Raw genomic sequence first — 288,358 nt, forward strand, 5'->3', positions numbered from 1 at the left:
TCCTGTCTGCTCTGAGACTCTCGTCCTGCCTGTGACGTATTCATCATCATAACTGGGTGTGGCTAAGCACATGGTCTCTCTCTGTTCTCCATTTTGAACAATTAAACTTTCCTTCTTCTGATTGTTTAATTTAAGTTGTCTCCTAACTGTATCAATAACTTTGGCTGCTTGATCTAAATCATTTTTTCCAGTAGCAATAATAAAAGATGCTGGATCAAGGATTTTAAGATTAAGTTCTGCAGCTTTATCCCTTAATTTTCTCTTACACATTTCTTCCTGATCTATAGGGTCTCCTTCTATAGACTGAATGTCTGGTACAAAAGAGTGTTGTTTCTCTGCCTTGGTATTCACACAAATTCTTTTTACATCATTCTGCAGGTCAGATAACTGAATGTCTTTTGTTTGAATTGCACTTTGCAGATCATCAATTTGCTCAGTCAAAGTCTGGCAATTAGCACATACACTGCTCTGATCTTGCTGCATTACACATGCAGTCTTAGGAACATCAAAAATCATGGCGTTAAAAACATTAACTAACTTCATTACATTTCTAACTTGTTTGCTCAGTTTCTTAAAGGAAAACTTAGATTTTTCTATCTTAATATTAGCCTGTAAACACTCATTATACATGTACCGCCAAAGTTCATTATCTTTAACAAATGTAGACAGATTCTTGAATTCTAACTTACTCTCTCTAGATAATTCATCAATAAAATCCATTACTTACCAATTAAGAAGGTCTTTCTTTACATAACGCGTCTTTTCTCTCTTGGCGGGAAATGACATCACCAAGGAACAGCGTTGCTTGCAATTGCGCAAAATTCTCACCAATTCTGCTTTTAGGTTCTCGATTATGCCGACGATTCATCTGTTGCAGACTTTTACTTCTCCTGAAAGCTTGACTTCATATTTTGTTGACTTACAAACAGCTTCCCTCTCAGCAAGATGAAAGAGAAAAAAAAGTCAAAAATAAGCGATCGGCGGAAACGAATCGAACTGGAGGCTCGCCACTGTAAAATATCGTATTGACTCGATATTTTATTAACTTGTATTGATGAGAAATGTTTAGATAGAAAGTCCTTCCACTGCTTGTATAAAACTCAAAAAAGATGATTTAATAATAACGTTGCATAAAATTAGAAATAAAATATTGGCATACAGAATGTTTAAATAATGTCCAAAAAGTATAGTTAAGTTCTTGATAATAAGATTGTATATATGTATATGTGTGTATGTGTGTGTGTGTCTCTCAAGGCTTCCAGCAATGTGCGAGAGACTCAAAACTTTGTTCTGCTACCAAAAAAGCAATCCAGCCCCCACCAACCTAAAAGTGGGTTGGTATTCTCTTGTAGTCCTACTAAGATAATTGCTTCTCTCAAAGTCTGAGTGTAACTTTATCTCTTACATAGATGGGGGAGGATGGGGGAAGGTATAGCTAATTGCTCTCATATGTGGCTTGAATGTAAAGGAAAAACCCAAGATATATGTTCACAGACTATGAAGTCTAATTCCTTACTTTTCCCAATCTAGAACAAATATAAATATAATAACTCAATTATTCTATTAAGATCCAACTCATTCATACTTATGTTAGTACTGTTAATAAGAAGATATTAGATATTAGGTTATGGTAAGCTTCTAACAGTGATGGAGACCATTTTTGGAGGAACCTTAAGAGAATGTCCTGGCTTATAAAACACAATGCTATATATGACCACTGGTATGGGGTCATATAGGTCTGGTGAGTGAGCCATTCTTTTGTCTTTGCACTGAGGTGTGGATACATGGATCTTCTTGTCACCATTATTGAGTCTTAAAAAAGGACTGTTACACTTTGTTTATTTAGCACGTGGTGGAAGCACAAGGACTTTTTATGGAAATAGGATTATATGGTCATTGATTATATTGTTTGATGAATAGTTTACCAACGGGTTGTCCACCCACAGATAACCAATATCCAGCAATTATATTGGGTTGACTCTTGTTCATTTTATGCACAGCGCCTACCTATTTATTATTAGTTCACTCTGGGTTGCCCGTGAAGACTTTGGTAAGTAGCTTCATCCCGCAGTACTTGGGTCACACTCTGTGCTCTCTGGCTGTTCATCACATGGCTGTGGGCTCTGCTGACTAGGCTCCTTATCTTTTAGGTGGAGTTTTGTTGGCACAATCCTGTTACACTTCAGTCACACCAATCACCTGTCACACTCTGAGGAGAAACATTTTTTACAGAAACATCTGTTTCTCCCCTCCTAACTGTTGATTAGTCTATTGCTGTTGCTAGGAGAGAGGTGGAAGAGTTCACACACACAGTCCTTTTTTGTGGTTAAACTGTGTGTTGCTGGCAGGATGAGGGGGCAGGGGGGCAGCAGGGAGTTGCACAAATAACCTGCATCTCTCCTCTCTGTCACAGTACAGCCAGCTGTTTTTACACAGTAAATTGTCGGACAGAGCAGGCAGATGATTCAGGGGGGAGGATGCCTGCCCAGCTACTCAGTGAATGAACTTTGATGGGGCACAGCTGCAGATTCTCCAACACCACTCCAGAAACATATTAAGTAGAAGGGCAACCTTGAAACTGCTCTTAGACTACAAGATGCAGGGGCCTGTTACAGATGGGGAAACCCTCTGCACCCTATAGTCCAAAATGATGTACCAGCGGTCTCTAACCATCTACACATCAATCCATTTCCTCTAGAGGACTGGTTTTGCCTTCCAACAGAAGGAACCCCACAATGATGGAATAAAAATCACAAAAACCAGTGGAGATACCAGTATCTTCTGTCATCCTCCTATGTATGGGAAGACATACAGCAGACTGCCGAGCCGTCTAGAATCAACCTGGACTTCGTTAATGCAGCTGGCTTGGTTGCTCTCCACCATCAACATCTGAGCCCATAATGCAAGGTTCCAGGAGATTTAGCCTGATTTGTTTGCACACTCATGGACATGGCTACCCCTTTTTTGCCCTTACTTTGATTGACATTCCATTAAAACGTTGCGACCATCTGGTTGGTTGATAAGTGGTTGTTATACAAGTTAGGTTTTTAGTCAACGCCATCATCTGTTCCCCATGGGCTCTCGTGATGCCAAACTCTCGTTAATGCAGTAGAATGGATTACCCACCCAGTGATGTAATTTTTTGCCTCCTTGGTACCTACCTAATGTGAACCTGGCTAGCCTGTCAGATGAACTGTATGAGCACTCGGGGACCAACTGTGTTCTTTCACACAGTAGCAACATTCTTTATGCAATGGTTTGGCTAGGAACAGACATTCAGTAGGCATACAGGAAACCTTGCATATAATGGGACTTTAGACATCGCCACTTGATTATATTTATGGTTGGATTTATCTATTGGAACTTGTTGATAAACACACATACGTTGAACTGGATGGAACAGTGTCTTTATTCAACCTTACCATCTATGTATGTAATTGGGTTTTATGGTTTCTCTATGTATGCTATTTAAAAGTGTTTACAGGCAGTTATTCTATGTCTCAAATGTGACGGCCCCTGGACACTACAGCAGAGTTTGTTAGGTGAGCCAATTTGCCTCACCAACAGGTACCTTAAGCAGTTGATCAGAGAAGGAACCTCCATCCCTTCCAGAGGTGTCTCTCAAAACACAGGAACACAGATACCACACCTCAAAGAATCTTCAGTGATCTTATAACAACAAACACAACCTCCAGGATCCATGATGACACCTTACTTGCAGGACTCTTGTTTTGGTGGTCAAGTGCTATTCACCTTTAGGGCCTTTACCCTGGCTAACTTTACAGAAGAGCTGCCTATCTTATCCACTTCCACCTTACCCTTTGTTTCACACAAACATGTAAAAAAGAAAGTCTATGTCTACATATTCACCAATTCCAACAATTACCCGCTCTACCACCAAAGACTACACATACCACTCTGCAGCCTACAGCATCCACACATACATATTGACTACTTCCTAATTAACCGCTTCCCGACCGCCCTATAGCACAAGGACTGGTACAGGGCGGCAAGGATGCGCAAAATCATGTGTATATATATATATATATGTGATATTGCATTTCCAGGTGGGGGGGGTGTGCGCTCTCCCTACCCAGGCCGCTAATGGCTCTTTTGGCATGTCAATTACTGGGTCGCAGCCAGGACTCTGTGATCGTCGGCGGAGATGACAGGGGAGAACTCTGTATGTAAACAGATCTCTCCCCTGGCAGCACAAACAGGCTGCTTTGTATTTCTCTGCACAGCACATCTCAGTAGAAAAACACAACAGCACACATAGTAAAACACACACAGCACACAGTTAACCTTTTGATCACCCAAAAGTTAACCCCTTCCTGCCCAGTGTCATTAGTACAGTGTCAGTGCTTTTTATTAGCATTGATCACTGTATTAGTGTCACTGGGGATGTCAGTGTCAGTTCCCCCCCAGTGTCAGAATGCCTGCCACAGTACTACAGTCCCACTATAAGTCGCTGATCATCACCATTACTAGTAAAAAAAAAAAATAATAATAATTCCAGTATATATACCACCATCTGTAGATGCTATAACTTTAACGTAAACCAATTAATTTACAAGTACAGTATTGGGATTTTTTTTAGCAAAGATATGTAGCAAACTTTTTTTTGGCCTAAATTGATAAAGAAATTTATTTTATTTTTTTACTGGATATGTTTTATAGCAAAAAGTCAAAAACTATTTTTTTTTTTTTTTTAAATTTTCAACAAATTTGTTTATAGCGCAAAAAATAAAAAGCACAGAGGCAATCAAATACCACCGAAAGCTCTATTTGTGGGGAAAAAAGGGTATCAATTTAATTTGGGTGCAGTGTTACATGTCCGCACAATTGTCAGTCAAATTAGATGGAGCAAAGGCAACCTTACAAAAATGTATACAAAGTTGCCCTATCAGTAAGGAAATTCCCCCTGACCAAAATAAACCCCACGTATCTCATGATCGCCAAGGAGATGGGACTAAAACTTCTCTCACAGAAGACATTGCAACCGCTTTTAAAAACTATTACGCCAGCCAATACAAGCTGACCCCCCCCTTCCCGAGTGCTCGGACTCCCACCATTCCTCAAATGACAAACCAATCAGAGCTTGCTTCATTAATCCCTAGTTCTGAGTGTGACAAATATTCTGGAAGAAGGGGAGAACTTTTCAAACACTGCACATACCTCAAGAAACAGGCCATACAATATATAGCCAGCCTAAGTGCAGTATAGGGATGTTTTCCAGTCTTTTGAACTGTAGAAGACAATGACTTGCCTTAACCCTGTCTCTTTAATAAACTAACATGGACTTGGGAAACATGGAAAAACAGTTCAGTTCTAACCAGAAGGGGAAGAGCTAGGGAGATACCGATTTATGACTCCCCCCAATATTTTATTAGAAGTCCTTTCAATGCCTATATACCTTTTGAGGAATGTTTATGCTATTTTGTGGTTGTGAAGGCTTTTTACCTTAATGTATTTTCTGCATTAATCCAAAACACCTTTCATGTTCAGATAATTATCATAATCTCACAGTGCATTATAAAAGGGCCTGTCAGCGGGTAAATGTTACAAAACAAATGAGACCTGTACAATACCTAGAAGAAGCTTCAGATTTTTATCAGCAACATATGTATAAGGACACAGAATCTGAGTTGTGTAAGGGGAAAGAGAACTCCCCCAGCACAGCTGGGGACTGTAACATTTTAGAACTGCAGGAGTGCCGTCTTTACCTACTCCTTTTTGGGGTTCTCAGACTTCATTATCACTACACCACCCACATCCTGAACGTCAGAAAAAGTCTCTAGCATGCTGTGCCTAGGAAGCCTGTGCTACAGCCAACATTCCCATTAAGATCTATGTTTGCCTTTCTCTTCCGGACTAAAAGGTTTTTTATTATGCTGAATTTTGGCCGTGGCTTATAGGGGTGCAGAGTGCAGGGATTCAGTAGTAAGTGATGCAAAGGTTCAGTAGTAAGTGAGGCAGTGTTCAGGGGTCAGAAGCAAGGCAGAGTGCAGAGGTCAGGTGTAAGTGATGCAAAGTGTGGAAGCCAGTAGTGAAAAAAAAGAAAGTGCGGCATGTGCAGTGTGGTAACAATTAGGTGTGCTTTTCATTGTGCAGAATATTAGCCATGACTGTATAGTGCAGGGGTTCAGAAGTCGATGGCCCAGAATTCAGGAGTAAGAAACGCAGAGTTCAGGGGTCAGGAGTAAGCGATGCAGAGTTCAAGGGTCAGTTTTCCAACAGTCTTGACATCCTTTGAACAGGAGTTGCCACACACAGATCAAAATTCAGCCAGTCCTTGCTGAACTGTCTGAATTTTTGATCTGCGCTTTAGATAAACCTGCCAAAAAGTAATTATTTTACTTTATACCTAAGCAAGAAAAACAAAAACAAAAAAACACACCGTTAGCACATGCACAGTCATCAGTCTCTGCTTGAAAATGCTGACCTGAAGAGCAGGCATTTTATATCCTCGCTATGCAATCACATGATCACAATGTTAGCAAAGCTGTTATGAATCAACCTGCTTCATAACAGCTTTGCTTCCCTTCCTAGTGAGCTGTGATTGGCCCACAGTTCTCACATGGTACATGGGCCAATCACAGCACTATATACCATGTAATTAGCTGTAGCCAATCACAGATCACAAGTATTTTGAAATGTCATGAACTTAACCAATTCATGACAATTCAAAACACAGCAATGTATTGCAGGAACAACAATATTTATTTTGCTCCTGCAAAACAAAGTGTAAAATAAGAAAAAAAGGAAAATAAATCTCTGATCACCCCCCCCCCAGAGTAGTACATTGTTATTATGAAAGCATTTTTTTTTTTTTAAAGTAAAAAATGTTAAAAAAAAAAATATTGAGAGAATTTTTTTTAAGGGTTTTTTTTTCTTTTCTAAACTAATTGTTGACAGCCTGCAATGTGAGGGCAAGCCGCGGCTCTGGGCAAATCAACGTACCCTTACATCGCTTTCTATTTCCGGTTGTGACTGTGCATGCATGTGCCCCGTTGCCCCGTTGCCCCAAAGTCGGTCCAGGGAGAGAAGAGAGAACACCACACTGTGAGTAAAAGCACTACATTTTAAACACGTTAGAATAGCTCATTTAACACTTTGAGCACCCTTATTAACCCTTTGATCACTCGGTCACCCAACCAGTGCCATTAGTACAGTTTCGGTATATAGAATTTTTCACTGATTACTGTGTTACTGCCACTAGCGACATCCGATGGTGTCGGGGTCAATTAGAGCCCTCCCAGCCAGGGTCAGCTACCATTAGATCTATTGCACTCACGCTATAGGCCGCTGATCACCGTCATTACTAGTGTAGTGTTTGTACGGATCAATATATTGATCACAAATAGAATATACTATTCTATTCTATACTCCTTAGTATAGTCTCCGCAAAAACGCAGTGTTAGCAGGCTCATCCCCCTCACTGCCGGCACTAGCGTTTAGCCCCTCCGCAGTGTTTCACTGAAGATTTTTATTAATTGAACGTGGGTCAAAGCAATTTATACGCAAAATAATACATCGCCGCCCACCCAAATTCAGCCCTTACCAGACAATTCGCATGGAAACCTATTAAGGTTTCCGAATGTAACACTTTTTTGGGCCTAACGCTTAACATGGTCACTTCAAAAAAGAATGAGTTGCGGTCATATTGGTCCAGACCAGATTCACCTTATGCCCATGTTCTCTGCTGTTGCATACAGGTGAAACTCGAAAAATTTGAATATTGTGCAAAAGTTCATTTATTTCAGTAATGCAACTTAAAAGGTGAAACTAATATATGAGATAGACTCATTACATGCAAAGCAAGATAGTTCAAGCCATGATTTGTCATAATTGTGATGATTATGGCTTACAGCTCATGAAATTACAGCCCTGGAATTTTAGTGCCTCAAAAAATTAGATAGGCAGTCAGAAAGTAAAAGCTGCGTAAATTAAATTTTATTTTATATATATATATATATATATATATATATATATATATCAGTGCTCAGTGTACATGAGTACACCCCTTTTTGAAAATTAATATTTTAATCAACATCTCAATGAACACATGGAAAAATTTCCAAAATTTTGACAAAACCCGAGTTTTATAGAACATTTGTGTCAAGGTCCTACTTTTTCCCAGAGACTGTGCGGCTTCATGTACTGGCGTCCATCTTGGGTTTCTGCAGAGCATGGTGGGAGTCTTTTATGCCTTCAGGTCTCTGAGGTCCATCCCCCAGAGGGGTGTGGCTGAGTACATATAAGCCTGTGATCTGCACATGCTCTTTGCACTTGTGTCTTTGTGTTGCTACAGCTTTGTGTATCTGACTCGGCTTGTGACTAGACCAGGGGTCTGCAACCTTTAAGACATAAAGAGCCACTTGGACCCGTTTCCGAGAGGGAAAAAAAGACTGGGAGCCGCAAAACCATTGCAACATTTAAAACAAATCCGACACTGCATATATTGCGAAAAGCGCTCTGGTCATGAAGGGGGTTTAAGGGCCCAGTAAGCAAAGGGTTAACCAGGGCCACAGTGTATCGTCATAATTACAATCATAGCCTTAGGTCAGTGGTGGGCAACCTTTTTTTTCAACTGAGCCAAATCTTGCCAAAACCACGATTGAAATTTATTTTGAGAGAAACATTTTTAAAACTGAAAATACATCCCCCATATAGTAATTCATCCCCCATATAGTAATTCATCCCCCATAGTAATTCATCCCCCATATAGTAATTAATTCATCCCCCATAGTAATTCATCCCCCATATAGTAATTCATCCCCCATATAGTAATTCATCCCCCCTATAGTATTTCATCCCCCCTATAGTATTTCATCCCCCCTATAGTAATTCATCCCCCATATAGTAATACATCCCCCATATAGTAATACATCCCCCATATAGTAATTCATCCCCCATATAGTAATTCATCCCCCATATAGTAATTCATCTTCCCTATAGTAATTCATTACCCCTGTGTCAATTCACTTACCTTTGCTCCGCGCGTTCCTCTATCTGTGTTCCCGCGCCGTTCTGGTCTTCAGGGCGGTCTGTGAGAGAAGAGGAGTTCGTCACGCTGCCCCGCCTACATCCTGACAGCCAATGTTTGGAGGAGGGAGGGGAGCGGGCGCCCGGCACATAGAAGAGCTGCATTAAAAGAGCCGCGGCTTGCCGACCCTATTGCCTGTCACCTGGTGGGCAGTGTGCTCCGGAGCCGCAGGAAAGGTAAAAAAGAGCCGCATGTGGCTCCGGAGCCGCGGGTTGCCGACACCCGGACTAGACCATTCTCTGTGTTTTCCTTTGATCTGACCTTCCGTTGTTGAACCCGGCCCGTGACCTGTGATTCTTGTCTACTGTTCTGTACCATTTTGTCCCATTGTTGTCGACACGGCCTGCCTGACTACGCTATTGTCATTCTTACCAGCTACACGCCATTGGCGGCGGCCATTACTGCAGCCGGGGTGTCTCGGGGGGCCGCGACCTGGTTCCTGGCTGCGTCAAGTCCATCCCCACCATCAGGGGCCCTGGTGAAGGGCAGCCTGGGACTTAGACTCCGCGCCCTGAGGGACTTCGGTCTGTTGGTGGTGGTTTTCGTCAGTCAGTGCGTTACCCTGCCACTAGGCCTACCTGTCCGTTCCACAGCCCTGCCCTGACAATTTGTTTAGCTCGTTACATGAAAGTAAGGTTAATAATATAACTTAGATTACAAAATCTTTAGTTTTACTCAAGTTAGCTGATGCAAAAATGAATGCACCCCACAACAAAAACAATTACATCTAGCATTTTAAATTATCTCCATGATTTGTAAGGACAGGACCAAGTTTTCTAGGCATGGAATGAACAAGAGGGCGACATATTGCAACATCTATCTTTCCAAGTGATGCTTGGAAAAGTGCATGACTACCCCTTGGCAAAGCCCTTGCACAAAGTGATGGTAGTATCTTCTCTTTCAGTATAGAGTAGTACATATGTGAATTCATGATACCATCAGTGACCTGCAGCTCCCCGACACCAGCAGCACTCATGGAGCCCCACAGAAGGACACTGCCACCACCATGTTTCACTGTAGGCACCATGCATTTTTCTTTCTACTCCTCACCTTTGTGATGCCGTACAGTTTTGAAGCCTTCAGTTCCAGAAACATTTATCTTGGTCTCATCACTCCAGAGTACAGAGTCCCAGTAGTACTGGCCCTGGCAAGTTCTAGGTGGGCATTTTGTGCATAGGCTTTAGGAGAGGCTTCCTTCATAGACAGCACTCATGCATGCCATTCCTCTGCAGTGTTCGTCATATTGTGTCACAGGAAACAATCACCCCAGTTTGCCTTTCAACATTTTTGGCTAACTGCAGTGAACTTGCAATGGTGATTTTCTTCAACCCTTCTCATCAGAAGATGCCCCTGTCGAGGTGTTAATTTCCGTGGATGGCTTGGATGTCTCCATGTGAAATGGTTGCAGTTCTATCTTTGTTAAATGTTTATCACTTTTGCTTCAGTATTCTGACTGATAAGTAAAGCTTTGCTGATCTTTTGTAGCATTCACCCTTCTTGTGTAAAGAAATTATTTTCTTTCTCAGGCCTTGTGACATTTCTCTTCCATGTGGTGCCATTGCTGACCGCATGAAATGGGAAGGGGTTTTCTTTGTTAACCAATTCCCCACCACCCTATAGCAGATGTAATGTTACAGGGCAGCAGGGCTGCGCAAAATCACTCGTGTATATATATGTGATTTTGCATTTTCGGGTAGGGAGCGCACGTGCCCTACCCGCGCAGCCATTTGCGGCTAGGGATGTCAATCATTGGGTACTGGCCAAGGATTCCCTGCCGGCACCCGGCGATTGTCGGGGAAAGCTGACAGGGGAGAGGCTAGTGTAAACAACATTCGATAGAAAATTGGATGGGTGCTGGAGAGACATTCAATCTCACCTGTTTACTATTTTACTGGTCTCTCTCCTGTCGGCAAGGGCATGCTGCTTTGTATTTCGATTCACAGCAGAGAAATATAAAGCAGCATGTCTTAGTAGTAAAACACAAACCAGTATCATTAGTACAGTGTCAGTGCTTTTTATTAGGACTGATCATTGTATTGGTATTACTGGGGATGTCATTGGCAGTCAGTTTCCACCCTGTGTCAAAATGCCCTCCACAGTCCCGCTATAAGTCGCTGATCGCTACCATTACTAATATATTAAAAAAAAATTAAAAATTCCAGTATATATACCGCCATTTGTAGATGCTATAACTTTCATGTAAACCAATTATTTTACACATATTGGATTTTTTTTCGCAAAGACATGTAGCAGAATACATTTTTGCTGGTCAGGAAGGGGGGTAAATCTTCTGGAGGGCAAGTGGTTAAGTAAGGCCTTTTTATAATCAACTGTCTGCTGGACACCTATTTAACCACATGCCGCGCAGCAACTGTATAAATACGGCGGCAGGGCGGCACGGCTAGGCAAAAGCACGGTTTAAAACGTGTGTTTTGAAAACAGGTAGGGGGCACGCGCGAGGCGCGCCGCCGCCCTACCTGTCCCGCCGATCACAGCCGCGGATGTCAGTTGCCGGGTCACAGCCAGTTGTTACCGGCTATGTGCCGGCAATCAACAGCAATCGCTGACAGAGAGCACAGCTGTAGTAGCTGTGCTTTCTGTCAGTTCCCTGACAGCTCCAGGACACGCTGATTGGGACAGAAGAGTTTCTCTCTCCTGATCAGTGGTGTTCCCTGCAGTACACACCCCTGCCCCCTAGTAAAACACTCCCCTCACACAGTTAACCCTTTCCCTGAATAATAACTTAACCCCTTCCTCCCCAGTGCCATTAGTACAGTGTCAGTGTTTTTTTTTTTGCGCTGATCACTGTATTGGTGTCACTGGGGATGTCAGTGACCCCAAGTCAGTACCCCCCAATGTCAGAATGTCCGCCGCAGTCCCGCCATAAGTCGCTGATCGCCACCATAAGTCACTGATCGCCGCCATAAGTCGCTGATCGCTGCCATTATTAGTATAAAAAAACCCTAAAAATCCCAGTATCTTTCCCGCCATTTGTAAACGCTATAACTTTCACGTAAACCAATTAATTTACACGTATTGGGTTTTTTTCTTAGCAAAGACATGTCGCAGAATGCATTTTGGCAGAAATTTATGACTAAATTTGATTTTAAATTTTTTTTTACTGGACATGTTTTATAGCAAAAAGTCCAAAATATTGGTTTTTTTCCTCAAAATTGTCAGCCTTTTTTTTTTTATAGCGCAAAAAATAAAAACCGCACAGGCGATCAAATACCACCGGAAGAAAGCTCAATTTGTGGGAAAAAAAAGAATATAAATTTCATTTATGTACCATATTGCATGAGCGCGCAATTGTCCGTTAAACTAGCGCAGCGCTGTATAGCAAAAAAATGGCGTAAATTACAGTATCTATACCATAGTTTGTAGATGCATAACTTTCACACAAAGCAATCAATATACACTTATTGGGATTTTTTTTACCAAAAACATGTAGCAGAATACATTTTGACCTAAATTTATAACCAACTTTGAGTTTACTATATATTTTTTATAGCTGAAAGTAAAAAATATTGTTTTTCTTCAAAATTTTTGGCCTTTTTTTGTTTATAGCGTGAAAAATAAAAAGCGCACAGGTGATCAAATACCACCAAAAGAAAGCTCTATTTGTGTGAAAAAAAGGACGTAAATTTCGTTTGGGTACAGCATTGCATGACCGCGCAATTATCAGTTGAATTAGTGCAGCGCCGAGTAGCAAAAAGAGGCCTGGTCATTAAGGGGGGTAAATCTTCTGTAGGTCAAGTGGTTAATAAATAATTAGACTCCCCTGTAGTTGAATTCTTGTTAATTAGGATTTTGTTGTCTAAAATTTAGCTTTGCTCCTAAGAGATGGTTCACACTGATGCGCTGCAGAATACATAATATACAGTATACATATATATGTGTGTGTGTATATATATATATATATATATATACATACATACACACACATGTATATATATACACACACACATACATATACATATATATATATATGTATATGTATGTGTGTGTGTGTATATATATACATGTGTGTGTATGTATGTATATATATATATATATATATAATGTGTGTGTATAATATATACGCACACACAACATAGTTTGTAGAAGTTATAAGTTTTTCACACATGCCAATTAATATACATGTATTGGGATTTTTTTTTTTTTTACCAAAGACTCAGTGGAATACGTTTTGGCTTAAATTTATGACTACATTTGAGCTTATTAGATATTTTTATAACAGAAAGCAGAAAATATTGTTTTGTTTTTCCAAAATGTTTGGTCTTTTTTCATTTATATCACAAGAAATAAAAAAAAACCCAGTTGTAATCACATGCCACCAAAAAGAAAGATCTATTTGTGTGAAAAAGGACATAAATTTTGTTTGGGTACAGCATTGCATGACTGCACAATTACCAGTTGAAATAGCACAGTGCCGAATAACAAAAAATAGCCTGGTTAGGAAGGGGGGAAAACCTTCTAGGGCTGAAATGGATTTATGTGTTGAGGGGGGAATCTGGGTGAAAGGAAAAAAAAAAAAAGATTTATGTATGACCAGCATTTGTATCTCCAGCCCGTCTACAAATTTGCACATAAATCTAGTAGATTTACATAGTACAATGCTATAAAGCAAGAACATCTGCTTGTGTCTCTATCCCCTACAGACATTTGCACACAAATACAATCTAGTACAGAGCTATGGAGTGGGATTATTTACTTGTTAGACCACTTGCAAACTGCAGCTTGAAAAAGCTCAGTACAGCTGGGTTTTTTGTGTTTGTTTTTTACTGAGGTAAAATGTAGGCCATTATTTACAATGTGCCTTTGCACATAGGCACATAAATAAATGCCGCTTATGTCTCAGTTAAAAAAAAAAAGAAGGAAAATCTGTATTTTTGGTCAGTAATTTATGCCACCTACGGCAAATACATGCAAATGCGTGCATATGCACAAGAACATGAACATATAAGCATAAATATAATGAATTTTGCCTAAGAATATATTATGTACGCAAATGCATGAACGCACATATGCACGCAAATATGTGCACATGTGCACAATCATGCTCTTAAATACGTGCAAAACAAGTTCCTGAAATTACATTTTAAAAAAAGTAGATGCTCAAACATCACTAGCCTCTTCAGAAGTGTGGACATAAATATAGAGCTTGAAAATTGGCTTAAAATGTTAGTCTTCCAAACCCAGCCAGTCCCGGAAATTCTTTGAGGCACAGATTCCAGAGTGTGTGGGTCACAAAACATGGTCGCTGCATTCTATTAATTTTTCTTGAGTTAGAGCGTAGATAACACTGTCAGCAAGTGACCAGAACCCAGCTGACTGCTACAAGTGTATTTACGTCTGACACCCACATAGTTTTGTGGGCTGTATAAAATATTCCCAACCTTTTTCTTAGGGTAATTCTACAGCAGTGTTAGCACCAGCTGAGAATCATGTTTCTGCTGATACCAATTCTGAAGTTTTGCATATCTGACCCCTGACCGCTATACATCATGTGCTTGTCATGTCGGAGTGACTACACAGCAGCAGGAGACTCATGTAGCAACGATTAATGAGAACCAGCCCTTTTAGGATCCTGAAAGACAGTATTGTGATTTCATGACAAATGCTGCATCGAGTACTAAAGTCATAAGGCTGGGATGGATTCCAACTTTTCTGTGAACGCATGGAAAACATCCAGCCACTGTCTATGGGAAAATGGAGCTGCTTAGGCAGCATTGTAGCAGGAACCGGTATATAGTTTGCTATATGCCAAGCTTCTGCCAAGAGAAATACATAGATTTCTATAACTAACCTTTGGAACTGTCTCGCTTTCTCTGGCTTCATTAAAATAGACCCAGAAAAAACAAGTAATTAAAGAATTAGTGAACTCGGCGATTCTGATTAGCATACAGTACATATTTCAGATCAGTGACTCAGAAAGTATTTAGGCCTTGGGATCAGCATGCCACCCAAGCAATAGGCAATTCCAGAAGGTGCGAACAGCAATGGAAGCCTACATTTTCCCTAAGTATGGGGCTCCCTTTAAAAAAAAAATTCAAAACTAATAATGATAAAATAGAAAGTGAAAATTCATTCCTAATTTTAGTTTTGGACACACCATTTGAACGGAATTCATAAAGGTTGTTTATAGACACCACATTGCCCCACATTGAAGTCAGGCTGTCCAGTATGGGCACTCCTTCCCCAGTGTACTCCCTCCCAGGCCACTGTCAATCAAAAGTAAGGCAGACCTGATGGGGAAATAGTCTCTCAGTCTCTCAGTTCCCCATAGTCTCCTTCCACCAAGTGACTCACACAATTTCCCAAATATAGGCATTGCCATATTTGAGTAATGACATCACCAGTATTCCTGGCCCATTCCTTTACATTTAGCTTTCAGCCAGGAGCTCGAACAGCTGAATGGGGCCAGGGCTCCTATGAAATTTTATGGCACAGCCAGAAGGGGTGCTGGAAGCGCATCATTACTGTCTGTCCCTCTTCTATTGCAGTTGTGCGTTCATACCATATTTTGCTGTGTATGAATGGGCACTTCTCTTTCCTTCACTTGTTGTTATTGTTTTTCTGCTCCTTTTTTTTTTCTCAAATCCTCTTCTAGGACAGCTACTTGAGAGATGATTGGCTCAACCTTCAATAATAACGCAATCCAGAAAGATTAAAAAGTCCCTCCCTCCCCCTCATCTTAAATTGCTTTGTGTTTTTGGCCATCCAGGAGTACACTTCATCATGTATGTTTTGTTTCCCTTGGTTCTATTGTGTTTTTTTTTCGGGCCCCCCTCAGGTAAATCGGTACTGTTGTGCCCGTGTTTCTGGCCAGGTTGCTTACCTGAGGGTTTTTTCACTTAAGACATGTGCTGGACTTGACTGATGTGGGTAACTCCAGCACGCCTTTTCTTTTTTGGCCTTTTTCCTTCTGATGCAGCAGTGGTTCTAATGGTCATCCGTCCCCCAGTTTTATTTTCCAGCAGTGTAGCGCCTCTGGGCAGGTCCCCTGTATGGTAGGCCAAGGAGCACCAAGATGGCACCAGCTCTGTTCTGTTATCAGATGATGACATACTTCCCTATGCGCAGGATATGCACTGCTGTCTGGCCATGTAAAAACATGGATCTCCACACTCCTGCTCTGTTCTATTCCAGGCTCTGATTGCCAAAAGGGGCTAAAAGGAGTGGAGGACATACTGCTGTGGGTCATAGGTTGTGTTCAGGGCCCTCCTAATGCTTCATGCTGATATACTTGTTGGATTGTATGCTTTCAGTTGTTATGTTCTTGCCTTACCTTCTAGTGGTGGATTCACATGTGGTGGCTACAGTTGTCTGATTCCCCTATGCCCATCCATGAATCCTCCTACCTTGTCCTTATTTCATCAGAGGAACAAGCAACTTCTTCTTTCAGGTCATGCATACCTTGCCATTTCTCTGTGTGCATCACAAATGTTTTATGAAACAAATTTCTTCCATCATGGTAAACTTTGTTAGTTACTTTCACCTGCATCTAATCTAATCTCATCTAAATACCATCTAGCTTTCCCCTGCACCAGCACTAGACTGAAAGATGCAGGGACTGTTGGATTTGTAGTTTGTTCACAGGAAGTTTGTCTTTGGCCTAAACCATCTGACACCGGAATGCGAAGATGTATTCTACTATACACAGTCTGTACATTATTATTATTATTATACAGTGTTTATATAGTGCCAAAAAGTTTGCTCAGCGCTGTACAATATAGTGGGGGACAGTACATGAGACAATACAGTAACAGACAATATACGAGAGGTTCAAGGGCCCTGCTCTTTCGAGCTTACAATCTAGGAGTGTACAGACCAACAAATGACTTTATGGATCTACATGGTCATTGTACATCTTAGACAAGTGAAAGGCAGATAGGTAGATTTATAATGCCTTAAAGCAGGGCTCAAAATTGCCCCTCCCAACTCCTACCCTGCCCCGCCCCTAAACAGTCAGACATACAGGAGATGGTCAGAAACTGCAGACGTACTACAGGAGTTGGTCAGAGACTGCAGACACACTACAGGAGACAGTCAGAGACTGCAGACACACTACAGGAGACGGTCAGAGACTGCAGACACACTACAGGAGATGGTCAGAGACTGCAGGCACACTACAGGAGACGGTCAGAGACTGCAGGCACACTACAGGAGACGGTCAGAGACTGCAGGCACACTACAGGAGACGGTCAGAGACTGCAGGCACACTACAGGAGATGGTCTTGATCTTGACTTGATACAAGAGATGGTCAGGGACTGCATTTATGCCTTAACCCATTGTAAAATTGTATAGTATTGCAGGGCTGCTCCACTCTACCTAAAACAGCCCTGCAACATCAAGTCAATAGTCCTCCTTTGAAAGTGCAACCAAGTGACAGAAGGCGGTAGCACATCCAATTTTCAAAATAAAAATAGTCTTACAGTTAACTGCTCAAGATTAGTGGAGGACAGTAAACTGTTAATAAATCAGTAAAGCTGCTAGTCTGAACCAGCAGTAAACCCTCCAAAGGCAATCTCAAACAAATCTTGCAGCACACACAGAGCTCTATCCAAATAGCTGAGTAGAAACAACTGGAGATCGTTGCCAGTCATGTGTCACTGGTCACCAGTGGATATGGAATGCCGGCCGGCTGCAGCCTCTGCAAGAGACCTTATCAGTATGTTCAAGCAGTATGCAGCTTAAGTTGGTCAGCTATAAAAAAAAAAAAAGTAACAAGTGCAAAAAGACAGAGGGGAGGTGTTCCCTGATCGTACATATATTGTCTAACCTACACACTGCATGAACATAAATATTTCTTGAAGACACTGCAGCCAGCCAGGATTACATGAGACAGTACTTAAGATGATCTTCAGTTGTTTCCATGCAGCATGCTCGGGACAGCAGGGGACAAAATTCTAAATCTTGTGCCACTAGCAGGAAGGAGCACACGAGGGGCAAGATATAACCTAGGGGGGCTATTGCCCCCCCTGTAGCGATGCCACTGTTACCTGAGGAGAAGGTGAGTGGCAATCCTGTACTGTCTACTGCCTTCATGTAGAAGTATCTGATGGGAGTCTAATGGAGGCATCCAGCCTGGGACGCCACACCAAACTCCACTCAAGACTCAACCCCGGCACACAAAGTGGACACACATAGGGCCAGGGGGAGGAGGAGGATCGGGGGCCCTGGAGATACTGACAGTCCGGAGTAAGTCATGTGTGCCCTGAGCTCTGCTCAACTCTGCTCTGCCAGGCATTCAGGGAGGAAACTGAAGGATCTGGACACTTTTGATTCTGTGGAGGGAACAGTCTGCAGAGATCCCGCTGACTTAGGGGATAGAGTGTTCCTCCATCAGTGCAATGTGTCTTGGACACACTTGCCCCCACGTTATTTCCACTTGCCAAATGCTAGCAGGCGAGTGGAAATTTTAAGCCCTGCCTTAAAGGCAGGGTTCAGGTTGGGGTATGCATCCTCTCCAATGTCTTTGCTACCCCTAGTGATTAGGAAGATCATCCAGGTCCAAGTAGAAGTAATTTTGATAGTTCTATGGGTCCAAACAGAAGTTGGGTCTCCGCTCTAACGTTTTTGGCAGTCAGGTCTCTCTGGATTCTACAGGATTGACCAGGTTTATTTTCGCAGGGACTGGTGTTATATCTGAATTCTTCTGCCTGATGGCCTGGAGTCTGAGATAATTCTCAAAAAGAGATGTTCAGAAAAGAGGATTCCCACCCTTCTCCCTAGCTGTAAAGAAAATACTAGGAAGCTATACACTAAATTTTGGAATACTTTTTTTTTATTATTCCTGCCAAAAAAGAATGCATTTCATGTTCAATTCCTACAGTTCTAAATTTAATCCAGGAAGGAGTTAAAAAGGGCTTGTTGCCCGTACTGGCTCTTAGGCTTGGTTCACACTGCCATGACTTGGGATCCGACTTGTGAGATCCTAAGTCGCATGGTGTGTGAAATCCCATGTTAGTCAATGAGAGCTGTCATAATTAGCACTATTGAAATCATTCCAACTTTAGAAAAGGTTCCTGTGCTACTCCAAGGGGACCTCTATCCAGTTAGTGCCAGAGGATTCCCCCCCCTTCCCCCCTTCCTGCACAGACCATTTTTTGTGATATGATGCTGCGATACTTCCACGGTCATGCAGTGCTGCACCCAAATTAAATTTATGTTCTTTTTTCCCACAAATACAGCTTTCTTTCTTCTGTGTTTTTTATTTTTTGCACTATAAACAAAAAAAAGACTGACAATTTTGAAAAAAACATGTCCAGTAAAAAAATTTAAAAAATCAAATTTCATCAAAAACTTAGGCCAAAATGTATTCTGCTACATAATAAGTATAAATCAGCACACATATATATATAAAATCCTCAACAATCCCTTAAAGTCATATCAATATCCTTCCCCTGAAGTACTAATAAAATATATATTCATTGACTTAAACCCAAAAACCCACAATTATAGTGAAAAGATCAAAACCCAAAGAGATTACCGTATTTGCCGGCGTATAAGACGACTTTTTACCCCTTAAAAATCTTCTCAAAAGTCGGGGGTCGTCTTATACGCCGGTATACGGCATACTGACACTTTTTAGGGGGGCGGCGCGTTGCCGCCGCCGCCCCCCCCCTTCCCCCAATGGAAGGGACACTAAGTACAGGGGTGGGCAGCGGCTGTTTCTTACCTGGTTCCGGTCCAACGACGATCCGGTCCAGGAAGCGCGGCTGCGCCTTCAGTTCAGTCACTGGATGTTCGTGCGGCTGCTCGGCTCCGCCTCCTCACCAGTGATTGGCCGCCAGAACTGTAGCTCAGGAAAGGCACACAGGCGGCCAATCACCGGCGAGGGGGTGGAGCCGAGCGGCCCCGCGAAAATCGACTGCAGGACCAGCAGGTAAGTGGTCAGTGTAGAGGTGCTGCTGCAACCACATATGCTGGCTGCAGCAGCACCATACGAGAACAGGGTCAGCAAGTGTCAGTGGGAGGAATAGTGCCCCATCATTGGTGTCACTGATACCAATGATGGAGCACTATTCCTCCCACTGATACCAATGATGGGGCACTATTCCTCCCACTGACACCAACGATGGGGCACTATTCCTCCCACTGACACCAACGATGGGGCACTATTCCTCCCCCCCACTGACACCAATGATGGGGCACTATTCCTCCCCCCCACTGACACCAACGATGGGGCACTATTCCTCCCCCCCACTGACACCAATGATGGGGCACTATTCCTCCCCCCCACTGACACCAACGATGGGGCACTATTCCTCCCCCCCACTGACATCAACGATGGGGCACTATTCCCCCCCCCCACTGACACCAATGATGGGGCACTATTCCACCCCCCACTGACACCAATGATGGGACACCATTCCTCCCACTGACACCAATGTTGGGACACCATTCCTCCCACTGACACCAATGATGGGGCACTATTCCCCCCACTGATACCAATGATGGGGCACTATTCCCCCCCACTGATACTAATGATGGGGCACTATTCCTGCCACTGATACCAATGATGGGGCACTATTCCCCCCACTGATACTAATGATGGGGCACTATTCCTGCCACTAATGCCAATGATGGGGCACTATTCCTGCCACTGATACCAATGATGGGGCACTATTCCTGCCACTGATACCAATGATGGGGCACTATTCCTGCCACTGGTGTGCATTGGAAGAGGGGTAGTCTTATACGGCGAGTATAGCTCAAACACTAAATTTTAGCAGGAAAAGTAGGGGGGTCGTCTTATACGCCCAGTCGTCTTATACGCCGGCAAATACGGTACCCAAAAAATAAAAAATATCAAATATATATAAAAGAACAAAAATAAATAAAGTCCAATATGCAAAGTGTCCAAAGTGTCCAGTGTCCAGTGGAGTAGGAAGCGTCTTCCTATCAAGAAATTGATCTTTGTTTGGACACATTATTTGGACACTTTGCATATTGGGACTTTATTTATTTTTGTTCTTTTATATATATTTGATATTTTTTATTTTTTGGGTAATCTCTTTGGGTTTTGATCTTTTCACTATAATTGTGGGTTTTTGGGTTTAAGTCAATGAATATATATTGTATTCTGCTACATGTCTTTGCTAAAAAAAAATCCACATAAATGTAAATTAATTGGTTTACGTGAAAGTTTTATAGCATCTACAAATGGCGGTGTGTATATATACTGGATTTTTTTTAATATATACTAGTAATGGCGGTGATCAGCGACTTATAGCGTGACTGTGGCGGGCATTCTGACACTGGGTGGGAACTGACTAATTGCCAATGACATCCCAATGACACTGTACTAATGACACTGGGTAGGAAGGGGTTAATACCTGGGGCAATCAAAGGGTTAACTGTGTGCTGTGTGTTTCACTAGGGAAACATGCTGCTTTGTATTGCTCTATTATGCAGAACAATACAAAACAGCTTATTGGTGCTGACAGGGGAGAGATCTGTGTTGTTTACACACAGACCTCTCCCCTGTCAGTGTTCCTCGGTGATCGCTGGGTGCCGGCGGGAAATCCTCCGGCTGGTACTCGGTGATTGACAGCTGTAGCCGCCAATGGCAGCCAGTTAAGGCGGCGCACGCAAGCTACCCGGAAATGCAAAATCACATGTGCATATATACATGATTTTGCGCATCCCTGCCGCCCTGTAGCAGTAGTTCTGCTATAGGGCGGCGGGAAACCGGTTAATAGAAGTCACCCTCAAGTCGAATCCTCATATATATTGATGTGATTTGTATCCAACACTACAGAAAGATTACCCAGGCAAAGTTGCATGGCATCAGCATCAAATTGCCAGGACGTCTGCCCGTAATTCGCACAACTTTCAGGTCGCAGTAATGTGAACCGAGCCTTAAGGTGGTGGCCCTTTTGGGTTTTCTGGAAATTAAATTGACAAATCATCTTGTATAGTGGCCCCTTCTAGGGTTCAGTGCCTCCTAGAGTACCATGGCGTGATGGATTAGAGATATTATTTCAGTATTCATCATTTCTAGTCAGTTACCACCTGTTAGAATTACATCTTCAAGGTCAATGGCTGCATCAAGAGAAAAGGGGGCAGGTGCATAGTGGGTAAAAATCTCTCTGACATTGAAGTACATCTAAAGGTATGTTACAGATACATGAATTGGCTGCAAGCACCAACATAATTCTAAAGGGTTTCTATGACACCTTTATTAATTCCCCCTCCTTCCTTTTAGTGTTTTCAGTAGGACCAGATCCCAACAATGCGTAGATGTGCTGAACACAATTGCCGCACAAAAAATGCATGTAATATGTCCAATACACAATATACAACTAAACTTTTATTCCGGCTCTAGGTACATATTTGTAGTTTTTAGGGTTGGGGGATTTTAAAACATTTTGGATGGAGTAGGTAATGGTTAAAACTGCCTTTTAATTTTTTTTTGCATGCACAGTGGAAAGATTTCATGTCTTGTCCTGTAAACACAAATGAATGAAAAATCTATCTAAAGTGAGGAGAAATCCCCTCTTCATTGTCACTGAAACAAGTTTGTGCATTGGAACAAATCCCCTTTATTCATGTTCAATTTTTAGAATTCTCTAATTTGCTGCCCCATTAATAATGGTTGTGGGCGCCCTGCACATGGGAGGGTACCTTTTGTTTGTGTGCATGCTCGTCAATGCTCAGGACCAGGTAGGGCCGTGTTCATGTGACATCAACATTAGAGACAAGCCTCGCACCATGTGCATTAGTACAATGTAGAATCCTGTGAAACATGCTGTCCTGTTTTCCTACACACCTTGTCTGTGAATGGTTGCATTTAGGAGGAACACTGTTGAGCCTATGCCCTCTCCACCCTTCTAAGGTCCCGCCGTGCAGTAGCACAGATCACATGCGTGCACTTTGTTAACTCCTGTTCTCCTGTACCATGCAGCCAGGCTGTGAGGTCTCCGTACCATGGGTTTGGTCTTGGATACTTTTGGGATAACCGACCACTATGGAGGGAGTCAGAACATTGATCCCTTTGCTACCGGAGGACCCATTGCAACACCAGGTACCACGCTTCTTGACAGGCTGCTGTACAATTCTCGGTTACCTGTAGCAACTGGTATGATCCTCCTCACCTTCTGTCAAATTAACCCGTTGTAGTGGCTTAGCTTTTGTACTCCATATTATTATTATTATTATACAGTATTTATAAAGCGCTAATAGTTCGCTCAGCGCTGTACATTACAAAGGGGGACAGAACATGTGACAGAACAATACCAATACAATGCAAAACATGAGGGGATCGAGGGCCCTGCTCTTTCGAGCTTACAATCTAGGAGGGAGGGGATGGTGGCACAGGAGGAGATAGCTGTGGGGGATGGAGTGGTAGAAAGAGTGGAGGAGGTCGGCAAGTTAGCAGGGGGTGGGGTAGGCTTCCCTGAAGAGATGGGTTTTCAGGGTGCGCCTAAAGGAGAGGAGAGTAGGTGATAATCTGATGGGTTGGGGCAGGGAGTTCCAGAGGATGGGTGACACCCTGGAGAAGTCCTGGAGGCGGGCATGGGAGGAGGAGACCAAGGAACTAGAGAGAAGGAGGTCTTGTGAGGAGCGGAGTGTGCGTGCTGGGCGGTACTTGGATATTAGGTCAGTGATGTAGTTCGGGGCAGTATGGTGGACAGCTTTGTACGTTAGCGTTAGGATTTTGAATTTGATCCGTTGCGCAATCGGAATCCAGTGGAGGGATTGGCAGAGGGGGGTGGCGGATACAGAGCGGTTGGAAAGGTGAATGAGTCTGGCAGCCGTATTCAGGATCGACTGAAGCGGGGATAGCCAGCGGCGAGGCAGGCCAGTGAGGAGGGAGTTGCAGTAGTCGAGTCGTGATATGATGAGGGAGTGGATGAGCTGTTTAGTGGTTTCTGGGGTTAGGAACGTGCGGATTTTGGCGATGTTGCGGAGGTGGAGTCTGCACGAGTTTGTTAAAGATTGGACTTGGGGTTGAAAGGATAGGTTGGAGTCCAGAATGACATCAAGTACTCTGGCCTGCAGGGCGGGTTTGATGGTAGCGTTGTTGGATGTGACGGAGAAGTCAATGGGGGGTGGTGTCCGGGCTGTTGGGAAGACAAGAAACTTGGTTTTGGAGAGGTTCAATTTAAGGAAGTGGAGTGACATCCAGTCTGGTATGTCGCTCAGTAGGTGTGTGATTCGGGCTGAGACCAATTGGGTGAGGTGGGGGGTTGAGAGATAGATTTGTGTGTCATCGGCATAGAGGTGGTAGTTGAAGCCGTGAGAGTGTATGAGTTGGCCAAGGGAGGAGGTATAGATGGAGAAGAGAAGGGGCCCAAGGACAGAGCCTTGAGGGACCCCAACAGAGAGGGGGAGTGAGGGGGGTGGTAGCATTATAGGTAACGCTGAAGGAGCGTTGTGACAGGTAGGATGAGAGCCAGGAGAGAGCAGAATCTCTGAGGCCGAGGGAGTGTAGTTTTTTGAGGAGGAGGGGGTGGTCGACTGTGTTGAAGGCCGCAGAGAGGTCAAGGAGTAGGAGCACTGAATAGTGGCCATTAGCTTTGGCGGTTAGCAGGTCGTTGGAGAGTTTGAGTAAGGCAGTTTCGGTGGAGTGTAGGGGACGGAAGCCGGACTGTAGGGGATCGAGGAGGTTGTTGTCGTTGAGGTGAGAGCATAGGCGGGTGTAGACTAGGTGCTCGAGGAGTTTAGATGTAAATGGGAGCAGGGAGATGGGTCTGAGGTTGTTCGGGTCATTAGGGTCCAGGGAGGGCTTTTTAAGTATGGGGGTGATGTGTGCATGTTTCAGAGGGGAGGGGAAAGTGCCGGAGGAGAGGGAGAGGCTGAAGATGTGGGTGAGGGAGCGTAGGATGGAGGGGGAAGGTCGTAGGAGTTGTGAGGGGATAGGATCTAGGGGGCAGGTGGTGAGGCGGGCATCAGAGAGGATCTTGGAGACTTCCTCGATGGTAGTAAGGTCAAAGGTGCGGAGTGTTGGGGGAGCTTCAGTATGAGGAATGTAGGGTGGGGTGGAAGAGGAGGTCAGAGCAGTGGTGGGGCCGTGGGAGAGGGGTGATGAGGGGGTAGCTGAGTGAGGGTGAAGGGGGTTGGAGAGAGTTTGAGCAGTGACGAAGTCCCTGCGAGTTATGTCGAGGGGAAGGGGGGATAAGGGGGTAGCTGTGTGAGAGGGGACGGGTTGAGAGGGCGTGTGAGTTGCGGCAATGTCCTTGCGAATTGTGTCAATCTTGTTTTTGAAGTGATTGGCAATCTCAAGGGCAGTGAGTGTGGTGCTGGGTGGAGGTGGGGGTAGAGAGAGTAGAGAGTTGAAGGCGGAGAAGAGTCGGCGAGGATTGGAGGAGAGGGCCTTGATGAGGGTCAAGAAGTAGGCCTGTTTGGCAGCATGGAGGGAGGAGGTGTAGGTGTGGAAGGCAGATTTGTAGCGGGTGAAGGCTTGTTGGGATTTGGTTTTGCGCCATAGTCGCTCTAGGGCACGACTGTGTTGTTTGAGGGTTTTGGTGTGATCAGTCTGCCAGGGCTGGAGCGGTCGGGGTCTGATGTTGCGTGTGGTTAAAGGCGCTAGTGAGTCAAGGGCTGTTGAGAGCGCGTTGTTGTAGGCGGTCATAGCCAAGTCGGGGCAGGACAGGGGGAGGATGCTGTCATAGAGATGATCAGCTGCAGAGTGGAGGGGGGCAGGGTTAAGGTTGCGGAGGTTACGGCTGGTAGTAGTTTGACATTTGAAGGGGTAGGCGTTGGAGGACGAGGAGATAGAGAAGGTAATCAGGTTGTGGTCAGAGAGAGGGAAGGGGGTGTTAGTGAGGTTGTGGGGAGCGCAGTGGTTGGAGAAGACAAGATCAAGGATATTACCGTTGGAGTGGGTGGTGGATTGTATGCACTGTGCAAATGTAAAGGAGGAGGTTAAGTGGAGGAGACGGGCTGTGTCTGGGTTGTCGAGGTTGACAGGGATGTTGAAATCCCCAAGGATGATGGTGGGTAGCTCAGAGGAGAGGAAGAAGGGTAGCCAGGAGGAGAAGTCATCCAGGAAGTGGGGTATGGATCCAGGAGGCCGGTATATCACAGCAATCTTCAGGGGGGTTGGGAGAATAGTCGGACGCAGTGGGCCTCGAAGGAGGAGAAGGATAGGGAGGGGGGGGTTTGGGAGGACTCGGAAGGTGCTCTGCGGTGACAGGAGCAGACCAACCCCACCACCTTTACGACCGTTAGGCCTGGGTGAGTGGGTCCAGGTGAGACCTCCATAGGAGAGTGCAGCAGGGGAGGTAGAGTCAGTGGGCTGGATCCAGGTTTCCGTGATCGCTAGGAGGTTGAGGGAACGGGAAACAGAGGTCGTGGATGGCGGTAAGCTTGTTGCACACCGATCGGGCGTTCAGGAGTGCACATGAAAACGGGGGGGGGGGAGATTTTAGGGAGCAGGGGGACAGATACTAAGTTGCGGGGGTTGCGGCGGGACGTGGAGGCGGGAGGGTGTTGTGCGGGTGAGGGAGGTGGTGGAGGGCCAGGATTCGGGGAGATGTCCCCCGCGGTTATGAGGAGGAGAAGGGTGAGAAAGGTGGCATGGGAGCGGGATGTGCAGGAGCGTGAGAAACTACTAGTGGAGGTGTTGATATGTATGTGGTTTACAGGCCTTGTTCTTTCAATACTCCAACATGTACCCCTTTAGAGTAACTCTTTGAACCTGGGCTTCCCCCTCTTTATATACCGGGAAAGAAGGCAGGACCCAAAAAGCTGGCATCCCTTCCTTAACCCCTTCCCAATCTGTGCAGATTAATTTAATAACACAAAGCACCCCCCTTGTAGGCACTTGCCTACACAGTCACCAAGACAAATACAGTGGGAGGAATCTCCATGGGGGGGCACAGCATTAAAACCTGTTAGGCGTTCTAACACCTTCCCACTCTATCCAAATCTAAAAACATGCCTTTAGATGCACATAAATGGCATGCATTGCCCTCCAGTCATCTCTTTTAGCAGTAGTTTTGGAATTGCCTATAATCCTATTCTTATATTTCTAAAAACATGAAGAAATTCCAAAATAGACAGTTGTTGCATAAATTCTGAAGGTGTGCACGTTAGAGGATTTCCTCTTTACTCTTGCTCTGGTGACAGTTGGTGATTAGTTCCGATGACCAATTCGACTGGAACTAATAGAGTGGGGACCCAGACAGCAAAGATAAAAACTTCCAAAAAAAGGTACAAATCTCTACTTTTTCCAGAACTACAAAAAAACTTTTGCCAATGCATACATTTTAGGTATTGCTAATAGTTCACAATTTTGTTGACACCAAAATGGACACAATTCTGTTCCCTTCAGTTTTAGAAAACAGGTTCAGCATATCCAGAAATCCTAACCATGTTCCCCCTGTTGCATACAGTAGAAACATTGCAGGTAATGATAATTTAGGATTTTGGAATATGTGTGCAAAGAGCTTCCTAAGGGTCTGTCTCTACAGGCTTTGGGTTTGTACCCACGGCATCAATCTAAGCTGCTTTTGAGATCATTCAGAATTTTTTTACACGTGCATCCTTCTGATATGCCTTTTTACCTGCTTTAAGAGGACTTGTAGAAAAAAGAAAAACAGTTTAAAGCAAACAAAACAAAAGTCCATTGACACTGGCCCTAATTTTATAAATATTTTATTAATTCCGCACTTGTTTTGCTTGGTGTCTATTTAAGGTTACTTTGCAATCATAAGCAAGGAAGCTTAGACTGCTGTGGTATATTGATGTGCTTTTACTAAAGAAAAATTCTGTACATACAATTACAATTATAGGAATTATAGTACAAGACTGACAGATATACAGTTGTGTTCAAAATAATAGTAGTGTGTTGAAAAAAAGTGAATAAAGCACAAAATCCTAATAGCTTTTATTTCCATACACACAAATGCATTGGGAACACTACATATTCTATTCCATTCTATTCCATATCAAAACATGAAGAAAAATAGATCAAAATTGTGTTGTTCCGCTAAAAAAATTGAAGAAAAGTGAATATTAGACTGTTCAAAAAAATAGCAGTGTTTGTATTCTTCTTTACAAACTCAAACATTCACTATATAAACTGAAAAATGTTTGAAGATTTTGCTTTCCTTTGAATCACTTAATGAATATTTAGTTGTATAAGCACTGTTTCTGAGAACTGCTGAACATTTGTGTTGCATGGAGTCAACCAACTTCTGGCATCTGTGAACAGGTATTCCAGCCCAGGATGATTGGACTACATTCCACAGTTCTTCTCTATTTCTTGGTTTTGCCTCAGAAACTGCATTTTTGATGTCACCCCACAAGTTTTCTATTGGATTAAGATCCGGGGATTGGGCTGGCCACTCTATAATGTCAATCTTGTTGGTCTGGAACCAAGATGTTGCACGTGTACTGGTGTGTTTGGGGTCGTTGTCTTGTTGGAACACCCATTTCAAGGGCATTTCCTCTTCAGCATAATGCAGCATGACCTCTTCAAGTATTCTGATGTATTCAAACTGATCCATGATCCCTGGTATGCGATAAATAGGCCCAACACCGCAGTATGAGAAACATCCCCATATCATGATGCTTGTGCAACCATGCTTCACTGTCTTCACAGTGTACTGTGTCTTGAATTCAGTCTGACAAACTGTCTCCGGCCACTACACCCAAAAAGAACAATCTTACTTTCATCAGTCCACAAAATGTTGCACCATTTCTCTTTAGGCCAGTCAATGTGCTCTTTGGCAAATTGTAACCTCTTCAGCACGTCTTTTTTTCAACAGTGGGACTTTGCGGGGGCTTCTTGTAGATAGCTTGGCTTCACATAGGCGTCTTCTAATTGTAACAGTACTCACAGGTAACTTTAGACCTTCTTTGATCTTCCTGGAGCTGATTGTTGGCTGAGTCCTTGCCATTTTGGCTATTCTTCTATCCATTCGAATGGTAGTTTTTCACTTTCGTCCACGTCTTTTAGGGTTTGGTTGCCATTTTAAAGCATTTGCGATCATTTTGGCTGAGCAGCCAATAATTTTCTGCACTTCTTTATATGTTTTCCCCTCTCCAATCAACTTTTTAATCAAGGTACGCTGTTCTTCTGAACAATGTCTGGAACGACCCATTTTCCTCAGAATTTCAGAGAGAAATGCACTGTAACCAGCATGTACAACATTTACTGCCTTCCTTCCTTAAATAAGGGCAATAATTGCCACCTGTTTTTCAAAGAATGAATGACCTCACTAATAGAACTCCACACTGCTATTATTTTGAACATGCCCCTTTCAATTAGTGATTCAATTACACAGAATCAGCAGCATGCATGTCATGACTGTTGGGTCTGTTGGATTTCTATTACTCTACTACACCTGCTAGTAAATTATTTGCCATGTAGAAATATCATTTCTACCAAAAACAGTGATTGATCAGGTTAGTGATGTCTGACTGCTATTATTTTGAAAACAACTGTACCTATAACAGGCAAAATGCTACCTACTTCCTAGTGAAACTATGTTCTGTATACAATAGTAATACACTGAAAAGTTACTTGGCTCCGATTTATAGAGGCTTTACAATCTCCGTAGGCAATGAGAACCCCAGGCTTGCTCTAAAACGGTTGCAGGAGATTGAGCTAAAACCGTCTTCAGGTTCTGGCAGAGATCTTTCTTGGTGTTAAGTCATCATAGAGTCCTCCGTCAGTTTCTGTTGTTGGCTTTTTATTTGGAAGGTTTCTTCATCCCCACATGGGTATGGCTCCTTACTCAATACTGTGTTTCAATGGGAGAAACATTCTTCATTTTGACCTCTAGATTGCACTGTTGTATCCTACATACCATATGTCATATATGTCAGAAGGTCAAGTTATTGTTAGCCATTGATTACCTTGACTTGTTGATTTCAGCTACAAAATTAAATATAGAACAATAGAAGAGCCCAACATACAAGAATGGTATCTAAGTTCCCCTTTGTTTGAAGGCAGCTTGTGTAATTGTTACTGTCGCAAACATGCGCAACAGAGACGGATGCAGTCCGCCATTTTGTTAAGAATCTCCATTTTCTCTCCTCACTCTCCTTCCCCCCTCCCTCCTCACTCTGAGAGTCACAGTGACAGTGTATGTGTGTGTTAAAAAATGTCACAGGAGGGTCATAGGAGCTATAAAGCCCCCCCAGGGAGTCGGGGCCTAGCTGTCTGAGAACCTGTGCCATTTCACACCTCGGAAGAGATAAGGCAAGCTTTCTCAGGAGTTGAGAGAGATTCCAACCTAATAAAACCTACTCAGCATAGGTGACAGAATCAGTTAACACGTCTCAAAATCCATGTTTCCCCTATGTCTCATATCTTGGAATATGAGAGACTTACACAAAAACCGGACATATCGTCAGATGGACGATGAGCAGGTGACACACAGGAAAGCAGAAAAATAGATCTCGCAAACCGTTTAGTGTACACTTTCATAATTCATATGTAATCAATCCTTAGACTTGTCTGCATAATAATCTACCCTCGGGTGGGATGTCACTAGTGCAGATGGAAAGTTATAGGCCAAAATATGAGTTATGGGAGATTTTTGCTCTAGTTGAGGTATCCATCTATATCTCTACGCCCTAAGTGTAGATTGGTCCTTGACTTCAGAGCCACCCCCTGCTAGGGAATACAAAACAGGCTGTCAGGCCTAAGAGTGAAGGTATTGAAGAATTCTCCCATTGACCATTGTAACATAGGGAGATCAAAGCACCCTTCTGCTATGAAACTTGGATCTGCTAACAGTGCACTGTGAACTGGCTGCAGCTGCAGGACCAGCATTGTACCCATACGTCGCTGGGGCTGTATCAACACGGGGGGGAAACTGTGCACTGTAGTGCCCCCCCTCCTTCCTGCAACCGCTGTATCCACCAGACACAGTGGAATGTGGATCCTGGTAATCGGAACCCGGTGATCATGTGATCACATGATCACAATGTTAGCAAAGCTGTTATACATCAATCTACACCGTGTTCCAAATTATTGTGCAAATTCTACTTAAGTGTCACAAAGATGAAATATTTTGTTTTTCAGTTTAACTCATGGATGGTATTGTGTGTCAGGGCTCTTTTGATCACTGAAAACAATCTCGGACACCTGTGATAATTAGATTGGCCGGTGAGCCCAATTTAAGGAAAAACTACTAAAGGAGGGTGTTCCGCATTATTAAGCAGAGCACCATTTTCAAGCAATATGGGGAAGAAGAAGGATCTCTCTGCTGCCGAAAAGAGTGAAATAGTTCAATGCCTTGCACGAGGTATGAAAACATTAGATATTTCACGAAAACGTAAGCGTGATCATCACACTATGAAGAGATTTGTGGCTGATTCAGAGCACAGACGGGTTCGTGCAGATAAAGGCACATTGTGGAAGATTTCTGCCAGATCCATGCATCGGATCAAGAAAGCAGCTGCTAAAATACCATTACATAGCAGCAAACAGATATTTAAAGCTGCTGGTGCCTCTGGAGTCCCACGGACATCAAGGTGTAGAGTCCTCCAGAGTCTTGCAACTGTGCATAAACCTTCTATTCCGCCACCACTAACCAATGCTCACAAGCAGAAATGGCTGCATTGGGCAGAAAAATACATGAAGACTAATTTTCAAACAGTCCTGTTCACTGATGAGTGCCGTGCAACCCTGGATGGCCCAGATGGATAGAGTAGTGGATGGTTGGTGGACGGCCACCCTGTTCCAACAAGGCTGTGACATCAGCAAGGCGGTGGTGGAGTCATGTTTTGGACCGGAATCATGTGAACAAAGCTGGTCAGCCCCTTCAGGGGCCCCAAAGGTGTAAAGATGACCTCTGCAAAGTATGTGGAGTTTATGACTGACCACTTTCTTCCCTGGTACAGAAGGAAGAACTATGCTTTCCGTAATAAAATCATCTTCATGCATGACAATGCACAATCTCATGCTGCAAAGAATACCTCTGCATCAATGGCTGTTATGGGGATAAAAGGAGAGAAAGTCATGGTGTGGCCTCCATCCTCCCCTGACCTCAATCCTATTGAGAACCTTTGGAGCATCCTCAAGCAAAAGATCTATGAGGGTGGGAGGCAGTTTACATCCAAACAGCAGCTCTGGGAGGCTATTCTGACATCTTGCAAACAAATTCAAGCAGAAACTGTCCAAAAACTCACAAGTTCAATGGATGCAAGACTTGTGAAGCTGCTATCAAATAAGGGGTCCTATGTTAAAATGTAACGTGACCTGTTAAAATGTTTAAAAAGTTAAAATGTTGTTAAAAGTTTGATTGAAATAGCTTTTGATTTCAGTAAATATGCTGTAAACACAACAAATGACAATTTTCAGTTCTTTACAACCTATAAAGTGTTTTGAAACTTACTGTGCGTAATAATTTGGAACAGTGCATTGTAAGCTTTTTATGTTTAAAAAAAATACTGTTATCATTAGGAGGTTTGTTCAGTAAAATTTGAATTGTACTCTTAATTAGAGATGAGCGAATCGAAGTATCCGAAGTGGAATTCGAGTCGAATATCTGAAAAATTTCGATTCGTGCCGAATCCGAAAAATAGCCTAATTCGGACGCGCGAATCGAAATTTTTCAGAAAATGGCGGCTGACATGTGCGGCGACGGAGCGGGGATGTCTGGGAAGGCGCGCAGACAAGGCGCGCTGACCCATAATGCATGCCTCAACTACATGTGATCGCATCAGCCTATCAGCAGCCAGCCAGCCAGCACTGTGTAATGGTCGAGCTATAAATAGCGGCCATTTTGGAATTCTTCATTTGCCTGCAGTTATTGAACAGAGGCAGACCGCTCTGTACTAGGGACAGGGACAGAGTTAGGGCCACAGAAACGATAATTGGGGACAGAGAAAAGTTACTTAGGGACAGAGAACCATTACTCAGGGACACAGACTTGTTAATGAGGGCCACAGAATCGTTATTTAGGGACAAAGAAACGCTAGTTAGGGCCACAGAATTCATAATCAGGGACAGACAGAATTGTTACTCAGTGCCAGAGAATTGTTACTTAGGGCCACAGAAACGTTATTAGGGCCACAGAATTGTTACTCAGGGACAGACAGAATTGTTACTGAGTGCCAGAGAATTGTTACTCAGGGACAGACAGAATTGTTACTGAGTGCCAGAGAATTGTTACTTAGGGCCACAGAAACTTTAATTAGGGCCACAGAATTTTTACTCAGGGACAGACAGAATTGTTACTCAGTGCCAGAGAATTGTTACTCAGGGACAGACAGAATTGTTACTGAGTGCCAGAGAATTGTTACTCAGGGCCACAGAAACTTTACTTAGGGCCACAGAATTTTTACTCAGGGACAGACAGAATTGTTACTGAGTGCCAGAGAATTGTTACTCAGGGACAGACAGAATTGTTACTGAGTGCCAGAGAATTGTTACTTAGGGCCACAGAAACTTTACTTAGGGCCACAGAATTGTTACTCGCACAGACACAGAATTGTTACTCGCACAGACACAGAATTGTTACTGAAGGCCACAGAACTGTTACTTAGGGCCACAGAATTGTTACTCGCACAGACACAGAATTGTTACTCGCACAGACACAGAACTGTTACTGAGGGCCACAGAACTGTTACTTAGGGACAAAGAAACGCTAGTTAGGGCCACAGAATTGTTACTCAGGGACAGACAGAATTGTTACTGAGTGCCAGAGAATTGTTACTCAGGGACAGACAGAATTGTTACTGAGTGCCAGAGAATTGTTATTTAGGGCCACAGAAACTTTAATTAGGGCCACAGAATTTTTACTCAGGGACAGACAGAATTGTTACTCAGTGCCAGAGAATTGTTACTCAGGGACAGACAGAATTGTTACTGAGTGCCAGAGAATTGTTACTCAGGGCCACAGAAACTTTACTTAGGGCCACAGAATTTTTACTCAGGGACAGACAGAATTGTTACTGAGTGCCAGAGAATTGTTACTCAGGGACAGACAGAATTGTTACTGAGTGCCAGAGAATTGTTACTTAGGGCCACAGAAACTTTACTTAGGGCCACAGAATTGTTACTCGCACAGACACAGAATTGTTACTCGCACAGACACAGAATTGTTACTGAAGGCCACAGAACTGTTACTTAGGGCCACAGAATTGTTACTCGCACAGACACAGAATTGTTACTCGCACAGACACAGAACTGTTACTGAGGGCCACAGAACTGTTACTTAGGGACAAAGAAACGCTAGTTAGGGCCACAGAATTGTTACTCAGGGACAGACAGAATTGTTACTGAGTGCCAGAGAATTGTTACTCAGGGACAGACAGAATTGTTACTGAGTGCCAGAGAATTGTTACTTAGGGCCACAGAAACTTTAATTAGGGCCACAGAATTTTTACTCAGGGACAGACAGAATTGTTACTCAGTGCCAGAGAATTGTTACTCAGGGACAGACAGAATTGTTACTGAGTGCCAGAGAATTGTTACTCAGGGCCACAGAAACTTTAATTAGGGCCACAGAATTTTTACTCAGGGACAGACAGAATTGTTACTGAGTGCCAGAGAATTGTTACTCAGGGACAGACAGAATTGTTACCGAGTGCCAGAGAATTGTTACTCAGGGACAGACAGAATTGTTACTGAGTGCCAGAGAATTGTTACTTAGGGCCACAGAAACTTTCATTAGGGCCACAGAATTTTTACTCAGGGACAGACAGAATTGTTACTGAGTGCCAGAGAATTGTTACTCAGGGACAGAGAGAATTGTTACTGAGTGCCAGAGAATTGTTACTTAGGGCCACAGAAACTTTAATTAGGCCCACAGAATTTTTACTCAGGGACAGACAGAATTGTTACTGAGTGCCAGAGAATTGTTACTCAGGGACAGACAGAATTGTTACCGAGTGCCAGAGAATTGTTACTCAGGGACAGACAGAATTGTTACTGAGTGCCAGAGAATTGTTACTTAGGGCCACAGAAACTTTAATTAGGGCCACAGAATTTTTACTCAGGGACAGACAGAATTGTTACGGAGTGCCAGAGAATTGTTACTCAGGGACAGACAGAATTGTTACGGAGTGCCAGAGAATTGTTACTCAGGGCCACAGAAACTTTACTTAGGGCCAGAGAATTTTTACTCAGGGACAGACAGAATTGTTACTGAGTGCCAGAGAATTGTTACTCAGGGACAGACAGAATTGTTACGGAGTGCCAGAGAATTGTTACTCAGGGACAGACAGAATTGTTACTGAGTGCCAGAGAATTGTTACTTAGGGCCACAGAAACTTTAATTAGGGCCACAGAATTTTTACTCAGGGACAGACAGAATTGTTACTGAGTGCCAGAGAATTGTTACTCAGGGACAGACAGAATTGTTACCGAGTGCCAGAGAATTGTTACTCAGGGACAGACAGAATTGTTACTGAGTGCCAGAGAATTGTTACTTAGGGCCACAGAAACTTTAATTAGGGCCACAGAATTTTTACTCAGGGACAGACAGAATTGTTACTGAGTGCCAGAGAATTGTTACTCAGGGACAGACAGAATTGTTACGGAGTGCCAGAGAATTGTTACTCAGGGCCCCAGAAACTTTACTTAGGGCCAGAGAATTTTTACTCAGGGACAGACAGAATTGTTACTGAGTGCCAGAGAATTGTTACTCAGGGACAGACAGAATTGTTACTGAGTGCCAGATAATTGTTACTCAGGGCCCCAGAAACTTTACTTAGGGCCACAGAATTTTTACTCAGGGACAGACAGAATTGTTACTGAGTGCCAGAGAATTGTTACTCAGGGACAGACAGAATTGTTACTGAGTGCCAGAGAATTGTTACTTAGGGCCACAGAAACTTGAATTAGGGCCACAGAATTTTTACTCAGGGACAGACAGAATTGTTACTGAGTGCCAGAGAATTGTTACTCAGGGACAGACAGAATTGTTACTGAGTGCCAGAGAATTGTTACTTAGGGCCACAGAAACTTTACTTAGGGCCACAGAATTGTTTCTCGCACAGACACAGAATTGTTACTCGCACAGACACAGAATTGTTACTGAGGGCCACAGAACTGTTACTTGGGGCCACAGAAACGTTAATCAGGGACACAGAATTGTTACTGAGGGCCACAGAACTGTTACTTAGGGCCACAGAATTGTTACTCGCACAGACACAGAATTGTTACTCAGGGACACAGAATTGTTACTCAGGGACACATAATCGTTTAATTAAAGAGTATGTCAGACAACATGCAGAGGAGTGGCAGAGGAGGCAATGTTTTAGGAGCGAGCAGACGTGGCAGCAGAGGAAGGGGTCGAGGCAGCACTATTCGCAGCCAGAGGCCAGTGCTCCCGGTGTCATCCAGCGGTCGTGTCTCCACCGACAACCCTGCCGTCGTCGATTGGTTGGCTCGGTCGTCTTCCTCTTCCCAGGTCACCTCTGACACCTACAGCCAACGGTCGGTGGGTACGTCAGACACAACCGTTAGTTGGCATGGCCCGGGACCAAGCCCACTGAAATCACGTGTCCTCTACCTGCCCCTGTCCTTTGGTGTTCCCTCACCAAGCGAAGTATCGCATGCTGTGGGCTCAGCCCCACTGTACAGTGAGGAAGAGCTAACAGAGGGCGGTCAGGAACGGGGGGAGACATCCGCCTTTTCAGCAGCCAGGCGAAGAAGTAGTGGCGAGGAGAGTGGCTCGGTAGCCGGTCTAGAGACAGGTCTGTCTCCTAACCCAGACGCAGCCGAGGGGGCTAGTAGTGAGGCGGAGACCCTACTTGATGATGAGGAGGTTGATCGCACTTGGCAGCCTCGTCGTCATCAGGCAATTTCTTCCGCATCATCAGTAGAAGAGGGTGGCAGCTTGGCAGTGAGCGAAACAGTCGGTGGGTTGCCCAGGAGACAGCAGCAGGGTCGCAGCAGTGTCAGTGGAAGCAGTGTCAGTGGAGCCAAACGGCCACGGAGTAGAGCACCAGCTCCACTGCAGCCTACCACCACGGCCAGTAGTGGTGCCGGTGTGCACGGAGGAAGCAGCAGTCAGCCAGTGAGGAGTATCGGGGGCAAAGTTTCCTACTCGGCGGTGTGGCAATTTTTCGTCAAGCCGCCCGAGGAAGTAAACGTAGCCGTATGTCGACTATGTGGCCAGAAAGTCAAGCGTGGCCAGGGGGCCCATGTTGGGACTATTTGGGCCATGTTGGGACAATGGGAGACCTCCCATTGCTGCTGTCTCCATCGCCACACTCTGCCATGTGCCACTTTCAGGTCTCACACACTGCTGGTGTGTAGAATTTTTTGACATAGGGTGCTGGCAGATTACGGGCCTCCCATAGCTGCTGCCAGGCCCCTAATCTGCCATGGGCCCCTATATACCGCCTCCTCATGCTGCTGCCAGGTCCACAGTGTCTCATGCCATGTGCCACTTTCAGGTCTCCTCACACTGCTGGTGTGTTGAATTTTTTGACATAGGGTGCTGGCAGATTATGGGCCTCCTATAGCTGCTGCCAGGCCCCTAATCTGCCATAGGCCCCTATATACCGCTTCCTCATGCTGCTGCCAGGTCCAGAGTCTCTCATGGGTCCCTGTACGGCCTCCCATTGCTGCTGTCTCCATCGCCACACTCTGCCATGTGCCACTTTCAGGTCTCCTCACACTGCTGGTGTGTTGAATTTTTTGACATAGGGTGCTGGCAGATTATGGGCCTCCTATAGCTGCTGCCAGGCCCCTAATCTGCCATGGGCCCCTATATACCGCCTCCTCATGCTGCTGCCAGGTCCAGAGTCTGTCATGGGTCCCTGTACGGCCTCCCATTGCTGCTGTCTCCATCGCCACACTCTGCCATGTGCCACTTTCAGGTCTCCTCACACACTGCTGGTGTGTAGAATTTTTTGACATAGGGTGCTGGCAGATTATGGGCCTCCCATTGCTGCTGCCAGGCCCCTAATCTGCCATAGGCCCCTATATACCGCTTCCTCATGCTGCTGCCAGGTCCAGAGTCTCTCATGCCATGTGCCACTTTCAGGTCTCCTCACACACTGCTGGTGTGTAGAATTTTTTGACATAGGGTGCTGGCAGATTAAGGGCCTCCCATAGCTGCTGCCAGGCCCCTAATCTGCCATAGGCCCCTATATACCGCTTCCTCATGCTGCTGCCAGGTCCAGAGTCTGTCATGGGTCCCTGTACGGCCTCCCATTGCTGCTGTCTCCATCGCCACACTCTGCCATGTGCCACTTTCAGGTCTCCTCACACTGCTGGTGTGTTGAATTTTTTGACATAGGGTGCTGGCAGATTATGGGCCTCCTATAGCTGCTGCCAGGCCCCTAATCTGCCATGGGCCCCTATATACCGCCTCCTCATGCTGCTGCCAGGTCCAGAGTCTGTCATGGGTCCCTGTACGGCCTCCCATTGCTGCTGTCTCCATCGCCACACTCTGCCATGTGCCACTTTCAGGTCTCCTCACACACTGCTGGTGTGTAGAATTTTTTGACATAGGGTGCTGGCAGATTATGGGCCTCCCATTGCTGCTGCCAGGCCCCTAATCTGCCATAGGCCCCTATATACCGCTTCCTCATGCTGCTGCCAGGTCCAGAGTCTCTCATGCCATGTGCCACTTTCAGGTCTCCTCACACACTGCTGGTGTGTAGAATTTTTTGACATAGGGTGCTGGCAGATTAAGGGCCTCCCATAGCTGCTGCCAGGCCCCTAATCTGCCATAGGCCCCTATATACCGCTTCCTCATGCTGCTGCCAGGTCCAGAGTCTGTCATGGGTCCCTGTACGGCCTCCCATTGCTGCTGTCTCCATCGCCACACTCTGCCATGTGCCACTTTCAGGTCTCCTCACACTGCTGGTGTGTTGAATTTTTTGACATAGGGTGCTGGCAGATTATGGGCCTCCTATAGCTGCTGCCAGGCCCCTAATCTGCCATGGGCCCCTATATACCGCCTCCTCATGCTGCTGCCAGGTCCAGAGTCTGTCATGGGTCCCTGTACGGCCTCCCATTGCTGCTGTCTCCATCGCCACACTCTGCCATGTGCCACTTTCAGGTCTCCTCACACACTGCTGGTGTGTAGAATTTTTTGACATAGGGTGCTGGCAGATTAAGGGCCTCCCATAGCTGCTGCCAGGCCCCTAATCTGCCATAGGCCCCTATATACCGCCTCCTCATGTTGCTGCCAGGTCCAGAGTCTGTCATGGGTCCCTGTACGGCCTCCCATTGCTGCTGTCTCCATCGCCACACTCTGCCATGTGCCACTTTCAGGTCTCCTCACACACTGCTGGTGTGTAGAATTTTTTGACATAGGGTGCTGGCAGATTAAGGGCCTCCCATAGCTGCTGCCAGGCCCCTAATCTGCCATAGGCCCCTATATACCGCCTCCTCATGCTGCTGCCAGGTCCAGAGTCTGTCATGGGTCCCTGTACGGCCTCCCATTGCTGCTGTCTCCATCGCCACACTCTGCCATGTGCCACTTTCAGGTCTCCTCACACACTGCTGGTGTGTTGAATTTTTTGACATAGGGTGCTGGCAGATTATGGGCCTCCTATAGCTGCTGCCAGGCCCCTAATCTGCCATAGGCCCCTATATACCGCTTCCTCATGCTGCTGCCAGGTCCAGAGTCTCTCATGCCATGTGCCACTTTCAGGTCTCCTCACACTGCTGGTGTGTAGAATTTTTTTGACATAGGGTGCTGGCAGATTATGGGCCTCCTATAGCTGCTGCCAGGCCCCTAATCTGCCATAGGCCCCTATATACCGCCTCCTCATGCTGCTGCCAGGTCCAGAGTCTGTCATGGGTCCCTGTACGGCCTCCCATTGCTGCTGTCTCCATCGCCACACTCTGCCATGTGCCACTTTCAGGTCTCCTCACACACTGCTGGTGTGTAGAATTTTTTGACATAGGGTGCTGGCAGATTACGGGCCTCCCATAGCTGCTGCCAGGCCCCTAATCTGCCATGGGCCCCTATACCGACTCCTCATGCTGTGACGTTGCAACAAGGTGGAATTCAACCCTACATATGTTAGACCGCCTTTACGAACAGCAAAAGGCCATCACAGATTTCCTGATGTTAAAAGCGGATAAAGGTATTCCCTGTGTAACTTAGATGTCAGCCATTGGCAGCTCATGCGTGACACCTGCGCTTGCTCAGGCCCTTTGAGGAGGCCACGCTATTCGTGAGTCGGCAGGACTATGGGATGAACGACGTCATTCCTCTGTTGCACGTCCTGGAACAAATGCTGTTAACAATGGCTGGTCAGGGTGCGGTAGACGTGGCGCACAGATCTCAACGCCACATGACCCCTGTGGGGGCAGGACAGGAAGAAGAGGAGGAGGTAGAGGAGGACATTGGTGCTCAGGAATTATTGAGTGAAATGGGTGGTTTTTCCACTCAGCGGACAGGAGTGGAGGAGCAGGAGCATCTGGTAGAGGAGGAGGAGGAGGAGGAGACAGAGGACCCAGACGCACCGTGGCAGTATGCTGTGGAGATGGAGGCAGGGAGTCCCTCGCATTCCTTGGCACAAATGGCCCATAGCATGCTCGGTTGCTTGCGTAGCGACAGCCGAATAATAACCATCAGACAGAGGGATGACTTTTGGCTGTCCACCTTGTTGGACCCTCGCTACCGTTCCAAAATGGTGGCCTTTTTCACACCTGCTGAGAGGGAGGCCAAAATAACGTACTATAAAAACCACCTATGTAGTCAGCTGGTCTCTGCCTGTCTGCGCCAACGTCCATCCTCAGACACTGTGGGCCCTGTGCGCTCGCGTTCCGCTGCGATGGCAGCAGGGGAGGGGTGGGGTGGTAGGAGCAGTGGCAGCTCCACCAGCAGCGGCTGCCTCAGTCTGCAGTCGATGATGAGTAGCTTTCTTCACCAGCGCAGTGAGGAAACTACTAACCAGCCGCAGCAGCAGCAGCAGCAGCAGCATCAGGTGGACCTGGAGCAGGACCTCAAACAACAGGCTTAGGCCTACTTGGACAGCACCCTGCCAACCGAGGTAGACAATCCCCTTGACTACTGGGCAACGAAACTTGACCTTTGGCCCCAACTAGCTGAATTTGCCCTTGAAAGGCTGTCATGCCCGGCCAGTAGCGTGGCATCGGAGCGCGTGTTTAGTGCGGCAGGAGGTATTGCAACTCCGCGGAGGACACGACTGTCCACCCAAAGTGTGGAGAGACTGACGTTTGTGAAAATGAATCAGGCGTGGATTAGTCTGGATTTCAAACCACCAGTTCCTGACACAACTGACTAAATCCGCCATGAATCATGCCCCAAACATGTGCCACTTTCAGGTCTCCTCACACTGCTGGTGTGTTCCATTTTTTGTCATAGGGTGCTGGCAGATTACGGGCCTCCCATAGCTGCTGCCAGGCCCCTAATCTGCCATGGGCCCCTATACCGCCTCCTCATGCTGCTGCCAAGTCCAGAGTCTCTCATGGGTCCCTGTACGGCCTCCCATTGCTGCTGTCTCCATCGCCACACTCTGCCATGTGCCACTTTCAGGTCTCCTCACACTGCTGGTGTATTCCATTTTTTGTCATAGGGTGCTGGCAGATTACGGGCTTCCCATAGCTGCTGCCAGGCCCCTAATCTGCCATGGGCCCCTATACCGCCTCCTCATGCTGCTGCCAGGTCCAGAGTGTGTCATGGGTCCCTGTACGGCCTCCCATTGCTGCTGTCTCCATCGCCACACTCTGCCATGTGCCACTTTCAGGTCTCCTCACACTGCTGGTGGGTTCCATTTTTTGTCATAGGGTGCTGGCAGATTACGGGCCTCCCATAGCTGCTGCCAGGCCCCTAATCTGCCATGGGCCCCCGTACCGACTCCTCATGCTGCTGCCAGGCCCGTAATCTGTCATGGGCCCCTGTTGTCGCTTGTTGGCATATTCCGCTCGTTCAGATGCTCCTTCTCCTGCTACTCCTCTTCACGGATTCCGTCAGCAGTCTTTCTTGGAATCCGTTTCCAAGAGACAACAGTTTGCGAGCACGCACCAGACGGTGCAGAAACTGAACGTCCTCCTGTCCAAGTTGCTGCTGCCAGGCTTGTAATCTGTCATGCGCCCCTGTACCGCCTCATCATGCTGCTGCCAGGTCCAGAGTGTGTCATGGGCCCCCGTACCGACTCCAAATGCTGCTGCCAGGCCCGTAATCTGTCATGGGCCCCTGTACCGCCTCCCCATGCTGCTGCCAGGTCCAGATTGTGTCATGGGTCCCTGTACGGCCTCCCATTGCTGCTGCCAGGCCTGTAATCTGCCATGGGCCCCCCTACCGACTCCTCATGCTGCTGCCAGGCCCGTAATCTGCCATGGGCCCCTGTACCGCCTCCTCATGCTGCTGCCAGGTCCAGAGTGTGTCATGGGTCCCTGTACGGCCTCCCATTGCTGCTGTCTCTATCGCCACACTCTGCCATGTGCCACTTTCAGGTCTCCTCACACTGCTGGTGGTTTCCATTTTTGTCATAGGGTGCTGCATGGCCTCCCATTGCTGCTGCCTCCACCGCCACACTGTGGCTCCACACTCTTGTTTTGGCCCCGTGACTGGCCAAATGAGTGAAGTGTGCGGTGATTCTAAGATCGACGGCACTCATCTGCATGTCATACTGCCTGACAGTATTATTTCTCTTCCCCAGCAGACTCCAAGGGCATTTAAATTAAAGGTACAGTGTTCAGCACTAATATTAAGTCTCTCTGAAGCCTAGAAACACCCTTTTTTAAGTTAAATTCACAGCGAATATATTCGACTCGAATCGAATTTTTTCTACGAATTCGCCGAATCAGTCGAATCGAATTTTTGAATACTTCGCTCATCTCTACTCTTAATAGTTGATAACATGAGAATTATGCTGACTGTTATTTACATCAATTATTTAGGTAAATGAGAAAAATCTCATTTGCATAATAATTTGGAACATGGTGTAATTCATAACAGCTTTGCTTCTCTTCCTAGTGGACAGGGATTGGCACTCAGCACTCACATGGTACATAGGCCAATCACTGCACCCTGTACCATGAGCTGTACCATAGAGCTGGTCAGACACCAGAATGGCTCCAATCATCTCTATGATCTAAGAAACCGGAGGCTATGAGCATTTCATCATTTTGGTTTCGTCGGATATAAACAGCGCTATTTTAAAATTGGGAAACATGGGGTCTATTAGACTCTAGATCTCTCCACTGCCCTTAAAGCATCTGTTCACATCAAGATTGGTGTGATCAGTTTCTTTAAGGGCAGTGGAGAGATCTAGAGTCTAATAGACCCAATATTTCTCAAAATGAGTCCCTGTCACTGCCTATTACTATCACAGGGGATATTTACATTCCCTGTGATAAAAAGTGATTAAAAAAAAAATGAAAGGGACCATTGAAAAATGAAATAAAAAGCTAAATAAATAAATAAAATCTGCTCCATTCCCATGCTTGGAAAGCCAAACGCAAGCGTCGGTCCCGTGTCAGTATGGAAACAACAGATTGCGCCATGCATGTGAGGTATCACTGTGAACACCAGATTAAGGGCAGTAATTCTAGTGCTAGACCTCCTGTGTAAATCTAAAGTGGTAACCTGTAAAGGCTTTTAAATCGTCACCCATGGGTATTACAAATTTACGTAGTTTGTCGCTGTTGCATGGGCGTACACAATTTTAAAGTGTCATGTTTGGTATTTATTTACTCAGCATAATATCTTCTTTTATATTTTATCAAACACTTGGGGTAATATATTGTGTTTGTGTGCATTAACATTTAAAAAAGTGTATTTTTTTTTTAAAATTGTGTTTGAAAAATCGCTGCGCAGATACTGTGTGACATTTCAACACCCACCGTTTTATTCTCTAGGGCCTCTGCTTTAAAAAAATATCTAATGTTTGGGGGGTTCAAAGTAATTTTCTAGCTAAAAAGAAAATGTTTTTACATGTAAGCAAAAAGTGTGGGAAAAGGTTTGGTGTTTCAGGTGGTTAGAAGAGTGGATGATGTGTGGCATAAGCTTCTAATGTTGGCCCTGAAATGCCAGAATAGTAGAAGCAACCCCCAAAATGACTCCTTTTTGGAAAGTATACACTCCAAGGTACACTGCTCAAAAAAATGAAAGAAACACTTTGACAACACACCAGATCTCAATAGGGAAAAATCTCATGCTGGATAACTATACTGATATGGACTGGGTAATCTGTTAGGAACGTAAGGATGCCCCATCTGAATTCAAAGACACACCGAAATTCAAAGAGAAAAATAATGCAGAAGGCTAGTCCATTTTGCTGAAATTTAATTGCAGCAAATCAAAATTGTACTTAGTAGTTTGTATGGCCCCCATGTGCTTGTATGTACGGGACCAAGGATTTCATCTTGATACTTAATGGCAGTCAGGGTGCCATTGTCTAGCCTGTAGAGGTCTGTACGTCCCTACATGGATATGCCTCCCCAGACCATCACTGACCCACCACCAAAATGGTCATGCTGAATGATGTTACAGGCAGCATAACATTCTCTACAGTTTCTCCAGACCCTTTCACATCTGCCACATGTGCTCAGGGTGAAACTGCTCTCATCTGAAAAGCACAGGGTGCAGTGGCGGACCTTCCAATTCTGGTGTTCAATGGCAAATGCCAATCGAGCGCTATGGTCCTGGGCAGTGAGCACAGAGCCCACTAGAGGACATTGAGCCCTCAGGTCACCCATGAAGTCTGTTTGTGTTTGTTTGGTCAGAGACATTCACACCAGTGGCCTGGTGGAGGTTGTTTTGTAGGGCTCTGGCAGTACTCATCCTGTTCTTTCTTGCACAAAGGACTAGATATTGGTTCTGCTGATGGGTTAAGGACCTTCTGCGGACCTGTCTAGCTCTCCTAGAGTAACTGCCTGTCTCCTGGACTCTCCTCCATGCTCTTGAGATTGTGCTGGGAGACACAGCAAACCTTCTGGCAATGGTACATATTGATCTGCCATCCTGGAGGAGTTGGATTGCCTGTGAAACCTCTGTAGGGTCCAGATATTGCCTCATGCTACCAGTAGTGACTCTGGCCCCAGCAAATGCAAAACTAGTAATAAACAGTCAGAAAAGACGAGTAGGGAAAAAATGTCGGTGGCCTCCACCTGTAAAACCATTCCCATTTTGGGGATTGTCTCATTGTTGCCCATCTAGTACACCTGTTAATATCATTAACACCAAAGCAGCTGAAACTGATTAACAACCCCCTCTGCTACTTACCTGACCAGATCAATATCCCAGGAGTTTAATTGACTTGATGCTATACTTTGATTAAAAAGTGTTCCTTTAATTTTTTTGAGCAGTGTATTTGCTAATGGGCATGGTGAATATTTTGCAGATCTGCCACAAGTTTTTGGAAAACGAAGAAAGAGAAAACGAAAACTTATTTTTTTCTTTTTTTTTTTTTTTTCAAAACCCTGTGACAAAAAATATCTGAAAAATACTGATTATTATTATTATTACAAGTACTTATATATATCCCACACATGCTGGTAGGTTAATTGGCTCCTGTCTAAATTGGACCTAATATGTGTATGCATGAATGTGAGCTAGGGACCTTAGATTTTACGCCCCTTGAGGGTTAGGGACTGATGTGAATGTGCAATATATATGTAAAGCACTGCTTAAATTGACAACGCTATATAAGTTCCTATAATAAATAAAATAAATATATATATATATATTTAGTCAGACATATAATAGCAGTCAGACATCACTAACCTGATCAATCACTGTTTTTGGTAGAAATGATATTTCTACATGGCAAATAATTTACTAGCAGGTGTAGTAGAGTAATAGAAATCCAACAGACCCAACAGTCATGACATGCATGCTGCTGATTCTGTGTAATTGAATCACTAATTGAAAGAGGCATGTTCAAAATAATAGCAGTGTGGAGTTCTATTAGTGAGGTCATTGTTTCTTTGAAAAACAGGTGGCAATTATTGCCCTTATTTAAGGAAGGAAGGCAGCAAATGCTGTACATGCTGATTACAGTGCATTTCTCTCTGAAATTCTGAGGAAAATGGGTCGTTCCAGACATTGTTCAGAAGAACAGCGTACCTTGATTAAAAAGTTGATTGGAGAGGGGAAAACATATAAAGAAGTGCAGAAAATGATAGGCTTGTCAGCTAAAATGATCGCAAATGCTTTAAAATGGCAACCAAAACCTGAAAGACGTTGAAGAAAGTGAAAAACTACCATTCGAATGGATAGAAGAATAGCCAAAATGGCAAGGACTCAGCCAACAATCAGCTCCAGGAAGATCAAAGAAGGTCTAAAGTTACCTGTGAGTACTGTTACAATTAGAAGACGCCTATGTGAAGCCAAGCTATCTACAAGAAGCCCCCGCAAAGTCCCACTGTTGAAAAAAAGACGTGCTGAAGAGGTTACAATTTGCCAAAGAGCACATTGACTGGCCTAAAGAGAAATGGTGCAACATTTTGTGGACTGATGAAAGTAAGATTGTTCTTTTTGGGTGTAGTGGCCGGAGACAGTTTGTCAGACGACCCCCAAACACTGAATTCAAGCCACAGTACACTGTGAAGACAGTGAAGCATGGTGGTGCAAGCATCATGATATGGGGATGTTTCTCATACTACGGTGTTGGGCCTATTTATCGCATACCAGGGATCATGGATCAGTTTGAATACATCAGAATACTTGAAGAGGTCATGCTGCATTATGCTGAAGAGGAAATGCCCTTGAAATGGGTGTTCCAACAAGACAACGACCCAAAACACACCAGTAAACGTGCAACATCTTGGTTCCAGACCAATAAGATTGACGTTATGGAGTGGCCAGCCCAATCCCCGGATCTTAATCCAATAGAAAACTTGTGGGGTGACATCAGAAATTCTGTTTCTGAGGCAAAACCAAGAAATAGAGAAGAACTGTGGAATGTAGTCCAATCATCCTGGGCTGGAATACCTGTTCACAGGTGCCAGAAGTTGGTTGACTCCATGCAACACAGATGTACAGCAGTTCTCAGAAACAGTGCTTATACAACTAAATATTAAGTGATTCAAAGGAAAGCAAAATCTTCAAACATTTTTCAGTTTATATAGTGAATGTTTGAGTTTGTAAAGAAGAATACAAACACTGCTATTTTTTTGAACAGTCTAATGTTCACTTTTCTTCAATTTTTTTAGAGGAACAACACAAATTTGATATATTTTTCTTCATGTTTTGATTTGGAATAGAATGTGTAGTGTTCCCAATGCATTTATGTGTATGGAAATAAAAGCTATTAGAAGGATTTTGAGCTTTATTCACTTTTTTCAACACACTGCTATTATGTTGAACACAACTGTGTATATGTGTGTATGTATGTATGTATGTATGTGTATATATATATAAAAAGCCAAATCTGACACATTCCAGTCAAAACCCTAACAATGGAGTAGACAAAACTGTTGACACCTTCTCAAAGTTGTAAAAAATAATTGAAATTCATATTTTTGATGCTCTTGTAATTTGTGATTAAACTCCCTTATATCTACAACCGGTAGTAACAATATAGGAATCACGCCAGATTGTCGACAATTTGTAGAAAACACTAGTTGCTTGTCATGCAGATACAAAGGCTCCTCCTTTCCTAGGCACTGTCCCAAAACAACTACACAGATTAGGAGTTCTCACTTTATCAGGCTTTGTTTGCAGTGTGTTCCAGGTCATAGACTCTGAAGGTATTGAGGTGGGAGAGAGAGAAGCAACAAGTTTTTGGCAAGCATTCAGAAACTAGATTTAGAAGAAGTCGTCTCTGTGACAAAGCATTCAGAAAAGACAGCCTAAATAATTATTTCAGCAGAGTTTCCGTTATAAAATCATCTTTGTAATAATAATCCTACCTACCAGTTAATGTTAATTTGGATCCTGAAGTAATTTTAGTCCTCCTCCTGGATTTCAAGAGTTTACAAGTTTCACTCTTCAATGTTGGAATGTAGGATTTCCATATATTTGAAGCTGGACTCCAACGTTGCCTTCAGTCATTCACAGTTGAGCAGGCTGCTGTCCTGTATAGAAACTGCTTACTCTGATTTTACTGCATACAGTGAGCTTCTCACAGTGTGTGTAAAAGTTGTATTGGGTCAGATAACACCTGTATCCTTGGCTGGAGGACATCCTGTGAGGTAAGCCCGGCATTCCCCCCAGGCTGGTCTGACAACATGGCTTGGAAGGGGACATCAACTTGCCTCAGCTCCAAGCACTTTCCCAAGACAAGCAGTGGCAAGAAGAATGTTGAGTGAGAGAGGTACTGTATGTTGAGTTTCTATTCTTTGAATTCACATATGTACACAAGGACTGCATACTGGAGCCACTGTTCTGTTTTTCTGTGAGAGGCAAAAGAGTGTTTCCATAGACCATTGTAAGCCAGTAACAGTGTTCCTGATTGCTGCCACATCAGTCCCAGTGTCACCAGACCAGTGCACTAGCAACAGTGTTTCTGATCACCAACACATAAGTCTAGTGTCACCAGAACAGTGTAAGTCAGTAACATTTTAAAGGGTGTAGTATATTCCCATGCAGCTAATATGAACCCACTGAGTACTAGAGCAGGGTGGCACTTACAGTACATTCATAAAGTCTTCAGACCCCCTTCACTTTTCTCAATTTTTTTATGTTGCAGCCTGACATTACAGTTCTTTAAATTCATTTTTTTCTCGATAGTCTACACTCGTTGTGCCTAATAATGACAAAGTGAAAACAGACAGCCATTTTCAGGTCTCTCAAGTGATGTTCAATAGGATTCAAGTCAGGGCTCTGACTGGGCCACTCTAGGACATTCACAGACTCCTGTGTTGTCTTGGCTGTTTGCTGAGGATTGTTGTCATGCTAAAAGGTGAACCTTCAGCTCAGTCTGAGGTCCTCAGAGCTGTGGAACAGGATATCTCTGTACTTTGTGCCATTCAGCTTTCCCTCAACCCTGACCAGTCTCCTAGTCTATGCTGCTGAAAAACACCTCCACAGTATGATGCTGCCATCGCCATACTTCACTGTTGGGATGGTATTGGGCAGGTGATAAGCAGTGCCTGGTTTCCTCCAGACATAATGTTTAGAATTGAAGCTAAACAGTGCAATTTTGGATAAATGTCAAGTGTTGTTGCAAAGGGTTTGAATACTTATGCAAATATGATACTTCAGTTTTTCTTTTTTCATACAGTACATTTTTTTGTCATTATGGATTACTGAGTGTAGATTAATGAGAAAAAAATGATTTTTAACAACTGTAGTGTCAAGCTGTGACCCCCAAACCAAAATTGTGAAGGCCTGGCTTGCAGTCTCCGCTCTAATTCATTCCAAAGGTGTTCTATCGGGTTGCAGGCTAGTCAAGTTCCTCCACCCTAAACTCATCCATGTCTTTATGGACCTTTGCTTTGTGCACTGCTGTGCAGTCATGTTTGAACAAGGGGCCATCCCCCAAACTGTTCTCACAAAGTTGGGAGCATGAAATTGTCCAAAATGTCTTGGTATGCTGATGCCTTAAGAGTTCCTTTCACTGGAACAAAGGGGCCAAGCCCAACCTCTGAAAAACAACCCCACAACATAATCCCCCTCCATCAAACTTTACACTTTGCACAATGCAGTCAGGTAAGTACCGTTCTCCTGGCAATTGCCAAACCCAGACACACCCATCAGATTGCCAGACAGAGCAGCATGATTCGTCACTCTAGAGAACAAGTCTCCAGTGCTCTAGAGTCCAGTGGTGGCATGCTTTACACCACTGCATCCAACACTTTGCTTTGCAATTGGTAATGTAAGGCTTGGATGCAGCTGTTCAAACATGGAAATTCATTCTATGGAGCTTTCTATGTACTGTTGTGCTAATCTGAAGGCCACATGAAGTTTGGAGGTCTTCTTGTAATAACTCTGCAGACTGTCGGCGACTTCTGCGCACTGTGTGCTTCAGCATGCGCTGACCCTACTCTGTCATTTTACGTGGCCTGGAGTTGCTGCTGTTCCCAGTTGCTTCCATTTTGTTATGATACTATGAACAGTTGACAGTGGAATATTTAGTAGCAAGGAAATTTCATGGATGGACTTTCAAAGGTGGCAACCTATTGCAGTACCACGCTTGAATTCACGGAGCTTCTGAGAGCGACCCATTCTTTCACAAATGTTTGTAGAAGCAGTCTGCATGCCTAGGTGCTTGATTTTATACACCTGCTTGATTTTATACATCTGTGGCCATGAAGGGGATTGGAACACTTGAATCCAATGATTTGGAGGGGTGTCCCAATACTTTTGGCAATAACGCCACCACCTTTTGCTGTGGCTGCCAAATATATGTGTGGTTTGTTTCATTCCGAATCAAAATTTGGATGAAATTTTTAATTTTGATCAAACTTTTGATTGAAATTCCAATTGAATTTGAAAAACAAATGCAAAAACAAATTTGAAATCTAAACATTGCAGTGTATTAGTGTTAGAATATAGCTGTCTTCCAAAATTTGAATTTCAAACAGAATAAAATAGATAATAGAATAGAATAAAAAATAAAACTATAGAAGAGAAAATAAAAGAATAGAAAATAAAAGAATAGAAAAGAAACAGAGTAAAACCGAAAAAGAAAATAAAAGAATACAAAAAAATGGAATAGAAAATAAAAGAATAGAAGAAAATAGATTAGTAAAGACAATAAAGAAATAGAATAAAAAAAGAGATTTGAGTAGAATAGAAAATAAAAGAACATAAAATAAAGTAATAGAAAAGAATAGATTAGAATAAAATATAGCTGTCTTCTGAAATTTGCATTTCGAAAAGAATAGAATAAAATAGAACAGAAAAGAATAGAGGAAAACAGAACAGAATACAATAGAAAAGAATAGAATAGAAAATAAAGGAATAGAAAAGAATAGAATACAATAGAAAAGAACAGAAAATAAAAGAATAGGAAAGAAAATAGAAAACCAAAAGAATATAATATAACCGTCTTCTGAAAATTTTTATTTCAAATAGAATAGAACCAGCTATTCTTCACATTGGAAAAATTTGAATCTAGTCGAAAACAAATAAACAAAATGAAACGAAATGTATTTCATTAGGAATGCAACTAAACAAAATTAGTAATAGTTACATGGTAATAGTTACATACTGTATATAAAAAAATATAAAAAAATAAATATATATATATATATATACTGCTTCTTTCTTAAATAGTGCCCACAAAATCAGTGATATGATCCTTTTGAGGATCCCAAACAGTGATAAGAATAAAGCGACAAAACTTCTATACTGCAACTAATTTGTTTCATTTCAAATCCATTGTGGTGGTGTATAGATCCAAAAATGTTAGAATTGTGTTGATGTCCCAATATTTATGGACCTGACTGTAGTTAGTCTGGCTGAAAAAAGACAAAAGTCCATCCAGTTCAACCATTTAAAAAAAAAAAAAGTTATAATCCTATACCCACAGTTGATCCAGAGGAAGGCAAAAAAACCCAGCAAAGCATGATCCAATTTGCTCCTGCTGGGAAAAAAAAGTCTTTCCTGATCCCCCGAGAGGCAATCGGGTATTCCCTGGATCAACTTTACCTATAAATATTAGTATCTAGTTATAATAACTTAGTCAATTGATACGAAACAAAATAAATGTTTTCGTTATGCAACATGTCTATTGCCAAACATGCCAGTGTTGTATTCCATTCCCATCCAGTATGCATCCTTGTCTTTCCAGTATGTATCCATCTCTTTCCAGCTAATCTTTCCCGCTATCACCTTCTCCAAGGGAGTTTATGATAATGCAATCCTCAGCATAAAAAGAAGGACCATTTAGTGCTCTCCATATAATACAGTTTATTAAATTTTGTTGAGTTAAAACACAGTGCTTTGAAACACAATACTTAATTAAACACATAATTAAACAATAGTTGCAATGCTCTCCCAATGTCCCCCCAAAGGGATAGATACAGAGCACTCCGCCCACTGGCATGATGGGCTAGACAAAAATTTCAATGCAATAGAAACCTATATTGTGTTGACCCTCTTGAAGCGAGGGTGTTAAGCCCTTGAAAGACATTGGCTGTTGCAGAATAAAACCTTTTATAGACTGTACAAATGAGTGTGGTCCTTTTCATTCTTTTTGTGTTTTGTCTCAGTTATTGAGAAGGATCACGTAATGTGGCCTTGTAGGTGACATGTTCTGCACATTGGATTAAAGAGCCTCTGGCAAGTGCCACATTATTTAACATACAATGTAGATCTTAACATATAGATGTTCTCTATGGGCTGTATGCTCTATAATGCCCTGTTTACTGAAATTTCAACACATAAATGACTGTGCCTAGGAAATTAGTGCATACATTGGTTTGCCAGAGTCTACATATTTTGTGCTGAGCAAGGAACATGCCACTTTTGCTAGTACTGTTTTACAGATGATAAATGTACAGAACAGAATTTTAACAGACATTTGAACTCTGGTAAAAGGCTGATATTTTCTTGATGTTCTGGAGCGTAATTCTACACATATACATTTAAAACCGTAGTAGTTTAGTAGTTGATATCATACAGAATCTGTACTGGGTTATTTTACAAGACCACACAACTCCCATGTTTAAGAGACTGTTGCCGTCTGCTACATAGCTGATTTAGCATACAAAACGGACAATAGACTATAAATTCCCACTGGTATATATCACTTCCATATACAATGGCCTCCAACTTGTTTTCTGAGTGGTGTCTGATTTTACTCCCTTATCCATTTGCATCCTTCCTGCTCCAGGAAACCATTAAATCATCTGATGCTATGTATGATAGGGCACAACATTAACAGATGTGGAGGACGCACAGAGACTGCTATGACATGTTTTCAAAGACATTTACAGTGCAATAATTGATACTCTCCAGCCAAACAATCACAGTAAAGTTTCCCTCTCAACATGTAGAGCTACAGTGTGCATAAAGCATGAATACACTCCAGGTAAACCAGGAATCAAAGTGCATTGGTGTAGCTTTTATCTATGTAGGGCTTAGATGCTATGTATAGAGACCGCGAACCTGATCCATAAGATTACTAATTTTTAAAATGTATTTCACTGCTTACACATATAAAGGCTGTGCCTGTATTTTCACATTTATTTTCCTGCACCCCTGTAACACCTTCCACCTGAAAGGCACACTCATTAGGATGAATGTGTTCTAAGTACAGAGAAGGGGCGGACTGACCATTTGGAAACTCGGGCACTGCTCGAGGGCCCGGGGTCAGTAGGGGGCCCCATGAGATGCCCCTGGTACCTTTTTCATAGGCTTTTGTGAGTTTGGACAAGGACACAGGGGCCCTATGATCCCCTGTTGCCCGGGGGCCCCATAAGTTGTCAGTCCACCCCTGGTACAGAGCCTCTTTATATTACATGTATAATGTTTACCGGTACTGCTGCTTGCAAATCCAGTCCTCGCTCTCTTACAGAGCTAGAATCACTACTATGATAGCATTCAACACTTCTGCTTGTGTTGGTGCCTGTTGGGAGAGGAAATAACTATGGAGAACTATGCACACTACAGCTAAAAAAAAATCACCAGGCAATTAAATATGGACAACATCCTTAGATCTATTTAAAAGAAATCCATGGCAAGGCCAAGCAATTTCATGAGACCACTGTCAGTCTGTAGGCAGGTGCCTAAAAGTTTTTTATTCTGTACAAAGGGTCAATGGATGGTGATTCAGGGGTTAGTGGTGTGTTGTGGTGCGCCTGCTCCCTGCATGTGTCTCTTCCTTCCAGAGATGATATATAGAGGAGGAGGTTGGGGCATGTGGACTCTTAAAGCCCATGGGAAGTTGGGAGTGAGGCCATTCATGTGAAATGTACCGTATGTGCTACCCCGAAACATGATCCTGGTATGGGAATATGGACTGAACTCGTGTAATTTAATGGGAGGAAGTGCATCTTCAGGCATGAACACCACAGCACAGCCCATGCACAGCCCTGATACCACAATGAACAGAAAAGCTAATGGAAAATTCTCTGTTGTCTGAGGAGTTTATCATTCTGTGTAACTTTGTATAAACGTCTAAAGAATTGAACATGCAATTGCTTTGCTAAAAGAAGTGTTGGTTAGGAGGTAGTATCTGATCTAATTTACTACAGAGTGTGCTACTACAATGTATTGATAAATTGAGGAATGAAGGTATAACTACTAGTTAACACTTGGGGTTGTAACGCATTGAGAAATAATGAGGAGGAGCAGCCAGCTCAGGAACAGGAGCAGTGGCTGGAAATGAATGTTCTGTAGGTAGGAGTGGCTTGGTACTTGGTGCACCCCACTGAACAGCTGCCCAGTGCAAGCCTAGCTGCATGCCGCAAGACCCAGACTGGCCCTGGAACGCCAACAATGCCTTTATATATTCTATAAATCTTTGTGATTAATAAAGCTTTTAAAGGGTAAACACTATGTTAAGTTTTTTGTTCATGAGGATTACTGCTGACCGAGGGGATTTCTTGGAGTGAGCCATTTGGAGTTACTACTTATCAAGTTGATCTTCGGAGTCCAATTATTGGGACCACAAGTGCGGTTAGACCAAACATATGATGTGAGGATACACTGCTAGAGGTGAGCAGATATCTGGTGGAGGAATTGTGCACCATCTCTGTGTTAGCTGCACCGATGATCACAGGAAAAAAAATTTTTTCAGATGAAATATATTGGGACTGTGACAGAGGGTAGACAAGACAGAACACACAAGGCAGATGGCAAACACTTAAAGCTTTAATAAAACAGACAACAGTCACTCAGTGGGGAGTAGTGCAGAGAGAGAGCTCAAAATACTTTGTAATTCAGCCCTGGTGGGCAAAGTTAAAGTCTCTACAGCACTTTGTAATCCAACAGAAAGGTAAGAGGCAGTTCATAAACAGGTCAGATAACACAGGAGAAGCATACACTCACGCAGAGCTGATGTGATAGTCCCAGATAGACCTGGCAGTGTCTCAGGCAGAGCTGATGTGGCGTCTGGGGTCCCCCTTACTCCAATGGGACTCAGGCAGAGTCTGGGCCACTAGAGTCCAGCCGCAGCTGGATCCCTCAGTGGCTGCACAGCAGAATGGATTTTCAGGAGAGACCAGCACAGACCTCTTAAACACCCTGAGCAGGAGGAGAGGTGGAGGGGAGTCATTAGCAGGATGACAATGGAGGGACTGCCTTAATTGAGTTTAGGGACATTTTGGATGACAATGGAGATAATGGCCAGGAACGGAAATACAGTAATTGAATTTGTAGCTGTAAACAGGAGGACAGTGGAGAGGATATTATATTTAGGCAAAAGACTGGTTGGACAGGATGGACAAGGAAACACAATAATTGAATTTGCAGCTGTAAACAGGATAACAGTGGGGAGAATATATTAATACAAAAGTAAGGCACTAATTAGGGATGTAGGAAATCTGGGCACAAGACAGGATGGACACAATAATTGAATTTGTAGCCGTAAACAGGATAACAGTGGGGAGAATACAATAATACAAAAGTAAGGCACTAATTAGGGATGTAGGACATCTGGGCACAAGACAGGATGGACAAGGAAACACAATACCGTATTTGCCGGCGTATAAGACGACTTTTTGACCCTTGAAAATCTTCTCAAAAGTCGGGGGTCGTCTTATACGCCGGTACACATGTTAGGGGGGCTGCGGCATTAAGTACAGGGGTTTGCAGGGGCTGATGTCTCTTACCTGGATCCAGTCCCACGACGATCCGGTCCAGGAAGCGCGGCGTCTCCTTCAGTTCGGCCACTGGATGTTCGTGCGGCTGCTCGGCTCCGCCTCCTCACCGGTGATTGGCCGCCAGAACTGTAGCTCAGGAAAGGCACATAGGCGGCCAATCACCGGCGAGGGGGCGGAGCCGAGCGGCCCCGCGAAAATTGAGTGCCGGAGCAGCAGGTAAGTGTTCTGTGTAGAGGTGCTGCTGCAACCACATATGCTGGCTGCAGCAGCACCATATGAGAACAGGGTCAGCAAGTCTCAGTGGGAGGAATAGTGCCCCATCATTGGTGTCACTGATACCAATGATGGGGCACTATTCCTCCCACTGATACCAACGATGGGGCACTATTCCTCCCACTGACACCAACGATGGGGCACTATTCCTCCCCCCCACTGACACCAACGATGGGGCACTATTCCTCCCCCCCACTGACACCAACGATGGGGCACTATTCCACCCCCCACTGATACCAATGATGGGGCACTATTCCACCCCTCACTGACACCAATGATGGGACACTATTCCTCCCACTGACATCAATGATGGGGCACTATTCCTCCCACTGACACCAATGATGGGGCACTATTCCTGCCACTGATACCAATGATGGGGCACCTATTCCCCCCACTGATACCAATGATGGGGCACTATTCCTCCCACTGATACCAATGATGGGGCACTATTCCTGCCACTGATACCAATGATGGGGCACTATTCCTCCCACTGACACCAATGATGGAGCACTATTCCTCCACTGATACTAATGATAGGGCACTATTCCTCCACTGATACCAATGATGGGGCACTATTCCTCCACTGACACCAATGATGGAGCACTATTCCTCCACTGATACCAATGATAGGGCACTATTCCTGCCACTAATGCCAATGATGGGGCACTATTCCTGCCACTAATACCAATGATGGGGCACTATTCCTCCCACTGACATCAATGATGGGGCACTATTCCTCCCACTGATACCAATGATGGGGCACTATTCCTCCCACTGATACCAATGATGGGGCACTATTCCTCCCACTGATACCAATGATGGGGCACTATTCCTTCCACTGATACCAATGATGGGGCACTATTCCTCCCACTGACACCAATGATGGGGCACTATTCCTCCCACTGACATCAATGATGGGGCACTATTCCTCCCACTGGTGTGCATTGGAAGAGGGGTAGTCTTATACGGCGAGTATAGCCCAAACACTACATTTTAGCAGGAAAAGTAGGGGGGTCGTCTTATACGCCCAGTCGTCTTATACGCCGGCAAATACGGTAATTGGATTTGTAGCTGTAAACAGGATAACAATGGGGAGGGTACACTAATTGAATTTGGGACCTTTTGTAGAGGGGGCGCGTTAATTACAGCTAGGGGTCTTTGGCACACAGGAGTAGAATACTAATTGGAGGATGCTCTTCTTACGGCCAGGGGGGATTAAAGGAACAAGGAATTAATAACTGGGAATTAATAACTGGGCTGGCAGAGAATTCATGACACTCTTTAATCAGGAATTAATAATTGGCCGGGCCCCTATACCGTGACAGGGACTTTTTCTTGTTTTCTTTCATGTTTATTTGGTATATTCACATAATTGGTACACTTAAAATTGATGTGTAGCACTGCACAGATTATATATATATATATATATATATATATGTGTATATATATATATATATATATATATATATATTTATAGCTGTATATTTTTGAGTTTGCCCATATATGAGAAGGGTTTTGTGCTGTATCAGCTACTTATATCACTTTTTTGGGGGTGATATTTAATTGTCTTGTTTTAATTTTGAGCGCGTAAGGTTTTTGTCACATTGTACTATAGTTCATCAACCCTTTCTAATTTTTTTCCTCTGTATCCCTAAAGTTAACAACATCCCCCCGCCCTATCCTTCCTGGAAAAAATATCTACAGTCCTGAAGGGCGCATTCTCTAAGATCAGTGTGGTACTGAGGATGATTGTAATTCAGAAGGAAATGCATAATGCATGTTATATGAAAATTATGGCTTGGCGTGTTTACCGGATCTAGCTTGTTTGAGCTTGCAGTTAACAAATAAAAAAAACAAAGTGCTCATAAAAAAAAGTTAAAATTAAGGGCTGATTTATTAAATCCAGAGAATTTTCACTTAGGAAAGAGAATGAATAAAGAAGTCTCGTAGTACTTAAGACAGAGGATCACATCATGACAACCAGGGCACCTAGCACTTTCAAAAGATGAACCCAGCAATGATAATCTTCTTATAACCTTTTGAAATTTAAACTTGTAACTTCTATTTTTTTTTAAATTGTTGACTGCAAGCTAAAATAAAAAATCAGACCCAGGAAACTATCCTAGCCATAATGTTAACATAATATGCATGTTTTATATCCTGCTGAATTCAAATCATCCTCAGTATTACACATACCTTAAGAGAAAGTATAAGGGTCTATTCATTTTGGAATGCATGCACTACTTTTGGAAACGCACTGCAACTGGATGGTACAAAAGTACCATGCAGTCTGGGGCAGGCAAATGCACTGCATTCGTGAACTGTGTTTTGGGGTGATGTTAATTTTGCACGGACAACCGCTGCAGATCGCAAGGGCACTCGGCGCTGTCAGTGATTGCTGTATCCTACAGACACAGCTGATCACATCTAGGTAAAAGGCCAATCACAGCGCCCTTTTACCATTTGATCAGCTGGGTCCAATGACACAGCTGATCACAAAGAAAATACAGTTGCCCATTATCGGCAGCACTTCCCCCATGCTGTTACAGTGTGAGTAAAGTACTGCCAATAACTGGCATATGTCACAGAGCAGATCTGCACTGATAATTAGGGCACTGATTATCAGTGCCGCCCATCAGTGCCTGTCAGTGCTGCCCATCAGTGCCCATCATTGCTGCATATCGGTGTAGCATCATCAGTGCCTCCTCATCAATGCCAACCAGTGCTGCCTCATCAGTGCAGCCTATCAGTGCCCATCAGTGCTGCCTATTTGTACCACCTCATCAGTGCAGCCTCATCAACGCATATCGGTGAAGGAGAAAAATTACCTGTTTGCAAGATTTGATAATAGAAACAAAGAAAAACTGTTTTGTTTTCTAATTTTTTGCTTTTTTTTTGTTTATAATGAAAAAAATAAAAACCCCAGTGGAGATTAAATACCACCAAAAGAAATCTCTATTTATGTGAAAAAAATTATAAAAATTTCATATGGATACAGTGTTGCATCATCGTGCAATTGTCGTTCAAAGTGCGATAGCGCTGAAAGCTGAAAATTGGCCTGGGCAGGAAAGGGGTGGAAGTGCCCGGTAGGCAAGTGGTTAAAGTGGCTATTGCTTGTCTTATTTACCAACACATTTTAGATAGTGGACAGCCTTTACTCCCTTAGTAAATCAACCCCTTTGAATCACTGACTAGTAGTCCGTTGTTCAGTTTAGGGTCTTAGAAAGAAATAAAGCTTTTGGCTCTACATAACAGACAGTCAAACTAGTCTGTTCAGAAAGAGGTTAGAAGTGGTAGTCCCTGTATTTCTTTCATGACTGATTTACTTCAAATGATCAATTATTACTGTAAAAATAAAGGTGTATTTTCATGTCAGATTAAATATGTAAATAATAATGATCCCATAGTTTTAAGAATATCTGTTTTTAGTTAAACAAGTACCATGTGGTTTTCCAGCTGTTAGAGAGCACCAGGTTTTCCAGCTGTTATGAGCGCAAAATGCTGGAAGATCTGAAGCCCTGACTCCGCATGTCCTTTTCCTGTAATACCTGAGGCGTGGACAGGGTTAAGTCCATGGGTGCTTTTTTCACACACTTTTCCTGTAAGGTTAAACACTGGCCTTTGAATTCCATGCACGCCCTATGTGTATAAATACAGAGGGGGGGGGCCTGGGAGTCTCTCTGGAATTCTGCCAGCCTGCTGGATAACTGGCTCTGCTGTTATGGAGAGAATGTGAAAAAAAAAAATCTCGCCAGTTCTGCAGTAATTTCCTTCCTTCTAAACCCCAGTCAGATTGTGCTTCTCTTACAGTACAGTGACACGGGCCATATTATTACAGCACACTGGAGACTACAGCCTGCTAACTCCGATCTGCTGGATGGACTGTGTGCGTAGTGGCAACATGTACATCGCTCCTCTTGTGTTGCTGTTGCTGATGGTGTTGAATGGGAGCCTGACAGGTAATTATAGTGTTTCCTGAAATAACTCTGTGACAGATCTATGCATACAAACATAGGCTCATCTTGTCTTACAAGGGCTTGCCTCTCAATGAGGTGAAAGCACCAAGCTGCACTTTAGCATAGCATAGGTAATGAATTTCAAGGCAAGTTTTGTTAGTTTTTGCACTACCATACAGGATCTTCTTTGGGGAAGGATTGTGCTTTTTTTTACCATGAACTTTTATTATGTGAGCACCTAAAAATTGCTCAGAACATGCACTTTTCCTGAACTATTTTTTTTTTTTCTTCAACTCCAATTGAATTCAATGGATACAAAAACACCCCATTCCACTTCAAAAGTAGCTTGTGTGCCTTTTTGAGGTTCTGGTGTTGATGTACAGGCACCTGTGAATGGGGACAATGTGACTACAAAACATACAGGTGTTAATGGGGGCTAAAGATCCCCCAACCATGACACTTTTGATGTCTAATACTGCCGAACCCATATTAAATAGTTTGAATTTTCAGTACGTTGTTTTAGAACTTTATACTGGTACTGAAAAAATTCATAGTTTGAAATGACTGAACTGTTTGGAACCACTTGTCTTGCTGTTCTGTTGATCTAAAATCTTCAATACTTTCCGAGTCTCTGACCTGGAGCAATTGTGGAGATCAGAAAGTTCATTGTTCCTGTGACTTAAGTAGCTTAATTTTTTCCTAGTCGGTTACTCAAATTATGGAGACCATAGATAGCCAGGCAACAAGCATTTTTAGGAATGCAGCCTGTGTAATTCAGTTTTTTTTTAATAACTAGCGTGTGATGATATTGATAGAAATAAAACTTCCATGGACAGATAGGGATTCCAGGGTGCCAGATACTGTAACACAATTGTTTCCAAAAATGTGCTAATTGGTGCACTAAAGAGGAACTAAAATGTGAAGTCTGAACTCAAAAAAGGCAAGCAGAATGCAAAAGACTAGTCACCAGTGTTACATGTGCTTTAACTTTAATGTGAAGCGGATGATCATATAAGCAATAACATTGAAAAAGGCAAGTGATTGCTAATTTTTAAATGTACAGTACTTTTAGAATTGCTTGTTGTTTTAGTATTACATGCAAGGGAAATGGCAAATTTTACACAGATTTCACAGGGATTCTACTGTCTCCATGGGATCAATTACTGTACATTGACAAAATCATTACTGACTTGTCCACCATGTTAGAAACGCAGCCTGTTTGACATTTGCCAATTTATCAGTTGTTTTGTTTTTATACGTAAAGTATACAAATTATATAATTATATGATTCGTTCTTACAGCATATCATTTTTAATTTTGTTATAGCTGTTACGTCTCAATCTGGACATTAATAACAAAACTTCAAAGTTTGTTATTAGAAAGATCAATGCCTATAATTGTAATGTGAGAGAAGAGAAAAGCTTCTCAGTATACGTTCCATGTGTTACACCTGAACTAAACTGTAATTGTACAAATAAATGAGATGAATGAATGTTCACTTTTATGTGTACCCCACTGTCAACTGCCAGTGTATGTCCACTGTAAGAAGTGAAGAATAGTAAATAGACTGGGCATTGTCGTCTATAATTGGCTGCCATTTAGTTCCTATAAAAAAAAAAAATTGTCCCCTGCAATGAAGCACGGTAATGCTACCCACTATTTTCATTTTGTTTACTCAACCAAAATTGATTAGATTGAAAGCCAGCATCCTATTTAACTTGTCTAGCTAGGAAAAAAATTTATATCACAATGTGCATTTTCTGGTTGGTTGTAAACCTCCAGCTAGGGATACATTTAGTGCAGATCCTGATTCTGTTTGAAGTACTACTGTTGATATTCAGTGTAGGGATCAGGAGAGTGCTAAATTTCCCCAACAACTTTACACTTTTAGAAAAAATGTCCCCCCCCAAAAAAAAATCCTGCACGAATCCGCATATTCACGCCTCTCAGGACAAAAGGACAAATCTTTGATACCCCCACCCCTTCCCGGCATACCCCTCCTCTCAGAACAAACTCCCCCCCCACTTGCACAAAACCAGGATAAATCCTCTTCCATCCCATTCCCCCCAATCCCCTTTCTAGTACAAATCCTTTTCCCCTCAAAATCCCCAATTCCACCACCTTCTAGTACAAATCAACTTCCTCAACCTCATTTCTCCCTTTCTCAGGACAAATCCTATTTACCCCCCAAATAATCCTTGCAGTACAAATCCCCTCCTTCTAGCACAAATCCTACCCCCGCCCTCCCCCAAATCACCCTTCCCAGCATAACCCCCCCCCCAATTCTCTTAAACAGTACAAATACTGTAGCTGCTGACTTTTAATATATGGACACTTGCCTGTTCAGGGATCCAGCAATGTCTTCATCCGAGCCAGATTCTTCAATCTGCTTCGGATACAGGTGCCAGCATCTTAAGTACCGGAAACCGTCAGTGCAGCCACGCACAGTCTCCTGCTTTGTATGCGCGGCGCACACTGCGCTTTGTGAATGGTCCCACAGTCTTCTGGGATCTGTGAAGTGGCTGGCTTTCTGTGAAGTAGGAGTGCATACCCCCCAAAAAGTGCGAAATGTGTCTTCCCCCCCCCCCCACTCCAAGCACAAATCCTCTCCTTTCCCTCCCAGTACAAATGCTCTTGCCTGCAAACACTTCCCCAGCACAAATCCTGTTATTCCCCCACACAGACTTCAGCTGCAGCAGCTCAGTGCAAAGTTTTTCCTCCCAGGCTGGTCCTCCTGTTATGTCATAAGACATGTCAGAGCCGAGGAGGAGCCTAGGGGAAGCTTCCCTTGGCTCTAAAGTGAATTGCTGACAGGTAGGAGAGATCCTGGATGCTGCAGTGCTGGCAATTGCTGCACCAGGGACCTGGGGCACTCTGCAGGAGATGCAGTCACATGCCCTGGGGCCCCAGCACCGGTGATGCCACTGGCGACCCCCACCCCAACAGGGGCATCTGGGTAGAACAACAGGCAGTATATGAAGGAGCGGAGTGTGGGTAGTATGCAGTGGGCAATACATGACAATGCATTACATGGCAATACATTCAATAGTATGACGGCAGGTAGTATGTGCAGGAGAGGAATGTTCAGGGTTTGATGGCAGTTTACAGAAGGTTACTGTAGAGGGCATGAGAGGGGGCAGTATGTGCAGGTGATGAGTGCAGAGGGTATAAGAGAGGGCAGTATGTGCAGGAGAGGGGTGCAGAGGGTATGAGAGAGGGCAGTATGTACAGGGAGAGGAGTGCACAGAGTATGAGAGAGGAATGTGCAGGAGAGGAATGTGCAGTATGTGCAGGAGAGGAATGTGCAGGGTTTGATGGCAGTTTACAGTAGGTTACTGTAGAGGGAGAGGAGTGCAGAGGGTATGAGAGAGGGCAGTATGTGCAGGAGAGGAGTGCAGAGGGTATGAGAGAGGGCAGTATGTGCAGGAGAGGAGTGCAGAGGGTATGAGAGAGGGCAGTATGTGCAGGAGAGGAATGTGCAGGGTTTGATGGCAGTTTACAGTAGGTTACTGTAGAGGGTGTGAGAGGGGGCATTATGTGCAGCAGATGAGTGCAAAGGGTATGAGAGGGGGCAGTATGTGCAGCAGATGAGTGCAGAGGGTGTGAGAGAGGGCAGCATGTGCAGGAGAGGAGTGCAGAGGGTATGAGAGAGGGCAGCATGTGCAGGAGAGGAATGCAGAGGGTATGAGAGAGGGCAGCATGTGCAGGAGAGGAATGCAGAGGGTATGAGAGAGGGCAACATGTGCAGGAGAGGAGTGCACAGGGTATAAGAGAGGGCAGTATGTGCAGGAGAGGAATGTTCAGGGTTTGATGGCAGTTTACAGTAGGTTACTGTAGGGGGTGTGAGAGGGGGCAGCATGTGCAGGAGAGGGGTGCAGAGGGTATGAGAAAGGGCAGCATGTGCAGGAGAGGAGTGCAGAGGGTATAAGAGAGGGCAGCACGTGCAGGAGAGGAATGCAGAGGGTATGAGAGAGGGCAGTATGTGCAGGAGAGGAATGTTCAGGGTTTGATGGCAGTTTACAGTAGGTTACTGTAGAGGGTATGAGAGGGGGCAGTATGTGCAGGAGAGGAGTACACAGGGTATGAGGAGGGGACAGTGTGTGCAGGAGGGGGGTACAGAGGGTATGAGAGAGGGCAGTATGTGCAGGAGAGGGGTGCAGAGGGTATGAGAGAGGGAGGTATGTACAGGGAGAGGAGTGCACAGGGTATGAGAGAGAGCAGTATGTACAGGGAGAGGAGTGCAGAGGGTATGAGAGATGGCAGTGTGTGCAGGAGAGGAGTGCAGAGGGTATGAGAGAGGGCAGTATGTGCAGGAGAGGAGTGCAGAGGGTATGAGAGAGGGCAGTATGTGCAGGAGAGGAATGTTCAGGGTTTGATGGCAGTTTACAGTAGGTTACTGTAGAGGGCATGAGAGGGGGCAGTATGTGCAGCAGATGAGTGCAAAGGGTATGAGAGGGGGCAGTATGTGCAGGAGAGGGGTGCAGAGGGTATGAGAGAGAGCAGTGTGTGCAGGAGAGGGGTGCAGAGGGTTTGAGAGGGGGCAGTATGTGCAGGAGAGGAATCCAGAGGGTATGAGAGAGGGCAGTATGTGTAGGAGAGGAGTGCAGAGGGTATGAGAGAGGGCAGTATGTGCAGGAGAGGAATCCAGAGGGTATGAGAGAGGGCAGTATGTGTAGGAGAGGGGTGCAGAGGGTATGAGAGAGGATAGTGTGTGCAGGAGAGGAGTGCAGAGGGTATGAGAGGGGGCAGCATGTGCAGGAGAAGAATGCAGAGGGTATGAGAGGGGGCAGTATGTACAGGGAGAGGAGTGCAGAGGGTATGAGAGAGGGCATGCAGAGGGTATGATGGTAGATAGTATGTACAGAAGTGAATTGTTGAGCCTATGATGGCTGGCAGTAAGTGCAGGATAGGAATGTGAAGGGTATGAAACTATGAAAGAGATGCGTGCAGAAGGTATAACTGCGGGTGATATATACATAATAATAACATGATAACGGCACTATAATGTTTGTAAGCAATGACCTCCACTTACAAGCTGTCAGCTCTAACAATACTCAGCCATACAAATGACCTCTTCTGCAGTACACAGTGACCCAGATCTGCCACTTTTAGCATGCATTAACCACACGCACAGAAAACTCTTTCATGTAACTCACTGTGATTACTAAAAGCGTTTTATAATTCTTGTCCTGTGTATAATAAATGGGGATACCATCTGTGTGGTCTGCACTATTTACAGCGGAGAGCTTGTGTTTCCAATTGGATTGCACATGTGAAGGACAATGGGCCTCCATACTTGCTGAACCTGAATTAAGCATGCAGAAAGTGAAGGCATGGGAATACCAGAACTTTGGATTTTCATACTTTAAGTCATTTTGACTTGAATACATTGACACCTTTGAAAAGGCATGACGAGTTCCGAAGGAGATTTAAAAACCAGTAACAAATTTTGAGTTAAGATTTCCTTTGAAGGCATTGTAAATCTTCCTACCTGCACCTGTACTTGCAAGGTCTCATTTGGCGCCCTGTATGCACAGCCTATAGTAATGTAAATCTTCAATTTTCGGAGTCAGCAATTTGCTTGTGTTCAGATATGGGGCACAGGTTAATAGAGGAACTCTGAAGTCTGAGAACTAACATTTCCTGTGAAGAAACTACATATCCCGTAATCCGTGGGTCTCTCAGTGCTCTGCAGGTGAAAGCTACTTAGATTGGAAAGCCACAAAGAGGCCGATCATTCACAGACACAGAGAGTTTACTGATTCAGCCGAAAGATGTGTTTTTAAATTATATTAGCAATTCCACATTCCTGATAGAACGCAAAACAGATAACAACACATGCCCTGGAATCTTTGACCTAGAAACCAGAAGTTGTCTTGTTCCTTTATGATTATGAACAGGCTAGATGTAGCAAACCATGGACATAGGGAATCAATCAGCCATGACACTACAAACTGCAGCCACAACATGTGAGGCCAACATTACAAGGGAAGACAAATAAACAGCACAGGGAATGTAGCTATACCAATACCTATTAAAAAAAATGACATTTGAAAGGGTACAATGCCTTATTAAAGCCCCCTTTCCAGCCTGCTGCCCACAGCACACTTTTACCCTTCCCCCACCTCTAACTGGCTGCTGCCAATAAAAAAAAAGCTACCTAATTGCCCATTTACTCACCTAAATCCCAAATGTGACACTCCAGTTAAAAATCCTCCGTTTTTCTTTTGTGTACAGGAGGCATAGTCCTCCTTTGGGGGTCCATGACGGCAGCTCTCCTATTGGCTGTACAGCGGTACGATACTTGAAGGATCCAGAAGAGGAAAAGGAGATATGAGAGAGGTTTTATGTTTTACCCGAGACAAGTTTTAAGAAATGGTTAGAAGCATTATTTTTGTAATTTGTTTAGGTATCTGTTTTTGGGATCCCAGATTTAGCTTTAATCTTTTAAGGCCTGCTACTGCTACTTACTACTTTTGCTATTATTATATTACTGCTGCTACTACTACTTACTAGCCTGCTGAGTAGTAAACTTGTCCATAATAGTGTGATTTAAGCTTTTGGGATATAGCGTCATTAATTTTTACTTTGGGGGGGCTCTGAGAACCATTTTAATAAGCCAAAAATTGGTGTAAAGTTCTTCACTTTATAATTAGAATCTTCACCAAAGAGAAGGGAAAAGGTTCATCTTCCCATTCACCATTTGCAAAGGATTCTTCTCAGCAAGAACTGAGAAATTGTGAATGAGCTGGATCTAGCCAATTAGGAATATTCCTTTAAACACTGTGGATGCTTGATCTAGGTGGTATCCATTTGCCTGTGGGGATCAAGAAGAATGGGCCATGCTTTAAAGGGGGGTTGCCTTTTTTTGGATCAGCTGCAGGTTTAGGATTTGAAGGATACAAGGTGATTTTCTTTAATTTTGCCCTTTGGTTGAACTTATGGTATCTTTTTTTTTTTTTTTCAAATGCACTATGTAACCTGGGGTTCATCTCTAATTTATGGCCTGATGTGAACAAGCGAGTCCAACTGTCCATGTAGTTTGGAGAATTTTACTACATGCTGCTATTTTATAGCCTGGCTTAGAGAACTCTGTGCTCTTTTATGTAATAAGCCATTTCATTGCTCTAAACAGGATAAATCAGACAGTTACCTGGGCTGTTTTGTGTCATTGCTCTGTTTCAATTGTATTTTAACATTAGCCTGATTTTAAACATGTCTTTTATATTAGGTGAAAATTGAGACTTTTCACTTGAAAGGTATAGTATTCCAGATGTCTACAAGTCACAATCCCATCTCTGGGATTTAAGGCATCTTCTTCATCCTGCTGATTTCTACGTTGAGAGGCAATATGCATGCAGAAACAGAGCTCTGTACTTTGTATATAATTGTACTTGTAGTGTAAACTATTCTTACAAGCAGTTTACAGGGGGTAACAGATCAGTGAAAGTGTATTGTGTACAGATAATGCACGCATAGCCTCTGTAGATTCTCCCTAGTGTATTGCTGCTTGTGATTAGAATAAAAAAGCAAGGTGGTCTTGTGCTCGGAATTATTACCGAACGCTTCCAGGATTCGGACTCTGAGCTTAGTCATATGGTCTCCCAATTTACATTGGTCTGGTATGTCCAAAGGAAAAGACTACCTGTAGGGAACCTACTAGTGACTTGTCATTGGTCCTCTGCTTGAACTTTTTGGGCACAAATTCCACAGTATACATCCTCCTTACCTGACTTTAGCTCACAATGACCTCTATATGCATGTTGATGTAGGGATAGTACAATAAGTCCCATAGGGCAGGGAAAGATATGTTGAATCCAATTACCCTGTATTGGCAAGTATATACAGTGTATATTAAGAAATACATTTTGCAATTTCCAGTTAAATGAGAGAAGAATTAAAATTGTTTAAAATGAATTGTGCTAGTACTAATATCACTGTAGGGAGTCCTTACAATGCCAGTAATTGCTCTTTAGGAGTTTCCAGTTGTGGCCTGCCCTCTTTGTGATTGGTGAGTTTTCCTGGTCAAGACAGAGCTAGGTAGTGCAGAGATGCTTGTGATTAGAGATGAGCGAATTATTCAAAAATTCGATTCGGCTGATTCGCCGAATTTGTGGAATAAATTCGATTCGATGCGAATTTATTCGCTGCGAATTTAACTTATAAAAAGGGTTTCTAGGCTTCAGAGAGCCTTTATATTAGTGCAGAACACTGTACCTTTAATTTAAATGCCCTTGGAGTCTGCTGGGGAAGAGAAATAATACTGTCAGTCAGTATGACATGCAGATGAGTGCCGTCGATCTTAGAATCACCGCACACTTCACTCATTTGGGCAGTCACGGGGCCAAAACCAGAGTGTGGAGCCACAGTGTGGCGGTGGAGGCAGCAGCAATGGGAGGCCATACAGCACCCTATGACAAAATGGAACCCACCAGCAGTGTGAGGAGACCTGAAAGTGGCACATGGCAGAGTGTGGCGATGGAGACAGCAGCAATGGGAGGCCGTACAGGGACCCATGACACACTCTGGACCTGGCAGCAGCATGAGGAGGCGGTACAGGGGCCCATGACAGATTACGGGCCTGGCAGCAGCATGAGGAGTCGGTACGGGGGCCCATGGCAGATTACGGGCCTGGCAGCAGCAATGGGAGGCCATACAGCACCCTATGACAAAATGGAACCCACCAGCAGTGTGAGGAGACCTGAAAGTGGCACATGGCAGAGTGTGGCGATGGAGACAGCAGCAATGGGAGGCCGTACAGGGACCCATGACACACTCTGGACCTGGCAGCAGCATGAGGAGGCGGTACAGGGGCCCATGACAGATTACGGGCCTGGCAGCAGCATGAGGAGTCGGTACAGGGGCCCATGGCAGATTACGGGCCTGGCAGCAGCAATGGGAGGCCATACAGCACCCTATGACAAAATGGAACCCACCAGCAGTGTGAGGAGACCTGAAAGTGGCACATGGCAGAGTGTGGCGATGGAGACAGCAGCAATGGGAGGCCGTACAGGGACCCATGACACACTCTGGACCTGGCAGCAGCATGAGGAGGCGGTACAGGGGCCCATGGCAAGAAGAAGAAGAAGATGAGGAAGAAGAAGAAGAAGAAGTAGGATGAGGATGAAGAAGAAGAAGAAGAAGAAGTAGGATGAGGATGAAGAAGAAGAAGAAGTAGGATGAGGATGAAGAAGTAGGATGAAGAAGAAGTAGGATGAGGATGAAGAAGAAGAAGAAGAAGAAGAAGTAGGATGAGGATGAAGAAGAAGAAGAAGTAGGATGAGGATGAGGATGAAGAAGAAGAAGAAGTAGGATGAGGATGAAGAAGAAGAAGAAGTAGGATGAGGATGAAGAAGAAGAAGAAGAAGAAGAAGTAGGATGAGGATGAAGAAGAAGAAGTAGGATGAGGATGAGAAGAAGAAGAAGTAGGATGAGGATGAGAAGAAGAAGAAGTAGGATGAGGATGAAGAAGAAGAAGAAGAAGAAGAAGTAGGATGAGGATGAAGAAGAAGAAGAAGAAGAAGAAGTAGGATGATGATGAAGAAGAAGAAGAAGAAGTAGGATGAGGATGAAGAAGAAGAAGAAGAAGTAGGATGAGGATGAAGAAGAAGAAGAAGTAGGATGAGGATGAAGAAGAAGAAGAAGAAGTAGGATGAGAAGAAGAAGAAGAAGAAGTAGGATGAGGATGAAGAAGAAGTAGGATGAGGATGAAGAAGAAGAAGTAGGATGAGGATGAAGAAGAAGAAGAAGAAGAAGAAGTAGGATGAGGATGAAGAAGAAGTAGGATGAGGATGAAGAAGAAGAAGTAGGATGAGGATGAAGAAGAAGAAGTAGGATGAGGATGAAGAAGAAGAAGAAGAAGTAGGATGAGGATGAAGAAGAAGAAGTAGGATGAGGATGAAGAAGAAGAAGAAGTAGGATGAGGATGAAGAAGAAGAAGAAGTAGGATGAGGATGAAGAAGAAGAAGAAGTAGGATGAGGATGAAGAAGAAGAAGAAGAAGAAGTAGGATGAGGATGAAGAAGAAGAAGAAGTAGGATGAGGATGAAGAAGAAGAAGAAGTAGGATGAGGATGAAGAAGAAGAAGAAGTAGGATGAGGATGAAGAAGAAGAAGAAGTAGGATGAGGATGAAGAAGAAGAAGAAGAAGTAGGGTGAGGATGAAGAAGAAGAAGTAGGATGAGGATGATGAAGAAGAAGAAGAAGAAGAAGTAGGATGAGGATGAAGAAGAAGAAAAAGAAGAAGAAGAAGTAGGATGAGGATGAAGAAGAAGAAGAAGAAGAAGTAGGATGAGGATGAAGAAGAAGAAGAAGTAGGATGAGGATGAAGAAGAAGAAGAAGAAGAAGTAGGATGAGGATGAAGAAGAAGAAGAAGTAGGATGAGGATGAGAAGAAGAAGAAGAAGAAGTAGGATGAGGATGAAGAAGAAGAAGAAGAAGTAGGATGAGGATGAAGAAGAAGAAGTAGGATGAGGATGAAGAAGAAGAAGTAGGATGAGGATGAAGAAGAAGAAGAAGAAGTAGGATGAGGATGAAGAAGAAGAAGAAGTAGGATGAGGATGAAGAAGAAGAAGAAGAAGAAGTAGGATGAGGATGAAGAAGAAGAAGAAGAAGTAGGATGAGGATGAAGAAGAATTCCAGTGCAGCAAAAAGTGTATCTGCAGAGAGCTCCGCTATTTCTGACAGTTCTCTGACAGTTCCTTCACATTTACAGCGGTTGAAACATTGTATCTATTTGTTTCCGAATAAAAACATCTGTATCCTAAATGGAAACAAATAGATACAATGTTTCAACTGCTGTAAATGTGAAGGAACTGTCAGAGAACTGTCAGAAATAGCGGAGCTCTCTGCAGGGACACTTTTTGCCGGCTGTAGAAGGGATGAAAATCGGCCGATCGGGGAAAATTCGATTCGCGCATCCGAAGTTTGCTAATATTCGGATTCGGCGCGAATCAAATTTTTCCTAATATTCGAAACGAATTCCACTTCGCCAGGTTCGATTCGCTCATCTCTACTTGTGATTATTAACCACTTAAGCTCCCCAAGATTTTACTTCCTTTGTGACCAGGGCATTTTTTATTGCTATTCGGCACTGTGCTACTGTAACTGGTAATTGCACGATCATGCAACACAAATGAAATTTTATATCATTTTCTTTACACATATAGAGCTTTCTTTTGGTGGTATTTGATCGCCACTTTGAAAAAAAAAACATTTTTTACTTTCTGCTATAAAACCTATGCAATAAAAAAAATCTAATTTCTTCCTAAATTTAGACCAAAATGTATTCTGCAACATGTCTTTTAAAAAAAAACTCAATAGGTGTATATTGGTTAGTTTGTTTGTTTACAAATGATGCTGTGTATATATGCTGGAATTTTTTCTTTTTTTTTTATGCTACTAATAGCAGTGATCAGCGACTTATAGCTGGACTGTGATAGTGGGCAATTTGACACCGGGTGGGAACTGACTGACACTGACATCTCCAATGACACTAATACAGTGATCCGTGATAATCTACACTGTCACTGCACTAATGACACTGGCTGGGAAGGGTTTAACATCTAGGGGCAATCAAAGCAATAATTGTGGGCTTAACAAGTGTAATGTGTGCTGCTTTTAATAAGAGGTCTGACTGTTTTATCTTCCTGCTTTGCAGGGGGGAAAAAAACAGCCACATATCTGCTCCATGTACAGAGCCCTGTGCTGTTAGTAAACACAGGGCTCTGTATTGTGATTCGCTAAGTTGAAAGTTGATAGCAAATTTGGTACTTTGGGGCAGTGGGTGGGCGTTCATCCTTTACTCGGAAATGCTGGATCACATACATCTACGCGATCCAGTGCTGAGCAGCTGCCCTGTCACAGTATAAGTACATGGGGCGGTCCGCAAGCTGTTAAACAGAAGAGTTCGGAAAACCTAGGGAAGCACTGACCACATTGGACTGATATTGCATTGAGAGTAGGAGGAACTAGTAGAGGAGTAATGATACTGAGGCCTAGTAAAGTCCTATTCATGGCTAAAGAAATTGTGGAGAGACAAGCACATCAAAAGAAAAGTGTGGCTCAAGAGTTAGTAAGAACCATTTGGGGGAGCTTCAGCATTAGGTGCTCATGGACAAGCATCTAGAAATTGATTTTTTACTGTAGCATAGTTGTCACATGAGAAGGTTTTCCTTCTGCTTCAAAACCATTGCATTACAGGACTTTTACATAACAATTACATACAGATACAAACATGCTTTTACATGCAATTGCTAGTGCTAAAAAAATGAAAATGTAATTTAAAATTTTTAACTTTTACTTGTATTAACTAAATAGATTTTCTGCTAGCTTTCCTTTAAAAAGATATCTCCCCTTTGGAGCCTTTAGGTTCTAGGACTGAATAAAGGAAAGTCCTGGGTGTGGCTGTGCCCATTCTACCTCTGTACTGATTGTAACTCTAAACTAAATGCAGAAATAACAGAATAATGAATTGAAGATTTAACATTTTAATTGGATTCTGAAATAACATGGTCCCATGTACCATAAATAAATAAAAAGATTTATGTAGAATTCTTAGAATCCAAATTTCCCATGACATGGATCACATGATCTTATCTAATCTTACTTGAATCTTGGTGGCTGTCCAGAGTTCATGTGAGCTGCATTTCTGCAAAAACACCGTCATAATATTATACAATCAGTGGGTATTGGAAGATCTATACTATGTATAAGTGTACGTGTGAATATTTGTCCATCAGTGTTCACTTGTCATTAGCATTATAGACATTGATTTAGGGGACATTTGGGGTGAACAAATCAAAACTGAGCTGTCAGTTTTTTTTTCTTTCAGCCCGCTGGGTTGAACAAAAGAAAATAAAAACTAGTAGTGTGTACCCACCGCAACACCTTAAATGCCAGATTACTATGGTGCAACACCATGCATTGTGCTCAATGTGCACATGCCCAGCTTCTGCCTTTCCTTCTAAAGGGTGAGTTGTTAAAGGGCAGTAAAAACATGACTCAGCCATGGAGTTTTACCATCCCCAACTGCTAGTGTAAGCAAGGCCATAAAGGCATTGTAAACCTTCCTGCCTGCAACTTGTGTTATTCACCTATATAAGATGTGCATTGATCCTGTAGTTTCATGGTGTCATTTGTCAGCCTGTACACATATGCCTATAGTACAGTAAATCTTCAAATTCCTTTGTCAGCAATTTATTTATTATTTCAGGTAATTGTATAGCGCTGTTAATTTAGGCAGCGCTTTACATATATTGTACATTCACGTCAATTTCTAACACATTGTTTTCAATCATGCCTGTTCATATCAATGCGACGCTGTGCGGTGCAATTTTGAAAAAGATTCCTGTGCTACTTTGGATGTGGTTAGCATACTCTATGGAGCCAAATCGCACCAAAGTCACATCAAAGTTGCACTACAAAATTGTGCTGAAATTCATAGAAAACTCATCGTAATAGTGAGATCCAAGCCAAAGTGATGGCAGGCAAGGTACTGATTGGAAATTGCCTTGTCCTATAGTACAGAACAACATTTCATAAGTCAGGGCCTGGACTGAGCGAAGTATAAGGGAGGGCCAGCATGACTGGGGCGTGCAGACGAGGCAGAGAGTGTAATTTGGGTGGAGTATAGGCAAGGAAAAGGGGATGGGGGGTGGTTACTTACTTGATTGGTGTAGGCAGCATTGTGGGTGGTCTTGCAGGTTTTGAATTGGGGGGTTGTGTCTTGTCGGAGTCAGTCGGAGCTTGTGCCATCACGGAGGTGGTTTCTTCTTCTCTTGCTGGTACCTGCGGCGACAAAAAGCTAGGCCATGAGTGACTTGGACGGGATGCTATCCCAATTGCGGGCGGCAGCTGAAGCCAATGGCTCAGGGTGGTTAAGGGAGAGGCTGTCAGACATGCTGCAAGGTACCAGGCCCGCGTCACCGGGCCCTTCTACTGGGTGCACACGTGCTTGGCGGTCTGTGCCTCCGGTGCGCTTTAGCCCAGAGGTGACAGCTCGGGTTCTGCACCGTTCTGGGAGCCCCTTAGGGGACCCACCAGCTCCGCCGGTGAAGCGTCGGCCTGCTTCTCCGGGGAGGGCTGGGAGGAATCCTCGTCGCTGGCGGACCCCTGGCAGGAGCACATCTACTACCACCCGCTCCCCAGCCAACTCACCGTTTATTCTGGACCATGCGGCTGGCCCTGCAGGCTCCGGGCCTACAGCGGTGGCAGCCCGGCGTGGGAGGAGTGGCGGGCGGCCTTCGGAAGGGCCTGGGTCAGCGTCCCCAAGGAGCAGAGGATCGGGCTCTCCGGAATCACGGCGGGCCCAGGAGGGTGCCGCCTCGTCACAGGCCGGGACCTTGAGGTCGGGGCCATCTTTAAGTGCGGATCGAACACGAAGTGGGCGGGGCTTAGCGGCTCGGAGCTCTGGGCCGGCAGCCAGTGATGACATGGCCCCTGTGTTCGGCCCGGGCTTTGGAGCCGGGGATCCACATCTCCCTCACCGGCCTGCGGCTGCTGGGCTCCCCTCTGCCGCCCGGCGGGCCTCCCTGAAGTCGGCGGTGCGGAGCGTGAGCTGGGCGGGGCCTGATGATGTCACTCCCGGGCGCCATCTGGGCTCGGGAGCTGGGAGGAGACCTTCCTCCGGAAATCAGCCTGCGGCTGCTGGGCGTGTCTCGGTGGCCCAGCGAGCCTCTCGAGGGGGGGCGGGGGGTGCTGAGGTCACCCCTGTGCGCCGCATTGCTCCAGGAGCAGGAGAAGGCCCCTTGTCAGTTGGGGCTTCGGCTGCGTCCCAGCGAGCCCAGCGTGGGAGGAATGATCCGGCGGCTCTGGGCTCTGGTGCGGTGGATGCTGCCAGCCGTTCAGTGTGCCGACCGGGCCCAGGAGCTGGTGAAGAGCCTGGAGCGAGGCCTGGTGCGGCCTGGGATCCGGTGGATGCGGAGAGGAGATCCGAAGGGGAGCTCAGCGGTTCCGAGGAAGATGCGGTCCCTTCATCCCTGCCTGGATCTGGATTGGCGGCTGTGGGTCCCGGCGAACGACTGCAGCCTGGTGAGTTGAATTCAGGGGCTGTTTCTTTGTCTTCTTTAGTTTCTCTGTTTGAGGGGTTTCGGGACCTGGGGAGTGGCGTTTCTGTTTTGGCGGAGAGGGGGTTTGGGGCTGCAGGGCTTAACGTGGGGTCTTTGGGGGGTTCCCCGGGGGCTGATGGTGTTGTCGGTATGATGTTGTCCGGTTTTAGGGAAGTGTTGGCTCGTTGTGAGGCGGGGTTGGTCGCTAGGACTTCGGCGCCACCTTTGGCTGCTTGGTCGGGGATGCAAGATGCGGCATCAGGGAGCGGTGTCGGCCCCGGGGGTGGTAGATACGGAGCTGCTGGGGTCCCCCCGCAGGTGATTACGGTGGCTGGGCCGCAGGTCTCTGGAGTCGCGGCCGCAGTGCGATCGGCAGTGGTGGGTTCTGTTAGCTCTGGTTCTGAGGCTCTGAGGGGGGAAGCGGCGGCGGATCACGTTGGGGTTGATGGCGGAGATAAAGGGGTTACGGGGTGTGATGGTGGGCGAGTATGTGGAAATATTTTCTTTATTGCCGTTGGAGAAATTCAACTTAGATAAAGTTCGGCCAGATGAGAGTAAGAGGGAGGAGGAAGAAAAGCGGCAATATCGTTTGATTCCCCGCTCGTTCTCTAATTGGCTTCAGGCGTTTGCCATTTTGGCAAGCGTTATTGGAGAGAAGTCACCTGAGCATTGTTCCCCACTTTTTTGTTACTTGGATGCCATAGGGGAAGCTCAGAGGGTTTATGGGGGCATCGCGTGGTTACGTTATGACGAGCAGTTTCGTCAGCGTATGGCGGTTAGGCCATCTTTGCGGTGGGACCATAAAGATATCGGGCTGTGGATGAAGCTCATGACTCCCGTGAGGACCTCGGCTCATCCCTTTCAGGGGGGGGCCAGAAGTGCAGATACGGTTGCGCAGCCGGCCGTGCTTAGGAAGGGCTACTGCTGGCAGTTTAATGAGGGATCGTGCAGGTTTGGATCCGGCTGCCGATTCCGTCATGAGTGCTCGGGTTGTGGGGGGGCCCATCCATTGTCCCGGTGTTTCAAGCAAGGAAGGGGGAGAGGTGGTGACACTGGAAAAAGGGAAGTCGCCAGTGAGGGTAGGAAGGATGTTGCCGTTTTTAAAGCGGTACCCTGATCAGGCGGCGGCGACCCTGTTGCGGCGGGGTTTTTCGGAAGGTTTTTTGATCCCCTGTCTATTGGCGGTAGTTCCTCCAGCGGCGGATAATTTGAGGTCGGCGCGGCGCGGTTGCGAGGTTATCAGGGCAAAAATTGACAAGGAGGTGTCCTTGGGCCGCATGGCTGGTCCGTTTGTGGACCCCCCTATGCCTAATTTGGTAATTTCGCCGCTGGGTGTTGTTCCCAAGAAAGAGCCTAATTAATATAGACTCATTCATCACCTGTCTCATCCGCAGGGGGGTTCGGTCAATGATGCTATTGACCCAGGTTTGTGTTCTGTTTCCTACACTTCTTTTGACGTGGCGATTTCATGGGTGCGGCGGTTTGGTCGGGGTGCCCTGTTGGCAAAAACTGATATTGAGGCGGCGTTTCGCCTTTTGCCGGTGCATCCTAGTTGTCTCCGATTGCTGGGTTGCAAATGGGAGGGGTGCATATTTGTTGATCGTTGCTTGCCTATGGGCTGCGCCATTTCTTGTTCTCTATTTGAGACTTTTAGTTCTTTTCTTGAATGGGCGGTTAGGGATGTTTCTGGGCTCGCATCTGTCATCCATTATTTGGATGATTTTTTGTGTATTGGCCCTCCGGGTAGTTCCATCTGTGCGTCGTTACTGAGCACGGTGGAACATGTGTTTGAGCATTTTGGCGTTCCTTTGGCTTCGGATAAGACGGTGGGTCCGACAACGGAATTGTGTTTTTTGGGAATTATTGTCGATACGAAGGCCATGGAATGTCGTTTGCCTCAGGATAAATTGGAGGAGCTCCGGGGGTTGGTGAGTTCAGTGGGTCAGTGTAGGAAGATTCGGCTTCGGGAATTGCAGTCGTTACTAGGCAAGTTAAATTTCGCTTGTCGCATCATGCCCATGGAGCGTATATTTTCCAGGCGTTTGGCGGCTGCCACGGCTGGTGTGGCGGCCCCGCATCACAGGGTTCGGCTGCGAGGTGAGCTACGGGATGATTTGGGGGTATGGAGGTCGTTTCTCGATTCCTATAATGGAAGATCACTTTGGTTGGATGGGGTCGTGTCCAATTTTGATTTGGAACTCTTTACGGATGCGGCGGGCTCGGCCGGTTTTGGGGCCTATTTTCAGGGTCAGTGGTGTGCGGGTTTGTGGCCTTTGCAATGGCGGGAGGTGGGTCTGTTGCGCAATCTGACCTTACTGGAGCTTTTCCCAATCGTTTTAGCTGTTTCTTTGTGGGGTGCAGTTTTCCGGAATAAACGGATTCGCTTTCATTGTGATAATTTGAGCGTGGTTCATTCCATTAACCGTGTTTCGGCCATGTCTAGGCCGGTGGTTCGTATGTTGCAGCGGTTGGTTTTGGACTGTTTCAGTCTCAATTGTTTTATTTCGGCTGTACATGTTCCGGGCGTGGATAACTCAGTTGCTGATGCTCTATCTCGTTTTCAGTGGGACAGATTCCGTCGGTTGGCACCAGAAGCGGAGCAACGCGGTATCGATTGTCCGGATCACTTGTGGAGCATTGCCTTGCCTCTTCAGCGGCCTTGATTCAGACATCAGTTTGCGCGTCCACTTGGGTTTTCTATGAGAAGGTGTGGCGGGAATGGCTGGAGCTGGTGAGTGAGGTGGGGGGTGGTTTAGGGGTGGATGATGCCCTATGCCTCCTGCTTTATTTCATCGGTAGGAATTTTGAAAGGGGTGTTTCCGCAACTTTGATGTCTCGCAAGCTGGCAGGGTTGGCTTTTCATTTAAAACTGGCGGGGGGTCGTGACGTGACGAAGGATTTCCTTGTTCGGCAGGCTATGCGGGGGTACAGAAAAGGCCGTTCCATCCCTGATTCTAGACAGCCGGTTTCTTTTGAGGTTCTTCAAGTGGTGGTTGGCCAGTTGGATCATATTTGTTCCTCGTTGTATGAGGCGATTTTGTTCCGAGCGGCTTTTGTGCTGGCATTTTTTGGGGCCTTTCGGGTTGGGGAGTTGGTTAGTCGGACTAAGTGGGGCGAGGGTGGTTTGGCCGTGGATGAGGTGGTCTTGCTGGGTAGTGGGTTGCGTATTTTTCTGCGCAAGTCAAAAACGGACCGTTTGGGTCGGGGTACCTGGGTGGAATTGGCTGAGATTCCGAGTTCTCGGCTTTGTCCGGTACGGGCGGTTAGGCAATTTCTCAAGGTGAGACCTGACCTTCCTGGGGTTTTCTTTTTGCATACGAATGGGATGGCTCTGTCTAGATTCCAATTTGGGGCAGTGTTTAAACTGTGTTTGCAGTCTGCCGGGTTGGGTGTGGAACATTACTCGTCTCATTCGTTTCGCATTGGGGCAGCTACGGAGGCCGCCCGCTGGGGGTTAGGTGATCAAGTGGTTCGTCGGATTGGGCGTTGGGATTCGGATAGGTTCAAGTTATATGTGCGCCCTCAGCTCTTGTGATAAAAAAAAAAAAAAAAAAAGAGGTTTTGGTGTTGTGTGTTGGTCTCTGTGGTACTTGTATTTTGTTAACTTTGTGTTTTTGTTTGTTTTGTGGGGGCCTTTGTGGTGAAGGTTCTACCTCCTCCCTTCTTTTGTGTGTTTCTTTGCAGGTTCCGAAGGCTGCTTGGTTTGGATCTTGGGCCATTCATATGTTTTTTGGGGGGCTAAGAGAGCGGATGTTCGTCCAGAGGGTCGGCAACTGGGATTTGAGAGGGGGGAGGCGAGGCTTCGTTGGCTTGGAGTGCCGGGAATGTTGTGGTCCAGGGTGGTCCCGGAAATTCATCGCTATGCCCGTTTGGACCGGCCTCCAGATGTTTTGGTATTGCATGTGGGGGGTAATGATCTCGGGTTGCGCTCCATGCGGGAGGTTATCCGGGATATCAAGTTTGATTTTTTGCGGATTCCCGGACACAGTGCTGGTATGGTCGGACATAGTGGCCCGTGCTTATTGGCGTATGGCCCGTTCCGTCGCAAAAATTAATAGGGCTCCGGTTAAGGTGAATAAGGAGGTGGCGCGTTTTGTGGTGAGGAATGGTGGCCTAGCAGTCCGTCATAGGGAGCTGGAGGAGGAGTCCTGGCGGTATTTGCATTCGGATGGGGTGCATCTTAATGCAGTTGGGATTGACCTGTGGTCCTTGGGCCTGCAGGATGGTATCCAACGTGGATTACGTGTGTGGCGGGCTACACAAGTGTAAGGGTTCACACTCGTGTGCTGTGGCAGGGGTCGATGGGTCTTTGAAGGCGGTGGTGGAGTGACAAGTTGAGGAATTATGGGTTGGGCCCATCGTAGGTATGGGTGTCCCTTCCCAATAAAAGGTCATATTGGTAATGTGGGAGTTCATTTGGCTGTATCTGGGTTAAGTAACAGTAGTATTGTCCCCGAGGCGGTGTAGTAGCGGCTGGGGGCCTTTCATTGAGTAGTAGATACAGCCGAGTTGGTGATGGGAGTAATGGTGCCTTCAGAGACCTTGGACCCGGGTGGTAATTTACTGTCAGGTATCAATTGAGTTATTGTAAGATATTTATGTTGAGTTATGTTAAATAAATGGCTGCTATGGCCGGTTTTACACCAAAAAGTGAGTTGCGTGTTTATTTGGGGGGAAAGGTTTTGAAGGGGTGGTGGTGTTTTAAAGGGGGTAGGTAAGTATTAGCCTCGGGATTCTGCAAGTCCAACAGTCAAGTCAGGGCCTGGACTGAGCGAAGTATAAGGGAGGGCCAGCATGACTGGGGCGTGCAGACGAGGCAGAGAGTGTAATTTGGGTGGAGTATAGGCAAGGAAAAGGGGATGGGGGGTGGTTACTTACTTGATTGGTGTAGGCAGCATTGTGGGTGGTCTTGCAGGTTTTGAATTGGGGGGTTGTGTCTTGTCGGAGTCAGTCGGAGCTTGTGCCATCACGGAGGTGGTTTCTCCCGCCCTCCCGCCCTGAAGTTGGTTTGTATTCTGTTTGTTGTGTTGGTTATAGTTTTGTCATTGTGTTCGTTCTGGTGTTGTTTTTGTTGTTTGGTGGTTGTTCGTGGTGTTTGTTTTATGTGGGTTCATGGTGTTTGTTCAAGGTTCAGGATAGCTGTTGTGTCCTGAAGTGTTTGTTCGTTTGTCATGGCAGCTGGCAGGGGTCGATGGGTCTTTGAAGGCGGTGGTGGAGTGACAAGTTGAGGAATTATGGGTTGGGCCCATCGTAGGTATGGGTGTCCCTTCCCAATAAAAGGTCATATTGGTAATGTGGGAGTTCATTTGGCTGTATCTGGGTTAAGTAACAGTAGTATTGTCCCCGAGGCGGTGTATTAGCGGCTGGGGGCCTTTCATTGAGTAGTAGATACAGCCGAGTTGGTGATGGGAGTAATGGTGCCTTCAGAGACCTTGGACCCGGGTGGTAATTTACTGTCAGGTATCAATTGAGTTATTGTAAGATATTTATGTTGAGTTATGTTAAATAAATGGCTGCTATGGCCGGTTTTACACCAAAAAGTGAGTTGCGTGTTTATTTGGGGGGAAAGGTTTTGAAGGGGTGGTGGTGTTTTAAAGGGGGTAGGTAAGTATTAGCCTCGGGATTCTGCAAGTCCAACAGTCAAGCTTTATCCATGGTTCAGGGTTGTACATAATACTTTTGTCATTATCAGATTCTAGTCACTGTATATCTGCAAACATTTTTTTTAATTATTATTCTCCTAAATTGACAGTTTGATGAAAGGGGAAGTTAGCTATTCGTTGGTGTTACATGCATACAAACCTTTAGTTTAAGGATATCTGTATCTAGCTAATAGGGTGTTTCACTTTGACAGAAACAATACCCTGAAAATTTTTAGTATTCTGAAAGACTCCTCATCTATCATCTGGCATCCATTTAGAAAAATCCCAGTCTGTAATGGATTATTCTATCACATGATGCATAGTGCTTTTCAGTAGTTTTGCCTGTGTGTTGTAATGCTTTGACTGCATGGCCACTGGGAATTTATAGCTTAGTGCACGCAGACCTAGCGATGTGTATATTTAGATATTCTGCCTAAGAATGTACAGTCTGTACCCCCAGCAGAGCAATAATGCTGGAAAAGACACAAACGGCTGAGAAATGAGCTGCAAACTAGTCAGCCTGCCGCTGAAGTGGCGTGTGTGCAAGACCTACTGCTTCAGAAATTACCAGACAGCATATGGCCAGGAGACCCATACCTCCTTTTGAACTTGAGAATGAGGGACAGTTTAAGAAGACGTTGGCCTGCTATGCACACAGCTGCAAAAAATAGATATGGTTAAATTTCGCTAAATCTTGGGCGTGGCTTAATAGTCTGACTAAAATCAAGTAATAAAACCTGGATAGTATCCCAAAATAAGTGTGTTACCTGTACACACTGTCCCTCCCTCTCTACACACTGCCCCTATTTTCTCTGCATACACTGCCCCCCCTTTAAAGCAACAGTAAACTGCAGGAAAAAAAAAATTCTCCTGCAAAGTAATGTCATAATGTGCTAGTATACTTTAAAACAAAGCCCTCCAGCAGCGAGCTGTCACCGCTGTAGAGGCTTACATCTTCACCCAGTTCTTCTTCCAGGTTCACTATCTCTGGCCGCCTGGGAGGCCAGGCCGAGATGACGTCACTCCCGCGCATGTGCACAGGAATCCTGGGCCACGGCACACGACTCTGAAGGAACATGTTGATCCTTCAGAGTGCATGCGCCGGCCTAAGATTAATATTATTATTACAGGTACTTATATAGTGCCATCAATTTATGCAGCACTTTACATATATTTATTGTACATTCACATCAGTCCCTAACCCTCAAGGGGTATACAATCTAAGGTCCCTAACTTACATTCATACATACACATACTAGGGCCAATTTAGACAGGTTCCAATTAACCTACCAGCATATCTTCGGAGACCCACGCAGGCACAGAGAGAACATGCAAACTCCAGGGAGGGATTCGAACCAACGACCCTAGTACTGCCAGGTGGAAGTGCTAACCATTTAGCCACTGTGCTTCCCACAAAAAAAAGAGAGAATATCTCCTAAATGGTGCATGTTTAAGAGATATTCATTTTACCTACAGGTAAGCTTTATTATAACATTATATTATATTTTATTCTGGAAATAAGTTGCTGGCACCAAAAAGTGTGACACACCAACCTTGGAAAATAAACAAACAAAAATAGTGCAGCGCTAAATCATAAACTAACACATACAGTGGGGCAAAAAAGTATTTATTCAGCCACCAATTGTGCAAGTTCTCCCACTTAAAAAGATGAGAGAGGCCTGTAATTGGCATCATAGGTAGACCTCAACTATGAGAGACAAAATGAGAAAAAAAATCCAGACAATCACATTGGCTGATTTGGAAAGAATTTTTTTGAAAATTATGGTGAAAATAAGTATTTGGTCACCTACAAACAAGCAAGATTTCTGGCTCTCACAGACCTGTACCTTCTTCTTTAAGAGGCTCCTCTGTCCTGCACTCATTACCTGTATCAATGACACCTGTTTGAACTTGTTATCAGTATAAAAGACACCTGTCCACAACCTCAAACAGTCACACTCCAAACTCCACTATGGTGAAGACCAAAGAGCTGTCGAAGGACACCAGAAACAAAATTGTAGACCTGTACCAGGCTGGGAAGACTTAATCTGCAATAGGCAAGCAGCTTGGTGTGAACAAATCAACTGTGGGAGCAATAATTAGAAAATGGAAGACATACAAGACCACTGATAATCTCCCTTGATCTGTGGCTCCACGCAAGATCTCACCCCGTGGGGTCAAAATGATCACAACGGTGAGCACAAATCCCAAGACCACACGGGGGGACCTAGTGAATGACCTAAAGGCTACCAACAGTAACACACTACGCCGCCAGGGACTCAGATCCTGCAGTGCCAGACGTGTCCCCCTGCTTAAGCCAGTACATGTCCGGCCCGTCTGAAGTTTGCTAGAGAGCATTTGGATGATCCAGAAGAGGATTGGGAGAATGTTATATGGTCAGATGAAACCAAAATAGAACTGTTTGGTAGAAACACAGCTCGTCGTGTTTGGAGGAGAGAGAATGCTGAGTTGCATCCAAAGAACACCATACCTACTGTGAAGCATGGGGGTGGCAACATCATGCTTTGGGGCTGTTTCTCTGCAAAGGGACCAGGACGACTGATCCATGTACAGGACAGAATGAATGGGGCCATGTATCGTGAGATTTTGAATGCAAACCTCCTTCCATCAGCAAGGGCATTGAAGATGAAATGTGGCTGGGTCTTCCAACAAGACAATGATCCCCAACATACCGCCCGGGCAACAAAGGAGTGGCTTCGTAAGAAGCATTTCAAGGTCCTGGAGTGGCCTAGCCAGTCTCCAGATCTCAACCCCATAGAAAACCTTTGGAGGGATTTGAAAGTCCGTGTTGCCCAGCGACAGCCCCAAAACATCACTGCTCTAGAGGAGATCTGCATGGAGGAATGGGCCAACATACAAGGAACAGTGTGTGCCAACCTTGTGAAGACTTACAGGAAACATTTGACCTCTGTCATTGCCAACAAAGGATATATAACAAAGTATTGAGATGAACTTTTGATATTGACTAAATACTTATTTTCCACCATAATTTGCAAATAAATTATTTGCAAATCAGCCAATGTGATTGTCTGGATTTTTTTTCTCATTTTGTCTCTCATAGTTGAGGTCTACCTATGATGCCAATTACAGGCCTCTCTCATCTTTTTAAGTGGGAGAACTTGCACAATTGGTGGCTGACTAAATACTTTTTTTGCCCCACTGTACATAAAAGATCATCAATGCATAATATATGTACAAAACAATCCCAGTGTCAATCCATTTATCGTATGGACTTGTCCTTTGAATTGAAAAGTGATAATTCAATAAATTATAATGAAAATAGTGATGACACAAAATGCAAAAGTCCAATCATTAAAGTGCGTATCCAACTTTGAATAGTGTCCAAATAGTGCAAAGAGAAAGAGATGGCCAAAATTCTTCTTCCCAGCACCACCAGCAATGTGCACTCCTACACTTGTATGCACTCACTAGAGGGTTACATAGTTAGTCTGGCTGAAAAAAGACAAAAGTCCATTCAGTTCAACCATTAAAAAAAAGTTATAATCCTATACACACAGTTGATTCAGAAGAAGGCAAAAAAAACCCCAGCAAAGCATGATCCAATTTGCTCCTGCAGGGGAAAAAAATTCCTTCCTGATCCCTCAAGAAGCAATCGGATATTCCCTGGATCAACTTTACCTATAAATGTTAGTATCCAGTTATATTCTGTGTATCCAAGAAAGAATCCAGAACTTTGTTGAAAGAAATCCACTGAGCTGGCCAGAACCAACTCTTGAGGGAATCTATTGCACATTTTCACAGTTCTTAATGTGAAGAAACCTTTCCGTATGGAGATTAAATTTCTTTTCCTCTAGATGTAAAGAGTGCCCCCTTGTCCTCTGTGATGACCTCAAGGTGAATAACTCTACACTGAGTTCACTTAATGAACCACTGATGTATTTATACATTTTGATCATATCCCCCTTAATCTCCTCTTCTCAAGAGAGAATAAATTCAGTTCCTCTAATCTTTCCTCATAGCTGAGCTCCTCCATTCCTCCTATCAGTTTGGTTGCCCTTCTTTGTACTTTCTCCAGTTCCCCAATGTTCTTTTTGTGAATTGGTGCCCAAAACTGAACTGCATATTCCAGATGAGGTATTACTAATGATTTGTACCGGGGTAATATGATATCTCTCTCTCTGGAGTCTACACCTCTTTTAATACAAGAGAGGATTTTGCTCGCTTTAGAAACCGCAGCTTGGCATTGCATGCCATTATTAAGCTTGTGATCTACCAGAACCCCCAGATCCTTCTCCACCATTGATTCCCCCGGTTGTACTCCCCCTAGTATGTATGATGCATGCATATTCTTAGCCCCCAAGTGCAGAACCTTACATTTATCAACATTAAACCTCATTTGCCACATAGCTGCCAAATTAAACAGTGCATTGAGGTCAGCTTGTAAATTGAAGATATTCTGTAAGGGCGTTATTCCACTGCACAGCTTGGTGTCATCTGCAAAGATTGAAATGGTATTTTTAATCCCAGACCCTATATCATTTATAAATATATTAAAAAGTAAGGGTCCTAACACTGAACCTTGAGGTACACCACTGACAAACCTAGACCATTCAGAATATGAATCATTAACCACTATTCTCTGAATACAATCTTTTAGCCAGTTTTCTATCCATTTACATACAGATTTTTCCAAGCATGTAGACTTTACCTTACACATTAGCTGTGTGTGGGGAACTGTGTCAAACACCTTTGAAAAATCCAAGTATACCACGTCCACTGCCACCCCTCTGTCCAAGGTTTTGCTCACCTCCTCATAAAAAGAAATCAGATTTGTTTGACAACTTCTGTCTTTCATGAATCCATGCTGTCTGTTGCTTAAAATATTTTTTCCCAGCAAGAACTCATCTATGTGGTCTTTTATTAAACTCTCCAGTATCTTCCCAACTATAGAAGTTAACCTAACAGGTCTATAATTACTTGGTAAAGATTTTGACCCCTTTTTTAAATATTGGCACCACATTGGCCTTACGCCAATCCAGTGGTACTATACCAGTCATTAAAGAGTCCCTAAATATCAGAAACAAGGGCTTTGAAATGACAGAGCTCAATTCTTTAAGGACCCGTCGGTGTATGCCATCCGCTCCAGGTGATTTTATTCACCTTTATTCTGTGTAAATATTTCTGGATCATATCAGTTTTGAGCCAATGTGGATCATCTGGAGCTGTGTCAATACCATGCCCATTATGGACAAGAGCTCCCCTGTGCTCCTTTGTATACACAGAGCTGAAGAAGGTATTTATTAAATTTGCCTTCTCTTTGTCCCCAGTCACCCAGTAGGGTTAAATTGAAACTGCATGCATCATAACCTCCGTAATCATTCCTGCGTGTCAATTCCTGGTCATCAATTCCAAAGTTCTAGATGGAAAGAGCTCACATCACAGAGCCCAGATAGAAGTATATAGTGTAGTATATTTTATTTAAAACTAAATAAAACAAAGCTAAAACAACCGCGTGGATGCATTAAACAAACAGGCTGTCCAGACTTACAGAGATGGCCGCTGCTCCGAATACCGTAACCAGCAGCGTAACTTCAGCTCGTAAGGCCCCTCCCAATGCGTTGGACAACATATTTCGTATTGCAAGTAATGAGAGAATTCATTCAATAGCCCTTTCCCATTATTACTGATGAACAGTAATTAATCCTGTTCAGAAAAACACCCCCCACTCTACAAATTGCTCATTTATTACAGGAAAAAAACCTTTTAAATCCGAAAACCTTTTGCATTCAAAAACAAAGTGATCTCCCTAGGTGGATCAACTATATTGAGGGCTATTTTGCTCCTGAAAGAACGAGCCCTACGGAAGACTATACGAGGCTTCTCAGGCAAAAGATTGCTTTTTAAAATGCCCCAATGTCTCCTCAATATTCCTCTAACCTGTGTATGTTGAATGGAAAAACCCATAATACATGGGCAAACGGCATTCATTTCAGATGTCTTTGTCTTGGTGGTCAGTAGACCTCCTCTATCAATTTCTGCTACAGATCAAATAGTGTCATCAAGTGTGCTACCTACATATCCTTTTTCAATAAATATTTCTTTAAGTATATTCACATGCATAAGATAATCATCCAAATTATTACAACTCCGTCTCAGCCTTACGAATTGTCCCTTTTGGGATGTTCTTGAGCCAGAGGGGATGTTGGCAACTGTCATTAGGAACATAACTATTCCTATCTGTAGGCTTAAAAGATTTGGTCACAATCTTATTACCATTATTGATCAAAGTCAAGAACAAGAAACAAATTTCTACTTCACTATAGGTATGTGACAACATGATATTAAGATTACTGTTGTTGAGAGTGCCTACAAAATTATTTAATGAATTAACATCTCCTTGCCATAGCAATAGGACATCATCTATATATCTCCAGTAAAATAGCAATTCGGGCCATTCATGGGAATAGATGATATCCTCTTCTAACCTGGCCATAAACAAATTAGCCAGGCTGCGCAAATTTTGCTCCCATGGCTACACCCTTGGTCTGCAGATAGAAAACTTTATTAACCAAAAATAATTATGGGTCATTGCAAAATTCAGCAGTTGAAGAATAAAATGTTTCTGTTCATCTGGGATCTTCGGGGTCTCCCTTCAATAAAAATCAACAGCCTCCATCCCATCCTCATGGTCAATATTACTATTCAATGAGGCAACATCAGCTGTTACCAAAAAGGTGTACAAATCTATTTTCACTTGTAAGTCTACTAGCACTTGTTTAGTATCCTTCAAAAAAGCAAGGGTTTCCCTCACCAGGGGTTGTAAAAAGAAATCAATATATTCCCCTGTCCTTGAAGAAAGGGATCGATTACCACTAAATTTAGGTCTTCTCGGGGGGTGAGATGAATTCTTAAGTATCTTTGGCAAAATATACATAATGGGTATACGGGGGAGAGAGGGACACAGTAAATCTTTCACTTTTGGTAATAATCCCTTTTTTGTGGCCATTCTTAATAATACTTTTTAGTTTACTTTTAAGTTGTGTTGTCGGGTCACGTGGTAGGGTTTTATAACTCACTTCATCTCCAAGAATATTATGAACTTTATCCCAAATTACCACCCCTCCCCCCTTATCAGCCGGTCTAATGACTAGGTCCTTTATTTCTAACTACCTTTTTATATCCACATTCACTACATACTGCCAAAAGTATTGGGACGCCTGCCTTTACATGCACTTGACCTTTAATGGCATCCCAGTCTTGGTCTATAGGGTTCAATATTGAGTTGACCCAACCTTTACAGCTACAACAGCTTCCACTCTTCTGGGAAGGCCGTCCACAAGGTTTAGGAGTGTGTTTATGGGAATGTTTCTGGGAAGGCCATCCACAAGGTTTAGGAGTGTTTTTATGGGAATGTTTGACATTCTTAAAGAAGCGCATTTGTAAGGTCAGGCACTGATGTTGGATGCAAAGGCCTGGCTCACAGTCTCTGCTCTAATTCATCCCAAAGGGGTTCTGTTGGCTTGAGGTCAGAATTCTGTGTAGGCCAGTCAAGTTCCTCCATCCCAAACTCGCTCATTCATGTCTTTATGGACCTTGCTTTGTGCACTGGTGTGCAATTATGTTGGAACAGGAAGGGGCCATCCCCAAACTGTTTCCACTAAGTTGGGAGCATAAAATTGTCCAAAATGTCTTAGTATGCTGACGCCTTAAAAGTTCCCTCCATAGGAACTAAGGGGTCAAGCCCAACCCCTGAAAAACAAATCCACATCATAATCCATCCTCCACCAAACTTTACACTTGGCACAATGCAGTCAGGCAAGTACCGTTCTCCTGGCAACCGCCAAACCCAGACAAATCCATTGGATTGCCAGACAGAGAAGTGTGATTCGTCACTCCAGAGGACACGTCTCCAGTGCTCTAGAGTCCAGTGGCGGCGTGCTTTACACCACTGTATCCACCGCTTTGCATTGCACTTGGTGATGTAAGACTTGGATGCAGCTGCTTGGCCATGGAAACCCACTCCATTAAGCTCTCTACGCACTGTTGTGCTAATCTGAAGGCCACATGAAGTTTGGAGGTCTTTAGTTATTGACTCTGCAGACAATTGGCGACTTCTGCGCACTGTGCGGTTCAGTATGTGCTGACCACGCTCTGTCATTTTACATGGCCTACCACTGTTGCTGTTGTTCCCAGTTGCCTCCACTTTGTTATAATACCACTAACAGTTGACCGTGGAATATTTAGTAGCAAGGAAATGCCACAGATGTACTTACTGCACAGGTGACAACCTATCACGGTACCACACTTGAATTCACAGAGCTCCTGAGAGCGACCCATTCTTTCATAAATGTTTGTAGAAGCAGTCTGCATGCCTAGGTGCTTGATTTTATATGCCTGTGGCCATGGAGGTGATTGGAACACCTGAATCCAGTGATTTGGAGGGGTGTCCCAATACTTTTGGCAATATAGTGTATGTATTCTTAGGCGTCCTAACAGGCAAAGATTCTAATAACTACATCTATAAATGCCATTATATGGGGGTTAGTGGTAGCAGGGGGTTAAACAATGAAGCATTTTTTATCTGGGAGTTTTTGCAGCCACCAATATTTTCAGAATTTCTAAATATAGGGCTCTGAATAAAAAATTTTTTCTACAAGGATATCTGTCTCACAAATTTGTGTATATCCACATAGGTTTGGAATTTATTTGATTTAGCCTGTGGGGCAAACTTAAGACCTTTATTTAATAAGGTTAATTCCTCAGTAGTTAGACACCTTACTGAGGTTAAATATGCCATTTGTGGTTAAACTCGCCTTCTTTTCGAGGTCTATTGACTTTCTTTCCACCTCTTGTGCCCCTCCTGTACATATACTTCTTTTCCTGGATTGGCCTGACTCTAAAAAATGTCCTTGATTACCCTGTTGTCCTTATACTTTGTAATAGGATGATTCATCCTTCTCTCTTGTATTGTAAGATTCCCTTCTCTCATAATCCCCTCCTTGGGGTCCAGATCTATTTGACTCTCTCTCAAATCATGTATTATATGGGGTTCCTGCCTCCTCCTGATCCATAACTATCACTGTAGGAATAAGGTTGACTAAAGGGTTTCTTCCCTCTAAAACTAATCCTTCTCTGTTTATTGCCTAGAGGGTTACAATTAGAGATGAGCGAATCGAACCAGGCGAAGTGGAATTCGATTCGAATTTCAGGAAAAATTTGATTCGCGTCGAATCCAAATATTAGCCTACTTCGGGTGCGCGAATCGGATTTTTCCCGATCAGCCGGCAAAAGTGTCCCTGCAGAGAGCTCCGCTATTTCTGACAGTTCTCTGACAGTTCCTTCACATGTACAGCGGTTGAAACATTGTATCTATTTGTTTCCATTTAGGATACAGATGTTTTTATTCGGAAACAGATACAATGTTTCAACCGCTGTAAATGTGAAAGTCAGAGAACTGTCAGAAATAGAGGAACTCTGCAGATACACTTTTTGCCGGTTTGGAATTCTTCTTATTTTCATCCTACTTCTTCTTCTTCTTCTTCTTCCTCTTCATCCTCATCCTCATCCTCTTCTTCTTCTGAGGATGAGGATGAAGAAGAAGAAGAAGAAGTAGGATGAAAATAAGAAGAATTCCAAGCCGGCAAAAAGTGTATCTGCAGAGCTCCTCTATTCTGCAGATACACTTAGAGGAGCTCTGCAGATACACTTTTTGCCGGCTTGGAATTCTTCTTATTTTCATCCTACTTCTTCTTCTTCTTCTTCTTCCTCTTCATCCTCATCCTCTTCTTCTTCTTCTGAGGATGAGGATGAAGAAGAAGAAGAAGAAGAAGAAGTAGGATGAAAATAAGAAGAATTCCAAGCCGGCAAAAAGTGTATCTGCAGAGCTCCTCTAAGTGTATCTGCAGAATAGAGGAGCTCTGCAGATACACTTTTTGCCGGCTTGGAATTCTTCTTATTTTCATCCTACTTCTTCTTCTTCCTCTTCATCCTCATCCTCTTCTTCTTCTTCTGAGGATGAGGATGAAGAAGAAGAAGAAGTAGGATGAAAATAAGAAGAATTCCAAGCCGGCAAAAAGTGTATCTGCAGAGCTCCTCTATTCTGCAGATACACTTAGAGGAGCTCTGCAGATACACTTTTTGCCGGCTTGGAATTCTTCTTATTTTCATCCTACTTCTTCTTCTTCTTCCTCTTCATCCTCATCCTCTTCTTCTTCTTCTGAGGATGAGGATGAAGAAGAAGAAGAAGTAGGATGAAAATAAGAAGAATTCCAAGCCGGCAAAAAGTGTATCTGCAGAGCTCCTCTATTCTGCAGATACAGTTAGAGGAGCTCTGCAGATACACTTTTTGCCGGCTTGGAATTCTTATTTTCATCCTACTTCTTCTTCTTCTTCATCATCCTCATCCTCAGAAGAAGAAGAAGAGGATGAGGATGAAGAAGAAGAAGAAGAAGAAGAAGTAGGATGAAAATAAGAAGAATTCCAAGCCGGCAAAAAGTGTATCTGCAGAGCTCCGCTGTATGGAGGGAATGTCACAGAACTGTCAGAAATAGGCTATTTCTGACAGTTCTGTGACATTCCCTCCATACAGCGGTTGAAACATTGTATCTATTTGTTTCCATAAATGAAAACAAATAGATACAATGTTTCAACCGCTGTATGGAGGGAATGTCACAGAACTGTCAGAAATAGCCTATTTCTGACAGTTCTGTGACATTCTCTCCATACAGCGGTTGAAACATTGTATCTATTTGTTTCCATAAATGGAAACAAATAGATACAATGTTTCAACCGCTGTATGGAGTGAATGTCACAGAACTGTCAGAAATAGGCTATTTCTGACAGTTCTGTGACATTCCCTCCATACAGCGGTTGAAACCGCTGTATGGAGTGAATGTCACAGAACTGTCAGAAATAGCCTATTTCTGACAGTTCTGTGACATACCCTCCATACAGCGGTTGAAACATTGTATCTATTTGTTTCCATAAATGGAAACAAATAGATACAATGTTTCAACCGCTGTATGGAGGGAATGTCACAGAACTGTCAGAAATAGCGGAGCTCTGCAGATACACTTAGCGGAGCTCTGCAGATAGATACAGCGGTTGAAACATAGGCTATGTTTCAACCGCTGTATGGAGTGAATGTCAGAGAACTGTCAGAAATAGGCTATTTCTGACAGTTCTCTGACATTCACTCCATACAGCGGTTGAAACATAGCCTATGTTTCAACCACTGTATCTATCTGCAGAGCTCCGCTAAGTGTATCTGCAGAGCTCCGCTATTTCTGACAGTTCTGTGACATTCCCTCCATACAGCAGTTGAAACATTGTATCTATTTGTTTCCATTTATGGAAACAAATAGATACAATGTTTCAACCGCTGTATGGAGGGAATGTCACAGAACTGTCAGAAATAGGCTATTTCTGACAGTTCTGTGACATTCCCTCCATACAGCGGTTGAAACATTGTATCTATTTGTTTCCATTTATGGAAACAAATAGATACAATGTTTCAACCGCTGTATGGAGGGAATGTCACAGAACTGTCAGAAATAGGCTATTTCTGACAGTTCTGTGATATTCCCTCCATACAGCGGTTGAAACATTGTATCTATTTGTTGAAACCGCTGTATGGAGTGAATGTCACAGAACTGTCAGAAATAGGCTATTTCTGACAGTTCTGTGACATTCCCTCCATACAGCGGTTGAAACCGCTGTATGGAGTGAATGTCACAGAACTGTCAGAAATAGGCTATTTCTGACAGTTCTGTGACATTCCCTCCATACAGCGGTTGAAACATTGTATCTATTTGTTTCCTTCTCCTTCTTCTCATCCTTCTCCTTCTTCTCATCCTTCTCCTTCTCCTTCTTCTCATCCTTCTTCTCATCCTTCTCCTTCTTCTCACCCTTCTCCTTCTTCTCATCCTTCTCCTTCTTCTCATCCTTCTCCTTCTTCTCATCCTTCTCCTTCTCCTTCTTCTCATCCTTCTCCTTCTCCTTCTTCTCATCCTTCTCCTTCTCCTTCTTCTCATCCTTCTCCTTCTCCTTCTTCTCATCCTTCTCCTTCTCCTTCTTCTCATCCTTCTCCTTCTTCTCATCCTTCTCCTTCTCCTTCTTCTCATCCTTCTCCTTCTTCTCATCCTTCTCCATCTTCTCATCCTTCTCCTTCTCCTTCTTCTCATCCTTCTCCTTCTCCTTCTTCTCATCCTTCTCCTTCTTCTCATCCTTCTTCTCATCCTTCTCCTTCTTCTCATCCTTCTCCTTCTTCTCATCCTTCTCCTTCTTCTCATCCTTCTTCTTCTTCTCATCCTTCTTCTTCTCATCCTTCTCCTTCTTCTCATCCTTCTCCTTCTTCTCATCCTTCTTCTCATCCTTCTTCTCATCCTTCTCCTTCTTCTCATCCTTCTCCTTCTTCTCATCCTTCTCCTTCTCCTTCTTCTCATCCTTCTCCTTCTTCTCATCCTTCTCCTTCTCCTTCTTCTCATCCTTCTCCTTCTCCTTCTTCTCATCCTTCTCCTTCTCCATCTTCTCATCCTTCTCCTTCTTCTCATCCTTCTCCTTCTCCTCATCCTTCTCCTTCTCCTTCTCCTTCTTCTCATCCTTCTCCTTCTTCTCATCCTTCTCCTTCTCCTTCTTCTCATCCTTCTCCTTCTCCTTCTTCTCATCCTTCTCCTTCTCCTTCTTCTCATCCTTCTCCTTCCTCATCTCCAAGGGCATTTAAATTAAAGGTACAGTGTTCTGCACTAATTTAAAGGCTCTCTGAAGCCTAGAAACCCTTTTAATAAGTTAAATTCGTAGCGAATTAATTCGCATCGAATCGAATTTCTTCCTCAAATTCGCCGAATCAGCCGAATCGAATTTTTGAATAATTCGCTCATCTCTAGTTACAATTATTGCTATTATACTGCCTCCAACTGTTAGATGGACCATGTTGGTAGGGATGTGTTCTCATATCTCTTGTACTGATTTCCCTACCTTGTAATTCCTGAAGAGCCTGAAATCTATTCTGTATCTGTACTTCACTGCCATGTCCGAAAATTACACCCTTCAGATCTAGTATAGACACCACCCTCCTCATCAAAAGGATCACTTACCCTCCTATCAGTATAACTGTTGTGATGATTTGCCATCCAATATTGTTGATTACCATTATGGTGATGATTATTTCGCCTAGGGGTAGTATCAGGAACTCTTTTTCTTAATTAATTAAAATAGATTTGCACACCTTTTTGGTAACAGCTGATGTGGCCTCATTGAATAGTAATAGTGACAATGAAGATGGGATGGAGGCTGTTGATTTTTATTGAAGGGAGACCCCGGAAATCCCAGATGAACAGAAACATTTTATTCTTCAACTGCTGGATTTTGCAATGACCCATAATTATTTTTGTTTTAATAAGGTTTTCTATCTGCAGACCAAGGGCGTAGCCATGGGAGCAAAATTTGCGCAGCCTGGCTAATTTGTTTATGGCCAGGTTAGAAGAGGATATCATCTAGGAATAGTTATGTTCCTATGGACAGTTGCCATCATCCCCTCTGGCTCAAGAACATCCCCAAGGGACAATTCGTAAGGCTGAAACGGAATTGTAATAATTTGGATGATTATCTTATGCAAGTGTATATACTTAAAGAAGGATTTATTGAAAAAGGATATGTAGGTAGCACTCTTGATGACACCATTCGATCTGTAGCAGAAATGGATAGGGGAGGTCTACTGACCACCAAGACAAAGACATCCGAAATGAATACTGTTTGTCCATTTATTATGGGTTTTTCCATTCAACATACACAGATTAGAGGAATATTGAGGAGACATTGGGGCATTTACAGCACTGAGCAAACCGTTGGTGCTATATAAATACTGTATAATAATAATAATTTAAAAAAGTGACCTGGTTTTACGCGATCTTTTGCCTGAGAAGTCTCATATAGTCTTCTGTAGGGCTCGTTCTTTCAGGAGCAAAATAGCCCCCAATATAGTTGATGCACCTAGGGAGGTCTCTTTTGTTTTTGAATGTAAAAGGTTTTTTGTGATAAATGTGTAATTTGTAGATTGGGGGGTGTTTGTTTGAACAGGATTAATTCCTTTTCATCAGTAATAACGGGAAATGGCTATTGAATTAATTCTCTCATTACTTGCAATACAAAATAAGTTGTCTATCTCTTGGAATGTTCTTGTAGGAAACAATACATAGGAAGCATAACTAGGCGATTAAGGAACCAGTTGAGGGAACACATTTGTAACATCAAAAAAGGATTTAAAGAACATTCCCTCTCAGCACATTTTCGGGAGTGCCATCGTAGGAACCCGAGGGATATTAAATTTATAGGGATAGACAGAATCCGTCCACATTGGAGGGGGTATAATTAAAAAAAGGCAGTGTCGATGCTTGAAACAAAATGGATATTTGAAATGGGAGGTTTTTCCCCTGGTGAAATATATTTGCATGAATTATTATAATGTTTTTGTTGGCCTATATGGCAACAGTTCTATTGCAAAATGCTTCTTGGTGTCGATATGTTTACGACAACAATAAAATGGTGTTGGCGATGTCACGAACGCGGCGTCAGACCCCAGCCCTTCTCACCAAACTCGTGACCGAAGGACAAGCCAATCTAAAACCGCGCTGTCACGTGCGTAACAATGCCACACTCAGCTGCACCCTGCACAACGATTTTCTAGCTTATTGGACCACAATCGGCAGCCTGAATGCGATTGTTACTGGGTCAGGTTAATTACGCAATTAACCCTTCACACAGCCACCACCTCCTTTTTGTACAGAGAAAGAGGAAACTCGGCGATATCAGCTATAACACTATAATGGTTGAGATAATCGTCTGTATAAAACGGTCACTGCAGGCCGGTTATACAGAGGGTTAAACAAACACAGTAGCGTTCTCTTTAGAGGCAGAAATTCGTAAATTGCAATAAAGAGTTATAGAAACAGTTCAACACTTTCAGAAGGAAAGATTTATTACTAAAAGGTCAAACGGGTGCAATAAAAATATTTACAGAAAAAGATATAACTAAGATATATATATAAATACAGTCATGGCCGAAATTGTTGGCACCCTTGATATTTCTCCAGGAAATCATGTATTTCTCACGAAACGTATTGCATTAACACATGTTTTGCTATACACATGTTTATTCCCTTTGTGTGTATTGGGACAAAACAAAAAAAGGGAGGAAAGAAAGCAAATTCGACATAATGTCACACAAACCTCCAAAAATGGGCTGGACAAAAGTATTGGCACCCTTTCACAACTGCGGATAAATAAGAATGTTACAAGCATGTGATGCTCCTGTAAACTCACCTGGGGCAAGTAACAGGTGTGGGCAATATAGAAATCACACCTGAAAGCAGATAAAAAGGAGAGACGTTCACTTAACCTTTGCATTGTGTGTCTGTCTGTGCCACACTAAGCATGGACAACAGAAAGAGGAGACGAGAACTGTCTGAGGACCTGAGAACCAAAATTGTGGCAAAATATCAACAATCTCAAGGTTACAAGTCCATCTCCAGAGAACTAGATTTGCCTTTGTCCACAGTGCGCAACATTATCAAGAAGTTTGCAACCCATGGCACTGTAGCTAATCTCCCTGGTCGTGGACGGATGAGGAAAATTGATGAAAGATTGCAACGCAGAATAGTCCGGATGGTGGATAAGCAGCCCCAAACATGTTCCAAAGACATTCAAGCTGTCCTGCAGGCTCAGGGAGCATCAGTGTCAGCGCGAACTATCCGTCGACATTTAAATGAAATGAAACGCTATGGCAGGAGACCCAGGAGGACCCCACTGCTGACACAGAGACATAAAAAAGCAAGACTACAGTTTGCCAAAATGTACTTGAGTAAGCCAAAAGCCTTCTGGGAAAACGTCTTGTGGACAGATGAGACCAAGATAGAGCTTTTCGGTAAAGCACATCATTCTACTGTTTACCGAAAACGGAATGAGGCCTACAAAGAACAAAACACAGTACCTACGGTAAAATATGGTGGAGGTTCAATGATGTTTTGGGGTTGTTTTGCTGCCTCTGGCACTGGGTGCCTTGACTGTGTGCAAGGCATCATGAAATCTGAGGATTACCAAAGGATTTTGGGTCGCACTGTAGGGCCCAGTGTCAGAAAGCTGGGTTTGCGTCCAAGATCCTGGGTCTTCCAGCAGGACAATGACCCCAAACATACGTCAAAAAGCACTCAGAAATGGATGGCAAAGAAGCGCTGGAGAGTTCTGAAGTGGCCAGCAATGAGCCCAGATCTAAATCCCATTGAACACCTGTGGAGAGATCTTAAAATTGCTGTTGGGAAAAGGTGTCCTTCCAATAAGAGAGACCTGGAGCTGTTTGCAAAGGAAGAGTGGTCCAAAATTCCGGGTGAGAGGTGTCAGAAGCTTATTGATGGTTATAGGAAGCGACTGATTTCAGTTATGTTTTCCAAAGGGTGTGCAACCAAATATTAAGTTAAGGGTGCCAATACTTTTGTCCAGCCCATTTTTGGGGTTTTGTGTGACATTATGTCATATTTGCTTTTCTGCCTCTGTTTTATATTTGTTCCAATACATACAAAGGGAATAAACATGTGTATAGCAAAACATGTGTTAATGCAATACCTTTTTTGTGTGAAATACTTGATTTTCAGGAAAAATATCAAGGGTGCCAACAATTTCGGCCATGACTGTATACAGAGACCAACAGCACAGCAAAGAGATATCAGAGAGAGGTGAAAGGGTTAAGGTACTTGCCAAAGGTTAGCAGATCCAAGTTTCAAAGCGAAAGGTCTCCCCAGGTAGTACTGATGTTAAAATGGGAGATGTCTTCAACTTAGCTCTCCTAGGCCTGACAGCCCATTTTGTAGTTCCCCAGCAGGGGGTGTCTCTGAAGTCAAGGACCAATACCCTGTTTAGGGTATGGAGGTCTGGGCGAATACCTCAACTAGAGCCAAAATCTCTTCTAACTCATATTTTGGCCCATAACTTTCCATCTGCACAAGTGACATTCCACCTGCGGGTAGATTATTATGCAGACACGTCTGAGGATTGATTACATATGAATTATGAAATTATACACTGAACGGTTCGCGAAATCTACTTTTCGGCTTTGCTATGTATTCGAGACAAGGCGAGCGACCTATCAAAATGTTCGTCTCCTCTTAGCCAATCTGATGATATGTCCGGTTCTTATGTAAGTCTCTCATATTCCAAGATATGAGACATAGGGAAAAAATGGATTTTAACAAAGGTTATCTGGTCGTGTTTCCTTGGAATGTTCTTTGAACTCCTGGGAAAGCTTGCCTTATCTTATACGAGGTGTTACATTTTACAGGTTCTTTGGACAGCAAGGCTCCGGCTCCCTTGGGGGTCCTATAGCTTATAGCCCCCCCTGCTGGCTCTGGCCTGTGACACTTTTAACACACACTCGCACTGCCATATGTCACTGTGCCTCTCAGAGGGGGGGGGGAGAATGAGGGAATAACATGGATACTCTTAACAAAATGGAGGCTGCATCCTTCACTGTGTGTACGCTGGTTACAGGCGACTCCAGTTGGATGAAGGACCGTGACTACAACAAAATGGCGCTGGCAGTTTCTGGTGTTCGCCTGTGACCACAACAAATTGGCGCTGGCAATTTCCATTCTTTTGTTTTATCCTGCAGGCTATTTAAGGAGAATCATGATTGATGTCAGCAGCAGGTGTGTCCCCTCAAGACGTGCATGCTCATGAGACGTGTTGGGAGGTGCCTTGCATGTTGACGTCACGGCGCAGTTCCAGTATTCAGAGCAGCAGCCATCTCTGTAAGTCTGGACAGCCTGTTTGTTTAATGGATCCACGCGGTTGTTTAGTTTTCTTTTATTTAGTTTTAAATAAAATATATACTACACTATATACTTCTATCTGGGCTCTGTGGTGTGTGCTTTTTCCATCTAGGACTTAGGAATTGGTGACCAGGAATTGAAACGCAGTTATGATGCATGCATTTGCAATTTAACAGTCTAGTGTGTGCATGCGGGTGGAGGAGTGCACACTGCTGGTGGTGCTGGGAAGAAGAATTTTGGCCATCTTTCTCTTTGCACTATTTGGACACTATTCAAAGGTGGATATACACTTTAATGATTGCACTTTTGCATTTTATTGTGTCATCACTATTTTCATTATAATTTATTGAATTATCACTTATCAATTCTGAGGACTGGTCTATATGATATATGGACTGACACTGGGATTGTTTTGCACATATATTACGCATTGATGATCTTTTATGTATGTGTTAGTTTACGATTTAGCGCTGCACTTTTTTTTTGTTTAAGCTTTATTATAAGCTTACCTGTAGGTACAATTAAAATAAATGAGTTTACTACCACTTTAACCCTACATATTGCGCCCTTTACCCTTCACACTGCCCCCCCCCCACTTCCTGCATACACTGCTCCCATTTAACCCTATGCACCTCCCCCTTTCTGCACACACTACCCTCCTTTGTAACCATACACACTGCCCCCTACACATCACCCCTCCTTTAACAATACACACTGCCCTCCCCCCTTCCTGCATGCACTGCTCCCCTTTAATCGTACACACTATTTCCCTCACTTTATCAAAACATTCTGCCCCCTTACTGTAAAACTACCCACCTTTAAGAATACATACTTGTGGGGTAGAACCTCTCCCTACCACTAGTGCTGTCCCTAACAGGTGGGTGAGCTCTCTCTACACTAGCCACTTGCAAAACCTGGAGGCAGAGACTCTGCATGATCCAAGATGGCCACCAGGGTCACCTGGATGAAGAGTAGCCAACTGGAACGCTGCTCCTGGAAACCAAGGGAACCATAGAAAAACAAAGTTAACTTTGACTTCCTTTCCAGCTGCAGTACCACATACAGTGGAGAAAATAGACTGCACCTGCCCACACACTGCCCCCTTCTTTAACAATACACACTGCCTCCTACTCCCTTTTTACACTATTCCCCTCCCTGCACACACTCCCCCCCCCCCCTGTATACTAGGGAGCTATAAAGGGATGTGGCCCGGAATTGATATAACATACAGGAAGCTGAAAGGATGGAACCCTAAGAAAATGTTGCACAAGAAGTGAATTGTGACAAGGACATGTAGGGTACTGGTGTACTGGGGAAGAGCTGCAGGAGGCTGATATGTGCACAACAGTAAATTCATAAGGGTGATCAAAGTCAAAATGTGAAGGGGAGTGGCTTGTAAAGAGATTGGGGAGGGTAATTGATGGGGGCTGGACTGAGCATTCTAGCACCCATTGCATGGTACATGGCATGGGACTGTGAATGCTGGGATTTAGTACAAATTCTGAGAGACTCCTGTGGAAATTGGGATGGTTGGAAGGTGTGGAGACCTGTGCATGGAATGCTGAATTACGAAAAAAATAGAGTCTGTTCATAATAATAAAATAAAACAAAAAAAAAATATGTTTTACCAGTAGATGATTGGTTGATGGAAATGAATGCAGCTTTCCTTCTTTTTCTAAGCTCAGTGCACATTCACTTAAGTGAACAGTCTCTTCTCCATTAGTTTATTTAAACCCAATAAAAAAAACATAGTAAATTGCAGCCTAGCAATCCTTACATATACAGTTGTGTCCAAAATTATTCAACCCCCAATGCTGTAAAGGGGTTTAGGGACTATAGTGTACATTTGGAATTGTATTCAGAATCAAATCCTACAAGGACGTTGTAACTACCCAAATGCAACTAAAATGACATCAATTGTTTATGTAATACAGTAGTAAATGGTTCTTATGTGGTTTCTTCATTGCCACAATTATTCAACCCCTTAAAGACTACCACTCTGAAGAACAGAGGTTCATACAGGTGCTTTCCATCAGGTATTGAAAACACCTGTGGATGTCACCGAGCAGCAATCAAGCATAATAAGCACCAATTAGGCAGCTTTAAAATGACTGTGATACTCAGCTCCTTCTAGACATTTACTGGTGTGGTTACAAACATGGTGAAGGCAAGAGAATGGTCCAGGAAGACAAGAGAAGAGGTGATTTCTCTTCACAGGAAGGGCAATGGCTATAAGAAGATTGCAAAGATGTTAAACATACCAAGAGACACCTTAGGAAGCATCATTCGCAAATTCAAGGCAAAGGGCACTGTTGAAACGCTACCTGGTCGTGGCAGAAAGAAGATGCTGACTTCGACTGCTGTGCGCTACCTGAAGCGTAGAGTGGAGAGAAGTCCCCGTGTGACTGCTGAGGAACTGAGAAAAGATTTGTCAGATGTGGGTACAGAAGTTTCAGCCCAGACAATAAGACGCACACTGCGTAATGAAGGCCTCCGTGCCAGAACTCCCAGGCGTACCCCCTTGCTGTCTCCAAAGAATAAGAAGAGTCGACTGCAGTATGCCAAAAGCCATGTGGACAAACCACAAAAGTTGTGGGATAGTGTTCTGTGGACTGATGAAACAAAATTAGAACTGTTTGGGCCCATGGATCAACGCTATGTTTGGAGGAGGAAGAACAAGGCCTATGATGAAAAGAACACCTTGCCTACTGTGAAGCATGGTGGAGGGTCAATCATGCTTTGGGGCTGTTTTGCTTCTGCAGGTACAGGGAAGCTTCAGCGTGTGCAAGGTACCATGAATTCTCTTCAGTACCAGGAGATATTGGATGGAAACGTGATGCAGTCCGTCACACACCTGAGGCTTGGGAGACGTTGGACCTTTCAACAGGACAATGATCCCAAGCATACCTCCAAGTCCACTAGAGCATGGTTGCAGAGGAAAGGCTGGAACATTTTGGAGTGGCCATCGCAGTCACCAGACTTAAATCCGATTGAGAACCTCTGGTGGGACTTAAAGAAAGCAGTTGCAGTGCGCAAGCCTAAGAATGTGACTGAACTGGAGGCCTTTGCCCATGAAGAATGGGCGAAGATACCCGTAGATCGCTGCAAGACACTTGTGTCAAGCTATGCTTCACGTTTAAAAGCTGTTATAACTGTAAAAGGATGCTGTACTAAGTACTAAGATTGAATGTCACTTGGGGGTTGAATAAAACTGATAATGCTGTGAGCACAGAAAAGACATTTGTGGTTATTTCATTATAACTGTTATGTTATATTTGTCTGACCTACAAGTGCCTCTTTAATGTAAATGTAAGCAAGATGACTGAATGATCAAAAGCAATGTCAAACTGGCCAAAACACTCAATTTCAGTGGGGGTTGAATAATTTTGGACACAACTGTATGTTGTGGCTAAATTAGTTTTTCTTTTTTTTTCCCTTTTAATTTTGCCCTGGTATCTCCGCCGGTAACATCCTTCCTCTCTTGGGGTTACAATGCTCATTCACTGTGCTATGAAGTATTGTTGCTCTAGGGCAAGTGTTTTAAGACTACAGAATACCTCCCCTCCCTTCACCTCCATACCTTGGGGGTGTTTTGTAGTCCACAAAAACTTTGTGGGGCAGCACAGTCAGAGGGCTCAGGAAGTTGTCCGTTCACTAGATTTCTGGCAAGATCAGCAAGTATGTTTTTGTCTGCAGTTATCAGAGATAACTATATTTAACCAACCAATAGGAAGCAAACTAAAAGAAGTTATTTGTGAATTCACTTTAAATCCACTATAAAGGGAGTTTGCGAGAAGTCATCTGTATATAGCTCCTTTGGGTGGATTAATACATTTAATACGCATTTCATTTTCACGCTTATTATAAATAAACACCATAAAATACATTAATGGGCTGAAGGAACATCTGAATCCTAGCATAACTTAAGAAGTATACCTATTAATTTTCTAACTCGTGCACAAATTATGATGTTGAAACTCAAGAACTATATTAACAATCATAACTCATTTGTAAAGCCTAGCCACAAAGCACTGGAGGCTGTGTGATTAGTTTTGACCACCTGTAAGACTTCAGCTGTTCTTGAATAAAGCAGACTAATGACTATGAGAAAAGGAGCTCAGCAGCAGCTGGAGTGCTGAAATATGCTATACCCTGTGCTAAGCTCTTTATAATATTCTGCAGACAATTTAGACAAGCAACATCTTGATATTCCAGTGTTAATGGGAATGAAGAACTGGAAGGAACAGAACCAATTACTATAACAAGCACTTGTTGGCCGAATTTTCACCTCTGATATAATCATAAACCTCAATTAGCTGAGACATTAAAATAATACTTAAAAAACAGAGCACTAGAAAATAACATGTTGGACCCATCACTTGACAGGAACAAATGGTTTTCTAGCGTCTCTGGCCAGCTGGAAGCCATGTGATAGAATAAACTTAAGCAGACAAGGGCAGATTATACAAATGGTCTGAAGCCTACTACCCATGTTCCATTGTTATGGATACTGTACTAGAGTAACTTGAGGAGATATGCCACAAAAATAATTATCTTGTTACGTATTACAGCTAGTCTGTAAAGTCTTTTGTATGGTCTGTCTCTTGCCTTTTACTCGTATATTTGTTGTTCAAAATATGCCAAGTTTGCTCAGTTGAAATCATAAAACAAAAGCGAGTCTTGACTGTTGGGAACATAAGAGGATAAGTATTCCCTAACACTCCTTTCCTGTTAAGACGTGGCAATACAAATGTAGCGCTTACGCTTATTAAGGGATGTTTATTGCAAAAATATATACCATACTACAACAACCAGAGAAAGGGAAATGGCAATAACCCCTAAAACAAAACCGTAGCAAAATAGGGTATACAATTGGTATACAGCAAACAGCAAGCAGAATGACTGCCTAAGGGCAATGCTAAGATAATAGCTCAGCAGTCTTTGTCAAACTCTTTCCCTAATGGGTCAAACTTTCTGTGTGCTGCTCTCCCCACAGCCCCTCCCTAATACTTATCTGAGCCCAATCTCAATCCAGCACTGTGTACAGGAGTCTCTGCTCTCCTGGGTCTCTCTCTCCTCATTGGCTGAGACACAGTGCTGGCGCCTCATGTCAATCAGAGCCAGTGAGGAGAGCAGGGGGCGGGGCTGAGCTATGCTGTGTGTCTTCTAGACACAGAAAGTAGGACTCAGGGCCAAGCAGGTATAAGTGTCCCCAGAGCAAGTGGCTTGCTCTGGAAGCACTCAGCAGGGGGGAAGGGCCAGGTGTGCCAGCAGGGGACCTGAGAAGAGGAGGATAGGGGCTGCTCTGTGCAAAACCATTGCACAGAGCAGGTAAGTATAACATGTTTAATATTTAAAAAAAGAAGTCTTTAATATCACTTTAAGCAGGAAATTTGGCTGCCCCACTGTACATGTACTCTGTTTATAAGAAACTACTGTTTTTTATTTTAGGTTTTGATGAGATTTACCCTAACAGTACACTCCAGTCAAAATCAAAACTTGCTGCTAAAATGCATATAGAAAATACAACACTCCTGCGCAGGGATTGTATTTTTCATTTAGATGCAGCTGTTGTGATGCAGCCTCCCCGGAAATGCAAAAATCATGTGTGTATATATACGTGATTTTGCACACCCCTGCTGCCCTGTAGCAGTATTTCTGCTATAGGGTGGTGGGAAAGCAGTTAAACTCCTGGGATATTGATCTGGTTAGTTAGGTAGCAGATGGGGTTGTTAATCAGTTTCAGCTGCTTTGATGTTAATGAAATTTAACAGGTGCACTAGATGGGCAACAATGAGACAACCCCCAAAACAGGAATGGTTTTACAGGTGAAGGCCATTGACATTTTTTTCCTACTCATCTTTTCTGTTTTTCACTAGTTATACATTTGGCTGGGGTCAGTGTCACTACTGGTAGCATGAGGCAATACCTGGACCCTACACTTTGATTTTCGGGGTGTCTTTGAATTCAGTCCTCTGTAGATTGATAATTTTAATTTCCATCAAACGATAGGGCATTCTTACGTTCCTAACATATTACCCAGTCCATATCAGTATAGATATCCAGCATTATTTTTCCCCATTGAGATCTCATGTGTTTTCAAAGTGTTACCTTAATATTTTTGAGCAGTGTATATTGTGTATTGGGCCATTGCAACCCGAATAATCCATATTATTAGACAGGATTTACCTCAAACAAACAGGTTCTTCTTTTAATCAATTCAGACTCCTATCTTTTATTTTCATGGCATCTACACAAACTCTGGCCAAAGCATGGTAGTCTGACTTATGCAATCGTTGGGATATCAAACAAAGCGGCATTATATTTAGTGAACAAAAAACTGGTGGCTATACTTCATGACAAGGCTAACATAACTACAAAGGCTAGTCCCTTCAATCACTCACTTTTTCCCTTATTTTGGTGATTCTCTATGGAACCTATACCATCCACTAGTTTTGCTCCTTCCCTTACCTACAACCCCTCATTTTTTTCTTTTTCTTGTCTTGTCAGAAATGGTCTTACTCTTCTCTTATGCACAATAATCGGGCTGGATTGTAAACCGAACTGTACATGGAAGATCCCCAGCTATTGAGTATCTCAAATAGTAATTATACTGGTATAATTGCTGCCCTAAGTTCAGATCTTCTTTGTATGTTGCATAGAAGCTTTATACCTCAGATTCTCCTTGTTATAAAAAAACAAAAACCTATTGAAACATAAAAGCTGCAAGGTCAGCATCTCTTTAAAATATTTACCCCTTCACGCCACACGTACGCAAATATGCGGCTCACTGGACTGGGCTTTTTTCCATGGGGCTGCATATTTGCGCACCTGTCTTTGTGCTTGGAGCACACCCCATGACACGCTCCCAGCACAGAAACTGGGGTCTCACTGAAAGCCCTGAGTCCCATTATAACGATCGGGACCTGGAACTCCCGACTTCGGGTCACCTGTTCACTGAGGTAGCCTCTGATTGGCTGTCACAGTAATCAGTCACTGTGAAGCCCACCCCCATGCTTTTTCTCTCTGAATGGAGGAGAGAGATACATTGCATCTCTCTCTGTCCTTTTAGAAAGTAGAAAAAAAGTGTGTGTAAAATAAATAAATAAAAATAATAAATAACACAAACAAAATACCTAGATCAAGGTTTGATGTATGTCAGTGTTTGAGTTACTGTTTGGGTCAAGGTCAATATTTATTTAATTTTTTTTTTTTTAATTAGTATCTGTGTCAGTTAGTGGCAGGATAAAAAAAAGCAAAATGCACAATATTGATTCTGGGCCGTACTGCGGGTACAAACAACAACTAGCATACACATATGTGGTATCGCTGCGATCGTCTGGAGTACGAGAAATTATTTTGTCTTGTTCTTTGGTGGTAGGCTATGGCAGTAGCAAGAGATATACAGCTACATTAAAAAAAATTTTTTTTTTCTTTATTATTTTGGACCAGTTTTCCTTTGATAATAAAAAAAAAATCAGAAGATATTCATTACCATTTACCACCAAATGAAAGCTCAATTTGTTCTGAAAAAAAAAAGGTATAATCCACCTGGATGCACAAAGTAGTTATGTACGGTTTTTCTAGCACATGTCAAAGTTTTAAAACTGTGCTTAGGCATGAACATTTGTTTTACCCTTAGGCTTGAAGGGGTTAAAGGTAATTTTTAAGGCAAGATTAAAATAACAAACATGTTATACTTACCTGCTCTGTCGAGTAGTTTTGCACAGAGCAGCCTGATCCTCCTCCTCTAGAGTCCACCTCTGGCGCTCCTGGCCCCTCCCTCATGCTGAGTGTCCCCAGAGGAAGCAGCTGTCTATGAGGGCACCCAAGAAGGCTCGCTCCTGAGCCACTGCTCTGTGTGTCATTTGCACACAGAACCATTACTCTGCCCCGCCCCCTCTCTCCTTATTGGCTCCTGGCTGCGATTGACAGCAGTGGGAGTCAATGGCTCCCACTGCTGTCTCATCCAGTGAGGAGGGAGAGTCCCTGGATAGTTGAGGCTCTCGTGCACATCGCTGGATGGCGATGGGGCTCAGGTATTAATTAGGGGAAGGTGCTGCACACAGAAGGCATAGAATATAGAAAAAAAAAACCTTGAGCCTTTACAACCGCTTTGAGGGAAAAATAAGCGTATATACCAGTAAATGGGAAATATCTAATGCAGATGGTATCTATAATTTGACATATAGCTCTGTGCAGAGGCAAAAGCAGCAAGCCAATCACACAAGCAGGAAATAACATTTTGAGTAATTTACTCCAATGCACCCTACAGAATGCCCTCATACTGAAAAATAATTTTTAATAATATTCAGAGACAAAGTGGCTCTTTACCTATACATTTTTAGTGAAATATTTCCTTTAACTAATACTCTAAATATTCTGCTATTAGAATCTGAAATAGAAATGCTGGAGCCAATATCAACCAGATGTTACAAACTCATTTGCATTGCTGAAACTTATTTGATTTTTGTGGGTTCCTATGTCACTGTGGTTTCCACGTTGCACACTTCTCTTTGTGCTGGGATAAACAGGAAAAGCTGTGTAAAATTATGTAATCACTTTGGTTTTAAAATCACTAAAGTTTAGAATACATGGGTAATGGAACAGTGGATTTGTAATAAATGTGTCTTTCAATTTTTATTCTTAGCTGCTGAGCCTGCAAGCCCCTTCCATACAGACAGAGGAGACTGGTGTACTGAACACCGCAAGTTCCACAGCCGCCTGGATGTAGTACAGGAGGTAATGTCTCTTTTTAAAAAAAAAAAAACAAACAACCAAAAAAAAATTCTCATTCTATAGAGGCTAATGATAGCTATTATGCAAGAAGAGGAGACTGGTTTTTACAGGCTTAAAAATTCCTGAAATACACCTGAAAAAAACACGAGCCAAGTGCTTTTAAGTGTTCATTTGAATTCTATGGGACCAAATGCCTCAATCTGTCTCAGAAGTAGCCTTGGGAGCTTCAGGCTTTGAGCTACAGGCATCTGACCACTCATGTGAACAATCTCCATTGTGATATATCAGCATTTTGGATGCTTCAACCTACAAAACGCTATGGTGTAAATGGGGCCTAAAGCCTCTTCTATACTACCCAACATACTGTTACTGCTTGTAGCCCAGGGGTAATTTGAATATATGAATTTTTATTCTTCACAATTTGCAAATTCACAAAAGTGAAGCTGTCTACTCTGCACTTCCCGCTGATCACGATTTCAGTTTGTTACTGCCATCCCTCAATGCAATGTGCAATGAAATGATAGTGCATCTATACCCAGCATGGGTGCTTTCTCACCTTCTCTTACATAGGGCTGTTCTTTGCATGTTAATATTTAGAAAGGGTAATGGATTCACTTTATGTAACCATCTTCGGCTATACAAAAATGTTAAATAAATCAATCAAATGTAATAATAATATAAGAAGATTCATGAAATTGTTTTTAAAATTGGGAATGCATCTTAGGGACACTCTAAAAGCAAGGACTATCCTTGAAAGTGAAACACAATGGAATGATCTGCAGGCAAGAGGGCTGGATTACCTTCCAGTAATCAAGTTGAGTGTCTAGGTGGATCTGTTGGGGCCCATTCCAGTTATTTGCCACTTATGTGACACCCGGCTCACCTATACACAGTATTGGATTCTCTGAGCTTTCATTGAAACACTGGCGAAACAATAGCGCGGGCAACCTCTCTATACAGCCTTTCCATCATATCACATGAAAAGCCTGTAAGTGGGACCATGAGCATGTGCTGCTAATGTTTGCTCTGCACCTCAGTGAGGGCTCCAAATGATCAGTTTAAAAAATGCAAAATTCTACATATCTGAGTTTTCTTTTTAACCTCCTGAATGCATGCAGGAAGGTTTGCCCAATGAGATCTGACTGGCTATAGTCAGCCTACATGACATTTTGAGTGGTATGCAATATAATATAGCTTATGTTCTACAAATGCAAGTGTCTTATATTTAATGAGCTTCCAAATATCACCCAAACTGTCCTCTCCACTCCTGTCAAGGCCTCCTGCTCTCAAGTGCTCTTGTCTCTTCCTCCCATGTGCATCTTCATGACTTTGCCAGAGCCTCTTCCATCCTCTGGAACTCTCTACTTCAATCTGTCTGGCTTTTCTTCTACTCTAACTGCCTTTAGGAGATCTCTTAAAACTCTTCTCTTCAGGGAAGCTATCCCACCTCCACCTAACAACTGAACTTTTTAATTCTTCCATCAGCTCAGCCCCCACAGTTATAACCTTTTGTCCCACTTGCCCCAGTCTGTTGGATTGTAAACTCTTATGATCAGGACCCTCTTAACACTCTTTTATTGTAACTGTACTCTACAGCACTGCACAAACTGTTCTATATAAATCCTGTATAGTAATAATAATAATGAGCCCAGGAATACCATGATAAAATTGTGATACCCTGAACTATTTGAAAGGTAACAGTCTAGGTTCAGAACTTCAGCTGTATGATAAACTGGGGAAGTTTTTTTTACCCCCATTTTTTCTTTATAAACACCCCTTATGTTCCCTATGCCCTGTGACAGTCCTGATGAATTACCTTTAGTCCAGCATTCACCTGACATCCCTGCATCCTTAGAGACTTTGTGTAAGTACAAAATAAGCAGCAATACTGTAAGACTCACATATCTGCAGGTGGGGACCATGCATAGAGAAATGTGTTGCACATTAGCAGACTACGTGGCGCATCCACGTATTCGCAACCACAACATACCTTTTGAAGAGTGAGGGTCATTTAAGTGATTTTGTAACCGGTCATGGGCCATACTGGAGCAAAATGAAGTATTTGAGAATTTGAATGTTTTTTATTTTGAATAGCATAATGAACATTTTTCTCCTGCAGCTGCTGGATGCTGCTGGGAGGGAGAGGAGGAGAATCCCTCTTTCAGAGGTTGCAGAAGGAAAATGGAGAGAACTGGTTTCTGTATATGCCGCCACCACTGCCCCTCCTGTCCAATTGTATAGCAAAATGTGACAGGGAGGCTGCACTGGCCCCCTGGAGCATGGAGTAGGGCTGCCATTGTGACCCCTGACACTACACCAGTGACTGGGGAGGTGGGGGGAATTAAAAACATATCTCAACTATGGGGTTTTACCACCCCAAAACTGTAAATGTAAAGGAGTCGTTCCTGTCCTGAACCATCTTTAAGGCTGCTTTCACAATGATGTGCTGCAGTTCACCCGCACCGCGGGTACAGAGCTCTGCACCTGTGGTTTTTCTGTGGATTAGCTGTGCTTTACCATAGACTTCTATTATATGGCTTCAGTTATGCAGGAACACAGTGAGTGATCAGTACCGATCACTCACTGTGTCCATTCAGAAAAGGAAGTGGCTGGTATAATTACATATTTACCGGCCTCTTCCCCAACTCTCCATCCTGAAAGCATCCCACTGCAGCAGCCGGCAGGAAAGGGGGGGGGGGGGGAAGCTAGCAGCGTTGTTGGGGGGAGGGGGAGCACACAGGGGTCTGGGGGCAGTAAGAAAAAAGTAACCTATATACTGGGATGGTGCAAGGATTTTAGTTTACACAGGCAAAGATGCATTTTGACAACCTCCCCCACCATCCTCCTGCCACACACAGTAACACACCTCCACTTTGGATGAAGGAGCACAGGAAGCACATTCAGTCTGGGGGGAGAAGAGGGTTAAATGTAGTAGCAGATTTAAATACATTAACAAATTGTAGCCATACTCCAACTCAAATTTTTTAATCATTTATAGCATTTTTTTTCTTTTTGGGATAAAGGTTTTACATACATTTTACTGGCCAGTTCACCAGATGAAAATGAAAGAGTCTAAAAAAGAAAACAAATGCAGAGATCACATCTGAGAAGGGTATCCGGGCAGTGTAACAGAAGATGGGGGCATTGTGACAGGAGGAAGGCAGTATAACAGGGAGGGCAGTGTGACAGGAGGGCAGAGAGACAGGGGATGTATTGTGACAGGAGGGGGGCAGTGTGATGGGAAAGCATATGACGGGGGGAAGGGGGCAGTGTGACAGAGGTGGGCAGTGTGATGGGGGGTATTGTGAGAGGAGAGGGGCAGTATAGTGACATTTTCCTCCCTGCTGCGTTGAATGTCTGGTTCTCCTCCTTTCCATCCCGCAGGCATTCAGCGGCTGCAGGGAGGAGAATGCAGAGCATCAGTTCTTCTATATGCTGCCTCCTTCCCCTGTCTCCTCCAGGTGTAGAGCAATGTGACAGGGGGGCCACATGGGCCCCCTGAAGCATGGGTCCAAGTTGCAACTGCAACCCCTATAGTTACGCATCTGGTCCCAGGTGAAGTGCACTTGGTATCACTTCGCCTGGGACAGGAGTGGCACTACAGAGGAAGCATTGGCTTATGCGGCTCCTGCTCCTTCTGTGGCTGCCTTCTTCCTCCACTGCCAGTGCATGCTCCGATGCATTGTGATGCTTTGGGATGGCGGGTTAGCAAGCCCCGATCGCCATAAACGGGTTGCCAACTGCAGGCCTGTGCTTTCCTGGTTTGAGGTCGAGGGTTACATCAGAGGGCTCCGAGGGTCACTGGTTTAGCACCCCTGCCTTACAAAGTCTCCTCCACACCATACCTGAAATAGAGAATTGAGTATTCTTGAATACTTGTATATTAAATTAGACAATATAATGTATTACTTCTATATTTTCACTCTCCTGCTAGGGTATTCTCAGTGTATGCTAGAAGGGCTGAGCATGAAGGAGTTCTATGGTCACATACACTTTCATTTTATAACGTCAGCATGGTAATAGCAAACAACAGTTGTCATTGATAATGGCAATATTTGCTTACTTTTCTTTTATGTTGTGAGTGCCTGGCTGCTGGGCATCTCTTTCCACAACTTCCTGAATTCCCTGCATGCTTTGCAGTTTCTCCTCTGATGTTCACTTTCAATTTATAAGTACTACATATCCCATGGTACATTGCTGCCTGCCAGCAGTGATTTCTGTACTGACTCCACCTCCTGAGATGACTTCTCTGTAGTTCAGAATGCAGACTCTATGAAATGTGTGACCATCAATGCCTAGTCACAGAGCATAGAGAATACATGTCACAGAATGTATGTAAGTGTGAGTTTACAAATTTAGGTACAAAAGATCATGCAGATTAGTAGGGGTAAGGCATGAAATAATTGAACACAATGTGGGAATAAATATATGATTTTACATTTTGACCATAGATGCAATTTAAAGTGGAACTGCACTGTATCTCGGTACCATAAACCAGAAATGCTAAATTAATTTTTAACCATTTCCTGTGCAGACACTTTCACCCCCTTCCTGTCCAGGCCAATTTTCAGCTTTCAGCGCTATCACACTTTGAATGACAATTGCGCGGTCATTCAACACTGTACCCATATGAATTTTTTAGCATTTTTTGGAGACAGATAAAGCTTTATTTTGGTGGTATTGATTCACTAGGATTTTTATTTTTTTGCTATGTAAATGAAAATGTCCAAAAATTTTGAAAAAAAGTGTTTTTTCTTATAAAATTTTGCAAATAAATAATATTTCATCATAAATCGTGGCCAAAATTTATTCCGTTATCTTTTTAGAAAAAAAAATAACCCACATTAGTTTATAACCAAAAATTATAATTTTTAAACTTTTTTTTTTTACATTTTTATTTTTTATATTATTATTTATGGGGTTTTTTTACATACTGTCACCCTAGCAGTACAGTTTCACCATGGTGACACTGTACTACTTGTGGGGGGTGATGAAGTTTTTCTGTTTTTTTTTACACTGATTGCTTTTATACCCATAAAGGCTGTAAAAGCGATAATTTCTCATTCTCTGACTGCATTCTTGCAGCCATTGAGAACTATTGTGCGAGCTGTGATTGGTCACAGCTTGTCACATGGTACAAGGCTGTTGTGAATAGCCTTGTACCATGTGACCTCTGTGATCATTCACAGATTTCACACGTAATAAGCAATGATGTCAGAAGTGACATCTTGCTTACTACTCTGCATGTGATCACTGATTGGCCAATCAGTGATCACATGATTGGGACCTCGCAGAGAGGTCCTGTTCGACGAACGGTGTTCCACTGTGTCTGGAGGACACAGCGGGCACCGGATTGCGGTGCTGCGCGCTCCCAGGGAGCGGGGAGGCCGTTTATAAATGGCCACCCAACCCTGCACTGCCACTGTCCGGCCATTTATATAAAACGGCCGGACGAGAGGTGGTTAATATTCAAAACTCCTCAATCCATCCATGCCTCCATGCTTTATTTTGCTGAGAAATCATTGTGAAAACCACCTCCTAGCATTTCTGGCAGTGGCTATCTTGAGTATGGCAGATGATTCATGCAGCATTTACTTCCTGGAATCCATCTATCCTTGGCTCAGACATTGGCTGAGCTGAGAACCCTCCCTCCCCTCCTGAAGACTCCATCATTTGCCTAGGCGTGGAAACCAGTAAGTAAATGAAGGAATGCAAAAATAAAGGTCAAAATAAGTAAATATGATATACTTTCCTATCTATTTACTAATGCTAGCAGCATAAGGATTAAAAATAGTCATTGATTGTTGATTGAGAGAGTTCCACTTTAAGAAAGCACTTGCAGTTCAAAAATGAATGTTTTTGTACAGGTGTCGCGCTAATGGGGGCTCCACTGTAAAAATTCAATGGAGTGCCATTCACAGTGAAACAGGACAGCAAATTAGGAGCTGGGTGCATTTTTGAGAGATCAGCAGATATTTTTCTGTTCTTTCACAGCCCATTTACACGTCCCTAATGCGTTTTGTTTCAGTGATGCACAATTAATCAGAGTGCATTAGCACATTGTATTGCCATCGTAAAATTCCATCTGGTTCAGCGGGGCTCTTTTTAGTTCCTTTTGGCCCACTGGGACAAAATAACTCCTCTGATTATACTTCCCCTTGTTATACTTCTATATGTGAAATATTCTGCTACATAATATCTTGTTAGATTGATCCAAACTAATATTTACATATGAATAATGAAAAACTACAATGACTAAAAAAACTCCCATACAGCCAAAGCCCACCTATGCAACTTGTTCAAATGTATGCAAGAAGAAACTATTGCTGTACAGCTAATGTCAACATATCCTTCAGGCTCACAGCACCACCTACTGTTCTCTAAATATAATGGGCTGCAATAAATAACAGAATATAAATATATCCAGCTTGCTAATGTGGCCATAATAAATATATAGAAATCTGTGCCACTGCTTGAATTACAGTACTACCTTATGGCTGTTATTACTCCTGCATCATAGCTTGTCTATTTCTACAGCAAAGGCTGCAGTGTGTTTTAAAGCAGTAATAAACCTAAAACCAAAAATGTGATATAATGCAGCTTACCAATCATTAGATGTGGTGGCTGCATTAGTTTTCTTTTTTAGGCCTTTTCCCCTCTGTATTCACCTGGAAATCTGGCCAGTAACCCACCTCCTGTATTAGAGTGCCCCGAGTCTGGATGAGGGAGCACAGGTACACCTTTGGACCGCAGCATTGTTAGTCTGTGGAGAGGGGAGTGTAAGATGTACTAGTAGGTTTAGATACACTAACAAATTAAAGCCAAACTCCAGCTCATGCTGCAGTTACACAAGCAGTTACACCATTTTTGGGGGGATAAAGTTGTAAATGAATAAATAAAAGCTGACCATTGTAAGCACCCCTGTCAGTAAATAATGTTTCGGTACTCTAGCTGTTACAATTGCAGGACAGCTTGGTCTTTTGAAAAACAACAGACTTACTGGCCAGGTCACCAGGTAAAAAAAGAAAACAAATACAGCCACCACATCTAAGAAATGGTAAACTGTAATGTATTAAAAGTTTTACTTGTGGGTTTAATTCCGCTTTAGGCTTCTAAGTAATGTACAGTCAGGTCCATAAATATTGGGACATGGACACAATTCTAACATTTTTGGCTCTATACACCACCACAATGGATTTGAAATGAAACGAACAAGATGTGCTTTAACTGCAGACTGTCAGCTTTAATTTGAGGGTATTTACAGCCGTATTTGGATGCCGCTTCACAGTGCAGATGGACAATGACCCAAAGCATACTGCAAAAGCAACCAAAGAGTTTTAGGGAAAGAAGTGGAATGTTATGCAATGGCCAAGTCAATCACCTGACCTGAATCCGATTGAGCATGCATTTCACTTGCTGAAGACAAAACTGAAGGGAAAATGCCCCAAGAACAAGCAGGAACTGAAGACAGTTACAGTAGAGGCCTGGCAGAGCATCACCAGGGATGAAACCCAGCGTCTGGTGATGTCTATGCGTTCCAGACTTCAGGCTGTAATTGACTGCAAAGGATTTGCAACCAAGTATTAAAAAGTGAAAGTTTGATTTATGATTATTATTCTGTCCCATTACTTTTGGTCCCTTAACAAGTGGGAGGCACATATGCAAACTGTTGTAATTCCTACACCGTTCACCTGATTTGGATGTAAATACCCTCAAATTAAAGCTGACAGTCTTCAGTTAAAGCACATCATGTTCGTTTCATTTCAAATCTATTGTGGTGGTGTATAGAGCCAAAAATGTTAGAATTGTGTCGATGTCCCAATATTTATGGACCTGACTGTATTTGTAGAGAAACATAATCCTAAAAAGAATTATGGGTATGGCTATTTTAGCCATGAACATATCTTCCCAAATGTGCTCCATACTGCACAGTCCTGTAATAGATTATAAAAAAACCAAATATTAATGTGCTTGGCAAACAATAGTACCTAGATAACTGTTTAGCTGTCCTTTCACAACACCCTTGTCGCTAATACATTTCATTTATTTAGGATTACCACCCTACTCTGGTTGAATCAATATAATTTGTTTGACTTACTAATTGTTAGTAGGAGCAAATTGATGATCGTTTTTAAAAATGGGGGGATGGAAAATTTTTACTTTTAGAAGGCCATTTGTCATGTTGTCAAATGTACTGATGAGAATTGTCATACAGATATTTGTACGAACACTCATTTGGAAGTTTATTCTTGTATGGGCAGCCTAAGGCAAAGTAACAGATGAACATTATAGATGATTAATTGATTTCCTTTTCCTCTTAAAAAACAAACTGACAAGCAATGATTCCAAACCTTGCTAACTTCCACCAGTCCCATGTCTCATCCTTTGTCCTAAAAAACAGTTAGTTTTGACATATCACAAGTAAACTTCTTACCACGTTCTCATTCTCTACAAGATAGTCATTGGTCTTTTAATTATTTTCTAAGGCCTCATGCACACAGGATGTTTCTGTTTTAAACTCCCTTGGATGCCCTTGCTCCAGGGAACGAAAACAAAGCTTAAAAAATGCGCCTAAAGCGACATTTTGTATGTGCGTTTGGAGTTAATGGGTTCTATTGGCCAGAATATGAACCACTTTCAAAACCTCTGATTGGCAATCAGTGATCAGACATTGTGAAGCCCGCCCCCGTGTTTTCACTCTCTGAATGAAGGAGAGAGATGCATTGCTTGTCTCTGTCCTTTCAAAGAGAAGAAAAAAATGTGTGCAAAAAATAAATGAAAATAATTAATAAAAAAAAACCTTGTTCAAGGTTTGATCTAGGTCAGTGCCTGGGTTAGTGTTTGAGTCAAGGTCTGGGACAAGGGTCAGTAATTTTTTATTTTTTTTTTTCTTTGAGTTCATGTCAGTGGCAGGATAAAAAAAAAAAGCAAAACATGCACTATTGTTTCTGGGCCGTACCACAGGTACAAACAACAACTAAAATAGACATGTGCTATCGCTGCGTTCGTCAGGAGAAGGAAAAATTGTTTTGGGTTTTTCTTTGGTGGTAGGTTATGGTAGTAGCAAGAAATATACTTTTTTTTTTTTTTTTACTATTTTGGGCCAGTTTTCCTCCAGGAAGATATCTATTACCATTTACCACCAAATGAAAGCCCGAGTTGTCCTGGAAAAATACAAGGGATAATCCACCTGGATGCATGAAGTAGTTGGGATGACAGGGATTAATCATCACTAAATGTTTTATTTTTGCTGTATAAATGAAAACATTTTGAAAAAAAAAAAAACATGTTTTCATAGTTTCTGTTGTAAAATTTTAAATGCAAATAATCTTTATAAATGTAGCCAATAATGTTTGCTGCTACATTTCTTTGGAAACAACTCATATCAGTGCATTCTATTTAGTCTGTGTGAAAATTATGGAGTCTACAAATGACAGTGTATAAATCTGACAATTGATCAATCCTGGTGGTCACTGTAACTGGTGTGGTGGTGACCAGCAACACTGTAACTGGTATGGTGAGGATTGTGGACACTGGGACTAGTGTGGCAGTGGTCAGGGACACTGTGAGTAGATGGCGTTGATTAGAGGTACTGACTGGCAGCACTGGTCTGGTGACATTGAACTGCTGTGGTGGCGATCAGGGTTTTTTTTTTTACACTTTGATTGCTTAATAAAGTTATGATCACTGTATAAGCAATTAGTAATACCGTTCAAAGGTTTAATTCCTGAAACCGTTACTACTGTGATCACATGGTACAGGGTCACTGTAATTGTGATCCTTGTGACCAATCACAGATCACACAGTAGTAAACAATGATTGCACATTTTTCTGTTGGTGTTATTGACCATGTACAATAGCATCTGTCAATAACTATTCTAAGAGTGGGCCTGTCGTGTGCGTGCGTGCGTGTGTGTGTGTCTTTACACGCACATGAGCTTTAATGGCATCCCAGTCTTAGTCCGCAGGGTTCAATACTGAGTTGGCCCACCCTTTGCAGCTATAACAGCTTCAACTCTTCTGGGAAGGCTTTACAAGGTTTAGGAGTGTGTCTATGGGAATGTTTGATCATTCTTCCAGAGGCGCATTTGTGAGGTCAAGCACTGATGTCGAACAAGAAGGCCTGGCTCGCAGTCTCCGCTCTAATTCATCCCGAAGGTGTTATATTGGGTTGAGGTCAGGATTCTGTGCAGGCCAGTCAGGTTCCTCCACCCCAAACTCTCTCATCCAAGTCTTTATGGACCTTGCTTTGTACACTGGTGTGCAGTCATGTTGGAACAGGAAGGGGCCATCCCCAAACTGTTCCCACAAAGCTGGGAGCATGAAATTGTCCAAAATGTCTTGGTGTGCTGACGCCTTAAGAGTTGCCTTCACTGGATCTAAGAGGCCAAGCCCAACCCCTGAAAAACAACCCCACACCATAATTCCCCCTCCACCAAACTTTCACTTGGCACAATGCAGTCAGGCAAGTACTCTATTTCCTGGCAATCACCAAATCCAGACATGTCCATTGAATTGCCAGACAGAGAAGCGTGATTCAGTACTCCAGAGAACACGTCTCCACTGCTCTAGAGTCCAGTGGTGGCGTGCTTTACACCACTGCATCCAACACTTTGTATTGCACTTGGTGATGTATGGCTTGGATGCAGCTGCTCAGCCATGGAAATCCATTCAGTGAAGATCTCTATGCACTGTTGTGCTAATCTGAAGGCCACATGAAGTTTGGAGGTCTTTAGCTATTGACTCTGCAGACAGTTGGTGACTTCTGTGCACTGTGCGCTTCAGCATGTGATGACCCCACTCTTATTTTACATGGCCTACCGCTTCGTGGCTGAGTTGCTGTTGTTCCCACTTCCCTCCACCTTGCTTTAATACCACTAACACTTGACCGTGGAATATTTGGTATCAAGGAAATTTCATGGATGGACTTATTGCACAGGTGGCAATCTATCACCCTGCCATATCTGTGATTGTTAGACATATCAGTCACATATACATTGCTCTTATTTTAGTATAGACTAAAAAATACATTTGGAGTCTCTTATTCTTTGATCTGCCGCTCCTTCCCAGTGCCTGTTTTTCTCCTGGTAACCTGTGAGCAGCCTAACCTGAGCCAGATAGCTCTCCAAAACCAGCGAGAGCTGGTTGCAGAGCTGGGCCAGCAAGCATAAGGAGAATCTTTTTGAGCATCTCAAACTTCTTATCTGTAGAGTCAAAACATATTCAGTTAGTTCAGTGATGTTTTAAAACTGAGATGGCAGGATCAACTATTTAGTCCAGTTTGGCAATGATTTTTGAAAAGGAGTGAAAATCTTTTCTGGGCTGACTCAATTGTCATAGATTTCCCTTTTATTTTGTTGTGAATAGGGCATGTCATTTTAGTAGCTGTTGAATGTCTCTTTGTACCCAAAGGGGCATGGCAAGATAGGTGAGAATTGAGTGCAATAATTCTGAGGCTTTTTTGAACAGCAGAAGTGAGCATATCCACATTAGCAAGCAAGATTGGGGCAGAGAAATCTTCACAGCCTCCTCTAACACTACCTCTGGCTCCTTTTTCTCCCCTTCTATGTGCACCCCTCTAGGCCAGACATATCAGGACCCAACTCGGGTAGAGACTGAGGAGCTGAAGAAGGAGCTTGGCCATGGACAGAGACAGCCCAGAAACTGTGACATAGGTGCAGAAAAATCTGCCTTTGTCAGAATGGCTGCTTGCGGGCTGTCAGGTCTGGATACAGCTCCCACGTTTACTGAGGTTGTACTGACTCTACAGTGATATTAGAGGACAGTGAAGGAGTTGACAGAAGAATCTGAAGATAACCTAATTCAACTGGGTGTAATTTCTCCATAAGGCAGAAGAGGTCCATCACCTTAGAACAGTGGTCGGCAAGCCGCGGCTCGCGAGCCACATGCGGCTCTTTACACATTTTAATGCGGCTCTTCTGTGTGCCGGGCGCCCGCTCCTCTCGGGCGGCCGCCCCAAAAGTCAGGACTCTGCAGCTAGCCCAGCAATGGGCAAACTACGGCCCGGCGGACCTTTTAATCCGGCCCACAGAGCGTGGCAAACATTGGCTGTCAGGATGTAGGCGGGGCAGCGTGACGAACTCCTCTCCTCTCACAGTCCGCCCTGAAGACTGGAACGGCGCGGGAACACGTCGAGAGGAACGCGCGGAGCAAAGGTAAGTGAATTGACACAATATGGGGAATGAATTACTATAGGGGGGATGAATTACTATATGGGGGATGAATTACTATGGGGGATGAATTACTATATGGGGGATGAATTACTATGGGGGATGAATTACTATATGGAGGATGAATTACTATATGGAGGATGAATTACTATATGGGATGAATTACTATATGGGGGATGAATTACTATGGGGGATGAATTACTATGGGGGATGAATTACTATATGGGGGATGTATTTTCAGTTTTAAAAATGTGGCTCTCAAAATAAATTTCAATCGTGGTTTTGGCGAGATTTGGCTCAGTTGAAAAAAAAGGTTGCCCACCACTGCCTTAGAATAACTAGAAAAAAACAGAAGACTCAGAATGGGGTAGGGTTATAGGGAAGGTGCCCAGGAGATGTGTCCTAAAATGCTTTGCCAGTGTCCAATCATCTGAGGGTACAAGCTTATAACCAGGGTCTGTGAATACTCGGCCTGGGTCCTTTACTGTACAATTAACATAAATTGAGTTAGCTACTGCTGTTCAAATGTGGATGAGAAGCCATTATTTGTGCAAGCCTGTAGTTGTGTGAAATCAATCATGAGCAATAGTTTTCCAATAACAACAGAAGTCCATGAAGTTCAGTCTGAATATGGACATCTGTAATGTGTTACATGAGGTTTTGGTCACTCAGACTACTCAACAGAATCACCCTGGATTCTTCAATATACAGGGCCCTACAGCAAAAACGAAGCACAACAGTCACTCTAATCTTCATTACTGTGTTGGCACAGAACACTAATCGCACAGAAAGAATAGGGCTTCTAAAATTATATTTTATCTAAATAGTTTTTGTCACCAGCTTTTGAAACTTTTCTAGACTTTTCCCAGCATGCTAGATTAATTCTCCAACATATACTTCAAGTTCATCAGAGACAATTTTAAAGCTGAACTCCAGGTATGTTTAACGCATACATAGTCCAGTTTTGTCCAATGTAAGTACACATTTTATAAATGAGGGCTGGTGGGGAAGCTGACAATCACTAGTCAGCATCACTACAGCATTAGCTGCAATCTTCCAGTCACTCACTAAACACTGTCAACATTCGCAGAATTCCTTGTCCTTACTGGAAGAGAGAGGGGATCGTCCCGATCTCCACCTTGTCTGAATAGAGAACACCCTGTATTTACTGGAAAAACAAAACCATGGTGTTCTATGAATGGTAATAGGGCATAGGGAACACGGCTCTACACAGAACCAGGAAAGTTACAACTATCACTGTTCACTGACTACTAAAGTTATTGTCAGCAGCCCCTGAGGTCTGAGATGTGTAATCTTACATTAGTCCACGCTTGACCAATGTAATTATGCAATAAAAATCATCCCTGGAGCTCAGTTTGAATTGTTCTCTACTGTACATAAGTGAGTTTTTCACTTTTTTTGACCAATGTGTCTAAAATTTCAAAGCCGGTTTTGTCATATTGGTGCAAGTGTAAATGCCTGATACAAAAGGTATGCTAGATGTCACTACTGTATACAGCTATTCCAGTAAACCAATATTCACTATGTCTTTTTATCTTCACAGCGAGTAGAGAAAACAGTGGAGTACCTATACTCTGAAGTGAACTCTGTTCTGGATGCAATTTCAGGATCTTCTTGGGCCCTTTCAGTCGCTCCTAGTGGTCCTCTCTTGGATATCTTTGAGGAAGGTTAGTGGATGTAAAATAATTGAAAACTCTGTTCCCCTTAAAGAACCATTTACTGTAACACCAATATACATTTTCTGAAAGCTCCATGTCCGCACAGCTGGGTAAGCCCCCCCCCCCCACCCCTTATGCTTCCAGGAATAAACTCATAAATTTGAGCCCACCTGCAGCATCAGAATTCCTCTTTTTTTCCTCCCATGTGCAGGACCTAGGTGTGATCCTCTACCTGACTGGTCTAAAGGGCTGGCTGTCCTTCCATGCGTGTGGGCTTCAGCTGGATGCAGTTCCTGGTGTACCGGCTAAATGACCCATGATCCAGGAAGCCCCGCTGCTGGTCCTCGGGACAGCTTTTATCATGGCTAACAGCCTTGTCTGGGGTCTACTGGGTCCAAGTGAAATGGGCAGTGGTGTCAGTAGTCTCCTCTAGGCACACACACCCACACATTGCCAGTGTTTACAGTTGGATGATGGAGGTTGGGTGAGCTAAATTTAAAAATGCTTTATATCCAAATGAATGCTGCATTGTTAGGTATTGTTGTGCCTTTCTCCCTGTAGCTGCTGTGCATACCCTGAGTTCCTCTACAAGTAGTACTCTGCATAACAGGTGCACAAAGTTATAGTTTGTCTGTTCACACGTGGCATTAACCTATTGGTGACTTCTCATGTTTGCTTTACTGTTGTGCCATTATACCAACCACCTCAAAAGCCCAGCATTCCCAAAGAATAGGGTCCTTGTCCTGCTGGAAGGTGAACCTCTGCCCCAGTCTCAAGTCTTTCGCAGACTCTAACAGGTTTTCTTCTAAGATTGCCCTGTATTTGGCTCCATGCATCTTCCCATCAACTCTGACCAGCTTCCCTGTCCCTGCTGAAGAAAAGCATCCCCACCACATGATGCTGCCACCACCATGTTTCACGGTAGAGATGGTGTGTTCAGGGTGATGTGCAGTGTTAGTTTTCCGCCACACATACAGTTTTTCTTTTAGGCCAAAAAGTTCAATTTTGGTCTCATCTGACTAGAGCACCTTCTTCCACACGTTTGCTGTGTCCCCCACATGGCTTTTCGTAAATTACAAACAAGACTTCTTATGGTTTTCTTTCAACAATGGCTTTATTCTTGCCACTCTTCCATAAAGGCCAGATTTGCCTTGAAGGTGATCTCTTACATTATCTTCATAGTTTGACAAATAATCTGGACGCAGCTCATACCAACTGCGGCTTACTACATTTCTGCCTATCAGCGATCTGGTGTTTCTGCTTCCAAAGTGGCACCCTGCGTTACTTTGATGGTTTGACATCTTATTTGGACACAGGTTTGTCCACTGTGAGATATCTTACAGCTCTATACTGCACCAATTTGAGGTGGAATTTCAGGCTCTCCTAGTCTTCAGTGACCGCAGGAAGGGTGGACCTGTCCTGGTAAAGTGAGACAGTAGGACGACTGTGGCCTACAACTGGAACCAAGGGGGCAGTTAGTGTCTCCCTCCTGAAGGAGGTTTCTCTGATTCTAGAGGTGGCCCAAGTCAATATCCTGCAGATATCTGCTGCTTATATGCTGGTTGGAAGAATCTTTAAGCAAACAATTTGTCCAGGACAATCCTGGACAACAATGAATGGTCCAGACTGCCACAAGTCTTTCAATAACTAACAGGCTTGGTAATCTCTTCTAGAGGTAGACTTGTTCACATCCCCAGTCAACCCCAAGTTCCTTTCTATTCCAGGGTTCAACATCCACAAGCAATCGGGGTGGAGGTGCTGATCGCATAGTGGATCTCCAGGATAGCTTATGCCCCTCTGCCTCTAGCTGCGCATGTGTAACCCTGGGGTAGCGTGGCAATCGGTGGTGCGCTGTGTATCTGGGGCACAGTGGATCACCAATCGCAGTAAAGAGCTCATGACACAGGCTCTATCATGTGATCAGGAGTGTCCAATCCCAGCTGATTGCAAGTAAATAGGCAACGCCGGTTATGCTTTTGTTTGGGTACAGTGTTGCATGACTGCTCAATTGTCATTCAAAGTGCGACAGCATTGAAAGATGAAAATTGGCCTGGGCAGGAAAGGGGTAAAAGTGCCTGGGTAGGCAAGTGGTTAAAGAACCCTTTCTTATGTTCATCCCAGATAGGGTGGTACTCAAGATCATGTCTAAGTGGCCTTCAGAGTCCATATCACACGAAAAGTTGTCCTTCCTACACCCCTCTTGGGGAGTACTCAAGAAGTTAGCCCATCAGATATGGATCAAGCTTTAAAACTTAACATCAAGGCAACATCTGGCATCAGGAAGTTGGAGCACTTGTTTATCATTCCAGGTGGAGCATGTAATAATTTTTTGGCTTCCAACAAGATTGCCTCCTGGTTGGTGAAGCGATCAAAGGGTTAACTGTGCTGTGTCCATGTGCTTCACTGTAAGTACACTGGTTTGGATGGGTGTGCTGTGCATAGCCATCGAAACCAGTGTGCACGAGCTGACAGGGAGAACTGTATTGTTTACATAGTTCTCCCCATGGGAGATGCTTGTGAATCACCAGGTGCTGGCGAGTAATCACCAGCTGGGACTCGGTGATTGACAGACGTGGCGGAAGTAGGGTGCGCGCATATACATGATTTTGCACACCTGTGTCGCCCTGTAGCAGTATATCTGCTATAGGGCGGTTGGGAAGCAGTTAATGATTTATCTTTTTTTGCAGTATTTATCTCACTATTTTAACAAATGTATGGTTTTTACCTCACATTCAATATTTTATTTTGATAATATGAGTAAATTCATCTCATGTGATCTTTTGGAAAAATGTGTCATGTGACCTTTATATCACATGTTGTAAACTTTAGTGAGTTGACCCCATAGTATTTTAGAGTCAGAGGACTATTTCATGTTTTATTGTAAAGAAGAACTATGGGCAAAACTTTTTTTTCATGTAGGATAGAGTAACGGAGGGTTATAACCTCTTGTCAGATTTTTTTTTATTTTTTTTTTGCCATCTGCTTCCCATTGCGAAGATTTCCCTTCACTTCCTGTCACATAGCCAAAACAGCTTAAGTTAAATTATCTCCTCTAAGGAGTTGTGTCCAAAGTCCTGCTTACTGAAGATGCTGGTCAGCTTCATAGCACTGTAGTGGGTTAACTGCTTTAGGTTTACCACTAAATAAGTCCCATTTGATACCCTCCCATTCCTGCCCTCTCCAACTTTTATAACACTACTTCTATTGTTTTTACAGAATGTAAAATGTTCTCAGAAGGGGGCCCTGTCATTCATCTGCCCCCACCCCCTATTCAGAGAACATAGTTACTAAAGATTTCTGTACCCAAGAAAATCTTGCAAATTTTGTCTAAAGCTGCATGGGTAATACTAAATCTTGGCATGCATTGTGTGAAACCTTGTCACTTTACAGGAAGGTCGTATAATAAAGACCAGTCCCAGATAGCTGGATTCCTTGTACAGGATGACTGGTGCTGTATCTGCACCGCTCCTGTTTTCCTATGGGGCACTTGCCAAACCAGCTTTTGCCATTCAGAAATTTGTCTGCTGGCTTCTGTTGTGGCTTTTGGTCTGCCTGCCCTGTTCCTGTGGGTAGATTTCTCTAGTGTCTTTTGCTAGCGTAGGACTTGCTGACATTTTGGATTTCTTTCCGATTTCTCTAAACTACACTTTAAGGATCACCTCTTTTAAGTTTACACATTTTGCAACCATTTTTTTTAACCTGTAATAGTTTACAGCTTTCCCATTTCAGGTATCTGGAAAAATGGTGTCCTACACAGGGAAGTGGTCAGGATGGAAAGCGGTGGTGGGAGCTAGTAAACATGTGTTTACTAGCCCCCCTCCTTTCCTTAAATGGATAGAGTAGCAATCAGTATTGATCACTCACTGTATCCATTCGTCACTGCAGTAATAGTGTTTACTATGCTTCAGTTTTGAGAATGAATAGGTATCGCTCTATACAGGCTCCTATTCATTCATGTACAGTGCAGCTCAGGCTGCAGAGAAAAGGACTGTCTTCACTCCCTCTCTGTCTCAAAAGAGACATCAGGGGTCTGTTTTTGACCTCTGGTATCTCACCAAAATCCCCCCCCCCCCCCCCCCCCCCCCCAAGAAAAGTACACAATATTAAAAAAAAAATTAAAATTAAAAAAACAAACCGTAATGCCTTGTTCCCACAGTTCAACTGATGTCATTTGAAATGTAGCATCTGCACGAACACAGTCATCTCAGTCTCTGAGCTCACACGGTCTGCATTTGGGGTCATGTACCCATACTGATGTCAGATTGGGAGCAGCAGCTGTGCTCATGCAGCTGCTGCATCCCAACTGACATGAATGGGGCTAGATGGAACACCTGTGCATCGCCGTGCAGATAAACATGGCCCTCCACCAGCATACACTTTAGTATACCCAATGTGAATGAGGTCTTAGTAGCAATTTAGCAGGAATTTTGTTATGTTCGTGTGCACTAGTAATGATCTTAGTGTATTTTTTGTGAAAATAGCGATTTGATGAACATTGTACATCTATTGCGGGGCCTTAAAAAAAACAAACAGTAGTTTAATTCTATAGGTCCTTTGTCAAATATACACCCCCCCCCCCCCCCCAAACCATACATTTTCTGAAAGCTGGAAAGGGAAGAATGACAACCTCCAGATTTTTATAGTAAATTGTTTTAGTTTTGTGCACCTTCAGTTTTCACCATTTCACAAAAAGGTGCAATTTAAAATGTACAAATTTATTAACACAATAGTTTTAACTTTATAGTTTAGTAAATTTTGCCAAGTATGTATTCACTAATAACAATAAACATTTTGTGCAAATATCACAAGGCCATTAAAAAAAAAAAAAAATGAGTAGTACCTTCCTTTTATTCTACTGGTCCTCTGTGAAAGACACTCCTCCCTCCCTCTCCCCCCCCCCCCCAAAAAAAAACACATTTTCTGAAAGTAAACTGTGAAAGCTGTAAGGACAAATAAAAAAAACAATGGAAAAATAGCAAAAATGGCCTGGCCAACTGAGCTTAAAAGTGAAGGGCCTGCACACCTTTTCGTGCAGTAAATTGTTTGGACTATGTTATGGCAGTGGGACAGGGACCTCCCCATCCCACTCTCGGAACAACAGATTTGGGACATTCAAGGGAAGCTTTGTATTAGGTGGTGAGGCAGGCAGATGAAGCTATGATCTCCACCTTAGCCAATCAGTAGTACTCTACATCATCAAAAGGCACTTAGAAACTTGTCTTCATTCAGACCTTCAAGATTCCTCCAGTTTCCAAGAGGTAATTGCTTAAGGCCTCAGTCCCACAAATCTACTTAGTCATACACCCAGGCAAAAGGTCTGTCTTTGCAGACAAATGTGTGGAATACCTGGGCATGCTTTGCAAGCAGACACTCCCATTCAGGTCTATTGGGACGCAGCAGCTGCAAGGACACAATATGACAGCTGTATGTGTCCCTGAACCCAGACAGCATGTATTCGGAGATTTGGGACCAGCGGCTGTGAAGCTGCTGCATCCCAATAGACTATAATGCGACTAAGTTCTGCGCAGGCAAAGACAGCCCTTTGCACAAGGTGTTCGGATAGATATGCTCACTTAAATGATACTTTGAGCTTAAGGTGGTATATAGCACAAAACACAGTATGTGTATTATGGTAAATCCCATTACCTGCAGGGAGATGTTCCGATTAAAAAAAAAAAAAAAAATCTTTCCTAAGGCACCTCCTCCATAACCTCTGGAACTGGGAGTGTTAATTGGCAGCTACTGAGAAAATTTCTACCAATTGATAGCAAACCTTCTGCCCTTTCCGCCATTCATTATTGACCTGCAGTGCATTGGAGATCCTGTCATTCAACTTTCTTCTCTCCTATTCAAACAGTAATATGTATTGTGTGAAAGTAATAGAAGTAATGAATGGTGAAGAGGACTGAGTGAGTGGCGCAACTTTTCTCAGTAGCAGCAGCAATGAACTTTTACAGCACCGAAAGATAACCACTCGGCCGTATTTGGTAGCTCTGAATGGAGGATTTTTAGCTCAAGCAGCTATCTAAAAGGTGTTCGAAAACACACAATTACCTATAACTAATGTGTTTGGTGCTGTATCCCAAGTTCAGTTGCTCAAGCCAGGGACACTAACCACTGCAGACTGAAAGTAGGCCTGATTAGCCTATTAAGTAAAATTGTAACTCTCATTTGACCTGCAGGGTTTTTGTCTAAAAAGGATGGTTCCTCTGTGCCCCCCCAACTACCCAATATTGGGGGAGGAAGGGTAATAGTCTGGAATACTCTTGCTGAATCCAGAGTCAGTGGCTTTTTGCTTACTACCACATTGTGCAAACACTCTCTGGTCTAAACGTAGTTACTGCTCAGGGGCATTTTACAGCAAAATAATGACCAAAAGCTAACCTTTAGGCTTTGAAATGAGAAAAAAAAAAAAAGACAGTGGGCTTCAAATCATAGAATAGCCAGCACATCTCCAGATCTAAACTACATTGAGCTGGAATGAGAGCCTGAACAGGAGGTGAGTAAAGAAATATACAAGTGTGGATACATCTGTAACAGTGTTGGGAAGTGTGTTCTGAGAAACATTTTAATAACTGCTATAATAATAAAACAAAAAAGCCCAAGTACACTCAGCTTTAATATCTGCAAAAGGTAGCTACTTTTAATGTTCAAAGTAAAAGCATAGAAAAATTGGAGAACAAGACATTAAACTTATTATTTTCAGTAAAACACCTGTTATAAGAGAGGCGTTCTAAAATCTGTGACCGGTCGTGTGAGTTTTTAGTATATACAGTACATACATATGTAGATATTTAACATATATATATATATATATGCTTATAATACAGCAGTGACTAAGCAACTGCTGAAAAAGGGTATATACATGGCAGCAATGGAGTAGCTGTCGGCTGATGTTACAAAGCAGGCCCAGGCTGAGGAAAGATCCCCCCAGTCTGGAGCGACGTGTGTATGTGTGTTCGCTGAATTCTCACACAGAGCTGATGGGGGACTGTTGCTGCATCCACCTATGATAAATAAAAAAAACTTTTTAACCCGCCCAGAGGCCCAACTTTTTTTTTTCAGATCTAGTTTACTACCACTTTAAGGGTGGGAAAAACACACCTATGTAATTTTGTCATTGAAATCAATGGCAACACATGTCACAACATACATGTAAAGATGCACACTGAGTTTTCATTTAGTTCAATGGGAACTGCGGAAAAAAACAAAACAAAAAAGGAAGTTGTGTTGCCAGTCCAAATTGACAAAAAATTACACTAATCTTTCCACTTCTATAGGTTGTTCGGTAAATATATGCCAAATATTGTGCTATTATTTATCAGATATTTTTGTTTTGCAGACTCTAGATGAAGAATATCCCAACCTACCTTTTAAGAAGACAACACTTTATCAATACAGCTTTTCTTTATTGTGCACTTTGTGATACATAAATGTATATTTTAATAAACCAATAGCCTGTGTTTTGCAAGAAAATCTTATGTTCACCAATTATTTTCTAATAATATTCACAACGGTATATGGTAAAACTGTTTAAGATTAATAATGAACATAAAAAAAGAAAGGAGTTGCCAAGAACTTGTCTTTTGTTTTACAAATTATAAATCTGCAAATTCCTTCATAATGTGAAAGGTAGTATCTACTTCTAAATCTAACTGACTGCACTGAACCAAACAGCTATTAAATGTTTACTGAGCACAACTTGAAGTGCACAAATTCCAAATAAAGTAGAAATCCAGACACCATAAACAAGACAATGAGACTGCTCAATGTACTGGATGCAGATTCTCAACTCAACATAATTGTATATTCAAAGTAAACTACAATTTATTGAGTAAAAACTAGTAAATAAACCCTATAGTTCTGCAGAAAAAAACCCCACAAGATGCATTGAATCCTTCACATATAAAAATAAAATCATGAGGCACCAAAAAAAAAAAGTCTTTATCATCAACTCACCTGATCTGGTTTTCTGCTTCTCATTGGAAGAAATGTATAGGCTGTACTTGGCATCATAACACAAGATGTAACAGATGAATAAATAGCCTCAGCCTTAGACTGTAAACTGATTTAATTGTACATCATATTTTAACAGCTCTGTAAAATTAATGTAGATTTCCAGCACAATATAGGCACATCATGGTATTTTTTTTCTTCAACTTTCACAAGCACTAAAAGCTACTACCAAAGGGTTAATAAAATATTTTTAACATTGCACAGATTGGCTACAGCAGGACATGGGTGTTAATAAGTGTGCAAATGTAAAATGTACAAATAAATGGATTGCCATTTTAGAAACTAATAATATAAAACACAAATATTTCATAAAAAAAGGTAGATATTTCTTTATAGCCATTATTCTATGCTTGTCTGAAAACATACCAATCCTATTGTAAATAAAGAGATGCAGTGTGTACAGGAAAATTGCATTAAAGCCCACCTGCAGTCAAAAGGTTTTCAGGTCGTGAACTAGACAGGGAGGGATGGACCCTATGTCAAATTGTAAACGCTATCTGTGCCACCTTTGTGCTAATTACTCCCCTCCCCATGCCCTCTCATGTATAACACCCTACACCAGGCCAAGACACCCCAATAGGGACACAAATGGCAAAATGAATAGTCTCAGGAGAACATTGCTGTGTCTCCACTGACTAGCTTTCCAGACTTTGTTTTGTCTAACTCCTAAGAAAAAACAAACAGGAAATGAGGAGAAATCTCCCCAATGAGGGGCCTGGCCATAAAACGTTGGCACAGCTTGTACTGTATCCCTCCCTCATTCTATGCACACCAAAAAAATAAACCTCACAATTTTTGAAGTACAAAATTATGAGCAAACCTGAGTGTTACCATAAGGATTGTCCTAGTAAAGACACTCATTATTCTCGGTGATTTCTTCCAACAATAGGTTAGTCTACGCCCTTACACAGTCCATGTTTCAAGGAAAGAACTGCACTGAAGAAAATTGGCTGTTTTATAAACACGCATAACTGAGAAAAAAACATTCAAATAATCTGAACAATCTAACAAGAAGAGCTGTGCAGGTAAAACGTATTACAATGTGTCCATTTAGAGGGATCTGACTATATGTCATTTCTCTACAATTCAAGACAAAGATTTTAGGACATGTCCGAGGTTATTCAATGAGGTTAGGCAAAAAAACAGTGCTGATTTGCAAACATCAGCAATCAATTCTAAGCCACCTCTTTACCTGACTGCAGTAACCTGGAATCTAACTGCTGGTTCTGGATTGTAAATCACACTGCTTCTGGCACTCAGTTACAGGAGCAACACAGTTGTGGAGGACACGGTCATGGTACAACAGTCAGATGTCAAAACTTTTTTTTTTTTTTTTTACATATATATTATACACATTACATGGTACCCAGTTCAAGGCATGTCCATGCTTCAGAAGAAAACGTGAAGGAAGGAAAAAAAAGCGAAGAAAACATTTAGGATGAAGGACATGTGCTTAGTCACTGCCATTACAAAGCTTTAGTAGGATTTTCCTGTAATCTCCAGACGTGTCACCCTATAAACGAGAAGGAAAGATGTACAAATTGTTTTTACACAGATTATGTTGCACATTTTGTCGCAGTATATACACACACTACTACATTATGTCGCAGTATATATACACACAGTATACCCACACTACTACATTATGTCGCAGTATATATACACACAGTATACCCACACTACTACATTATGTCGCAGTATATATACAGTATACACACTACTACTACTACTACATTATGTCGCAGTATATATACAGTATACACACTACTACTACTACTACATTATGTCGCAGTATATATACACACACTACTACATTATGTCGCAGTATATATACAGTATACACACTACTACTACATTATGTCGCAGTATATATACACAGTATACACACACTACTACTACATTATGTCGCAGTATATATACAGTATACACACTACTACTACTACTACATTATGTCGCAGTATATATACACAGTATACACACACTACTACATTATGTCGCAGTATATATACACAGTATACACACACTACTACATTATGTCGCAGTATATATACACAGTATACCCACACTACTACATTATGTCGCAGTATATATACACAGTATACCCACACTACTACATTATGTCGCAGTATATATACACAGTATACACACTACTACATTATGTCGCAGTATATATACACAGTATACACACACTACTACTACTACTACTACATTATGTCACAGTATATATACACAGTATACACACACTACTACTACTACTACTACTACATTATGTCACAGTATATATACACACAGTATACGCACACTACTACTACATTATGTCGCAGTATATACACAGTATACCCACACTACTACATTATGTCGCAGTATATATACACAGTATACACACTACTACTACTACTACATTATGTCGCAGTATATATACAGTATACACACACTACTACATTATGTCGCAGTATATACACAGTATACACACACTACTACATTATGTCGCAGTATATACACAGTATACACACACTACTACATTATGTCGCAGTATATACACAGTATACACACTACTACTACTACTACTACATTATGTCACAGTATATATACACACAGTATACGCACACTACTACTACATTATGTCGCAGTATATACACAGTATACACACACTACATTATGTTGCAGTATATATACACAGTATACACACACTACTACATTATGTTGCAGTATATATACACAGTATACACACACTACTACATTATGTCGCAGTATATATACACAGTATACACACTACTACTACTACTACTACTACATTATGTCGCAGTATATATACACAGTATACACACTACTACTACTACTACTACTACATTATGTCGCAGTATATACACAGTATACACACACTACTACATTATGTCGCAGTATATACACAGTATACACACACTACTACATTATGTCGCAGTATATACACAGTATACACACTACTACTACTACTACTACATTATGTCACAGTATATATACACACAGTATACGCACACTACTACTACATTATGTCGCAGTATATATACACAGTATACACACACTACATTATGTTGCAGTATATATACACACAGTATACACACACTACTACATTATGTCGCAGTATATATACACAGTATACACACTACTACATTATGTCGCAGTATATATACACCGTATACCCACACTACTACATTATGTCGCAGTATATATACACCGTATACCCACACTACTACATTATGTCGCAGTATATATACACAGTATACACACACTACTACATTATGTCGCAGTATATATACACAGTATACACACACTACTACATTATGTCGCAGTATATATACACAGTATACACACTACTACTACTACTACTACATTATGTCGCAGTATATACACAGTATACACACACTACTACATTATGTCGCAGTATATATACACAGTATACACACACTACTACATTATGTCGCAGTATATACACAGTATACACACTACTACTACTACATTATGTCGCAGTATATACACAGTATACACACACTACTACATTATGTCGCAGTATATATACACAGTATACACACACTACTACTACTACTACTACATTATGTCACAGTATATATACAGTATACACACACTACTACATTATGTCGCAGTATATACACAGTATACACACACTACTACATTATGTCGCAGTATATACACAGTATACACACACTACTACTACATTATGTCACAGTATATATACATACAGTATACACACACTACTACATTATGTCGCAGTATATATACACAGTATGCACACTACTACTACATTATGTCGCAGTATATATACACAGTATACCCACACTACTACATTATGTCGCAGTATATATACACAGTATACACACTACTACATTATGTCGCAGTATATATACACAGTATACACACACTACTACTACTACTACTACTACTACTACATTATGTCACAGTATATATACACAGTATACACACACTACTACTACTACTACTACATTATGTCACAGTATATATACACACAGTATACGCACACTACTACTACATTATGTCGCAGTATATACACAGTATACCCACACTACTACATTATGTCGCAGTATATACACAGTATACCCACACTACTACATTATGTCGCAGTATATATACACAGTATACACACTACTACTACTACTACATTATGTCGCAGTATATATACAGTATACACACACTACTACATTATGTCGCAGTATATACACAGTATACACACACTACTACATTATGTCGCAGTATATACACAGTATACACACTACTACTACTACTACTACATTATGTCACAGTATATATACACACAGTATACGCACACTACTACTACATTATGTCGCAGTATATACACAGTATACACACACTACATTATGTTGCAGTATATATACACAGTATACACACACTACTACATTATGTCGCAGTATATATACACCGTATACCCACACTACTACATTATGTCGCAGTATATATACACAGTATACACACACTACTACATTATGTCGCAGTATATATACACGGTATACACACACGACTACATTATGTCGCAGTATATATACACAGTATACACACACTACATTATGACGCAGTATATACAGCGGGGCAAAAAAGTATTTAGTCAGCCACCAATTGTGCAAGTTCTCCCACTTAAAAAGATGAGAGAGGCCAGTAATTGGCATCATAGGTAGACCTCAACTATGAGAGACAAAATGAGAAAAAAATCCAGACAATCACATTGGCTGATTTGGAAAGAATTTATTTGCAAATTATGGTGGAAAATAAGTAAATGGTCAATATCAAAAGTTCATCTCAATACTTTGTTATATATCCTTTGTTTGCAATCACAGAGGTCAAACGTTTCCTGTAAGTCTTCACAAGGTTGGCGCACACTGTTGCTGGTATGTTGGCCCATTCCTCCATGCAGATCTTTAGAGCAGTGATGTTTTGGGGCTGTTGCTGGGCAACACGGACGTTCAACTCCCTCCAAAGGTTTTCTATGGGGTTTAGATCTGGGGATTGGCTAGGCCACTCCAGGACCTTGAAATGCTTCTTATGAAGCCACTCCTTCGTTGCCCGGGCGGTATGTTTGGGATCATTGTCATGTTGGAAGACCCAGCCACGTTTCATCTTCAATGCCCTTGCTGATGGAAGGAGGTTTGCACTCAAAATCTCATGATACATGGCCCCATTCATTCTGTCCTGTAAATGGATCTGTCATCCTGGTCCCTTTGCGGAGAAACAGCCCCAAAGCATGATGTTGCCACCTTCAAGCTTCACAGTAGGTATCGTGTTCTTTGAATGCAACTCAGCATTCTCTCTCCTCCAAACACGACGAGTTGTGTTTCTACCAAAAACAGTTCTATTTTGGTTTCATCTGACCATATGACATTCTCCCAATCCAATTCTGGATCATCCAAATGCTCTCTAGCAAACTTCAGATGGGCCCAGACATATACTGGCTGAAGCAGGGGGACACGTCTGGCACTGCAGGATCTGAGTCCCTGGCGGCTTAGTGTGTTACTGATGGTAGCCTTCGTTACGTTGGTCCCAGCTCTCTGCAGGTCATTCACTAGGTCCCCCCGTGTGGTCCTGGGATTTTTGCTCACCGTTCTTGTGATCATTTTCACCCCACGGAGTGAGATCTTGCGTGGAGCCCCAGATCGAGGGAGATTATCAGTGGTCTTGTATGTCTTCCATTTTCTAATTATTGCTCCCACCGTTGATTTGTTCACACCAAGCTGCTTCCCTATTGCAGATTCAGTCTTCCCAGCCTGGTGCAGGTCTACAATTTTGTTTCTGGTGTCCTTCGACAGCTCTTTGGTCTTCACCATAGTGGAGTTTGGAGTGTGACGTTTGAACTTGTTATCAGTATAAAAGACACCTGTCCACAACCTCAAACATGTGCCACTGATACAGATAATGAGTGCAGGACAGAGGAGCCTCTTAAAGAAGGTACAGGTCTGTGAGAGCCAGAAATCTTGCTTGTTTGTAGGTGACCAAATACTTATTTTCCACCATAATTTGCAAATAAATTCTTTCCAAATTAGCCAATGTGATTGTCTGGATTTTTTTCTCATTTTGTCTCTCATAGTTGAGGTCTACCTATGATGCCAATTACAGGCCTCTCTCATCTTTTTAAGTGGGAGAACTTGCACAATTGGTGGCTGACTAAATACTTTTTTGCCCTACTGTATACAGTATACACAGACTACTTCAAAATCTCTTTTCTTACAATACTAACAGACCAAGTACAGTAGAGAAAAATAAGTATTTTCTCCACCAGGAATGACAATATCTAAATATTAATGATCATTAACCGCTTTCCCTCCGTCCTACAGCAGAAGTACTGCTACAGGGCTGCACAAAATCACGTATATATACACACGGTTTGCATTTCTGGGTAGGGGGCATGTGCGCACTGCCCTACCCGCAACGCTATTGGCGGCTAGAGGTGTCAATCACTGGGTTCTAGTTGGCGATTCCCCACCCACCGACACCTGGTATGTAAACAATACAGATCTCTCCCATCAGCACCTGTACACTTGCTTTGTATGGCTCTGCATAGCAAAGCCATACAAAGCAATGTGCTTACAGTGAAACACACACACTGGGAAACCGCACAGTTAACCCTTTGATCGCCCCAGATGTTAACACCTTCCTGCTCAGTGCCATTAGTACAGCGTCAGTGCTGTTTATTAGCACTGATCACTGTATTAGTGTCAGTGGCAGTTAGTTCCCCCCAGTGTCAGAATTTTACAGCAGTCCCACTATAAGTCACTAATAGCCGCAATTACTAGTTTAAATGAAATAAAAAATATATCACCATTTGTAAACGCTATAACTTTCACGTAAACCAATTAATTTACACGTATTGGTATTTTTTTTTGTTAGCAAAGACATGTATCAGAATACATTTTGGCCTACATTTATGAAGAAATTTGATTTTTTTATTGGATAGGTTGTATAGCAAAAAGTCAAAAATATTGTTTTTCTTTCACAATTATTGTTTTTTTTTGTTCATAGCACAAAAAATTAAAAAGCACAGAGGTGATCAACTACCACTGAAAAAAAGCTCTATTTGTGGGGGAAAAAAAGGACATAAATTTCATTTGGGTGCAGCGTTAAAGTAAAAGTAAAAGTTAAAGTAACACAGTGCAGTATTGCAAAAAATGGCCTGGTCAAGAAGGGGGGTAAATCTTCTGGAGGATAAGTGGTTAAATAAATTTACTCGAACAGACTCACAATGTAATAATGGAAGCTTTAGAACATGGGATAACTTTAAGATAAGGACTTTCATATGCATTTATGTACTGTGCTTGTGCATCAATTGCAGCATCTGGATTAACAGAAGACGACATTTACAGTACTATCCAGTTCTAGTTTTTACACTCCACTGCTGTTTGCACAGTTCAGAGTAATGTGTTTATAGCAATGCATACAAAGATCTTACCGTGATATCTGTGTATAATGACTTGCCATACATCTTCTTGTACTCCTGGCGGATGTCCAGCAAATCTACTTCACTACGAGATACCATGATGCGAATCAGGGTTTTATCTTTTGTCCCAGCACCCTGCACACAAAACAAAGATGAGTCAGATAACATTTTTCCTTTGAATTAAATGATTTCTTGACTAAACTAAAAAGCTAGGAAATCATGTTCCTGTATGGATATTATAAAGGTTCACGAGGAAGTTAGCAGCAAATTAGTTGGTAGCAAATAGTTGAAAATATAATCTGTGCTTCAATGAAGGATGGTTGTTTGGAATATCTTTGTGTGACTTACCTTCATTGCTTTGTAGAGTCGCTCTGCAAAGAATGCTGACGTGTTTTTAAGGCATTTTACTGAAAAAGACAAAAGTATGCTGAATCAGTATACTGAACAGAGTTATATGTTAAATGTAGAATGATTATTATAGCCCTTTATATTCTGAGTTATCTGGTAAATTTAAAATGTGTACAATTTATGGCACAACAAATTATACATTGTACATATTCAATATATATTTTATTACCACCATTATTTTTAAAGCTGAAACTTAAAAAAAAAATAAAGAAAATAAAGAAAAGCAAATTCTTTACCTATCTACAAAGAGGCTATCACAGGGGGAGGGGGGAGCTTGTCAAGGAGGCAAACTGCTGCAAGCATGCATTTAGGAGGTGCACATGCCTGTAGCAGTACCCCCAGTCCTTTCAGCCATAATCCTTCTGACAGGTACAACACACTTCAAACCAGCAGCAGATCGCACCCCCACCACCCTTGACAGAGTCTCTTTAACTCTTCCCTCTGTGTGCCAGTAATCCTTAGACAGTGCTAAAATTGCACAGCGAGTTTCTTTAATACATGATTTAATACACGTTTGAAATGTAATTCTGAAATTAATTTGCCATTTTACCCATAGACAACTTTACAGGTGCCTCATACAAAAGAGTCCTAGGTTTTTTTTCTTACTGTGGTGAATTAGTAAGCAATTAAAATGTAATGTAAATTGTCTGTGAAAATGCATCTTTTACAAACTAAAAGCTTCATACAAATGCAGTATATTCCTTTATGCAGTGGCACAAATATTAGCCCACTGATAAAGCTTTTATATGTAATACATCAGTAGAAGGTCTATTTAATGTAGCAATGTGTCCAATGATCATACCTTACTTATGCAAATAAAAAAAATAATATGATAACAAATACACACAACAGCAAGGCATGGAGAGATATCACACAGTAAGGGCTTGTACATACAGCCTTTATAAAGCAGCGCTTAGCTCCTATTGCTGCTACCAGCCAAGAGCCCTCTGTAAACGCTTGCTTTGAATGTGGCTCAAATACAAATGGTACCACTTACTGAGTTCAAATGCTGCATGACCTGTACAAGCCCTTACAGAATGCTAAGCAACTTTCATAAAGCCAGCTCTGGAAAAGAAAAATTACCCTATTTGTTTTGTCACAACTGAACTTCTCTAGTTGTACTACTGATATTTTGGTGACCCTGCTGCAGTGTCCATGCTAATTTCAAACAAGATATTGCCAGAGAGGGGTAGGGGGCAGGCAGGTTCCATAGATAGATAGATATAGAAGTGCCAAAGCCAACAGTAGCCTCTGCTGCTAGACAGAAGCCTCAGAAGTAATAACTGCCTGGAGAGATTCATTTTTAAAATAAAATTATAATGTTCTGTTTAAACAGCAATGCAAGGGATAATATCCAGCGTACAAATTAGTCCTGTATACACACAAACACACACACACTTTTCGTTTATTTTACTAAGAAAAGATAACGGAATAGATTTATCTTTTTGATCAGTTCTGGCTTTATAAAGGCCACTCAACATGGCACTACTACACTGCAAAATGGATCCAAGGTGATGTAAGTGATCTCAGAGTTACCAGACATCTTCAGGAAGCTTATAAACAATTAAAGAAAAAAGGAGAAACAATCCACATTAGCATCAACAAAAGCTGCAAACAGATCAGTAAGACCACACACAGAATTAGCCAGAAATTACAATATTGTGCTGATATTATACAGAAGGTAACAGTCTGTAATTGGAATAATTGGCACAGTCCTAATGAATAACAGGTGCACACAGGACAATGTAGTTATAAAGAGACACAAATTCCAGACATATGGCCACAAGTTAAGCTTGACTGGCATTCCATAGCTCTGCAGAGTATTCAGGATGTCCAGTGGCAATGTGTAGAACTAGGTCAAGCCACTTACCTACTGCAAGCATGCCTCTCTCCAGATCCCCAGACATTTCCCGGCAGATGCTCTTCTCCAGGTCTCGGTTGTACGTTCTCTGGTATTCATAAAACACTAAAATTTTAAAAAGTTACATTCATTAGTTTTTTACCTATTAAATATTTTCTACTATAGAATAGTGATAATTGATCATCATTGTTCACAACTGGATTGCTGAGGTCTAGTGTTTCCATGAAGAAGCCTAACAATCTAAAAGATCACACTCCTCTTAAAATAATGTGTAAAAAAAAAAAAAAAAAAAAAAAAAAGAAGAATACCCTCATCCATAAATACCCTCATCCATCAACCCCAACAGGGACCAAGTACTCTTTGGTAATTATATTTGCCTTATTGCTGATCTGTCCTGCCTGGATTCCCTCTTTTATAAAAAATACCAGTACTTCTGGGTATAGGGGAATATGTGACATGTCACCTGCCTCCCTACAATGACTTAAGTAGCCAATTCCTAGACCCCAGAACTGTGACATGGAAGCAGGAGACATACAATTTAGTAAACAATTGTTCACAATACACAGCAATTTCAATTGCTGGGGACTGCAGGTGAAGCAGCAGAGATCTAAAATAGCTGCTGTAATGGTACAGACATGAAAGTATCTATAGAACAGACTGGGGTGGCTTTATTTTACTATAAAAATGCCCTTTGCTGTGGTTAAACCCTTAAGAGCCCCAGAGATTAGATCCTACAGCAGCACCAAATGGCCAGCACAAGGGTCTTCTTGTAGCACTAGAACACATTCATTCAGCCATCATAACAGCAATATCGTTGGTTATAGGAAACATTTTATAATAAAAAGTATAGCAGCGTACACGGTTACAGCAGGGGAAGTTCCGGCATCAAGATCTGAAACACTGCAATGTTGTTGGAGTTATTTCTGCTTTAATAGAGGCTGCTCCCATAGTTTGTGCAGCCCATTTTCGGTTGGCAATATAGTGTATGATATACCTCTTGGACCAGCAAAGTATTGGCACACCCCTCCAAATCATTGGATTCAGGTGTTCCAATCACCTCCATGGCCTCAGGTGTATAAAATCAAGCACCTAGGCATGCAGACTGCTTCTACAAACATTTGTGAAAGAATGGGTCGCTCTCAGGAGCTCAGTGAATTCAAGCATGGTACCGTGATAGGTTACCACCTGTGCATCCGTGACATTTCCTTGCTACTAAATATTCCACGGTCAACGGTTAGTGGTATAATAACAAAGTGGAAGCAACTCGGAACAACAGCAACTCAGCCACGAAGTATAGGTCATGTAAAATGGCAGAGTGGGGTCAGCGCATGCTGAAGCACACAGTGCGCAGAAGTCACCAAGTGTCTGCAGAGTCAATAGCTAAAGACCTCCAAACTTCATGTTGCCTTCAGATTAGCACAACAGTGCGTAGAAAGCTTCATGAAATGGGTTTCTATGGCCAAGCAGCTGCATCCAAGTCTTACATCACCAAGTGCAATGCAAAGCGTTGGATGCAGTGGCGTAAAGCATGCCACCACTGGACTTTAGGGCAGTGGAGACGTGTTCTCTGGAGTGACAAATCACGCTTCTCTGTCTGGCAATCAGATGAACGTGTGTGGGTTTGGCAGTTGCCAGGCGAACGGTACTTGCCTGACTGCATTGTGCCACGAGTAAAGTTTGGTGGAGGGGGGATTATGGTGTTGGGTTGTTTTTCAGGGGTTGGGCTTGACCCCTTAGTTCCAGTGAATGGAACTCTTAAGGCATCAGCATACCAAGACATTTTGGACATTTTGAACAATTTCATGCTCCCAACTTTGTGGGAACAGTTTGTGGATGGCCCTTTCCTGTTCCAACATGACTGCACACCAGTGCACAAAGCAAGATCCATAAAAGACATGGATGAGGGAGTTTAGGGTGAAGGTACTTGACTGGCCTGCACAGAGTTCTCACCACAACCCGATAGAACACCTTTGGGATGAATTAGAGTAGAGAGTGTGAGCCAGGCCTTCTCGTCCGACATCAGTGCCTGATCTCACAAATGCTCTTCTGGAAGAATGGTCAAACATTCCCATAGACACACTCCTAAACCTTGTGGACAGCCTTCCCAGAAGAGTTGAAGCTGTTATAGATACAAAGGGTGGGCCAACTCAATATTGAACTCGACGGACTAAGACTAGGATGCCATTGAAGTTCATGTGCGTGTAAAGGCGCCCCAATACTTTTGGCAATATATTGTATCTGCAATGATTATCTGGTGGAGGTTGCCTATAAAAAGACTTCAAATACAAACAGAAACAATCACTTCACTATCTAAATGGGTTTTACCCATGAAAGTGATCATGACAAAAGCCATACAGTATCATCCTACACCTAGGGGGGAGGAGCCTAAACATGGCGGCGTCGGAGAGCACGATGTGAGTGCTCTCCGATAACCCACGAGGAGACCACCACCACGAGAGCACTTCAATGCCCGAAGCCCTACCTGAGTGAGGAGGTCCCCAGGGGGAGAGGGTGCCGGCGTGCTGAGGGGAGAAGACGGCGAGTGTGGAAGCGGAGCTCCGGGAGGTGTTTGCATCGCGGAGACCTGGGATCAGCTGTCGGGTTGCCGGGGAGACGGAGCAGAGCGGCGTGACCACGCTGGTTAGCCGCAAAGCCGCAAAGGAGCACTGGGAAGCAGAGGCGCCGGCCGGTTCCCTGACAAATGCTGGCTCCCTGACAGGAGAACAGAGATGCTGGCTGTAAACCTATAAAATCAGCAGCACAGGAGTGGAAGGCGACAGAGCACATATACCTACAGAAGACCCTGCAGGAATCCCCCAGAGACATTGGCTGAATGCGGTGAGTGGACGGCTGGAGATCTGAGTCGACAAACTAGATGAGGGAACAAGTGAAGGAGGGTGAGTCCATATGTATGATCCCACATGTAATTGTGTAACTGTGTTGAACTGTGGGAAGGACTGTTAACCACCAACAAAGAGAGAAGGGGGATTCCCAGGGGATTGGAAAAGTGAAAACAGAATTGAAAAGGGAAAGAGAAATTACTAAGTGGCTACAGAAGAGACCTGGGAAAAGAAATAAGAAAATGAAGTGTTAAAGTGACAGAGACTGTTTAATATTAATACCCCAATATACTGCCTAAAGCTTCCTGCTGTTTAAAGAACTATACTAAGTGCAGAAGATATGAAGAATAAAAGCGCTAAAGGAAGTGGGCTTAAAGGGTCCCAGACGGGCTCAATTAAAAAATTAACTTCCCAGGGTAATGCGACTCCAGAAAGGGCCTATAGTGGAAATGAAAAGGGGGAAATGGAAACTACCTTGGAGAATAGCCCTAGATTGTCAATAGGCCTGGATAGTAGTAGCCAACAGTGGACAGAAAACTTAGCGAGGAAAGATCTTGAAAAAGATTTGCAAGTGCCGAACAAAAGAGAGATGACTGTAATGTTTAAGGACTTGGAAAAAACTATTAAGCAAGAAATGACAAATATACGTCAGGATCTAGGGCATCTGCTAAAGAGAACGGAAGAAATAGAGGGAAATATCAACAAACATACCCATATCATTTCGGACTTAGAAAAAAGGTCTGCTTTGATGAGGAATATGCAGAAACAACTGCAGTATAAAATAGAAGTACAGGAGAACAGGTCTAGGAGAAGCAACTTGAGGATAAGAGGAATCCCAGATATCCTGAAAGGTGGAGAACTGCAAGAAAAAGTCTGTAAAATGTTAAACTATATTATGGATAGACCTGAAACAGAGGTAATTAAACTGGATGGAGTCTTTAGATCAGGAAAGCCCCAACAAGGTAACGGGAAGGAAAAATCAAGAGATGTGATTGTTCAGCTGCAAAATTATGGAGATAAGCAAGAGATTTGGAGAAGGATTAAAGGAAGAACTTCTATTAAGTATGGAGATATAAATATCCCGATTTTGCAGATCTATCGTACGAGACTTTGTGGAGAAGAAGAGCTTTGAGGCCCCTATTAGAGCAGATGAGATCAAGAAATGTCCATTATAGATGGGGTAACCCAGAGTGTCTGATCGGATGGAAGAACGGTGTTACAGCATACATGAGATTTCCCGAGGACTTAAGAGACTTCTGTGACAGACTGGAATTGCAGAGAATGAGGATTAGTGGGTGGGAAACAGAGACTGAAATAGGCATTGGGGGAAAAGAAGTATGGCAGGAAGTAGGTAGAGGGGAGGTAGTGAGGAGTTAGTTGGGATAGAGGGAGTTGTTTTTTTTTTCCCCCTAACTTTCTCCCCAAAGTGTATCGTTAAGGTTAAAAGATTTAAAGCAAGTGAGGGAATCGGTGGTGGTTGGAGGGTGGGTAAGTCGTACATGGGAGGAGTTCAACCCCAAGGTTTAAATAAAAAATCAAAGGTGGTATCTTCACCACAAATGATTGATAGGCAGGTAGAAGGCCTAAAAAGGGGTGGGGTGGGGGGGGTGGCCTGGGAGGGAGGGGGGAGGGGATGGGACTTGGGTGGGAGGGAGGGAGGGGAGGAGGTATTGGGTCAATACTCTGCAGGACAGAAGGGAGAGGCAATCTGGAAGAGAGATGGAGTTAATTGGGAATGATGGAAGAAATACAGTTTATAACTTATAATGTGAATGGTCTGAGTTGTCCAGGGAAGAGATTTAGGCTGTTTAATGAGTTACACCATAGGGCGACGTCAGTGGTATTTTTACAGGAGACGCATTTTGAGATAGAGGCAAACGTGAAATTGAAATCCAAACACTTCCCAATATGGTACTATGCAGATTCTCCAATTAAAAGAGCAAAAGGGGTTGCAATAGGTCTGGCAAAGAATATGAGATTTGAGCTGGAGGATAGAAGAACCGACCCGGAGGGGAGGTTTTTATTCTTAAAAGGTAGACTTCAGGGGATTGAGTGTACTTTAGCCAATATATACTGCCCTAATAAAAACCCGGAGATGTATATGAAGGGTCTGTTGAAAAAATTAATGGAATTTAAAAAAGGGCGTTTGATAGTAGCTGGAGACCTAAATTTCTGTATGGACCCACAAAAGGATAATACCTCTTCTGTGCAAAGAGAGGGGAGTAGATCTCTGAGAGCTTTGAAAAAAGTGATGCATGAATATCAACTAGTGGACACCTGGAGAATAACGCATATGAAAGACAGAGACTATACCTTCTTCTCTAATGCACATGAGATATACTCGAGATTAGATTACATCTTAATAGACCATCAACTTATAGATCATCTGGTTAAAATTGACATAGAGACAAGGACGTTCTCGGATCATGCTCCGGTCGTAATGAAAATGGGATGGGGAAGAATGTGGACTGGAGGATTAGGGTGGAGATTAAATGAGGCTCTTCTTCTGGATGAGGATGTAGTTCAGAAAATCGAGAAAGAGATTAAGGTATACTTTAAGGAGAACGAAACAGAGGAAGTATCGATAGCTACAGTCTGGGAAAGCCATAAGGTATTCATAAGAGGAATCCTAATTGCGACAGGAGCAAGGAAGAAAAAGGAAAGAAGAGAGAGGGTCTCTCTGGGCTATTAAAAGAAATATTGGACTTGGAGCAGATCCATAAGAAGAAAATAACAAAAGATACGAGACAGAAGTTATTGGATAAAAAAAGACGAGCTAGAGAGGTTGATGGATGAGGAGAAGAGAAGAGTATACAACAGGGTTTTGAATGAGAGATATAGATGGGGAGACAGACCAGGAAGATATCTAATGAGAGCTTTGAATAAAAAGAAAAATAGGAACTATATAGAAAAGATAAAAAGTTCAAAGGGGCAGTTGGTCCATTCAAATAAAGAGATTATTAAAGTGTTTACGGAGTATTACAAAAAGTTATATAATATTAGCCCCCAAGGCCCCCTAAAAGAAGCTCAAGAGGGAATTAATGAAAAAAAGATGACATACTTAAAAAATGCGGGATTACCAAAACTAAGCGAAGCACAGCTGAACTCCCTGGACGCAGAAATTTCCCAGGAAGAAATTAAAACGCAGTTATTTACCTGTTAACTGTATTTCCAGGAATCTTCTAGGACAGCTCACTTGAGAGATAGGGCTCCTCCCAGGAAACACCCGCTCCACCTTTTTTTCCCCTTTATAGGCGTCCTCTCTCCCATTGGCCCCCAGTATAAGAATATGACCGAAGGCCTAGGAGAAAACAAAGAAGAAAACCGGTAATAAAGACATCCCCCATAGGTTCGCAACATACCTGCACATAATTGTGTGATCAAACAGTAATCGGGGGGGAGTTACGCTGTCCTAGAAGATTCCTGGAAATACAGTTAACAGGTAAATAACTGCGTTTTCCCGAGTCATCTTCTAGGACAGCTCACTTGAGAGGAGTAGAATAGAAATACGTACATTAGGGCGGGCACCCTGCTTGTAGGACCTTCCTGCCAAATGCCTGGTCCTTGCTGCCGATCAGATCCAGCCTGTAATGCTTAGTGAAGGTGGCGAAACTGGACCACGTTGCGGCTCTGCAGATCTGTCCGGGGGAGGCCCCCCCTTTTTCCGCCCAGGAGGCCGCAGTGGCCCTCGTGGAGTGGGCTTTTAGGCCGGGCGGTGGTGACAGGCCTGCCGACTTGTAACCTTCCGAAACTGCCTCCCTGATCCATCTGGCGATGGTGCCCTTGGAGGCACCGTCCCCCTTCCTTGGCCCCTGGAATAGGACGAAAAGCCGGGACGAGTGTCTCCATGTCTTTGTGCGTTCGATGTACGTGATCAAACACCGTCTAACGTCTAACCTGCTACAGTCCTCCGCGCTGCCCGGATCGGCCTCCAGGGAAGGTATTACTATTTCCTGAGATCTATGGAAGTGTGACGCGACCTTAGGTAGGAAGGCCGGGTCCGTGCGGAGGATGATTCTATCCAATAAGATGGTGCAGTACGGCTCGATCACTGAAAGGGCATGCAACTCGCTGACCCTGCGGGCAGAAACTAGTGCCGTGAGGAGGATGGTTTTAAGAGTCAAAGATCTGAGCGAACACTCATCCAGCGGTTCGAAAGGCCCCCGCTGAAAGCTCTTCAGGACTGTGCCCAGGTCCCATGTTGGAAGTTTTGGCAAGGACGGGGCACGGCGCCTGGAGATAGCCCTCAGGAATCTGATTACTAATGGGTCTGCCGCCAACCTCAGCTCGAGAAAGTTCGACAGAGCCGCTACCTGTACTTTGAGGGTATTGGCAGCCAGATTCTTATCCGCCCCGGCTTGAAGGAATTCAAGAACTGTATGCAAAATGGGCGTGCCCGGTGCTTCGTTTCTGACCTTCCAGGCGGAAAACTTCTTCCAGACCTTGTCGTACAAGGCGTTCGTCGACCTCTTCCGGCCATCCAAGAGGGTGGCGACCACTCTTGCCGAGAGCCCCTTTTCTGCTAGCCTGTCCCGCTCAGAAGCCACGCCGCTAAGGACAGCCTTTCTGGATGAGGATGCATCACCCTCCCCTGGGTGAGTAAATCGCGTGTGGGTGGTATCATCCAAGGGTCTGCTAAACTGAGCTCCTTCAACCGGGAGAACCAAGATCTCTTGGGCCAGAATGGCGCGATCAGAATAACTTTGGCTTGAGACAACTGGATCTGCTGTATCACCTTCGGCAGTAGTCTGAATGGAGGGAAGGCATAAAGGAGGTCTCCTTCCCACTGCTGGGCTAGCGCATCTATCCCCTCGCTTTTGGGGTCCTTCTGCAGGCAGAAGTACCTTTCCTGCTTTGTGTTCTGGCCGTTGGCAAATAGATCGATAGAGGGGGAGCCCCACCTGGCGCAAATCTGATCGAACGCTGACTGGCTGAGGCACCATTCTGTCTGGATGACCTCTCTTCGGCTCAGCTGATCCGCCAACTGGTTCAGGTCCCCTTTCAGATGTACTGCCGTGATGAACTCCAGGTTTTCCTCCGCCCAGCTCAGGAGGGATCCGGCCAACTCCATCAGCCTTGGGGACCTTGTGCCTCCCTGCCTGTTCAAATACGCCACTGCAGTGGTATTGTCGGAGAGAATCTGGACACCTCTCCCCCTTATCTTTTCCTGAAAGGTCGTAAGTGCCTTGAAAACTGCCAACAGCTCCCTGTAATTTGACGACCTGCTGGAGTCTACTGCACCCCACGTGCCCTGGGCCAGGCCGTCTTCCATATGGGCGCCCCAACCAGTCATGCTTGCATCCGTGGTGATCCGCAGTGGGCTGGCCAGCCTCCAACTTCTTCCTCGTTCCAAGGTGAGGATGCTTCCCCACCACCTTAGCGATTCCTTCACTTCGTGCGTGATGCGGATCCTGGAACTCAGACCTGCTCGGCTGCCGTCCCAGTGGGAAAGGGTGTGATTTTGCAGAACCCTGGAGTGAAGTTGCGCCCATTGCACCCCTGGTATTGCCGCTGTCATCCGCCCGATTATTCTCATCGCGGTCCTGACCGTGCAGGTCGACATCCTCCGGAGGGCCCTTGTGTCCTGCCGCAGGTTGAGGGCTTTTTCTGATGTTAGGTACGATCGGGCCTGTGCGGAGTCCAGGACGTACCCCAAGTACGTAATCCTCTTGGAGGGGGTTAGCTGTGACTTCTCCTTGTTGATAAGCCACCCCAAACTTTCCAGAAAAGATATCGTACGTTCGATGTGCGATCTCAGGCCTCCCTCTGTGTCCGCAAATAAAAGCAGGTCGTCCAAATAGGGGATGATGTTTATCCCTTCCAGTCTCAAAACTCTTAAAGGCTCCGCTAAAATCTTGGTGAATATCCTCGGGGCCGACGACAGGCCGAAGGGGAGTGTGTTGAACTGAAATAGCACCGGACCCTTTTCTCCTTCCAGCGCAAACCTCAGGAATCTCCTGGAATCTTCTCTTATCGGGACATGCAGGTATGCGTCTTGCAGATCTATCGAGGCCATGAACACCCCAGGTGAAAGGAGTTCCTTCACCGTGTATATGGATTCCATACGGAATTTGCTGGGCCTCACGAACTCGTTCACCTTCCGCAGATTCAATATCATCCTGTAAGTACCTGACGGTTTTTTCCTTAGAAAGAAATGGGAGAAGAATCCACTTCCCCTTTCCTCTTCTCTCAACTGGCAGATAACGTTCTGACTGAGCATATCTTGTAGGAGGTCCACCAGCGCATCCGCCATGGCCCTGTCCTTTGGCAGGGGTGTTGCAAAGAAACTCTGAGGGGGGGTCCTTGTGAACTCTATTCTGTACCCCCTGTGGATGGCCTCCAGAATGTAGGTGTTCTGGGTTATCCTTAGCCATTGTGCGTGGAAGCGCCCCAGCCTCGCTCCCACCTGGCCTCTCCAGTCACTTCGGCTGGGTTTTGGGTCTATTCTGGCTGGGGTTGAAAAGGAAACCTCCCCTGCCTCTCGGCTCGTTCCTGCCTCTTCTCGCGCCCCAGCCTGGGCGCTGGGTTTGGAACCTAGCTTCCCTCGACGCGTATCGCCTAGATGGGCGAAACCCCTTCCGTCCAACCTGCCTGCTGGGGACCGGGAAGCTCTTTTTCCTGTCGGCCGACCTTTCCAGGACTGAATTCAGCTCTGGGCCGAAAAGGAGTTTTCCTTCAAACGGCAGGCCACAGAGTTTAGATTTGGAGGCCAGATCCCCCTGCCACGATTTCAGCCAGATAGCCCTCCTTGCCGTGTTTATGAGCGCTGTAGATCTAGCAGAGAGTCTGATGGTCTCTGCTGATGCGTCCGCGATGAAGGCTACCGCTTTCTCCAGCACCGGAAGGGACTTCAGAATCTCTTCCCCCGGGGTGCCTTGTTCCAGATGCGAACGGAGCTGCCCCAACCACACATCCAGGGTTCTGGACACACAGGTCGTTGCCACTGCAGGTTTAAAATTCACTGCGGACGCTTCCCATGCCCTCTTCAGGAAGGCATCCGCTTTCCGATCCATCGGGTCTTTTAGGGACCCACCGTCTTCAAAGGACAGGTCCGTGTCCTTCGAGATCCTCGAGAGAGGGGCGTCTGGCTTTGGGCAAGTCTCCCAAACCGAGGCAGGGAGGAGGGGGATAAAAACAAAAGAGAGTTGCCAAACAAAGGCCCTTACCTTACTGCAGGCCTCCCCCGCTCCTGACAGATCTGCCTCCATGCTGCCGCAGACTCTGCCTCGGTGCGGCGGTTTTTCAGGGGCTGGTGGGCTCCGCCCCCCCCCCCCTGCGATCCCCCCTCGCCGACCCCCCTCTCACGGCCGCCGGTGGAGAAGCGGCCGTGGCACGGGTTCCTTCCACGGCCCGCCGCCCATTTCCAAGATGGCGGCGGCCGTTCCCTGCTCCTGCGCCGGAAGTGACGACACCCGGCGCCCGGAAGTGACGCGATCGCAGCGTCCAGACCCTCCGCAGCCGAGCCTCCTGGCCATGCTGCCGGGATCCAGGAGCAGGTAAGACTTACCTGAAACCCCGCAGGGAAAGGCACCAATGCCTCGGTCGGCGGAGCGGGCTCTACCCCCCTGGAGAGCCCCGCTGGGACCATCTGGGGCCGACGCCCCCACCCTACAACGGGCATCCAGAGTGAAACTGGCTGAAAGGTCCCCCCCCTCACAAGGCCCCTGCCTCGCTTGGAGGAAGGGGGGGCCTCAGCCAGGGACCCTCTGTACTCCGCCAGAGAGCCCAGACAAAAAATAAAAAACGGGCGTAGCTCCTTCCTGGCCGGAGGAAACACTAAAACTGGGGGCCAATGGGAGAGAGGACGCCTATAAAGGGGAAAAAAAGGTGGAGCGGGTGTTTCCTGGGAGGAGCCCTATCTCTCAAGTGAGCTGTCCTAGAAGATGACTCGGGAAAATAGCATTAAAAAACACAGGGGGAGGAAAAAGCCCAGGCCCGGATGGCTATACAGTTAAGTACTATAAGAAATTTAGTGAAGTACTGTTACCCAAGCTGGAGAAATATATGAATGCTCTGGGAGGTGAGATGGAAGTGAGGAGAGAATCCCTACAGGCCCATGTGGTACTTATTCACAAGGAGGGAAAGGATCCATCTCAGTGCTCCAGTTATAGACCTATCTCATTATTGAACACTGACACTAAACTGTATGCAAAGGTGTTAGCAAACAGGTTGAGGGACCTGATGCCTGAATGGATCCATGGAGACCAGGTGGGCTTTGTACCGGGGAGAGAAGGTAGAGATAACGGCTTGAGAACCCTGATGCTTATTCAGAAAAGTAGAAAAGGGAAAGCCCCGGTGGTGCTCTTGTCAATTGATGCAGAGAAGGCATTTGATAGAGTGGACTGGGGCTTTATGATGGACAAATTAAAAGTGCTGGGGATAGGAGATAGAATGCGAGAGTGGATAAGTAAATTATATAGAGAGCCTACTGCAATCATCACGGTAAATGGGGAGAGATCAGAACCCATTGGAATGTCTAATGGTACAAGACAAGGCTGCCCACTGTCCCCTCTGCTATATGTATTATCACTCGAACCTCTGTTGTCAATAATAAGAAATAGTGGATCGGTAAAGGGAATTCAGATAGAATCCATAGAACATAGAGTAGCGGCCTTTGCAGACGACTTATTGTTCTATGTGGGGAATCCCCGAATAACTCTCCCAAATATAATGAAGATTCTGAAGGAGTACGGTGAACTATCAAATTTAAAAATTAATCCAACGAAAACAGAGATCCTGAATATTAATATACCAAAGAATGAAAAAGAAAAACTACAAAAAGAATTCCCCTTTATATGGAAAGAAAAAGAGATAAAATACTTGGGAATAAAACTCACTGCCTCATCTAAGCATTTGTATAGATTAAACTATATCTCTTTGATAAATGAGATCAGGGAAGACTTAAAAAGACTAGAAGGAGGAAATCCATCTTGGATAGGACGTATAAACCTAGTCAAAATGGTAATTATGCCTAAAATACTGTATAGATTTCAAATGGTACCAATTAAAATTCCAGAAGCCTTCTTTAAGATAATGAAAAAAATGTTAACAAGATACATATGGAAGAATAAAAAACCTAGAATAGCATATGAAACATTGAGTAGGACTAAAGAGAGAGGGGGATTGGGTCTACCAGATGTCAAGAGATACTATAAAGCAGTGGCTTTAGCAAGAATATATGACTGGACATTTAATAAGGGGAAAAGTTGGGTAACAATTGAAAATGACCTTAGTGGCATTAGACTGAGTCAGATGATATGGGTTCCCCCACAGTTCAGGGGAATTAAAGAAAGCACAAGTACCTACACTTTAAATGTTTTTAGGGTATGGGACAATTTACACAAAAATATGAAATGGGAATTTAATTCTATATTAATGCCTCTCACAAATACTGAGTACTTTCCCCCGGGAAAGAATAAGATATCAGGGAGATGGTTTAGAAAGGAGGACACCCAACTGAGAGATGTTTTGGTGGAGGGGGAATTGAGACCACTTAAAGATTTAATAGAGAAGAAGGGAGATATTTTTATTAGAATAGACGAGTGGAAATATCATCAGTTGAAATGTTTTATTGGAAATCTACCGAAACCCCTGAGAATAAGACAGGAGTGGAATATGTTTGAAAGGTTGGCTTTAGCAAGAATATATGACTGGACATTTAATCATAAGGGGAAAAGTTGGGTAACAATTGAAAATGACCTTAGTGGCATTAGACTGAGTCAGATGATATGGGTTCCCCCACAGTTCAGGGGAATTAAAGAAAGCACAAGTACCTACACTTTAAATGTTTTTAGGGTATGGGACAATTTACACAAAAATATGAAATGGGAATTTAAGTGTATAGAATACTCACAGAATTAGACACAAACACAAAGTTAATTTTTATCACAAAATGGGAAAGGGATATGGGAGTTGGGTTCGATGAAGATAGACAGAGAAAGATGTTTAGATTGATACACGATAATGTTAGTATGAGAGAGGTTGAGGTTAATTATAAGTGTGTCACACGATGGCACATTACACCGAGTGTAGAGCACAAGATGAATGGGGAAAACTTAAATAGGTGTTGGAGAGGATGCGGAGAGATGGGCACGATGTTTCACATATGGTGGGAATGTCCGAAAATCCAGGTTTTTTGGAAGATAATAGTCAAACTGATTAAAGAAATAACTGAAATTGACATAGGGTTAGACCCAACGACGTGCCTCCTACACAATGTGGAGACATCTGTAAATAAATATAAAGATTCAGGTATTTGGTACTTTTTGAATGCGGCGAAAGGGTTGATACCCAAGTTTTGGCGGAAAGCTGAGGTACCGAAGGAGGAAGACTGGATCAATAGAGTAAACCAGATAGGCAGAATGGAAAGATCATACCATATGCAGGAAGATAGGATGAGACTATATTTTAGGAGATGGGAAAAGTGGGAAAGAGCAGGATTGAAAGAGAAATATAGGAAAATATGAACTAGGATGTTAGCAAAAAAAAAATCAACAAGCCTCAAGAGTTTAGAATGGGCTAGAGTCTGCAGAGGGGGAGGAGGGGGGATGAGGGGTGGGAAGGGGGGGTAGTGGGTCGGGAAAGAAACGAGTTTTTAGTAAGGGAAAGGTAGAAATGTTATAAATGTCTATTTGTATGAGAATTATTTCCCTTTCTGGGTTTTTGTATTAACATGAAAAATTTAATAAATGTTTAAATTAAAAAAAAAAAAAAAGCCATACAGTATCATAACCAACCTTATTGCTTCATTTAACTAGGTGAGTATCTCAAAGTATTCTTGTAGATGGGGTGTGCTCATGCACACTGGACGCTTTGGTCATCTGTCCTTTCCCCCTGGCAGCAGCGTTTAGGCAGAAAAAATGCTTGTCCATGCATGTAACGTGTTTAGACACGCCAAGCTTTTGGGCATTCATTTATCTAATTGGCCAGAATAATAATTTATTCTGGCAATTGAAATGAATTAACGCTCAAGTGCTAAAAGCACCAAGCAATAATGCACATTCAGGTAAGCTGATTATGCTGCTTTTCCTTTGTGTACAGACATTCTGTGATCTGCCTAGAGCAACTTGTGTTAAAGTATCTTTTTTTTTAGTTTTTGATACAGCATTTTAGTTTTGGATTTGCATATCGGTCAAGTTTTCATTGCTGTGTTCCTGCTAGGGAGATTCACCCCCTCGATTTGTTTTAGTCGTCACTGTTACTGGGACTAAAAGTGTTGGAAAATTAAAAACTTTAATTTACCATCACAACCGGAACAGAGGAAAGAAATCTTTCAATTGAAACATTTGTGACAGCTAAGGAATTTCCTCACTTTAGAGATATATCTTCTCTCTTCATATTGTGTCTGTAGGACAGGAAGAGAAATCTTCCCAATGGTACCCAGACAGTGGAAAAAAAAAAAAACTCACAGGGATTTACTTCTTACACCACTTTATCCAAAACTAAAAAAAAGAAGAGATTTAAAAATATTTTAAGAATTCTTAGCAAGTAATAGATCACACATTCATGTTCAGACACCTTAAAGACTACACATATTTTGAATGAAGCTGCCCTGCACTGGTGCACTACTCGATGGCCTCCACAATACCAGAGATTGGATCGTAGAAATACTTCCAACATTTGTAGATTGTATGAATTTCTACAATGTAAACTGTGCTAGCATTCAATAGAAAACTGACATTTTAGCGGCTTGAGTTCCCGGGCCTTTTTATCACGAAATCCCTTTAAGTCCCAAAGCGTTATTTTTTTTATTTTCTGCACACTATACCTTTTAGGTTTTGTAAGCTACCCTAACGTAAAATAATTTTTTTTTTGGGACAGGACTTAATTTGGTGCCAAAAATGGATACATTTTTGTAAATGCATTGGTCTATAATTATTTCCAATGCAACATTTTTGTAATTTGCACACCCCTATATATTTCTAGAATATAATCAACAAAGTTTACTGATTAACATGATATAACAGTAGTGTGACATCTATGTAATGTAGTGGAATGGAAAAACTAAAAATGACCGTATACCTATTTACTTTAAGAGAGCTTTTCCCCCCTATAAAGCTACTCTATGATACATGAAGGGGAAAAAAACTGGTTACATAAATTGCTAGCATAATATGAACCCACTGCTAGACTTTCAGCAATACAAATTAAAGTTGATCGTTAACCTTTTCACTGCCATGGTCTTTTTTTTGCACACATATTAAATCTACATTTTTTTACTTAAAAATGCATGTAACCTTAGAGAATAAAATTATGGTAGCTGCAGTTTTTTTATGTTTATCGATATTTTTGCATCTGCAAGCCTATATGTTCAGTAACAAAATACACTCAGATTAATTTTAGTGCACACAAAACACAATAGATTTTCCAATGTGTGTGAAATATACAAGAAGTGACCAAGTAGAATAAAAAGATACCAAATGTGCAAGGACTCAAAATTCTATACACCCGCAACAACACTGCAGAAGTACAATACGTCAATTATCCATAAGCGATGCTTTAAAGTGATATTAAAGTCTAACTTTATTATTCATTTTCAGGGTCCTAGGAAAGGGGCTAATGCTGAATGAACATACATCCATACAACCACACAGCCCATGTAAGCCCCTTCTACCCCCTACTCCAAGCAGACTGGCTGCCATTCCTGTACTGTTCCCTGTGCACTCTCACCCAAAAGGAAGTTCGAGGAAGCTGTGCTAAGGGACCCCAGAGCCAGCTGCAGTGAATAGGGACCATGTTAAGTGTTTGTACCAGATACTATGCATTGTAAATGGTGGGGAATGTTTACCACAACAACATTTAGGACTCGTTCACACCAGCTGCAGCCCAGTGTACCGGATATGAATTATCTGACATGAGATATCCATCATAAGTGTGTCATACACGCTTGTGCATATGTGAAGGGACAGAATCTTTATTGCAGCAGATGTCAATAGTAAGTTAATGACACCCCAAAACGTAGTGAGTAGATCACATGGTACAAAAGTAGATAAGGCACTGAATGAGTTTAATTACCACCTTAATTAGCCACAGAACCTGGGTAATTAATGTGTTTGGGTTTAAAGGGATGAGGTGGCAACTCTATAATACATAGCTTTCTGAAAGCATTGCAGCATCTTGCCTCACTACTCTTTTCAAAATCCCTCAGCCCTGATGCAAGCAGTGGACTGGCTCTTGGGAAGAGTCACAGCGGGTAAAATAAGTTTTGAACACGTCATCATTTTTCTCGGTAAATATATTTCTAAAAGGTGCTATTGACATGAAATGTTCACCACATGTTGGTAACAACCCATGCAATCCATACATACAAAGAAACCAAAACAAAAGTTCAGAAATGAAGTTGTGTGTAATACAATGGAATGACACAGGGAAAAAAGTACTGAACACGAGAAGAAAGGGAGGTGCAAAAAGGCATGGAAAGCCAAGACACTAGCTGAAATCTATCAGTAATTAGAAAGCAATGCTGCCCCTTGTCAGTGCAGATTAATATCAGCTGCTTCAGTCTCAACTGATGGCCTATAAAAAGGTGTTTCTCATTACTAAGGTGTCACACAAATATCTCATGATGGGTAAAAGCAAAGAGCTCCCTCAAGACCTTTTCAACCTTATTGTTGCAAAACATACTGATGGCATTGGTTAGAGAAGGATTTCTAAACTTCTGAATGTTCCAGTGAGCACTGTTGGGGCCATAATCTGAAAGTGAAAACAACATAATTTCACCATAAACCAACCATGACCAGGTGCTTGTCGCAAGATTTCTAACAGAGGAGTGAAAAGAAATATCAGAAGATTTGTCCAAGAGCCAAGGACCACTTGTGCAGAGCTTCAGAAAGACCTGGAATTAGCAGGTACAATTGTTTCAACGAAAACAATAAGTAATGCACAAAACTGCCATGGCCTGTATGCATGCTCACCACGCAAGACTCCATTTTGCTGCAGAAAAAGCATGTTGAAGCTCGTTTAAAGTTTGCTGCACAACATTTAGACAAGCCTGTGAAATACTGGGAGAATATAGTCTGGTCAGATCAGACCAAAATTAAACTCTTTGGATGCCATAATACACGCCATGTTTGGAGGTCAAATGGCACTGCACATCACCCCAAAAACACCATACCAACAGTGAAGTTTGGAGGTGGGAACATCATAGTGTGTGGCTGTTTTTTTACCATACATTACTGGCAAATTTCAAATCATTGAAGGAAGAATGAATGGAAAAATGTACCGAGATATTCCTGATAAAAATCTGCTGCCATCTACCAGGATGATGAAGATGAAACGAGGGTGGAAATTTCAGCAAGACAAATGATCCCAAACACAAAGCCAAGGAAACTCAAGTTGTTTCAAAGAAAGAAAATAAAGCTGCTAGATTGGCCCAGCCAATCACCTGACTTGAATCCAATAGAAAATCTATGTAAAGAACTAAAGATCAGAGTTCACAGAAGAGGCCCACGGAACCTTCAAAATTTGAAAACTATGTGGAAGAATGCGTTAAAATCACACCTGAGCAATGCATGCGACTAGTTTCTCCATACAGGAGGCGCCTTGAAGCTGACATTACCAACAGAGGATCTTGTACGAAGTATTAAATAAGTTTCAGTTAGCGTGTTCAATACTTTTCCCTGTGTCATTCCATTTTATTACACATAACTTAATTTCTGAATCTATTTATTTTTCCTTTGTATGTATGGATTTCATGGGTTGTTACCAACATGTGGTGAAAATTTCAAGTCAATAGCACCTTTAGAAATATATTTACTGAAAAAAATGGTGACGTGTTCAATACTTATTTTACCAGCACCTGAAAGAAAGCCTACTCTGAGACGGAGTTATCCCTGCTCACAATACAATACAAGTCCTGGCCTGGGGAGAAAGGATGGCGTAGCAGGATGTGATCAAGTAAATGACCACCAATGCGGGGAGTGGGATTTAATGATCACGTCACACAGCCTTGACCACCAATGCGGGATATTGAGGGTTGGGTTAATTTTCACTCCCATGACCACAAACGAATGGTGTAGGAGTTAAAGCTACAGACCACCAATGCAGGGAGGTTTAAAGGCAATGACCATTAATTGGGGGATTACATAATTAAATTTAACTTCCAGTGACCACCAATGTGGGTTGCAGGTTAATGGCACTAAAACCAGTGCTGGAAGCTATTATTGCATCCACTGACACTAATGTTGGGGGTTTTTAGTGCGTTCATGGACACCAATGCTTGGGGCTACAATTGACACCAATGCCAGAAGTTGCTATTACATCCACTGACACCAAAGTTGGTAGTTATTATTACACTCATTGACACCTTTGCTGAGGATTATTACTGCATCCACTGACACCAATTCTGGTGGTTATCGCATCCATCAAGACCAATGTTGGGGACTATTACTGCGTCCACAGACACCAATGCTAGGGGGCACTATTGCCTCCACTGACACCAGTGTTGGGGGTTATTACTGCACATACTGACACCTATGCTGGGGATCCTCACTGCATCCACTGACACCAATGCTGGGGGTTATTTGCACCTCAATGCACAGCCCTGGAAGTGTTGGGGCCACACCTGAGACCTTCTATCATTTTCAAGCTGACCACCATTGCTTCAGATGGACTGAGTATGGTAACCTTTCCAGCTACTGAGAGATCTTTAGCCATCATCATACATCTCATGATGTTTCTACAATAAGCTTCTATGGATCATGAAATCTGCTTGTATTAATAAGAATGACAGTTATTTTTCATTTGGAAAATCAGTGGTGCTTCTAATTACCTGCATTCAGATGTGCTCTACTGCGTGAACAAAGAATGGCATTAAATTTGGACTCATCAGTCCCCAGGCGTTTTTCTCCTGCAGCATACAGTTCCTGTAAATACATAATTAACCTGGTAAAGAATACATACATACAGTTGTGTTCATAAGTTTACATAACACTGGCAGAATTTGTAAGATGTGGCCGTATTTTTAAGGCCCCTTTCACACAGGGTGTCTAGCCCCTGTGCTTCCAACCCTGGCAATTTAATGTGTCTGCAGAGGCACAGGTGCAGAGCCCAGCCCCACTGCATGCAGCATGTCAGTCTATTTTAGGCTGAAACACACTTTGGCTGGATGAGGCTTAATGACGTACCAAGTGGTATTCGCACTTAGCACCCTATATATTCAGGGGCGGATGCCAAGTATTCTGCACCCCAGACATTAGTCCCTGAACGTACAGGGAGCCTAAATGCAAGTGCCACTCGGTACAGCTTTCAGCCCTTATCAAGCAGCTGTGTATTTCAGCCTGCCAAATATTTTTGTTCCAGATGTTTTGAGAGTTCTCTAGGTGCTATTTAGTCTATTGTAATTGGGCTATTTTGTGCCACTGGTTCAATAAAAAGGGTTAAAATGTAATGAATGCTGATGGGGGCATATACATTTATTAACACAACTGTATACATTCTGCTGTGTCTGGATCAGAGCAATTCTAAAAATCTACTGAATGGCAGCAGCAAACCTGGTGTAGACAGGGAGATACTGAGACCAAAGTGGTCTTGCTTGTAGTACAGCTATGATACAGTATACAGAGAATACCTAGCTTTTCATGTTACGTACTGTTGTTGGTTTTTACAATAAGGGGGTGGGGTAGGGAATATTACTCATGTTGTTTGATGCTCACCTGTACATCGCGTTGGACCAGAGTCATGTCTACATTCGAGCTCTCGTCTCTGTTTCCCTATAAAGCAAAAGAGGTTCCCAATCTGGAAAAAGCTAAACTTGAAAGTCTTAACTATATCAAGAAAGTAAAATTAATATTTTGCAGTTTAACAGTCCTTAGATGTAGTGACAGCATTCATTTCCTTTATATTAATCGGATAGTCCTGCTAATAGCACAATTTCTGTCCCTGGGTGGCTACACTCATTCCTCCACCATCTATGGAGGAAACCATGGATGTCACACAGGCTGAACTTCAAACATGTCTGCCTTTGTTCAAATCCATTACATGGACAATGGGGGAATCCGTTTTTCACACAATAAAGATAATATTGTTTAATGCTTCCAGTTCAACTCACATGGATTGACAAGGGCAGTGTATTTTTGGCAATCAACAGACTTTTTTTTTTTATCTTTGCTGAAAATAATTTTAGCATGAAAAATGAAAATGAAAAGTAGTCACCACAACTAAGGACTATATATTACCTTTTATTTGCTTCCCCCTAAATCTACAAATTTGTAGATGCATTTCCTAGTGGTCCTCTGTATATAGCTTCCTAACATACTGATCAATAATTATACGTTATCAGTAATTATTGTAGGTTTTTACATCATCTTACATCACTTCTAAATGAAAACAATAGACTCTCCGCTCAGACAGAGGGAACAGGATACTACTCTATGATCAATATAATTCTTCAGGTTAATCTCCATAAGGACCCCTGGGAAGCGCTTCCATACAAACCTGGTGAAAATGTTCACTCAATATACCGCACAAATTTGGAAATGCTAGACCTGGATCTTTGTGCCAAGCCTGGTTCTCAGCACAGACTCCGTAGGGCTCTATACTCCCCACTCCTCCTTTTCTTTCTTCAATTTCTTTTTGTGGACCCTTGTACACGGGTGTCGTAAGTTCCTGAGTAAACATCAGTAAATTATGACGCAAGGGGTCTAAACGAGTAAACAAGCAGGGAAATCGCTGCTCTTAACTGCTTGCCCGCCGCCCTATAGCAGAGCTACTGCTGGCACCCGGCGATCGCCGAGTATCACTGACGGGGGAGAGGTCTGTATGTAAAACAATACAGATCTCTCCCGTCAGTGCCAGCACACTGCTTTGTATTGCTCTGCATAGCAGAACAATACAAAGCAATGTGCTTACACAGTAAAACACAGCACACAGTTACCCCTTGGATCGCCCCAGATGTTAACCCCTTCCTGCCCAGTGCCATTAGTACAGTGTCAGTGCTTTTATTAGCATTGATCACTGTATTCGTGTCACTGGGGATGTCAGTGACAGTTAGTCACTGACACTGGGCCCCCCCCAGTGTCAGTATCGAGGTTAGGGGATGTGTATAATTTTGAACAATGAAATCCCTGCATATAGCTTCTCTAGATAAAGAATTACAGACTCTCTCATCTGACAGTTTCCCTCAAGAGTTGGTTCTGGCCAGCTCAGTGGATTGCTTTAATAAAGGCCTGGATTCTTTCCCAGATACACAGAATATAACTGGATACTAACATTTATAGGTAAAATTGATCCAGGGAATATCTGATTGCCTCTCGGGGGATCAGGAAGGAATTTTGTCCCTGCAGGAGCAAATTGGATCATGCTTTGCTGGGTTTTTTTTTTACCAATCTCTGGATCAACTGTGGGTGTAGGATTATAACTTTTGTTGGTTGAACTGGATGGATTTTGTCTTTTTTCAGCCAGACTAACTATGTAACAAGAAGTCTTTCCTAAGCCAAGTGTTTGTGTTTAAGTACGCATTATGAGTTAAAAATGATGGTGTAGGCTGCATCTGTCCTCTAATGTCTATACCTTTACCCACAAAAGGTAACAGAGTGGCACCTCTCAAGTAACACAGGGAATCTGCTAGCTCATAAATGCATATTGTAGATACATGGCTAGGTGGACATCCAGAGATCACCTGGAGTCCAGCCACAATTGTAGGATTCATATAATTTATCTATATTTTACCAAAAGCTACATGCAACTGTTAGGCACACTGGTTTTGGACTTTAAACACTATGCCGAAAAACACAAACACTCACAAGTACAGCTGAGCTAATGATTTTATGGACTCTAACAGCAAAAAAGCCAGTCTCCAGTGCTGATATGATACTGAATAAAAAGTAGACAGTTCTGCTATTCTAGGGTGGAGGACATGTCATTCTAGCAAGAGATGCAATAAATACCATTTCTAGATGTTATCTTATTCACAGACCAGGCTATTTGCTCAGCTGTTTTAATTGGCTTCCCAGCAAAAAAACCCGCAGACACCTCTCACACGGCCACTCTTTAATCTCCCCTGGCTGAAAAAACATTCTAAGGAGAACAAGGTAGTCCATGGTCATTTTACAGCATACAGTTATACACACGGTAAGCACCATTTCTGGAATACATAAAGAAAGCATCAAAAAGCAAATTATACAATTACCTGACAAAGTGAAACAAGTAGCCGCTCGAAGTGGCCAGAAGTATCACTCTTCAGTGCTTGCTCTAGGGTCTTCTTAAACTCTGAAGAAGAAACACGCAAAAAATAAAGCCAATTGTCATATGAAATCCCCATCCAAACTGAGAACGTGCAAGACTCAGAAGTAACAGGCCACTAAGCCTCTCTCTGCTGTGCTCAATTATAAAGTACCAGGCTTTAAAAGGACCCTGTCATTACATGGTTGATACTGAATCAAAGCCCACCTGTAAAAGATGTATATACTTTTTGGGCAGGCTCTGTGTTCAGACTCCCCTGCAGGTATTCAACATTTCTAGGTGTGTGAATACTTGCTGCCCCCTCAAGACATTTTGTATTTTCCTCCCACTGGCTCATATGTCATTACAGGACATACAAGAGGAAAGGATGAACCACAGCATGGCAGGGGAACATAGCCAGAAGTGTTGATGAAACAAATATGCAGAGCCTGGCAAAAGGAATATCCTATAAAAATGATCAGTAGTGTCACTACAGACGATCATTTATACGGAGTGGGGAGAGCAAAGATCCAGCCCATAGCTTTAGCTGTACAGAGATCACGGTGGCAGAGGAGCTATAGGAGTCAGAGCAGGCAGAGCTGTCAGTGGTGTTGGAGCCTGGATGGTGGTCGTACAGAACTGTGGGGCTGCAGTCCGACCGTGTGCACGCTGTGAAGAGGTCTGTGGAACGTCTTCTGGGTAGCCAAGAGGGGAGATAGTTGTTAGGCAACGCGTTTTGGAGGTAATCACTGTTCTCAAATCTTATAGGTTTCCTATCAACCATCTCCACTTCTTGGCTACCCGGAAGTGGTTCCCCAGACCTCTCCACATTGTACACAATGTCAGACAGCAGCCACTGACAGATCTCTCTGGTTTGACAACAGTGGCTTCTCTGTCACAGCAATTCCTGTACAGCTAAAGCTATGGGCTGGATCCTTGCTCTTCTCCTGACCTGTAAGTGATCCTATGTAGTGACACTACCCCTGATCGTTTCTTGGGGATATTCCTTGCGCTGGACTTTGCTTATTTATCATATCTCTAATATTAATTAGGCTTTTTCCTGGCCATTTGATAGCCCTGACCTTTCACCTTGTTTGCATGTCATCCTCCTGAACAGTCTTATTGCACCAATGTATTGCTTTTGAAAATTTGTGATTTAATTTTTTTATTTTATTACAGGTACTAATAAAGCCCCGTCAATTTATGCGGCACTTTACACATATGCAGTGAAGGAAATAAGTATTTGATCTCCTGCTGATTTTGAATGTTTGCCCACTCACAAAGAAATTATCAGTCTAAAAATCGAATGGAAGGTGTATTGTAACACTGAGACAGAATAGCAACAAAAAAATCTAAAGAAATGCATGTCTAACAAATTATGCACCGATTTGCATGTTCATGAGGAAAATAAGTATTTGATCCCCTATCACTCAGCAGGATTTCTGGCTACCAGGTGTCTTTCATACAGGTAACAAGCTGAGATTAGAAGCAGTCTCTTAAAGGGAGTGCTGCTAATCTCATTTTGTTACCTGTATAAAAGACACCTGTCCACAGGAGCAATCAATCAGATTCCAAACTCTCCACCATGGCAAAGACCAAAGAGCTGTCCAAGGATGTCAGGGACAAGATTGTAGACCTACACAAGGCTGGACTGAGCTACAAATCTAATCGCTAAGCAGCTTGGCGAGAAGGTGACAACAGTTGGTGCAATAATTTGCAAATGGAAGAAACACAAAACAATTCTGAGTCTCCCTAGGTCTGGTGAACCATGCACGATCTCACGATCTCTTGTGGAGTTTCAATGATCATGAGAACATTGAGGAATCATCCCAGAACTACACGTGAAGACCTTGTCAATGATCTCCAGGCAGCTGGGACCACAGTCACCAAGTAAACCATTGGTAACACACTACGCCAACAAGGATTGAAATCCTGGAGTGCCCGGAAGGTCCCTCTGCTCAAGAAAGCACATGTCCAGGCCCGTCTGAAGTTTGCCACTGAACATCTGAATGATGCAGAGGAGGACTGGTTGAAAGTGTTGTGGTCAGATGAGACCAGAATTTAGCTCTTTCGCATCAACTCAACTTGCCATGTTTGGAGGAGGAGGAATACTGCCTATGACCCCAAGAACACTATCCCAACTGTCAAACATGGTGGTGGAAACATTCTGCTTTGGGGGTGTTTTTCTGCTAAGGGGACAGGACTACTGCACCGCATCAAAGGGACGATGAATGGGACAATGTAATGTCAAATCTTGGGTGAGAACCTTCTTCCCTCAGCCAGGACATTGAAAATGGGTTGTGGATGGATGTTCCAGCATGACAATAACGCAAAACACACGGCCAAGGTAACAAAGGAGTGGCTCAAGAAGAAGCACATTAAGGTCCTGGAGTGGCCTGGCCAGTCTCCAGACCTTAATCCGATTATAAATCTGTGGAGGGAGATGAAAGTTCGAGTTGCCAAACGTCAGCCACCAAATCTTAATGACTTGGAGAGGATCTGCCAAGAGGAGTGGGCCAAAATCCCTCCTGAGATGTGGGCAAACCTGGTGGCCAGCTACAGGAAACGTCTGATCTCTGTGATTGCCAACAAGGGATTTGCCACAAAGTACTAAGTCATGTTTTGTGAAGGGGATCAAATACTTCTTTCCCTCAGAAACATGCAAACCAGTGCATAATGTGTTAGACATGCATTTCTTTTGAATTTTTAGTTGCTATTCTGTCTCTCAGTGTTACAATACATCTACCATTTAATTTTTAAACTGATAATTTCTTTGTGAGTGGGCAAACATTCAAAATCAGCAGGGGATCAAATACTTATTTCCTTCACTGTATATTGTACATTCACATCGGCCCCTGCTCTCAAGAACCTTACAATCTATGGTCCCCTCACATTCATACATCCTAAGACCAGTTTAGACAGGGACCAATTAACCTACCAGCACATCTTTGGAGTGTGGAAGGAAACCCACACAGGCATAGGGAGAACATGCAAACTCTTGTCATGGTTGCGATCTGAACTGGTGACCCCAGTGCTGCAAGGCAGAAGTGCTAACCACTTAGCCACTGTGCTGCCCAAAAATGAAATCTGAAGACATGGCTGCCAGAAAAATAAGTATATAACATCTTATTTTATGGACAGGAGTTTTTTCTTATTAGTGACTCTGCAGTGACGTAGAAAAGGAGATGGAGGCACATACTGCAAAATAACTCAATGACAATTAGAAAATCTACTTAAGGCCAGGTGCACATATGTGCGGCTGTGCATGCCACGATTTGCAGAGGAACAAGAGACCATTCATTTGAATAAATTCCCATGCCCTGGGACACACAGGGAAGAAGTCCTTGCACTTCTTCGGAAATTGCAGACCGCTCGGGAACTGAGGTTCCCAGTATGGTTGCGATTTCCAGTGCGGGCAGCGCACCATTAGAATTAATGGCACCCACCCGCGGGTCTCGCATTCTTCTGTGTGGGTGGAGCAGCTGCAGGTATTTGTGCGGATCCTGCAGCGGCACCACCCGCACAGATGTGAACCAAGCCTAAATGTGCACAGTGTTCTTAATGAGCAAAACACTGACAATGATAACATTAAATTGCATGTAATGTCACTGTAAATACAAGATATAATAGCTCACCTGTTTTGTACACACTGTTGATTTCATGTACCTGCTTGTTTGTTCGAGATGCAAGAATTTCAATTAGACATTCCTCGTCTGTACCAGCACCCTGGTGGGAAAAAAATATGAGTGACCAATCCTACGTACTTAACTCCTATTATATTCACAGGACAGGAATTGCCACTTACTTTTATTGCTTCATAAAGCTCATATGCATCATATAGAGATGGTGCTTTCATCATAGCCAGGATTGTCTTTTCAAAGTTTCCAGAGAGCTCAGATTTCAAATCCTTTATCAAATCCTATCAACAGAGATTTATGGAAATGATCCAGTTTAGGGAAAAGGTAAAAAACCTCTAGAAACTATGAAATTATGTAGTTACTTTTCCTCACAAATAATTTTAGACTTCTCACACATCAAGCAAATATTGCTCCACTGAGCGACGACCCCCTTGCTAACAAACCGTTACAGCAAACCCTTATTTTGACCAGTAAGCTGCAGCATGGGACTTTCATTTCAATGGTATCAAACGACATTTTTGTGTGTCCCGAACTAAGTAAGACCTGACACTTGTTAGAAACATTGCTGTATATTTGCAAAAATTCTGTCCCCCCCCCCCCCCCCACCCCAAAAAAAAAAAAACAAAAAAAAAAAAAAAAAAAAAAAAAAAAAAAACTATGGGACTGTGAGGCAGTACTGAACAAAGAGCCAAGTGTAATTGAATATAAAAAGTTAAAAGTTTTTTAGCCAAAACGCTTAAAAGAATAACATATATGTTGACAACAATAGTTACAGAACATATCAGTCAGGCATGCGACACGTTTTGAGATACCAATTTGTCTCTCGAAATGCGTTGAATGCCTGTTACCGTCTGTAACTATTGTTACAGACATTTGGATAGCTTGCAATTTTATAAAACACAGTAACTGGAATATACAATAGATGTGCAGAGTCAAGACGAATTCCAGAATTACCTTTCCATAGGCAGTTTTGAAGGACAAGCTGATCTGCTGCCTCTGTTTATTTGACCGGCTTCCCAGGCATTCAATGATGGCCTTCTCATCAGTTCCTAACATGCCAAAGTTTTGATTAGACATCAGTTAATGCAAAATGTTAAAAACACTCAGTTTGTACTATACAGTGCTCAGCATAAATGAGTACACCCCATCAGAAAACATTTATTTCCTTACAGAATCAACATTTTCTATGGGACACTATACTACAAAATATTCCTATAAATGCAGGCCATTGATTGCAAACAAGATTTGTAAATTTGCACACACAAAAAAGTATTTTTCCTAAAAAATGTATTCAAGACCATGTTGCAAAAATGAATACACCCCAATGAAAGTATTAGGAGCAAAGCTAAATTTGAGATGACAAAATCCTAATTATCAAGCGTTCAACTACAGGTGAGTCCAATTATTCATTAAACAGGTGTTTCTTTATATTAGAACTGAGCAGTTCAGTTATCTCAAAGTGCTTTTATTTTTGCTACTGGGTATCTGCTTTGACATGGATTATTGATCAAGAACAAATGGATTTTCAGTTACTCGTGGATATATCAATAGGTGGAAAAACCCTCAGCTGGCATTTCTTGTGGACTACAGCAATGTAACTCCTCTCTGCACCATCTGTTAATGTGAAGGTTTTACTTGGTCACTGTGCGGTCTTCCATTTATATGATCTAGAATGCTACAGGAGAAAACCAACTCCTCGTCCTGTCATCATAATACTAACAACTTTACAGTGAGGAGAACTTGACACTGGACTTTGAGTTCATCTCGGGATAATTCAACCAAAAACTAATGAAAGATGTAGCAGAGATAAGGTAAAAGAAAATTGAACAATCTAGAAACATATGATGCATGAACTTGAACATCTTACCAAATCCTTTCATGGCCTTTCTGAGCACCTCTGCATCTCTGAGAGCATCAAAGTTTGGTGCATCGGTAATGGTACCCGTTCCAGCCTAACAAGAACCAAAATATTATCAGGTCATTGCTTTACCTAGCAGCGTGCTACAGTAGAAAAGCAATTTATTGACTGCCTATCTATACACATAGGAAACCAGGTAATAGAAAGTGCATCCAATCTTTAAAATAGTTCATATACAGAAGAAATATTCTACAAATTCCAAATCACCAATGAAGAAACGTGCCCTTTGATCACCAGAAATTAGCAGAATTTCTCAGGCAGACATCAATAAAAAGGCATTTTCTGGTAGAAAGGGTAGAAGAAAGAGTTATAGCCTTTTCTAATTGTGTCCTTTCTTGGAAGATTAATATTAGTTCCTGTGTGATCACAGAGGCATGAAGTGAGGAGAAACCTCTGTGATAGGGACACAGACAATAAATGCCTGACAAGAGTTTCAAGCCTAAACTGAAAAAGAATACAGTCTGTCTCCACATTAAATAAAAAAATAAAAAATCTAGAACTATAAAGTATACTGCTCGTAATATTTTGACTAATTTAATGAATATCTGTATGAATACTACTTAATATTTTAGAGGCAGAAATTAGAGAAGACCAGCGGATTTAAGTCTGATTGTTTTTAGTTTTTTTAAAGCAAAAATCCACTTTTGTTGCAAAGTGATATAGCATAAAATAATTCATTTTTCAAGCTGCTTGATTATTTTTTCTTCCGTGCAATTATTACAACAACACTTTGCTTACAGCAGGATGGATTTGACTTAAATTAGAGAGTATATTGGCGCAGGAGAGGTGGGTATGAATATTACTGTCCCCTGTGTAATTGGGAAAAAAAGTTACAACTGTGAGGATAGTTAAGAATCTCTCCATTAAAGGGTTAAAAATGCTGGCGCATATAGCAATGAGCTGGTGCTGGAGAGATGGATTTAACATAGTACAGTCACATAAGAAGTTGGGGGGGTGGGGGAGAAAGGTTATACAGCTGTAAGGTATGGCACAGTCGTGAGGAACTGACATCATTTCCGCCCGGCGGCCATCTTGCATTCCAGGCTGGCTCTACCCACGAGACACAGCCCATGCAGGCTGGAGAGGTGCATACGTGACTAGGAGATCCGGCTCTCACCAATACCGTGGCCCCCTGGATACTCACCCGCCTCCTCTATTCTTTCTCTGGGATCGGTGCTAGAGACCTGGCCATCACCACAGCTGTGGCACCTGGAACCCATCCATTTCCTCCACTCTGCCTCTGGTACTACGTCCAGATGACGTCCCCATTATATTGATGCCTGAATACCACTTACTTCCTGTGAGTTACTCTATATTGTGTGCAATAAATGATAATCTTATACTGCACTTAGTCTGGCGCTCCTCTCTCTCCTCTTGTCTTGGATTTGATTTAAATCAAGTTGATTTAAAACACTAGTGAAAAGGCTCAATTTAAATCACAATTTTTAAAGAGCAACTGTCATCTCTGTCCCACAGCGGCTCCTCCTCTGACCCGCTGTTGACTCACCGACAGTCCCATTCACTTTATTGGGACGGCTGGTGATGCGGCAGTGACACAACAAGGTGAAGGACGTGGTGGCAGCAGGTGAATGGATGCCCGCTAACAGGCGCTGCCATGGTGGATGTAAAATGACAGGTGCTCTTTAAATGTAAGGAATCAAACTCATTCTTGCTGTTAGTTAGAATCTTTAATATTTGGAAACCACATGAAGGTTTGCTTCTTAGAATAATAGGCTGTCAGGTTAGTAAAACAGCGATATCAGAACCGATTTTAGGTTAAATCACACATATCTGGAGAACTACTTAAATTCTTTTATTTCATGTTTTTTCTCATGGTTACTGTGAAATTGTGTGAATGCATCAATGCAGTGCATGTGATCTCAGCTTGCAGAGCTTGAATTCATTGAATGAGTTTACCAAAATGTAAATATTGCAGAATATACAGCCGCATGCTACATAACTAAGCTCCATTTCATGCTGAATAAATTAAAATTAATAATATATCTTAAATAGAAAACTATCTTTAGCAGTTTATTAAAATACATTTGATAAAAATTAAAAAAAAATGATTTTAATAAAAAACAAACTGATTTTTTTTTTTATTTAAAATCAATTTTTATCCACCCTGGTTTACAGACAGACTTTCCAAGAACTCACACAACCCCTTGGGCATGTCATTGGCTTACTGTTTGTCCCTGAAATCTATGCCAAAGATTAAATAAAACGACAAACATCTTCTGGAATAAGTTTACGTTTTGGTACAATATTTTCTAACAGATCCACACAAATTAAACCATGCCAGGGTTGTAGCATTCCTTATAATAAAACACATAGACTGAAGAGGTAAGCACAGGAAGAACACTGGCACACCAATATAAATAAAAAGCAGCTACTGAACTGGATAAACGTTTGGTAAAAATCTAGGGATGCTCTGAAATTTCTGCCACCGAAACATATCGGCTGAATATAGCCCTATCAGCATTTGGTTGATAAGAAAAAATTACCGATACAGGGGACTGTGTGTACTGCAGATGTGAGGGGAGGGTGGATAAAGGCAGGAGAGGAGGAGCAGTGTATACAGTGATTGGCTGCCTATATGTCAGTGCCGCTTTTTAAATGTAATTATCGATTTTTTTTTCCTTCACTATTGCTCAGAGAAGGAGCTGTCATTCTTGGAGGGCTAAAGGAAACAAAGGGGCAAGGTCACTGTGACCCCGCCCCTTTGTTTCCTTTAGCCCTCCAAGAATGACAGCTCCTTCTCTGAGCGATAGTGAAGAAAAAAAAGCCGGCAATTGCATTTAAAAACAATGCCATTTTTAAAATGTAATCTCCTTTATTATAGCTCAGAGAAGGAGCCGTCATGTTCAGAGGGCTAAAGGAAACAAAGGGACAGTGACATTACCCAGTGACCCGCCCCTTTGTTTCCTTTAGCTTTGGGGAGAGTAACAGCTCATTCTCTAAGCTATAGTGAGGAAAAAAAATCCGGTAATTACATTTTAAAACACGGCACTGACATATAGTGACAGCCAGTGAGGGAGCTTCTCTATATACACTGCTCCCTCACTGTATACACTGCTCCTCTCCTGCCCCATCCTTCCACACACTGCCCCCCCACCCCCTCCCCCCTACAAAGAGGACCTGTCACTTCTATGCTATTACATAGGGGAATGTTGGTATGTGATAGCAATAATGTCATAAGTTAAAAAAATAAATAAAAATATACATTAAAAGCAGAAAAAAAAAATTGAGCCTCCCCATATACGCAGACATTTCAGTTTCGGTTCAGTTTTTGGCCACGTGCTTTCTGAATTTTTGGTATCGATTTTAGCACCAGAATTTTCATTTCGGTGCACCACTAGTTAAATCTTTGCAATATATATAATATAGTTGACCTGGAGGGGATTTTATTTAATCAAAACTAGAATTTCACTTTTTTTAATAAAAAAATGTGAACAAAAAAAAGGCTTTTGTCTTTTAAACAAACTGGCAGATGCATCTGCACTGCATTAAAGTGGTTCTAAAGCCTTAATGTTTTTTATACCAATGTATTCCATGCATTAAGGTAAAAAGCCTTTTGTTGCAGCATCCCCCTTATACCCAACTGAGCCTGATCTCCATCCAGTGATGTGCATGAAAGCTGCAGCGATCCCACATGTGTGCCACCACAGGAAGCGACTTCCTATGGTGGCACACAGAGAAGAGGAGGAGCTGAGAGTGCCAGCATGGGACCCCAGAAGAGGAAGATCTGGGTTGCCCTGTGCAAAACCATTGCACGGAGCAGGTAAGTATAAACTGTTTGCTATTTTGATTAAAAAAAATATTAAGCTCTAATATCCCTTTAAGTGATAGTATGTTGATGGCACTTACAATATATTGGCTGCTGCTGACAACAAAATAAAAACATACATACCTTAAGTGGGGGAATAGAAGGTGTCACTGATGGCGGAGATGGGTATTGAGGAATGGAGGGATTAGCTGCTGGAGCCTGTGGATAACTTGGAGTTGGTTGCTGACCAGGGTACGTTGCAGGTTGCTGACCAGGGTACGTTGCAGGTTGCTGACCAGGGTACGTTGCAGGTGGCTGACCTGGGGCTGGTGATGGCTGCCCTGGGTATCCTGTATCAAATCCAGCCATCCCAGGCTGTGGTGCACCCCCTGGAGCAGGATACATGCCAAATCCTGGTGCCTGAGGCTGCTGAGGTGCCCCATATCCGCCACCAGGTGCAGAGGGATAGCCACCAGGTGCAGAGGGATAGCCGCCGCCAGGTGCAGAGGGATAGCCGCCAGGTGCAGGGTTATAGCCGCCGCCAGGTGCAGGGTTATAACCGCCACCAGGTGCAGGGGGGTATCCTGCTTGTGGTGGGTTCATGCCTCCAAACCCAGCTGGTGGATAGCCAGATCCTGCCTATAAAAAAAAAAAAAAAAAAAAAAAAATCAATTCACTGTTCGTAAATAAAGTGGTATTAAACCCAAAACCAAAAATGTATTATATTGCAGCTTACCAATCATTAGGTGAAAAACAAAAGAAAGCCTAAAAAAGTAAACTCATGCAGCCATCACATGGCAACACTAATGCTTATTTGTTCATATAGTTCAAATAGATTTCATAAATATTTAAAACACCTCAGTTAGCCAAACTGAAAGCAAGCAATATTTGTGTTTAGTTCATCAGTCAAAAGCCTATAGAGTAAAACTATGATGTATTTGTGATACGTGAGCCATAGAGCATCTTGTGATTCCTCCCTGCAGTCTTTCTTCATCCTATCTACAGCTGGATATATCCACATACAGAAGCGGAGAGCAGATGACCACACAGAAAATCGCACACACCAACACTCCCATTTGTAGGAAGTTCCTATACTCTATCTTGTTATTGACCACATTGCTCACAAGTGATTTATGGCAATGACAACCTTGGCGATCAGGGGACTAAATTTATAAGCCAAGAGTCTGGAATGTATGAAGGCTAAAGTTTGGCAATTTTCAGACAAATACACATACACAGTTTTGGACAACTTTCCTCCAAACCAGACATGCAGTGATTTTATTTTAACAGCATGATGATCTATGAAATAAGAAAAGTTGTATATTCTTTTACAGATGTCCATGACTATGCAAGCTTTTATGTGAAGAGATGGAAATGACACTTAGCTCCATAACAACATTGAAGGAAAATCAAATACAATACACACATGGCCTGGACAAGAGCATCCAGTTCTAGCATTACTTCCAGCAGTCCTCTGCCTGCTTTGAAACTTTCCTAAAAAGAGGGACCACTTTGTTGTTTGCTTGCAATAGATCTACTGTATTTATTTTTTCAAAGAAAATGTTTATTGAATGCACATTTGGATGCTATCACACAAAAACGTGACACAGCATACCAAGTGGTGTTATCAGAAATAACAATATGGGGGAAGTAGGTAGAAATAAGGTACAGTGCCAATAGCTTTGGGATATAAATACAGCTTCCTTCTGACATCTGTTGGAGAGGATTCTGAGGTCATTCAGCATTCATCGCAGGTATACTGGATCTGCAGTTGACCTCCATTTGTATTCCCATAGACCTGTATGGAGAGAGAAGCAGCTCTGACACAAACAAAGGCCTGCTGACACTTGCTTTAAAGTAGATTTTATATATATATATATATATATATATATATATATATATATATATATATATATATATATATATATATATATATATATATATATATATATATATATATAAAACTTTTTTTTTCCATTTTGGATAGAGTAAGGGAGGGTTATAACCCCTGTAAGACTCATTTCTGCCATCTTTGTCCCATTGGTGAGATTTCCCTTTACTTCTTGTCCCATAGCCAAAACAGGGAGTGAAAGAAAATCCCTGCATATTAAGGGAATCTCTTGGGGGACCAGATCCAGTGTCCCCATTGGAAGATTTCCCCCCTATTACTTTTCTGGGGACAACCTAAAATGTGGGATTTTCTTTTACTTTCACTTTGAATGAGACTATCAAACAGGAAGAATAGAGAGGGTGAATCTCCCTAACGGGGACACAGCAATAAAAACTGATAGGTGTTCTAATCCATTCCCCTCTACCCAAAACTAAAAAAAAGTTTTGACTTTAGTTATACTTTAACCACCTTCCGCCCACCATATAAGGAAATGACATACGGGCGTTGGTTCTCTCATTCTGGGAGGTTGTCATATTATTATTATACAGGATTTATATAGCGCCAACAGTTTGCTCAGCACTTTGCAATATAACAGGAGACAATACAGCAACAATACAGTTCAATACAAGAGAGAAAGGAGGGCCCTGCTCCTTGGAGCTTACAATCTAGGAGATATGACGTCTTCCCACTCTAACCGCACATGCGTAGCCCCGGGGCATGCTTATCGCTGGTGAACTGCGTCCCTTGGACACAGCTCATCATCGATCAAGGTAAAGAGCATTTGCTGCATCTCTTTACCATGCGACAGGCTGTATGCAATCACAGCCTGTCACAAATGTAAACACAGAGCGGTAACTCACTGTTACCAGCTTCCTCTCCTCGCACACAGATCTTGTGTGAGGAGAGGAATCTTCTAACAGTGAGTTACAGTTCTTAACAGTGCACACAGATCACAGCCCCTGTCACAGTGCCCATCAGTGCACCTGGTGCCCATCAGTGCACCTTTCGCCCATCAGCAGTGTACCCGTCACCCATCAGTGCCAATCAGCAGTGCACCTGTCGCCTATTGTCCATCAATGCCACCATCAGCAGAGTACCGTCACACAGCCACCATAACTAGGGTAAATAGGGAAAAAAACGAGCGCTGGATCTGACAGATTCAAGCCGCTAGCATAAAGGTAAACCTCGTATACCCTCTTCATAGACAATAAAATACAACAAAAAATGCAGCGCTTGAGTGTATAATAGGGGAATTAACATATGTACCATAACTAGGGTACCTGTCCCAGTGCCAGAAGAGCCATCCATGTAAAAAAAAAAAAAATTTACACTAGTAAGGAGGCGATCAAAATTCTAAGTATGACAGCAGCGGGGAGCTCTCACTGTCCGATTCGGATTCAGTGTATGAACCCATTAAAAGCGGTGGATCAGCGACTGAATCAGAGGAGGAAAGGGTCCCTCCTGAAAGGATACAGCATTCTGAAAACCAGGCAGACACTAGCAGCGACATATACCCCAATTGTCAATCTGCAAACGCCAATGGCACTAGACCCATAGAATAAAGACCCAGTACCAGCACTGAAATATTCCATCAACCCCCAAGAATCAGGGCCCAAACATACCTCCCAGATGCTCTTGCCAACCCACTATGGCTGACCTCCAACTCTGGATCAGAAAGCATTCCTCCTTTCACCACACAACCAGGTGTGCAGGCCAACACTAAGAATTTTTCAGAAATTGATTTTTTTTTTTGCCTGACACTTTACTTCAGTTTATTGTGGACCAGAAAAAAACCTTTATGCCACACAATTCATTACCAGTTCATCCTATGCCCATCCATTTGAATGGAGACCTCTTATTGGAGGAATTTAAGTTATTTTTGGGCCTCACCCTTAACATGGGCTTACAAAAAGAAAAAAAAAAAAGAAAAAAGGACATGCATACTGGTCCACATACCTAATCCACCACATGCCAATTTATTCTGCTGTAATAAGCAAATAACAATAAATCTTGTGTGCTTCTATGACTCAAAAAGAAGACTTGCTCCTAATGAGCGTGAAGAAATAATACTGACATAAACTGAACTGTAGCAGCTATTGCACATAACCCCTATCTCATAAATGTGAACACAATCATATAGTAAAAAACAGTGCAGCCTTACAATTCATAAAACCAGAATACAAAAGTGTACGGGAAAAATATTATGCATAAAAAAATTACAGTATATAGAAATTAAAATAGTCCAAAAACATGTCTTCTTTATGGTGTGCCCCTCCTTCTGTGATCACCAAGTGCTTAAAACACAATAGTGCATAATTCCACCACCAGATGTCTGCTCAGCTCCAGCAGTGTGACCTGACATAATAATATGTTTGGTCTAACTGCACTTTTGGTCCCACAATGGACACTGAAGATCAACTTGATGGATTTCAGCTGTTATTACCGCATTCAGAGTATACATCTCACCACCATTTTACCTTATAAACAAAAAGCTTGACCTGGACCCATGTCCTCCTCATACCACAGGTAATCTTGTTTACATTGTTTTCTAGACAGTGTTTATTGATTTTTGTGTTACACATGTTACAATGTTGGGCACAATCTGTAAAGGCATCGAAAAGGTCTTACACATGTGGTATCCCCATAATCAGGAGGAGCAGCAGAATGTATTTTGAGGTGTAATTCTTGGTATGTCCATGCTGTTTTTTAGAAATATCTTATAAATGGACGACTTTGTGTTAAAAAAATAAATGTTAATATTTTTTCCACATTTTACGAAAACTTGTGAAAAAATTAAATGTTCCAAAGACTCATTATCCCTCTTAGAAAATACATTGTGGTGTTTTTTTTCAAAATGGGGCCATTTTGTGGGTGTTTCCACTTTCCTGTTGCTCCAGGGGCTTCAAAAACGTGATAGGTTGAAATTAAATGTATTATTTTTTTGCCCCTAGAATGTCTAAAGGTGCTACTTGGATGTTAGGCCTCTCTATGTGGCCAAACTGTGGAAAAGTCTTACACAATGGTATCACCATAATTAGGAGAGGAAGCAGAATGTATTTTGGGGTGTAATTTTTGGTATGTACATGCTATGTGTGAGAAATATCTTATAAATGGACAACTTTGTGTTTATTAAAAAAAAAAAAAAAAAAAAAAAAAGTGTTTTCATTTTCTTTCCACTTTTTCTTAAAACTTGTGAAGAAAAAAAAAAAAGACAAGTTCAAAAGAATCATTATGCCTCACAAAAAATACATTGGGAGTGTTTGCTTTCCAAAATGGGCTCATGTTGTGGACGTTTCCACTGTCCTGGTTCTCCAGGGCCTTCAAAAACATGGTAGGTTGTCAAGATATTAGATGTGTAATTTTTGCCCCTAGAAGGCCTAAGGATGCTACTTGGATGTTGGGGCACTCTATGTGGCCAAGCTGTGGAAAAGGCTCATACATGTGGTATCCCCATACTCAGGAGGAGTAGCAGAATGTATTTTGTGGTTTAAATTTTTGGTATGTATGTGCTATGTGTTGGAAATATCTTATAAACGGACAACATTGTGTAAAAAAAAAAAAAATAAGTTTTCATTTTCTTTCCACATTTTCCAACTTGTGGGGAAAAAAAAAAATGACATGTTCAAGAGACTCATTATGCCTCACAGAATATAGGTTGGGGTGTTTGCTTCTCAAAATGGGATCATTTTGTGGGTAATTCCATTATTCTGGTGCTCCAGGGCCTTCAAAAGTGAAATAGGTAGTCAGGAAATTACATGTGTAATTTATACCCCTAAGTCACCTGACTGTGCTCCTGGTCTCACACATGTGGTATCCCCAAACTCAGGAGGAGTATCAGAATGTGTTTTTGGGGTGTAGTTGCAAGTATGCATATACCATGTGGGAGAAAAAAACCTTTTAATATGACAATTTTGTGAAACAAAAAAATTAAATCTTCTTTTTCAATAGAATTGTGGTAAAAAAAAAAATACAACTTCAAAAAACTCACTATGCCTCTTACTAAATACCTTGGACTGTCTACTTTCTAAAAAAGGGGTCGTTTGGGGTGTATTTGTACTTTCCTGGCTTGTTAGTGTCTCAAGAAATTAGAGAGGACATCGGTACATCAAGTGTGCTCAATTTTCAATGATTGGTGCCATAGCTTGTAGATTAATGCAGGCCATAGACGGGGAGAAAAACGGCCGATTTTTCTTTTAAAAAACGAAAAATCGGTTGTTCAAGCGGCCGACGTTGCCACCAATGGTAACAAAAAAAAAAAAAAAAAAAAAAAAAAAAAAAAAAAAATCGGCCGATTTTCATCCCGTCTACAGCCGGCAAAAGGTGTCCCTGCAGAGAGCTCTGCTATTTCTTTGACAGTTCTTTGACAATTCCTTGACATTTACAGAGGTTGCAACAATGTATCTATTTGTATCCATTTAGGATACAGATGTTTTTATTCGGAAACAAATAGATACAATGTTGCAACCGCTGTAAATGTCAAGGAACTGTCAGAGAACAGTCAAAGAAATAGCGGAGCTCTCTGCAGGGACACTTTTTGCCGGACTGGAATTCCTCTTATTTTTCATCCTTCTTCTTCTCCTTCTTCATCATCATCATCCTCTTCTCCTTCTTCATCATCATCATCCTCTTCTTCTTCTTCATCATCATCCTCTTCTCCATCTTCATCATCATCCTCCTTCATCATCATCCTCCTCTTCTTCCTCCTCCTCCTCCTCCTCTTCTTCCTCCTCCTCCTCCTCCTCCTCCTCCTCCTCTTCCTCCTCCTCCTCCTCCTCCTCTTCCTCCTCCTCCTCTTCCTCCTCCTCCTCCTCTTCATCATCATCCTCTTCATCATCATCTTCATCATCATCATCATCCTCTTCTTCTTCATCATCATCATCATCCTCTTCTTCTTCTTCTTCATCAACATCCTCTTCTTCTTCATCATCATCAACATCCTCTTCTTCATCATCATCATCAACATCCTCTTCTTCATCATCATCCTCTTTCTTCTTCATCATCATCCTCTTTCTTCTTCTTCATCATCATCCTCTTTCTTCTTCTTCATCATCATCCTCTTTCTTCTTCATCATCATCCTCTTTCTTCTTCATCATCATCATCTTCTTCTTCATCCTCTTCTTCTACTTCTTCATCATCATCCTCTTCTACTTCTTCATCATCATCCTCTTCTTCTTCTTCATCATCATCCTCTTCTTCTTCTTCATCATCATCCTCTTCTTCTTCTTCATCATCATCCTCTTCTTCTTCTTCATCATCATCCTCTTCTTCTTCTTCATCATCATCCTCTTCATCATCATCCTCTTCATCATCATCCTCTTCATCATCATCCTCTTCTTCTACTTCTTCATCATCATCCTCTTCTTCTACTTCTTCATCATCATCCTCTTCTTCCTCTTTTTGTCTTCCTCTTGCAGGTCACTGCTCATGCGCAGATTTTTTTATCGGTAAAAAATCGGCCGATTTGCCCATTATTGCCGCGAAAATCGGCCAATCGGCAAAATCGGCCGATTTTTTCCAACTTTACCGATAAAAAAAAACGGCCAAAATACCGAAAAACGGCCGAACAAATAGCCCACTAACGATCCGAAAATCGGCCGATTTTATTTTTGGCCGAAAAATCGGCCGATTTTCGACCCATCTATGGCCTGCATAACTTTCACACAGACCAAACAGTATAGACACATTTAAGTTATTTATCCAAAGAAATGTAGCAGTATAAATTTTGTCCAACATTTATGAAGAAAACTTATTTGCAAAATTTTACAATAGAAAAAAAAAAAAAAATTTTTTTGTCAAATTGTTTGGTCTTTTTTTCATTTCTAGCACAAAAAAACAAATCCAGTGCGGATTAAATATTACCATCTGTGTGAAAAAAAAGACAAAAATTTCATATGGGTACAGCGTTGCATGACTGAGTAATTGTCAAAGTATGACAGTGCTGAAAGCTGAAAATTGGTCTGGGCAGGAAGGGAGTATACGTGCCCTGTAGGCAAGTGGTTAAAAAACACCATATCACATGAAACCATATATCAGTGTACCATCACTGTTATCTCCTGCATACAGGTGGGACTAGTGTATTTTTGTTGACCTTTCTTTAATATAAAATATAGTTATATATTCTGACATGTATGTGCCACATACACATTAAAGTGAAGGAGCATAAAGCTCCTTTCATTGGAAGGATGATATCCGTTCTGGTAAAAGGTGAGAAACCTTGGTGCAGAACTCACCATGTACTGTTGAGGATTGTACTGCTGAGAGAAGCCTCCAACATCCAGCCCAATGGGAGGAGGGTTACCAGGCACCCCCCAGAGATTGTCTCCTGCAATATGGAAAAAAAACACTGGTTAATGCAAACGGCTTCAAATAGAATGGTATGCATATATAAACTGCTATATAAAATGTCCCTATAATTACATTCAAACCTCCAACAGAACCAACACAGTGTACATACTGATTTCATACCTTCTGACAAATTATTCCTTTAAAAATGGATGTATCTAGGAGCATACCTACTCTCAGGAACATCCATCAACACACAATCTTAGTCCTTCACCTGATCATGTATGAGGGAAGTTACAGTGGCCTCTTAGAATCTCCCCGAGATGGTGCCCTACAGCTTGGCACCTGAGAGGGTCACGGACCTTTTATATACCATTATTTACATCCTCCTCTGGACTACATGTGGTCATACGTTTAGGATCAGTTGCTGTTGTGATCTTTATGCCTTGGTGTCTAGTGTACGAGGGGGGTTTTGCTACCTTTCCTGCATCCCTCCCTGTATTACAGGAACAGTTACACCAGTCTCATTGTATGATTGGTCTGGTGCTCGGTTTATCCTGGTGCTTAATGCTGGTCAATTCTGAGTATAGGAGCTTTTTTGTTATTATGCCTTTGCACTCTTTCCTGCATGGAACATGTTATAGCTTATAAATGAGTGTTACATAGGAGTCATCCATACAATTAGCTTTCTGCTAATGAGTTTTCCCCTGACAGGGATATACCTACTTGGGACCTGTGGAGTGTGGTACGATTTTTTTGTGTTTGTTTTATACTTTTAATTTTGTCTGTAATCACAAGAAGTTTTCGTGCACCATTGATCACCTTCTCCTTTGCTTGAATTAGTTTTCTTGAGTATTCACAAATTCCCTATTCCGATTGAGTCCGCAACTAGTTCTTTTTCTGTAAGCTTCTCATTGGCTCGGTGTCTAGGGACTCCCAGAATACGTAGTTTTGTTTGATATATAGATATATATATATATATATATATATATATATATATATATATATATATAGATATATTTTATTTTTTTTAAGGTACCTTGAGGTTTTTTTTGGAAGTTTTGCAGAATCCAAGTACACCACGCCACCCCTCTGTCCAAGGTTCACCTCCACATAAAAAAAAATCAGATTTGTTTGACAACTTGTTTTTCATGAATCCATGCTATATGTTGCTTAAAATATTTTTTTCCAGCAAGAACTCATCTATGTGGTCTTATATTAACCACTCCCTGTCCACCCTATAGCAGAAGTACTGCTACAGGGTGGCACGGGTGCGTAAAATCACATGTATATATACACAAAATTTTGCACTTCCGGGTAGGGGGCGTGCGGGGGGGGGGGGAGGGGTGATGGAAGAACTGTTTGTAAACAATTCAGTTCTTTCCCGTCAGCTCCTGCACACAGCCAGAAAAAGCAGTGTGCTTACAGTGAAGCACTAACACAGCACACTATGTAAAACAGCACACAGTTAACCCTTTGATCGCCCCACATGTTAACCCCTTCCTGCCCAGTGCCATTAGTACAGTGTCAGTGCTTTTTATTAGCACTTATCACTGTATTGGTGTCACTGGGGATGTCAGTGACACCAAGTCAGGTTCCCCCAGTGTCAGAATGCCTGCTGCAGTCCCGCTATAAGTCGCTGATTGCTGCCATTACTAGTAAAAAATTTTAAAAAATCCCAGAATATATTTCGCCATTTGTAAACGCTATAACTTTCATGTAAACCAATTCACACGTATTGGGATTTTTTTTAGCAAACGCATGTAGCAGAATACATTTTGGCCTACATTTATGATGAAATTTGATTTTTTAAATTTTTTACAGGACATGTTTAATAGCAAAAACTCAAAAATATTGTTTTGTTTTTTTTCAAAATTGTCGGTCTATTTTTTTTATAGAGCAAAGTAAAAAAACGCACAGGCGATCAAATACCACCAAAAGAAAGCGCTATTTGCGGGGGAAAAAAAAGGAATTTCATTTGAATGCAGCGTTGTATGACTGCGTAACTATCAGTTAAAGTAACGCAGCGGCGTAACGCAAAAAATGGCCTGTCAGGCAGGAGGGTAAATCCTCTTGAGGGCAAGTGGTTAAACTCTCCAGTATCTTCCCAACTATAGATGTTAAACTAAGAAGTCTATAATTACTTGGTAAAGATTCTGATCCCTTTTTAAGTATTGACACCACATTGGCCTTACGCCAATCCAGTGCTACTATGCCAGTCATTAAAGAGTCCCTAAAAATTAGAAACAATGGCTTTAAAATGACAGCTAAGTTCTTTAAGGACCCGTCGGTGTATGCCATCCGGTCCAGGCGATTTATTCACTTTTATTCTGTCTAAATATTTTTGGATCATAACAATTGTGAGCCAATCTGGATCATCTGGAGCTGTGTCAATACCATGCCCATTATGGACAAGAGCTCCCCCTATGCTCCTTTGTATACACAGAACTGAAGAAGGTATTTAATACATTTGCCTTCTTTTTGTTAGCAGTTACCCACTCTGAATTATTTTGTAAAGAGCCTACATGCTCAGATCTTTTACTATTAATATATTTGAAGACTTTTTTGGGGTTTGTCCTGCTATCTTTTGCAATCGGTCGTTCATTTTCAATTTTTGAGGCCTTTATTTCCTTGTTCTATAGCCAAGTGTTAAATGAGGCAATCAGCAACATCATAAAAATGCATTAAAATTGTACAGGCGAGGAAAAAAAAAAAAAAATTGTACAGTCATAGGAAATGTTAAAGAAGGAAGGCTAATGTACGACAAAGTAGACATTAGGAGGTATGTGCCACTTAATAGTGTGGCACCCCAAAACCAGGAAGTCAAAGCTTCACAGGAAAAATTCTTCAGATCTAACAGATTCCAGCTTTTTCTATTGCCATTAAAGCAGTAATAAGCCCCAAACCAAAAGTAAAGAAAAGAAAAATTGTGTGTGTATATATATATATATATATATATATATATATATATATATATATATATATATATATATATATATATATATATATATATATATATATATATATATTCAAAATATTAGCAGTGTGTTGAAAAAAGTGAATAAAGCTAAAAATCCTTCTAATAGCTTGTATTTCCATACACACAAATGCATTGGGAACACTACACATTCTATTCCAAATCAAAACATGAAGAAAAATATATCAAATTTGTGTTGTTCCTCTAAAAAAAACTAAAGAAAAGTGGATATTAGACTGTTCAAAAAAATAGCAGTGTTTGTATTCTTCTTTACAAACTCAAACATTCACTATATAAACTGAAAAATGTTTGAAGATTTTGCTTTCCTTTGAATCACTTAATTAATATTTAGTTGTATAAGCACTGTTTCTGAGAACTGCTGTACATCTGTGTTGCATGGAGTCAACCAACTTCTGGCACCTGTGAACAGATATTCCAGCCCAGGATGATTGGACTACATTCCACAGTTCTTCTCTATTTCTTGGTTTTGCCTCAGAAACTGCATTTTTGATGTCACCCCACAAGTTTTCTATTGGATTAAGATCTGGGGATTGGGCTGGCCACTCCATAACGTCAGTCTTGTTGGTCTGGAACCAAGATGTTGCACGTTTACTGGTGTGTTTGGGGTCGTTGTCTTGTTGGAACACCCATTTCAAGGGCATTTCCTCTTCAGCATAAGGCAGCATGACCTCTTCAAGTATTCTGATGTATTCAAACTGATCCATGATCCCTGGTATGCGATAAATAGGCCCAACACCGTAGTATGAGAAACATCCCCATATCATGATGCTTGTGCAACCATGCTTCACTGTCTTCACAGTGTACTGTGGCTTGAATTCAGTGTTTGGGGGTCGTCTGACAAACTGTCTCTGGCCACTAGACCCAAAAAGAACAATCTTACTTTCATCAGTCCACAAAATGTTGCGCCATTTCTCTTTAGGCCAGTCAATGTGCTCTTTGGCAAATTGTAACCTCTTCAGCATGTCTTTTTTTCAACAGTGGGACTTTGCGGGGGCTTCTTGCAGATAGCTTGGCTTCACATAGGCGTCTTCTAATTGTAACAGTACTCACAGGAAACTTTAGACCTTCTTTGATCTTCCTGGAGCCGATTGTTGGCTGAGTCCTTGCCATTTTGGCTATTCTTCTATCCATTCGAATGGTAGTTTTTTGCTTTTTTCCACGTCTTTCAGGTTTTGGTTGCCATTTTAAAGCATTTGCGATCATTTTAGCTGAGCAGCCTATCATTTTCTGCACTTCTTTATATGTTTTCCCCTCTCCAATCAACTTTTTAATCAAGGTACGCTTGTTCTTCTGAACAATGTCTGGAACGACCCATTTTCCTCAGAATTGCAGAGAGAAATGCACTGTAACCAGCATGTACAACATTTGCTGCCTTCCTTACTTAAATAAGGGCAATAATTTCCACCTGTTTTTCAAAGAATGAATGACCTCACTAATAGAACTCCACACTGCTATTATTTTGAACATGCCCCTTTCAATTACACAGAATCAGCAGCATGCATGTCATGACTGTTGGGTCTGTTGGATTTCTATTACTCTACTACACCTGCCAGTAAATTATTTGCCATGTAGAAATATAATTTCTAGCAAAAACAGCGATTGATCAGGTTAGTGATGTCTGACTGCTATTATTTTGAACACAACTATATATATATATATATATATATATATATATATATCAATCAGCCTACCAATCCTTAATGTGGTGGCTGCATTCTTTTTTTTTTTTTTTAGCCTTTTTTTCCCTATGTTTCACCTGGTGATCTGTCCAGTAGCACACCTTCTGTATTACTGCCCCCCCCAATCTGGATGAAGGAACACAGAAGCATTGTCAGTGTGGGGGAAGGGGAGTGTTAGATGTACTAGCAGATTTAGATACACTAATAATCAGAAGCCAAACTCTAGCTAACACACACAAGCAGTTACAGCAACGGTATTTGGGGATAAAGATCACACACACACACACACACACACACACACACACACACACACACACACACACGCTGATCATTGTAAGCACCCCTGTCAGTGGCAAATGGTATGTGTCAAAATTCTGATACATATTCAGGAGAGGTTGTTTTGTTAAAAAAAAAAAACACACACAACAGACTTACTGGCTGGATCACCAGATAAAAATAAAGGAAAAAAAGCCTAAAAAAGAAACTTTGCAGCCATCACATCTAAGAATAGGTAAACTGTAATATAATAAATGTTTGCTTTGGATTTAATAGCGCTCCAAGCTCCATTCACACTTGTGCGACTTTGGACACAAAGTCACATGACAAGTCACAGCCCATTGTTTTCAATGGCACCCTTAAAAGTGCTTGCGCCCATGAAAACACAAAATAAAACCCTCAAAATTGTCCATAGGAAATGCTTTTAAAGCCTTTACAGGTTATCAGTTTAACTGATAATTATGGTCCTAGAATTACTGCTCTCACTCTGTTTGCAGGGATACCTCACGTGTGGTGCAATGTATGTTGATATACACGTGTTTGCCCTACAATGTACATTTAAAAAAGGGGTGTGTAAGGAGGGCTGAGACAACAAGGGCTTGGTTAGCAGTATCCTTGGCTACAGTAACCAATGAATGACAGCTGGGAACCCACAAGTGACATCATACATGTTGCTTCTGTGTTCATTAGTTGCAGGAAGGCCCAGATAACTTTTATTGGAAAGCCATTTGCCAGCTGTTAAAAATCGATACCAAGCTCACGGCTGCAGGAGCTTCCATAAGCTTGCTTTAACCCCTTGTATACCATACGGTTTATAAATGTACCTTAGGAGGCAAGGGGTTAAGAATCTATACGATTTAGGAAAAGTGAATCTATGGTCACCATTGCTGCACAATTTATTGGGTACGGTGCAATTAAAGAGATTCTGTCACTTTCATTTCAACAACAATCCTCTTCTAGGATATGTGCATTTGTTGCATATTTTAGGCCTCAATGCCTGAGACTACTGCTGAGTGCCATCATCTTGCATGTGATGTCAGAAGTCCTGGCAGACTCCAAGCTGTCGCTCAAGTGACATTCTATGGTACAGCACAAACAGTAATACAGCCAGCACAGACAGTATATCAATAGTAATATACTCTTCTGAAGCTGTCAAATTTGCAAGTTCAGAGATACATTGTAAGTAAATAAATATTTTCTAGAAAAGAAAAAATGCTGCAAGTAAGCATTTTTACCTGCATTTTTTAAAGTGATGACAGGGACTCTTTAAGCCAGAGTGGTGGGAGAGCCAGGATTTGCCACAACAGTGTTTCTCAACCTTTTTTTTAGGCAAGGCATCCATTAAAATCTTGAGGCACTCCATTCTAATATGTAAAAAACTATTCTAAAAGTTTAATAATGCAGCAACATTCACACACATAGGAAACCCAACGTTAGAGGGGATTTATTCTTCCGAAGCAAATACACTTTTGCACACTGGTACTGACTAGTATGCCAATGTTTCTCTTCTCCATCAGTTCTTCTCCATCACTGAGCTGTCGTGACCCTAGCACTGATGGAGAGGGGCAGGGGAGGGACAAACTAGGATGCTGTGTAGGCAACCGATCTCCTCCTTATCAACCAATGATGTCACTGGTTGTCAGGATGCTGGTGGCTAAAGGGTCATAAATGGTGCACAAGGAAAACCTGTGGCTTTGTGTAACCAAAAGGCAGGCTTTTTACACCGACTGGCTTGTATACAAGTTTTGGGCAATTCTTAGACATTTTGCCATGGTACCCCTGAAGATACCTCAAGGCACCCTGGTTGAAAGAGGCTGTGCCACAATAAGGCACACTTACCTCTGGGTATGCTCTCCTGCATGCTGAAGTTATATTATCTCAACAAGATGTCGGATCTGTACACTGTACTGCATAAGCCGTAATCAGTGTACAGGTTTACGAAAAAATACTAGGAGACAAGATCAAATGTTTGTTTTAGCTAATGAGACTTATATAAACATTTTAATTTTTTTTAGGTTTACTTCCATTTAAACTTCCCCCAACAATTCAATTCCTCGGCCAGTACTGGTCCTTGCGTTAATATATTAAAAACTCAGCATTTTCTACTAAAAACTGATACATGGAATTTAGATAAACTGTCCGCTACAAAGCAGATTAGCAATGAATTCCTCTAATGGAAAGCCCAACTATGATCGAAACACAATATAAGTAAATACAGCAATACAATTTGAATATGAGGTGCCTCATGCCTTACCTGTAGGGATAGGGGGAAAGCCACCCATTGGGGGATAACCGGGATAACTCATGGCCTTAGAGATGGAGACTCAACACCTGAAGAGAAAACATCAATGTTACATGCAATATTAAATACCTTCAACTGTCATGTGTGTAAGGAGCAGAGTATATTATGCTACATACCTGATATATCAGTTGTGATGTTTGTGACATGGTGTTATAAAAGGCAAACAAACATCGAGTGAAAATTTTAAACCACAAGAGTCAAAGAAACACAAAACTTAAGAGTTAATGCCTGGGATTTTTTGCATGCATTTTTAATGTCTGATTCCCAAAGGTTTTTTTTTTTTTCTTACTAGGTGTTAGGATCACTGCAGATTTCACCTGCTACAAACATTTTAAATAACTTTATCAACCAGCCCATCAGTGCTGCGTATTCTTGTTATACTATATAAAACATTCAAAACTTTGGTGCTCCATATAATGCTACAGGACGTATATAATGTACACTCACCGGCCACTTTATTAGCTACATCTTGCTAGTGCCAAGGAAACATCCCCCACACTATTACACCACCACCAGCCTGAACCATTGATACAAGGCAGGATGGATCCATGCTTTCATGTTGTTTACGCCAAATTCTGACCCTACCATCTGAATGTTGCAGCTGAACCAGTCTGTCCATTCTCTGACATCACAAGGCATTTTTGTCCACACAACTGCAGCTCACTGCAGTTGTGTGGACAACTGCAGCTCACTGGATATTTTTGTCCACACAACTGCAGCTCACTGGATATTTTCTCTTTTTTGGACCACTCTCTGTAAAGCCTAGAGATGGGCGCGCATGAAAATCCCAGTAGATCAGCAGTTTTTGAAATACTCAGACCAGTCCGTCTGGCACCAACAACGATGCCACGTTCAAAGTCACTTAAATCCTCTTTCTTCCCCATGCTGATGTTCGGTTTGCGCTTCAGCAAGTCATCTTCACCACTGTATTGAGTTGCTGCCATGTGATTGGCTGATTAGAAATTTGTGTTATCAAGCAATTGAACAGGTGTACCTAATAAAGTGGCCCGTGAGTGTATAACGAAGGTGCACAGACAGGAAACAGTGGATCTTCCTTTCTCACTTCATCAACCTCTAATGACTTTGGTAGTCTGTGAAGTGCCCCCCTTACATTGGTCATCGGTAAAGTACCCCCTTACATTGATGGTTGGTAAAATGAACCTTTACGTTGGCGATCAGCAAAAGGAACCCCTACTTTGGTGGTCAATAACTTGCTCCATTCATTGGTGTCAGCGAATTACACCCTTATACTGGTGGTCACTGCATTTTCCTGACTGTGGTGGTGAGTGAAGAAATGTTCGTTTGTAGGACAAGCCTGCATCGGAGGAGCAGGAGAGAAGGTGCTGCTGCTCGTGGCTTTGGGTTTTTTCCTACCATTCAGTGTGGCTCCAGACATTTAACCCTTAGGTTCTGCACATCACACAGTGAAAACTAAAGAGGAGGACTCTGGTCTGGAGACGTGACATGGATGAAGCTGTGACCAAGTAGAACCACTCTGTAAGAATATCCAAAGAGCGACAGGCAGCTTGAGCCATAGCTCTGCAAGGAATTGCTGTGTGAACTAGCAATGTACTCAGCAAGTGGGCAGTCCTGCCAAGGTCCCTCAGAATATGTGGGTCCTGGGTGGCTGCCCCAACTGCTCCGATTTATAATTTGCCACTGATCTGAGCCGACTCAGCCAGGACCATGCAAGCGCCCACAAACAGGTCCTGAGAGACTGGGTGAAAGTAGAGACTGCCCCACGTTTGTAAAATTGTTTACTTTCTGCATGCTCATTTAAAAGAACAAGATACAGTGCGACTTATAGCGCTGAGCAAGAGAGCCCGTCCTGTTCTATGACACCAAGGCCAGGAAAAGAACGTGTGATATATCCAACGAGGATCCAGGACTGAGAGTCATGTACAGAACACCAATAACAAGCAGGCAGGCAGTGTTAACAGGTGGTTCCAGGACACAGCTGAAGCAACAATCAAGCTTCCTGGTTTTGTTAGCATTTTCCTTATCTATGTCATTACTTGCAGACTCTCCTTGCAGCTCTGCTCTGAAAAGGCCTGGAGATGCCTGCGGGCCTATTGCACTTAGGGAGGGATCGCTGTGAAAATAGCGACAACAGCTGCCAAGAACACTCCACTCCCACACACAAACACACATACACAAGCTATGCAAACACAAACACTTGGCCTACCTAGTAACCAGCACAGTGCAGACCATACTGTACAACTGTCGAACTAGGAAGAGAGCACAAGATACACACACCCACACCATGCCCCCAGGTATGGGCTTCATGAACAATTCATAGACAAGAAATGATCAGTTAATACCACAGACACTTTCATACACTTGTATGATGAAAACGTAATGGTGGAAAGAAGAACAAATATCCTTTTTAAATCAGTGCGTTATCTGGAGAAGAGAAAGGATAAATCCTATCAGGCTTCTACTGCTTTTCAGCTCTGTTAGGGCTTGTTTGCTTGTGGCAGCCTTTGCTCCCTGAAAAGAGATCCATGGTGGAATGCTTTTCACAGGGTGGTTGACAGACACCTGGAGGCGATAGGTCATCTCCTCACTGTTTAAAAAAAAAAAAGCCCACACTGTTGCATTGCAAGCGCGTGTATTACACACAGTTGTGGCCCTATTTACTTGAATGGCTTGCGTTTGGCAATGGTACTGCCCATAGAAAGTGACATAGGGTATAACGTTTGCCATGGCCATGCATATGTACAACCTTGTTCATCAGCTTACAGGGGGCATATGATGGGGCAGTAAAACTTCATCTCAACCACCTATTTTTACCACCCATGTGAATGATTTTTTTTAAAGATGACCTCAGGAGACCTTTCAAAATGCCCTGAATGCACTGAAAAATAGTAAAAAATTAACTACTTCAGGCATTTTGAGAGAAATAGTGAGAGCAGAAGCAGAGAGAGCAGTATTTGTTGAGATTAGCTGTCTTTTTTTTCCAGTTTGTGGTGTTTGGATGTGTTCCACCTCATTTCTGTGCAGAAATTATTGCAGCAGTGTCTAACATATTCTTTCATGTGAAACCTCAAAATATGGTTTACCAGGTCCATTTGAGTACCAGGAAAAAACGCTTTGCATGCATTTTTCATGACGAAAAAACTGGACAGCATCTGGAAATGGAAGCTCTGGACAGCATCTGGAAATGGAAGAGTTAAAAAATTTTTTCCAACCACTTGGTGCGTTAAAAAAAAGACTGTAAACTCAACTGCCTGTAAACGACATGGTGTACATGGAAACATAGGAAAACATCAGGGAGAGTTCAGGGGTTGCTGAAAAAAAATGCAGAAAAGCTCCTAAATGTGAGTTTATCATCTGCAGTGTACATGGAGCCTAAACCTAAATAGATACCAACTACTACTACAGTTAACATGTACTCATGCTGTATAGGTCAAAGTTCAAAATGGTTATCAGAACTGAAGATAAAACATTACACATTTCCTGTCAGCAACCAACCTCACTGAGTAGCATTATACCTAGCTGTAGGCAAAAGCTGTAGAGGCGGAGAGCTCCCTGAACAACACAGACGAGATCAAAGATCACCAGTGTCTAACATGTTTAAAAATGATAACCTAACAGGCCCCCAGCAGTGGTCAGGAATAGGAACTCATTCACAGTATGTATGGCAACTGGCATTTTTGTGCACTTGACTAATGCCAGTTGTCGCAAACGTGCACGCCAGAGACTGACGCAGTCTGCCATGTTGTTAAGAGTAGCATGTCATTCCCTCATTCTCCTTCCCCCTCCCTTCCTGAGAGGCACAGTGACAGATGTGTGTGTGTACGGTTTATGGGTCACTGGCCGGCCAAGGTATTTCTAGCTAGGTGCCGAGCTGTCTGTGAAAGCTGTATCCTTTCTCACATAGGAAGAGATAGGACCAGCTTTCCCAAGAGAGCTGGAGTCTCACTGGCCAAAGTACCTGTTTAATTTCACGCCTTGTGAAGGGATAGCAGAGCCTTCTAAGGAGTTGAAAGGGACTCTGAGCTAATAAACCTAGCTCAGCGTAGGTGACAGAATTAGATGAACACTTCTCAAATAATTTTTTCCCCTATGTCTCATATCTTGGAATATGAGAGACTTACATAAAAACCGGACACCTCGCCAGATGGCCAATGAGCAGGCGAACAGTTTGATGGGTCACTTGCTTATCTCAGACCATCAGGGAAGCTGAAACTTAGAACTCGTGAACCGTGCAATATAAAATTTCATAATTCATATCTAAATAATCCTCAGACTTGTCTGCATAATAATATACCTGCGGGGGACCGTCGCTTGCGCAGATGGAAAGTTATGAACCAGAATATGAATTAGGAAAGATGTGGGCTCCAGTTTAGGGTTCCGCCCGACGATCCCTCCCTAAACAGAGGATTGGTCTTTTACTTCAGAACCACCCCCTGCTGGGAAACTTTAAAGCAGGCTGTCAAGCCTAAGAGCAGTAAGTTGAAGACATCTCCCAATTTTAACATCAATATACCACCTGGGGAGACCTGTGCCTTTTGCTCTGAAACATGATCTGCTTACATCCAAGGCTTAATGGCAAGTAACTTAACCATTTAACTTGTCCCTGTTATCTCTTTGCTGTTATATATATATAGCTCTTAGTTACATCTTCTCTGTAAATATTTTTATTGCACCCGTTTGACCCTTTTAGTAATAAATCTCTCTTTCTGAAAGTGTTGAACTGTTTCTACAGCTCTTAATTGCAATTTACGAATCCCTGCCTTTAAAGAGCCGCTGTTTGTTTTAACCCTCTGCATAACCTGGTCATAATACAGGCCTGTTATACAGTCGATTATATCAACCATCACAGTGTTATAGCTGAACGCCGAGTTTCCTCTTTCTCTGATCAAAAAGAAGGTGGTGGCAGTGTGAATGGGTTGAGTAATTTATATATATTTTTTAATTTAAATATTTATTCATTTTCCATTTAAAATACATATTTCATCGTTTCTCTCCTATAACATACATAACCGTCAGTTGTATCCAAATCATTAATTATATCCCTTTCTATCTTTATTCCCATTACCCCCCCTCCCCAACCTAACACCCCCACCCACCCTGAAAAACCAACCCCCCGCCACAAATAAAACCACCCACTCTGCGTTTCTCTATTACATCTTTTCCTAAGTAAGGTGTACTTTCACATATCCCACTCTACCTCTTCATATACTTCACCTTGGACACAAAATCTTCCCATTTTCCCCACCTCCTGTAATATAATCCCATCTTGCCTTCTTGCATATAATACAGTTTCTCCATCCTACATATCTGGTTCACTCGTTGCGTAATTAACCTGACCCAGTAACAATCGATTCAGGCTGCTGGCACATTGATTGGTAGCCATTAGCTGGAAAATCGTTGTGCAGGGTGCAGCTGGGTGTGGCATTGTTACGCACGTCACATCGCGGTTGTAGATCGGTTAGCCCTTCGGTCACGAGTTTGATGAGAAGGTCTGGGGTCTGATGCTGCGATCATGACACCAGTCACTGCAAGGGCACATACAAAACAATTGTTCTGTAGTATGTAATACACAATGCAGGGGTCAGGAGTATGCAACACAAGCCTCCCTTCACAAGCAAATTATACTCCTTCCAGTACAAACATCTTCCTCCTAAATACAAATAGCCCCATAACAAGTTTCCCCCCTCCCTTGCTTCCTGAAATGAACTCACAGATCCGGCACAGCGAGGGAAGCCCTGTCAAGTCTAGCAAGTTCAGAGCCACACTGCAAGTAAACAATACAAAATGTTCATAGAAACGACAGAAGGTTCAAATAGGCATTTAAAATACTTGATTTTTCTGTGTTTTGATCTGTATTTCTTTAAGTTGGTGACAGGTTCTTTTAATTTTTTGGTGAGTCAAGCTAGCCAGCAGTTTGATATCTACACATATGAAGTAGATGGAAGAATCCTTCCTGCTGGGCTATTATCTGACAGTGGGACTCCTGTGCTGTCAGAATACACTGATCAGCACTGCAGCCAATTAGTTGGACGCACTGATCGAATTATAATTTACCAACAGTTCTGTTTCAGAGGAGTTGATCATTAGATCGGCTCCTCTCAAATGGGAATGGCCATACATGGATGGGGATGCCTGCACACAGATGCACAGAACGCCTGTCCATCCCATATAGGCAAAAAAGGTCCTTCACAAAGGTATATGCTAGTAAAGTCTAAGACAGACCAGGTTTTTAGAATAGAAGAGTCCATAGTGGTCTCATCTGTTAAAAATGCCTCCCCAGACCTGTTAGCGGTCATGGAGTCTGAGCCGCGCATGCATGTTTCAGACCACATTTACGGCCTGCTCTGTGTGCTGTGCTGTGCTGAAGCGACTCCCACGCATGTGCAAAACTTGAACTGTGTTTTAGTGGAACTAAAATTGCTTCCATTCCAGGAATGCAGTGTCCCAGTGCTCCCTCACCCCCTGCTGACATCTTTGGCCAATCTTCAGGATTTCAATCTCCAGCCATTTTGCACATACACAGGAGCACATCTCCTCTGAAATTGCATGCTGAGCTGCACAATCACAGCGCAAACAGCCAGGCAGAATACTTCAATACATAAGACACAGCATGCCTCTTCTGTATTAAAAAGCCTAAGCCTGCCTTTTCACAAATGTTTATAGTATTACTTTAAGTGGAACAGAATGACTAGTTTGGTGCATATCTGGAAATAATCAAAATCTTACCACTCTAACAACTTGTCATCAAAATAGTAATACTTGTATGTGTAAAGCTGATCATGGACTGTTCAAATTTCAGCTGATCCATCAGGAGCCATGGGTGGCCCGTCCTGTTGTCATCACCCAGCTTGACAAGTATTGATTTTTCAACTTTCGTCGATGGAGCTGGTTGAAAAATTGACTGCCGAACAGTGACTGCTTCCAATCAGATGCAGTCACTGTTCAGGTATTCAGCCAATGTGGGTTCTACTCGCTGCTGAATACAATAAGTCAGCAGCATGGATTCTCCCATCTACGCTGTTTACAGCTGAAGGGGAAATTATGTGATTGCTTTAATTCAGCCTATACAGCTGAATAAGAGAGATGTGAAGGCGTAAAGCCAGCAACAGGCAGGCCATGTGTGATTGCTGTCAGCATGGATCCTAATAAGCAATATATTTACGTTGGGTACACACAGATCTTTTATTTTGTTTTGTTTTTTTAATTTTTTGGCTGAGAGCATTGGCTGAAAGCATTGATTGAATCCTGGTTTTCCAGCATGATCATTTGACACAGGCCAGTCATTTGTCGGATTCTGTTGAACACAGTTGTACACATGAACCGAAAGTTAGCCGATTCCTGCTGAAAGGACCGATTTTCGGTCCATCTGTACTGGTCTTTGCACAGGAAGGAGGAACAGATACGGCTTTTATATTTCTACTGTTGCATATTTCTACTGTTGCATAACAGCTATTAAGGGTATAACTATTCACATGGTCCAACAGAGAACTAAACTGTAGTATGATTGAGTGTCATTCATCAGAGTGCATCTTACACTCACCTGAGTTAATGCATGTATAATGTATATGGGCCCAGGTCTATATTGCTGTGTAGTGCTGTCAGAATATGCATACAGAAGAAACCAGAGGAGAACAAATCAGTGTGCAGCTGCTCCTTGTCATGTTCACTCACAGGCTGATACTTGGTCAGGCTCTACAGCCTGAATCTACAAGGAGTTTGCAGATCTGGCTATGCTGTCTGGTAGGAGTGTATGGATCTGAAGTCTAACTAAATAGAAATAAATATTTTTTAGCATGTTAAGAGCTAGGCTTTTGAAATATGTTAGTAATAAGTTTCCCATGCATTTACATTGAACTGCATGGAAGAATTAAGGTAAAGTACATTCCTTTCTCAAAATATTTTATGTAAATGCATTGCAAATAGATCACCCACTGATCAGTTTGAGATCATTTTGTGATCAGCGTTTATTGTTCCATATACAGCATGAACTTCTCAATGCTCGACTGATGGTTTTCAAAAGTCTAGCGGTTTGCCTGAAGCTCAGCTTTCATTAGCTCTGGTAATGTACTGTATATATCAGTCACACATCTACACTGAAACAGGCAGCTTTCTGAATGTGGTGATAAGCTTTCTATCATGAAACCCCATGAGGAGCACACCCAAACCACTGCAAGCGACAATCTGCGTGTACACTGCTGAATCATGTGACCCCCCCCTCCCCAATATTAGACCTCAATCGTGGACACAAAAGATAGGGATATTTCCTACACTATTTGTTAGTCTTTCATACTAATAAGAATGCTAAAGCTGGCAAAGATGGAATGAATCTCAGCTGGTTTAGCAGGGAGCAAGATTCAGTCCATCTATGTGCAAGCTGATTGTACCCATCGGTTGACTTAAAGCGGAGTTCCACCCAAAAGGGGAAGTTCCGCTTTAAAGATTGGTGCCCCCGCTCCCCATTAAAGGATTGGCACCTTTGGGGAGCAGGTACTCAAAATTGACAGGTACCCGCTCCCTGCCATAGCCTAGGCGATCGGAAGTGGAAGTTGCCCTCCTACCCTCCCTGTAGTCTTGTGGGACACGTGACAGGACCCAGAAGATTACAGGGCCATTCAGGAAGCGCAGCGCTACTCATACATGCGCAGTGGGCACCCGGCTGTGAAGCCGCAACCTGTCACAGCAGGGTGCCCACACTGAAGAAGCCGGTGCCTGGAACACAGGACGGCTGGTAAAACGGGCTGTGGTAGGGACACCGCGGGATCGTGGGACAGGTAAGTGGCAGTTTTTTTAAAGTCAGCAACTACAGTTTTTGTAACTGCTGAGCTTTATTTTTTTACAATGTGAATGTAACTCCGCTTTAAGTACAACCAGCATGTTGGATTTGTTGCATGTGATTATTACCAGAGGCTTTAGCCACTAGAAGTAATCACGGTGTTCTGCAGCAGGCATTGCTCCCCATGTCCCACCCCCCTCCCTGCTGAGAGAATACAACAGCTCCATGGGAGAGATTCCCCAATCAACACTGACTGTGATGATGGAGGGATCAAGCAAGTTTCTTTGTGCAATTTTCTTCTTCCCCGGGTTGCAGAAATCTTTGACCTCAATTCCCCCATCAACACAGTCAGTGTTTATGGGAGAATCCCTCCCGTGGAGTTATTGTGTTCTCCTGGGAAGCCGTCCCTACTGGAGAACACAATTACTGCTAGCGGCTATAGCCACTGGCAATAATCGCATGCTAAAAACTGGACATGCTGGTTGTACCCAAGTCAATCAACGGATTGACTTGGGTACAATCAGCCTGCCCTTAGATGGATCGAATCTCGGTCCCACACATGTGTGGGTTCACAGATGTAAACCTAGAGTAAAAGTAAGCTTTTAAAATACTTGATTTTTCTGTACTTTTACCTGCATTTTTTAAGTTGGGTCTCTTTAAAGAGTAGAGTATCTGGGATTCCCCTTTTATGGTACATATCTATGATATGAGTCAGTGCCACAGTACAGAGGTATGGTGTTATAAACAGGAGAGGCTGTGTGACAGCCAGTGTAACATTCATTCATGACTCACCATCACAAGGTTATATAAACAGACGCAGATCACAGGAGGTGGAGATATCATAGCATGACTGAAAACTGTTAAAAACTAAACTTACTGTAGCCCTACTGTTGCCACCCTCCACTAATGGGGAAGGGGGGGGATCATCTTCTGAAAGATCATCAGCAGAAACAGGACAATGATTGCCAGACTTGTAACAACTATATTTAAATATATGTGTAAGGCTGCGTTCACACTAGCGTTGTGTGCAGGCGGCAGAAAGGCGTTTGGGAAGCGGTAAAAATGCTTTCCAAACGCCTCGGACAATTCTGCACATTGCAGCACATGGTGCTATTCTAACAGGAGCGTTAGCGTCGCGGAGCGGCAAAACGGACGCCTCTGGTCGTCAGGAGGCATTGAAGCCTCCTATTCTAGTCTATGGTGCCGCTCCGCAAACGCCCGGCCGGAGTTTGCAGTGCGGTTACGGGGCGTTTGCGGAGCGGTAACACCATTCAAACTTCATTAAAAGGAGTTTGTGGGGCGTTTTTAACGCTTGGCAAACACCTAGCAACTGCCGCTGAACCACGAATGCGGCGTTTTCGGAGCGTTTGCCGAGCGGTAAAAAATGCTCCGCAAACGCCGGACCAGCGCTTGCCAAACGCTATAGGGGCGTTTGGCAAGAGTTTGTAAAACAGTCAAGTGTGAACGAGCCCTAACAGTGTCAACTACCGGATACTTCTGTGTACAGGAATATCAACATTACTCTCCATAGCATACATTCACAATGTGCATAACAACCGATTCCTCCAAACCAAATACTTCTTCCCTGGTGCTGCACCCCGTGTGTCAGTTCACACCCTGTAGAAAGCGGACTCACCTGAGGTCAGCATAGGTACAGGTCTTCCTCTACTCAGAAGCATACAATAGCTGACGCGGTCACATCTATATTTTTAGGTAAAGTTTTTATTAATGAAATAATCACTTAATGAAAGATGGTTTGCCTGAGATGGTGGTGACATGTCTGGTAGTCATTGTCCTGAATGGGAAGTATAAAGAAAGCTCTTTTGGCCGTACTTCTCCTAAATCATAGGATTGCACTTATTTCTGCATTCCTGTGACGCAGATTCAGCCGTCAGTGGGCTAAAGTCCACTGTTAGCTGCAGTCACAGAGTTGGTCCAATCTCTGCAGGGATCCCCCAAAAAAATGTTGGGATCCATCCAGACACCTAGCTCAGCCTCTCAGCACGCCCCTGAAAGCCTGAGCCAGCCACTCCCACCCCCTCCGCAGTCCACCATTCCAGTGAGTTCTGGAGGGCAGAGCAGAGAGCAGTGACTGACAGTCAGAGTGGACCCGGGAAATGAGTGATCAGCGGTCTTTCATTGCTCAGTTCTCAGTACAGAGCCAGAATGTGACAGCTGCAGCTTAGATCAGTGCTGCAGCCATTTAGGTGATGGCTTGGTATGATTGGTTGTTTTTTCCAATCCTGCACTTCTTTTAAGTCTATGGGTAATGGCTTGGTTCACAACTAGTTTGCTTTTGAAACGTTTCTGCAGTGCTTTTTGCACATGCATTTTTCACTTTTTTTATGCGTTTTGCATTTTTTTTGTTATGCAGGTTAAAAACTTAAAATGCATCAAAAAACGCACTACATGCATTTCTGCCATGTGTCCACTGATATCTACGGAACTAAAAACACACCGTTGCGTTTAAAAAAAATCCCCAACCCTTTGCAAAAACACAGCAGCTGAAAAACACATAGATGTGAACATGTCCCATAGGAAACCATGTTAAATGGACTGTACTGTGTTTCGGCAAAAAGCAAACTGCACTAAAAAACGCATAGGTGTGAACCAGACCTAATAATATATACTAAAATATGTATTTACAATATTACATAGGTTCACAATAGTAGACTAACACGGCTTTTGACATCCCTGGATTTCACTTTCCTTTTCACTGTTTCCCTAGTGTCATATAGTGGTGCACTGAAACCAAAAATTCAGGATGCACTTAGCCAAAAACCAACAACGAAATTGATGGTTTTTAAAAGTTAATATATATTTTTTGGAAAAAAATACACTTTGATTTAAAAAAAAAAACAAAAAAAAAAAACTATACCCCATTTTTTTGTAAAATATGAAAGATGTTATGGCGAGTAAGTAGATACCCAACATTAAAATTGCGCACACTCATGGAATGGCGTCAAATTACATTACTTAAAAATCTCCATGAGTGACTATTTAAAAATGTCTACAGGTTACCAGTGTAAAGTTACTGAGGTGTATTATTGCACTTGCTCTGACGTTTGTGGCGATACCTCACATGTGTGGTTTGAAACCGTTTACATATGTGGGCATGGCCTACGTATGAGGTCATCACTACATGCAAGCACGGGGGAATGGGGACACTTTAAACTTTTTTTTTATTATTTAATTTATTTTTTTTTACACTGTTCCTTTAAAAAAAAGGGATCCTTTTTTTTCCCGATCACAAGGAATGCATGTATCCCATGTTAGAAAAAAAGTACTGATCTAGTGCTTTTTTTTTTTAAAAAAAGGCCTCGTTTAAAAAGGCGCTGGAATCGGAAGTGACATCGTTCCAGTCCTCAAAGGGCATAGAGATGAGTGGAGGCCATCTTTCCTTCACTTATGTCTATGCCCAGCGCCAGGATCGTTCGGTGGTTTCTCAGGTAAGGCTGAGAACCACCAAGTGGTGACAGGTGGCAGCAGCGGTGGGCAGGCGGTGGAGGGGCGCAGCAGCGGGGTTATTTTCGGCACCTGTATCGGTGATAATTTTCATATCATCCGAAATTTCAGTGCACCGCCAGTATCATAATTCATCAAAGCACTTCCCTGATTTAACAATGCACGGACTACTGAAAAGAGATTTTCATTGCCGATATTGGATTTTACCTGTAACCTGTTTACATGCGAGTTTTCCAAACTTCATAAGCCTAGGTTCACACTATGAATCGCATAGGAATGTTAACTGCCTTCCTTTGCAATTAACATGCGATTCAGTGTGGTGCGATTTGAGTCCATTTATTTTGAATGAGGCCAAATTAACCAGCATCACACCAAAGTAGTACTTGTGCTACCTTTGAAATGCACTGCAACTAGATCACATGGCAGATTTGTACCATGCGATCAGGCGCAAGCAAATGCATTGCTTTTGTGACCTGCATCTGATGCACTGAGATCCACTACAGATCGCAAGGGTAGTGCATTTTGAATGCAGTGCAGGAAACGCACACGTTTCCCACACCACATTATAGTGTGAACCAGGGCTAAACCTATAATACAATAAAGTAAGGGCAGTTACTCAAAATCACATGCAATCTTCAACAACCAACACTGGAATTTAGGGATGAGAAAACTTGGAAGGCAAAATAGATGCTGTGGTGGGCAACCAAAGTTATGGAGGAACATGGGACAGGAAGAAGGGATAAGGAAAGGAAGAGCAGAGGGAGGCAAGATAAAAAAAAAAATAGAAGGGGGGAGGGATGGTCACTGAAGTAGGACCCAAACACCACAGGCTCCAGATAAAAAAAGTTAAAGCGGTTGTAAAGCCTGATATTTTGTTTTTAATTAAGATAATAAACATGTTATACTTACCTGCTCTGTGCAAGGGTATTGCACAGAGCATTCCCAAACCTCTTCTTCTGGGCTACCCCGCTAGTGCTGTCCACTTCTCATCTCAGAATGCCCTCATAGCAACCTGTGTGCTGTGGGGGCACTTGCGCAGGCACATCCATAGACGCACACGTCATGGCTTGGCCCCACCCCCTCCTCACAGAATGTGACTGACAGCGGCAGGAGACAATGGCTTCTGCTGTTGGCTCTGTGTCCTGTGAATACAGGATGGGAAAGCAGCACTGACAGGCACAATGCAGTCTCGAAGTTGGAGCCTTAACTATTTCAGAGGGGGGCTGCTCATGGAAGGTTTTTTTACCTTAAAAAGGAGAAGTACAGCCAAAGCTCACACTGACAATCCCAGCTCTCTGCTCAGAGCAGCATGGAGAACTGAGCGATCAGCAGTTCTCAGCCTTAGAGGTGGCGAGGGTCAGATGCAGCATCAGATCAATGCTGCATCCACCCAAAAAGGCAAGTTTTTTTTTTTTTTTTGTAATTCCAATACGACTCTTTTAAAGAACTTCAGTCATACTTCAAAAATACATGCAGCATCATTTAAAATCTGAGAGGATGTGACTTATCTACTTGCTTTTCTTAATGTTTCATTCTGCAATGTAAAAAACAGCTTGTAACTACACTGACCATGTATGTCAGGGTGGCTATTTTAACTGAGGACAGTGGAAGCCAGCACTCTCTGCTTCTGGCAAACTCATATGGCTTCTCCACGCTCCTCAAAAAAATCCACACGTGAGCAATACAGCGGTACACAGTGAGTCACGCATGTCCAGTATACATCCCCACCCATCTCTGCCTGTCCTCCGCCCTCTTCCAGCTCTTCAATGCCCTCTTTCAGGTCTTCTTTGCCCTCCTCCATCTCCTCTCCACTCACAATAAAAAAAAAAGCCTGCAGACTCTTGGGATTTCTGATGAAAACATCCCAGGAGTCAACAGAAGCAGAAGTTTGACATTCCCACAAGAGGGGGAAGTGGAATGTGGACAGGAACACTAAAGAAAAAAAAAAAAAAAAAAGGTATCTGCAGCTAAAGAAAATGATATTGTTGTCATCTGTTCATATTTATAGGAGATAAAGACAATGCTGTTGGAAGGAAATGTAAAAAGAGTCTGAGGAACTACTTTAATGCAGAGAACGTTGCAGGACTTTAGGACCTGGCAAAGATCTTAGGCACATCTCATGAGACAAGATGGCGCTGTGGGAGAGGAGGGAATGGACACATTTATCAGGGGACTGAAGTTCCTCTTTAAGGAGATTTACTTGCTTTATTTGTCCTGGTGATCACGGTCACTAGGACAGAAAGTGATTGGAAAATCCAAAATTTTGAGCTGATGCCACAACAGAAATCATATAGACATCAACATACTAATGGCAGCACAGTGACTAAATGGTTAGCACTTCCGCCTGGCAGTACTAGGGTCGTTGGTTCAAATCCCAACCACGGCACCAACTGCCTGGAGTTTGCATGTTCTCCCTGTGCCTGCATGGGTTCCTCTGGGTACTCTGGTTTCCTCCCACACTCCAAAGATATGCTGGTAGGTTAATTGGATTCTGTCTAAATTGGCTCTAGTTTATGTATGTATCAATGTAAGTTAGGGACTTTAGATTGTACTCCCATTGAGGGTTAGGGACTGATGTGAACGTACAATATGTATGTAAAGTGCTGCGTAATAATAAATAAAGTGAAAACCTGATTAAAAGGGATAAAGTCACCTTGTCCAGCAAGATTGCTGCGCCCTTGAAAAGTGATCCACTGGAAATTTGTGAAAAAAACTACTTGTCCCAATCTACTTGTCCTGATGAAAAAAATTTTTTTTTAACCAAAATCATATTTAAATCTGCTTTAAGTAATGTCTGGGGCTTTTAAAAACAAAAAGAGAGTTTATGGTGACTTAAATGTTTAATATTTTTAACATTTCGCTGTATATCTCCTCCTCCCCTCCCTGCCTGTCTTCAGCACAGCACCCGGGGACTAGCAGGGATGGGGGAGACCTTGCAGTGTAATGAGCACCGATTGGGTGCTCGTCAGGAAAGGGGGGTGTCCGGCTTATCAGTTATCCCTTTTGCTGCCAGAGCCGTTTTTTGCATTTTTTGCACACGTTTAAAAAACAATTTTAGGCCTGAAGATTACACAAAACTCCAAAACATTATATATTTTCTGCAATCAGAGACCCTAGAGAATAAAATAGTGGTAGTTTCAATTTTTTATGTCACACAATATTATCAAAGGTCTGGGAAACTCAAAATTTCAGTAAAAAATACACTTCAAGTTAATTTTAGGGCACAACAAGCAATAAATCATCCACTTTTTTGGTAAAATATAAAAGACAAGGTTGCATCGAGTAAACAGATATCAAACATGTCAAACCTTAAATTTGCATGCGCTCGTGAAACGGCAACAAACTTTAGTACGCTATATTTTTCACAGGTGATGCTCTGAAAGCCCCTTACAGGTTATCAGTTTAGCATTACAGAGGAGGTCTGGTGCTAGAATTATTGCTCCCATTCTGGCGTGTGTGTGGTGATATGTAACAGGTGTATCGCAATCATCTTTTTCACATGAAGGCCGACATAGGGGGACAAAAAGAATGGGACGGGAGCGGCACTCACTGAACCAGTCCCAGGCCCGGGACATATAGTGGGCAGCTGGATTGTGGGCTGTGTGGAAGCAATCGGGTGGCAGCGCTGAAGCAATCGGATGGCAGGTAAGCCCTGCTGCTTGCCCGCAGCCAGGCTAAAGGTAAAAAAAAAAAAAAACAACTACCTGCCTGGCGCCCGGAACTACATGTCCCAGAAGTCAGGCGATATGAATTGAACATCCCTGTATATGTAAGTGCTGCATAAATTGATGGCACTATACAACTACCTGTAATAAATAAATATGGTCTCCCAGCATGTCAGGCTACAGAACTCCCTTGGGAGATACTAATACAAAAAGTGTGCTATGTTAGGGTGGAGATCACACATTAAATAATGCACTTTGACAACACTTGGGAGATTTGTTTAAATGAGTGTTATCACAGAATTTAATCACCAAATCTTCTTAGTTACAGTGATCAGTGAGGGGTTTAGAGTATATGAGAGTCAGTATTACCTCCCATTCCTTCAGTGCAAGGGATTATTACTGGTATGCAAGGAATCTGCCGATGCTATAAATAGTAATTTAAATGTATTAGTGGTCCAACTGATGTGATCTAACGCAAATCAAATTTCAAAGCTATATTTAATTATATATAAAATAAAACCTAATAAATAAACAGTGTACCTCCACTTTGTGATGGTTTTTAAAGCAATCATTTCCCTACAGTTACCCATACGTATTCATTTCACTTCTAACTCCAAGGGTATACTGTCAACTTCAAAGAGAACAAGATAAAGTAAAACTCCAGCCAGAACTTATTTTCTAGTTTTCCTAGGAATGGGTTGGAGCCCGTCCGGTTTTTTTTCTTGAGGCCTGTGTTCCTGCTGGGCAGAGATCTCATTTGTCCTGGAGACTGTTGTCATCAGGAGAGAAAGACAAAATGTTGCAGCTGTTATTAGAACAGCACTAAAGGGAATATCTTCCACTTAAGATACTTGTTCTGGTGACAACTGTGAAATGAGCACAAAGAAATGCAGAGGGGGTGTCATCAGTAACGTATCTAAGAATGTACCCTTGTGGCTACAGGAAGCCAGTGTCCAAAAAAAAAAAAAAACTTGAAAAGAACTCAGGTTATAGCAAGACTGCTAGTCTTAATTTTTATGGACAGTATACTGACAGGAATGGTACCAGCTGAATGGCGAAGGGCCAAGATATATTCCTGGAAACTACAGACCAGTCAGTCTAACACCGATAGTATGTAAACTATCGGAGGGGATGATAAGGGACCATATCCGAGAATTTGCTGATGAAAACCAAATTATTAGTAGTAAAAAGCATAGATTTACAAAAGGTTGTTCTTACCAAACCAATCTCTTAATATTCTATGAGAAAGTGAGTTACCATCTACATAAAGGAAGGCCAGTGGATGTGGTATATCTGGATTTTGCAAAAGCATTCAATACAGTCCTCCAAAAATGCTTAATTTACAAACTAAGGTCATTAGGCATGCACCATAGGGTTTGTACATGGATAGAAAAACTGGTTACAGGGGCACGTCCAGAGGTTGCTGGTAAAAAGCATGTACTCAGACTGGTCTGGAGTGGTAAGTGGGGTACCACAGGCTCTGTACAGGAAGCAATTCTGTTTAATGTATTCATAAATAATATAAGGGCTGGCATAATTAGCTCAATTTCAGGGTTAACTGACGATACAAAGCTAAGCAGGGCAGTAACTTCAAAACAGAAGCTTTACAAGAAGACCGCATAAAAATAAGAAGTTGAACAAATACATGGCAAATGAGGTTTTATGTTGAAAAATGTAAAGTGATGCACTTGGGGGCTAAAAAATGAATGCAAGTTACTTGCTAGGTGGGGATTTCTAGGACAATCCAGGATGCAATGCCAAGCTGCAGCGAGCAAAGCTAGCAGGAATTTAGCATGCATAAAAAGGGTATTAACTGAAGAGACAAAATTGTAATCCTGCCACTTTACAAAACTCTAGTTCAGCCACATCTGGAGTATGCCATCCAGTTCCCGTCAACAGTCCTCAGGAAGGATGTGCTGGAACTGGAGCGAGTCCAGAGAAGGGCAACAAAACTAAGGGAACTGGAGGACCTCAGTTACGAGGAATGACTACAAAAGCACTAAATTTATTCTCTCTGGAGACGACACTCTAAGAGGAGATATGATAGTGATATATAAATATCTTATTGGGGATTCTAGCATGAGGAATAAACTATTCTGTTTCAGGGAGTATAAGACGACACAGAGCCACTCAGTGAGATTGGAGAAGCAGTTAACCCTAAACTGCATAGAGGGTTCTTCACTGTTAGGGCAGTAAGGCAGTGGAACTCCCTTCTACAATTGTTGGTGTCAGCAGGAAGTATTGATAGTTTCATAAAACTCTTGGATGGGCTTCTTGGTGAACACAGTATACAGGGATATAATTTTTAATATGAATACACACCCACCCCACATAGGTTGAACTGCATGGAGTGGTGTCTTTATTCAACCTTGCCAAGAATGTAAAAGGGATCTTGCCTATGGGCCTATAGATGGAAATAAAAACTGACAGATGTTCTACCCCTTTCTCTGTTCTGGGAAGTTTTGGCTGGGGCTACACTAAGTTAAATGACAGGCAAAATATAAATCTAACATGGAAGCCTTTATATGTTAGTTTAATTGTTTAATTATGACTCTTTAAAGTGAAAAAAAATTAAAAATCCTATTCAAGTATGTATGGTTAACTCAAAAAAAGTACCTTCTATTTATCGCAGCCTTCTCCAAATTCCTATATTTTTGTTGCTGTGACCAGACTTTATGTTAGAGGGTGGCTACATTTGTTCTCCATGGTCCCACTTTAAGTAGGAACATCACCCTCTCTTGCTTGCTCCTGAAATGGATTGTGGGCCTTGCAGCATGCACAAAGCAGTGCAAATGACTGTCACTAGCATGCACAGCTCATTCCAAACATAAGTGAGGGTGAAAAGGAGAGGTTCAAGAGTTTACAAGGCAGAAAAACACAGTAAGAATCAACTTCATGAAAATAGATTACAGGGCCATTAAATATTCGGTGTATGTATTATTTTTGGAAAGTATGATTACTATTAGTGTCACTTTAAGTATATAGATTATTGTGCTAAACTACTTTTTATGCATCTCCTAAGGCAGGTCTTGACAAATTTGCTTTGAATCTAGGAGCCAGCTATAAACGTTAGGAGACAATTTTCATCTTTAACTAACAAAGCTTTACTTAGCATTATGAAGGAGGTCTGGTGATAGAATTATTGCTCTCATTCCAGCGTGCACAGTGATATGTAACGTGTATCGCAATCAATGTTTTCAGGTGTAGGAGCTCCGGGGGGGGGGGGGGGGGGGGGGGGGGGGAATTTTATGTTTTGGTGAGAGGTTCTCTTTAATGAGACTTCCCTGTGCTTCACTGAATGCAACACACATCGCACTGCATTAAATTCTTTCCCAGCCTTGACAGTGGGGACCCAGAAGTGATGTCATAAACGTCACTTTTGGGTCTGCTCACCTCCCTGCCTTCCACTTGCCGGCACCTGCTATGCGGGTCCTAGGCCCGCAGATGGGCAAGTGGAGCCTGGGATACATAATCGGGGGGGAGGTGCGCTCACGCGATGTGTGTAACAGCGGCTTTGTCCTTGGTGCTCACCATGCAGCCCATGGCGGCAATGCTTCATCCTCCTCCCGCCCAATCACTGATCACCCAGAGAGCAGAGCTGACAGCCTGCAATACCCTGCACTGCCCTTATGAAACAGGGAGCTGCACACGAAAGTTCAGGGCCCACCCCTGACATCCGATCCACCCCAAGAGGACACATTTGACCCTCCCCAATCAGCTGCACAGCTTGGCCCCATGAGGTGTCAGCAGTGAATGGGCTGACAAAAGCCCAGGCACCAGGACGCAATTGCTAGTCGCCATGGCAACCTGGTGCCTGGGATTTGTCAAGCTCTTTCCTAAGGTTTAATTCACACAGTCGTTAAAAAATGCAAATACAAGTATTTTTAAATTACAGATCTGAATGTGTCTGCATTGTTTTCAATAGAGCTATTCATAGAGGTGCGGAAACATGAGCTGCTGTCAGATCCACAACACAGAATACAAAAATCTGCATCTAAGAACATGATCTTTACGTGCTAACTCATGTACACACATGTGCACGTGCATAAAATTTTGTCTAAACAAAAGGGGAAAATAAAATTATCATGTATACATATTTACAAACGGAAACAAATTTTAATGCAAATATTTTATTGATCATGACCCTGACCGTTAGGCTGATGACACATGGGCGATTCTGACACATGTGCGATTCTGCCATTAGTGACAAAATGCTAGAAGCAGGATCACTAAAAAGACTGTATGTGTGTCTCTATGGAAATCGCTCCCTCTGTAGCCAGAAACAGCAAAATGTCGTTCTGTCTCTGGCCCAAAATCTGCTAATGCTTAATGGCTAGCGATGGGAATGACATCACGCTGCCTCAGCTACAGAGGGACCAATTCCACGAGGGTATATACAAGCAACTTCCCAGCGATCCTGCCGCTGCGGATTTTGACAAAACGGTCAGTGACAGGATCACAATTGGCCGAGTCACCCATGTGCTAAGTGAGCTCACAATCAATACCATGCTGGGACAATCAGAGAATAAGACAATGAAACTACCACCAGTACCTGAGTTGCAGGAAGAAACCAGACCATCCAGAAGAAACCCAAGCAAACATACGAGAATATAGTACATAGAGAGTACAATTTGTCCGAGGTTTTATAATGTCACTAAATTTTCAAATGCAGATCTCAAGCTGCCATATCCTGTATGGTGCACATGAAGTGTAATCCATAGCAAACATTGCATAGTGGGTCACATTAGACACACTACAATTCACTGTGCATTAAAATGTCTTCATATACATACATACACACACATGTACTACACATGAACACTCTCCTGACATATGTGTGAGTGTTTGACTGTCACAGGTAACAGACACTTTCATAGCTAAAGTCCTTGGCAACTTAGGCCATACAACACTTTCAAGACAGTAGGGTGCCAGCAAGTGCCAATTGTTGCTGTACTAGGCTTGATAAAGTGCGGAAGCAAACACAAATGTGGGCTGGTGTCTGAAGCTGGTCATAGATGGGTAGAATTACGAATAAAAATTCCTTAAAAAGGAAAAGAAGGCTTGTTCATTTTTCACATCATTACAGAGTCAAATCGACGTTTGTTTTCGACCACAGTTGAGAAAAATTTCTATTCTGCTTCATCAAATTTTCTCATCAAACACACACATTTCTAATCGTGTATGTGGTTCTAGTTCCATAAAGTCCATTCATTCCAATATCATATGTTAAAACGAAATCCTTTGAACAATATTCAAATGTTCTGAGAACGTTTTGAGAATTTTTGTACAACTTTTCCTAAGAATTTTCGCTTGAGATTCTATCCATGCATGGTCAGTTTTATATGGTGCTTCTTATGTCAGCCCATTATAAAAAGAGGAAAAACTGGTGTTTTGTTTTCCTGTTGTATGTACTGCTGGCTGCTCTGTAAACAGCAGACAGACAAAGGGAAAACAAAACACTTTTTATCTGCTTCTTTATTGATGATGTAGCAATATCATTCCCACAACACAGACTTTTGTTTACTAACAAATAAGGTTACATTTCAATGTCTTTTAGAAACTCACTCTACCTTAAATGTTTGGGATTCTGGCAGAATAGACTTGTCAGGACCAGATAAAATGTTCTCAGTATCTGGCAGTTCCTCTGGTATGTGGACAAGATTACTGGAAATTTCTCTGATACAGCCAAGTCACATGAACAGAGCCTTTGCTACTTGGCATTTCCCTACATTCTCATGCTGGAAGAAGATCTGTAAGAAAATGAGTCTTTGTTACATTACACCTTTCAACAGCAATGACACTTAGGCTCCATTCACACTTGTGCGACTTCAAAATCATGTGGTTTTTACCGCGACTTTGACCAAGGATAATTGTTTCTGCTGTACAAAGTCGCACATAAGTCGCATGTACAACATTCAGGTGCAACTTTTATGCGACTTTGGGGGGTTTACATTGAAGTCTATGGCCCTCAAGTCGCCTGAAAGTCGGACCAAAGTTGTGCAGGAACTACTTTGAAGTCGCACAGATATGAATGGTATCCATTGGGAAACATGGGGGGTGACTTGTCATGCGACATTGGACCCCAGTCGCATACGTGTGAATGGAGCCTTAACAGGGAAGTTGCTAAAACTGGAGCAAGCAGAATTTGGAGCAGCTGTGCATAGTAATCAATCAACTTCTATTGTCAACTTGTGCAGTGAAGCTTTGAAAATGAAACGAGAGGTTGGTTGCCAAGCACAACTGCTCCAGATTCTGGCTGCTTCAACCTTAGTAAATTGCCCTTTTAGAGTATTGTACACATCAAGAAAGGTAGAGGTGTCCAAAAACCATATTCTTCCATGTTTTACCCATGATGGAAAATTAAAGTACATGTAAACCTAATTCCTACAATTACTTATAAACTGGAACACATTAAAAGTGAAGCATGCACTTCAGGTGGATGCAGCATCGATCCGATCGGTTCCTCAAATCAAGCAAAAATGCATGCGCACATGCATAGGTATAAATGGAGCTTTAACCTGCTTCTAAAGTGTTAGCTTAGCAGCTCCTGTGTAAAGAGGTGTAAAATCCCCAGTGCTTTCTAGCCTTGGAGGGCCAAACATGCCACTAACAGCCACCAATACAAGTGAAACGCTGTACACTGCCATGCTTGTAAACTCTGATGGCTTTTACATTAGCGTTCACTCACACATACAGTCATGGCCGAAATTGTTGGCACCCTTGATATTTTTCCTGAAAATCAAGTATTTCACACAAAAAAGGTATTGCATTAACACATGTTTTGCTATACACATGTTTATTCCCTTTGTATGTATTGGAACAAATATAAAACAGAGGCAGAAAAGCAAATATGACATAATGTCACACAAAACCCCAAAAATGGGCTGGACAAAAGTATTGGCACCCTTAACTTAATATTTGGTTGCACACCCTTTGGAAAACATAACTGAAATCAGTCGCTTCCTATAACCATCAATAAGCTTCTGACACCTCTCACCCGGAATTTTGGACCACTCTTCCTTTGCAAACAGCTCCAGGTCTCTCTTATTGGAAGGACACCTTTTCCCAACAGCAATTTTAAGATCTCTCCACAGGTGTTCAATGGGATTTAGATCTGGGCTCATTGCTGGCCACTTCAGAACTCTCCAGCGCTTCTTTGCCATCCATTTCTGAGTGCTTTTTGACGTATGTTTGGGGTCATTGTCCTGCTGGAAGACCCAGGATCTTGGACGCAAACCCAGCTTTCTGACACTGGGCCCTACAGTGCGACCCAAAATCCTTTGGTAATCCTCAGATTTCATGATGCCTTGCACACAGTCAAGGCACCCAGTGCCAGAGGCAGCAAAACAACCCCAAAACATCATTGAACCTCCACCATATTTTACCGTAGGTACTGTGTTTTGTTCTTTGTAGGCCTCATTCCGTTTTCGGTAAACAGTAGAATGATGTGCTTTACCGAAAAGCTCTATCTTGGTCTCATCTGTCCACAAGACGTTTTCCCAGAAGGCTTTTGGCTTACTCAAGTACATTTTGGCAAACTGTAGTCTTGCTTTTTTATGTCTCTGTGTCAGCAGTGGGGTCCTCCTGGGTCTCCTGCCATAGCGTTTCATTTCATTTAAATGTCGACGGATAGTTCGCGCTGACACTGATGCTCCCTGAGCCTGCAGGACAGCTTGAATGTCTTTGGAACATGTTTGGGGCTGCTTATCCACCATCCGGACTATTCTGCGTTGCAATCTTTCATCAATTTTCCTCATCCGTCCACGACCAGGGAGATTAGCTACAGTGCCATGGGTTGCAAACTTCTTGATAATGTTGCGCACTGTGGACAAAGGCAAATCTAGTTCTCTGGAGATGGACTTGTAACCTTGAGATTGTTGATATTTTGCCACAATTTTGGTTCTCAGGTCCTCAGACAGTTCTCGTCTCCTCTTTCTGTTGTCCATGCTTAGTGTGGCACAGACAGACACACAATGCAAAGGTTAAGTGAACGTCTCTCCTTTTTATCTGCTTTCAGGTGTGATTTCTATATTGCCCACACCTGTTACTTGCCCCAGGTGAGTTTACAGGAGCATCACATGCTTGTAACATTCTTATTTATCCGCAGTTGTGAAAGGGTGCCAATACTTTTGTCCAGCCCATTTTTGGAGGTTTGTGTGACATTATGTCGAATTTGCTTTCTTTCCTCCCTTTTTTTGTTTTGTCCCAATACACACAAAGGGAATAAACATGTGTATAGCAAAACATGTGTTAATGCAATACGTTTCGTGAGAAATACATGATTTCCTGGAGAAATATCAAGGGTGCCAACAATTTCGGCCATGACTGTAGGCATACAGCATTCCTCCCCTAATGTACCACTTTCAGAGAGAAGCTCTATATGCACACGCATGGATAAATGTCAATGCAGAAGCCATCTGTGTTATCCCAAGCATGGATGCATACATCTATTCACTTGTATTGGTGGCTGTGCACAGATTATGTGTTTCCCAGGTGCCAGACAGAGCCAGAGATCACCTCATCACATAGGAGCTGATAGGCATCAGTGTCTATGAGAGCTCATACACAGCATGAATTTCTTCTCCCCTGTGAATGCATACACACAGCTCACTTGTTCAGAGTCACAGTCCCATGTAAATGAGGGTGGGCACATTCCACAAGACACCCTGCTTTACACTATAATCTGGCAGGTCAAAGTTTTAGGAGGAGCTGGAATTACTAGTATTTCTCGTACAACGTGGGGCAGAGCAATCTGACGAAACACATGCACTGTTACAGGACTGCAGAGTACGTATAGCTGAAATCTGATGCAGAGTTTAGGATGAACATACAAGCAACAAAGTATAAAAATCACTTGTCTGACTTTTTGATGGTTCCTTCATGGACTCAACTAATTTTGAACGGATTTTCATTTGAGTACCAAGTCAATTTCTCGAATTTTACTAGTACAAACTTTCTACTTCTGGATTAACTTTGACAAGTGGATGCGCATAAAACTAGTACTACATGGAAACGGAAAGGCGTGGGGTCCGTCTAATCTACACTACAGGGAAGCGGAGAGGCGTGGGGTCCGTCTAATCTTCACTACATGGAAGCGGAGAGACGTGGGGTCCGTCTAATCTACACTACATAGAAGCGGAGAGACGTGGGGTCCGTCTAATCTACACTACATGGAAGTGGAGAGGCGTGGGGTCCGTCTAATCTACACTACATGGAAGTGGAGAGGCGTGGGGTCCGTCTAATCTACACTACAGGGAAGCAGAGAGGCGTGGGGTCCGTCTAATCTACACTACATGGAAGTGGAGAGGCGTGGGGTCCGTCTAATTTACACTACATGGAAGTGGAGAGGCGTGGGGTCCGTCTAATCTACACTACAGGGAAGCAGAGAGGCGTGGGGTCCGTCTAATCTACACTACATGGAAGTGGAGAGGCGTGGGGTCCGTCTAATCTACACTACATGGAAGTGGAGAGGCGTGGGGTCCGTCTAATCTGCGCATGCGGCGTTTCCCGAGCGTTGAAAATGCTCCGCAAACGCTGGACCAACGTTTGCCAAACGCTATAGGGGCATTTGGCAAGCGATGGTAAAACAGTCAAGTGTGAACGAGCCCTAAGTCCAGTCAAAAATATTGTTTTCTCAAATGCCTATAATGAAGTTTGAAAGGTGTTACCGCTCCGCAAATGCCCCGCAACCACACCGCAAACGCCGGCCGGCGTTTGGAGCGTCACCATAGACTAGAATAGGAGGCTTCAACGCCTCCTGACTCAAAAAGAGGCGTCCGTTTTGCTGCGACGCTAGCGCTCCCGTTAGAACAGCACCATGTGATGCAATGTGCAGAATTGTCCGAGGCATTTGGGAAGCGGTAAAAACGCTTCCCAAACACCTCTCTGCCGCCTGCACACAACGCTAGTGTGAACGTAGCCTTAAACATATCCAGTAAAAAAAATTTAAAAATCACACTTCATCATAAATTTAGGCCAAGATGTATTCTGCTACATGTCTTTGCAAAGAATAAAAGTCCAATACGTGTAAATGAATTGGTTTACATTAAAATTATAGCGTTTACAAATGGCGGTATAGATACTGGAATTTAATTAAATTTTTTTACTAGTAATGGCCGCGATCAGAAACTTATAGCGGGACTGCGGTGGACATTCTGACACTGGGGGGGAACTGACTTGGTGTCACTGTCTCCAGTGACACCAATACAGTGATCAGTGCTAGAAAAAAAAAAAAAGCACAGACACTGTACTAATGGCATTGGCCAGGAAGGGGTTAATATGAAGGGCAATCATAGGGTTAACTGTGTGCTGGGAGTGTTTTACATAGGGGCTGTGTCAGTGTGCTTCACTGTAAGCACACTGCTTTGGATGGCTGTGCACAGCCATCCAAAGCAGCGTGCCCGAGCTGACAGGGAAGAGAACTGTTCGTAAACAAAACAGTCCTCCTTCCTGTCGGAGATGCTTGGTAATCACCGGGCGCCGGTGAGTAATCACCAGCTGGGACCTGATGATTAACAGCCAAGAATAGCAGTGCAGGTAGGGCTTGCGCGCACCCCCAACCCGGAAATGCAAAATCACGTCTATATACACACTTGTGTACCCGATTTTGCGCACCCGTGCCACCCTGTAGCAGTATTTCTGCTACAGTGCAGTCGGGAACCGGTTAAAGGAGAAGTGTGGGAATACTAAGAAAAAAAAAAAAAAACATACAGTGGATATAAAAAGTCTACACACCCCTGTTAAAATGTCAGGTTTCTGTGGTGTAAAAAAATGAGACAAAGATAAATCATTTCAGAACTTTTTCCACCTTTAATGTGTCCTATAAACTGTACAACTCAATTGAACAACAAACTGAAATCTTTTACGTGGAGGGAAGTAAAAATAAAAAAAACCTAAAATAATATGGTTGCATAAGTGTGCACACCCTTAAACTAATACTTTGTTGAAGCACCTTTTGATTTTATTACAGCACTCAGTCTTTTTATGTTTACTCACCCTAAAAGATTTCAGTTTGTTTTTCAAATTAGTTGTACAGTTTATAGGTCACATTAAAGGTGGAAAAAACTTCTGAAATTATTTATTTTTGTCTAATTTTTTTACATCACAGAAACCTGACATTTTGACAGGGGTGTGTAGACTTTTTATATCCACTGTACTTCCTTACCTGCTGGAACATCGGCCTGATGCTGCAAGCTGTCGTGGCATGTCCTGCTTCTTGGGTCCGCTCTGAGCAGAGTGGTGACTGTCAGTCACCGGATCTGTGATCTGCACCTCCAGCACTCACTGGAGCGCTGGACTGTGGAGGGGGTGGAAGAAGCTGGCTTAGGCTCTGCTGAGAGGCTGAGTGAGCTGCCTGTTATGCAGGCCATAGATGGGTCGTTTATTGGCCAAATTTTCGTCCGAATGAAAAATCGGCCAATATTCACACCGTTAGTTGGGCAATGTCATCAGACGATTTTCGCGGTTCTTCTCGTTTCTTTTTATCGGTCATGCTGGAAAATCTACGAAAAATTGCAGTTTTTCGTAAGCATTGGTGGCAGCAACAACTGGTTATTCGTTTATTGGCCGACAATTCGGCAGATAAACGTCCTGTCTATGGCCTGCATAAGGCATCTGGGTGGATCCCGGTATTATTGTTGGGATCCCTCTAGGTTCTGGAGCAGCTCTGTGATATCAGCCTAGAGCAGGCTTTAGCACACTGTAGGCTGACTCTGGGTCACAGGACAGCACAAGTATTTCCAATCCTGGAATGCACAAGAGAAGTATGACCAAAGAAAGCTTAGGCCGTACCTCTTTTATTCACTATGAAGAACACACAAGTTTTCAGAAAGATGCTATTTAACTTGTTCAAACTAGTGTACTTTCAGAGGTCTGCCTGCATAGGTCATAAAATAAATGATCTGCAAACCATCTTACCTGATCAATATGCCTCTAGTACAAACACAGACACACAGAAAGGAAATGATAAGAAATGTCCTCATAGCAGTGGTCAGAATGTAACCTTTGCTCCAGTTTCCTCTTCTGTCCAGCTATCATTATAATCTGATTTCTCAGAATAAACAGCCAGGAATTAAATGCTTAGCAGAGTAAGATCACAAAATCACGATGGCATTTTGTGAGGCTTTGCCTTCAATTCTTTGGGTTAGGACTTCAATAACTACTAATCTGATATTAGCTTCATTTGTGACAAACATCTTTGTAAAGGAACATCAAAGCAAGTTTGCTGAGCTATACACTACACCAGGGATCAGCAGCCTGTAGATCACAGTCTGGGGTTGCTGAAGTGCCATTCCAGAGCATCAGAGTGCAATGCAGAGGGACTACTTGCAATGGAGCTGTAAAGGGAGCAAGAGCCGCTTAAGCCCATGCCTCCTCTGTAGTGCCGGCTCCTGTCCCATGCGGAGTGATACCAACTGCACTCCACCTCTTATCCCGGCTAGCGGTCTCCAGAGTGGTGTCAGCAGCAGGAAGGAAGAGATATTCCGGTCAGTGTGAAGCAATACTGTGAAGCATAATAGTATAGGGCTGCTTTCACTCTGATGTGCTGCGGTTTACCCACACTGCAGGTTCAGTGCAGTGTACCTGCAGCTTTCCTGTGGGTTTGCTGTGCTTATCCATAGACTTGTATAATATCTTGTGGGTTTGGTACACTTTCTGAAAGCGCATCACACCTGCAGGATATAATAGAAGTCTATGGCAGTGCAGCTAACCCCAAAAAGTCGCAGATGCACTGCGCAGCACCCACGGTGCAGGTAAACTGCAGCATATCATTGTGAAAGCAGCCTTATAGGGGGCTCAGAACAGTAAGGGTCCATTTTCATTTGTAGTTTGAATGTGGTAAACCCCATAGTTAAGATGTGTTTTTACCACCCCTGCCCCAACTGCACCCCCTTTAGCTGCAGTGTCCTGCAACCTTCTGTAGTACAGCAAACAAGGGGTTTAAGCAGACAGTGTTGTATTGCTTTCTCATCACCTGCTTGGACCCTTGGACCCCGCAGAAGAATGTAGTTATGGGCATTTGCAGAGTGGCCCCATTTACTTGAATGGGTTGCGATTGGCAGGCGGTAGCACCCATTAAAAGCAACAGAAGGTTTATTTCCTGCTGCAACATGTGTACACCTTTGGCTCAGCAGCTGACGGGGATAGGGACTGGGGTGATAAAGCTGAAACTCAACTGCAGGGTTTTCCCACCCCCCAACTTTACATATTTACAAGCCCTAAGGGTACCGCTGCCGAATGCAACTAAGGGCTCATTCAGGTACTGCTGCTCCTCTGAAAAGCGATCCAAGTGTGTTTGTCAGGTGGTGAGGAGGCCATATGTTGCCTTCTCACCACCGGATTTAAACCCATGATTGCCGTGCAATGCACACGATTGTGACATGGTAGTACAACAATTAGAGGTTTAAAGTAGGTGTGAGGAGGCAACACTGTGCCCAGTGATCTTTGACTTCTCCCATGTTGTTCAGGTAGATCTCCACCTCTTAAGGTTGCCTACCCCTGCACTACATGTTACAGCATCAGAGCATCAAGAGGCACATTGTAGAAACAGCTTTAATACTGCTGGTCAAACTTCACTTTCACTAAAATGGTATTAAACTTAAAAATAAAACTATTATATTGCAGCATGAAAAAATATTAGATGTGGTGGCTGCCTTAGTTTTCCTTTTTTACCTTTTATTTTCACCTGTTGATCCAGCCAGTAAGGCCTCGTTTATGCTTATGGTTGGAGGGCAGTAAAACCATGTGGTTGAGCTGCAGCTTTACCGCCTCAAACTGCTCTACCTTCGCTGCAAAAGTAGCAGAGGGGGGTGTCCATATGCTTCGGCCATTATGCTTTGCATGAAGGTGCAAAGAGCAACGTTGGTCCCTAAGTCTGTTGTTTTCCAACTTCCTTTAACTGACCAAGCTGTCCAGACAAAGTAGCAGGAAGCCCTGGTTCACACCCTATTGTCAGAAAAAGAACCATTCAAATCAGTGTGACTCAGAGTTTGCAGTGCTGCACCAATTTGAAAAAAAAATAATAATCCTGCACTATTTTTTGCGAATGAAGATGCGACTTGCTCAGGAATCTGTGCATGAAGTCAAACAGATGTCAGCCAAGTCGCACTGACATGCGGATTTGAATTGTGTGACTTGAAAAGATTCAGTGTGAACAACAGAGTGTTGAGACAAACCATTTAACACCGACGGGGTGCTTTCAATGATCAGCTTTGATTCATTTTTTCAAACCTTTATCCCAAAAGAAAATAAACTATTGCTGTAATTGTTTAAAAAAAGTATTAGCTGGAGTTTGGCTTTAAAGCGGAAAGAAAGGTATTATTAATACTCACCTATCCAATGGTCCCTCGCTGGTACTGGTATATTCTTCAGAGTAGCGGGTCTTCGGGCCTCTTCATTGGCCAGCATGGGATACGCAGGAACTAGTCATCCTGGCACGCAGAGACCAGTCTGGAACTGTAAACGGAGCTCTGCACCAGAGGACCAGAAGGTTGTAAAAGCGATCCAGCAGCTAATTAGCCACTCAGATCGCTTTCACTTTATTAATCATCGTCAGCTGAAAAAAAAAAAAAAAAGATACTGTGAGAATGCCTGTAGCTGCAGGAATCATCCAGCATGGGTACGTCGCTGAGGCTGAAGTAGTTAAAATGCATCCAGAATTATACACAGTTTGTGCCATGTAGTCCAATGGCCCAAGTTCAAACTGGTAAGGTTAGTTCCAACAAAAGTACAACCTGCTGCATTTTCTTTGTCCAGAATGCATCAAAACACACATAAGTGCCTGTAAATGCACCAGAATGCATATTGTTCTGAATGATATTGAAGATTTTTCAAGTGTCAAAAAAGGAGGAAAAAACTGCAAAGAAAATATAAAAAATGCAGGTAAACGTGTAGACAAAAACGCATCCAATAATGAGCAAAAGTAAAGGCTGGAGCCAGTGGAAATCAGCTAAAGTCCTTTATTAAATGTGGTGACAAACAGCAATAAAACCAGCGCATTTCGGCCCTCAGGTCTTAATCATGGCTGTCATGATTAAGGCCTAAGGGACGAAATGTGTTGGATATTTATGGCTGTTTGGTAATACATTTAATAAATCAGGGCTTGACAAATTTGCTTCGAATCTACGAACCAGCTAAAAAAGTTAGGAGCCAGGTTTTGTTCTTTTTTAGCGTAGCATGGGTTGTCAGCGCCTGGGACTTCACATGATGCGATTTGTCACGCTACAATCAAAACTGCACCACGTCTTAGGCGCCATTGAAAATAATGACACCTGAACCTGCGTTTTTTTTAGATCACGGCGATTCTGCGATGATACGAAATGCTCAGGTGTGAAGTGAGCTGTCCTGGTTTACACATGTGCAATTCTGGATTCGTTTTGAAACTCAGATTCACAGCAGGCTAGATATTTTGTGTTCCTATTGAGGTGGTTGACACAGATGTGATCCATATGCATTGTGTTTTGAGTGCCATTATGAAAAGGGTCCTGTGCGAGTTTGTAGCAGTGTGTTCCAGACTCGCAAGTGATAATGCAGAGTGGCATGCAGAGACAGATGTTCACATAGGATTGCTATTGACAGTTTCCCCACCGACATCTACGGGGTGCGGTTTCCCCACCGACGTCTACGGGGCGCGGTTTCTCATTGAAGTCTATAGGAGGCAGTGCGTGAATCCAGGCACCAGGATGCAATTTCTAGCCGACATGGCGACCTGGGATTTGTCAAGCCCTGTAATAAAGGACTATACATTTTAATTGATTTCCACTGGCTCCAATCTTTTCTTTTGCTCATTACGGACCAGATCACCAGGTGAAAATAAATAAAGCCTAAAATTGGAAAAAACAAATGCAGACACCACATTTGGGTCTCATTCACACAGTCGCTGCTCTCTTCCACAGACAGCTATTGGATCATATAGTCATCACCAGTCTGAAGCCAGTTTTATAAGGTTCAATAACCTGTGCAGTGAACTAATTGACTTTCACATTGATTTTATCCTGAGAGCTGATAATAAAAGACATTATAATACCTATTTAAGTGATATAATAACGCTACTTACAGAGAAAACCAAATATAACATGTTAACATTATGAACCTTTGTGAATGGAGAACTAAGAGATACCGCCTAGATAAGGTGTGGTATCACATAAATATTAGCCAAACAAAAAAAACTGCTTTGTGAACAGAGCCAGAAGGCAGATTGTTGTCCCAAATGGCCCCATCAAATGCCTACTTTAACCACCTCAACACCGGGCACTTTTACCCCCTTCCTGCCCAGGCCAATTTCCAGCTTTCAATGTTGTCGCAATTTGGATAATTGTGCGGTCATGCAACACTGTACCCATAAAAAAATTTGTATAATTTTTTTCACACAAATAGAGCTTCCTTTTGGTGGTATTTAATCACCACTGAGTATTTCTTTGGTGAAAATACCCCAAATTAGTATATATTATTTAATAGTAAAATGCTACAGTGAGCGCTCTAAAACATAAGCAGCTGAACATTCAAGGAAAACACATAAAACCTAGTAAAATAGCATAAAATATAAAATGCAGCGCTAACAGGTAAACATACAAGGTGCCAATGATACAAATACACAAACAATGTAATAAAATAAAATTCTGTGACAGTGTTCCCTGCGTTCCCAGTGCATATGATAAAGGTGGAGCCCAGGACGTCGTGACATCACGCCGCCGGTGCCATGTGGAGGCCTGGCGGCCATCTTTGAATTTGGATGGTCAGTCATTCATATTTACCTGACACTGTGATTCATTGCATCCTTGCTATACCTGCTTTAATAAAGATTTAACTTATAATACTACACTATGAGTATTTCCCTCGGTCTCCTGTGAGGAGCTTTTCAATTTTCAGAGCCCTGATGTGATCCATTCATCAGCTCCAGAGAGGGGAACGTTGTAGTTATCAAGGATTTCTTACCCACACATCCCTGGAAAGGGATCTCTGGCCTTTTGGATCCTACCTTCACCATATGAGGGCACTTCATCCTCACTATCTCCAGTTCCAGTCCATAGTCTGACCAGAGAGAGGGGGGATCTTCAGGATAATCACACACCGCGTATTTTGAATACGCCTCTGGTTAGTGCGCATTTCTATCATATGCACTGGAAACGCAGGGAGCACCGTCACAGAACTTTATTTTATTACATTGTTTGTGTATTTGTATCATTGGCACCTTGTGTTTACCTGTTAGCGCTGCATTTTATAGTATATATTATTTATTCTGTAGTAAAGTTATAGAGTCCACAAACCATGGTATATATATCTGACAATCGATCAATCCTCATGTAGTGACGGCCTTTCTTGAGGCCCTGTCTGTACCATGTGACTGCTTTGACCAATCACAGCTAACAACATAATTGTATACAATGGATAGCATGACAGGAAACTATTCATTGCATACAATTGTCGTGATCTGCTATGATTGGTCACAGCAGTCACATGACACTGGCATCGGGCCAGTATAGTGATATGTCATCAGCTGTGTCCCGTGGACACAGCCAGTGACAGAACGCTCTGCTGCGCGGCTCCTTCTGACAGGATGTCAAATGACACCCACTCAGGAGGAGGAGCATCCCGCCCAGCTGTCAATCTGCTATAGGCTGGGCGGGAAGGTGTTAAGTGGCAAGCAGAGACAATCCGATGAGATAAAATCAATCTTCACAGGAACATCCCAGGGCAGCAATATGGGAGCTGCCATTGCACACTTGCTTTTAAAGGTGCAGTCTCTGGGGCTGTCAATCTTGCCCTTCCTTCACTACTTGGTTAATCACTGACCTAGGATAAATGTTCTGGCTTTTACCGACTGACCAAATAGAGTGGCAAGGAAATCCCCCCGATCACACACCGTTATAATTCATGGCAGTTCCCACATTCCCTTCCTGGAAGGTTCCCTTTCAGTCAAGGTATCCTTGGCCAGACTTTGTAAAGTTAGAATGCTCTGATGCTAGAACATGTACAGCAGCCATTTTGAATTCTGTAAGGCTTATTCATTAAAAAAAACAGTGCAAATTTCAGTAAATTATAATCACTAATGAAAAGTGAGCCTGTTGCTGTTATAAGTAAGGCTGATATCAGAAGGGTGACTCTGCTGTTAGCAATCTTACTGCTGACAATATGTCAAAAACCCTAATGGCAGGATCGCCAACAGGCTGCCTATTGGTCTATATGGAATCAATCCCTCTGTAGCCAAGGCAGCAAGATGTTACTCCCATCGCTAGCAACAGATTCAGCAGCATTAGGGCCTGAAACATTTGCTGCATCTGGCCACAGAAAGAGGGATTCCATAGGGACAGACAGACAGTCTCTTTAGTATTCCTGCTGCAGGCAGTTTGTCTCTTATTATTATACAGGATTTATATAGGGCCAACAGTTTGCACAGCGCTTTACAACGTGATGGCAGACAGTACAATTACAACACAATTTAATACAGTAGGAAACAGATGGCTCTGCTCGCTACAGCTTACACTCTAAAGCAGGCCATAGACGGGGAGAAAACCAGCCGTTTTTTGTTTTTTTTTGAAAAACGAAAAATCAGTCGGTCAATCAGCCGACATTATCACTATTGGTAAAAAAAAGGTCGGCTGATTTTCGTCCCGTCTACGGTCGGCAATTATATAGAACATATGCAGAAGAAGAAATAGAATATGCAGAAGAAGATGAAATAGAATATGCAGAAGAAGATGAAATAGAATATGAAGAAGTAGAAGAAATAGAATATGAAGAAGAAAAATAGAATACGAATAAAAAGAAGAAATAGAATATGCAGAAGAAGAAAAGTTGCAACAATGTATCTATTTGTATCCATTTCGGATACAGATGTTTCTATTCGGATACAAATAGATACAATGTTGCTATACTTTTAAATGTCAAATATAATATCGGACTGAAATTCTTATTTTTTCTTCCTCTTCATATTCTATATTTTCTTTTTCTTCTTCGATTTCTTCTTCTCATTCATATTCTATTTTTTTCCTTTTCTTCTTTCATGTCACTGCTCATGCGCATTTTTAAATATCGGAAAAAGATCGGCAAATTTGTCCACCACTACCGCGAAAATTGGCAGAACGACAAATCTGGTTGATTATTTTCCAGCAGGACCGATAATCTAAAAGGTCAAAAATCACGAAAAACAGCCTACCGATTACCGCACTAACGATCCGAAAATCTGCAGATTTTTTTTTTTCCGGCCGATTTTGGGTCGTTTTTCATCTCGTCTATGGCCCGCATAAAAAGGAGGGTCAATTGATACAAAAAGGTAATAACTGTGGGGGATGAGTTGATGGCGAAAATAAAGTACAGAAATTAGGTGGTGGCAGGAAAAGCTTGTCTGAAGAGAAGGGTCTTCAGGGATTGTCTAAATGTAGACAGAGTATGAGAAGTTTGGACAGATTGAGGTAGGGAATACCATAGCATGTGATAGACTCGGGAGAAGTCCGGGAGGACACTAGTTTTATAATCACCTGTGTGTCATCAGTCTTAAAGGATGGATTGTGAAATGTTGTTACAGGTTGCTACACTTGGCACATCTTTATTACAACTACTTACTGTATAAGCATATATTATGCAACAATGTATTGGCCAAGAATCACTAGTTACATTTTGCAGTCAATTCTCTGAAAGTCAAGGAAGACTCCGGGTAGCAGTCAGTAGTGGTGCCATTCTGCTAACTTAGCCAGCTCTGCTCAGGGCAGGCTTGATTGCATCACAGATTTGTACATGTGTATAAGGACCTATACAGAAAGACTTAGCATTTAACATTCTTTTAAAGTGACTGTAAAGAAATTTTATTTAGGACACCAGTGCGCTGATCTGCGTTTTAGCGCAGCTGTAAAACGTAGATCGGAAGGACATCTGAAAAACTATTTTCTAAATGTCCTATTCACACCATAAAGCTGTGCATACATGTCAACGGAAGTCAAAATGTATGTCAACTGACATTAGCGTGCATTAAAACGGGACTAAAATAAAGGGAAATGTACATGCATTTTCCATACATTTTAGCCCAAGTCAGTGTGATTTGGCTCTTAAACTATTCGCTGCCAGGTCCATACGCTGTATGGACCTGACAGCAGGGGGGTTTTATACACAATCCAGTGGCTGCAGCCACCGGGATTGTGTATAAAACTGACAGGCAGACTCCTGCCTGCCAGGTGGAAGCAGTCAGATGTCTCCACTGCCGCTGATCGCTTCCACAGCCCCCGAATCCTCCACCAAGTAGCTGGGCTAAGCTTGCCCATCGGCTAGCCCGGAGAGAGCCAGGGCAGGTGCCAGCGGATGGAGGGGAGAGAGGACGAGCATCCCGCTCCCCTCTCCTTCTTTGTGTGATCTGGAAAGCGACGTCCAGATGGGTCACGGCTGTCACTTTCCTGGTTAGAATAGCCAGGGAAAGATGCATTGCACCCCAGAGGAGACATGCAGGATCTTTTGGACCCTGCATGTCTCAATAGAGATCCTGTAACCAAAAAATCATTACATATGGCATTGTGTTCCCTATGTGATGGGAAAAAAAAAAATAAAGTTACACCCAAGCACATAACACCTCCCTTCCTCCCCCATATACACATACGAACATATAAACACATGCATCGGCGCAACTACTTGTGAAAATGTTGATGCGTGTCAGAGTAAGAACAATAATTCTAGCACCAGGCCTTCTCGGTAGCACTAAACTATGACCTACAGGGGCTTTTGAAGTGTTGTCTATAGAAATCATAGGGTACTGAAGTTTGCCACAATTTCATATACGCACACAAATTTAAGGTTTGGCATGCTGGGTATAGATTTACTCGGAACAACCTCGTCTTTTATATTTTGCCAAAAATGTGGGTAATTTATTACGTTTGTTTTCCCTAAAATTGTGATAATCACTGAAATTCTGCGTTTCCATGACCTTAACAATAACATTGTATGACATAAAAAAATTGGAAATACCACAAATTTATTCTCTAGGGTGTCTGCTTTTAGAAAATAAATAATGTTTTGGGGGTTTTGTGTAATCGCTAGGCCTAAAATGATTTTTTTTTTTAAATGCAAAAACTGCTCTGGCAGTGAGCTGTGCTGTCTGTGTCCATAGACACACACAGTGTGGCTTGATCCTGCTCCTCGATCCCTCCTCGCTAGATTTGACTTACCAGTAGCAGGAACCAATGGCTCCAGGGCTGCCGGCGGGCACAGCCTGAATCGGGAATGTCAGGTAAGTGTTTAGGGAGACAGGGGGAGGTACAGGCATTGGAAGGGTTTTTTTTACCTTAATGCATAGAATGGTAAAGAAAAAAAAAAAAAAAAAACACCTTTGTTCCTTTAGAGCCACTATAACATCTTCTGCAGACTTGGAATTGAACATTCTATATTTTGCCTGAATCACAAACCTTCATGAGTGTACCTATTTTTTTGGAAAAATAGAGCCAGTAAATACTGATGTAATGGTATGGCACCATCTAAATACCGCTAATTTAGAACTAGGCAATTCTAAGATATGAAACATTCTGCCAATCATCTTCCATTTAGGCTGTCACACTGATTAAGCCATATCATAGTAATAAATAAAATGATATTCCTTGACTACAAGCATGTGAAAATCTGGTCATTAAGATGCCGCTTAGCTCTGAATAGAGCACAGAAAGGCTACAGGAGCACCAGGTGCTACAGTGCACCTAGCAGGCATGCCTGAAATCTCTCCACCTGCTAATGATTCATCCATTCTTCAATAAGGGAGGGTGATCACTGGAGGTATTCAGGAATACAAGGGATGCAATGTTAAAGGATACGCTCACCTTTTTGACAAAAATAATAAATGTACATTTTTTTTTTTGCAGGTAAAAAAATGTGCATTATGTTTGTCTGCAGAAGCCTGGAAAGCATTGCACCAGCAATCGGTAGATCACTGATGCCATGCAGGTCTCCTGCACACCTGTCAGAATATCTGCTTCCTGTACAGGAACGTACAGCCAAGCAGATATTCTGACAGGAAGGGGTTTATTTACTAAAGCTGGAGAGTCCAAAATCAGACTCCCTTCTGCATAGAAACCAATCAACTTCTAACCTCAGCTTGTTCAATGAAGCTTTGGCAATGAAACCTGGAAGCTGATTGGTTTCTATGCAGAAGGCAGTCTGATTTTGGACTCTCCAGCTTTAGTAAATAAACCCCCGAAGTGTCAATGAACTACCACGGCGCTCTACAGCACCGTGGTAGTTCATTGCAAACTACAAACTGACAGCCGCTAAGGATGCCAGGACTTGTAGGCACTCATTTACAGAACTCTGAATGAATGATGAGGCCGTGTAGGCAGAACCCCACACAACTGTGCTGTTAGAAATCTGACAGGTAGTATGAGGAAACTTCTCCCCGTACTATCTGCCAGAGGGAGGGGGGCGGCGGGTGTGGCTGCAGCTATGGGAACATTTTACATGTTCCACCCTAAAAACGGGTGGAACATGCAACGTCCCCAAAAGGTGAACTTATCTTTTAAGGCTTCATACACACTGGGCATTTGCTTTTCTCCTCTGAATGCCAGAACTCCTGGCAGGAGAAAAGCTGCTTAAAAAAACCACATACTGCACACGTGTTTAGGCACGCCAAGTGTTTGGATGTTAAAGGATTCCATCGGCCACAATATTCATTTGTTCCGGCTATTGGAAAGTATTAACACTCAAATGCACACTTAGTGCCCGGTCATACCGGTGTGATTTGTGAATTGAAATCACACCTGAAATCGCATCTAATGAATGTGAATGTCAGTGTCTTAACATGAGCGATTTGCTGCAGTGTGATTTCTAAAGTAGTTCTTGCATTGCTTTTTCTGCAGTTTTATTGCCATTTCAAATACATAGAATACAATGGAAATTGCACTGTAAATTGTAAGAAATCGTTGAAAATCTTCACAAGTAGCAATAAAGTCTTCAGAAATCGTACCTAAAATCACGCTGAAATTGCACACAAATTGCATGATTTTAAATCGCAGTGGTGTGACCGGTGACAGTGTTTTTTTTCTGCTCTTCACCTGCTCTCTGAACACGCTGGTGATGTTTTTTTCCAGCCTGTTCCAGCCTCTTCTAACACGCCTGTAAACACTGATGTGTGCTTGGACACATAGGTTGTTGTAGAGGTGCTTCTACAGGATAAAAAAAAAATACCAAAATGCTTGTAAAAGTTTTGTAAGTCCAATGTGCATGAGGCCTTACAATGAAGTTCACTGCAGTTAGCGTTTCCTTCTGTATTGCACAGCAAACATACTGTATTCAGTAAGTCTCAGAAGTCTGGAGCCACTGACTGGCATGAGAAATACATGCCAATATATCCATCGTAAAGTGTATTTCTAACCAAGAATGAAATGTGTTAGTTTTAGGAAATACATTCAGAATGGCTTTGTATTGTGCATGTGTTGTCATGGCCCCTTTCTTCTAGGAATGTCATATTCCTAAAAACTGGTGCAGGAGGCCATAAGAACAGCTTTCCCATAGGAATTAATAGGGCCGCAGCACATATACACAGTATAAAGCAGGAAATGTTGTGTGGCTCTGAGTGGGGCCATACAGGGAAGATGGTTGGATCTGGGATGAAGGTATTTAACAAGTTGGAGGCACTTAGGGATTAAATAGCATTTATTATAGAACTATTGTATAAAGGTGCAGTTTTTAAAAAAAATACAAGCAGTGTATGTAGCTCTGAGCAGGGCAGCGCAGGTAATGCTGCTGGATCTGGGCTGAAGGCAAGCATTTGACTTGGTTAGGCTAGATTCTCAAAAGTGTGGTTCGGAAATGCACAATAAGCAGACACACGGGGGTGCCATTGATTTTTAAAGGCATCCCATCCACATCAGCAAACCTCCCACATTTGTGTGCACAGAAAACCACATGGTGCCACAATACCATACAGTTCCATGTGGTCAGGTTTTTTTAAAAAAAAGGGTTTGGGACTTCTTGCCCTGCGTTTCTTGCAAGTACAGCAGCCCATTAAAATGAATAGGCTGCTACACTTGCAACATGCAGACACAAATGTGAACCTAGCATCAAGATGCACTTATGAGGGGTGGGAGAAATAATAGAAGACAATTCTGTAAAGGTACAGCTTTCCTTCATATGTAGTTGTTAAATACAAGCAGTGTAAGTAACTGAAGTGGACTTGGTATCAGCCTCTTGCAGTACTTCTGCAGCAGAGATTAGACATATAAGAGGAGCTAGACAGTTGCTGCAGTGCTTACATGCTGACAGGAGGACAGAACAAAGAAATATCAGTTTTTCAGTCATCAGTCTGATACTTCTCTTTTCACTGTCCAGTCACAGGCTGGAGAACAAAACAAAACCTGTAAGGCCCCTTTCACATGGGGCAGAATCCATTTTCATCCAGACTGCTCAGCAGGAGATCTGTCCGCTGATCCCCCACTGAGCAAAGCAGAGCAGATGGATGAAAGGACACGAACACAGCCCGCTCTGCTCTATGGGCAGTCAGATGTAAATGCACAAGCAGACGGAGGGAGAGATGGATCCCCTTCTGTTTATTTTTGCTGGATCATATTGGAGGTAGCCGGGTGTAATTGAACACAAGTCCCTTTACATCCAACAGCCCATAGAGGAGAATAAGGGTCTGATCGGGTCTGCCTCAAAAATGGAGAAGCAGACCCTAGCAAAGCGCTCATGTGAAAGTGGCCTAAGTTATAAGCTGGCCAACACTATCAATTATGTCCGGTTCAACAGGAACTCAGTGGGTGGCCTAGTTGACTCCCGCTTGCCCAACATCCCTTGACTGAAAAATCGAGGTGGAAAATGATCATCCAAACAGTAGCTGCCTCTCAAAATACATTAGCAACAGCAGCGACCACCCACACTGTATAGCAGGGATGGAGGAATCAGTTAAGATTTTTTTCTATTTAGCCTGAATAGCCTGCTTCACATATCTAGGACAGATGAAAATCATCTCTTCTGACCTGTCAAACAAGTGCTGAGCAGTGTGGCAGACTTAGGTAAATCTCAGGAAAGGATGGACAGAAATACAAATTATTTGGCAGGCAAAGCCCATATACGTATTCCATGTGGGAATATAGCCATCTGCATGGTCTTTAGCTTTAAAAACCCTCTGTGGTTATGACAACATGATATGCAATTCCCCTTCTGGCAGTGCAAATGCTTTGCAGCATGAAGGCTGCTTTGTACCTGTCCTAGCCTGACTCCACCTCTCCTCCCCACAATGGTCTGCCAGCCAACCATAGGAGAGTAGCTGTCACTCCACAGGATCATTCTGACTCCGCTAGGAACAAGCCTGCTGTACTATATTTGGAAGAGTAAAAAAAAAATGAAAATAAGCAGGCTCCAAGAAAATGAGAGTTTGGCTCTAAGTCATGTTTCCCCTCTGCCAGTCAGGAAAATCCACCCGTGACATCACAATATGACCGTTTATGGCTTGGCTGCACCCAGCACTAGGAAAAAAAAAAAGTCTAGAAGCAATAAACAGACATGTAATAAAAGTGTAACGTTTGTAGTCGGGCCTGAAAGTTCAGTACAGTACATAATACAGCTGTTGCAATAACACAACCAATAGAAGACGTGTATAATTCCAAATATACAACTTATAAATGTCTATAAATAATAAAAATATACTTTTTGTATAGAGTACCTCAGTATATGACCGTTATGTAGCGGGCGCTATGGACATACATAGTATTAGTTTTGTAATTAAAACGTATATTATGCAAAAACTTTTTTTGTTTTGAAAACACAAAAGCCTGGTTTACATTATCGCACTATCTTTCCTGCTAGGCAATTCTGATGTGATTCTGCGTGTCACATAGGGCAGCCCATTCACTTGAATGGGCTGCCCTATGCATGTTTGTCGCTTGAAAATATGCTCCTGCTCCTTTCTGAGTAATGAGATTCATGCGATTTGTAAAGGCACAGAAGAATTGCATAGTGTTTTGGGTGAATTGAGGGATAATGGCACCAAACAAGCACTGACTACTGGGATTTAAAATCATGAGCAGAATGCTGGAAATTCTGGTCGCAATTCTAAATTGCAAAGTGTGAATGTGGTCATAAACACATAGATTTCTTTTTGTTAAAGAGTAACTCCACTTTTATGGTAAAAAAAATACAGTATATACAATTACTACACAAGTCATATTGTAATTGAATGTTATTAAAAATGACCTTTCCAGTTCAATCTGCAGCGCTGTCATTTTCTGTAAAACGCAATGCAATATGGCAAACTGGATGTGTTCTGTTCACAGATGTCATTTTCTGCTTCTGTGACTGTCTCACAGATTTTGTCAGAAGATACTAGCCAGATTTTGGGCATCCCCTGCAACTAAAATGGCATGTCTAAAGAGATGCAGACCCTGCCACTTTCCTCATTGGAACCCTGCAAGTGCAGCAGCTAATTGAGAATTATACAGTCACTGCCTTTCACTTTCATTTTGCACATAGACACAAACAGCTTTAGAATTGCAAAAAGTAGGAACAAAGTTAGCTAAAATCCCTGCAATTTACACAGATCACTCATAGGGGAATGTATTTTTTTCAACAAGAGTAGAGTTACCCTTTAAGCCTGCAGGCTGAATGAAAGAAACCTGACAGGTTCCTCCATCCAGTCTAACAGCACAGAGGTATGAATCTCCCCTGCTAGCTATTGAATCCTGACAAGTGCCTGAGGCTGTCACAATACTCAAACAGTGACTGCGGCTAATTGGCTAATTCAGCGAACAATTCCCCACCCGCCTCCTTCAATCTGTGGATTAAAGCGTTTGAGCTGGGTGGTGCCAGCTGCTGAATTGGTCAAAATCTGATCCATTTATTACCAGATTTACAGGACGTTTTAAAAACTCTTCCTCTTGGCAGCAACGTTTTTACAAGCATTTAGACGTGTTTACAAGCGTCAAGCGCTTGGGTGTCAATTCATTTAATTGGCCAGAATAATAATTTATTCTGCCCGCTGAAATTAATTAATGCTCAAGCGCTAAACGCGCCTAACGTTAACATGCGTCAATTGTTTTTTCTGCCAACACACTGCTCTGCCTGGACGCTCTGCTCCTGGGGTTTTTTTTCCTGCTGGTAAACGCTACTGCTACTAAAAGCCTATGCGTGCATGGACACATGGGATAACATAGAGGGCTGTTTAGAAGCAGCAAAAACACAAAACGACAAAATAAAAATGGCCTGACACCCCTAAAAGTGGTGTGCATGAGGCCTTAGGATGCATAAAAAGCACGGTCAGGCTCTCTTGCTAGCAGTGTCCCAGTGGGAAGAATCCTCTTAATTTCCTGTCCCACAGCAACACCAGGAAGTGAGAGTAAATCTTTCCAGTGTGACTACAATCCTAACACCCCCCCCCCCCCATGTGTTTTCCAGTGACGACTCCAAATGTTGGATTTTCCCACAACAATGGTAACCAGGTCAAATAGTGAAGGAGAAAAATCCCGGGCAGCAATAAATAGATACAAATTGATAACCTCACCCTTTAATCTAGCCCTCAACCTTTTCAATGCAGAAGAACCACTGAAATCACTTTCTGGTCTCAGGGAACCCCTGCTACAAATGACTGTATCTACAGCTCATGATACATTCGTGTGATGTCAGAGGGAAGAATGCTTCATACATTTGTAGTCATTGGGATGAAGCCCCCCCCCTTACAGATAGCTAAATAGATCAATGGTGTCATTGGGGACCTTGCTCAAGGAACGCCTAGCAACCTCTGGAGGAACCCTGATATTCCATGGAAACCCCTTGACCCCTTCACATCCCCTCCCGGCACCACTAACTGGGTTCTTCTAACCCAGAGACAAGTGATAAGGTCTGTTCTGTGTAACTACACAAACACACAATACAACCGGGGAAGACAGTCCAGGAGTTACTTCCTCTTCTGTGTAACTGTCATACACAGAGTTCATTTATAATCTAGAAAAAGCAACACTCTAGCAGCCAATAGGATTTCAGCTTCTATTCTGAATAACCTTGGAGAGAAAATCAAAGCTGATACCTGACTGGTTGCAGTAAGGAACACACCCAGACTTCCATTCCATTTGTTTAATAACTTCATTTTCTACAAAAACAAGTGTATAGCATACTATTTATAGGAGCAAGAAGTGACACCTTCCTGTCCCTCAAATGTACCAAACAGCCATACACATGGGGGGGTACTAACACTGCCGCCCCAGAACCTGCAACAGGTGTGCATGGCAACCAATTGGCTTCTAGCTTCACCTTATTCAGTGAGACTTTGAAAATTAAAGATAGAAATCGCTCTAGTCTTAGTACCCCCCCAGTATATACTATATACTGGGGGGCACACTGATTCACAGTATATACTGGGGGGGGCGCACGCCGACATATATACAGTATATACTGGGGGCGCGCACGCCGACATATATACAGTATATACTGGGGGGGCGGCACGCCGACATATATACAGTATATACTGGGGGGCGGCACGCCGACATATATACAGTATATACTGGGGGGGCGGCACGCCGACATATATACAGTATATACTGGGGGGCGGCACGCTGACATATATACAGTATATACTGGGGGGGGGCAATGACATATACAGTATATACTGGGGGGGCACTGACATATACAGTATATACTGGGGACGGCACGCCGACATATATACAGTATATACTGGGGGGGGGCACTGACATATACAGTATATACTGGGGGGGGCACTGACATATACAGTATATACTGGGGGGGGCACTGACATATACAGTATATACTGGGGGGGGGGGGGACGCCGACATATATACAGTATATACTGGGGGCGGCACGCCGACATATATACAGTATATACTGGGGGGGGCACTGACATATACAGTATATACTGGGGGGGCACTGACATATACAGTATATACTGGGGGGGGGGGACGCCGACATATATACAGTATATACTGGGGGGGCGGCACGCTGACATATATACAGTATATACTGGGGGGGGCAATGACATATACAGTATATACTGGGGGGCACTGACATATACAGTATATACAGTATATACTGGGGACGGCACGCCGACATATATACAGTATATACTGGGGGGGCACTGACATACAGTATATACTGGGGGGGGCACTGACATATACAGTATATACTGGGGGGGGGGGGACGCCGACATATATACAGTATATACTGGGGGGCGACACGCTGACATATATACAGTATATACTGGGGGGGGGGCACTGACATATATACAGTATATACTGGGGGGGGGCACTGACATATACAGTATATACTGGGGGGGGCACTGACATATACAGTATATACTGGGGGGGGCACTGACATATACAGTATATACTGGGGGGGCACTGACATATACAGTATATACTGGGGGCGGCGCGCCGACATATATACAGTATATACTGGGGGGGCGCGCCGACATATATACAGTATATACTGGGGGGGCGCGCCGACATATATACAGTATATACTGGGGGGGGCGCGCTGACATATATACAGTATATACTGGGGGGGGCGCGCTGACATATATACAGTATATACTGGGGGGGCGCGCTGACATATATACAGTATATACTGGGGGGGGCGCGCTGACATATATACAGTATATACTGGGGGGCACGCTGACATATATACAGTATATACTGGGGGGCACGCTGACATATATACAGTATATACTGGGGGCGGCACGCTGACATATATACAGTATATACTGGGGGGGGCGCGCTGACATATATACAGTATTTACTGGGGGGGGCGCACTGACATATATACAGTATTTACTGGGGGGGGCGCACTGACATATATACAGTATTTACTGGGGGGGGCGCACTCTGACATATATATGTATCCTACCATGGTTCCTCCCTGTCCTTCCATGGTTCCTCCAGCTCTATCAGCCCTGCCATGGTTCCTCCCTGCCCTGCCATGGTTCCTCCAGCTCTATCAGCCCTGCCATGGTTCCTTCCTGCCATGGTTCCTCCAGCTCTATCAGCCCTGCCATGGTTCCTCATTGCCCTGCCATGGTTCCTCCAGCTCTATCAGCCCTGCCATGGTTCCTCATTGCCCTGCCATGGTTCCTCCAACTCTATCAGCCCTGCCATGGTTCCTTCCTGCCATGGTTCCTCCAGCTCTATCAGCCCTGCCATGGTTCCTTCCTGCCATGGTTCCTCCAGCTCTATCAGCCCTGCCATGGTTCCTTCCTGCCATGGTTCCTCCAGCTCTATCAGCCCTGCCATGGTTCCTCCAGCTCTATCAGCCCTGCCATGGTTCCTCCAGCTCTGCCCTGACTGAAGCGTTGAAGACAAGCTCGTGTAGCAGGAGGAGGCTGAGCCCAAGTCACAGCGAGGACGTGGGTGATACAGAGGAGGTGGTGAAGGGGCCCTTAGACAGAGTCAGAGAAGGGAGACCACACACAGTACATACCTGACTATACAGCCGAAGCTCCAGGTCCGCACTGCCAGCCCGGGCCAGAGGTCTGAGGAACAGGGCTTTGCAGAAGAGGCGTGGCCTCTCGCTGCTCCTTCCAACCTGGCGCCCAGCCCGGAAGAACAAACACCCCGCCTACTGGAACGCACACACCCCGCCCATTGGTGCACAGCTCCGCCCTCAGGCGTACATACATGACACATGCTCATGTGGGGGGTGACAGGTGAGAGTGCAGTGACAGGGCAGTGTGATCGCACGGAAAGTGTGATCGGGCTGTGTTTCCATCAGCTGACGCACTGGTTGCACTGGAAATGTCACTTCTATGCAGCAGAAATGGACAGAAACTGAACGGAAGAACTGACATTAGCCTCGTTCACCTCTAGGCAGCCCGTCCATATCAATGCAGCAACAGAGACACCTATGGACAGCAGCATTGTCAGTCTTGGGGGAGGGGGGTGTAGATCCACCAAATGGAGCCAAACTCCAGCTGATACTTTATAAGTGGTGCCAGCAACAGCTTGGTTCCTTTTGGTCATGCGTGTGCTGGGAGTCTGCACACATGTCGCGGGTACAGAAACTCAGTCATTTGTATAGACTCCTGTAGCTGCAAGAAATGAGGTGAAAGTTGACCCCAACCCGCCACATGGAACCACATGATGCTGAAGCACCACATGGGTCCACTCACACAAAAACAATTTGCTGATACATGGGGAATCTAGTAAGAATTATTGGCACCCACCCTCGCATGTCTGCTAAAGAGCTGCATGTTTTGCCTACAGGTCGAGAATGGACACGATTATGCACATGTTACCAACCCGCAGCACATACGTGAACCTAGACACAATTGTTCAGGAACACCTCTATATTAGGCTCCTTCAAAAGAGTAGGCCACAGAATGAAGGTTTAGGAGGTACATCTCCAGATAACGAATAAAAACAGAACACTGATAACGTGGAAATAACCGAATAGCAATGATTAACAGATTATACAATCACAAATGGTACGTCAGAACTACACTCTGTAACTGCAACACCAGCAGGAGGGGAAGAACAGGCTCGGTGATCAGCTCCCTCTGGGCCACCAGGGTCACAATAGGGAATGCAAAGAATTATGGAAATATATATATGCCAGGGGTCTGTAAAAAGGTTTCCGCACTTTTATACATATATATATATATATATATATATATTATTTTTTTTTTTTTTTTTTAAAAGGGCGGAAACTTTTTGAAGAACCCTCGTGTGTACATCTATACACAGGTCCATATAAAGTTGGACACAGGCACTATTTTAGTTTTTTCTGGTATTTACTAAACATATTCAAGCTGTAGTTATATAATGAATATGGGCTGAAAGTGCACACTCTCAGGTTTAATTTGAGGGTTTGTACATCCAAATTGGAGGAAGGGTTCAGGAATTAAACCTCTTAAGAGTAGCCATCCCCCCTTTTTCAAGGGACCAAAAGTAATTGAAGGGCAATTAAACTGATAAGAGGCATGGAGGAGCTCAGCTATGAGGAAAGATTAGAGGAACTGAATGTATTCTCTCTTGAGAAGAGGAGATTAAGGGGGGATATGATCAGCATGTATAAATGCATCAGTGCAGGGGCGGACTGACCATTTGGAAACTAGGGCACTGCCTGAGGGCCCGGGGTCAGTAGGGGGCCCCATGAGATGCCCCTGGTACCTTTTTCATAGGCTTTTTTGAGTTTGGGCAAGGACACGGGCCCCATGATCCCCTATTGCCCGGGGGCCCCATGAGTTGTCAGTCTGCTCCTGCATCAGTGGTTCATATAGTGAACTCGGTGTACAGTTATTCACCCTGAGGTCATCACAGAGAACAAGGGGGCACTCTTTACGTCTGGAGGAAAAGAAATGTAATCTCCAAACACGGAAAGGTTTCTTCACAGTAAGAGCTGTGAAAATGTGGAATAGCCTCCCTCAAGACTTGGTTCTGACCAGCTCAGTGGATTGTTTTAAAAAAGTCCTGGATTGTTTTTTAGATACACAGAATATAACTGGATACTAACATTTATAGGTAAAGGTGATCCAGGGAATATCTGATTGCCTCTTGGGGGATCAGGAAGGGATTTTTTTCCCTGCAGGAGCAAATTCGATCATGCTTTGCTGGGTTTTTTTCTGGATCAACTGTGGGTATAGGATTATAACTTTTTTTTTTTAATGGTTGAACTGGATGGACTTTTTTTCTTTTTTCAGCCAGACTACTGTTAATGTTTAATATTTTGTTGAGAATCCTTTACTGGCAATGACTGCCTGAAGTCTGGAACCCATGGACATTACCAAGGACTGGGTTTCTGATGCTTTGCCAGGCTCTAACTTCAGCTGTCTTCAGTTGTTTTGTTTGTGGGTCTTTCTGTCTTTAGTTTTGCCTTTAGCAAGTGAAATGCATGCTCAAAGGGGTTGAGATCAGATTGACTCGGCCATTGCAGAATATTCCACTATTTTTCCTTCAAAAGCTCCTGGGTTGCTTTTGCACTGTGTTTTGGATCATTGTCCATCTGTACTGTGAAGCGTCGTCCAATCAACATTGCTGCATACATAAATACCTGAAAAAAACTAAAATTGTGCCTGTGTCCAAATATATATGGACCTAACTGTGTATATATATATATATATATATATATATATACTACTCAAAAAAATTAAAGGAACACTTTGAAAACATATCAGATCTAAATGGGGAGAAATCTCATGCTGGATATCTATACTGATATGGACTGGGTAATGTGTTAGGAATGTAAGGATGCCCCATCATTGGATGAAAATGATCAATCTACAGAGGACTGAATTCAAAGACACCCTGAAAATCAAAGTGAAAAAATTATGCAGCAGGCTAGTCCATTTTGCTGAAATTTCATTGCAGCAACTCAAAATGATACTCAGTAATTTGTATGGCCCCCATGTGTTTGTATGCATGCCTGACAACATCGGGACATGATCCTAATGAGATGATGGATGGTGTCTTCGCGTATTTCTTTCCAGATCTGGACCAAGGCATCACTGAGCTTCTGGATAGTCTGAGGTGCAACCTGGCGGTGTCAGATGGACCGAAACAATATTATCCCAGAGGTGTTCTATTAAATTTAGGTTAGGCAAGCGTTGGTACCATTCAATGGTATCAATTCCTTAATCCTCCAGGAACTGCCTGCATACTCTGACCACGAGGCCGTGCACCAGAAGGAACTCAGGATGTAGTGCACCAACATAGGGTCTGACAATGGGTCCAAGCCTGTAGAGGTCTGTGTCTCTCCATGGATATACCTACCCAGATCATCACTGTCCCACCACCAAAATGGTCATGCTGAACGATGTTACAGGCAGCATAATGTTCTCCATGGCTTTTCTAGACCCTTTCATGTCTGTCACATCTGCTCAGGGTGAACCTGGTCTCATTTGTGAAAAGCACAGGGTGCCAGTGGCGGACCTGCCAATTCTGCTATTCAATGGCAAATGCCAATCAAACTCTATGGTGCCAGGCAGTGAGCACAGGGCCCACTAGAGGACGCTGGTCCCTCAGACCACCCTCATGAAGTCTGTTTCTGATTGTTTGGTCAGAGACATTCCCACCAGAGGCCTGCTGGAGGTCATTTTGTAGGGCTCTGGCAGTCCTCATCCTGTTCCTCCTTGCACAAAAGAGCAGATATTGGTCCTGCTGATGGGTTAAGGACCTTCTACAGCCCTGTCCAGCTCTCCTAGGATCCAGGTATCGCCTCATGCTACCAGTAGTAACACTGACCCCAGCCAAATGTAAAACTAGTGAAAAACAGAAAAGATGAGTAGAGGAAAAAATGTCAGTGGCCTCTGCCTGTAAAACCATTCTTGTTTTTGGGGTCATCTCATTGTTCCCCATCTAGTGCACCTGTTGTTATTTCATTAACACCAAAGCAGTTGAAACTGATTAATAACCCCCTCTGCTACCTAACTGACCAGATCCATATCCCAGGAGTTTAACTGACTTGATGCTATACTCTGATTAAAAAGTGTTCCTTTAATTTTTTTTTTAAATATATATATATATATATATATATATATATATATATACACAGCATAAATATAGAAACCCTAACTTGAATAACAATGGCTTAGATGCTTAAAGTTCCTAATATGATAGCAGCTGTTTTCTGCTAGAAATGGTGGGGCCCATTCAATGAAGATAACAGATAGGCTGTGGTAAGTGTTCCAAACAAAGGTCTCCTGGTAACTGAGGTGTAAATGTGTCTGCATGGAGTGTTGTCAGAGAGAAGTTGGGCGTCCGCCTGCTCACCAATCCCATGGATAGCACTTCCTCTTAGGAACAGAGTTCTTGCACAGGCTATTGGCTGTTTGCAGAAAAGTGCAGAGGTACCACCTGACAGCACGTCAAGCAGAGAATACTGGCTGAAAACTGGATAGTGACAATCCCAATGCATAGAAACTGATGCTATCCCAGCCTCACTGCTGTGCTGAACTGGTATGCAGAGTCCCGCAGTAGTAGCCAGCAATCTGTCTTTTGAGGAGAATGGCAGTCCCCTTGTGTTCAGCCCTGAATCCTACACCAAGAGAGCGAGCCAGTTCCTCGCTGTAGAATATATCTGCTATCCCAGCAACCTTCTAGTTTCCCAACACTCTAGTAATTGTAGTTCAATCAGCACTTAGAAATACAGGATGTATTGGCTATAGGACTGCAGGTTCCAGGATCCTCTGCTGTCAGAAGAACTGGATCCAATCTGCTAATAGGAAGTGATGTAGCAGTCCCAGTACCGGGCACTAGGGGGGAAAAGGATTCATCAGACTCATCAGTAATACTGTTCCGATTTCTAGCTACACCATTGTCAGCAGAGCCAGCAACAATGTTCTGATCACCACCACACCAGGACAGTGTTTCAAGAACCTGAACGCCATGCCCCCAAAAAAAGGGTCACAAGTGTGGAGGCCTTTCAGATTCTGGAGAATGGCAGATGAGAATAGTGGGGAAAAGCTCTCACTGTCAGATTCGGATTCAGAATATGATCCATGGAGAGCAGCGGTTCAGTAATGGCCTCTGATTCAGAGGATGAATGGGTCTCTACAAAATCTGGCGTAGCAAACAGCAGCCGGCAAATGCTGGACAGCACCAGCAGCGTAGTACATCCTGGTGAAGTGGCAAGCACCAGCAGCACGGTACATCCGTATGAAAGGTCAAGCACAAGTAGGAGGATGTCATATTAGCCACAAAGGATTGGGGCCCACACTAGTTTCCCAGAAAAGCTTTTAAATCCTTTATGACTTCCTTCTACTTCAGCAGCACCTATCATCCCTTTCTTTACAGTGCAACCTAACTTTCAGGAAAAAACAAACATTTTACACCAATGTAGTTTGTTTTTCAGCAGTCATTTATTCAGATCAATTGTGGACCAATATAATCTGTATGCCCAGCAACACATTGACAATAATCCCAAACCCTTTTATGCCCATCCATTTGAGTGGAAGTACGTAGCGGTTGGTGAATTTAAAATCTTTCTTACCCTAAATAAGGGACTCACAGAAAAAAATTAACTGCGTGCCTATTAGTCCAAACACCCCATTCAGGACACATTCCATAATGATTAAAGGCTCCTACATTTTAGTGAAAATTCCCTGTGCCCTCCTTGAAGTCACCCAAAATACGACAACCTTTACCAAATTAGGCCACTCATTTTTCCTCAAAATTTTCTCAGATGTATGCTCCCAATGAAAATATCTGCATTGATTAGTCTGTTGTCCATTTTACAGGCAAGCTGGGCATCAAACAGTATATCCCCATTAAACATGCCAGATACAGGGAGAAGTTATATAAACTTTGTGAGAGGTCCACAAGGTATACATATGACTTCTGCATTTACAAAGGGAAAAACAGCCACCTGGAGCCCCTTGAATGCCCAACGTATATGGGTAGAAGCAGAAGAATTCCATCAGAGATACCATCTCTATGTGGACAATTTTTATACTAGCTTGCCACTTTTCCGTAAAATTTTCTTTTATCTGCAACAAACTGTTAGTGATAGTCTGACCAACCCCCTGTTCAGTTCACAGTAGAACGTTCGAACCTAAAGACAGTTCTACCGCGAACATTGAACATAATGCAAGTCTATGGGACTTGAACTTCAAATTCAAAAGTGCCCATTATGAAGACCTATATGCAAGTTATTGGCCATTGTCACGTACCTTACATGTGAGCCTGATGGCAGAAGGAAGGCCTCTCATACAGCTCCGGTTCAAGGGCCACTGGAGGTGGAACAGCAACCACAAGAGCACGGCGGGGTATGAGTGCCTGTTCGGTCCTGTAGTCTGTGCAGGGATTGCTGGCACCTTGCTTGGAGATGGGATGGCTGGACCGGCTGGTGGTAGAGCAGGCAGGTAGGCTGTAAAGCAGGATGGTAGCAGACTGTATGCAGGGTCAGACAAGCCAGGTCGGTAACAGATAAGCAGATCAGACATAAACAGCAAACAGGAGAATGGTCAGGCCACAAGCCAGGGTCAGTGTTGGTGGGAGCAGATCAGGCAGACTCAGAAGGCAGAGGCAGAGTCCAAGAAACAAGCTGGGGTCAATCACAGGTAATCACTCACAGGATCAGGCACAGGAATACAGGAGGGGGAGCTACAGATCAGACAGCACAGGCTAATAGTGCTGCTGGGTTTAAATAGTCTGATTGGTGCCAACATTAAAAACAGGCTGTCGTGTGTGTGCATGTGTGCATGCATGAACGCAAATGCACACGACTATGTGCTGCAGGACGGGCTCTCGCACATCTGCGCCTGCGCCGCTGTGCACTATGGTGAGCATCTTCCTGACATTGCCCCCTCCCCACTGGCAGCCTCCGGATGCCCAGCTGGCCTCCTTTGTCTGGGTGGGCGTGGAAAAAGGCACGAATGAGCCCTTTTGCATGGACATTCTGTGCGGGCTCCCAGGAGTTTTCTTCAGGACCATATCCTTTCCACTTGATCAGGTACTGCAACTGGTTCCTTCTTTTCCTACAATCCACAATAGCTTCCACCTCATATTCTTCATCTCCATTTACAAGCATCGGCTCAGGAGGACCAGACCCCCTATCAGGAAAGGGATTCGTTAGCACAGGCTTTAGGAGCGAAACATGAAATACTGGATGGATCTTGAATGATTCTGGTAAAGATAGTTCATAGGATACCTCGTTAAGTTGTCTCTTTACTGGGAATGGCCCCAAAAATTTAGGTGCGAGTTTCCTTGAAGGGCATGCCAGCTTAAGGTTTGCCGTGGATAGCCACACTTGATCACCCACCTGAAGACTCAATTCCCCCCTTCTCTTCCTGTCAAATGCCTTCTTATTATCAGCCTGTGCTTTAGCCATCGCTTCTTGTAACAACCTATTGTTAAGGTTCAGAAAATCCACCATGCTCTGAATAGCAGGAACTGTTGGTTCTGGAATAAAGTCAGGCAGAAAGGAAAGATGAAAGCCGAAGTTGGCAAAGAATAGGGATTGTCCTGTGACTGAATGGCTGGCAATATTATAAGCAAATTCGGCTAATGGTAATAATGATACCCAGTCGTCCTGAACAAAGGATGTAAAGCATTGAAGGTATTGTTCTAGTGTCTGATTAGTCCTTTCTATTTGCCTGTTAGTTTGGGGGTGGTAAGCTGAAGACATGGACAACTCAATATTCAACTCTTCACATAACGTCCTCCAAAAGCGAGAAGTGAATTGGACCCCCCGATCAGAGACAATGTTTGCAGGGACCCCGTGCAGCCTCACAATTTCCTTGACAAACACCCGGGCTGTTTCCATGGCAGAAGGCGTATTCCTTAAGGGCAAAAATTGGGCCATCTTGGACAGTCGGTCTACCACCACAAAAATTGTCGTATATCCTTCAGAAGGTGGAAGTTCCACTATGAAATCCATAGATATAATTTTCCATGGCCTAACGGGGACTAGCAGAGGTTTGAGAAGACCCCAAGCTCTGCTTCTTGCAGTCTTAATCCGGGTACAGATAGTACATGAGTTTATGTATTTTTTACAGAATGCCTCCAGATCTGGCCACCAGAATGTATGTCGTACCAAATCGAGAGCCTTGTGGACACCAAAGTGGCCTGCCAATGGGTGCTGACAAAGCTTCAGAACAGACACTCGGTTACTTTCTGGCACAAAGATCTTGTCCTTCCACCATAGCAAACCTTCTTTAGGAACTAGTGTAATTGCAGAGGAGTAGGTGACCCCCACAGAAGCTTGTTTAATTTGTGACAGAAGGTCAGTTTGTAATAACAAAAAGTTACCTGCAGGCAGGATGGTGTCTGGCACAGGAGGTTCTCTGGGGTCATCAAACATACGAGACAGAGCATCAGGTTTAGTATTCTTTGATCCAGGACAGTTAATGATGTGGAATGCGAGCCTCGAGAAGAACAGTGCCCATCAAGCTTGTCGTGGCTTCAGATGTTTAGCAGATCTTAAATACTTGAGGTTCTTATGATCTGTATAGATCAGTATAGGATGTGCTGCTCCTTCCAAGAGGTACCACCATTCTTCCAAGGCAGCTTTGATGGCAAGCAGTTCTCTATCTCCCACGTCCTAGTTTCTCTCTGCTGGAGAAAATTTGCGTGAAAAGAAGACCACAGGGTGCATTAAGTTCTTCAGACCCTGACATTGTGAAACCACTGCCCCTACTGCGATTTCAGATGCATCTACTTTCAATATGTATGGCAATGATGGATCAGGATGACTGAGGATAGGGGCGGAAGTGAAGAATCTCTTCAGGGTTCCAAACACAGTTTGCGCCTCAGGGTTCCAGTGAAAACAGAGGTTCCGTTTAGTCAGCTGTGTGATGGGGGCAATAATGGCAGAGAATCCTTTAATAAATCTCTGGTAGAAGTTTGCAAATCCCACAAATCGCTGCATTCCCTTTTTGTCTGTGTTTGCCGGCCAGTCTATTATAGCGGACACCATTTGGGGATCCATCTTAATTCCTGCTGTGGAGATCACCAGGCCCAAGAATTGGATGCACTGCCGCTCAAATTCGCACTTCTCGGGTTTGGTATACAGTCCATGTTGACGGAGCCGGCATAGAACACTCTTCACATGCTCTCGGTGTAAGTCCAGGGACACTGAGAATATTAGGAAGTCATCTAAATATACAACTACGAAAATGTCCAGGAAGTCTCTGAATATATCGTTAATGAAATGCTGGAAGGTGGCAGGGGCCGAAGGGCATAACCAGATATTCGAAGTGGCTGAATCTGGTATGGAAAGCCGTCTTCCACTCATCTCCTGCATGTATGCGGACCAGGTTATAGGCCCCTCTTAAATCCAGCTTGGTAAAGAGAGTTGCGGACCGCAACCTTTGGAACAGTTCAGGAACAAGAGGAAGGGAATAACGGTTCTTCACTGTAATTTTATTGAGTTCCCGATAATCCACACATGGCCGTAACGAGTGGTCCTTTTTCTCGACAAAGAATATTCCTGCCCCTGCTGGAGAGGTGGAGGGACAGATGAAACCCTTTTCTAAGTTTTCATCAATGTACTCTTTCAGAGCCTCCTGTTCCCGTTCTGAGAGTGGGAATATTCGCCCGAATGGAATCTCGGCTCCCGGAAGCAGCTCAATCGGGCAATCATATGGCCGATGAGGGGGTAGGGTATCAGCACCACGTCTGCTGAAGACATCAAGGTATTCATGATAATATTTGGGCACCTTTTGACAGATCTCCAGATCAGAGTCCATACAGAGTAGGGTCACAGCAGAATTGGGTGTTCCTGGCAAGCAATGTTCTCGACAATAGGTGGATTGGAAGGTGACTTCTCCAGTAATCCAATCAATCTGAGGGTTGTGGGCCTGAAGCCAGGGTAGGCCCAAAATGACAGGAAACAGCGGGGATGTGATAGCGTCAAGACTCAAAAGTTCTTTATGTTTGGCAGGGGTAACAACAGGCAATGGTGGTGTTTCCTGGGTTACCAATCCCGATTTGATACATGAGCCATCTGCCAGATAAACTGAAAGTCCTTGAGGCTTTGGTCTTAAAGGTATATGCTGCTGGGCTGCAAAAGTCAAGTCAATAAAGCAGCTGCATGCCCCAGAATCAATAATGGCATTGACCGAGATTGCTCTTTCTGGCAGCTGGAATGAGAGTGGAAGGGCAAGGTGAGTGGTACTGGCAGATAGTGATGACAGGTTAGCAGGAGAAATAGACAATTACGCATCTTTACGGGTCATGTGCGCACATAATGACCGGCTTCTCCACAGTACAGGCACAGGTTATTCTGCCGACGACGTTGAAGTTCCTCAGGTGACAAGGATGGACGCATCAATCCAAGCTGCATGGGTTCTGGAGTATCAGATGCTGGAGTCACAGGATTGACAGGAATGGTGTGAGCAGCTAGGGAGTGAGCGGAAGAAGGCACCCTGGGCATTATCCATACAGGACGTGACTGTTGAGTAGTTCTTTCCAGCCTGCGTTCACACAGCCGCCGGTCTATCTGGATGGACAAAGTAATAAGAGCCTCCAATGTATTTGGTACACCGACCCGGGCCAGTTCGTATTTTAGCCCTTCAGCAAGCCCAAAGCGGAACTGGTGTCGCAGGGCAGCGTCGTTCCATTTTGTGTCTGCACTCCAGCATCTAAAGTCTGTAACATAGTCCTTAACCGCTCTGCGGCCTTGCTGGAGCATATGAAGGGCAGCCTCTGCTGTGGCAGTCCTCTGTGGGTCATCATATAACTGGGCCATTGCTTCAAAGAAGGCAGACAAGGTTTGTAGCTGGGAATCATTTCTTTCGAGAAGTCGGTGGGCCCAGGACTGTGGCTCACCTTGGAGTAATGAGATGATGAACCCAACCTTGGTGGATTCCAGAGAGAAAGTTCGTGGTTGTAGAGAGAAGTATAATTGACATGCGTTTTGGAATGCCCGGAATTTACTTCGATCTCCTGAGAATCTTTCTGGTGTGGGGACCCTGGGTCCAGGGGGTAGCATCACCACAGTGGGTGCAGGAGCAGGTACTGTAGGAGCTGTGGCAGATGAGGAAGCGGGTGTTGTCGCAGGACTGGTAGATGTAGCAGGAGATTGTACCCGCTCTTCCAACTGAACGTACCCCTTTTGAAGAGACTTAACAGCTTGAGTCAGGGCAGCAAGATGGTGGCAGATCTCATCCATGGGAGAGGATCCTCCTGCAGGCTCAGACATGGCTGTGTGATACTGTCACGTACCTTACATGTGAGCCTGATGGCAGGAGGAAGGCCTCTTGTACAGCTCTGGTTCAAGGGCCACTGAAGGTGGAACAGCAACCACAAGAGCACGGCAGGGTATGAGTGCCTGTTCGGTCCTGTAGTCTGTGCAGGGATTGCTGGCACCTTGCTTGGAGATGGGATGGCTGGACCGGCTGGCAGTAGAGCAGGCAGGTAGGCAGTGAAGCCGGCTGGATCAGGATCAGGCACAGGAATACAGGAGGGGGAGCTGCAGATCAGACAGCACAGGCTAATAGTGCTGCTGGGTTTAAATAGTCTGATTGGCACCAACATTAGCAACGGGCTGTCGTGTGTGTGCGTGAACGCAAATGAACACGACTATGTGCAGCAGGACGGGCCCTCGCGCATCTGCGCCTGCGCCGCTGTGCACTATGGCGAGCATCTTCCTGACAGCCATAAAAGGAGTATGGGGATTCAGGTACTGTCCTGAGGGACATTATTATTATTATACAGTATTTATATAGCGCCAAAAAGTTTGCTCAGCGCTATACATTATAGTGGGGGACAGTACATGAGACAATACAGTAACAATATAATACACGAGGGGTTCGAGGGCCCTGCTCCTTGGAGCTTACAATCTAGGACGGAGGGGATAGTGGTACAGGAGGAAATGGCTGTGAGGGGAGGAGTGTAGGAGATCGGCTGTTAGGTAAGGGCGGGGTAGGCTTCCCTGAAGAGATGGGTTTTCAGAGTGCGCCTAAAGGTGGGGAGGGTAGATGACAGTCTGATGGATTGGGGTAGTGAGTTCCAGAGGATGGGGGAAGACCTGGAGAAGTCCTGGAGTCGGGCATGGGAGGAGGAGACCAGGGAACTGGAGAGTAGGAGGTCTTGTGAGGAGCGAAGAGTACGTGTTGGGTGGTATTTGGATATCAGGTCGGTGAGGTAGTTTGGGGCAGTATTATGAATAGCTTTGTACGTCAGTGTTAGTAGTTTGAATTTTATCCGTTGGGCAATCGGAAGCCAGTGGAGGGAATGACAGAGGGGGGTGGCGGATATGGAGCGGTTGGTAAAGTGGATAAGTCTGGCCGCTGAGTTCAGGATAGACTGAAGCGGGGAGAGTCTGTGATGAGGTAAGCCGGTGAGGAGGGAGTTGCAGTAGTCGAGTCGTGAGATAATAAGGGAGTGAATGAGTTGTTTAGTAGTGTCTGGGGTTAGGAATGAACGTATTTTGGAGATGTTGCGGAGGTGGAGCCTGCATGAATTTGCCAGCGATTGGACATGGGGCTGGAAGGATAGATTGGAGTCTAGAGTGACACCTAGAACTTTGGCTTGCGGGGTCGGACTGATGGTGGCGTTATTGGTCGTGATGGAGTGGTTAGGCGGGGCGCAGGCTGGGGGGAAAACTAGAAGCTCGGTTTTGGAAAGGTTTAATATGAGGAAGTGGAGTGACATCCAGTCTGATATGTCGTTCAGTAGGCAGGTGATTCGGGCGGAGACTGAAGGGGTGAGGCGAGGGGTAGAGAGGTAGATTTGCATGTCATCAGCATAGAGGTGGTAGTTGAAGCCATGGGAGTGTATCAGTTGGCCAAGAGAGGAGGTGTAGATGGAGAAGAGAAGGGGCCCGAGGACAGAGCCTTGGGGGACCCCAACAGAAAGGGGGGGAGAGGGGGAGGTGGCAGCTTTATAGGTAACACTGAAGGAGCGCTGGGATAGGTAGGAGGAGAGCCAGGAGAGAGCGGAGTCTCTGATGCCAAGGGAGTATAGTTTTTTAAGGAGGGGTGATCAACTGTGTCGAAGGCCACGGAGAGGTCGAGGAGTAGGAGGACTGAGTAGTGGCCATTAGCTTTGGCGGTTAACAGGTCGTTGGTGAGTTAAGACATGAATCAGTGATAAAAAACATTTCAGAAAGTACTGTTTTTAAAGGAGCAGGAATAGAAAAATTACTTTAAATATCATGCCGGGGGGGGGGGGTACCCTTAAACTACCAGCAAAGTTGCACATCTGTACAATGTATAGAACCTGCTGCAGCAGGACTGACAATTAAAAAAAATGAAATTTTTATTATAAAAACAAAAAAACAGCGTGGGGTCCTTATCTATACCAGAGCCTTTAGACCCCACAGTAAAATATTTTTTTCTAAAAAGTGCGTGGGGTTCCCCCTAAAAACCATACCTGGCCCCCTAGGCCTGGTAGGACTTTTAAGGGGAACCCCACCCCCCCAAAAATGGGAGGGAGTATGGGGTCCCACCTAAATTCCTACCAGACCCTTGATCTGAGCACAGGCCCTGGCAGGCCAGGAAAGGGGATGGGATGAACAAGCACCCCCCCCCCCAGCCTTACCAGGCCACGTGCCCTCAGCATGGGCACAGGGTCCCTATACCGATGAGGACAAGGGCCTCTTCCCCACAGCCCTGAGCAGTGATTGTGGGGGTTTGCAGGAAAGGAGCTTATTAGAATATGGAAGCACCCCTTTACCAAGGGAGCCCCCTATATCCCGGCCACCCCCATGTGAATGAGTATGGGTTACATGGTACCGCTACCCATTCACAAAAAAAAAGTGTAGTGTAAAAAATGACAGGAGACAGTCTGTGACAAGTCCTTTATTAAAAAATAAAAATAGAAAAAATGTCCCCTGAAGTAGATCCAACGTCAATCACGACGCCCGCTGCCATCGTCGACCCGAAAAAAAAAAACTTGATCCACCCTCGACGCTGGCTCCCGCCGTCTGACAGCTGTACTGTGATTTACAGTTCTTAAATAGGGTGATGATGTCACATGGGGGCGGGAACGCCCCCGCCTCTTGAACTGTCATCATTACCTGTGGTCAAGTGCTATGCTTTGCGCAATCACAATGCACTGTCAGGGTGCAGTGCATTGTGGGGTGCGGTGGGTGAACAGCCTGCCGAACACCTGTGCCGTTCGTGTGTTCACTCGTCTCGAACATGTAGACCATCACTACAAACTATAGCTTGTGGTACAATGTGAGCAAATTGCAAGGGATTCCTACAAAGTCTGATGACCACAAATCTAAAAAGAGGGGAGCCAGCAAGTTTGCACAATGAAGAAATTTGAGTCCTTCAGTGGAAGGATAAGCTGGATGTCTATGTCCTTTCTTCCATACATGAAGACACCTCAGTGGAAATCCAGGGAAGGCACAATCTGGTGCAAAAACCTCATTGCATACACAACTACAAATAATTTATGGGTGGTAAAAATTTAAATGACCAAATGATAATGCCCCTGAATCCACCCCAAAGAATGCTGTGTATGCCCCAGAGATGGAATAAGGAGTGACAAACATTATTATTGTCCCTTACAACCTGGCCTCTGTATGAAAGACTGCTTTCATCACAAACATACCATATGTTCAGTGAAGGTATGGTGAAGCTGTTTCTGTTAGGTCTGACTACCTGCAGTTTGCCTGTATCTGATGTCCTCTGCACTGATCATTTGCTTGTTTTCTCAAGCTAGATTCTGCCTGCTGTCTGGACCGACCATTTGCTTGCATACTGTCCATGCCTGTGCCTGCCTCCTAATCCGATTCTTGCCTGTTGTCTCCATGCTTTATTTTGTTGAGAAATTACTTTGAAAAACACCCCACTAGCAATTCTAGCTGTTGCCATCTTGAGTAAGAGCAGATGAGCATTTACTTCCTGGAATCTATCTGCCAGGTGAAAGAAAAAATGCCCATGAAGACTCCTTTAAAAAAAAAGGTTAAAAAACAAGGCTACCAAGGTTATTACCATAGGGATGAAAAATATTTAATTGGGACAGAGAGTTTCATTCCAATTTAAGAGACATACCTCTTGTGGGAAAGTAGATATGTAGATCTGTGAAGTGAAGCTCCAGAAAGTGAAGCCAACAAGGGAATCCAGTCAGTGCTCTCTGAATCAATTAGTGCTATATTGTTATGACTGTATATTGTGAGCCTCTCACCATGGCAGCCATCAGAAATTTTGGGGTCCCTTGCACAACTTTAGGCCTGCGTTCCCCCTGGGTCTGACCACCAACATTCCCCAGAGCCCGCCCACTGGCCATTCCACTGAATCTGCACACTGGACATCCCACCAAGTCCTTCAGTGCACCCACTTTTAGTCATCAGTGCTTTCAAGATTTAACAGTAAGGAGTTATATTTTGGCCAAAGACCACCAAAGAGACATCCCCATATATCCAGAAAAGAGGTGGCCCAATGCAGTAAACAGACATCCCAGTACAGCAGAGACAGCCCTATATAGGCAGCAAAGAGACATCCCAATCCAGCACAGAGACATCTCCATATATTCAGTTGAGAGACAGCCCCTTTATTTAAAAGACATTCCCACATATTTAGCAGAGACATCCCCATATATTCAGCAAAGTGACATCTCAATTCAGCAAAAATACATCCCCATATAGCAAAGAGACAGCCCAATCCAGCAAAGAGACATCCCAATCCAGTAAAGAGATGGCCCAATCCAGCAGAGACATTCCCATATATTCATCAAAGAGACATCCCAATCCAGCAAAGAGACATCTCCATGCCCACCCAGCAAAGATGCAGCCCAGTCGAACAAAGAGAAAGTCACAAGCAGAGCCCCTCCTTTGGCAACATTGTCAATCAATTTACCATTGTGATGTCTAACAAGTCCAGACCAGTCCACAATGAGCACTGAGCAGTCTTGCAGTCTACACGAAGCGCAGCATCCGTTCTACAGGGAGAGGTGGAGTGCAGATGATATCACTCCACCTTCCCCTTGCAGCCAGAACTAATTGAACCGCTCCGGTTCACGCCACACCCTGCTTTAGCAATTGCAAGTTACTACAGCAGCAATAACTTGGTCTCGTTGGTTGGGGCCCCGGCAGTGCCATCTTAAGAGCATCATAGGCCCCTGGGCAAACTAATGCACTGGGCCCCCTACAAGGGAGATGGTGACCTGTGGTGTGCAAAAAGTGGATGTGACTAAACTATGCTACATATTGAGTGTGGCTTTTAATCTGATTAAAAACAACAAATAAACACAGGGAATTATCCCAAATTAAATTCACCCCCTGTACACACTGTCCTGCCCTCTCTACACACTGCCCCCTTTATACACTGACCCACACTGCTCCCACTCCTTTTTTACACCATCCCCCTCCCTGTGCACACTGTCCCCCTGTCATAAATTCCTCTCCCAGCCTATCAGTGGTCTTTATTTATATATGTCTGTACACAGAACAGGCAAAAGGGCACGGTACCGGGAGCTTCAGGAAGACACAGTATTGGGGGGGGGGCAGGAGGGGACAGTAAGGGGCACGCAGGAGGGAAAAGTATGGGGCAGGCAGGAGGGTACAGTATGGAGGAGGCTGGAGGGCACAGTACAAAGCAGGCTGGAGGGCACAGTATAGGCAGGCTGGAGGGCACAGTATGGGGCGAGCAGGAGGGCACAGTATGGAGGGGGGTAGAGGGCACAGTACAGGGTGCGCAGGAGGGCACAATACAGGGTGAGCAGGAGGGCATAATATGGGGAGAAGTTGGAAGGCACAGTACAGGGCGGGCAGGAGGGCACAGAACAAAGCGGGCAGGAGGACACGGTACAGAATGGGCAAAATGGCACAGTACAGGGTGGCCAACAGGGTACAGTACAGAGTGGGCAGGAGGGCACAGTACAGGGCAGACAGGTGGGTACAGTACAGGGTGGGCAGAAGGGTACAGTACAGAGAGGGAAAGAGGGCACAGTACAGAGAGGCAGGAGGGCACAGTACAGGGCAGGCAGGAGGGCACAAGACAGGCAGGAGGGCACAGTACAAGGCAGGCAGAAGGGCACAGTAAAGGGCAGGTAGGAGAGAACAGTACAGGGCACGCAGGTGGGCACAGTACAGGGCAGGCAGGAGGGCACAGTACAGGGCACGCAGGTGGGTACAGTACACGGCAGGCAAGAGGGTACAGTACAGAGCAGGCAGGAGGGCACGGTACAGGGCAGGCAGAAGGGCACAGTACAAGGCAGGCAGGAGGGCACACAGGTGAGCACAGGACAGGACAGGCAGGAAGGCACAGTACAGGGCACACAGGTGGGCACAGTACAGGGCAGGCAGGAGGGCACAGTACAGGGCACACGGGTGGGCACAGTACAGGGCAGGCAGGAGGGCACAGTACAAGGCAGAAAGGAGGGAACAGTACAGGGCACGCAGGTGGGCACAGTACAGGGCAGGCAGGAGGGCACAGTACAGGCAGGCAGGAGGGCACAGAGGTGGGCAGAAGTACAGGGCATGCAGAAGGGCACAGTACAAGGCAGGCAGGAGGGCACAGTACAGGGCACACAAGTGGGCACAGGGCAGGTAGGAGGGCACAGTAGTGGGCACAGTACAGGGCAGGCAGGAGGGTACAGCAGAAGGCAGGAAGGAAGGAACAGTACAGGGCACGCAGGTGGTCACAGTACAGGGCAGGCAGGTGAACACAGTACAGGGCACGCAGGTGGGCACAGTACAGGGCAGGTAGGAGGGTACAGGGCAGGCAGGAGGACACAGTACAAGGCAGGCAGGAGGGCACAGTACAGGGCAGGCAGGAGGGCACAGTACAGGGCACGGAGGTGGGCACAGTACAGGGCAGGCAGGAGGGCACAGTACAGGGTGGGCAGAAGGGTACAATACAGAGAGGGCAGAAGGGTACAATACAGAACACGCAGGAGGCCACAGTACATAGCGGGCAGGAGGGCACAGTACAGGGCACGCATGTGGGCACAGTACAGGCAGTCAAGAGGCCACAGGGCAGGCAGGAGGGTACAGTACAGGGCAGGCAGGAGTACACAGTACAGGGCACGCCGGTGGGCACAGTACAGGGTGGGCAGAAGGGTACAGGGCAGGCAGGAGGGCACAGTACAAGGCAGGCAGGAGGGCACAGTACAGGGCACGCAGGTGGGCACAGTACAGGGTGGGCAGAAGGGTACAGTACAGGGCAGGCAGGAGGGCACAGTACAAGGCAGGCAGGAGGGCACAGTACAGGGCACGCAGGTGGGCACAGTACAGGGTGGGCAGAAGGGTACACTACAGGGCAGGCAGGAGGGCACAGCACAAGATGGGCAGGAAGGTACAGTTATGTACAATACAGCACTGTTCTGATAAGAGGGAGGAGCTGGAGCAGTGTCGCTGTGACTTCTGTCCCAACTTTACTGTTCACTGAAGGAGTTCATTGTGCCAGGCTGCCCCCCCATCCCCTTTGTAACTCTAGTCTCCCTCTATGTAACAAGCAAATATGAAAGTGAAAGAGCAGACAGTGCTAGAACAGTCATGCACACAAACACATTCTCCTCATGCACTGTGTCTCTCTGACCTTATCCCAAGGGAGCATTCCATCATGTACTGCTTCTGCTTTCATGCTTTTCAGCCAAGGGGCAGAGATAACACTCTATAAGGCTAGGTTCATATGTGCGGGTGGTGCCGCTGTGGATCCGCACAAAAATCCACCACCTGCACTGGAATTCGCAACCGCACTGGGAACCAAGGTTCCCGTGCGGGCTGCGGTTTCCAAAGAAGTGCAGGGACTTCTTCCTTGCGTGTCCCGGGGCATGGGAGTCCATTCAAATGAATGGGCTCTTGTGCCCGTGCAAAACATGGACCGCAGGAACTCACATATGTGAACCTAGCCTAACACTCCATTATTACTGACAGCTCTCCCCATGTTCACCGACTTTTGACGTATTCACAGAGCACCAGAAACTGCAGGGGTGAATCTGCAGGGGCCCGCTATAATGCTCCTGAGCCCGGGTGGCTGGGGCCCCCTGGGACACCAGGGCACCCTACATGTGTCCCCTGATGGCGGCCCTGCCCCTCACTCCACCACCCTCCCATCTCTCGCATTTGGCCAGGTAGGATGAACCCATGGGCACGAAGGGTAGGAAACCCCCAAATTTAAAGCATATATATATATATATATATATATATACAGTGCTCAGCATAAATGAGTACACCCCTTTCAAAAAGTAAGATTTTAATCAATATCTCAAAGAACAATTTCCAAATTTTTTTAAATTTTTTTTAGAACATTTGTTTAGCTTATTACATGAAAGTAAGGTTAATAATATAACTTGGATTACAAAATCTTCAGTTTTACTCAAATTAGTTGATGCAAACATTAATACACCCCACAACAAAAACTACTCCATCTAGTATTTTGTATGACCTCCATGATTTGTAAGGACAGCACGAAAGTCTTCTTGGCATAGAATGAACAAGTTGGCAACATACTGCAATATCGACCTTTTTCCATTCTCAAGAACCACCTCTTTTAGAGCCTGGATGCCGGATGGAGAGTGATACTCAACTTGTCTCTTCGCGCTTTTTTGTGCATGGGCTTAGGAGAGGCTTCCTTTGTGGACAACTCCCATGAATGCCATTCCTCTACAGCAGAGGCGTACCTAGGATTGATGTCACCTGGTGCGGTAACACTTGGTGACACCCTCTCCAACGAGCCCCGCAGAATGGATCGGATCTGCGGATTGAGCATAATGGATCGGACTCCGATCCATAATGCTCAGTTCGCAGATCCGATCCATCCTGCGGGGATCGTAGGCTTTCTTTACAACTTACCTTTTCTTGGAGTGGGTCCGGTGTCACCCCGTATAGGTTGCATGCCGATGATCCCTGCAGGATCATCCGCATGCATCCTATACGGGGTGACACCGGACCCGCTCCAAGAAAAGGTAAGTTGTAAAGAAAGCCGACAATCCCCACAGGATGGATCGGATCCATCCTGCGGAGATTGTCGGCTTGCTTTACAACTTACCTTTTTGTGGAGCGGGTCCGGTGTCACCCCGTGCAGTCGGTGTTACCCGGTGTGGACCGCACCCCCCACACCTGCCTCGGGACGCCACTGCTCTGCAGTGTATGCCGTATTGTGCTGCGGGAAATAATCACCCCAGTTTGCCTTTCTACTTCTTTAGCTAACTGCAGCGAACTTGCATGGTGATTTTCTTCAACCCTTCTCATCAGAAGACGCTCCTGTCGAGGTGTTAACTTCCATGGACGGCCTGGACATCTCTGTGAGATGGTTGCAGTTCCATCTATGTTAAATGTTTGTATCACTTTTGCTACAATATTCTGACTGATAAGTAAAGCTTTGCTGATCTTCTTGTAGCCTTCATCTTTCTTATGTAAAGAAATTATTTTCTTTCTCAGGCCTTGTGACATTTCTCTTCTATGTGGTGCCATTGCTGACAGCATGAAATGGGAAGGGGTTTTCTTTGTTAAGTAGCACCCTTTTATAATTAACTGTCTGCTGGACACCTGTTTAATAAATAATTAGACTCACCTGTAGTTGAATTCTTGTTAATTAGGATTTTGATGTCTAAAATGTAGGGAAAATACTTTTTTGTGTGTGCAAATGAACAAATCTTGTTTACAATCAATTGGCCTGTATTTGTGGGACTATTTTGTGGTATAGTGTCCCACAGAAAACGTTGATTCTGTAAGGAAAGTAAAGGTTTTCTGACAAATCTGTTGGGGTGTACTCATTTATACTGAGCACTATATGGGTACATATGAGAGTTAGTATTTTGAGCAGTCCGATTTGGGGAGCACAACTTCCCAGTCGTTAATGTCATACTCATGACTTCCAGATCATGGATGTTCTCTCCTCTCCCTCTGAGGTCAGGTGGTAGGTTTGGTGGTGGAAGGACCTTCTTAAGAAAGTCCAGCCAATTTGGCACTTGGATAACCTCCACTTCTAGGAGCTGAGACAATACATTTGGAAAAGGGAGTGAATAGAGAAAGTTCTGTTTCCCTTCTTAGCTGAATGTGGAAGGGTACTTCTATTTATGGGCTCCTGTGGCCTAGATCAGACCTAGCAGAGGGTATAGTAATCCTCTATTTTCTAAGTGTGTAACAACTGAAGTCTGAGAAGTTGTGGGTCTAGCCCTCTGCCAGGCCCTTCTCTGCACAGGGGCCCAATGGACCCCGGTCCAACTCCAGATCGACCGTAGGAGACCTATGGGATCGTAGACAGCAGGCCAATCTACAAACATGCAATAAATAAACATTAATATCCACCAAGACAACAATGTATTGGATAGATATAGGCTATGGCCTGGTTTATTGGTTTAAAACCTCATAACAATAAAATATTTACCACACCATAACTTTATTTAATAAATAATACAAATGTATTAGCAACTCAGCCCAGCAGCCACAACTCAAGCTGACAAATCACTAATATAAACCATCTTCTTACATGTCTCCTTTGCTTTATAAACAAAGAGACCCACCACATAAAGCGGATGCGACTGGGGAGGGGAGCTCCTCTCACCGCTCTCTCTCTGGAGACTGCTACGGAACCCTTTTGGAAGCTCCCTTAAATAGGGAACCTCAAGCCTTCTGTTATTTTCTGGGGGGGTCATCTGACCCCAGTTAATCAATCACCATTCAGCCCCTTAAAATTCCAGAAAGCTCCCTAACATGTGACCTCAAACAACCAATAAAATTACACCCCATTATAAACAGGGTTTCTTTGCCACTGTCACGGTCCCATGAGTAAAAGGGGGCCGAAAGTGGCTACTCCCCCTTTTCCTGTCATTCTTTACATCACTGAGGAAAGCTCAGAAAAAGACTGCCACTTTCCCCCAGCATAGAAAAATTATCCTGTGCTTTGAACTCAGCCAAGACTAGCACACATTGCCCAATTCCGGTACGTCTGGCCCTGTCCAGCCACAGAACATCATGCAATCTATGCCTCCCACCCTCTGCGAGGTTCATGAACTCATAGATTAGCTAAGCAGACAAGCTTACATTGTTAATTTCCACAAAATATATATATTTTTTTCTGCCCTTCACTACACAGGGCAATACTGACATACAGTTTAGTGTCTGCAGGGACCCAAAGCACCTAAAAAAAAAAGGTGCCAAAAGGGCCACGCACAGCCCCCAGGCCACACGTTGGGCACCAGGGGTCTAGATCCTGTCAGAGTTCTTGAGGAAGTGCCCATCTCTGGTAGATGTTGATCTGTAAATATAAGGCCAATGAGGTGCTGTGCTTTGGGGGCTAGCATCTGCTCTGTTCACTCTTTTGGAGACACCCCCATATCAAATATATTACCAAATGAAATGTAGCACGCTCCTAGTCAGGTGCTAGGATAGGTAAATTTAGTTGGGCCCATTGTAGTCAATGAGGTTAATCTGTTCTTTTAGGCAAATTTAGTTTGGCCCACTGTACCCAGTGAGGCTGGAATTCTGTTTGAGGTTTACAGTTAAGTGTTAGTGCAGGTAAATTTAGTTTAACCCACTGTAACCAGTGGTGCTGGGTTTATTTTGTTCCACAGGCTGTCTAATTGTTTGCCTCTCCCTGTTCACCTGGAGGAGCTCTGAGCAATAGTGGTGGGAGAATACCAATCAGCAACTTAATATTTATCTAGCCCTAGCCAATCCCTGGGAGGGTTGGCCCAGATGATTCTGGGAGAATGCATAAATACTCTGGAGCAAAGAGCAGCCTCATCAACCTTGAGATCATCAGTCTAGGGGGCTCATTTGCCCTTCCTGGGCATTCTGCCATGTGCTTGTCGACTGGAGGCCCCAACTGGGAGGCTGAAGGGCCTAGAGCCGCTGTCTGTTGCTGAAGGCTGGCCGAGCAGCTGTCATCTGAGGATCTAGTCTGGTACCACTGGGAGAAGCTGACTGCAGGATACTAATAGGAGGCCACCATTTATCCGGAGGCATTCTCTGAGTACAGGTGGGGGAAGATCCTAAAGACTAATTGCCATCACCCCTATTGTGTGCTGGAAGGTCAGTCATGGGTTTGATAAGAAGTTTTGTCCTGCAGAGCATAGTAATTCTATTCCTTGTGAAGGGGCTGTTGCCTGAAATGTTCACAGAGGAAGGCTCAACCTCCTCAATACTGTTACTGCAGAGCCTGTCCACTATCTGATACACAGGAACAGTGCTAAGAGTTTCAAGAAGCAAGTTTAGTGCTCTCAAGTTTGTTATAACAAGATATTGGAGTATCCTACTTTTCCCGATCCCCCCAAGTTCAACCCTTTATTAGAAAATCAAAACCAACAACCCTAGTTGTTTCTTGAGCAATGAGAGTAAAAATGCAAAAAAAAAAGACTGCCAAGGACAAAATTTGTCCCTTGATAGTATTCTAGTCAAGTCTCATATCACATACTGAATGGAGAAAGGCAAAATACAACCTACATACTTGCGAGGTTGAAATTTCCTAGCCTTACACCATGCCACATAGAATTTCACGGTCCTGTGGTAAATCTTCACAGAAGTAGCTTTCTTGGCTCTGAAAGGTGTGGGGATGACTGCATCAGACATCCCCCTATTCTTTAAGTCTCTGACTTCAATAGGCATGTAATCAAAGCTAGCAACAGTAAAGCAAGATGGATTGTGAGACAGGAAATCCAGGTAGGTTGGAAGCATACAAGGACCAGCCGCTGATATGTTCATGATGTTTTTTTTACTGTAATCTTTATTTCGTTATTAATAATGCACAGAAGAAACACATATAAGACATAAGAAAATATACAAAAAAAATAAATAAAAAAACAGCAAAAATACAACACGCATACTCTAAACTGTAAAACATATAATCCATATTCAGTAATAGGATATACCAAAAATACCAAAGTTAATCACACTGGCTTGGCCCAGAAGACCGTGATATCCCAACAACATGAACATTGGTAAATATTTGTTCATGATGTTGGAATACCACGTTCTCCTGGGCCAAGCTGGTGCGATTAAGATCACTCGTGTTCCTTCCACCTGGATCAGACATGAAAGAATCTTTAATGGAGAAAAATCATAAATCAAGGAGAACTGATCCCATGGAGTCATCAGGACATCTACTACAAATGTTTGAGGATCCCTGGTTCTGGCAATGAATCTGCCCAGTTTTGTATTGAATCTGGATGCCAACAGGTCCACATCTACATGCATACTGCCAACAGAAAGCCTTGAAAACCTCTGAATGGAGCGCCCACTGCCCTGGAAACAATTGTTAACAGCTGGGGAAATCTGCCTGTCACTTTTCTACCCCTGGAATGTGAACTGCAGACAGATCAGGGACATGGAGCTCTGCGCAAGACAGGTTGATGCCTCTTCCTGGGTTGCTCAGCTTCTGGTGACCCCCAATGATTGATATATGCCACGGCTGTGGCATTGTTTAATCGAACCTTTACCAGAAGGCCCTGCAACTGATCTGACTAATGCAGGAAAAACCGGCAGATTGCTCACAGTTCAGGACTATTGATAGGTGTCGGCCTCTCCCGTGGAAACCAAGTTCTTTGTACTGAAAAGTGATCCAGAACTCCTCCCAAACCTATTAAGCTTGAGTTTAGCACCTTCCAAGAAAGGAGAAAAGATTTCCCTGTCTCCAGTGGGGACTGTACAGTACTGGGACTTAAGAACATCAGAGAGTCCAACTACTGAGTCTTCCTATCCCATGACGACAGAAAATTCTGCTGTAAAGGTGTGGAATGGAACTGTGCAAAGGGAACCACCTTGAATGAAGCAAACATCTTCCCCGATACTCTCATACAGAGACAAACTGAGTGATACTTCAGTGTTATGAGAAAAGCCGTCTGATCTCTCAATGTAAGACACTTCTTTAAAGGAAGAATCACCTTCACCTGGGCGGTGTCCAGGATCAGGCCCAGATGTCCAAATCACTGACCTGGCACTAATGTCAATTTCTGGAGATTGAGCATCCAGCCAGAACTCTCCAGAGTACATACTCCATTCAAAACCTTTGTACCTGGAGAAACTTGTTGAGATACTTGAGATCCAGTATAGAATGAACATCACTGTTCAACTTTGGACCCATAAAAAAGGTTTGAGTGGAAACCATGAAACTTTTCATCCTCTGGAACCGCTGCAATCCTTGAGAAAGAAGGTGATTGAGAGCCTGCAACAGCGTTTGCGTTTGCCTAGGGTGGCAGTTTTCAGGGGGGCGGCACCGCCCCCAGGCAGAAGGGACAAGGGACCAGGGCTTGGCAGGTAGGGAGAGCTCGGCATGGCTCAGGCGGGAGGCAGGTTTAGGCAGAAGGCAAGGTTTAGACAGGGGGGCGGGCTCAGCAAGTCTTGAGCAGGGGAAGGTTGGCTCAGCTTATGCCATCCTGTATTAATGGCAAGCCAGCTGTCTTACCCTCTCTGTGCCTTCCCAGACCACTGATTCCCTGCTGCACCCACTGACATTGTTAAGATTCGGCAGGAAGCCCAGACCCGGACTGACCATCACAGCTATGCTCCGCCCACCCAGCCTCTCTGCAGCCAGCTTGCCGTCTATTCCATTCACTGCATAGGGCTGGAGGGCAGAGCCTAGAGGTCAGCTGACTGTGAAGATGGGGTGCAGGAGAGGAGACCATCGCTGCATGTCAGGTATCAGTGCAGCCACAGACACCACGGACCCCAGATAAGTGCTCCTTTACTTGTCAAATAGAGTCTCCCTCTCTCCCCCCCTCTCTCCCCCCTTCTCTCCCCCCTCTCCTCTCTCTCCCTCCCTCTTTTCTTCTTCTCTCTCTCTCTCTCCCCCCTATCTCTCTCCCCCCCTCTCTCCCCCCCCTCTCTCTTCTTCCCCCCTCTCTTCTTTCCCTCTCTCTTTTCTCCCCCCCTCTCTCTCTTTCCCCCCTCCCCCTCTCTCTCCTCCCACCTCTCTATCTCTCTCCTCCCCTCTCTCTCTTATCCTCTCTTGCTTCTCCCCCCTCTCTCTCTTCTCTCCCCCCTCTCTTCTCCCCCCCCTCTCTCTCTACCCCCCTTCTCTCTCTTCCCCACTCTCTCTCTCCCCCCTCTCTCTCCTCCCCACTCTCTTTATCTTCCCCCCTCTCTCTCTTCTCCCCCCTCCCTCTCTTTTCTCCTCCCCTCTCTCTCTCCCCTCTCTCCTCCTCCCCTTTCTCTTCTCCTCCCCCTCTGTCTCTTCTCCCCTCTCTCGCTCCCCCCTCTCTCTTCTCCTCCCCTCTCTTCTCCTCCCCTCTCTCTCTCTTCTCCCCCCTTTTCTCCCTCTCTCTCTCTTCTCCCTTCTCTCTCTCTCTTCTCCCTCACCTTTCTCTCCCTCTCTCTCTTCCCCCTCTCTTTCTCCCTCTTCTCCTCTCTCTCGCTTCTCCTCTCTCGCTCTTTGCCTCTCTCTCTCCCTCTTCTCCTCTCTCTCTCCCCCTCTCTCTCCCTTCTCCTCTCTCTCTCTCTCTCTCTCTCGTTTTGCACATGATAAAAGTAATCTGGGGGCTAACAAGCCGCTGGAGTACTTTTACAGGCAGCGGAAGGGCGTCCCTCCCCCTCCTGCCACCGACGCCTTTACCAGGCTCTACCATGCAGTCCCAATGCCATGAATGTCAGAGCGAGAGTAAAAATTCTAGCACCAGACCTCCTGTGTAACTCTAAACGGGTAACTTGTAAAGGCTTTTAAAATGTTGGCTATGGAGATTTTTAGGTACCATAATTTGGCACCAAACAGTATACAGTGGCTGGCGTGGGACAAATTCAGATGGTGGGGGCGTCCAATTTTAGTCTTGGGGGTGGCACCCAATTTTAGTCTTGCCTAGGGCAGCACAAAACCAAAATACATCACTGCTGCTACTTCCAAGGTAAAGGATGCCTTGAGCAACAGCCATTTATCAGCTATATCCTTAAAGACTGGAACATCATCCATTAGGCATGTAAAGCTCCTATTGTGAAAAGAGATCGCTGCATCCACCAAGAGCATACTCCACTTCTTAGTGAATTCCTGCATCATAGGGTGTAGCTGAGCAAACCTATTTGGTGGAATGAACGCCTTGTCAGTGTGAGCCCAATCCACAAACAACATCTCTGCTTTTGACTATCTTGACCCATAGTGGCGAGTATCCCAGAAAGCTTACACTCTATCCCCACTAAGGCTGCTGACAGATTCTCTTTCGTACCATGAACTCATGTCCCAGAGGTAGCCAAAACATCTGAGAGGGGAAAAGGATAAGACCCACCTGAACCCTCTGGAAGAACTGCACTAGAAGGGCTACATCTAGTGTCTTCCTGAGCTGATGGAGGCATCTGTGAGCCTTACCCTGCTGTGCTCCCATCTCACCACCAACTATGAGACATATGGTCTGTTGAAACAATAAAAGGACCTGTGCCAATAAGGGCAGGCCCAGATCAGCAGAGAGGACATTGTGCCACAAGCAATAGTGTACTGGTTACCCTAGGAGATTCACCCAGCTGCCAGTGCACCCCCCCCCCCCATTCAGTATACTCATCATCTGTGAACCAGATCACCAAAAGGCTGCAGAGCCTGTTCTGTGTCTCCTGTGTTGCCACTTATGCTGCTTCTGCCTCTGCTACCCCCTCCATGTAAATCATGACCAGTTATATGCCAGTATTACAGCCACTGGGTCCTTCCTCATGCAGGGTCATAGCTGCGCAGTGCCTAAATGCAGGTGCACCTGATGCCTTTTGCACCAGCAAATCAAACAAAAAATGTCAGGCAAGGCCCTCATAAAGCCTTTTATAAAAATAAATAATATCAGAGTAGCCAAAAAAGTGTCCAGAATAGCAGTACTCAGAGAGCAGGCAATAAGTCAGGCAATAAGGCATTCCAGACAGGCAGCTCCTAGTCTTATATCACCACTGCCCTCTAGTGGAGAAACAAAGAAGGTACACTCCAACCAACAGGCAGCTAATAAGTGTGATAGCCTGTTCTAGAGACCAGAAGACTACTTGGACATTCACCATTCTCGTAGCAGGATCCATCTTAAAAAGATACAGTGGGGCAAAAAAGTATTTAGTCAGCCACCAATTGTGCAAGTTCTCCCACTTAAAAAGATGAGAGAGGCCTGTAATTGGCATCATAGGTAGACCACAACTATGAGACAAAATGAGAAAAAAAATCCAGACAATCACATTGGCTGATTTTTGAAAGAATTTATTTGCAAATTATGGTGGAACATAAGTATTTGGTCACCTACAAACAAGCAAGATTTCTGGCTCTCACAGACCTGTACCTTCTTCTTTAAGAGGCTCCACTGTCCTGCACTCATTTCCTGTATCAATGGCACCTGTTTGAACTTGTTATCAGTATAAAAGACACATATCCACAACCTCAAACAGTCACTCTCCAAACTCCACTATGGTGAAGACCAAAGAGCTGTCGAAGGACACCAGAAACAAAATTGTAGACCTGCATCAGGCTGGGAAGACTGAATCTGGCAAGCAGCTTGGTGTGAACAAATCAACTGTGGGAGCAATAATTAGAAAATGGGAGACATACAAGACCACTGATAATCTCCCTCGATCTGGGGCTCCACGCAAGATCTCACCCCATGGGGTCAAAATGATCACAAGAACGGTGAGCAAAAATCCCAGGGCCACACGGGGGGACCTAGTGAATGACCTGCAGAGAGCTGGGACCAACGTAACAAAGGCTACCATCAGTAACACACTACGCCTCCAGGGACTCAGATCCTGCAGTGCCAGACGTGTCCCCCTGCTTAAGCCAGTACATGTCCGGGCCCGTCTGAAGTTTGCTAGAGAGCATTTGGATGATCCAGAAGAGGATTGGGAGAATGTCATATGGTCAGATGAAACCACAATAGAACTGTTTGGTAGAAACACAACTCGTCGTGTTTGGAGGAGAGAGAATGCTGAGTTGCATCCAAAGAACACCATACCTACTGTGAAGCATGGGGGTGGCAACATCATGCTTTGGGACTGTTTCTCCGCAAAGGGACCAGGACAACTGATCCATGTACAGAATGAATGGGGCCATGTATCGTGAGATTTTGAGTGCAAACCTCATTCCATCAGCAAGAGCATTGAAGATGAAGCGTGGCTGGGTCTTCCAACATGACAATGATCCCAAACATACCGCCCGGGCAACGAAGGAGTGGCTTCGTAAGAAGCATTTCAAGGTCCTGGAGTGGCCTAGCCAGTCTCCAGATCTCAACCCCATAGAAAACCTTTGGAGGGAGTTGAAAGTCCGTGTTGCCCAGCGACAGCCCCAAAACATCACTGCTCAAGAGGAGATCTGCATGGAGGAATGGGCCAACATACCAGCAACAGTGTGTGCCAACCTTGTGAAGACTTACAGGAAACGTTTGACCTCTGTCATTGCCAACAAAGGATATATAACAAAGTATTGAGATTAACTTTTCATATTGACCAAATACTTATTTTCCACCATAATTTGCAAATAAATTCTTTCCAAATCAGCCAATGTGATTGTCTGGATTTTTTTTCTCATTTTGTCTCTCATAGTTGAGGTCTACCTATGATGCCAATTACAGGCCTCTCTCATCTTTTTAAGTGGGAGAACTTGCACAATTGGTGGCTGACTAAATACTTTTTTCTCCACTGTAAGAAACAGCCTACCTGGCCAGGCCCACCCCCAATAAAATATCAAAGCAATATTTTCATTACAAATACGCTAAAATCAATATTAGCAGGCACAAACATAACATAACTTACAAAATCCCTGCTAAATATAAAAGTTAAAACTGTATTTAGTTAATAAAGTTCTGCTTGTAAATGAGGTCTTGGGGCTCATTCACATAGGTGCTGTGGTTTGTACAGTGTGAATCAGTGCTTTTTTTTTTATGTGACTATTGCTGTGTACAATCTATGTTATGCTATGGGGACGCAGCAGCTGTGTGATCCATGCTGCAGGTCCTAATTTATCAGGCATATAGCTACAGGTGTATGGCCTCCAAACACTGAGAATGTGTATTTGGGGCAACTTACCCACACCTGCACCCTTATTAAATCAGGATCTGCGGCTGTGCTCATACAGTTGCTGTCACGTACCTGATGGAAGACTGAAATAACAAGGTCGGCCTCACTTGTGTCACTAGTCCTGACCCCACTGGAGTAGGAACAGAGGGAGTCTAGGACCCAGGGGAACAAGAGTGCCAGTAGTTGTTGTTTGCAGCTCTTGCTGAAGAAAACCTTGGAAGGCTGATGATCCTCTGATTTTGGCACAGTAGTAGAAGGCAGAGCAGGTTTTGTAGATTGCCAGGCATGCACCAGAGCAAGGCAGGTAGTGAAGACAAGAGACAGGAGCAGTGTCATGGAATAGCCAGGGTCATCAACAGTTGGGCAGCATGGTAAAGATTCAGAAGGTAAAGCCAAGGTCAGGAGCAGAGCCGAAGTCAGGAACCAGTATCAGGAGAGCAATCAGAGTCAGGTGAGGAACAAGCCGGGTCAGCAACAAAGGAATCATACAGGAACAAGCAGGACATGGAGGAGCTGAAGACCAGTCAGCACTGAACATGAGCAGGGACACTCCTTAAATAGGCCGTCTGGTGCCAATCTTCGCCGTGCGTGTGTGCGATCACGCATTTCCGGTCACAATTCGTCTTGCCGGAAATCTCTTACAGTTGCTGCATCCTCATAGAGTAACAGACACTCCAGCTGCTCAAACACACTGCTTATTCATACTGTATGGGCCAGAGAACCCATGTGAATGATCCTTTAAGTTTTGTAATAGGTTTTTACAATTTTTAAAAATTATTTTTTACAATATTTTTTACAAATTTTTTGCAATTTTAAAAATTTTTTTTACAATTTGCTTTTTTTTTACATTTTAAAAAAAAATTTAATTTTTTTTTGCTGTTGGGGGGCTTGGGTAATATCAGGGGTCTAAACAGACCCCTGACATCTCATCTTTGAGACAAAGAAAGGAATAGAGGACACAGATTTTTCAATTCCTTTCTCTACAGTTTGATGAATAATGAACAGAAGACAGAGTCTCCTGTTTATTCGTGTGGGTTTGTTCTCGAGCTGGGCTGTTTCCGTCTATTCAGAAACACAGCCTGGCTTTGCCTCACCCCCCCGCTCTGTGCTCACAGGTTTTGACTGACAGCAGCAGGAGCCAATGGTAAAAAAGGTAAAAAAGTTTTACCTTTACAATTACTTTAAAGTGGAGTTCCACTCAAAAGCAGAAGATTCGCTTATTTGCCTCCTCCCCCCCTCCACTGCCATAATTGGCACCTTTTGGGGGGAGCGGATACCTGTTTTTGACAGGTACCCGCTCCCACTTCCGGCTAATTTCGCAGCGGCAAAGTGAGCTGGAAGTTTGGCCCCCTCCTCCCCCCTGCAGTCTCCTGGGAACTGTCACAGGTCCCAGGAGACTGATGGACCAGTTAGGAGGCACAGTACAACTCGTGCATGCGCAGTGGGAACCTGGCTGTGAAGCCGCAAGCTGTCACAGCCTGGTGCCTACAGTTGAGATGCTGGCACCATGGAGGAGAGAAGTGGAGAAGGGATGACGCGAGTGAGAACATCGCAGGACTCTGGGAGTGTGTGTTTATTAAACTTTTAACCACTTGCCCTCCAGAGGATTTACCCCCCTTCCTGACTAGGCAATTTTTTGCGTTACGGCGCTGTGTTACTTTAACTGACAATTACGCGATCATGCAACGCTGCACCCAAATTAAATTTACGCCTTTTTTTCCCACAAATAGAGCTTTCTTTTGGTGGTATTTGAATGCCTGAGCGGTTTTTATTTTTTGCGCTATAAAAAAAAGGCCGACAATTTTGAGAAAAAAAACAATATTTTTGACTTTTGCTATTAAACATGTCCAGTAAAAAAATGTAAAAAATCAAATTTCATCATAAATTTAGGCCAAAATGTATTCTGCTACATGTCTTTACTAAAAAAAATATGTGTAAATTAATTGGTTTACATGACAGTTATAGCGTTTACAAATGGCGGTATAGATACTGGAATTTGTTTTTTCTACTAGTAATGGCGGTGATCAGCGACTTATAGCGGGACTGCGGCGGGAATTCTGACACTGGGGCGAACTGACTTGGTGTCATTGCTTCCCCAGTGACACCAATACAGTGATCAGTGCTAAAAAAAAGCACTGACACTGTACTAATGGCACTGGGCAGGAAGGGGTTAACATGAGGAGCGATCAAAGGGTTAATTGTCTGCTGTGTGCTGTTTCACTGTAAGCTCTGTGTGTGTGCTTCACTGTAATTACACTGCTGTGCACAGCCATCTAAAGCAGTGTGCACGAGCTGCCCGTTTGTGATTGACAGCCTCGGTCTCACACACGCCCCTTCCCGGAAATGCAAAATCACATATATATATATGTGATTTTGTGCACCCATGCTGCCCTGTAGCAGTATATCTGCTACAGGGCGGTCGGGACGCGGTTAATAAACACAAAAATGGCTGGAAGTCTGCTTTAAAGTCGCTTTCTTGATCTGAGTGGATTCTGTGGGGGAGTCCATAACGAACAAAGAACTTCTCTATTAACCCTTTCCCAACTGTAGCAGCTTGTTGATCTGTCATGGGATAGGCCTGGGCATAACGAATGAAATGATTAGTCAGTACCAGTATGTTCTCTTGGCCTCTCGTGTCTGGATCCAGACTCATGAATTCAATGCATTCCTTATCCATAGGACTTTTACTTTGAAAGTGGCTCATTGGGACAGTTCTGAAAGACAGTCTTCCTCCGAATACAAGGCAGATGTGACAGTAACTTTCAACTTCGGCCTGCATACAATAGAAACAATCTCTAACTTCAATGTTCTGTCATGTCCTAAATGTCCATGTCCATTATGTAATACCTTCAGTACTGTCCCCCTATATGGGATTCCAGCAGCAGCGACTCCAGTGGCTTCAGCCCCTGATGTCCCTCTAGCACTATACAGTATTCTGTTCTTTTGACATAAAGCTTGAACTCCTTCTGGCTCTTATTGGGTCCATTCTTCATTGAAAGTCTCTGAGTTGTAAAGTCACCTAAAAAAGCACCAGTGTCTCTTTCACTGAGTCCATAACAATATTTTAAACTGAAATGGAACCCAGATAGTGCTGTCAACCATCAATGTCCCATGGCATCCAGCTTGGCTGTAGTAAGGACATAGATGAGTGGGTTATCTCTTTTAATTTCATATTCTGCTCTGTACAAGTACTCTTTCAGCTAATCCACAGCTGCCTACTTCAAGGCCAAGAATTCTAACTTATGGTAGGGCAGTTTCTCTCAGAATTTGGTTCATATAATCAGCAGGTCTCATAAGTCCATCAGGCTCTTGATATAGTACACCACCCAACCCTTCTCTGCTGGCATTGACATGCAGTTTATAAGACTTGGCTGGGTCAGCATAGGCCAATACTGGGACACTGGTCAAACTCCAGTTCAACTGAAGAAAAGCCTGCTTACATTGATCAGACCATTCTCTTACCGACTCTCAGGACTTTCTCAGCCCTTTGGGTTGATGACTCTAAGGTCTCTTGCCCTTCTTATCTTCTTTGGCCTACAGGAGCTTGGTGAGGGGTTGGGCTATCTTTACAAACCCTTCTACAAACATCCTGTAGTAAGAACAGAACCACAGAAATATCAGTTCATTCGCATTATGGGCCTTGATTGAAATAGTTCTTTTCTCTAGGTCCCTAATCCCTAACTCTTTAGGAGGAATACCGGTCTCAGTGGCTCCTTGCATGTTGGCAAGCTCCTTACTGCAGGTGATGATAGCTGGGCAAGAAGGTAGCTGAAGGAGAGAAGAGCAGGACCCCTCCTGGCAGGTGATGGCTGAAGGATCTGGTTGGGTAGGGCTGGTCTCTGTGCAGAGCCTCCCTCCTAAATTTATTTGTACAGGGAAGGGGGCCATCAGAAGAGCTAAAGACCAAGAAACTGGTTAACCCCTTCTCTCCCATCCAGGCAGCATCTAACTAGCACTTCAACCTGCTTATAGGATGCCCCCTGTGGTCTTCTTAATGCAGAACTAAGCCCATCAATGTAACAGTTTCAAAATACATTTAGGGCATACCGAGAATGCTGTCACATTTGCTTGTGCTTTCAACTAAACTATCAAACCATAGTAATGGCTGGTGTCATAACCAATCACATGTGCAGTCACATGGCAGTTGCAGATCAAAAAGCCTCATACGCATCATAAGAATATTGGATGAATGATTGTCCATTTTTTTGCATGCTAGTCTCATATCAAGAATTAATTGGTTACTCGAGTTTTGAAAATTCTCGTAATGTATTGTATTGTAATGTAATTTTTTTGTTTCTAAACATGCGCGGTCTTGGTCACTCGATTTTTACACACAAATACTGTACTGATTGAATAAAAATCGTTTGTTCTGTTATCATACAAGAAAAATTGTTGTGCTTGTCCCTTCGGATAATTTTTCATGCACTGTCATGATTGGCTCTCGAAAGCTGTGTACTAATGATCAGATTATCGGACTATTGCTCCGAAAGCAGTATTTTTGTCAAATTTTCTCATCGTGTGTACTAGGCTTTGTATGGCAACTTTTCAAGCCTTTTTTTCACCTGGCAAGTCTACCAGTAACATGCTTCAGATCCTAGGATGACAACACTTATTCACTGTACTGTAGTAGGTCAACAGAAACAAAAAACACTGCCCCTCTCCCATTCTACATAACAGAGGGACGCAGTTCCCAAGTCCTCAAGGATACCTGGGAAAAATGATCAGCTCACAGATTTTTTTGGTACGATCAACAGGTATTTTGTTGAATTTATCAACTAGATTATTATTATTATTATTATACAGGATTTATATAGTGCCAACAGTTTGCGCAGCGCTTTACAAAATGAAGGTAGGCATTACAGGTACAATACAATTTGGTACAAGAGGAAACAGAGGACCCTGCTTGTTAGAACTTAAAATCTAGGAATATAACAAAATGTTTTCAATTGTATATTTATATCTAAATTCCAGGAAAGTTTTACATAGCTATAGGTCCAGCTTGGACCAGTGTAAGTGTGAATGTGTCATACCCGTGGGATCCCCCTGAAAGCTGGAAATCACTATAGTAGACACTGCTACTACAGTGATTGCTGCTAGCTTCCAGGCCCTGTGCTGAAAGGCTGCAGCTGCTTACTACAAAAAACATGCGTTTTTGATTTCCATTGAAGTCTATGGAACCAAAAATGCAATCTGCTGCGAGCAAAAATTTCCCTGACCCATTCCAAAATATGCATCAGTTGAAAATGCACAGATGTGAAAATGACCCATAGGAAATCAGGTTAAATGGACTAAACTGCATTTCTGCAAATCTGATTACACACTGCAAAACGTATAGGTGGGAACCTAGCTTAAGTGGCTCTGTGAGTATGCACACACTGGTATACAACATGTAATGAGAGTTTTTCATACTCTGGGTATATTGAAACTTCAAATCAGCTGCTGATCGTGCATAAAAAATTGAAGGTGTAATATCACTTTTACCTTGCACTGTACATAGAGAAGACGAGTGTACAACCACAGCCATAAGTGGCTTAGAGATCAGGCTGCATGTAAAGTAAGTTTTCCTCCTTATTACGACACCTCTAGACATAATGAGCATTTAAAATATATCTAAAGTCAAAGTTTAATATTCGTTTCCATATTGTATTTCAGTTATTACTAGCCTACGCCTAATAATTTAAATGATCTTGACGTTTCAGAACGTTCTTCCACTTTTTGTATCAAAGTTTGAAAACTTGCATTTTTGAAGGATCCCATGCATTTTCTTTCTTGAATTTTGTGACACTTATTCACTATGCCCTTTGGATAAGCACTGCTGTGTCACACATTTCATGAAGCCTGCCTCCTGAACTACAGAGGAGTTGAGAGGAGAAGTTTCAGGAGGCTGAGTCTGTACAGGAATAACTGCTTGCAGGCAGCTAGGTAACATGTGATATGTAGTCCTTAGAAATTGAAGGTAAACAGCAGAGGAGAAGCTGCAAAGAATGCGGGGAAGTTGAGGAGAGAGATGGCCAGCAGACAGACAGACCTCACAATAAGAAGGGAAATCTTTCAAGTAAGCTTGTATTGGATTGTCAAAAATAACTATTGTTTATATTACTATTACAAGGCTGATGTTATAAAATGAAAGAGTATGCTGCAACCATAGGTCTCCTATAGATTATCTACATTAACCTGATCATATTATACACATTAACTTGATTATATTCTTATTTATAATATCACAAATAAACTATAGATTATTTTTAATGTCTTCAAAAGTTAAAAACTTAAATGAAACATCCTAGAAGTAATATTTCCCATTATCACCTGTAATGAATGGTCATTGGCACATGGGGGAGACATTTTCAAGCTGATCTTTCGGGTAATAGCCCTCTTTTATGCGGACATAATAATTTAGAGATGTTTATATATAGGATCTTGCTGGAGGAGGTAGACAGTCTAATCCTGAGTTAAAAATGCAAGTTATATAAAAATCTCACGTATACACACCTACAGGTTCATACATCTAAATATGTGTATATGCACATATAATACTACTTCTTCCTCTTCTACCTGCCAGTGTAATGCACTTGTGAATACATGGAAATTACTGCACTCAGATGGAAAATGTTCTAAATGTTTTTTTTTATGACTCTGAACACATTGCTGCATTATGGATTTTCACGCATCTCTGTGCATTGTTGTATAGACAACAATGCATCTGTGTTCAGATTCGTGTAAAATAAATCCCACTGTGTTACTACAAACTCAGCATTTTTTGGCCATACATTCACACTAGCTTTGTCAGCAGGCATCGGACAGGCGTTTGGGAAGCGTTTTTAACGCTTCTCAAACGCCTATGAAAATTCTGCACATTCTCACACTGAAGTGTTAGCGTCGTGACTCCTCATGTCGATACCTCATGTCGAGTCAGGAGGAGTTGAAGCCTCCCATTCAAGCCTATGGTGACGCTTCTCAAACACCTGGCAGGCGTTTGCGGAGCGTTTGCAAGGCGGTTGCGGAGCGTTAATACCATTAAACTTCATTATAGGTGTTTGTGGTGTGGTTTTAATGCTTTGCAAACGCCTATCAAATGCCTCAAAAACGCACATAGGGCGTTTGTGGAGCGTTTAGGGAGCATTAAAAACGCTTCCCAAATGCCTGTCTAACGCCTGTCAAACAATATAGGGGCGTTAGGCAGGAGTTAGAAATAAAATCAAGTGTGATCGTAGCCTAAAGCTGAAGGTCCAGTTGGCTTGCAATATTTCTATTAGTTGTACAGTGGGGTTGATTTGCAAAAGTAATGAATTACCTCATCAAGGGAAACAAAAAACAGGATTATTATCTTGCACTTGAATTGGTGATTTTTTACTAAATTCAGGAAACATTGACTCTGTTAACAGTTTTTATTCCTTTAGCAAATCAGTCCAGTAAGCGTGGTGTATGCTGCTTGTAGTCCTAAATAGACCAAATGATGTGTATTTTGGTATCTTTGGCAGAGACCCAGGACAGCTGAGGCTGTTGTGCACATCGCTGGATCTCAATGAGACTCAGTTAAGTATTGAGGGGGCTGGGGGCACTGCTGCACTCAGAAGGTTTTTTACCTTCATGCATAGAATGCATGAAGGTAAAAAATCGTGAGCCTTTACAACTGCTTTAATCATGTAATTGATCTTTAAAGCCAAATTCTAGGTATGGCTGTTTTTGCATAGTTACATTAATCCAGCTTGGATCGATGTGAGTATGTATATGCCATAACTGTGGAATCCCTGTGGAAATCGCTATAATAGGCATCACTACTACAGAGATTTCCATTAGCTTCCAGATCTGAAGCCAAGTGACTACCTTGCTGCTTAGTGGACACAGGAGGTTATTCACTTGGCATGGGTGCCATTCAGAGAACACTTAGAATTTTTCTTAATAAATGCAAAGCATTGGATGAGGTGAAGAAGCAGGCTGGTGAGGTTACAATCCCACCTTGTCCAATCAGAGAATGCTTTGCATTTATTGAGAAAATGCAAAGTGTTCTCTGAATGGCTCTCATGCCAAGCGAGTGACCAACCTTCCCAGTTCTCTTCTGTGAACTACAAAAAAACCTCTCTTATGTTAAGGAGAAAACACTATGTTATGTAGTCCCAACATTTTTGTTTTTGTTTTAGATAAACATTAAAGAGCACCTTTCCCCCTTTCCACTAAAATTCTAATTTAACAATTATTTTTTAAACAAGAAAACAAAAAGATTTTTTTTCTTTTTGCATTTCCTTTTTCTTGTTCTTCTGAGGCACTGGTGACATAGCCAGGGCCTCGCAGATACCCTTTGGAAAGTCAACGTCACCAGTGCCTTCAGGAAATCTCATTCCTAAACTGCAAAATCTCTTAGTATTGCCATACTCATGATGATCCTCATTACATAAGCTGCCTCATCTCACTTATGCGCCTTACAACATTACACTCGTCTGCTTTTTTTTTTTTAGAAAAAACTTTCCCACTGAGATCCTAAAAAAACTTTTTTCTTCAACAAAGCTGCCTCATCTCACTTATGCGCCTTACAACATTACACTCGTCTGCTTTTTTTTTTTTAGAAAAAACTTTCCCACTGAGATCCTAAAAAAACTTTTTTCTTCAACAAATCTTGTACAGTGCATGAGTGAGGAGCATGATATCACGTGCTACATCTTGCATGTGTTCAAATAACAATGCTGGGAGGTTGAGGCACAAATGTCAGTGGTGGGCCATCACAGGGAACAAGGAAGATGCTTGTTGCCACTTATTAATTTTGAAAATGGCAGTGCGAAAGTGGAGGCAGAGGCAGCATTAAAAGAGCTAACCATGAACAAAAGGTATGTAGTGCTACCTCTTTAAGAGCCGCTGAGTATTTTTGGGTTCCCTCTCTGTTCTGAGCCTGCTTTGGAAGTACAGCCCCTGCTGACACCACTGTGAAACTTTGACCAGGGGGACTCCCTAGCTTTGAACCATAAAATAAACACACAGTTTAAGGTGAGCAGATATTCTAATTGTATTTAGGTAAAAGTATAAAGAGTGCAAGCACAACAAGAATGACAGTAGATGTGCATAAAAGAAAAAATAAACACTCTAAAAGGTTCAACAAAGTAATAAGGCACAGTATCACTTTAAGCAAACCCAAATGTCCTGCAGGATCAGAATTTAAACATCAAGTCAGGGAATGGGAAGATCGCTGCGGCGATCGAATCCGCACATGCATAGAGTCCTGACAAAACGTACAGTGGCTTTCTTTTACAGAAAACTCTCCTCATCAGAAAAGAATTACGATATTGGGGATCGGGAGTTGTTAGAGATTAAGACAGCACTGGAGGAATAGAGATATCTATTGGAAGGGGCATTGCATCCCATCCTGGTCTATACTGACCATAAAAATCTAGAATATCTGAGGACAGCAAAACGCCTCAGGCCGCGTCAGGCCAGATGGGCATTGTTCTTCTCAAGGTTTACTCTGAACATCACGTATCGGCCCGGATCTAAAAATACTAAACCGGATACTCTCTCCCGGATGTTTGAGGACCCTGGGGAGACAGCCAAACCTGATACTATTCTGCCGGCGAGTAGCTTTTTGCTACTTCAGTCCGAACTCCTAACTAGACTTCAAGCTGCTTCCACAGGGATTCCTAGGCCACCTGGAGTCTCATTGCAGAACAAGGAAGGTCTCTTGTGGAAGGGGGAGCAGATCCTGGTACCCGACAAGACGCGAGCTCTGGTCTTAGGCTATTGCCATGACCACCCGTTAGCAGGCCACTTTGGGGTACACAAGACATTGGACTTGCTCCAACGCATGTTTTGGTGGCCAAGCATGGCCAAAGATTGTGAAATGTATGTCAAATCCTGTGCCGTCTGCAGCAGGAACAAGCCCACCAGAGACAGGGCTTGGGGCTTGCTGCGACCACTGCCGGTGCCCGACAGACCTTGGAGTATGATCGCAATGGACTTTGTGGTGGAATTACCGCCATCACAAGACCATACTGCGATCTTTGTAGTGGTAGATCGGTTGTCCAAGATGGCTCACTTCCTTCCATTGAGAGGTACACCATCTGCTTCAGAAACGGCACAGGTATTTATCAGAGAGATCGTAAGGCTACATGGAGTGCCAAAAAACATTGTATCTGATCGGGGTGTTCAGTTCACTTCAAGGTTTTGGAGGGCTTTGTGCGAAGGGTTGGGAATTGAACTTTCATTCTCCTCAGCATACCACCTGCAAACAAATGGTCAAACTGAGCGAACCAACCAAACACTAGAACAGTACCTTAGGTGCTATACATCGTTCCTCCAGGACAACTGGCTGGCACTTTTACTCCTAGCTGAATTTGCATACAATAATGCTTGCCACTCTGCCACTAAGCAATCCCCGTTCTTCGCCAACTATGGCTTCCATCCCTCGTTCTTACATGATTTGATCCCGGAAAAACCAGTCCGAGCAGCTCAAGACACCCTGAAATTCTTTACAACCAATAACAAGTTATTACAAGAAACCATGGCAAAAGCCCAGGAGGACAGTAAAAGGATATTTGATAGAAAGAGAAGGGGGGAATTGGTTATACATCCAGGGGACCAGGTGTGGCTGGCCACTACCAATCTGAAACTGGCGTGCCCATCGAGAAAGTTGGTACCCAAATTTGTGGGTCCTTTCCGGGTAGAGCGTAAGGTTAATGAGGTAGCATATAAGCTGGCACTCCCCGAGTCCTTCAAAATCCATCCTGTGTTTCATGTGTCCCTACTGAAACCCGCAGTAGCAGGTCCTTTTACAGATCGTAGATCTAGACCCCCAGAGGTCATAGACATCGATAGGGAAGAGGAATTCAAGGTGGAGGCTATTATTGACTGCAGGCGGAGGGGGGGGCAAACACAGTATCTTATCAAGTGGAAAGGCTATGGATAATGTTCATGCCCCTTGGTTAATTTGGGAGTTCCCTCACAACCAGCCTCAAAGGAGAAACCGGTTGGGCATCCGGAGGCTGCCCGTAAGGGGGGGGGGGGCAATGTCAGGGAATGGTAAGATCGCTCGGCGATCGAATACACACATGCATAGAGTCCTGACAAAACGTACAGGCAGGCGGGCACTAGGACCCAGGCGTGCCTGTCACCAATGACGCCGCCGGGTAAGCATTAGGACCCAGGAGCGCCTGTCAGGAGTCGGGCGGGCTATTTAAACCCAGCTCTTGCAATGCTCAAGTGCCGTATGGTCTTTCCTGTGTTCCTGTGAGTTTACTTTGCTGCTGACCCTGCCTGATCCTGATCTGCTGACTTCGCCTGCTCTGACCTCTGGCTTGCCTGACCATTCTCCTGCCTGCTCCTGCTCTTTTTATCTCCTGTTGCCAAACCCGGACCGTGACCCCTTTTTTCTTCTGCCTGCTGTTTTGTACCGACCTGCTCCGCTGTTACCGACCCGGCCTGTCTGACCTCGCTTACTCTACCTCCTCACATCAGACTCTCACCTGCTGCGTACCACCGACAGGTGCCTCTACCACAGCTGGTTGCACCCAGGGGTCGCGACCTGGTCTCGGCTTGCACCAAGTCCATTCCCACCATCAGGGGCTCTGGTGAACAAGCAGGTCGGAACATAGATTCCGCGCCCTGGGGAATTCTGGTCTGTGGGCCGCTAGAGGCTACCACCGGCTGGTCCCTAACACATCAATTCCAGCTTTTGAGATGAATATTTTGCTATAGGCAGTAATGTCCCCTTTTATATCTCATTAAAGATTGGTGACAAATCTTTTGCACGCTTGATGGGGCCCTAGTTGGTGCACATTAAAGCTCAAATCCCTTCCTGTGTAAGAGCAAGATTTCTTCAAGATGGCAAAGCCACAGAAAGATTCCCCCTTCGTAAGGTCTCTTTAACACAAGGGATGAAGGCAAGAATTGGCTAAATATGAAGAAAGGGGCAGAAAGCAGACTTCAGCAGAGGTTGAACCCCGAAGGATGGTAAACTAGCCTGGTAAAGCAAGTTCTTTTGGGGCTGGAAGAGGCTTGAAATGAAACACTAGTGTAATCCTGTCTGCAGGGGGCATGTGCTGTAGCCAGAGTCCTGCAGTTTCATGATTTTAGTGAGACACTAAAGCAGTAGGTCATAATACTGAATGGGCTAGGCAGTCTGGGTCTCAGTGTGGTAATTTGTGGTGAAAGGTGCACTTAACTGAACAACTGAAATTAACACAGTCACTTGTATCTTGTTATGATCTTGGATATGGAACCCTTTCACCCAGTTTGTAGCCTTTGCAGCGTAAAAGGTAGTCTTTCTGTTGGGGGGCCCCTGGGTTCTCTTGGTTCTTCTGTTAAGAAGTGATGCCGATGACAGCACTATGATTTGCCTGCCTGCAGGACTGATTGTCCTGCTTTTCAGCGATACCATCTTGTGTTTAATTAACATCCTGCAACCAGTATTAATGCATTGTGTTACAAGTACATGGATATATCTAAGTGTACTTGCTTAGGTACATAGATGCTTTTTTTAAAAAAGGGGGGATTCAAAATGAAGACCATGAAGAAAACTACTTGGTTCTCTTTAAATGCTTTGTAAATTCTTCTTTCATATTGCACTTTAGTCCAAGGTGAGTTCAAACATTACCTCTAGGTACAGGGACTTATGGAATTACTGTGCGTACGTGTATACTGTATGTATAGTATCCATATGTATTGATGATATAGGACAGGTAGAAAGTTATTGTACAGTCTGCAGGAAAGGGGAGACAATATTGAAACCTTTAACATGAACAGGTTGGGCAGGAGGGCAGTATTTCAATATAAAGCCAAGATCAATAACACAGGACATGATCTCAAAATAACAGGAGGAAGGTTCCAAAACTGATCTTAGAAAGTATTATTTTACTGAAAGAATAGTTGATGCTTGGAATAGACATCCAGCAGAGGTAGCGACACAGTCAACAGTAAGAGGATCCAAACATGCTCGGGATAAACATAGATTTATACTCAGATGAAAAGTTTAATTAGAACTATAGGCAAAACCTTTTTTTTTTTAATTTTGGATAGTGTAAGGGAGGGTTATAAGCGCTGTCATATTTTTTTTTTTCACCATCTGTGTCCCATTGAGGAGACTTCCCTTCACTTCCTGTCCCATAGCCAAGCAGGAAGTGATAGGAAATCTCTTCACATAAATGTCACCAAGACTAGTGTTCCCATTGGAAGATTTCCCCTCTATTACTTTTCTGGGGACAACCCGAAATTTGGGATTTACTTTCACTTTCAATGTTAATGGTACAAATACAGAGAGTGAATCTCCTTAACTGGGGCACAGACAGCAATAAAAACTGACTGGTGTTCTAATCCATCTTCACTCTATCCAAAGCGTGAAAAAAAGTTTTTATAACTATAAAAAAGGGGGGGGGGGCAAACTCTATGGGATCTTTTTCTGTCATCGTTCTTCTATGTTTCTATGGTTTGCAGCACCATTCATTTTCAATGGGTTGGCAATGTGTAAAGGAGCCATAAGGCTATATAATATAAAGCCACTAGTGAACATGTTTACTGGCCTTTTCAGTAAAAACAGATCCTGCTTTCTTTAGAAAAACCTGAAAACCACAAATGCTGTTTAAAGGCTAAGTTCACTTTTTTTTCTGAAATTCCAGCTTCCCTATGTGCCAATATACCATTAAAGTGATATTAAAGACAATTTAAAAAAAAATAACAAACAAGCTATGCTTACTTGCTCTGTACAGTGGTATTGCACAAAGCAGCCCCGATCCTCCTGTTCTTGGGTCCCCTGCTAGTGCTCCTGTCCCTCCCTTCTTCTGAGTGTCCCCATAGCAAGAAGCTTGCTATGGGGGCACCCAAGCAGGCTCACTCCCGAGCCGCTGCTCTGAATGTCCATTCACGCACAGAGCCACATCTCGGTGTCGCCCCCTCTCTCCTGATTGGCTCACTGACTGACAGCATCAGGAGCCAAAGGCTCAGCCAATGAGGAGGGAGAGTCCCAGAGAGCCAAGGCTTGCCTGCACATCACTGGATCGCCATGGGGTTCAGGTATGTATTTGGGGGGCTGTGGAGACTGCTGTACACAGAAGATTTTTTACCTTCATGCATAGAGGATCAGATGATTTACGTAGCATTTACTTCCTGGAATCCATCTGCCCTTTGCTCAGTCATTGGCTGAGCTGAGGACTCTCCCTCCCCTCTTGAAGATTTCTGGGATGTATGACATCATTTGCCTAGGCCTGGAAGTAACTGAAGAAATGTAAACAAAAGTTTAAAACAAGTAAATATCCATTTACTAATACTAGCAGCATAAGGATTCAAAATAGTCCATGTTGATTGAGAGAGTGAAGTTCTGCTTTAAATACATGAGCACATGTACACACAAAGCCTTGATGACTACTTTTATGTATTTACCAGGAAGAGACACACAGCACCATCTATGGTTGGATTTGGAGTAATACATTCCGCCCTTACATCTCAGAACTACGGCTTACTTACGGATGAGCACATTTAGCAACCCAGAAAATTGACATATATGGGAGCTGAATTTTGTGACATTTTTCTCTCACCTTTTTCAATAACAGTTTTTAAACTTTTGGGCAAAAATGGGCATAGGTAGCTCAGCTGTCGGGAACATGTACCACTGCGCAAGTGTTTAAAAAAAACCCTGCTCACTGATAAGCAGTATTTTTTTTAAATACATCTTAAAAGGCAAATTAAAAATACACAATTCATAAATGACATATTTGTCTGATGCCTTAAACCTACACACAATGTGGTGCACCTGTAGGATGTATCAAAGCAAGAGTGACACGTAGAAAGAAAAAACAAACATTTGCTGCTAAATGACATTTCTCGGCTGCTTTATTCTGTTGGTGAAAAATGCGGCCGGGGAAGTCCCCTCAACATCCATACTTGACTGTTATTCATGATGAGGGTCTGGTATTGATTCTAAAGGAGAACCCACATGGATGAAGAATTCTACAAGAAATGTGGATATATCCTATTTAAATAGGACAGTCCAGATGGATGAAGTCCTGGACTTTGACCACTTTCACCCTCTTCCTGCCCAGGCTGATTTTCAGGTTTCAGCTCTGTCACACTTTGAATGACAAATACCCAGTAATGCAACTCCTTACCCAAATAAAATCGTTATTTTTTTGTTGTTACAGATAGAGCTTTCTTTTTCTGTATTTAATCACCACTGTGTTTCTTTTTAAAAAAAAAAAAAACAACACAATTTTCTTTGCTTTTTTTATAACATTTTTATTAATAAATAATCTTTCTTCATAAATTTAGGCCAAAATGTATTCTGCTACATATTTTCAGTAAAAATAACCCAAATCAGTGCATTTTATTTAGCCTGTAGCAAATTTATAGAGTCCTTAAACTATGGGAAATATATTTGAAAATCGATCAGTCCTGATAAACTGACTACTTATCTAATTTCTTGAGGCTGTAAAATGCCAGGAAAGTAACAATACCCCCCCCCCCCCATGACCCCTTAATCAATTTTGTTTTTTTTGCATGCTGTCACCAGAACAGTACAGCATCATCATATGACTGGTGTGGCGGCGACTAGAGCAGTACAGTGTTACTAGAGCAGTTATTAGAGCAGTAACACTGTGCTATTCTGGGGAGGATCAGGATTTTTCTTTTTTTTTACACTATGATTGCTTATAACAGCAATGATCACTGTTATAGGCAATATTTTTTGAATGTCTTCCATTCATTGCCAGTGTGTACTATTGTCATAGCTGTGATTGGCCACAACTATCACATGGTGCAGATGCACTGTGAATGGCTCTTTCTATACTATGTGATCCTTCATAGAGATTATCACAGTAGTACATTAATTGTGCACAACTGACATGTGATCACTGTGATTGGTCACAACGATCACATGGTACCGTGGTCATACAGGTACAACAATCTGTTATCAGCTGTGTTCGGTGGATACAGCAGGTGACAGATTGAGCCACAGCATGGGCGCTAGAGTGCACAGGAGGCATGTGCCTGGAGGATGTCATTTGAAGTCCACCCAAGATTACAGTGCTCCCGCTCAGCCGGCTGGGAAGTGGTTAAAGATGCCACAATAAAAGGTTAGCGGCCCACTTTAAGGAATCCTCTCTCTGATAGGAGCAGCTTTACAGCCTGTCAGGCCCTTACAGTTCAAAAGAAGCATGTGCTCTGTTCCAGAGAATAAGACCCAGGAGATCCTTCCATTTGGCAGCTCCTGGAAGACTTTCTAAAGGGCCTTGTGTGCTGATGCCTTGAAAGACACCATAAAGCTTCTTTTACAAGTCGTCACTATGTATGTCCACATAGAACAGAGAGAGGCTGCCCTTGAGGGTAAATGATTATTTGAACTATCCTTGGATATCTAGAAGGTGACCGGGAGGATAAATAGGCTCTTACCCCCAAACAAGATGAAGCTGAGTGGTTCCTTTCTTAAGCAACCAGCCTTAGGCTTTAAGCAAAAGCCTACATCCCAGTTCTGTATGAAGCCCTCTAAGTCCTCCAGTTCCTTGGACAATTCCTCCTCACAGTGAAGGGACGACCCCACCCACCAGAGTCTTTAATTGAACATCTGTTGGCCTTCATGGCCACCTGGACTCAAGCTGGAATTCTGCTGTTTTCCACCCATACGTTTTATGCACCTATGGGTGTCTTCAGATCATAAAGAATGCAATTTTCCTTGTGGCTTTGGAAAGTTCTTGTGAACTTCTGTCCAGAGGGGCCATTGCACCTGTGCTGCCAGAGGAGTGTCTTCCTTACAACTTGCTTATGAAAGGAGCTAAAGCTCTACAATCAGTGGGTAGCATAGGCTTTGCTGACTGCAGAGCTATAGGTCTGACTCAGGAGGGAGCATGCCAGACCTCTGCAAGAAGACCACTGCTTCTCCACAGAGAGCAACTGATCCACTCTGCAGAACAATGGCAGGGAACATGCCTTTTTACTCAGGCTAGGGTGAATTTCACTGAGAATACAAAAAAATGGTCTAGAAAAGAAATCCTGGGACCCAGCTCACCTGGCCAGGATTTTCACTTTTCATCCAATGACTTTGGATGTATTAAGTCACGCTTTACTTATTAGCCTTTTACTCCATTGTTAATTACTGGGCAGTGCCTTAAAGCAGAACTCCTAAAAAATATATATACTGTGTGTGTATATATATATGGGTTGGAAAAAATTATGGAAACACCAGGTAAAAGAACAAAATCGTTACCTAATATGGTATTGGACCACCACTGGTATCCAAGACAGCCTGAATTTTCCTGAGAATTAACAATTATAAGTCTTTGATGGTGGATAATGGAATCTGATAACACTCCTAATGCAAAAATCATTCCAGTTCCTGCAGAGATGCCGGAGGCAGAAAACAACCCTGTACCTTGTTCTCCAAAATTGACCATAGTTACTCTATGATAGTAAAGTCTGGCGACTGCGTCCCCCAAGGAATGTGCGAGACTTCATCTGCATGCTTCTTAAACCATGATTTGACAACACTAGCTGTGTGAATTGGAGCATTATCATCTTGGTAAATGGCGCTGTCTTTGGGAAACAATGTCTGCACCATGGGGTGCACATGATCAGCCAAAATTTGTACATAGTTGCTGGCAGTGATTCTAACTTTCATGGTGATGATGGGGCCTGCAGAATACTAAGATATGGCTGCCTAAACCATGATTGTGTCACCACCATGCTTTACCGTTGCCCAAGACAGCCCTGGTTGTAAGCTTGGGAGGGTGTTTGCCACAAAAAAATACGTCCGGTGGTTGGGAACAGTGTGAATCTCGATTTATCGGACTATATTACAGTCTTTCATTGATCAATAGTCCACGATTTATGGGTGTTGCACCACTCTCTCCTTTTCTGAGCAAATAATATTGGTCACTAGCGCCTCAGCAATTGCAGCTCAACCGTGATTGTTTTGTTTATGGAGTTCCCTCCACACAATTTTTGTGGACACAGGCTTTGGAAGACTGAGAATGAGCTCTGCAGTCACCAGCTAAGCAGGCACCAATCATTTTGTTCTCTTTGAAACTCAGTAAGCTCTGACATGTAAACATATAGTGCAGCTCTATATCCCACTCAGCAAATGTATAGTTATTCAAATACGTAAATAAAGTAAAAAGCAAATTGTATCAATATACAATACTACATAAAAACAAGCAGACTTCAAAAAGCTCTAAGAGCCCATTCACACTTGTGCCACTTGTCATGTGACTTTGGGGTCCTAAGACGCATGAGAAGTCGCACCCCATGTATCCCAACGAGCACCATTCATAGCTGTACGACTTCAAGTCACAGCGACTTGAAAGTAGTTCCTGCACGTTGCATGAAAGTTGCACTTGAATGATATAAATGTGACTTGTGTGTGACTACAGCACAAATAATCATCCCTGGTCAAAGCCAAAGTCCCACCAAAGTTGTACTCATCCAAAATTGCATCAAAGTCGCGTCAAAGTCACATTAAGTCGCACTGTAAAGTCTCAATGAAAAACTGCATGATTTTGAAGTTGCACAAGTGTGATTGGAGCCATAAACTGCAATAGATCATAAAGTCCTCAATAATTCACATAAATAAGTCCCATTCTACACATGAAGAGATATATTGGGAAGTCCCGCAGGGAATCTTGAATAGTGTTTAGATTACCATCAGTGTCAATAAAGTGGCATTCAGTGCCTTTCTAAGTGAAATATTAGCCTGTTACCAAATAATGTGGACTATGCATATACACAATGGTCAACAGCGCTTGGTATATAGATTCACAACATAAAAGTTTCTTCACCATCCAGTGTATATCAGCAACATGTTAACACTCCCCGCCAAATAAGAATATCAGACTCTTACCATAGTGTGGACCTTTAAAAGTTAAATGGTCATAGGCGCTTTAGATGTTATGGGATCTCCCCAAACTGTGGTATCTCCAAACATCTATGGCAGTAGTTAGCAGCACCAAATGGAAAGGCAATAAACACATCATAGTACAGTATGTTCCAAATGTGTTCTATTTATTCCAGCAAATATATACACTTACACAGTGCAAACTCCACTGCCACTACACAACATGGGATGCAATTCAAACCAGGCCATCTCGAGCAGCATACAAAGTGAATGACAAAAGTGTGAGGCTTCCCACCTGTTAGCTAGGTGTCTCATCACCCAGTGAAAGCAAAAGAATGTTACATCACTTCTGCTTTCAACACAAAACATGTCGTCACTTTCACACCTGCAAATCATGTAGCGTTTCCATATTGTTGTCGAACCCCAACCGCTCCAGCCCTGGCAGACTGATCACACCAAAACTCTCAAACGACACAGTCGTGCCCTGGAGCGACTGGCACAAAATCAGATCCCAACAAGCCTTCACCCGCTATAAATCTGCCTTCCACACCTATACTTCCTCCCTCCACGCCGCCAAACAAGCCTACTTCAAGCCTCATCAAGACCCTCTCCTCCAATCCTCGCCGACTCTTCTCCACCTTTAAGTCTCTACTCTCTCCACCCCCACCTCCACCCAGTACTTCACTGACCGCCCTCGAGATTGCCAATCACTTCAAAAATAAGATTGACACAATTTGCAAGGACATCGCCGCAGCTCACATTCCCTCCAAACCCGTCCCCTCTCACACAACTACCCCCTCATCACCCCTCTCCCTCGACACAATCCGGAGGGACTTCGTCGCTGCTCAAACTCCCTCCAACCCCGTCCCCTCTCACACAGCCACCCCCTCATCACCCCTCTCCCACGGCCCCACCACTGCTCTGACCTCCACCCCACCCAACATTCCTCACACTGAAGCCCCCTCAACACTCCACACCTTCAACCTTATTACCATCGAGGGGGTCTCCAAGGTCTTCTTCACCACCTGCCCCCTCGACCCTATCCCCTCACAACTCCTACAACCTCCCTCCCCCACATCCTACGCTCCCTCACCCACATCTTTAATCTCTCCCTCTCTTCCGGCGCATTCCCTTCCCCTCTGAAGCATGCACACATCACCCCCATACTGTATAATAATATTAATAATATATATATATACACACAGCATATTGCCAAAAGTATTGAGACACCTGCCTTTACATGCACATCCCAGTCTCCGCTTTAATTCATCCCAAAGGTGTTCTATCGGGTTGAGGTCAGGACTGCGCAGGCCAGTAAAGATCCTCCACCCCAAACTCGATCATCCCTGTCATTATGGACCTTGCTTTGTGCATTGGTGCGCAGTCATGTTGGTGTAGGAATGGGCCATCCCCAAACTGTTCCCACAAAGTTGGGAGCATGAAATTGTCCAAAATGTCTTGGTATGCTGACCCCTTAAGAGTTCCCTTCACTGAAACCAAGAGGCCAAGCCCAAGCTCTGAAAAACAACCCCACACCATAATCCCCCCTCCACCAAACTTTACAATTGGCACAATGCAGTCAGGCAAGTACTCTTTCTTGGCAACTGCCAAATCCAGACACGTCCATTGGATTGCCAGCCAGAGAAGCGTGATTCGTCACTACAGATAACATGTCTCCACTGCTCTAGAGTCCAGTGGTGGCGTGCTTTACACCACTGCATCCGACGCTTTGCATTGCACTTGGTGATGTACGCCTTGGATGCAGCTGATCAGCCATGGAAAACCATTCCATGAAGCTCTCTATGTGCTGTTGTTGTGCTAATCTGCAGGCCATACAAAGTTTGGAGGTCTTTAGCTATTGACTCTGCAGACAGTGACTTTTGCGTACTGTGTGCTTCAGCATGCGCTGACCCCACTCTGTCATTTTACATGGCCTACCACTTGTGACTGAGTTGCTGTTGTTCCCAGTTGCTTCCACTTTGTTATCACTAACAGCTGACCGTGAAATACTGGAAATTTCACAGATGGACTTATTGCACAGGTGGCAACCTATCGCGGTGCCACGCTTGAATTCATTGAACTCCTGAGAGCGACCCATTCTTTCACAAATGTTTGTAGAAGCAGTCTGCATGCCTAGGTGCTTGATTTTATACACCTGTGGCCATGAAGGTGATTGGAACACCTGAATGTAATGATTTGGAGGCATGTCCCAATACTTTTGGCAATATAGTGTGTATACAGTGAGGAACATAAGTATTTGAACACCCTGTGATTTTGCAAGTTCTCCCACTTAGAAATCATGGAGGGGTCTGAAATTCACATTGTAGGTACATTCCCACTCTGAGAAACAGAATTTTAAAAAAACTTCATGAAATCACATTGTATGATTTTTAAAGAATTTATTTGTCTTGCACTGCTGAACATAAGTATTTGAACACCTGAGAAAATCAGTGTTAATATTTGGTACAGAAGCCTTTGTTTGCAATTACAGAGGTCAAACATTTCCTGTAGTTCTTGACCAGGTTTGCACACACTGCAACAGGGATTTTAGCCCACTCCTCCACACAGATCTCCTCTAGATCTGTCAGGTTTCGGGGCTGTCGCTGAGCAACACGGAGTTTCAGCTCCCTCCAAAGATGTTCTATTGGATTTAGCTCTGCAGACTGGCTAGGCCACTCCAGAACCTTGATATGCTTCTTACGGAGCCACTCCTTGGTTATCCTGGCTGTGTGCTTCGGGTCGTTGTCATGTTGGAAGACCCAGCCACGACCCATCTTCAATGCTGTGACTGAGGGAAGGAGGTTGTTGCTCAAAATCTCACAATAAATGGCCCCATTCATCCTCTCCTTAATACAGTGCAGTTGTCCTGTCCCCTTCACAGAAAAGCACCCCCAACGCATGATGTTACCACCCCCATGCTTCACAGTAGCGATGGTGTTCTTGGGATGCAACTCATCCTTCTTTTTCCTCCAAACACGACGAGTGAAGTTTAAACCAAAAAGTTCTACTTTGGTCTCATCTGACCACATGACTTTCTCCCATGCCTCCTCTGGATCATCCAGATGGTCATTGGCAAACTTCAGACGGGCCTGGACATGTGATGACTTGAGCAGGGGAACCTTCCGTGCAATGCATGATTTGAAACCATGACGGCGTAGTGTTCTACCGACAGTAACCATTGAAACTGTGGTCCCAGCTCTCTTCATGTCATTGACCAGCTGCTCCCTTGTAGTTCTGGGCTGATTCCTCACCTTTCTTATCATCAGTGATACCCCACAAGGTGAGATCTTGCATGGAGCCCCAGTCCGAGGGAGACTGACAGTCGTCTTTAACCTCTTCCATTTTCTAACAATTGCTCCAACAGTTGATCTATTTTCATCAAACTGCTTGGAAATTGCCCCGTAGCCCTTTCCAGCCTTGTAGAGGTCCACAATATTGTCTCTGGTGTCTTTTGACAGCTCTTTAGTCTTGCCCATGGTAGTAGTGGGCGTCAGACTGAATGTGGGGTGGACATTTTAAAGGTGTCTAGATTAATGAGTGGAGTAGAGGTGGACATTTTAAAGACACAGTAACAGGTCTTTGAGAGCCAGAATTCTTGCTGTTTCTTAGGTGTTCAAATACTTATGTTCAGCAGTGCAAGACAAATAAATTCTTAAAAAATCATACAATGTGATATCCTGAATTTTTTTTTTAATTCTGTCTCTAAGAGTGGGAATGCACCTACAATATGAATTTCAGACCCCTCCATGATTTCTAAGTGGGAGAACTTGCAAAATCGCAGGGTGTTCAAATACTTCTGTTTCTCACTATATATCTATATATATATATCTATATATATATATGTGTGTGTGTAAAATACGTTATATACAGTATATAGTGGATCCAGAGATGTTAGTCCTTAAGTCTTTATAGTGAAATAATATTTTACTTGCCAACAGCAACACAGTGCTGGACATGAGATTGCTGCAGTTTGCGTGAATCTTTTTTTCTGAATTATAATTCACCAGCTCTGTTATGAATAGCTGTTATATTCAGCAGGTTAATATCGGTCTCTGTGTCCAGGGTAGCTTCATGTCCAGTTGTGGATGCTAACTCCCATCCCCAAAGGAAGCAGATCCCACATCACAAACCAGCCATACATAATGGAGTACAATCACTAGTCTGTGTCCTGGAGCAAAGAACTTGTAGGCTGGTATTCTTTTTTGATGTGTTATCCTGGCACCCATGCAGTAGATTATGGGGAATAGAAATAATTTTAGGATATCATTACATCTAGGGCTTAAAAATTTGCATTGCAGGTCTGTCAACAACATTTGTACGCTGGCATCCTGAAATAAAAAAAGTCCATACCAACTAAAAAAGAAAATTGACCTCCCCATAAAATAAACACTGAAACATAAAACTACAGCCTATTTTTTAAATTATTTTTTTTTAACCAGCAGAAAATGTTAAAAATTTAACAAACATGAAATAAAAGAAATAAAAACAACAACAAAAAAAGGCCGCAAGGGAAAGCTTTTGCTGGCACACACAAAAAGGTAGTCCTAAAATGGACTGCTGGGTCTCTCAAGTATGAACACAGTGGATATATAAGAATAAGAAGCCCACCACACTGGAATCCACAAGAATAAGTATCCCACCGTGTTGCAATCCACAGCAAATTATCCTTGTACAACTCTCTGTACAAAGCCTGTCAGCTCTCCCTAATTAGCTCCAACATGCTGACAAATGACTGTAAACCCACCATTTTATAGTGAAAGGTTTGGCACATACCAAAGTTGCTGTGACAGTGCGAAGCCGCACCATTGTGAAAATTAATATAGTAGGCGCTAATGCGGAGAGCTTCAGAATATTGTGTTTGAGAAAAAAAATAGGTGGTGTTATCCTTTAAAGACATAGTAAACCACAAAAAATAAAAACAAAAAGTCTTCTTTCTGCAATTTAAGAGCATAATGTGCTAATATGCATTGCATACTAGCACATTATAAAAGACTTACCAAAAAATGAAGCCCTCCAGCGGAGCGCTGTTATGGCTCCCTGGGTCTTCCATCTTCACCAGTTCTTCCTTCTGGGTTCATGGGCTGAGGCGTGCAGGAGTGTCAGCTGCAGCACGGCTCTCAATGGACAGCACGTGTTCATTGAGAGCGCAACATGCGCAGGTGACATCACTGACACTGCTAAAGTAAATATCTCCTAAACAGTGCATGTTAGGAGACATTTACTGTATCTACAGGTAAGCCTTATTATAGGTTTGCCTGTAGGTATAAAAAAACCCAGGACTTTACTACTACTTTAATATATGAGCAGATGTTGACCATGGAAATGGACTCTACTCTACATACTTGCCAATTATTTCAAAACGTCATATATAATAACCCCAATAACCAACCCATGAACAACCACTTTGCCTTCATACATTAAGTGGTCAGTGCAACAAAAGATCATGCCCATGTAGTAGATCATCTTTAATCAAAACTATTAGGTTGACATGACTGGCTTCCATTTGAGATGTTTCCCCCCACTTCCTGTCAGTTCAATTATGTAGAGGGTAGCCTATAATGTTTAATTTGTTCACTGATCTTTATTAAGGATTCTACAGTATGTTAATTTGATAAACTCCAGAATATTCGGCGTGGCCATTTTTTAATAGCTAAAACCACATTGAATGATGTTAAGTGTTGTTTTATCTTCAGGGCTGGAATCATATGATATGTAATCTATCAGGGTACAAGTGAATGGTATAAAAGATATTGAAGATGCTACAACTTTGATGGATTGGAAAATCAACTAGGTGTATAAGTATTACAATGACCTGAGCAGTGTTAATGATCATTTCCAGTGTTTCCAATGTAAATTGTCAGTCCTATTTAACATATCTGCGCCTAGTCCTTTTTGTAACAGTTTAATAATATGTCCAGTATATGATTTAAGATTCTCTGGTATATTGATTCCTTTTAGATAATGAAAGTTCTGGCCAATTTCTGTATACACCATCATCGCTTGTTGTATACCATAAACTTCCATACTATAATATGGTCATTTCTGCTATACATCTGTAAGATTCTTGGGTATATCATCTAGGCACATGCGTCTGCTTATTAGGACCCAGTTATGTTTTAGCCCCTTCAGCTCCAGCACCTTAAACCCATCTAAACCTCCTTAGGTCCCAGAGTTCTTTCAAATTTTTGGATGTACAGAATATTGAGTTAGGTAGCCCTATGCCATTCTTAGTGCAACGCTATTAGTTCATACTGTAATGCATCAAACTGAAGGTGAAAGCTTTATTCGTGTGCTTTCCTACTCTGTAATGTTACATACAATTAGCACGTATCTTATACTCTTGTTGATGATATTGATGATATTTTTGGAATAAATATCTAGGAATGCAGATTTTTTTTTTTATTTGGATAGAGTAGGATTAAAACCCCTGTACATTGTTCTTTTTTTTTTTTGGCTGTCTGTGTTCCAGTGTCTTGAGACACAACAGGAAGTGACAAGAAATTTCTCCAAAATTAGGGAAATGCTAATCTTATGTCTATCTTATGAAAATATAATGCACATAACAATATTGTGGTGTTTTATTTTGCTTATAATTTGAATTGTATGCCCTTCATCTCCTGAAGAATCAGTTTTCACTGTGAAAACATGTAGCGGAAAATGCCATATCTCGCGTCCACGTTAAGTGACCACAGCTGGAGATACACAATAAAAATAAATTGAGAGATTTGCACATTAACATTCAAATAACAGAGAATGTATTAAAATGAATGAGTTTGTATAATTCCTTTTCAATACAGCTTCTGATTTTTGGATTTCAATATGTAGACTCTCTTTTTGCTTAAGTGGAGACCATATTCTTAGTAGTCAGCTTCACTCTTCACCAACAGCAATTCTATATAAAAATAATCAACCACCCCAGCACTAGTCGTAGATAAATATAAAGTCTTCCCACATGCCCTTTGTTTTTCAGCCGGAAAACATCAGCCACATTGTTTATAGCAGCAGAAGTGCAGGATGCCTAAAATAATGAGCACAGGCTGTGCATTAGGTACTGTTAGACTGTGACCTGAACCAGCACTGGAACAACAATCCGTCTTAAAGATAAGCTGATTTGGTCCAGTTTTTTACCTCCCTGTGTATTTATAAGCCTTGATGCAGGAGCATCAAATCTCTCAAATGCTTTTGTTATGTGCTGATAATGTTGTTATAAATAAAATACCTGGATGTTCAATAACACTTGTGGTGCTCTGTTCTCATGTCCTGAGGACATATCTGGGCCTATCAACCTCTGGATAGCTGTGTTATAAAATGGAGACATTTATTTTGTGATCTGGTGCTCTATCATCACTTCTCTATCTACTATGCATTGGGACCCTACCTTTCTTTAGAAATTATCAGTTGTTGCTTAGAAGACAGCCAATGGTTGCTTGATTTCCACATCTGCAGTTTTGATAAAGGTGTAGCTAAACTGTAAACTTACATTCCACATGGAGTGAAATTGTTGCCCTGGTCAAAGAAGGAAAAGGTATGTCCAGATCCCCTACTGTTCTCCAATCAATCTGATGCTAATATTTTGCAGTGCCTGTAATGCATTGTCAATTTTTTGGTTTTAGTAATGTACTCTGAAGATGATGAGACTTTATTAAGTTGTTTCAAGGGAAACTTCAATATATTAGCTTTCGGTCACTTTTATATTTTTTAATTTTCATGTTTTTAAAATTATGTTTTAGACCTTTTTTAACTATATGTATACAATCATAACTTTACAAATGAACATCACAAAGGATTCCCAAAGGACTATGATTTTATTACCACAATTGGTATACATACATTGGTGGTTCTTCCCTCAGGTAAATAATGCAGCCACTGCAGCAGAAGCAGTTGTAGCCTCCTCCTACGAGACGGTAGCTAACCTCATTCATAGACATACCTTACCCCCATTGAAGGTGTAAGCCGTGTATCGGGGTGGGCTCCCCTGGATACAGTGAAGTCACGAATGAGGAAAGCAACCCCAACACCAGCTTTTGCCACAACAGAATTTTACTTAGATGTGGCAAATAAACATAACCACAAATGCTGGAAACATTCAATAAATTTACATACACCCAGCCCAAAGGCTGA

The 288,358-nt window shown here is 43.2% G+C and overlaps 2 protein-coding genes and 2 long non-coding RNA genes across 5 annotated transcripts in view; 1 reads left to right on the top strand and 3 right to left on the bottom strand.

The window, feature by feature from the left end:
• The window catches only part of LOC149458215 (uncharacterized), a 5,834-nt gene extending 4,199 nt beyond the window's left edge, over nucleotides 1-1,635 (bottom strand). The window contains exon 1 of the long non-coding RNA XR_016313486.1: nucleotides 728-1,635. This is a non-coding gene — a long non-coding RNA (uncharacterized LOC149458215). The remainder of the gene's footprint in view (nucleotides 1-727) is intronic.
• Nucleotides 1,636-59,567: 57,932 nt separating this feature from the next.
• Nucleotides 59,568-128,368, top strand: PLAC9 (placenta associated 9). Its single transcript, XM_089682513.1, has 4 exons — nucleotides 59,568-59,801; nucleotides 106,934-107,025; nucleotides 120,778-120,901; nucleotides 128,235-128,368. The coding sequence occupies exons 1-4, from the start codon at nucleotides 59,720-59,722 to the stop codon at nucleotides 128,243-128,245; spliced, it is 309 nt and encodes a 102-aa protein (XP_089538639.1). The 5' UTR covers nucleotides 59,568-59,719; the 3' UTR covers nucleotides 128,246-128,368.
• Nucleotides 109,992-111,304, bottom strand: LOC149458217 (uncharacterized). Its single transcript, XR_016313487.1, has 2 exons — nucleotides 111,086-111,304; nucleotides 109,992-110,867 (listed from the first exon to the last, which is right to left on the bottom strand). It is a non-coding gene; the product is annotated as an uncharacterized LOC149458217 (long non-coding RNA).
• Nucleotides 128,369-128,945: 577 nt separating the features above from the next.
• Nucleotides 128,946-231,789, bottom strand: ANXA11 (annexin A11). 2 transcript variants are annotated; one of them, XM_089682512.1, is made up of 16 exons: nucleotides 231,643-231,738; nucleotides 206,835-207,014; nucleotides 185,335-185,411; nucleotides 178,076-178,167; nucleotides 170,098-170,592; nucleotides 166,137-166,221; nucleotides 165,224-165,318; nucleotides 164,437-164,550; nucleotides 164,267-164,357; nucleotides 160,600-160,679; nucleotides 158,126-158,182; nucleotides 157,243-157,336; nucleotides 138,643-138,738; nucleotides 136,713-136,771; nucleotides 136,377-136,499; nucleotides 128,946-130,421 (listed from the first exon to the last, which is right to left on the bottom strand). In XM_089682512.1, the coding sequence occupies exons 3-16, from the start codon at nucleotides 185,384-185,386 to the stop codon at nucleotides 130,362-130,364; spliced, it is 1,593 nt and encodes a 530-aa protein (XP_089538638.1). In that variant the 5' UTR covers nucleotides 185,387-185,411; nucleotides 206,835-207,014; nucleotides 231,643-231,738; the 3' UTR covers nucleotides 128,946-130,361. The 2 variants fall into 2 exon arrangements, with proteins under 2 accessions (XP_089538638.1, XP_089538637.1); XM_089682511.1 differs by lacking the exon at nucleotides 206,835-207,014 and having other exon boundaries at nucleotides 231,643-231,789.
• Between the last annotated feature and the right edge of the window lie 56,569 nt (nucleotides 231,790-288,358).

The sequence above is a fragment of the Staurois parvus genome, unplaced genomic scaffold (genome assembly GCF_062004578.1).
Source record: "Staurois parvus isolate SC_StPar_1 unplaced genomic scaffold, SC_StPar_1.0 ptg000291l, whole genome shotgun sequence".
Classification (NCBI taxonomy): Eukaryota; Metazoa; Chordata; class Amphibia; order Anura; family Ranidae; genus Staurois; species Staurois parvus.

Coding starts and splice junctions, on each gene's coding strand:
- ANXA11 (XM_089682511.1), bottom strand. CDS start 185,386: ATGAGTTATCCCGGTTATCCCCCAATGGGTGGCTTTCCCCCTATCCCT. Junction 157,337..158,125: donor TGGTCCAACGCGATGTACAG/GTGAGCATCAAA, acceptor ATGTATTTACAG/GAACTGTATGCTGCAGGAGA. Junction 136,772..138,642: donor GAGAGGCATGCTTGCAGTAG/GTAAGTGGCTTG, acceptor TGTCTTTTTCAG/TAAAATGCCTTAAAAACACG.
- PLAC9 (XM_089682513.1), top strand. CDS start 59,720: ATGGACTGTGTGCGTAGTGGCAACATGTACATCGCTCCTCTTGTGTTG. Junction 59,802..106,933: donor GTTGAATGGGAGCCTGACAG/GTAATTATAGTG, acceptor TTTTATTCTTAG/CTGCTGAGCCTGCAAGCCCC. Junction 107,026..120,777: donor GCCTGGATGTAGTACAGGAG/GTAATGTCTCTT, acceptor TTATCTTCACAG/CGAGTAGAGAAAACAGTGGA.